The 240569-nt window shown below is 41.2% G+C and overlaps 3 protein-coding genes and 1 long non-coding RNA gene across 13 annotated transcripts; 2 read left to right on the top strand and 2 right to left on the bottom strand.

Moving 5' to 3' along the window:
* Positions 1 to 2282: 2282 nt before the first annotated feature.
* On the top strand, positions 2283 to 12428 carry tmem218 (transmembrane protein 218). Of its 3 annotated transcripts, XM_030438079.1 has the most exons (4): positions 2283 to 2763; positions 3627 to 3729; positions 11232 to 11368; positions 11404 to 12428. In XM_030438079.1, exons 1-3 carry the CDS (start codon positions 2654 to 2656, stop codon positions 11364 to 11366), a joined length of 348 nt encoding a protein of 115 aa, XP_030293939.1. In that variant the 5' UTR covers positions 2283 to 2653; the 3' UTR covers positions 11367 to 11368; positions 11404 to 12428. The 3 variants fall into 3 exon arrangements, 2 of the variants coding, with proteins under 2 accessions (XP_030293939.1, XP_030293938.1); XR_003986438.1 differs by having other exon boundaries at positions 2285 to 2455; positions 11232 to 12428; XM_030438078.1 differs by having other exon boundaries at positions 2285 to 2763; positions 11232 to 12428.
* A 7241-nt stretch (positions 12429 to 19669) lies between these two features.
* robo4 (roundabout, axon guidance receptor, homolog 4 (Drosophila)) lies at positions 19670 to 45386 on the top strand. Of its 5 annotated transcripts, none has more exons than XM_030438699.1 (19): positions 19670 to 19896; positions 26594 to 26920; positions 29603 to 29760; positions 31817 to 31937; positions 32327 to 32465; positions 32619 to 32746; positions 33764 to 33879; positions 33963 to 34194; positions 34328 to 34449; positions 34535 to 34706; positions 35448 to 35645; positions 35825 to 35867; positions 36069 to 36181; positions 37079 to 37405; positions 37637 to 37741; positions 37993 to 38140; positions 40106 to 40348; positions 40754 to 41103; positions 43492 to 45382. In XM_030438699.1, the coding sequence occupies exons 1-19, from the start codon at positions 19698 to 19700 to the stop codon at positions 43671 to 43673; spliced, it is 3423 nt and encodes a 1140-aa protein (XP_030294559.1). In that variant the 5' UTR covers positions 19670 to 19697; the 3' UTR covers positions 43674 to 45382. The 5 variants fall into 5 exon arrangements, with proteins under 5 accessions (XP_030294559.1, XP_030294558.1, XP_030294556.1 ...); XM_030438698.1 differs by having other exon boundaries at positions 40751 to 41103; XM_030438696.1 differs by having other exon boundaries at positions 29603 to 29769.
* Positions 19672 to 21882, bottom strand: LOC115594558 (uncharacterized). The gene is made up of 3 exons (XR_003986517.1): positions 21656 to 21882; positions 20171 to 20190; positions 19672 to 19785 (listed from the first exon to the last, which is right to left on the bottom strand). It is a non-coding gene; the product is annotated as an uncharacterized LOC115594558 (long non-coding RNA).
* Positions 45387 to 53374: 7988 nt separating the features above from the next.
* Positions 53375 to 225988, bottom strand: robo3 (roundabout, axon guidance receptor, homolog 3 (Drosophila)). 4 transcript variants are annotated; one of them, XM_030438367.1, is made up of 28 exons: positions 225397 to 225988; positions 127138 to 127464; positions 104806 to 104963; positions 103924 to 104044; positions 101753 to 101891; positions 100855 to 100982; positions 99273 to 99284; positions 90394 to 90518; positions 86574 to 86745; positions 81661 to 81866; positions 74485 to 74566; positions 72747 to 72915; positions 69284 to 69450; positions 69065 to 69186; positions 68699 to 68915; positions 67952 to 68070; positions 67246 to 67429; positions 65967 to 66215; positions 65341 to 65380; positions 64992 to 65131; positions 64511 to 64792; positions 63308 to 63455; positions 62575 to 62793; positions 61273 to 61472; positions 60913 to 61020; positions 58848 to 59006; positions 57985 to 58127; positions 53375 to 54238 (listed from the first exon to the last, which is right to left on the bottom strand). In XM_030438367.1, exons 1-28 carry the CDS (start codon positions 225548 to 225550, stop codon positions 54227 to 54229), a joined length of 4302 nt encoding a protein of 1433 aa, XP_030294227.1. In that variant the 5' UTR covers positions 225551 to 225988; the 3' UTR covers positions 53375 to 54226. The 4 variants fall into 4 exon arrangements, with proteins under 4 accessions (XP_030294227.1, XP_030294228.1, XP_030294230.1 ...); XM_030438368.1 differs by having other exon boundaries at positions 61273 to 61469; XM_030438370.1 differs by lacking the exon at positions 225397 to 225988 and adding an exon at positions 143360 to 143992.
* Between the last annotated feature and the right edge of the window lie 14581 nt (positions 225989 to 240569).

The following is a 240569-nucleotide window of genomic DNA, read 5'->3' as shown; positions in this document are numbered from 1 at the left end:
GAGGCTTTTCCAGTTCTCTTGAATGAGAGGTGTCACGTCTTCAAGAAACTGAAACAAGTTGCCTACAATACAGCACTTAGAATTACCATGACCTGGATGACTGAGATCCTTCATCAACATCTTTCTGTGTAATTTGGTAATTCCTGATCATCGTAAATGATTTGAAATAAAAGATACAGAATTGCCCCTATCAGAATGCACATCTCCACTGTATTCTATTTTGTCTTGAACACATATAAAGAAAAGAATAAAATGGCAAATAAATTGCAAAGTATAATCTTATTCAGTCATTCCACTTGCTTCCAATTTGTGAAAGTGAACCAACAGCAACACTGAGACGAAAAGAACAGAATGTGACACACAGGCTCTGTGGGTGAGGAAAAAAGTATCTTCAACCATCAGTTACTTTAGCATTCAAGCATAATATACAATTCCGGTTTTGTCTTATTTCTTGCAAGTCATCTGATTAATCACTTACTCATTCTGCAATTTTCCAATTGTGTACTAATGTTCTCCTGTGGGCACATGGCCCCTGAGTCATCCTGGTCTACATCCTGCCTGAAGAGCTTAGAGCTGCCAGCTCGGTCTCGTCTTGTATCTTGCTTTTGAAAAACAACTTGGAAAACTGCTTTTTTATTGCCTATTCTATTTTTACAAAATTCAGTATTTGTCTCTTTTTCGTTTTTATGGCTTTTATCTTGCTTTTTCCGCTTTGTGTTTATTTCCTTTTTGTTTTATCATCACCAGAGAAATGACTTGTTACACCCACAGCGCCACCTGCCACAATCTGCTTTATGAATTTCACACATAGGTATGATTCTTCATATATATATATATATATATATATATATATATATATATATATTTATATATATATATATGTATATATATATATATATGTATATATATATATATATATATATATTATATATATATAATATATATATGTATATATATATATATATATATATATATATATATATATATATATATATATTTTATATATATATATATATATATATATATATATACACACACACACACACACACACCAAATTTCTTGCATAGTTTGGTATAAATAAACCTTAGGTTGGATGAATGTTTCAAACTGGTTCAAAGCAATCAAGTCCGTCTGAAGGGCCAGAAGCATCGATACACGATGGATTCGTGGATCTTACGAGGGTCACTTAAAGGCAACACGTCTCCTTCCAGTAAGCAGAGGCACCACCACTTCGAGTGGGACTGAAGCGCGTGCACGCCCTTACGCACACGCACAAGCCCTTCAATGGCGGATCTGACCAGCCCCCTGTCGGTCTGCATTAACAACTGCATCCTTTAAACAGACGTGGGCTGATGGGGACCAGAACCACTGCTGTAAACACGAGTCCTGGGGACAGAGATTATTATTGAGAAGAAAATGATTTAATTCGTACGAATGTCCTCAGCTAAACACAAACAGAAAACTTGACTCGACATCTGGAGAACTCTGCTCAAATTGTGCATAATCACACCAGTCATCGTCCAGTTAATGGAAATAGTGATTTTTAAATTGTGAATTTCAACTGTGTTTTAACGTGAGTCGACATAGGCTACACGGTGAAGTGCGTCATTTCACATGTCTTGCTGTAAACCAGCGGACTGGCCAGCGATGCACGTCGAACAAAACGCACCGTCAACTGAGGCCATTGCAGTGAAAGAACTACTATTGACACAATCTGTCCATTAACAATGAGAAAATTGCCTTTGGATGCGTGTCAAAGGGACGCAAGTAGATTCTGAAACGATTTGCAGAACAGGGCCAGTTACTGCCTGAACACCTGTGGTGATAATTGTAGCTGGAGCCTATAAGTGTGCCTGGATCAAATGTGCTTAATGCTCGAATGCATTATTATCGCTTGTTAAAAATAGAATGTAAAGTAGCCTACCGATCCAGATACTGGGGATATATGTACCAGTGGATTGGAATGGGCCTTAATGTCTGTTTATGTGACTGATCACAGTTGAGTAAATTTTACATTTGATTGATTTTTCTTTGTTTTTAGATAGCTTTATATTTATCCTAATGAATAAACTGTAAACTGAATAGAATAGAATACAACAGAATAGATAAGAATAGAATAGCACTGAATAACGGTAACGTGGCTAAAAGAACTTTTGAGTGTTGTTTGAATTGTTAACGGTAAGATGAGCAGGTGAATGAGCCCGCGAGTTGCGTTTTACTGTTTTTTCAGTAACGACGCATGTGATTGGCCGCTCATGAGTTCGCGTATGCAATCAGATTCCAGCTTGCTGTTACCAGGAAGCAGAACGCGCCGGAGAACGCTCGAGAGTGTGTCCGTTGAACTAGCAAGTCCACTACTTGAGAATTGACGGGTTGATGGAGAGCAAATATTAATTTGTACAGGAGAGAGTTGTTCCTCGAAATCATCAGTGATGTGTTCGACTAGATAAGATTGTAAGTATCGTCGCAGCGGCAGAGCTAGCAGCTACTTCACCGTCGCAACGTTCGAAGTTACCGTCGGTTTAACAGACACATTCGGTTTTATATTGTCACCAATATTGTCAGTCGTAATGTCACATTTGACCCACTTTATCGAGTAATTGTTCTCTAAAATTGTTCGACTAAACCATCTTGACACGTCCCTTGACAAATATGGGAAACACCGTGTTAGAAGTCGGGACGGGAGTTTTCGTCATTGCGGTCGTGTGGATTGCGGCTTTTGTGTTTGGGATAATGCTGCTGAGAGCATCTGGATCAGCAAAGTGAGTGACAACAGGCGGTAGCACCAACACACACCCTTTATACAAACACTGACGGAGAAAAGCCCGAAAAGGAGACCATTTATCTCCTCTATTTGAATGAGTCAAGACCATATTTCCGAAAATGTAATGTTGTTTCGCCTGACTGCTATAGCATCATAGAACATACTCTGAAGCATAAATAACACAAACATTAGCAATGTTTTTTTTTTCTAAAGTCGACGTATGCCCGACTGATCAAGCAACCCTTTATTTCTATATAATGCCAGTACATAAATAAAGTGGTGTGTTTAAGGGAAGAAAAGTGCAAGGATATCAAGAAACTCAAAGCTGAACTAGAGTTGAATAAAGGTTGTAGCAGATATGATATTTTGCAACTTAAATATCTTTCTTGTGTACCCAGAGAGATCAGTAAAATCATAGATTCCTGACATCTTACTTCTATGAAACGGTTAATTGTACCCTCATGCTGATATACTAATTGACTGCTGGGACCATGCACCTTGCCACCCTGCAGTCCTTGCTGATTAATATTTGTGTAATTACTTTGCATCAAACCCTGCTACCACTAAAGTCAGTAAATGGTAACTTTCTGTGTGGAATGAACTGTGATCACTTAACACTGTGCGTTGGTTGCACTTGTGTAGGGTGCAATTACAGTTAAGTCTAAATAAGGTGAGGCATAATTTACTTGATTTGAAAGTTAACAACTTAAAAAGAATTTACAATAAAGAATGAAATTGTTTTGTTTGGTACGTGTTTGTGACATCATCCTCAGTATCCTCAGATAACCCTGCGTTTGCTGCAGTTCTAAGTAAATTATATTATCTAATTTGTTTTAACTGTGTGTGTGTGTGTGTTGCCAGGTTGGGAGTCATACCTGTTTTCCTTCTGGCTGTCACCATCACTTTGGCACTGGTGTTTTTCCCGCGGAACCCGGAGACAGCTCCCCCTTTCAAAGAGATAGAGGTGAGCTGCATGGACTGATCGCATTTGTTGACTATTAGTGTGCCCTGAAAACCATAGGTAACTGTTTGTACTTGAGATGTTAATGATCAGATTTTGTTTCACTATTAAGAGGCAATTTATGACTTTACAACTATACTGCTGTGAAGCTGTTGTGAACTGGTGGTTCAGAAAATGCCATATATATCATACTATGGCTTTTAAAACATGCCATGAACACACCAAAATAGCTGATGTTTAAAACAAAAAAACAAAATTATTAACCTTCATGCATAACGATGACATGACACTTTTTTCTCTTTCCAACTAAATGTATTTACAATCTCCCATAGATTGATTGATTGTAAAAATGGAACACAAAGCACTGAGAAAAAGTGCAAAGATACATTAAATACATCTTTAATCCGGAAAGGAAGGAAAGGAAAACAATACCAGATCCATAGAAAAGTGTCTGTCCTACCGACTCTTCGTCACATTTCTGCCCGAAAAACAGCGTATGTCCCCGGCAGCAGAGACAGGTGGCTCCTGCAGTTGAATGGAGGCGACTATGTAATGTGATTCAGAGCAAAAAACTCACCATGTGTTTGTCAACTTCCACTATTGTGCTGTTGTAGCTACTGTCACTGGCGACTCGTGTTGAAAAAAATCGCAGCGACTGTCAGCCCTCCTAACTGAGACTTCAATGAATTTTCCCCCAGAAAACAGCATCCCTCCTCGCAAGTGATAGTCACACAGGGTCCACTGTTTACTGATGGCGATCATATAATTATGTAATTTAGAGCAAAAGCTTTACTTTGACACTCTTTCCAGGGTGCATGGTAGGTCAGGATCTCAATCACAACACATTATAACTGCATGCATGCTTATAAACAGTCAGTTGATACACATTAGGATTAACAGGTGGGCACCAGTGGAAACACATGGAAAAAAAACTCACAGATCTCAACGTCATGATGTGTACCGTCACCCCTTTTTTGGTTCTGCAGCACCTTTTTCAGTGTTAATAAGTATGCAGAGAAATTGTAGGCCTTCGCTGCACTTATAATGCAGAGTCTCTGTATGAAAAGGGCTAATTTTACACACAATACAAAATGAAACTCAGCCAGGAGATACACAAGACAAAAGTATGTTGTTTTCTTTTTCTTTTTCTTTTTTTTGAAGCGATATTGACAGCTGTATCTTTTTCCTACACATGGCATTGATCCTTTCAAAATAAGGGCACCAACTGTAAGAAAACATCCAGTAATTAATAAATATAAGGAACAACAGGTTATAAAACTTAATTACACGCTGCCCTATCCAAGACAAGGAAATATTACAACTCAGTATTGTATCAGACCATTTAGTGCATTAAAAACAAAACAAAAACACTGTTATTGTGGTCATAATGTACATCAGTTGGAAGTTAAAAGCCGGTCTGGGATCTTTTCAGTTCGTTCACAAGGCCATTTGGCTTCCATTGCCACAGATATTTAAGGAACTAAGACCAATGAGTGAAAAGAGCACAAACAAACTTACTTTAGCAGAATTGTGATTTCCTGCGCACTTTTGTGCTCCCAATACTTGTATTTAATCACATAGTGATCCTCTTGATGCCACATAATGAAAACTTTAAGAACAGTGAATAAATTAAAGTAGTCACATATTTAATGTTTATCCACAGAACAAGCATGTTTCTTGTGTCAATCCTCAGATCCTGTGTGGTTGTTACTAAGAGTAGGAAATAGAGCAGGCTATTTAAGTTTAAGATATAAAGATATCTAACAGTTAGATATAATAAATATAAGATATAAACAGCCTATCCTAAATAAAACCTTAATTCTGAAATAAGTCGGTATCCACAGTACTTTGTACCTGTAAATAGCGCATGTCCTTGTTTGTGCACTTCTGTGTATGTGCATGTTGTAAAGGCCTGTTCTGCTTTATCTTAGTCCAACAGCAACACAGAACAAACACTCCCCCATGTAGCCTCCGGGTCGTGCCAATAAGCCGGCCAGATCTGCCAAGCAAGCTGCCACCCCATAGAAATAGCAAAGCAGAACCCCGTCCTGGCCAGCTCACATTTTATAGCCTTTGTGCAAAGGCAGATACCAGACCAGCAACAGAGGGAGGCAGCAGAATGTGACTTCCTGGATTTCTAAACAAGGCTTATGGGTAAAATGAACCATGGCTACTTTAGAAATCGATGATAGTGTCACTTACAAAATCATTCCCCAAAATGATACCTTATAATGCTAGCAAAAGGTGTTGTCACCCATTGATTTGCTTTGTTCTCAAAGTTCTCAAAATATAATAATTATCAAGTGAGCTGCATCTTTAAATTTGGGAGATATATGATAAATTATTGTAGAATGTCTTCCCACAGATTTTTGAATAGAATTGAATATATTCATCGTTTGTTATTTTAAATGGAAGTTAACAGAATAGAATGCCATACAGTACAGTATTATACAATATAATACAACTTTTATTGTTCACAAAGGTGGTAAATTAACTCTGATTGGTCCAGGATTTAATTCAAACACACACAGACACCAGGTAATAAAAAGTAACAAACAACACTTGTAGATAGAATGTTCAAGATTTGGGCTTTAAAATGTTTTTTTTTGTTGGTTTGTTTTTAGTTGTGCACTTACGGAGAACGACACTAGATGTAAATTGAATAGAACTTTAAAACATGACCTCATCCAAGAACATTTCTGCCTGAGTCACGTCAGATAAATCTTCATCAGCAATGATGGTTGATTAATGGTCTGTTCACCACCAGCAAAGTAAGTTTGACCACAGGATCTGTATTTTTTTACGTTTCTCATGCGACTGTTTATTCACCCCAAACAGCCAGATTACTTTTACTGTACATTAAGTGTAAGCTAGTGAACATAGGATGTGTGTGTGTCTTTGTCTGAATTCAGGTCAAACTCTAATTGAAGTCAGCACTCACCAGAGACTCTAGTTCTTTCTCTTCTTTATCCCTCTCCCTTCTGTAATGTTACATATTGTGAAGTAAAGTACATTTAGTCAGCTTTACAGAACATAAACACCCAATTATGGGTGGACTGATTATCAGTGCAGATATTCAGTGCGTTTACATGCACAGCTTAGTCAGATTACAGCCATAGTTCGACTATGCTGCTCAATCAGACAACTGCAATTATCTGAGTATACATGCCGGTGAGAAAATCGAATTACTGCTGAAAGCATGTCATACCGCGGTACGCTAGGTGGCGCTGTACCCATTTCAACTAGTGTTAACGGGGCCACCTCCGGCTGACCGCTTTACGTCACCAGCTGCCTCGGCATTCCAGAAAGATGGCGTACGAAGAGCGAGACAAAGCTACATCTTTGTACACTTCGTATATGGTGTACATGATAATTACACAAACTAGATGCACAATGGCGCTCTTTCTTGCGGTGATTTCGGAGGAAAGACGCCGCCGCCGCCGCCGTCCATCTACTTCCGGCTCACAGCCCCAGGAAAAAAAATCTCGCGCCTGCGCAGAACGCAAAATCCGATCCGATCCGCTGGAAACGTATACATGCAGGAGTTAATGCGACTTTCATTCGAATAATCTACGTGGTGTAATTCGACTATGACAAATCCGGTCCGATTTTAGTCAGACTAAGGTGTATACATGCATCTTAAAAATCCGATCATAGTCAGACTAACGCAGTAATTCGGTTTTCTTGGGTGTCATGTAAACGCACTGATTGTTTGTGTCAGACTGCAGATTAAATAAACCAATTTTAAATATGTGCTACTTTGGCTCTAATGCAACATCCTTTCACACAATATCTCACGCACAACAACACCTGATTGGTAGCACGTCACAATTAATAGCCTATAAACACTAATAATCTGAATCTGCAAATTAACCAAAACATGTATGTATCCAATGAATATAGTGGAGAGGAAGTTTGCTCAAGTTAAGCACCTCAGAATTGTATTTAACAACAGTATGCGAGTAAATGGTACCAAGTTTTGAGTTTCATTTTTATTGCAAATGAATATCTGTCCCATAATCTAATAAATAAGAGCTGAAATCCTACTCTCCAGCAGGGAGAGACTGTGTATGAGTGTGTTTGCCACTGTGTGTGTATGCGTCGAGACTGTGAAAGACACATCTAACCTCTTGCTGTTAAACAAAAGTAAAATATCATAGTGCCAATTAGGCCAGTCCCAGAGAAGGGGTGGGGGTGGTAATACTAAACCCCCGTCTCCCACCCACCCACTGCCTGCCTGCCCCCACCCCTGTGCTCAATGCCACATTAATAATACATGGCCCACGCGTTGGGTCCTGCTTGCTGTGTAATTGGCAAATTAAAAAGTGAGATGTGTTAAATGCATCCATAAGAGATGGTATACATCATCCCCATCTCTCCTGGACAACATCAGATTTATATACACACATGCACGCGCACACACACACACACACACTCACACACACACACACACACACACACACACACTTACTCTCATTCCAGAACTGTCCCTGTGAAATCGCTCTTTAGTCAGCAGTGGGGCTGATGCTGTTCTGGTATTATCTGGCTTAAGGACGTTTTCTCAGTTTGTATTCACATATTCATGGCTGGCTCATGATCTTTATATAAACACTGACCCAGAGCTATCAGCCAAGTGTTGATGACATCTATCAATGATAACTTTCTGAGTACCAAACTTCTCCCAACTTAAGAAACACTAAAACCAATCTTGTGGATCTATTTTCCTTGCGTCTTGTTTGCTTTGGATCTGTTAATCGAAGTATTACTCAGACAAGCTGCAGTGTTGTGTACCCCTACTGATTATTCATCCTGATAAAGAACAGCAGGATCAGAAAACAACCAGCACCCCAGAATCAGAATTTAGTTTTCAGCAGCTGTGAGGGGACAACATGCTATGTCCTCAAAAACATCACTGCCCAAGTTATTCCCTCAACACACAAGTCACATTCCTTTTTGAATCAATAACCACTACATGGCTGTATGTCAGAGTCTCTGGCTCTTTTATCACACGTGGAAGCTTGTAATATGGTTGAAGGTCAAATCTGTTAAGTACTCACCAATCATATATGCTGCATATCAAATTATTCCCTCAATACCTTGCTCACTTACAGTACACCTGATTATTACCACAGATGAACTGCTGCCACTCTTCTGTCCTCATACTGCCTCTGATTACTAAACTCAGTTTAGTTCAGTTTAAACTGAGCCAGGGCTGTGCAAAGATTTTTGGAGGGGTAGGTGCTCAGAGTTAAAAAGGGACACATGGCACTTGAGTTGCAACGATTAATCAATTTATTGATTAGTTGATCATAAGAGAATTCATTGACTATAGAACTATTTTGATAATAAATTATTAATTTATTTATTCATTATTCATAAAAAAAAATCTTAAATGTGTGGTTTTGCTGTCTCTCTTTGTCCTTCATGACAGTAAATTAAGGATCTTATGGTTTTGGACAGTTAGTCGAAGCAAAGGAGCAGTATTGACAGGGCCTCTAAATTCCACAGATCCCAATCAGATCAAGGATCTGTGGGACAGGCTCAGATCCATGGAGGCTCCATCCCCCAACATGCAGAACATCCCAGTGCCAGACACCACATGACACCCCCAGAGGCATATAATACCACTGCTAACCCTTACTGGCTGCAGTTTGGCGTAAGGCACGTCACGGATCACCTCAGATGAAAGGTGGTCATGTGACGTTAACTGCCGGCTGTAAGGGCCATTGGCAGGCCTTCACAATATAAAACTTAAGCCTTGACAAAATGGCACTTTGGGCATCAGGAGCAAAGGGGCAGGTGCTCAAACATCCTGAGCTCCCCCCTCTGCAAGTGCCTTTACTAACCAGTGATCCAATTCAAGTTTTTGCTTTTAGCTATTAGTATAATCAATACACAAATTAAACTCATGAAAAGTCAAGAAAGGAAATAATCTAAAATCTACTTTCCTCACCAAACAGAGAAATATAACTGCACAGTGTGTGAATTCAAGTTACTCTCTATCACTGAACTAAGTCAAGCTTTATTGTCTTGTTAAATCATCATGAAACACATTTCATTGAAACTCTACATAATCAAAGTGAAACTCACCAAAATAGTTTTTTTTTCTTTACATAATCACCTTCAGTTGGTCAAATAAATCCTAATTTCACCGAGAGATAAATTATTCTATCTCTACACGCCGCTCTTCACTCACTGCTAAAGTCTGACTCTCTCTGTCTGCCCTCTGCCATTGCCATGCCTCCAGTGTGATCAGCCCCAGTCTGGTGTGCAGCCTATTAACACTCAGACAGCTAAACCCAGTTGAGCTTAGCCCAGTTGCCTGTAGGGACTCTCCCTGTGATCTGAGGGTCTCTGTCCAGACAAACTTTAGCATGACTGGCTCCACAGCTAACTGACTCATGAGCTAATTAGCTAATGCTAGCTGGCTACAGCCATGGATAGCTGGCGAAGAGCAGCGGTTCCCTGTTACTCTGTTGATATGCTGCCGCCCATGTTTTGAGGGGGAGTTAAGTTTATTTTTTTGGGAGTTTTACAAATGACACCTTAAAGTGCATATGTTAATACACTGACTATAATATTAGACTAATGTGGATCAATGGTGTCTGGCTGATTTACTGAATAAGGTTAGTATCAGTGCAGATACAGATCTAGTACATTTAATCAATGCATCACTACATATTGTAAATGTTCATCTCACTCAAATAGTCAACTAGAAATTGATAGTAAACTATAATCTCGAATGCATATTAAAAAAAGTTATTGAAGAGGACAGTGGGGAAAACGCCATTTTACTATCCAAAATGTACCATTCATAGCATTTTTGAGTTGTGTTGGATGTCTGTTGAAATGACAGAGACATCCAACACAACACAGAGATGGAACAGTCACAACAGCAGCTCCGCTGACTGTAGCACAGAGTTAGGCAATTTATCATTCAAGATTATCTCAAATTAAATCTAACTTCCTCCTTGTACCAAAATATGCACTCTTCTCTCAAAGCCTGCAGATGACAGCAGTCAACAGGAGTGGGCCAGGTGACTGCTCGCTATCAATGACACTGTAAGGCTGTAGAAATATTTGAGCTCTCGCTGTGTACTTTCATATCAGTTTAACTTCTGGTGACCATCAGTTATCCTGCATTGACAACTCTTAGGAATGTAGGAAAATGAATAACATCAACTTATTTTGTTAGCATTTTAATTCAAACCTTCAATTCAACACATTCGGAGATTTTCCCATGCATGTGTCTGTCCATCTGTCTGTCTGTCAGTCAGCCTATTAGTAGATGTCAATTCAGGGCATCACACAATGGCACACTCGGTTGTTATGCACAGCCTTTGTGAAAGCCCTCTCCTGACATCTGGTGGCTAATCGAGGAAATACAGAATTTATGAACAGCCATGCTTCTCTCATGTATAATATGCTATTTACTAAGTAAAAGCTGTACTGTGTAACTATGAAGAACTGATAACAGTGGCGGGATTTACTCTTTCTCTCCACAGATAGTGGACACTTTGTTCATCGGCCGTTATGTACTGTTGGCAGTGGTGAGTGCAGTCTTCCTGGTGGCGTTCTTCATGCTGCTCCCTTTTCATTTCCTGGAGCCAGTCTATGCCAAGGCTTTAAGAACACACTAGAGCTGCCAGGGTCAGAGCTGGCATTGGGAACACTTCACTGATGTACACAACTTAAGACAAGCAGGGCTGACGAGAGGCCTCCCTTCATGTGGAAACAGACTACAGAACACATCCCAAACACAAACAGCAGGAGAGCCAGCGTTGTCTTGAAGGCCAAATGTCTGCAGGTTGTTGACTGTTTATGGACGACCAACAGAAATGAGATATTCAACAGTACCCGGTTGTTTATTTATATTTTGTATCATTTTATATATGATGGTTTTTTAATTTGATATGTGTGAAGCAGTACAGTAATTCCTTTTCTACCAGCATTGAAACAATGTCAACCTTTTGTAAATCCTTTTGCAAAACCTTTAATATAATCAAATATTAATATTGCCACACTGACTTGTATTATTTTTATATCACCTGACCTCGTAATACATGACTCCTGAGGTACCGTCAGGTAAGGTAAACATTTATTATGTTACTAACATTACATGACACATATTAAACTCAAGATGACCCAGTGTATTAAGTGAAAGAACTTAATTCAAATTCTAAATGTGTCCCATTTACTGTTGTTTAAAGCCTAGGGATTACAGTGTTGCCTACTGTGAGTTGAAATTATCTAGACTTAATAAATGTTTCTCCATTAGATATGAAAAATGAAATGGAATAGGTAAGACACTGGATGGAAATTAGCTTTAAGCTTATAATGGCACAATACATTAAATGGTAACATTTGTGTTTAACTTGTGCCAGATCCCCTACAAATAAAATAAATAAACAAATTCAAAATATCCATTTTAGACTATAATCATTTACAATAAAGAATACATTTTTTGGATTCTTTTGTATGGTGTTAACCGTTATTTTAGAAGCATTTCAGTTAAGGTTGGTTACTGGTGTTCAAATGGTTTCGACTGAGTGGTCAAACAACTGGTGGTGGAATGTGAGTACATCTACACAAGTACTTCACTTAAGTACAGTTTTGAGGCAGTTGTAAGTATATCTACTCAAGTACTGTACTTAAGGACAATTTTGAGTAAGAAAATAAACTGGACAGATAGATAACATTCAGTTAGTGTACGTGTGTGTGTGTGTTTCTCTGTGTTTGGATTCAGGTCAACCTCTCGTTCACCGCAGCACTCACCAGAGACTCTAGTTCTCACTCTTCTTTGTCCCCTCTCCTCTTTGTAACATTACATTCATGAAGTAATACGGTCAAGTACACCGTACTTAAACACCTGACAATGGAGGCAATCGCTGCTGCTCCTGTCAGGTTGATACCCGGAAGTGAAGATAAATCCCCTTTCCAACCCCAAAAGGTTTAAAAGTAAGCTCTGAGATACAGTTCAGTGCAGAATCAAATGTGACGCCAGGTGCTTAGTCCTTCAGAAGGACTGGCTCTGCCCACCGCTCCACTCGGCCCACCTCACACAACATCCAGCAAAAGTTGTTTTGGTGGAGAGCCTTCGGGAGGGTTTAGTGGCAGAAACTACATGTGTGTTCAGACTCTCAGCAAGAGAATATGTGATTTTCTCCCAATGTCCAACTATTCTTTAAAGATCATCAACGCTGCTGGGCAGGACTGTACAATGTTAGTTTAAGTGAGAACAGGAGGGATTAATGAAGATGGAAACATTTTCCTACAACTCATGCTCAGCATGCTCTGGGCTGGAAAATTTGTCAAACGTCTCCCAATTTGTAGCTTTCTCTGTGAAAAGGTATTGTGAAGCTACTGTACACATATCATTGTGTTATGCCTTTGTGAACTGCTATTCTATATTTCTGTTACACATTTTGCCTACCATTGAATCATATCCTGTTCTGCGCTGTCAGTGCTTTGACAAACACAGTGCGGCATTCATATGGTTATGATGCTGATTCCATGGGGTATAAATAACCAAATGATTCCATAGAGAGTAATGAGCTTTTGCAGTCTAGAGGCTCAATTATAAACACTTGCCCCCCTCCCACCTCCATTTTAAAAGTGTGAAGCCCGAGGAGACGTGGAGTGGAATTCCAACCAGGATGATGAAAGAGAATCTAATGAATCAAAACCAATCCTATTAGTTCCGGCCCACATCTCCATACTGTGGTCCTTTTTCTGCACAACAATCCACCGCATGATTTCACACAAGCTGGGAAACTGGGGGGATTTCAGCAGGGTGGGATAGGGGATCTAAAACCTTTCAACCTGGAGGGACTTGTTGCCTGTAATTGACCGCATGATTACCGCAAAACATGATCTTAGCCCCCGCACTGAGAGACGAGTTGTTTTAAGTGCACTGAAACTGAAGGAGATGGTTCAAATATTCCGTGACTTCAACAGAAACACTTTGGTTCTTCCACTTCGACAACCAAATGACTTTTTTTTTTGCAAACATCCACATGCAGTTTAGAATTCAAGGTCACATTGCAAAAGATGTTTACTCCAATTCCTCGCCGTATTGGAGTCTACAAACTCAAGGTCTCTGCAGTCCCTGAAGTGCGGGACTAGAAGATCTGACAGTATTGCTTGGTTTATTCTCTCGTTCTCACGCACTGTCTCTTTACCTCACCTTTTTAATCTTTCTCCCCCATCTTCCTCGCTCCCTCCATCCTTTCCTCATTTTAATTTTTGCATCTAAACTCCGTCTCTGGGGAGTGGGAAAATGAGCAGAACAAAGCATGTGGGGGTTTGAGGATCATTTGGAACTGGGAGACAGTCTTTGTGGCGCAGCCAGCTGGACATATAAAGAGATGGGGGCGGGCGAGATAGAGAAAGGGGGAGCATTGCAAGGGCAAAGAGGTGTGAGCAGAAAGCTCAGGGTGCCTGGTTTGAAACTGCAAAGGGGACGGGGTGTGCTCCTCTCTGGTAGATCTTGCATTCAGATGCACTCAAGCAGAACTTCTGGCTTGCCGTTCACATCCTCAGCCATCCCAGCCATCCCAGTGATATGGATACCGTCACCACCCCACCCAGCTCTCAAAACACTGAAAAGGATTTCGGGGAAAGTTGGTGCACTTATCCCAAAAGAATGCGATTCAGTTCATGTGAAATCAAGCAGATGGCAATGTTTGCCATCCTTTCAGGAAGTTTGGTAAATAAAACTTGATGAGTCCTTCATGGGGTAAAACTAAATGCAGTTCATTTTAAATCCTCATGTAGGCTTGGATTAAAGAATGGTTTATTAGCCAACAAGTGGATGTTTGGCAAAACAAAAAACACTAGAGTTCACTGGCTGGGTATTTCACTAAGCTATGAAAGAGCCGGTGATGGAACGTGGAAATGAACTGAGGCCTTGTCACCAGAGCAACAAGCTATGCAGTTTTGGGGCCAAGAAGAGGTTTTTTCTCAGCGCCGCCTGGTCGTGCTCTATTATGCACTTTTGTATATAGCCAAGGGATGCTATGATTGCAACACACACCAGGGGGGCAAAATCCTCAAACTGAGATGCTGGTGTTGCCTTGGCCTTTTACCTCTCTCTCTCAGGAGAGAATTACCCCAAAGCCCTGCCTCTCGGGGGGACGATGAAGGCCCAGATTAGAGGTCAGGTCGCTCACCAATAGCCCTCCGCTGCTTGGACATGATGCCCCATCACGGGCCAAAGCTCGACCCCATGGGGGTTCCATTTTGACAGCGCTGAAGACATGATTGAATACTGGCCAGGCGTAGAAAGGCAATGGCTACACTGATCAAAGAAAAAGTTCACAATTTAACATGGGTGGCCACAGTGGTCAGAGCATGCTCAGTTGTTGCATATTCTCCGACTGGCCAGTATTTTAGTATCTTAGCTTTTGGATCGGCTTACCTTTAGGTACAGTTTGGCATAGAATACTATCAAAAGTAATGCAATGATGCAATGACCTGATGCTTATATTAGATCAAATCTTTATATATTTGAGCATCACTATATAAAATATCCACACATCCTGTTAACCTAAATGTCTGAATATCTCAATTGTCAAAATGATGACTCCCAAAATGATATACAGTATATAACCCATCAATGGCACCAAAACTACTTGGTTTAGGAAAAGGTCTTGGTTCGCGTTATGGTAAGTTTGTTACTTATGTACATATATAACATATGTAATGTATGTTAATTGAATTTACATCATGTACATGACGTAATTGACATCACCAATTTATAACTCACCGTTGATTTTCAGTAGATCTCCTGGGTGAAAGTCCTGTGTCTGTGTAACCCACCTGTCCAACCCTCATGCAGATTTTGTACCTCTTTTAACTGTGTCACCTAAATTCCTCCTTTGCTGCCATTTTCATTTGTACGGTTAATGCCTGATACAAAACATCAGTATGGGTCATAATAAGCTTCTTTTACAATCAACCTATGTGGTTGTTTTTCTGGTGTAGACTGGCTGGAAATAAATGATTAAATTATAATGGCTACCAGTTAAACCTTTACATGTATAAGTGAGTTTTACACTAGAAGACTGTTTTCGCATTAATCCACCAAAGGAGGACAGTTACTGTTTTGCGACATCACACCTGTTTTGGCAACTAATCATCGTCCAATAGGTGACTTACACAGGTGTTATGTTGGAACATTGAACCTCCAGTGTAAAGAGACTGAGAATGGACTTGGGAGTGAAGTAGAAGACACCTTGAGTCCTGCCGTTAAACTTGTACACTGACTCTCTTTGAAGCCCAAAGAGGTAATGAAATGAAGAGCAGACATAGTGGTTTGTCATAAAAATACAAGCTCAGGTGTTATTGATAAAATTAAAAACAACTGTGTTCAATTTCGGTGAGCTAGTTTTAGGGTCTTGATGTTGTACATGTTGGCTTACTAACATAGCTTAGTGGGACACTCGATGGAACTGAGGGCATCATCAGTGAAGTTGTTTCACCTGTACTTTTTTTTTTTAACATCCTGGTTCTTCTGTATCATAGGACATAGCTTCAAGTTGCAGAATCCAGGAGAGCATACACCTTACTCACAGGAGACATTTTGTCAAACAAAGATGTAACTGATTAAATCTGCTGGCATTCAACATGCGTGCTGAGTCCTCAAACAGTAGATCCTGGTATAGGCCTTTCTCCACTGCAGATATTTTGACAGATCACAGTGGAAAAAGAATAAGTGTAAATAAAATAGATAAAATTCTTCATTCTATTGATTTGTATCACTTTCAGGATCGTGGTAGTATTCTCGTTGGCTCACTGGCACACTGTCACACTGCCATGGCTTACTGAGACCCTTGAATAGTACAGAGGCGTCTTTAAAATTATTAGGCTACGTTCACACTGCAGGTCTTAATGCACAATTCCGATTTATTGCTCAAATCCGATTTTTCGTTTGGCTGTTCACATTACCTCTTTAAATGCGGCCTGTCTACGGATTGCTGTGTGAACGCTCCTGAAGTGACCCGCATGCGCAGTTGATCATTGATGACATCACGCCACAGCCATGTTTACGGAAGCGAACATGGCAATGGCAACTGGTAACGTGGGACTGTATGGCTTAATGCTAAAAACAGTGTGTGGCGGCAGCCGGCAAATTTGTGAGCGGGTGATATCACGAAGGATATGTTTGTGGCTCCCGCTCGCTCCTGCCTGTGGCACACTTTTTTTCAACCAACTTTATTTGTCATTCATTTACAAAACAGTGCAGCGCGGGTCAGAATGACGTCAAAGTCGCATTAAATGCGACCTGGCTGTTCAGATTGCGGTCGCATTTAAAAAAATCCGATACGTATCCGATTCAGTACTACATTTAAATGTGGCCTGAATCTGATTAGAAAATGTCAGATTCAGTGCGACTTGTGCTGTTCACACTGTCAAAAGCAAATCAGATATGGGTCACATATGAGCGAAAAAATCAGATTCAGGTAACTTGTAACTGCAGTGTGAACGTAGCCTTAGAGACATATGTGCTTTTCCCACTATGACAATTTAAAATGTGGCCTATTGGGAACGCTGGCTTACCATTGGAATGTTTTACCGGTGCAGTGGAATTACAGGCATATTTTCTTGTCAATATTTTTGTAATTTTAGGCCAAAGTTACAGCAGCTTATGTTGAACAAGATGAGTGACGATAATTTGTCGATTAATGATCCACATGTTTGTCATTTTTCTTTAATGGTGGCATAATTAACACAGATCTATTTTTAATCAAACAAGTTTCACTGCACAATTCAAACTTTGTTTAAAGTGAAGTGGATTATATTATTTTTCTGTGTTATTACCTCAACCAAAGTGGTTATGTTTTTCACCCATGTCTGTTTGATGTTCGGTTGGTTGTTTTGTCAGCATGATTACACAAAGTCAACTAAACGGATTTCCATGGAATTTAAATTTTTTTAAATTTCTCATGGAATAATGCATGCATCTTGATAATAATAAAAAAAAAATCAGACCTAATTAGAGGGGCTGATATTCATGTGTGAGTGCAATCTGAGGAAGACCGTAGATCTTGTGCGCTTACAGTGAATGATGGTTAAACAGTTATGGGTGGTTTAAATCTAGAGTGATATAGCACTCTAGATTGTATCAAGTTGGATATTGATTGAATGAAAGGGAACTGTTGGGCCTTGGTAGATGTATGTGCTCTAAATCTAAGTTCCATCCTTGTTTATCTATTTTATTAGAGTTTAACAACTTAATTAGACCCAGCAGCTCAAACAGCCTGGCGCAGAACAATATCACACTCCCCTTGCATGCCAGTGTTAGATGTTATGAGGTCATATTCAATGGGCTTTAAACCAGCCATGCATTTACATTCCAAGTAGATCTTTTAAAATAACGTAACGGTAGAGGTTTTTATGTAGTTATGAAGGGAAGCTTCAACTTTCATCGAGGGGACAAATATTGTTGTTTAAAGGCCCATGAGCCACTATTTGCCTCATCTAGTCTTAATATTGGTCTCTCTTAGTACTGAATGGGAGAAGAATGCACATGTACTGTACAGTGTGTGGGATACATGTCTATAGAGCCTGTCTTTGATATAGAAAGAGTCAACAGTCCACTCAGAACTTGATCATTTTCTATCTGTCTAATGAATCCTGCAACAGAGTTCATTATTTTAGGATAGTTCTTCAATAATTCTGCGTGGAAAATGGGTGTTATTTACAATTAAAACTATTTTGTGAAATTCCAATCATCAATTTATTATACATGCTCGGTGTATACAACCAATGAAAAGTCGGTTTCAGTTTGAGTTGATGTGACACAGAAAAATGGCCAAAGCCTCGAACTATCTGCAACACAATTTGTGGAGCCCCGTTCGTTTTTGTTTACAGTTAGATGAAATAAGGACCAAATCAGAAGTGTAATCTCTGTACACTCTAGGAGTCCACTCAAACCAGACAAACTGACTGTGCTTGAAATTAAAGCAGAACATTCTGACAAGGTTGATTCGGTACTTTTGTTTGCTTCTTACGGGCGAGCCAAGATGATGTATGAGACTCATACTGTGCAGACAGGCAGCTACAAATTTGCTTGGCTAGTTGACTGGTGGGAGGTTGGGTATTGAGTTGGAGGGGGGTGAGTTGTCACATTAAAGCAACGCAGTGAAAGAAAAAGAAGCCTTTGTACCCATTTTGTCTTTTTGAAGCTGTTGTTTATCAAAAGAGAAAACATTCTTCTGGTGCATTAATTAACATCTGAGAATGTGGACTTAAAATGCAAATTGTACTTTGTGAAACAACATTTTTTTTCTCAATTTGATCAAAGGAAAAAACTGAATTACTCCATATTTTTCTGGGAGCGCCAGTCTTTAGATATTATATTCTCACATTTATGTTCGGTGATGCTTTATATAATCCAAAACTTTTCTGCTGCATTTGATTGGTCACATGGGAGACATTTGATTAATGAAACCTTTCTGACTTGGGAAAACAGGCCTCTCTGTGTTACCTCCCCCTTATTTCAACCTCCTCTCACCTCCCTCCTCCCCTAGACTGAGCCTTGTTTTCTCCCCCCCCCCCCCCCCATTCCATGCAGAATGAATGGCACAGATGTTGTTGGACAAGACAGTACCCCTTGGTCCCCTTCCCCTCACTATTCGCTCAGCATGAGGTCTGAAACTTGTTTTTTGATCATTGTTTCCCCCCAGCTTCCCCCTCCTCGGGGGGAAAAAAGGACCCAAAGAGGAGGGCGATGGGGAGACCAAGAGAGCCAAATCAAAGAGGGAGGGAAGAGGAGCACACAGCCATGTTTAAGGAATATGAAGAAAACATAGTGTTTGACTATTTCCAATTAACAAGTGGTGTATAGGACAGGTCACATGTTTGTGGGATACCACAGTAGGGAAAGTCAGTATTTGCTGAGGGTATGGATGATACAGAGGAGCTGCAGTAGGGGTTCAGTTCTGGCATCCAGGAAGCGTTGACTGAAGATGCAGGTCAATGCGTGGCTTCTCTGGGTGTCCTGCTTCTACACCTGGGCAGAGTATTCACAGAGGTGCACGTGCCAGGACATCTGTCCTACAGAGACAGGATCAAACAGGGGGTCAAAAAGCCGGGTAAAGGAGCATGTTCGTCACGGTGACGGACACAAGCACACGCATCACAGGAGCAGGCCACATCGCAGGAAAGGTGAGTCCTTAACTCTGACAACTTCTCAGACTGGAGGCACACAATTCTGATGAGCTGCCACCTGCTGTACATGGACAGGTGCATGATTTGTCATGCAAGGTCTTTGGATATACGTTGCAGTGCAATACTAGGTAGACTTCCTCTTAAGCATCTCATGAGCTAAGATCAGCTGCTAAACTGAGTCATTTGACCACGTACGAAATTATTTAAAGATAAAAATAAATATGAATAAAATTAGACATGTCTTAACCCTTCTGACATTGATCTTACTTACCTTGTTTGGTGTCCCACAGACTCCACGTTTGTATATGTAAAAAAAAAAAAAAGGAAAAGAAATTATAATAATAATAATCAAATAAATAACAAATTTCTTCGCTTTGAAATATTATTTTTAGGGTGACATCATTAAAACCCAAGATGTAGAAAGGTAGTGAAGTGGTGACTCTTTGCCACAAACTGAGCTTGCAGCTTGGATGAGGTGACACTTCATCATAATTAATAAATGTTAAATGTATAATTACTTAACTTTAAAATGCATCATAAACCATTTATTGAGCATGTGTTTATTGTAAAGTTGCAACTGATGTTTATTATACTTTGAACTGGTAGATAAATACTGTGTAATTAATCTATAAACATTATTTGAATAGCCAGAATAAATTCTACTTCTAGTTTAGTCTAAGTATACTATAAAAACCTCTACAAATGCTTATAAAGCATGTTATAACAACTTTAAACCAAACCAAATCAGCCATTTATGTGTAATTTATGTGTATTTATCGTCTGTAAGGGCAGCTACTACTTTGAACTAAGCACTTTGAGTGCATGACAAGTTTCCCGAGGGGACAATAAAGTATATTCTATTCTATTATCAGTGATGGTTGTAAATGAATGCATACTGTAACTTACAAATCTGATTTGAGTCTTGGGAGAGGTAACACTGTGTAAAACGTACTGTCTACACTGAACACGAATACAGAACATCATATGAGCACCCATTGTGTTGTATAACGGATCTAATGTGACATTGTCTGTAGTAGATTACTGAAACATGTCATGAGTTTAAATAATTTTGAAATGCAAAATGATTAGAAGACACTATGAAGCGTCAATATGTTAAAACAAGGTTAAGTGGGTTTTTGCACTGAAACAAATGCTAAAGGCAACAGTTTGGGTTAAACTTTCTTTCAGGAAATGTCCTTTGATACCGTTGGAAAGCTATTAGCTTAAAGCTACTGTGCAGATCGCAATCACGCTCTAACTGTGCACAATTAAAAACAGAACAGTGATCTGCTCACTTCATTGCATATAACATTATTGATTGTCATGCCATTGTTTGTTCACCTGAAATAACCATTAGCTGAAGTTGAATTAACAGAAATGTACCATTTGTAAATGCTGGGTATTATGAAGTGTTCCCCGATGTGATCATAATAGAATGCAGTCATAATTGTCTGAAAGGAAAACTGAAGATAAACATTGTGCTGTCACCCTTTTTCTTTCATTCTGCCAATCAAGCTGGGTCACTAGGAAACAGAGGTACAGCGTGTCACAATCCAGAATACACTTTTGCTTAAACAAGCTTAAAGAAGTCTTTCATGTTGACAGTGATTGTTGATTCCTTTACAAAACACATTTGAATTACACTCTGAATTTACTCTGAAGTCACTTTTTATCACATTCCTCACTATAGCTGACACATTCTTTCTTTTTCGTATTCCATCCCGCCCTCTATGCTCGTTCCAATACTTCTCCTGACCTTTGGTCTACAGCCTGAAAGAGGTTCCTTCCCTCGGCACATCTCAGCCCAGCACCATTCCCATGGGTTGTGTTTAGCCGGGACTCATCCTTCATCCTCTCTAAACCTTTTGTTGCAGACTGAAAGCTGGCCGATGCCGGGGCCATCAAGCCCAAGTTGTTCGATCAATATAAACATCCATCACTTAGCCTCGGGCTTTTCTGAGCCTCACAATGAACAGCTCACTAAACAATACGTTATTTATGTGAGCCATTGGACGGAATGAACTAGTGGCAGTCCACTTATTTCTGGGTCGCCCTTTTTTTGCTGTGATAGGACTTGGAAGTAACTCAGCATCTGGATTGTTTTTTTTTTGTCTTTTTTCTATCCTTCCCAATGTCATATTTTAGCTAGATTGCATTACTTTTTTACACTTTATTCCATTATAATTATTCATGCATAAATGAGTTTGTCACCTAAAAGTTGAAGCTCGTTAAGGTGCTTGACTACTACAGTTTGTCTGCTGGGTGACTGGTAAAATGTCCCCCTGAGGGATCTTAATCTTTAATATTACATCATAACTTATTTGGTGTTAATATTTTGTGTTTTTAATAAATACAATAAATCTGTAAAGTAACTATAATGAATAAGGTTGTCAAAAGAAATGTAGTGTAAAAAATACAATATTTGCCTGTGAATTGTTGTGGAGTAGAAGTATAAAGTAGCATTAAATGGAAAGATAGAATTAAATACCCAGAAATTAAACCAATGTGTTGTTTATTTGGACTTCTTGTAGCTTTAAGGGGCACCGCTCCCTTCCAGATTGCATTGTGGGACAATTGTGTTGACCAACAGCACAATCTAAGTCGAGTCCGACTTATTTTGGCTCTAACAGTGCGAACAACCAACATACTTAAACCAGGCTTTAAATTATTGTGTAGAATGGGAATGGGACACACAATCTGTATGTTTTTATCTACAAGTTAAAGTGAGTTTTCTTTTAATTCAGTGATTTCAGTTTTTTTTGTGATAACCTATGTCAAGAAAAAAACATCCTATCATTCAGCTAATGTGCAATACATATTCAAACAAAACACTCGACATTCACCGCCCCTTAATACAAGCTGCTATCTGAGAGATGAAATACTCTACAGATACATCATTTCCTGCTATTGTTTAGAACCATGGGAGAATCAACCCTCCCGCCTCCCTAGCAGTGAGCTGCTGCCACAAACTGTCACAAATAAACTGAAAAGATGGAAGTGTGATTTATGTTAAGACAGCAAGAATGAATGCATCCTCTACAACTTTTTTATTTAACTAGATAACCCTGAAAAACACAATAGTTTGAGCAACAATCACATTTTCTGGGATTTCAGGGTAGGAAATTCTGCTAATTCCCTCAGTTTGATGGTGCATCTGTCGAGGAAGTGGAGAAGATTACCAAGCCACCAGGAAATATATAATAAATAGATTTATACCTTAATTAAATTTCTTATTTATGAGAGCTGATAAAAAATAATATCAATACTTTTTCATGCACATTCAGATAAATAGACAGACAGACAGACAAACAGATAGATAGATAGATAGATAGATAGATAGATAGATAGATGTTTCATTGTCATCTGTCAGATTCCACACGCTATTATAATTTCACATTGACCACTTGTTGAGCGTCATGTCGATTTTTGGTACGGCAAGGTAGAATATTGCCGGAAGCTGGAGGTACTGTCTTCAAATTAAAACTGAGAGAATTAGTCGCAGGCAATTAAAAAAAAAAAAAACAAGAACTAACACCGTGGGGGGTGCAATGTGACAAAATCATATGGCACATTAGAATTAAATCAAATTACTTGAGTTATTTTATAAACGGTGCCCTTTTAGTACCAGCGGAGCATACTTGTGTCAACGACTGTTTTATTTTGAAAAGCTGACTGACGGGAAGCTCCGGACTGCTACTACCTTGACGTTGGTGCGGTTACTGACGGCGAATTCAAGTTGGCGTTGATATTACGGGACGGCATTTTTAAGTGTTTTTGGCATGAAAGTTAGAATGTCGTTGTCGCTGGAAACAAAAGAAAGGAGATATTGGTTGGATATTCAGTTAAATTAAGCGTAAAAGTCAGTTGCCTGGCTAGCTTAATATATATATATTTAAAAAAAACTTATTAACGGTAGCCGGATGGTGAAGTAACTTTAAGCTATCTGTATGACTGTTAACGTTAGCTTGGCTGAACATCAGTGATGACGACCAGAGGTGTTTTCATGAGCATATTGTTACCAGTGTTTGGAGTTCTTCTGTCAGGTGAGTACGTTTGGGTTTCGGAATCATTCAGAATCAGAAAAATACTCAATTAGTTATTATATTCACGTGTTAACTTAATGCCACAACCTTTAAGCACAGCAAACAATCTGATCGAAACCTACTATACACTAGTTACGTGTCTTAAAATGGCGGTGATAGTCTTTTTACCACATGGATTTGATGAAGTCCGAAACTTAATAAATATTACACATTAAGTCTGTGGCTGCTGCTGGCTCTCTGTCTTCAGCACCTCCTCATCATGTGCATCAGTGTTGAAACTGAATGCTAGGTGATGGGTCATCAGTTGAAACCACCAGGGATGATGCCCACACTGCCTGCTCATTCTTTGTTTTAAATAGTAGCCTAACTGGCAGGAAATAGACTACACTTCACCTCATGTATCAAAGAACTAAAACAGTGACCAGAGGTTTCACTTGTAGGTCACATTGCACTGTATTTGGCAAAATCTGAGAAATCCTTAGCAAATCTGTCAACATAAATCCTTGAAAACGGCTGAAACTACCAGTTATTATTATTTTTTATTATTATTGATTGCTCATACTTAATGTTATCATTTGAGTGTTGTCAGTTTTTGGTGAATAATGTCAGATATTCAAAGATATTCACTTTAAAAGACTAAACCCCTGCAAATAAGCAGGTATGAGAATTTTACAGTGAAATGTGGGTCCTGCTTAAATATATGATTAATTATCTGATTTGCTGTCACTGACTTTTCTGTTGATCCACTAATTGACCAACTAAAGGACCAGTCATCTCAGCTTGACACACAACAGAACCTCTCAAGGTCTTTGTGCCAACATGTGGGGCACAGGGGTTGAGTGTGATGGTGTGTTGTTTGGCTGGAGGCTGCCTTGCTTTCCCACACGTTTTGAATACTTTTTTCAAACACATTGAAGCATCCTCATCGCAACCTTCCTCCTGAGAAAACAGCTTAAAGGAATGCACAGAGCCCTATGAACACTTTGACTTGTGATGCATTGATGTTTTGGCTGCATCCTCTTTTTATTCTTTACTCAGTGACAATGAGGTTAAACAGGCTATTGTTAGCTTTAATTTAAAGGTATCTCCGGCTATAGTGAATGAAGGAACAGCTCAAGGAGTACAACCCCTTTGTTGATTGTTCCTGCCTATTTAAGGCAGCCAAAAATATTTGGCCAGATTAGGAAAAAAACAACATTTCGTAGATGATTCTTAATGTGTGTGGCTCTTGAGCATCTACAGGCTTTGGTGTTTTTTTCATCTTTTTCAAACGTTTTGGTACCTCATTTTACTTTGTAAGGATTTGGCAGTGACTGTTTCTGAATTAATAATCAGCTTGCAACAAGTAGTTTCAGATTTTATCAAAAAAAAAAAAAAATGTGAGTGTATGAGGCGGGACGTAGCCTTTGTGAATGTTCCTCTCAAACCCTTAAAAACCTATGGCCTTTCTGACATGAAATTGCAACATCATTTTTGAATTTTCCCTTTTGTTTGCAAATCAGTCAAAACAAGTCCATGGTAAAATTCCACAATGTCTTTTGTTCTGTAGCGGATATGCTATTGATGGGGGAGTTCGAGTCTGCCTTTGTTAGGGTTGATGTTCCTGAGACCCTCGAGCTTCCTCTCCTGTCAGGAAGCTGATCACAGTCTCCCCATTTCCTTCAGTGTGGTCATGCAGCTTCATGGGAAGTTCAAACAATGGCATTCCATAGCTGCTGGATGCAAACAGACATTGTTTGTTGGTAGCAAGGCTTAACCTTGTTTGTTGTGGGTGTTCTGTTGCCAGATAAAATTAACCCAGAGGTGGTGATGCATAGTGCTAGGTGCTGCTGTTTGGGTGTGGCTTCTCAATACAAAACAAAATGATACTTGTATTGTATACTCTTATCTTCTGATGTGTGAGATCAAATCTATTAAATTGATATCAGTGCAGATTCTGATCTTATTGAGCATATTGGGTATCAGGCACACATGGCCGATCGACATTTGTTACATTTTCATCGTTGTCATCATAAAAGTCTTATGTAAGTTACAATCATTCAGTAATGGCCGGCCACAGATTCAGTTTTAAGCACTGTTGCAATACTTGACATACTTTTACACAAAAATTTAAATACAGTTTTGTAGTCCACAAAACATTTATGGCGATTCACAGAAAAGGTGTTGCAGCATTTTCCTAAACAGTTAAAGCTGATGGGGAAAACCCCCCCAAAAAAGAAAACACATTGAAAAGATGTTATTTACAACCTTTTTAAGGAGCAATCTTCAAGTTTTAGCACGCACCTTTCTCAAGTAGGTGCATGAGCTCGACAGCGTGACTAAGGTGTAAATTACGTCTTTTCCAAACAGTTTGTTTCCAGCCATAACTTGTTTTCTGTTCATGTCTTTTTTTTTTTTTACGTTTTAAAACAAGTCCCCATGTACCTTCAGTTGTTTAGGAAAATGCTGTAACACTGTTTTGATGTGCAGCTCCAGAAATCTTTTGTGGACTATGAAATTTCACCAAACTTTCAATCCGCATGATGGAAACATCTGAACTGTTCATTTAATGTGATTAAACAGAACTACAATACACACTTTTGTCACTGCTCTGCTACTAGATATACACTTGGATGCTCTTTACATTTTCTACAAATCTGTCATCTCCTCAGGTTACAGAGTTCGTGGAGAGGATATGCCACCCCGCATTGTCCTCCACCCGTCTGATGTTGTGGTGAAAGCTGGGAATCCCGCCACGCTCTCCTGCCGGGCAGATGGCACCCCAAAAGTAACCATTGAGTGGCTGCGAAACGGCCAGCCTCTGAAAACATTGAATGCAGATGGACATTTGGAGCCACTGGTTTTGCTAGAGGGGAGCCTCTTCTTCCTGAGTGTGGGAGAAGGAAGCCGAGGTCAGTCACATGAGGGTGTCTACGCCTGCGTGGCCAGGAACAGTGCTGGCACGGCCATCAGCCGTAATGCATCTCTGTATATTGCAGGTAAGAATGGGGGATCCTCATAGATTGTAAAGGTGCAGGTAGTCCATAAATCATATAAATAAAAAATAAAACAGGACATCATATTTAATCTCTGTTAGTAAGGTTTTCACCAATCTTTCCTAAAACACAAAGAGAAAACTAATGCTCAGTATCATGAATATTACATTGTCATTTCTTTTGAAAAAAATTCTGAAAAGTAAAATTAATCAATCATACCAAATATAGATTTCACTTCACTTTTGCAGGCATGTCCATCCATGTCCCAGATCTTTCTGCTGTTCAGACATATTCACAAGTCAAAGCATCTAACATCTAAGTCCAAGGGATCGCGGATTCAAATGTCCAAAATGTGTTTCCTCTGTAGGGTGGCTTTCTTGGTTTTCCACTAGTTTCCATTTTTCAGCAAGAAAAGTTCAGTGCAATATTTAGCACATCCTGCCATTTTTGTTCATGCTCATCTACTAGGAATATTTATTCTGATGGGCTGATGAAGATTTATGTGGTGAAAGAGACAGAAAGGGTACAGAGCTCCAATGTCAATGTTTGCTGGACAGGACGGGGTCAATCAGTGGTGCTAACTGACCTCGGACCCTCACCGTTTACTTATCTGGATCCCAGTGTGGCAGTCAACATGCAATAGCTGCTTGTCTTGGGGTCTCTACAGGACACTTAAAGCTGCAGTTGACAAAATGGCAATGAAGGAAAGTTCAAATGAACTTTGGTTTTGTCTTTTGATTATGGCTCAGAAACAGCTCCAAGTGTTTGTTACCAGCAGTTTTCTTCTGTGGAGAAAACCTATTCACTCAAATATTTTCACTCTAATGATTGTGTATAGGGCATACCTAGCAACAGAAAGGATTTTCTAGTCCCAGATGAGTGAACTCTGAGTCAATACTGCACAGATAAACAGAAAATGCTTATTTTTATCGCCCAAGTTATAACAAAGATGTTGATTTTTTTTCTTTTATATTTTTTATAAAACGTTTTCACCGCGGTCACAATAGTTTCTCTCACACCAAAGGGAATAAGTTACCCTCTCGGCTAAAACAGGACACTTTATTCTATAAATGTGACTTTGGTAGCTTGACAGGTGGTTTGTGATTTATTTTCATGAGTAATAAAATAATGTTTAAAAAAACACAGCTTGGACTTCTTTAATTTTTATGTTATTATTATCTAATTATAAAGAACAAAAGTTCCAGATTTATCCAAACTAGACTGCCAAATAAATCAAATTAACAACAAACCGATCCATTTTGTAGCCTATTTTTCCACTGTTTCCTACTCCAGCTCTGACAGTTACAATGTTGCCATGGAGATGGGTACAATGTTGCCACAGACTTGGTGAAGTAATATTTTGAGTAATGAGTCAGGTGTGCTGTCATGCTGATTTGAGCACGTTCTAAATTCTTGTTGACCAAACAGATTGCTTGGTCGGAACTACTTGTTGTATAATCGACCTTAAAGGACTTGGACAGACAGGGCAGCACAGGATGGCAGACAGTTCTTATTCTGGGTTTTTTCAGGTATCTGTGTTTTTAGATGATATTAATGGGATATGAGTGATAGCAGCAAATATCAACCTTGACCATAAAATGCTCTAAACAGGTTTTTAAGTTAAACACTAACTTAACCCTTTTGCAATCGTTGGCTTCGCTTCATCCTTATTTGGGGTCTTACAAACCCCACTGCTCTAAGTGAAAAAATAAAACTAATAGCAGCCATTTCTTTCACTTAAATATACTTTTTTTCTCAACTGTATTTTAGTGTTAACTCCTTCCTTTGTCAAAAACTGGGCTTGCACAATGGGTGAAGGGGACATGAAGTAAATAAATGACCATAGAGTATACAGTAGTTATTGCACCAAATAAGGAAATATTTAGTATTTATTATTTTCTATTAGTTTGTTATATTGTGTATTTTATGAATGGTTCATGTATGTCAGAAAGTCATTTTCAGACAAAGAAAAGTTGAGAATATTTTTCTACATAATCATGTTATATATGTTTTGAATAAATGAGTGTAACTGAGGCTTTACTTCTTTTAGACTTCTTGTGAAGAATTCTCATAAATTCTAACAGACTGGGATTTAAGAATGTGCCACTTTAACAGTCCTGTCAGCACCAATCACAAATACGGAGCATATGAACATCCATTATATATAACTATGTTTTACAGTTAGGGTCTCTAAGAGCATTAAGACAAGTTATGAGTAAGGTAAAATCACAAAGTATCAAAGTGATTATACAGTTTTAAGTATGTTTTACTCAACTTTGAGAGCCTGGGATGTATTGGACCTTACACAGAGCATTGCATGAAGCCATTGATGTACTACATGTCCATGAGACAAGAGGAGTCTATTTCTATTTCTTACCTTTTTCTTATATTGTTTAATTTTTTTCTATTATTGTTCATTGTAATATTACTTTCATTTGGCTGCTGTGACACAGAAATGTCCCCGTTTGCGGGACAAACAAAGCTTCTGATTCAAAAGACATAAGGGTAGTCTTTAGCTGAATATGTTTTAATATGATTTTTATTCTGTTTTGTTCCACCTTTTCTCTTGCTGAGGGATAGGCACCTAATTTCAAATGACGGCTCAGAATCTCCTGCCAGTTCAGAGTAGAGTTTTCATGGTTTGTGTTGACTTACTGAGGGGTAACTCTGACTCTGTTGTTGTAGTGCTGGAGGAGGAGTTCGCTGTGCAGCCCAGTGATGTGGAGGTGGCAGAAGGGGAAGTGGCTGTCTTAAACTGTGGCCCCCCAGTGGGACACCCTGAACCTAATGTCATCTGGAAGAGGGATGGCAGGCCCATCGAAAACACTGATCACCACTACACTGTAAGCACTGTAAGCACTCTTCACAGTATCACTTTCATCACAGTCAAGCATCTCTGCATGACTGTGAGAATAGTTTTACGTGTCGGTCGCATGACTGAAAAATATGTCACTTTTATGGAAGATTTTAACCTTACTAATTCAAAACAAGTAACATCTCCAACATGGCACAAATATGAACTGAATAATGGAAAGGCAGCAGCAGGAGGTGGAAATACACATGTCCATGGACAGGTTGCAGCCACTGTAATTGATAAAGAGCCACTAAGCTAGGACCCTACTCTCTTTTTTATACATTGTTTATGTCACATTTTGTGAAACTGATGCTACGATGCAATGAATAAAGACACAAATCCTGCACCTTGCTTGTTGAGGGTTATTTTGTAGACTTGAGTTAGACAGAGTGTGATGTATCTATGGTGTATCGTTAGATGATGTCTTGTAAAAACCCCTGTATCATGATTAAGGGTTTCACGATTTCGATTTTAAATCGAAATCGACCGAAATTTAGTCACAATCTCGAACTTCGAATTAAAAAATGGAATCGTCGATGCTGCCACGCCCCCATGTGACATCCGGTCAGCTTGCCAAGCGTAAAAAAAACACACACGTGTTGAAGTGCTGTGAGTCAACCTCCTCTAACTTAGCTACTAGCTAAGCCAGTAGCTATTAGCTACAGCCAGCCAAATGATAGCATGGTGTTACACCATTCCTGTTTGGCTCCTGGACCGTGGTCGGGAAGCACAGGGGAGATGATTTCCTCCAGGGACGATGTTTGTGTTTACCTTCGGGGTGAACTCCCTTTCATGTGTTAAGCTGGTCAGGAAATCATAATAGTACCCCTGGCTGCAGAACGCAGATCGGGGAGTGGCTCAATGTGGGCGTCACTTTCGCTTTCGCTTCTCCTTCCTCTCCCATTCATTCACTGTCCGCACGTACGCACGCTCCCTCACTCTCGCTCGCCCACTCACACCTTACGCACACACACCTCACGCACCGCCCTATTCCTGAAAGGGGCTACGCCACTCTTCCAACAATGGCAACTGCAGATGCAGGAGACCCATAGACAGAACTTGAACCCCCTCCTCTTTCACTGAAGTCGCCGATGTGGAAGTATTTTGGATTTCCAGTTGCTATGTCAACAAAAAAGCCACAGTTTACAAGCTCCGCAGAAACTAGATGGCAGGTTATTTTGTTTAAGTTTCCAATTGACTGAAGATATACGTTATTGAAAATAAATAAATGTAAAAATCGAGAATTGAATCGAACCGTGGCCTTAGAATCGAAAATGTAATCGAATCGAGGATTTGGAGAATCATGACACCCCTAATCATGATACTATCGTTATCGTGAGCAATTGTTTCGTGCACCATATCGTAACGTATTGTATCATGAGATTCTCTGTGATTGTCACCCCTAATGAGCCAGTGTTAAATTGATGAAAAGATTTGTGTCATTACTGATTAGTCCATGAACGTATTTGTTCTTTGTCACCTGTGCTGTGTGGGTTGAAGGAGGGGAATAACGGACACATTTGGCAACAACAAGAATCAAAGAGGCAAAGCCTGCTTTAAAGACCCACCAATGATGCAGAGAAAAGATTTGAACACCTGTCTTCCTTCTTGTTATTATTTTTCATCTCACGGCTCCCTTTGTGCACCAGGTGCCAAATGTTGCTCAAGCATTGTGTCTCTTTTTGTCATGATTTCAAAAGTGAATAAGACATGATGTCCAATCAGAAATTAGAAGATGGCAAACACAAACATAAGTTAAGAACTTAAGCTCTTGTCTCTATCAAAGCATGATGAAAAAGCCTATGTTATGTAACCCCAAACAGATGGATAAACTCTATTGTACTATATTGCAAGTGTCAGAATAGATAAGGTAGACACAAGTTCACATTGAGCAGCTGAGGATCATGTATAGTACCTACTTATCTTACACAAAGCGATTGAAGCCATACACACATCACATTTGAAGTGTATGTTTCTGATAAAAGGTTCACTGAACTGTGCATCCTGTCTCTTCCCTGCTGTCTGCACTGTGCTTGTTGCTGTAGGAGCTGATTGGGAAGCTTATCATTGCTCCTGCAGAGAAGAAATACTCTGGCGCCTATGTGTGTGAGGCCAGCAACATTGTGGGAGCGAGAAACAGCAGGGCGGCTCGGCTCTCTGTGCTGGGTAAGAAAACATTCCCATGACTGCTTATCACTGCTATTACGATATATATATGTGTGTAATATTACTGCATTAAAACAACTAGACCTTTGTGATGTATTTTGTTGAGTTGTGTACATATTTATCCCCAATGGTTCCAACAATGTTCCAACCAGAGAAACTCACAACTGTACTCAAGGTAACAGTGCATTTTATTTGGTTGTCTGTTGCTATAATTTTGGGACTGAGTCAGAGAGTGAGAAAGGAAGTCAGTGAATGACACGAACCGTAAAGTTTAAACATTTCGTTTTCATCACCAATGGTGGTTGTTAAACAATGAAGACAGCAAGGATCCCCCTTTACAAACCAACCACACTGTATACAGTACTGAGTTCTCTTCTCTTCCACTGCAGCCAAACCCGTGTTGGTACTGAAGCCAGAAAATGTGTCTGTGAGAATGGGGGAGTCTGCCCAGTTCTACTGCCAAGCTAAAGGTGACCCCCCACCTGCTGTGGTTTGGAGCAGGGAGCAGGGGGCTCTCCCGAATGGCAGGTACTTTATTATGGCAAGACACAAAATTTACAGCCTCGATGAAATGTATATGCATTTAAAGTACTCCAACATCTTTTTAGCTTTTCAGCTGCTGAATGTTTTTCCTCTAGGCCAGCACATGTAAATCACTAACTGCTTTATATATGTGTAAAGGTATCTTGTAAACCCAGACCAGACTCTCCAGATCCATTATGTGACAGCCCTGGACACTGGGAAGTACATCTGCACTGCTGCCAATGATATAGGTGTGGTCACTGCCAGCGCACAGCTAGTTGTGCAAGGTAAGATGATGTCTGAAAAAACAGGGGTCTCCAAAATATCTTTCATTGTGGACTGTTTTTCAGTTGACAGTTTAGTTTTGGGCCGGCTGGCTCACTAAGAGTATAAGTTCAAAGTGCTGAGCATAATTTTTTGACCACTGCGTTTCTCCTCCCACACACAAATAAGCCTTAATATGATATGCTGACCTACCTACAAAATCAGTATATTGTTGCTCAGGGCATGGCAGTATTGATGAAAAATGCACCACAGACTGAGATACGTAAAAGGTAATTACTGCAAAAAATAGCCTATACAGTTATATATTTATTAATAGCTATTTTTGCAGAATGATATTGTTTCATTTCAGTCTAGTAGTAAATGTTCAGAAGCATTGCCCAAAGATTTGAATCCTCTGTGATGAAACAGGCCACAGCAGCAAGCTATAGCAGCAAAAGTAGCTGTGACGGGTTTCCCTGCAGCCAATTTGAGTAGTCTGATTGGACTCCAAAGGTAGTTTATTATGATGTTAGTAAAAAACTCTATGCTATTGAGATTAAACAAGTTTTCAGTATGGATGTAAGAGCTGTTACTATACTAGTAATCAGATTTTTGAGTTTGGCAAAAGGGTTTCATAAGCTAATTCTGTTTTTGTAAGTGTAATTGAATTTTTCTCCGACATTACCTGCATAAAAGTAAAAAACTGCACACTGTCTGCTGTTATATTTTCTTATGATGTTTAATCTACAAAGCCTTCATCAGGTATTTGTACAAAATATTACAACAGTTCCACATATGTACAATAGCAAAGCACAAACTGCTAATGGTTTGTGAACAGTACACAGCGCACACAACTACCACTCGCTGGCGCCCATTGGTGACATGTACATAGAATGGAACACGTTGAGAAAAAACACATTTATTTCAAGCTTTTTTTTTCCTTTTTTGGTAAAAAGAAAGATCAGCTTGATGTAAATATATTTCACAAACTTTTCAAATGAATATAAAACATAAATATAAAGAACTCCTTGTGTTTCCAGAGGCTGCCAGCACTAAACAGAAAGACCTCCACAAAGAGCTGTCAGCGCTGCGAGTTACTCTGGAAAATGTCACCATCGTGTCCACTGGGTCCAACATGTCCCAACTACAGTGGAAGGTATGAGCGAGCTAATTGAGCGTTTCGGAGAAAGTGTCAATATTTCAGGCGTGTGATCCAAGTTGTGATTTCTCTCTTACTAGCTCCAGTCCCTTCCAGTCCAGCCTCATTACCTAGATGGCTTTGAGGTTCTGTATCGCTCTCTGCTGCCTGCCAGCTCGGACTGGGCAGCAAGGAAGGTGACACTGCCCAGCTATCAGACTCAGGTGGGCCCCTTAAAGAAAGGCTACAAGTACGAGTTCAAAGTCCGTCCCTATGGCAGCAACTTGTATGGGAGGGAGAGCAACACCCGGCACCTCAGAGTCCCTGAGACAGGTGAGGAATGTTTTGATAAAAGTTAGTTGTGTCCTTTTTTTGCTTTTTAAAACTTATATGTGATTTACTGAAGTTGAACACCCAGTATAGCCATGTTTAGATGATAATAGTGCACTCAACCTTCATTATGCAGTGCCCAGTGCCTCTCCGATGACTGTGTCCACAACAGTGAGCCATGAGCAGAATAACACCATCCATTTGAGCTGGGAGCCTCCTCCTCATGACACCCACAATGGTATCATACAGGGTTACCAGGTATTCATTGGATAATGCTTATACTTACTAATACTTTTCTTATCAATGGTCCTAGATGTCTTAAGGATGCAAATTGTTTTTCCAGGTGTGGTGTGTGGAGTCTGAGGAGCAGCAGTACCAGAACTGGACTGTGGATAGTGGCCAGCACAACCTCGTTATCTCTACTCTCAAACCAGGGAAACAGTACTGGCTCACCATAGCAGCTGTCAACGGAGCTGGAGTGGGAAGGCTGAGTGACCCCCATGGATTTGTCATCAGTGAGCAAAAGGGCGCTCAGGAATAATGTTGCTTTTAATTTCTATATCGGGGTCAAATATGACCCATGTATATAAATATGACCTAAAAAATCAAATACGAAGAAACTATGAGTAGTATTTAGTAGTCATTTATAAATGATTACATGACTGCTGAGTACTCATGGGTGGAACAACACCTTTGGCCTTTATTTTTCCAACAACACACCTTTAAAATTTTGAGACATCAAAACAAATGTAGGCCGGGGACTAAAGGCTGAGGGCATTAGTCCCTTCCCTTACTCCAGCTTTCTACTTCCTATTGGAAGACTTACATGAATCAGATATGCAAAAGTTGCCATGTTAAGTTGGAAAATGTGCGGCAGGTGAATAATTTTCCACAGTAGATTTGTTGAGTGCACTGAGTGCAAACATTTCTAAATATCAGATATTCCTATGAAAGTCCATAGTGAGTTCATACCATAATACCAAACCTATGTTGAAACATAAAGTAAGAAAGGGAAAAAAAAAACATAATGATTTCTGGCACTCACAAGCAAGGTAGACACTGTATGAGTTAACAAAGTAATGAATATGGGTAATCTTGTCCCATGTTGTGCATCAAAACGGTAGTGCAACAAAAATAGTTGACATTCAAAAAATAGATGAGGAAAAATGAAAATAAGAATATAGAAAATAAAAACTCAGCTGGGTAATTTTTGAGGATTAATATTTGATTTCATCTGCTTTGTATTTGCTTTTCAGACCCACAAATGGCCATTTCGCCTGAGTCGGAGAGCCAAAGACGGGATCTGTCTCAGGTCCTGGCTGTGCTTCAAGACCCAGTGTTGATCGGCAGCATTGGCGCCCTCTTGTGGTGCATTTTGATGGTTACAGCTGTGTTCCTCTTCAGACGCCACAGCAGGACTGGCCACTTGATACCAGGACATGGCAGGGCCAAAGGTGTGTCTCCACACTGGCTCATTTTTCATATTTGATATGATAATGTGATAAGTTACAGTGGGTTAAAGCTGAATCTCAGTAACACCTTTAGGACTTCAAGTCTGTGATAAAGCCATGTTAAAGATGAAAAAAGAGCTGTCCTATACAATTTTGTATAATTTTGTTCATTTCTTTCTAAGGTTTGCTCAGACTAACCAGTGAAGATCTTATAATAAAACACAGGTAAAGTGGAGAAAATTGGCAGAGCTTGGTGTTTACAATTATGATGTCATGTTAGATGTCATGTCACTGAAGTCATCAAATTTCCCAATCTAATTTTATTTTAAGTATTTCAACAATTGTATTTCAAGTTAAATCTGAATGGATCAACTCAATACTAAGGCATTCTTTTTCTTTAAGTGACATGTGCTGTTTCCTCTACAGGATGGCAGCGCCAGACTCTCCTTGGATTTCTGGAGGCTGGAGACCGGCCTTCAACCAGAAATATCAGGATTTATGGGCCCAAGGTCAGAAACATTCAGGGATCAGGAGCACCAGTGAGTATCACATATTGACACAGATGAGAAGTGTAAAAATGTGGTCTAATCCCTTGCCCTGAAACACATGATAACCTGAATGTGAACACTAGTCTATCCAACTGCAGATAAAATGAATGATTTTGTTAATATAGTGAGACACTAATCAGGGGCTCCTTTCACATGCATTGTTTTTTTGGGCGTGATGTGAATGCTGTTAATCTGTGTAAAAACTGTGTAAAATGTAAAAAAAAAAAAAAGTCAAAAAAAAACTTAACTGACAACAGCTTTACCAAGTGTTCCTGAGTTGTTGTAGTAATATCCTTTAAACTATCGTGTATTTGACAGAGTGTTGAACCCCACCCCATCCTTGCTTGTGAACACCTTAAGGGGATGCCCCTTTCACACCCAATCATGATACACCTGTTACCAATGTCTACCTGTGAAAAGTTCCAAACAGGTGTTGGAGCATTCCACAACTTAGTCTTTTGTTGTCCATGTCCCAACTTGTATGAAACTTTCTGCTGACATCAAATTTAGAAGTTGAAGTAGATATTTACCAGAAATATTGAAGTAGATCAGGTTAAACATTAATTGTATTTTTGTTTTACCATTTTCAATTGACGACATAGATATAATAAAAACTGTCTTATCGAAGATTGTCAGTGCATAACTTCATGCTCTTGGTCTCTCCATATTCAGTCAATACCAGACCAAATCAGAGCTAAAAAGGTGACAGCGTTTTGTTTTTGACCTTGGCTGGGATAAAATAAACTGTACCAGTGGTTTGAAAGACTCCTTAGACTTGTGACAGATTACCCTCCTACCATATATTCTGATGAAACCTTTGTCTAGTAGATAAGGACAGTAAACCTCATTACCATAAATTGTGCTTTGGATAAATGTCTGTCTCATTAGGCCTCCCAGTTTCATCCAAGAAGGACCCAAGCTGCCTGGACTCAGCTGTCCCCATTGTGACCGACACCTGCGGCGTCTATGGCACTTTCTATGTTGACCTGATGGGCAACGGCCTCAAGACCTTCAGCAGTCCCAAATGCCGTCCTAGGATGCCTCATGGTCTGGCGTATCAACAAGGAACTGAGACCATCCAGATATTTAGTCAGCCTGTTGCAAAGACCCCGGCCTTTGGTAGTCAGGAGGCGCTACCGTGGAAACAGGCAATACGCCCCCAGCCCAAAATGGGCGTGCTGAGGGAGTCATGGGAGAAGAGCCACAGCAAGCAGGGTGAATAGTGGTGGACAGTTGTGAATGTTATGTTAATACCACTACTGCAGTTAATGTCAGAGTCCTCTGTCTTTGTTTGTATCTGCCTTTTAACTTCTGATACATCACTTCAGAATGTAGTAAAATAATATGAATGTGACAGTAATACAGTTTTGGTTAGAATATTTTCCAATATATCATCATATGATATGGGGTAATGTGTCCTAGTTGAACTCATTCCTCTATCCCCAGAGTTGCATGCAGTGAACAGCGTCCCCATAGTGCCAACAGGGAACCAGGCTTGTCCATCCAGTATCTACAAACAGAGACTCAGTCACATACCATCAGGCCGGCACAGTAAGACAAAATCTATACAGCCATTATCATCCACACACCATTATCTCGCCACTGACAGCAAGTGGGAGAGACAGACTCATTTACACTTTTAGAAACAGGACTGTAATCTAGTAATAATAAATTAGTGCTTAAAGTTGAGCTAGACAACAAACTATAACACACATGGGATGATAATGGTAATACCGTAATTTTGCATTGGTAATTAGTGATGTGCTTCATTTTATTTTGACATGTCCTGTGTTTTTGTCCAGTTGGACTGAAAGAGTGTGGTAAAGTTGCTGGCTGTCCTCGCCTGCTGCATTACTCTGCATCATTACACCTAGTGGACATGCTGCCCCCCCCACCACCACTACCCATACAGGACACTGCAGACACACACAGCCTCACCTCAGATGAAGGGTAAGAGACACGCTCTGCTCGTACTGGGTGGTTAACGGTGGAAAATATCAGTGCTGAATTGTCATAAACCACCACATTCACATCTGTGTAGACGACACATTGGACTTGTACTGTACACACTGTATGGTCAATGACATTAAACCTAATTTTATGCAGTGTTTCACCATATATGTTGTAGTTCAGCTGGGTTTGGCTGTAATGTATGATATATACTTTTAAAGCAACCTGTATCTCTATAGACAGAAAAAACAACTGAAAAAAATGGGTAACCAAGCAATCAAAATCAAGCTCAATACCATGTTTCAAAAACCAGATTTGCTTCAAACCTCTCATGTTAAAGTCTTCTTAATGCCTTATTGGTACAGGATGATCTAAACTCCCCCCCCCCCCCCCCCAAGTATGTTTTTGTCCTGATGAGAAGCCAAGGAAATGGCCACACCTGGAAACAAAAATGATAAGGATCTTGTTTGCAGACATATCTGTGAGTTAAAACACAGGAAACTAAGGTAGTTTCCGCTTCTCAAGGACAGGAAAATGTACAACTTCGCATATAGACTGTAAATAGAAGACCTGAAGCCTGTTGTTTTTCACTACCAACTGGGAGAACAAGAAACTGTAGGCACAGAATGTGCAAAGGCAGACAGGAGAGCATTTTGATATGGAAGAGTTTTAAATTTGACCAATACTGTTAGTCACTGGTGAAACCTGAAGTTCATACTGCTTGGGTCTAATGATCCCTGTATCTGGCTGAATAATTATATAATGTCATTGGTCCATTCCAGAGCAGAAAAGTATTTTTATTGACACAAAGAAACTGGAATTGTTTTAACCACTGATATTGAAAATACTTGGAGCAGATTCAGTTAGTATTGACCCAAACCCATACCACAAGTTCAGCTACTAGGGCTATACAGATATTCTTTCATTTTTATCTGAATTATGAAGTAAATGATGGGATTACATAAATCTTTTATCTTACCTGTCACAAAAGCCCCAACTCATAGTCAGACAATATAAAAAGTATGACATTATCACTAGCTACCGTGAAAAGTAAGGGGAAAAAGCTAGCTGGCTGACTGTCCGGCTGACTGGATGGATGACCCTAGAGCAGCAATGATTATACGAGTAATTGATTAGTTGTTAGCCATTGAATTAATCGCCAACTGTTAATAATTAATTATGCGTATCTTTTTTTAAATAAACACATTTGGGGACATCAGCTTCGGGAAACACTGATGGACACTTCAGTATTTTCTGACATTATATAAACTTAACTAATCGATTAGTCAAGAAATTGATGACAGTTAAATGAACAATGAAATTACTTATCAGTCCTATCAGTAACATGATTATAATTGTAACTAATCATTTAGATGCAAAAACATACCAAAAAGTGGAGACTGTAGACATGACACAAGGAACCTGGAGGAGACATCACGCACAATAATACCAGACAGAAGCAATGAACAACAAAGACAAAGACAAGAGAGAAAGCAGAGACTAACGATGAGATGAGGAACAGGTGAGGTGAGAGAGGAGGGAGGAGGCCAGGTGAGGTAACAAGGGGGGATGCACAGAGGACAGAGGGAGACAAACTGCAACAGGGAATACACAGGAGACACTGAAATGACAAGAGACACAAGAGGGCATGGAAAATCAAAACATAAGACACAACAAGACACAACACAAGCACATGAATCTAGAGCCATGACATACTGATTCTTAACTCCACGGTTTCCTATTACACACTGTATTGCATTATTGCATTTATTTTAAAATGTATATCTATCAGACAATTTCATTTAGTGAAGAAAGTGACTAAATATATTTCCTAATTGTTGATTCATGCCTATGTGTTAGCATTGTAGGGGATCCATTGATGTTTATTATGATAATGATTTAAGAGAAAATGGGCCAAAAAAAGAATACAGAGTCTCACATATCAGTCTGGTGTATTTTCCTCAGCTCCAGTCGTTCTACAAAGCTGACAGTGGACGTAGGCTCTCTCCAGTCAGTGTCTGCTGCATCAGGCCACTGTGGGCAACCAGGACCCACCACCAACAGCAACAGCAACAAGAACTGTCCACCCTACAGCCACGTTTCTGCTACATCATATTACATGTCAACGGATGATGAACAGGGCGGCACCCTGACAGCAGAGGAAGCCACCCAGTATCTGGAGCTCAGTCCTAAATCTGAGAGATGCAGGTAAAGATACAGAGGAGACTGGTGCTCAGTGCAGCTTTTATTCACTTGTTCCTAAAAATCTTATATTTTAGAAAAACACCAGTCATTATTGTGCAGACATGAAAAAAGCGATTTATCCTACCAAGTATGGGTGTCTAATTTCTTGTCAAAGTATTTAATTACACTTCATGTAAGACACAATCACGTTACCTAAATGATAACTTTTCAGTGAGATACAATTGTGACAATTGTCACAATACTCACAATTATTTTCTTTTGTTATTGTTTTTTATACTTATTACAAGCAGAGCACACCTTCTATTAATAGTTTTTAACTTATTTTTTGAAATGGTATTTTCTCCAATGTCCCATCTTAGTTTATAACATATCCAGTTACCTGACCATACCACCCCTGTCTGTCAGCAGTGCCCTGCCTGTGCAGCATCCCTCCCTGCCCAACCCCTTCTCCCCCAACTTGGGCTACATCTGTGGGCCAGTTCGCTCCACTCAGCTTGAGGATGACTCTGACACTGACGAGCCTGAGGCCCCACCAATTGGCTTGAGACGTGCCCGCCTCCAGAGCACACCTTCTTCCTGCTACAGCGAATGGGACAGCTCACTGTGGAACACCTGGAGCTCAGTGATGGACGGCAACATGGCCAGCGCACGTACAAGCCTCATCAGCTCGGTGGACAGCTGCTACACTAATGACAGCACCAACTTTGCCCGCTTGCTAGCAGTTGCAGCGGAGACTATGAGTGCAGCCTCCCTCTCAGGTAAGCAGAGTGGAACCTTGTTTACTACTGACTGATTCTCACTGAAGAAATACAACAGGGTCATCTTAGAATGGAAAACCAGGAAAATTAGTTGAGCTTTTTTGAGTTTTTTTTGTTTGTTTTTTACCTTTATGTATTCAAGGAGAGTTCACTGCTCTCTTTTTCTGGAACACCTCATTCACATTCACACAGTTACACATTCACACCTGGAAGCTGCTCAGAAGCCAACAGATCAGACTGTGGCTGTAGTGAACAGCTCCACTGGAGTGATTGGGGTTCAGGGCCTTGCTTAAGGGCATTTCAGGGGTGGTAATAAGTGAGGGGCAAATGCTGCCTTTCACTTTAACTTTGAACAATCTTGCCTCTCTGAAATTTAGGCTACCACTGAACACATCATCATTATCATCTTGGGAAATAAAACAGCAAAACCGGCATGGCTAGTGGCTAAATCATCCTTTCCTGTTGTGTTTGTTATACTTCTCCACTAGATGGTGCCGTCCATCTGTGATGGTAACATGCACCACTATAGGCAGACTAATGTCAAACAGAACCACGAAACTCATAACAAAAGTTTGTTTTTAGTGTTCTTATGTTTCTGATGTTTAAGATTCTAAGAAAGAATTAAGGCATTTGGAGGATTGTACTCATCTCTTGCATGCTTACATACAGTAAGAGTATGTATACATACATGTCTGAGTAGGTTTTCCATCAGTGTATGTCAGTGGTTTTGCATGTGTCTGTTGGTGTGAGACACATATATATTGAGTTGAATATCTGAAGTGGCACCAGGCAATTACTTAGGACTTTTCGGCGAATTGAACCCGCAGATGAGTCATCCCTCCCTCCTGAGTCCTCTCATCAGTCACTCTGCTCTCCCTCTGCAGGCACCTTTCACTTTTAATCCATTTGCCAAACTCTCACTTTTGGCTGTTTTCTACCTTGGCCATTTTTCACACATACAGCAGTGCGACGTGAACAAAACACTAAGCGTTTTCTCTGCAGCTGATAATGCAGTCTCACATAGCTTATATTAAAATGTAATAATATGATTTCAAAGTGATTTGCTGACCGAGAGCTGTGGTCACTTTTCTTCTTTGAAGAAACAGTTCGCCCTAAAATGAAGATTTAGTCATTACTTTTTCACCCCAATGCTGATTGAAAGTCGGGTGACGTTTCACAGCTCAACCATGCGTATATGTGCCACTCAGCAAGATCAACAAGAAAATGCATTCTCTGCATACTTAAGTGTATAACTGCTACCTGGAAGCGTGAACTCTGCTGAAGTTACAGCAGTAAGGCCTCAGATTGTCAGATTGAACGTTACATGTTCAGCTTTTGATCTATTATCTTACAATTGTAGCATCTTTTTAGTAGTGCTGACATAAAAAGACAAGAGTTCAAGAGAAGAAAAAGCTTGGAAAATGTCAGGTGTGTTCTTAATTGAGGTACATGTTGGTCAAATCAACTAAAATGTACATGGATTACGCCAGAAGAGCTGTATGGAGACTTTTTTATTTAAACAAGTCTCCATCTACTACAGTTGTTTAGGAGAATACTACAATGCCCCAGAAATATTTTGCGAACAACAAAACTTCTTGGGGTGAGTGAAAAATGACTGAATCTTCATTTTTGGGTGTAATGTTCCTTTAAGGGTTGGAGAATCATTTAATAAGGGAACTGATATGAAGCTGATTTATGTGAGCATTTATGTAAAATGGAGGTTGATTCCTGAACAGAAATAACAGATCAACTTTGAAGCGTTTTAATAGGCTGCCCTGTCATAATGATATTGTCACTTGATATTGATTTTGAATAATGCCTTTTCAGCAGAGGAATGGTTAATACTCAGCTTTACATGTATCGTGATATAAGATGTGGTTCGCCTATCTCTGAACTATCCACACAGAGGTTAAGTGGTTTTCAGGATAAAAACATTGTGGACTAATTATCTGAAAACAGTGGAGCAGCAGGAGCAGGCCTGTTTCAGACTGGGACACAGTGTAATTTGCACTTTCACACTCTCACATTAATTGGCAGAGCCTCTATAGCTTGAACCCTTCAGCCTGAAAAAGAACTCTTACTATTCCTGGTCAGCAACACTTTCTGAGGTCTTTGAAATGCACCAGTGCCTTTATAGAATTCAGAACCTGGCTGATGGGAATTGGCAATGTTTGTTTTGGTTTTATTTTCAGTGACAGACAGCTGCTTCAAAGAAGCCTCTAAATTTGCTTTTTCCACAGAGAATCAGCGTGAAAGGTGCTCCTCAGAGCTCTTGAAATGTTTACTTATTCTGTTACTTTTCCGAAGGCAAAAAGGTTCCTGTTTTAACATAATCGCTGCACTCGATATTGAAATGCATGTCAACATGTAGTCTTCTTCTGTGTTTAGACTTCTCCCCACCAGCTTCCCCCCTCAGCGCCCTGTATCCGTCATTTCGTGCAGAAGGTGACTCATTTGGGGAGCTGGATCCTGTTCCTGCTTGGGACTGGAACATGGCCTGGGTGGAGGAAATGGAAGCAAAGTACAGACCACACTATCCTGGCAGAAACACCAGACCCTTTGACATTTAGGAAGACTCTGCCAGAGGAGTCCAAGATACAGCGTAACTCGTGTTTTGGACAACTTCAGAAACACCTCACAGCAATGCCAGTACTACAAGACAAGAACAGAGGACAGACATGATACTGCAACAGTGATTGATTTACTTTTTTGAGACTGCAACTAATAATTTTCAGATCTGAATAATTCAAGGTTGATGTGTCTCTGTCAAGACTAGATAAATATCTATATTTTAAATATAATTGGAGCCAACTCAACTCAATTTGATGTTTAAGACACCTCTGCTAGTAGATGCATATCTGTTGTCTGTAATAGTTTTCCCAGTTTACCTCAGGGCAGTCTGGCTACTATTTTGCATCCTTCAAATGACTTTCAATGAGTTTCTAAAGTTTATTTTTCCTCTCCATATCCTTTCCTCTCATTAAATAATAGTATAATGAGATACCCCCCTCGGGATGTTCTCACCCAGTGCGTTTTGAAAAGGCCACAGAGACACAGACTGGATGTGAGACAGTGAGAAAGCAGTCATTACAGTAGAAAGAAGAAATACAGTGCTGGAGTTTTTTCGTCACAGTTTATGTTTGTTTCCTATTCTAATATTTGTGTTGCAGGATTTTATTTGGGCTAAAGTCCTACCAACTGAGCCCATTCTCACTCCTAACACATCAAATTCGGCAGCCTGGTAAATGGCCTTATGATAAGTTTGACGCTGTAGGAACCTTCTAGCACCACTTTATGAAGCGCCCCTCTTGCGAAATCGTATAGAGTGTGAAAATTCAGAGTTGGGGGGTGGTCGTTGTGGTTAGATGGGTCATACATTGGACCCTCTCTCCAGCCACCAAGGTCCATGGTCCACTTTTGACCAAGAGTCAAGAGGGATTTTTTTTAAAGTAAGTAGATGTATTACATGAAGAAAGTGATGTAAATACATCCAAGCTATGCCCCTTATGTTACATATCCAGCCTGCTTACGTTAAGTTACAAGTCTGAACATGTTATTTTAACCTAAAACAGTTCAGAAGTCAAAATATGTCACTGTGTCAGCAGGCTTTATTTTTAAAGTCTGATGTGACTTTGCATATGATATATTATTGCTAACTTACCTGCGAAGCCATTGACATGACATGGAACTGACACTAGAGGGGTAGGTAGAGCGTCACTGTTTGAAGCTTAATGCCACTGACCAAGCTGTTGTATTTGAGAATGTGTTGACCAAATAAAGAGCAGCATAGTTATTTTGTACAAACCTTTTTCCTTATCAAGTGTATATATGCAGCATGTGCAACAAATGTTATTTAAATAATTTTCAACACATTCCAAATCATTTTCTGTCTTGCTGTTTATTTTGGTGATTTCTTTGACATTCTGGGAATTGTTTTATATTATGCTATTTTATTTTGTCTTTCTACACCCTGTCCTCATCTTAATGTTACTCAAAGTCTGGATTGGAGAAAACATTCTGAAGGTCAAATAGAAAAAAATAGAAGGCTTATTTTTAAAAATCCTTTTTCTTTCACATTTACTTGAATTAACTAGAGGTTTTACCTTTTAATAACTTTTAATGAATTTTAGCAGACATTCAACAGAATTTGTATTGTAAAGCTTAAGAGCTGTATGCATAGTTTTATGTTTATGTTTTGTAATAAATTGCATTTCATTTTGTTCACATTACAGTACAGATGTGTTTCATAGTTTTGAATAAATCTTTGTATTGATTGAAATCAAGTGTTATATTTTGCCAGGACTTTACTTTTGGAATGTATCTTGCTCATTTGTTTTCCACTGTCCTAAGGAGGTTGCGGGATTAATTCCAGGGGTCGCCAGATGGTTGTGGAGAAAAAAAACAACATATTTTAGACTGGGGAATAGTTTTTCCATTACATTCCCTTTGTATGCAGCAATGTTTGACTGAAGCAGAAATTATTTTTCGTAAAGAAAAACTCCCCACTCTGATGTTATTGTCCCAAATTGAATTCAGCGTCATACTAGCTTGAATTGAGACTTCAATTTATTTTGAAATATCCACCATACAGGATGTATTACAATATGTCCTAGAGGGCTTTTCATGTTTAGGTGTTGATGTTCATTGTTTACAGTTTACCATGGGACTGTGTGTGTGGATGAAGTGAAGTGAAGGAAGTGAAGTATCTTTACATTCCACTCTGTCCCTGTGTGGCCTGTGGGCAGGATTTCCATTGACCGCTGCTGTTCTTAATGACTATGTAGAGCAAGAAGGTGATGTTTAGAACTCATCTGTTTGGCTTGATTAACCAAGACAAACAATACTGCTGTTCCTGATAATGGCTTCTAATTACAAACCAGCGGAGAGAATAATTAAACCTTTATCTATGTTTGTGTTTATACAGAAACAGGAAAAGAGTCTTACTGATGTTTCCTCTCCAAAGGAAAACCTAAGCTTTCATGTGGTTTCCTCTGTTTAAAGCAGATTATTGCACACAGTCATGACCTGATGTTTCAGTCAAACGTCGCCTGAGTTGTATGAGTATTAAGATGTGAAGCCCAGCAGACATTCTTACAATACATCTAATGTGATTTCCTCAATGACTTGGTGTTCAGGATGAGTGTTTATCATGCAGCTGTGAAGCACAACACACTCTTTTTCAAAGTAATCCGTGTCTTATATCTGGGCTACTAAGGTCAAATGACACTGGGAGTGTTGAGCTTAGAAGTGCTTTGCTGTCTGTTTCATTTATAAGCTGCGCAGGAGCAGCCGTGCCAGCGTCGGAATTTGTGTGTGCAGTATTTAAAAACCAAAACCCATCCATAATTACCATAGTTGAAGACACGCGTTGGGATGTAAGGCACAGGGGTCATTTATTTATTCTTTTCAAAAAAGGAAATGGGCTCTGTTTCCATGCAAGAAAGAATTTGGAGCTCTTTTCAAGGCTTCTCTCCTTTTTTATTTTATTTTGAAGATAAACCTGCCTACTTCATTTGCAGTTATTGTCAGATGGAGTGAAGCAGAGCTGCAATTAGAGGTAAAGTCAAAGCAGGCTAACAACATCAATAATTAAGTCAAAACAGTCGTCGAGCACGGAAATCACGTTTCAAACTGTTAAACTATCGTGTCACATTTATAATCTATATGCAATGCAGCAACTACTGGATTATTTGTGTGTGTGTGTGTGTGTGTGTGTGTGTGTGTGTGTGTGTGCGCATCTGTAAACTGGACTGCCAAAGGGATTATCCGTCATCTGTCTCCTTCACTAAAGGCCATATGTTTCTACGCGAAGCCTCCAGCGCCACCAAGCAGCACACACACTCGCTGGAAGATGAGACCACACACTGTGAGGAGGTTCACATATGAATTAGGCGCTACTGTATGTGTGTGCTTGTCTTGTTAGTTCATATGCGCACACATGCACACACGCTGCCCCTGGGATTTGTGCATCACAGATTTTGGTCTATGCCAAAATACCAGCTTTATATAGCATGTCAGCGAACCAATGACCCATATTAGACATGGCCTGAATCACGCACACACTGCGTCCACACACACCCAGACGCATACACATGTAGATTTACTGCATGTCTCTCCTGCAGGCTGTTTTTTTTTTTTAACCAAATGGATAATTACCATTCTATGACAAGACATGAAATTATGAGCAGTGGAGTCCAACATCATGGGATATAACCACCGGCATGAAACAAGACACTTTTTAATACTGACATGCAACCTGTCTGTGTAAATCAATCAGCAGTTTTACAGGGTTACATTTACATCGCCAGGTTGTCATAATCCAAACCCCTGTCATTCACTTCAATCCAATTAAATTTATCAACACCACTATGTATATATAATATGATGGAGCCTTATTGATCTGTGGCGAAATGAGGTTAGCCTTGAGGCCACAAAAGTGATTTGATCAGAGCAAATAGAATATGATAACATAAATTAAATATAACATAAGGAGAAAAAATAGATACAAAGACAATATTGGCAAAGCAGTTAGCTGAATATATATATTTTCCAAACCAGCACAAAAAACTGCAGTACATTGTCAGCATATTGATTAAATAACTTGTCTGAAATAACTACTAATACAAGCAGCACTACTCCAGTTAGTGGTTACAGGCTGTGTACAACACATACTCCGTCTGCGCTTCAAACTAATTCCTGCAATCATGCAGGCGGGCAGCAGTTCAGGTGGCAGTGACACGCTCACATTGATTGACAGCAGCGGTTAGCTGTGGGGTTGCATGCTAAAGTGGTAATCATTCAATTAACTGGAAATCAATGGCACCCACATGGGTGCTCTGTTTCAATATTACTCTGTCAGTCACACAGGGCCAGTTGACCGCTTCAACACGCATACACACATGCATGTGTTTTGACCATGAGCACATTTACTAGGAGAACGATGACGTACATACAAAGTACAGTCACCGGATCGCTGTATCCCTGTTTGTTTTGCATTTGGTTTTAGCTGACTGCACAAAAGGGGGGAATTTGGAGATGGTATTTTTAAGGCTAAAAAAAAAAGAAGTAGCCTACATCAAGTCTTTTCAAAATCAAATTAGCATCTTGTTCCCAGCTACTTCAGTTTTTTTAGGACAATGATGCCACACCTATGTGCTGCCAAGCTCCAGAAATGTTTTGTGGACCATGAAACCTTTTCCAAATTGCTAATTTTCCATTTTTCATTTAGGGTGAGCTTAACCGTATAGTGTATATATAATGTACTGTCTGGTTAACAATAAGATCTTTAAAGATATGTGGTAAGACCAAATAAAACATGGAATATTGATCATTGTATAACACCGCTTAAATGTCGAGTGTTTGTTACCCTGCGAGCCACTAAATCATTTACCTTCTACATCCAGTGACCCTGCTGCCTACCTAATGGCTTCACTTCAGCCTCTATATGTATGCATCACATCAGCCAAAAAGTCACAAACATCCATCTCCGCTGTCACAGAGCAAATTAACATGGAAATTGGTGTGTTGCATTTTGGAATGAGGGACCAGGCCTTCAAATGACGCCATCCCCTCCCTTTCATCCCTTCTTTTCTGTCTCTGTCTCTTTTCTATCCTCTCAGGCCGGCGGCCCTCTTCCTTCAGACCCGGTGGGCGTTTCGGCCCTGACACTGCCCTAATGAATGAGCGGGATGATTTATAGCCGAGGGAGAGGGAAATGAAGGGAGGGATGGAGGGACGGAGGGACGGAGAGAAGTTGAGGGGGGCATGGAAAGTGTACGGGGTGTTGGGTCACACTGTAGAAGGTCAGCAACGTAAATCTTCTCATTGTCTTATCTGTTGTCCTTCGCTCTTGTTAACAACCTGCTAACATAATATGCATTATAATCTCTGCTGGGTCATATAAGGATATGCCACAAAGAGTTTTTAAAAACTTTAGAGTAACAAACAGAATAAGAATGTAAGGGTCAATGTAGTGGAGCACCTAATCCCCTGAATTAAAAAAAAAAAAAAATTGTTCTTTCAGAAAAAAAAAAAAATAAATACAATTTTAATGCTTTGGCCTAAAATCAATTACTGAACTGAAAAGTTAGTTAGTTTTGTTGTGTCCTAAATCACCCACTCATTCACAGCTCCCTACTCACTCTCAAGGGAGACCTACGTAAAGGACTATATAGTGACCTCATTGTCAAATAATAAAACCCTTTTGGACACTACTCTTTTTTTTTTTTTTCTTCCAGCGCAATGCATGATGGTATATAATGTTTGGTTAGTGACTATCAGTTGTACACAATGCATTGTGGGATATTTTAAGTCAACAATGGGGGGGTAAAATAGATCACACCATACATTTGGAAGGCACTACAAAATCGCGAATTCACTATTTAGTGATTTTTACTGTTGCAGCTGCTCCAGGTAGAACTAGTTTGAACTTCTTTATATACATTTGGGTAGTCCTCTGGTTCCCAACTGAGAGGTTGGATCTGGGCTGGGCCTTTAATCTGAGGTGTTAGTCCTGCTCTTTAATCTTTGCTATTCAAAATTAATATTAAAGGTTGGAAACTGCCAGTTAAATCTTCAACCTTCTGGACTCTAAGTAGTTTCGAGTGCACCTTTTCTCATTTTCATTCACTGTGGACTCAGTCGATGCAATAAACAATTACTCCACCCCTATGGAAACAGTACAATGATGGCTAGAAGTTGTAGAGAACTCAGAAATGTATTCTGTGCAGTATAACATAGCCATGGTCTCTTTTATCATGTCAATGCATTGTACTTACAGAGCTTATTACATGATTTTATGTAAAATAGCTGTATAAAGGAGCATAAAATGGAAAAACTCAAGCCCTTCTCCAGTGGGTACTGTACCTGTGTGCAGTGCTCGAGAAGATGTGCTTACGTTGGCGCGCAGTGAAAACAGATTCTTTCCTCCTGCATTCATTGGAACATGAGGTGACCCTTTGGTAGAAGTTACTGTGAAATTGTAAACTTCGACTGTAATTTCTCATGCGTTTCAGTTCCTCATAGTCAAAGGATCAAAACCACTATGCCTACTGACTAGCAAAGACTCCTTTTTTTTCACGTACAGTATGGTATGCTCAACCTTCCGCCTGTATGTTTATATGTCATCGTAATCTAATGTATAGAATTAAAGAGATCTGACAAACTGATTTGCAGGAATATTGTAGGCCTGCCCTCCATTCTGTTCCAAGTAGTTGGAGCAGGTTGTGGTTGTGGTGAAACGTAATTGACACAGGTTTAAAAGAAAGTCTGCCAGTGAGTAGTTGTGTGCCTCCTTTAAACATGTCTGCTTTCTTGCAGCTCAACCTTTTTTGCAGTTTTTGGCTGTTTTACACTGGAATGATGGCACACATGAGCATGGCCAGGCTGCAGTCAGGGTGTGTGATAAAGAGGCATCAGTCTGTACACGTGCACTGTCTCATCTTAGCTGATGTGGAATTCTTTAAAACTGACATCAGAAATCAGCAATATCAAAATCCAGTTTACACAGTGTCTCATCGGAGCAGATGTACCTCCTTTGTCACCATCAGCATCATTACCGTCATCATGACTGTCATCATCATCATCATCATACACACTAATGTAAACTGCTTTTATTCAGGTCTTCTCAAAGACAGCCGTCTAAGAATAAATCTGGAGCACTGCCTTTACTTGGTTGAATTTAATCCAATGTGTCTGAAATCTATCTTCACATGAAGCCTGTCCAGAAACATATCTCAATATAGTTTAAAAAAAAAAAAAAATCTAAATACAAAATCCAATTGGCACCTTGGTTCCCCCAGGGCTATGTGTATTAATAACACTATCACTATAACACTATAACTATCAATGTGGTTACGCTCTAAACTGCGGTATCAGGCCTTAAAACAGCATGTCAAATCTCATTACATTCATCAGGGTTCTCTCTACATCCTACGCGTCTTTTGAAGGTTTTTCACTCTGCTGCCACCTCCATCATCTGTATCCGTGGACTCCAACAAAGCTGTGCTGCAGCATCTTATCATGCTCTTTTCAGCGGATCACAGAGCGCTGAGAGAGGGAATGCACCCGAGGCCGTTCATGTGTATGTGGGGCTGGGTGTGTGTGCCTGAACCTGTGAGTTGGTGAGTTTGTGTATGCCAGGACACGGCGAGCATCTGTAGAGCACTGGAGGGTAATGCATGCCTTGTCTCAGGTGGACAGCAGGAGGGAGTGTGTGCTGCACTCAGAGTAGAGAGCTCGGCAATTTCATGCTCCTTGGCGCGTACAGCACTCAGCCAGGTGCAATGCACTGTGAAGTCAGTGGGAGAATGGGGCATTAGGAGATTAAGAAGCAACAGAAGTTTAGCAATAAGGCACAGTTTGTTATTTATTTATTTAGGTATTACTGGAAAGTGTTGTCAGGGAGTTGAAGGTTTCAAGAAGTTCAGAGGCTGAATATATTAGGCTGTGAATTAGGAGTTTTGACAAGTTTAAGTATACACAGTTTCAGCTTTCATCTTATGGATTACTTCTATGACTTACTGTTTATCTAGAGGAATCTCAGACTTGAATTTACCACGTGGAATGGTGGTGGGGGGTGTATGAGTTATGAGAGGATGGATAGAAAACTAATAACATTTATGTTTTTGATGCTGTATGCATGCATGACTTTAAAAGTCACACTTTGATTCATGTGAGTGATGACTGATATGAGACTGCCATACCTGACCTTTATGACCCTGGAGACCTCGGTGACTTAAATGTGACATCAAGGCGTGAATGACCTTTAACAGTGATGACAGTTAGAAATGCCAAGGTCCACTCTACTGCCAGCTGAACCGATGAAACCTCTTGGAACAGTGAAATATATATATATAAATATATATATAATGATGATAATGTGTATCTCTAAGGACATGTAGAATTATTGATAATTTGTTAAATATGCAAATGCACATGGACCTGTACTATATAAAATAGTGGACACACCGTTTCATTGAATGCTGGTTTCGGACATCTAGATTTGGCATTATGGGACTAGCCATAATAGAGATTAGTCAAGCAGGTCGTCCACTAATTGTAAGGTCAGTGGTTAGATCCCCAGATTCCCTGGCTGCATGTCCAAGTATCCTTGGGCAAGATAATGAAACCCCAATTGCTCCTGATGAGCAAGCTGGCAACTTGCATGACAGCTTCTGCCATCAGTGTATGACTGTGTTTTTGAACGGGTCAATGTGACAACTGCAGAGCGTTTTGAGTTGTCTTTAGACTACAAAAGCACTTTCTAATGCAAGTCCATTTACCATCTTGGCTTTTTGGAGCCAGAAGTGACTGATTTTAGACAGGAGAGTGGATCTGCCATGGATTGGCATTGCTATGCCTCTGCAGAGAGGTTCCTTTTCTGGTGCATGGAAAAAGAGCATCACGTTGTATTGACCAAAACTTGAAACTAGCAATTGAGACCATAACCTCATTAGAAAACTGTCTACCAAGGTAATAAATCATGAGAGAAGTAGGGTCATTTTCTTATAAACTTACATAAAATGTGACACATTTTTGAAAGCAGTGGAGTCCCACCCTCTGGCCATTAGAAACACTGCAGGTTGGCGGAACTTCACACTGGCTTCGCGTTTTAGACAGGCACATTATGTTCATATTACATACAGTCCATCTTTTCAATTCCATGCCCACAAATCGTATCTACCAACATTAGGCAGTGGATAACAGAGATTGTTGGGGGTATAGGCAGATGGTCTATATATAACATATAACTGTATAACCCTATACCACAGATTATCAGAAAAATTCAAGGATGTGTGATTAAAATGACTTTTCACTCCATATGGTACAAGACCTTACTGTTTTGTGATTGTAAATCTATGTTGGTATTTTGCATGTATTTTACTTTGACAGACTTCGAGCAGGGCCGTTTATTGTAGTATCTGGAAACCCAACCCAGAGGCAGAGAGAAGCACACACAGATACCCCACGAAGACATAGACGTATGGCCATTCGAATTGTTTCACTGCAATAATGGGCGTCTCAGGAGATATTGGGAGCACGGCGAGGGAAATGGTTAAAAATAGGAAGACGACTGTGAAAATTAGGAGAATTGGTTGTATATGCCACAAGTACAATGAAGGTGGTAGTCTAAAAATAATAAGTCAACAGCAGGATATGTTCCAACTTAGACATGGACTCTCAGGTTTCTTGGTGAGTGTGCTGTTCTTTTGTCCTCTGGACCAACATTAATTATGATGTTATAGGCTGGTCTAAAGAAATGAGCAGAGGCTTGGATCAGCAAATGTATTTTATTGTACATTTACAAAACGACAAGAGAGTACAAAAAAGTCAGTCCACAGACATTTTTTCGTTTGTTTTGGAAGGAGTATATGCAAATTTTTATCTCACAGCTGCAGCAAACAGTCCCTCAGACGAACAAGGAAAGGGGACAAGAGAGGAGCAGGAGGGGTTACAATCAAACTTTTATAAAGCCTGTCTGTCTGCTGGCACACTGGAACATTTCGCTGCAGAGGATCCAGAGGAAACATAGAAAACTATGACATTCTTAGCGGACTACATGGGTGCAGGGATCCCTCTCGGGAAGCGTCCTTCCAGGAGCAAGTACCCGCTCGTTTTGGCTTTTCTTACCGCCCCTCTCATCCAGCAAACACACTTTGTGCTTCATATTTTCTGTTGTTTTGCCATCACAACAAGAGAGTGCAACAGTAGTTAATGCTTTACCAAAAAGTATACATTTTGACAAAAAAAGGTTGGCACATTCAAGAAGACATGAGCTTTTTTTCATAATAACAGACTTGTTTTTTTTTTCCATCGTTTTTTGTTTTATCCTCATAAATACAATATACGTCTCTTTCCCTGTATCCAGAACCCACAAAAGAACAGTACAGACACAGGTATTTACAAATCAAGGGAGAGGAGTGAACTTGTTAGCTCATAAATTATCATAGTAATACCGAAAACATGATGTAAAGTCCTTTGTTCGCTACTTTCACAGCAATGACCCAGAGTCTGGTCTCCTGAAACACAAGGCTTTTTTCTCTTGTCCAGCTCGTTGTGTCCACGGTGAAAAGGTGGGGGGTGATGGAGGCATCGAAGGTACACGGACAGTCCACTGGTGTCCTTATCTCATTTCCTGGTGAGAGAAAAAAGATTCTGACATCAGTTACAACTCAAACTAATTAACACGGAACACTGCTTCACTTTGATTAATCAAGGCAGATGTCAGTTCATGCACTTGTGTACTAAGGTTTTTGTGCCACCCTGCTCCATGTACAGGCGTAATTCAATTTTCAAACAATATTCTTCCAGATCAGACTTATCCAACAGTCTGTCCACCAGCTTAAAGGAACAGTTCAACCATAAAATGACTTGGTGAAGTTATTTACACCCTTGACGCGTGGCCAAGCTTGTGCACCCACTTCAGACGGAACGCGTTTTTTGGCTTGTTTCATTTTACATTTTCAAACAAGTCTCCAGCTGCTTCAGTTTTTCAGGAGAATGCTTCAGCGCCGTTTTTTCCAACCCTCCGTCTGCATGGGGATGAGTAGATAATGACTGAGCTTTCATCTCTGGGTAAATTGTTCTCTTAGGATTTATATTAAACTGAGACATAATGACAGAGACAGTTAACCGATGCATCAGAACACTCAATCTAGCCACAGTCAGAATGAATGAATTTTGTCACGACTGTCAGTTTTTGTCAAGAATGGGTCAAATTAGCCAGTACTGTTCTGCTGTCAGGGGTAAAGGCTTCAGTCCATTTCCTTTAAATCCGGGTCCCGATTCATACTGACGATTGATCCTGTAAAAGTGCCTCTTAACATTAGCTCTCCATGGTAAAGTAATGTGGTGTATTACTGTGAGATTTGTTGTATATCAAATATACATGAATCACAAATGGTGAATGTTGTAAACCACACAAAGAAATGTTTCATACTTGGAGGAATTCAAGTAGTCTTGCTGACTTTGATAATTCATGTTCCTGGGGGAGGTCAGTACACGACGCTATGCTGATTTAGCCGCTGCCTCACACAGACTTTGTTAAGATACATACATAACGTCTCGCAGGTTTCATGATCATCGCTCATGGTGAATGTCATTGTTTCCTCATAATCATACTGTATATAAGCATGTGTCAAACAACATACAGGAAGCTGAGAAAAGATCTGGAACCCGAAAACAGAACATGTGTTTCAGGCAGGAGAGATGAATAAATTAGGCGAGAAGAGGATGGGGATGTTGAACATGACAGAGAAAAACTTGCAGGCCTTTTGTGGGTTTATGTTCTTGCCAGACTGAGGATGTAACAAGGGTAGAGTGTGTTTTCTGCAGTCTTAATTAGCTGTCAGGTCTGTGTTCTTTTTCCCACCAGATCTAATTGGTCACCAAGAATATGCTGAACAAAAAAAAAGTGCCAGTTTTGCATTAGCAGTGATGTGCTCTGTGTGTCTTCACAAAATGTTTATCTGGTGACGACACTTCCAACTTCAATATCTCTATTTTGTACAGATGTGTATTGTATCCCTAAGAGCCCCCCCCCCCCCCCGCCGGATCCCTTGCTCCAAGACTGACCGCCTGGGTCAGAGGGCAAAGATAGCAGGCAGCAACACCACAGGAAGAAGGGGTAACCTAACCCAGGCTTCCTGTGGAAACACCTCAAAATTTATTAGGGATTTAAGAGGTCGCACTTTCATGTCCCAGACCAGGCGTGAAAAGGCCTGTTAAGGTCAGTGAGGGTCACATGAGGGGGGTTGAGGTGCTCCTTACTGCTCCACAGGGGGGTGACCTGAGAGGCACAAGATACAAGGGGAGCTGTGTGTGTGTGTGTGTGTGTTGACAGCGAGTGAAAAGAGCAATTGTGCGAGTGTGTGTCACTTTTACAAGTTGCTTTGCTACATTCCCATGTCAGATGTGTGTTGAGGTCGGCGCGGAGTGACCCGTGACAGGGCCATCCTTTTTCTCTCTCCACACACAGGCAGCTTTATGGGGACGCCTTAGGTTACAGCGGTAACATTTAACAACTACAGTACCAAAGGAAGGATTCAAAGCTGCCACGCTGTCCATTTCTCATAAAATCCACGCATGTGTTCGCCGATTCAGACTGTTCAAAATGAATTCTGATGCTTCACTTACTTTTTACAGTTTGATTGTTGCTACACAAACAATTGAAATCAAAAAACTTTGGAGGATCATTGTGTGAAGAAGTAAGCTAAAAGCAGTTGTGGCAAAGTTATTAAGAATTGTAATAATGCAAAGTTTTGAGGTACGTCTACTTGAAAATAGTATCACATGATGCATTTCTATAGATGAAACAAGCCAACAGTATGTAGGACTTATTTTTTCAGGTTGCTACTTTTAATCAAGTAAAGGTTTCGGTAAACAGCATCAACATTATTTTTGCTCTATCATTTTGGATAATCACACTGTGAATAGATGTTAAAAAGAAGAGGAGAAGCTGGACATTTAAATATTTACTGGTACAACAAAAACAAATATTGTAAAACAGCTATTTGAAAATGGAAAGAAAATCTGAAAACCCTAATAGGAAAATGTGAAGGCATTCAGTGTTCATTTTTATGATGGCTAGTTTCCTTTTTTGTAAAACATTTAAAAATGGCCTGATTATTCTCATGTAATTACACATTTCTCAGCTCATTCTCCATTAGAAACCATCTTATCCAGCAAATTTCTTGTGTGTATGTCCTGTTGTGTTTTCACCTGACAGTAAGATAATTCCTCTCTTTTTTTTTTCCTACACGTTTGACCAATACAGGATTGACTCGTGTCGCCTCACGTTGCCTGTGTCTAAGGCAGAAAGTTTAGGAAAGTCTATAGCGAATGTCCAACTAGACCAGATGCCTCAGGACTGCTGACGGGATGCAATCCATTCTTATGATAAAGCTTTTTGACATCACTCTTGCTAATGCAGCCCCTTCTAATCATATGTCTGATAAAAAGATAAAATAGCCCGAAAAACCGCAAACAAGGGCCAAGTAGTGTGGGACACACTGCAACCACTAGAGCCATAGTAGCTCACCGACAGCCCAGACACTGGCCGACTATCTGGGCCCTTACATAGCACCACCCAGTAATACTACTGGATGGTGCGATGCTGCCAAACTAGGTGCTGCCCTAGCCTCCGTATCAGGAGTAAGATGGTGTTCAGTGTCTTGCTCAAGGACACTTTGACATTTGGACAGAAGGACTGCGAGACCCGCCAGTTGTGTGATTTGTGGACAACCCGCTCTTCCTTCTGAGCCATAGTTGTGTAAAGTGATTCTGACTTTAACTCTGCTCTCCGTCAGCTGCTACACCTCTGCCTACCTGCACTAATGTTTTAGGGACGTGTCAAACACTGTTGGTAAGTGTTGCCTCACTCGCGCAAAATCCCTCCAGAGCTTCCCATTCGTCTGGCACAGCTTGTTCCGCTATAAAAGACGGCAGCTCATTGCCAGGGAGCCTGCAGGGGGTGCATTTAAAGGAGCGCTCCCACAGTGAAGTGCGGCCTCAGAAGTGCACTCCAGAGAGAGCAGTTTCATTGTTTCCTACTGTAAAGCTTATCCTGAGTAGATGGTAATGGTAGATCTGTATGTATGAGTCTGAGAGCATTTTGGTGTGTGTGTGCGTGTGTGTGCGGGCAACAAGGGAACGTAGGAGCTCTTTTCATGTGCTTGCACGTAGAAGATGATGTGTGTTTTATGGAGCACAAGTTACGATATGTAGATAAAACTGAACCACATGAACCTCTCCACGGCAGGAATACTCTTTGTTCCCACGCTCATAAATATCTAAATGCATCAATTGTTAAAACCATTTGAGGTGAAAAGAGATGTGTTTTCTCACAAGAAGTTTTAAACCATCAGCGTTATTGTATCATACCTCATTGTGTTTTCTGGCCGCGTTGAGCCCTCGGGAGCCAGTGGAGCCTCTGGATGAGGAGCTCCCTGTGGTCGAGCAGTTACTGGACATCTGACTCCTGCAGAGGTAACCGGCCTTACTGCTGTACGCCATCATGTCCTCATCTGAGGGGGCAAGGATGAAGGAAACAAAACAGGATCTTCAGTGTGGTTAAAAGGCAGCACAGTGTCTTCGTGGGGAAGTGGAGGTGAATTAAGACGGCCGTATATCTGCTGGAGAACTGACAGTTTAAAGTTCATCCTGGCAACATCTTTGTACGCTAAAACACTCCTGCAAAGTACCTCTATTTGTCCATATTTAACAGTGTCCTTATGTATGGTCGAAAGCTGACCTGTTCTCTACATGGAAGGAGGTGAATGAAAACACGAGGCAAATTTCTCTTAAAAAGCTACAGGGAAGCATCATGTTCCAGGATCGCCAAGTTTTCTACACCACACCTTGTGTTTTCATTTATGGCCCCCCAATAGGGGATGTGTATACTACAGTTGCATGTCATAAATGTTATAATCATTCATAAGGACTGAAGGAGTGAAGTGTTTGTGTTGCAGCCAGTTGTATTTTACTCTACTGTGCAACACAAGAGGAGAAAATACTGCAGTGCAGCAGTGGGGCATGATACAGCAAAAACTGTGGATAAGGCTACATCTGAGCTTGGATACAACTGTGTACACATTTTTTACTCTGCTTTGGTGAAATGTTGTCTTATCTCCCCGTTTCTACAAATATTTCAGGAAGAACACACACACACTCTGTGCTCAATTTGATTGCTGTCCGGAAAACTAAATTATTACTGAAACACTACACTCGGCAAAGCTTTGTCTTACTGTCGGTGTGTCTATGTCCCGAGCCTTTCCGCTGGTGACTATTGCTGCTGTAGTCGCTCCTCTCCAGGGAGGACAGAGCGCCGTTCACTCCATCTATGCACCCCTGGGGGCCTTCCAACCTCTTCACCTCTGGGGGTGGCTCTGGAGGTGGGGGCAGGTCTAAACAGAAAGCAGTAGAAGGAAAAGCAAGTCTGAGTTTAGAACATAAGGAAGAGAATGTATGCTGAGCTTTTCAGTCAAAACATTTAAGCTAATTTTGGTTTACATTTTTTCTGTTAAAAAAGAAAAAGAGCATTTTCTGTTTTTGTCTGTTGTCACAAGCCTGAGATAATCCCAGATTCTTGTCAGTGGATTTTTCTTTTAGAAAACAGGGGCTGTGGAAAGGTTGGAACATTGGTTCATAAACTGTGGCACTGATTGCAGCATTTGATTTCAGTAGCAATGAATAACAATCTCTCTCTTTCGCCTGTTGTTTACTTGCTCTGGCAAAGGGCTGCACAGCTAAGGTTTGAAAAAGATAGGAAAATTGTAAAAGATTTTGTTAAACCAAGAGATCCACGAGCCAAGTGTTTCTTAAGGGTAATTCCACCAACTGTGCATATTAAAGTGTGTTTACAGGTCGTGGGGAGTGCACCTGCATGAGTGGGTAGCAGTAGTATAAAGCTTTTCATGGCTTCAGAGGAAGCTGCATGTGATCTGATGAATTATCTCCAGAGGAATTTACATGCATTGTGACAAATTATTTCTAGTGGTGTCACAAGAAGCAAGTGACACCACTAGAAGCATTGTTTTCACATTACATGTACATTTCTCTGAGGCCATAAAAAGGCTTTATGTTTATGCAGCAGTACTCCCAAATACACTGTTATGTGTACAATTGGTGGAGCTGAATGAAAACATGGTTACTAGAACTTTTAACCCACTCTGTATATGACGAATAACCGAAATGAGCAGTGATGCTAAGAACATTTCTGGGGTGAACTGGGATCAAGTTTGTAAATGTGTTTGATTGGATATTTGTACTGAACAGCCCTCTGTCTTATTTTGAAATCTTGGTTTCCCCCTGTACAATGCAGGGTACACACTATGATAATGAAATGATCGTTGTTGTGGTTGTGGTTCGTTAGCTTGCCGATTTCCTTACTGGCACACTCAGACATATAATAATTATGCCTAAAACATCGTACTGGAAGTATTTAAGTTGCATGTACATTTTCACATGTAAAGTTCAGCAGCTTCTTTCCTCAGGCTGTGACTCCACATTACATCCCCTCCACAACACAACACTCCACCGCATTATTATTCCTTCTTGTCCAGCATAAGGAGGCTAAAACCTACATCTAATTGTACTGACAATTAAATTAACCTTTAAAACCTTTAAATAATTTGTCAGTCTCCTGTAAAGAAATATATTTTATATGTTGACTCAACATGATAATAAATGTGACATTTAATTAATGTAATAGAATTCCATGGAAAATATAATTAAAGTACTTAAAGCCACTGTTGGAGGCATAATTGATTTTGTCAGCAAATGTGATCTTGTACACATGTAAACATGTTGCTTGTCAAAATGACAGTCCTGATTGTGTGATTCATGTGCAGCCATGTGTGGTTTAAGTGGTCCGAGACGGATGTGTGGTTATCTGGCAAACATATGGTGCAAGTCTGTAAGCTAAGATTACAAGCCAAATCCATGTGTATAATCAGGAGCACGAGCCTCACGTCTCGCCTTTGAGTTGTAGATATTCAATCACAGATGGTGCCGCTGAAGATCTGCGTGTTCTTGCTGGATTATTATGGGGTGTGTTTATTCCCCTCACTGACAAAGAGCAACGACAAGTGCGGAAGATCCCGTCTCTTCTGTAGCACAGCATCCAAACTCAGCTACTGATGTCTTATTTGATGTCTTACTTATTTCATGCAAAATAATAAATCAATCTTTAATAGTGAATCGTTCTCTAATACTACTAACTGAATTGGACAAAATGTCAGCAATCAAACACACATGTGTAGAAGAAATTGATGCCCTTATTTATTTGAATCCAAGCAGACATGCACTCACCTCCTTGTATGTCTCTTCTGTAGGCTGAACTCTTTGACACCTTTTTTTTCACTCGTGACTTTTGGTTGGGAGGAGTGCATGTATCTGCTGGGGATGAGCGACTGTGTACTGTTTCAAGGAAGGGAAAAATACAACCATCAGTATGTGTTTTCTCTCCAAAATGAACAGACTTTAATGTATTCATGCATATGGATTATTTAAATTGCAAACACTGAGCCAACACAGTGCTAGTGCGAATGAACACATGATTGTCCAGCTTTCTTGTTTGCTAATTTGGCTTTGTGTGTGTGTGTGTGTGTGTGTGTTTGTGTTACATGCAGGCTTGTATGCGTGAGCACGCAGCACTGCCAGTCACTTTACCGGGTGTAGTCGCGCTGACGCTGTCTTCGCTGAGAGCTGGCCCCTGGCTGTGGAGGCAGCGAGGGGCTGGACTCTGGCACTGCAGCGTGCCAGCTTCTGATGAGCTGTGATGCTGTTGGCCGGAGAGGTTGGGGTTGGACTGGGTGAGTGGCGGGCTCGGCGCCTGGGGAACTGGCACTGGACCGCAGGGTAACCGTCTGCTATGGGAAGGAAGCAAACATGTTACCGGAAAGAACAAATCAGTGGAAGGGGAGGTTTAATCTTTGGTTCAGAGTGAGGTTGACAAAATAATAAAAAAGTACACACTGTGTGTATTTATTTTTAAAATTCTCTGAAGCTGCTTTATAATTTTCCCTGTCATGTTTTATCTGTTTCATTGTCAATGAAATGGTTAATACAATGACATATGTGGATCAATGTGCACTGTCATTATGAAAACAGAACAGATAAATACAGAGAATGATACAGTTGATGTATGAATGTGTGCAGCTACAATGTCAGATATATAGAATATATCATTCAACAGAGACTATTGGGATTTTCATACACATGTGCTGGCTCGGCTCGGCTCAGCTCATCATCCCAACACTACAGGGAATAGCTTTTCCACTACAGCGGGGCTACCTTTCTAGAGGTGTGTCTTTAACTGATGCACTTGTCTTGAATAGTGGGCAACCAAGCTGTAAATATTCTTTCTTCCCGCGGTACTAACAAAGAATAGCCGCTAACAAAGCCTGACTTGACTGCACGGCCACATTCGCCAATAGAAAAGCCCCTCCAACAGCTTTAAAAGTCAGATGAAGAAGTTTTTAGCAGTGAGCTACTGGTCATACCAGAGCAAGTCTGGCTGTCTCCCGAGTTTCATTTTTCATTTTTGAACCAGGCGCTTTGTTTTTTTGCCCTTGAAAAGTTACACAGTCATGCTTTCAAATCAGAGGTAGAGCCTTGTAAAAAAATGTACTTTTGATTTATTATTCAATGTCATAAAAGAACAGGTGGGAGCTGTAAACTGTTAAGACTGATTACTGAATTTCTGTCTGTTAACAGGTTGGTCTAAAGTAAATACCAGTAAAATACTTTATTCATTGCATCAATATCACCACTGCACTGTAACCTAAAAAAGGTCCTCGTGTCAACTTAGCAGTAAAAAGTAGACTGTAAAAGCTCAGACAGACATGACGACTCGGAGTGAAATAACCTTCCTCCCAAAAAGCAGGCCATGAATTTCTGTGGACATTAACTGTGGATTTAAATACGGACACAATCATTAGCTTCTGCTCAGTGCCGAGCCCATTCACATACCGTGACATCTGCTGGCTGTCTAGTTGGTGAAGGCGGGGGAGGTCATGTGGGGCTCGGGTCTCCTCATGAGGCGATGGGGTGAGCGTGGCGGTCGACTGGTGGCTGTAGGAGGTGGCTGGAGAGCAGGCGTTGTTCCTCTGCGGGGGAGCGGGCCCATCCTTGCAACCCTCCATCAGATAGGTCCTCTCTGGGAGGGGGGGGCACCACTCCTCATCCGAGCTGCAAAGACAAAGATGAGTGTTACAGCTAGATGATACAGTGTAAGAGCTGGATCTTATCTTTATGTGTTCTTATAATGATATTGCTGAAGGGCAGCCTGTTGTCTCACTGGCGCCTTCAATTCCAGCTAGCTACGAGGCTATTTAAAGATTAATGCTGTTCTTTCAGATCGACTCCAGTTAGAGGGCCTTGCCTTTGGCAAAACTGCAGGAGGCTAAGCTTCCACTTGGGTGGGATTGCTGCTCCGAGCACGATGCCGAACGATAGCTGAGGTTGCAGGGAGCGAATGGTAAGGAGGAACACGGCTAATTATGTTTTAAGGCTAGGGAAAACAGCTAAATCACTAAAGCAATTGACCACAGCCAGGGTAATTGAGTTGTTCAAGCCAGAAGCATAAGGGTTCGATATGTGCCTGTTAGAGGTGACAGTAAGTCTAAATGATGATGCAGGTGTAATAGTAATTTATAGAGATGTGTATGTGTGTGAGAAAGAAGTGATTGGGAATCTGACTCACCCTAAGTCCATGTCCTCGTGCCCCGGGGGCTGCTCGTCCGCCTCACCCTGTTCCAGCTCCCCTATGGGGGGAGGTGGGGGCAACGCCTCCATCCAGGTAAGAGACGGGGTCTTCACAGCCTTCCCCATTGCCTTCTGCTTGGGCTTACCTTTAAGTCAGACAGAGAGAAACATAATCATTCACTGAGAGAGGACACTCTGTCACATTTAGCTCATTCATCAGAAGCATGATTTGACATCAATCCCAGCAGGCCTGTGATTGACAGATATGGATATGGGTACAAGAGTAGAGCACAATGGGGCAGAAAAAGTACATTTTTTAAAATAACTCTTTTCAATGGACAGCAAAGCTCCTTTTTGTTCGAAGTTCTGATTTTAAAAACAGCAAATGTAGAGATGTTAAACAGATAAACAGAAGTGGAAGTTTGTAGAAAATATTACAACAAAATAAGTGGTGGGAATTAGGGTTTGCAACTAATGATGACTCCTGTCTTAATTATAATAATTAATCTGAGTCTTTTGCTGATGAATTAGTTTGTCCTTTGGTTCAATAATCACAACTGTTGGTCTATAAACTGGTAAATGGTCTCATAAAGCCCAAGGTGACATCTTAAAATTGACGATTTATCCTCCCAACAATCAAGAAATCAATATTCAGTTTTATATTGCACACAGAGTTCTCACAATTGAGAAGCTGAAACCAGACAATGCTTCGTATTCTTGCTCGAAAAATGATAGTTGCTGATCAATTTTTTGACTCAGCTTGTTAAACATTTAATCTCTGATCTATAAAATACATAAAAATAATAAATGTCTTTATTTTTTGTGATAATTTGTGTTCGTGTCGCTTGTGAAACCAAAAAGTAAACGCTGACTTGTTATTTTAGCCCAAAGCATGATTTTTTTCTAAACCTAAGTTCTACTTCTACTGAAAATATTCTGTTGTCATGATAACACTTAAAAAGCTAACTTTACTTCATTTATGAAGTCTTGTGTCAAAGCTGGAAAATGCTCAGGAAATCAGGAGCAGTATTTTGTCAGTTGAGCTGATGAGTCTGGAGGTAGAGTAGTGGCTGAGGAAACTGGAAATGCAAACCCGTGCTAGACAAAGCTTTGCTTTTAAAAGCAAGCACTGCATGCTGAGAACTAAACAGCAACATTATCTGTCTGTACTGAACAAAGACAGATGAGTGAGTTTCCTCACCGTTGCAGCGGTCCGGCTGGGCGTACTGAGCTCCAGAGGGCCCCGGCTGGGTGATCCAGTGTCCATCGTCCAGCTGCTCGGCACTGTGGACCGGTGTCTGCGTTTGGGTGGTGAAAGGCATGATGGAGGTGGAGGCATAGGGGGTGGTGGAGTTGTGCTGGCCGTAGGTGAAGCTGTGCAGGTCCTCACTGGTGGCATCGATGGTGCTGTAGATTGGACCCTCGGTGGAGCCACCTATGCTATACTTCTCCGTCTGATTCAGGTAGTTAGAGATACCGGCTTCTACACAGGGATAGAGGTTACATTCATTATCGTCTTCTTTTGTTGTTATGAGTATTAGCTTGGTTTTATCATGTTGAATGCCTGTACTTGTTACTGTGCTCACTGATGCTTCAACTGAATAGGACAATCTGCCGCAGCAGCTTTAACATAAGCACAAAATTCAAAAACAGACATTCATACTGTGTCCGCAGCATCCTACCATTATAGTATCTCTCAGCTGTGTCGTGATTGGCCGTGCAGCAATTGACTGCCTCTTTACCGCTGTGGACCAGATTGGTGGTGGGCCAAGAGTCTGCCAGCCATGGGTAGTTGCCCATGTTGCCTCCCAGCACGCCGGGCCTGCAGAGAATTTTTGGCATTAATTAAAGATGTGGTGGGAACGCAGTACAACAGCAATGACTGGCAGATGGAAATACAAAGAGCAGCAAAGACAGAAAAGCTGCATGAACAGACAGCGAGAAACATTTACACATTATCAGTCCTATCCGTGAATTTAGACTGAAGAAAGACACATAGCAGAATATAAATGTAGGACATAATTGAATTACCTTGCATTCAGTCCCGATGCCTCGCCATGAGGGAAACCAACTGTACAAGACAGAGAGAAAGAGAGAGTGATGAGGAGGAGTAAAGTGACTCGTGAATGTTACAGTTTTCTGGCCTACTTGGCGCTGTTGCTGATATTATGCAAGATCATCTGTTCTCGCTTCCACGGGAATGTTTTCGGCTCGATAATGTTTGATGTTGCTACTGTGTGCTGATACTGAGAGTCAGTGGAGCCAACGTCACGGCAAACAACTTCATTTTACATCTATAGTTTTCTGAATTAGGCCGTTCATAGTAAAGTAATACATCTAAAACAAGCATTGCTGCCATAAATAGACTCACAGTAAACTAAACTAGGACCGTATGTACACTATGAAAACACAAAAAGTAATTAAATTTAACCTATGTCAGGACATTGTGGCTATTCTTTCCTGTTTTTGATCAAATAAATCAAACTTGCTCCTTGATGTATTTAAATGTGAAATGCCTTGGGCTACAATCTCAACGCCACTTACTGTAATTTCCACAACTTCCACCTTAAGTGCAAGGTATCATAGCAGACAGCAGATAGAGACAGCCCCGGGTCAGTAACAAAATATCATTTCACATCTACATCATTCGTCCTGACCTGCTGGTGTGTATGCAAAGGAGGCAGTGTAGTGGCTCAGCTCTTTCCTCTTCTTGCGGCGGCAGTAGATCCAAACGCTGAAGCCCATGAGGATGACCCAGCAGGCTCCGCCGATGCCTGCAATGAACGCTGGCTGCTTGACCACATCAGTGATCTGCTCGGCCAGACTCACACTGTTCTCCTCGCCGCTGTCGCTGTTGCCACCACCTCCACCGCTGCCAGACGTGGAGGGCTGTTCAGATGGAACCTCTGGGAGAAGAAAGTTGAGGGAGAAGGACAAAAAAGGACAATGAGGAACTGAGGGGGGAACCTACAGATCATATTAGAATTCTCTTGGTTTATCGTTTTTTTTTGTGTTTCCTACTATATAATTTCAAAGCTCGACCGAGCAATCAATAAAATCCTAACCATGTGCGTACTGAATTATACATGACTGAGCCAAAAGTAGTTAAGACATGATACTGTAGATATAGGGGTTGTAGATAGTTTGAAAACAAGAATGTATAGCACGAAGGCAGAGCAGTGCTTCAAGCTAAATGCTAAGATCGCCATGGCCATCCTAACATGCTGATGTTCACAAGGTATAATATTTAACTTGTTCACCATCTTAGCTTAGTGTATTAGCATGCTACCATTTAGTAATTAGCACTAATCACACACTTATGCTGAGACCTATGGGAGCTGACGATAGTAGAGTGGTGCTAATTCAAATGATCACCCAATACACCAGAATTCATCCTCTGGGCACCATGAATGTTGGTACCACCCTTTACTATAAATGTCAACCTCGTGGTGGCATTAGAGGAAAAGTCAGAGGATTAACAGAATCATTAGAATCTATCCTCTGGGGACCATTAAATATCACAAGGTATTCATCACAACAAAATATTGAGCAAGTTAAAGTTCTGATCTGATGATTGTGCTGGATGAAAAGTTAGAATGATCACCCAAATCATCACAAATCATATTATTGCCCACATGGATGATATAATGCTTTAAGACGAACCATCTGATAGTTGTTGAGTAATCTGGAACATTACCAAAACTCACAGTGGCACTAGAGGGAAAGTCAGAGGATCACCAGAGCCATTAGAATCTATCCTCTGAGGACCATTAATATCCAACTAATTTGAACGGCAATCCATCTGATAGTTGTTGAGATATTACAGTGTGGATAAGAGTGGTGGATAAACAGACGATGAACATTCTGACATTAGGGTTCGGGTTGCAGGAATTCCTTTATATCTGCATCTTACTGTTTTAGTCACTGTGGACTTACTGATGAGGACAGAAACTGGCTGACTGCGAGCTCCGACACCGGCACTGGTCACCGCTGCCACCTCCACCTGGTAGAGCACGCTGGGCATCAGACCTTTAACCACTGTGGACAATGTGTTTCCATCCACCGTCTTGTTGATGTGGTAGCGCGTCTGGTTGTCGCCGCCGCTGCCAACACACCACACCTGTTTGGGATACAGAGAGTCAGCACTGGATGTTACACAGATCCTTCCAGTCAGTTTTAGTGTAACGATTTTAGATTCTTGTCAGTATATCTTCTTTAGCTGGGAGTGTATTTGCACTGATGAAATAGTGAACTATAGGCTGCAATATTTAATCTGTTCAAAACGACATCAAAGCACAGTCAGATATTCCCTGTGATGAATGTACAGTAGTCATTGAACTTGACCACCAACCAGTGCGCTGTACAATTCATTTGAAGTCTAAAAGCAATGCCATATTTCTTCTTCTTTGCAAGGAATTATCCCTGTGTGTAGACTGAGTGAACAATGCATCAGGGTCATCTTCCTGAGATTGATCTACAGCCTCTTTGGCATTGTCCACAATCCTCTAATAACCCTTGCCTTATTTCAATCTACACCTTCTTTTGTGGCTAGTATAAATCTATTTCAAGAAATCAAATTATTCTTCTTTTGCACATATGTACATAGAGTGTGACTTGACTTGGCTGAGGTCTGTGGGTTTACCCTGTACTCCAGTATGACGCCGTTCTGCATGCGGCTGGGTGGAGGCTCCCAGGAGACGGTGGCGCTGGAGCTGTTGCTTAGCTTCACCACGGTGACAGCTCGGGGTGGGGCGCTGGGGACTGTGAGAGGCGGGGGACGGCACTTACGTTATATCAACAACATCCTTATAGTGAGCACAATGAATTAAATAACTATTAACAAGTGAGTGCATCCAAAAATTGCAAAAACTAGGCGATAGAAGCGCAGACATTTAAACACAAAGTCAAGAAACATGAAAGAGGAGCTGTGGCAAGCAATCATTCCAATGAAGTATAAATAAGTGCTGGAAAAAAATAAATGAAACTTTCTTGGGTGATTTTGCCGGACTGAGTTACTCAGGTACGTCAATCCATAGTTTTTAAGTGCTGATGGCAAAAAAACCCTGTCTGCTCCCTTGTTTTTAATCTTGAGTTTGTATCAACCAATATAGAGCAGCTTTGAACCTCAGGCTGCAGAAATTGCCATGTGTGAAGGCTGAATTTAATGAAAATAGGGATCAATATAAATGAACCCAAATTGCTGAGGATATAAAATTAACCCCAAAATGAGATAACATTACTGAGATTCATGTGGTGTCAGACAGGCTAATGAACAGCCGGTTTCAAGGCTCCACAATGTCAAAGAAAACCTAGCCAGGTTTATTAAGAGAGGTCCGCTTTGAATCTCTTTCTGCTACAGACATGTTTCAGAAGTCACCAAATTTGATACCTTCTTCTGGGGTTCGAACCAGCAACGTTCGGCTGTCTTTTCCCTGGAATTCATCGAAATAGGGCCGTATCTTTATTTCATACTCAGTTCCTTTGAGCAGGTTGGTGAGGACTGTGCTGCGTTCGGAAGGTGAGTTGATGTCCTGGAGGAGCCAGGATCCCCCACTGGGTCGGTAGAAGAGACGGTAGCCCTGGACGAACTGAGACTGACGGTCAACCTTGATAAATTGAGGGAAACAAAGGGGAAATTTAAAAAGATGAAAGAAAAAATAGATGGAGATCAAATGAAAGAATCCATTTCTAATTCCCCAATTCTAACCGAACCCTCCAACAGTCCTTTCCTAGATTTTAACAAAGGGCCACTCACAGTCCAGGACACTCTGATGGAAGCTGTTGTTAGCATGGAGGGATCTTGCAGCTGGACGGCCACCTCTCCCAGCTCCCTCTGGACCTGCCTGTGGTCCACTCCCTGGCCTGTAGGGTTCACATCTGCAGGAAATAGACAAATCCACCTCTTCTTAGAGCGCTGCTGCCAAAGCATGAGGACAGCCATGTTTTCTTTGGCGTGAAAGAGGTGCAGACTGACCTTGCGTTCTGACGGGCTCCGAGATGGGGCTCGGGTCACTCAGGCCATAGGCATTGACAGCACGGACAATGAACAGGTAGATGGTGTTGGGGAGAAGGCCGGTGATTGTGTGCGTTTCCATCTTGACCATGTCAGCTACAGTCTGCCATGTGCTGCCTGCTGATTGGCTGTGAAAGGACAGTAGGGAAAAAAAAGGTTTGTGATATGATATTTACAAAGACAAATTTGATCCTAAAATGAAGACACCTCATAAAATGCTAGGACTGTAAGAAATCATTGTGATTTTTTGACTTATACCTTGATATTGATATTGAGACATTGATGGCTATTGGTACTGTGAAAACATATCAACACAATTACATTGTTGATCAATAATCATCAGTAATGTGGATATGAGGACCAAGTGGGTAAAGACAGGTATTAGGACAAGTAGAACATTCTGATGAAAATGACATCACTTTACTGTAAAGGAGCCTTTAAAACCAGGAAAAACAACACTTGTTAATACACAGTTAATACACAGGCTCATATCACGATGACGATATATTATCTACATATTGCCCAGCCCTAACTGTATGGTTTTGAAGCCTTTAGGAAACAGAGAGAAACACTGTCACATTTACAAAAAACAGTCCAAAGAGACACCTTTGCATTGACCAAGTAGTTCCACGAAAAACCCATATCTTTATATGTTGCGTTTGTGATTTCTTTTTTAATTGTAATTAGCAGCTATCATTAGCAATTCCAAGTAATTGCAGTGGAAGACAAAGTGTGATATATGTCTATAAATAAATGTTTTGTAGTAAGTGGCACAGAAATGAAATACTCCTGTAAAGCACCGGTACTTCAAATTCGTACAGCAGTTGACTGAATGTGCATTCCAGCACTGAAATACATTATATGAAATACGCATCAGCACACATTTCATACTGCATTCGGGAGTGCTTTGCAATGCTGATTTGATATGCAGCTACACAATTAAACAATGCATGAGAAGATCTCCAGGCAATAGCAGGGTCTATTTCTGGCTTCCTCTAATATTTCTTACATGGTAAACAATAACAGATGTGAACGAAGTCACTCGGTTCAGACAAGTTTGTGCTCACCAGAAGATCTCCAAATGATACAATTTGCTGTCCTGATGAATAATGTAATGAGGCTTGTAAGAAGGCACAGCTGCCAACAGGAAATGAGGGCATGTTCTTAGCATCGTGGCACTCCCCCAGATGCATTATACCACCACCTCTCAACCCCGTTCCCTCTTCCTCACCGCCTCTTTTTTTCTCTGTGAATTTACCGTCACCTTGGCAGAGCAGCAGTCACAAAAGCCTCCCCAACCATTTGTTTGACACTTTTAGATTTCCCCCAAGGGTACTGTGGGTTTTTTTTGTGGTGAACTAGCTTCAGTGCTGAACTGCACAATTAGACCAAAGAGGAACACGACTCATGAATACTCATGTGTGTACGTTTAGGCCGCCCTGTGCCAGTGCTAGATTCAAGGTAACTTTGTGCAGGAGATGCTCAGAGGGAGTTCAAACACACGCACACAAGGCTGTGGTCCCAAAAGAGAGAAATTTATGCAGACCCACCAGGCGACTGGGAAGCCTGCCTTTGTATAAAGTATAAAACACTATAACATATTGCATATGCCTACACTGCGTGCGTGCGCGCACACTCTCTCACACACACACACACACACACACACACACACACACACACACACACACACATACACAAACACAACCTAACCCTCACTCTTCACCGTGCTCCTACAAACAAACCGTAGCACCTCAGGCGAGGAAATGTTATTGCAAACATCCCACCAGTCCCCTCCAGCTGCTTTATAAAGAATCAGTTTGCGTTACTCAGAAGTGCTCTGCTGCTGCCATGGGCCACGGTGGACGTCTGGATCTGATTAAGCTCTGTTGCTGCACCCCTCTTTATCGAATTGGAAGGACACATTTCCCCATAACGCTGCCTCTCTTCATCTGGAGGCCTCCTGCCATCCGTGGAGCTACCCGTCCTTCTTAGCTAAATCTACTTTGCCCCTAATTAATCCATGGTGGACCATGGCGGTACCTGAGGGTCTCTGCATAGGTGCATTCAGGTACATGTCTAGATTCGTCGTGACAAACAAGAAATGCCACAGAGTTCATCGTTGGAAACTATATGCATGCCTCTGAGAACAAGCAAAGTACTCTATGAGGCTTTATGTAACAGTTTATAAGTACTGATCACTTTTTTAATTGGCCTTATGTGAGCGGATTGTAACGTGAAAATTAGGACTCTCCCATCTCTCTCAGTTCCCTATACAAGCCTGTGGACAATTTGTTTAATGCTGCGGGACTGTGGATTTCTCTGGACCGAGATTTTGCTTTTCAGCAAGAGTCAAAAGGATGTGACTTCTTCTCGAGTGCCTCGTCTCAGTGCCTCTCTTCGCTCCGCTAACAGAGAGTGTTAAACTGAAAAAACCTTACTCTAATCTTAAAATGAACACTAACATCAACCGCTGACCCAAAAATCTGCTGTTTTCAAGTTGGGGGCATAGCTTTTGTCCCCGATTGCATCAGCTGTCCTCAGCTGACTGATCTTGAAGTGTGTCCCAGACAATGGCCAAAGTTTTACAGACACACACAAGCATACAGAGAGGGAGAGAATAAAGCCTACAGTCGAATGCTTGTTTTCAAACATCTCTGGTTTTTGGCCTTTGAAATGCAAGTGCAGATGTATTTTTACTCAAATATCTGGTGTGTTGCAGTCGGTCACTGTTAGGCACAGGGAAAGAGGCACTGTAAGTAATATATGGCTAATTCTTGAAAAAGATGATGGTGACTGAACTGGTAAGGTCAGCTGACATTGAGTAGGCGGCCATTTTTATAGAGCCGTATCTCAAAAACTACAAAGAGTAATATCAAACGATTGGTACCACGGGATTCAGCACAACTTCAATTTTCATCAAAGGATTTGATTTTGTCATGTGTAGCCACCACTCTTGACAGTTTCCACGCCAAATTTAGTGTTTCTACCTCTCATAGAAACAACTTTTAATGACCAACTAGCACTTGTTTTCAAGGTCTAATATTAATGAATAAATGTGGTAGCTACACTCACTTGAAAGAGCAGCAAACCATGAAAGAATTTCATTAGTCAGAGCTTCAGTGAAGGTGTTTTACTATTCACAAGTAAAACAATTTCTATCTTGGCAAAAACCAATACTTTTGCGTTCAAATTTTTAAATGTTGAGATATTCAATACTAAATGATACAGCCTTCAAACAAGCCAAACAATTTGTGGCAAAATGATTTGCTGTAAAAGCATATTTGTTGATCTGTGACAGGTCCCTGACTAAGAAGTCTAATGTGTCCCTGTTGACTGTGAAGACGTCGGGTAAAGACAGCGGAGAAGTGTGTCCACTCATGTTTTTTGCCCCTGCCTTTTGTGTAGCTAAGGGTGTGTGACTCACCTGAAGGCCTCAATGATGTAAGAGGTAACGGCGGCCCCTCCCTCATGAGCGTTGGGTTGCCAGGTCAGGGAGACGCTGTTTTTGGACACATCCGTGACTATGGGTTTGTGCGGCGGACCTGGCAACTGGAAAGGCTCTGTGGCCTGAGCTACTGATGAGTCTGCGCTCTCTGGATGGTGAGGAGAGAGAAGAGGGAGGTGAAGGGGGGAATCAAAGCAGAGAGAGGATGGGGGTGTACATTTGATTTGCTCTCTGTAATCCCGCTGATGTTGACGGAACATTTGCATCACAATGGCTACAGGCTGAGTTCCTCGCTTCTAACAGACATCACAATTTTCCTTTTCACCCCAGCTATCAGATCTTAACCAGCCATTACGACACTAATAGTCAAATAACAATCTAAGGTGTCATCAGAGCAGCTTGTTAAGTCGTTACTCCTTCATTTAACGCCACTAATGAAATCTCTACAGCTTGAAATATTGTATGTGCTAAAGCCTGATGCGATGTGGAGAAAATTAAAACAGCACAGCCTCTCAAAGCACTGGGATTCAGTTGAGAGTCTACATGAGCTGCAGCAGCTGCTGATATCTCGCAATTAAAAAACGAATGTGGGCATGTGTCAACCTTTATTTACCCTCAGACAATATTCTTTTCAAAATCATGCATCACATTCACGGACTTAAGCCAGTGGTTCTTAACCTTTTTGAGTGGCGACCCCCCCCCCCCCCCCCCCCCCCCCAAAAAAAAAAAATAAAATAAGGTTTTTGTGACCCAGTCCCGCATTCACAATTTTGACATAAACACACTCAATCATATCACTCTAGTTTTTGCAATGTCCCCGCGATTCTGACTCCTGTTCGCCCTTGTCTGCGGCTATTCGGTAGACTGGGAATGTTGAATCAGTGCAGGCTGATTGTTTAGCCTTTTTTTTTTACTTTCCAAATGTTATCAGACCGAACAGTTCAAATTGAGATAGTGAAAGGAGTCATTACGTGGGGACTGTGACACTCAAAGAATGGATCTAGTTTTTTACAGCTGCTTCTTTTACAATATAAGTCTATGGGCAGTATTTTTGGGTCAGTGCGCATCATGCGATGTTGTGACACAGGGTGCTGGCTTCAATTCCCAGCGCGGTTCCTGTGGGTTTGATAACAATGGCTTGGGTATCTGCTGGCCTGAGTCTTTCTGTTTCTCTTTTTGAATGACGATTACAGACTACCACCGCCTGGTGCTGGTTTCTCTCACGCAGGCGCAGAATGTGCAAGCTAGCTGGCTAGTTGGTTGTAGTGCTCGCGGTGTGTTCAAGTGCAGCATCTGGCCGAGACACAAGCGTCAGCCTTCCTCCCCACTAATTTACATTACCAGCTTGTTCATTGAAGACCTCAGGACCAGAAGGTTATTCAGTATTTTAATTAGACTCTACTTGATTCACAAGCAATTAAATTCGACTTTTTACAGACTGATCCCACATTCAGAATTACTTCTCAGCATGTACATTTGCTTATCTGCTGTCACACTTTTTTTAAATGATAACTGTTAATTAAGATATTCAAAGTGTTACACAGCCACCTTTCCTAAATGACCAAAATTAATACTTAATTGATACAGAAATAACATGTGTTAGTATTTCAAGCAGGATGACGTTTTTTTTTTTTTAAGTTATAAATTCTGTGTTCTTATAATTTGCCACTCCTGTCACATTACGTGCATGTATTTAAATCACACAGAGAAAATGTACCTTTGACTGTGAGCGCTCCACTCCAACTGGTCTCTCCACTGGAGCTGGAAGCCAGGCAGGTGTAAACCCCAGAGTCCGTTTCCTGGCAACAGCAAAAAGTGTATCATTAGTTCAGTGCGTGTGTCTGTGTGTGTGAGAGAGACCCTGATACTATGTTAATGTACCCATTACCAGTGATTGAGAGTAAATGTCATATCTCTCAAACCAGAATGTTTGTCCTCAGAATACTGAGCAGAGGGAAGTTGGCGTGGATGAAGAGCTGGCAGAACAGAGAGCTGTTTTTCACACAAAGCCGACCAAAAGACTTTCCACTTTCTCATCAAGGTGACTTTTTTGTATCAGTGTAAAACAGCTCATATATGTTTAAAAAGTGCATCTGTTACTCTGTTAACAGCCGTCTTTTTTTGTGCTTTGTAACAGCATCAATGTCGAGGTCATGGAAGACACGTCTCACCTCTGCAGGCGCAAAAATCACGAATGACATCATATAAGGATCTAATATGGAAACTAAGCACGTATTGCTGACAACAGAGACAGATCCACTGATGCACGTGCAGGTATAATAACATAAAGATGAAAATTTTAGTCCTCAGACAGGCGAACTTTAGAAGCACAAGGGGCCTCATGGTAATGTGAATGGATATCATTTGCATGATTTAGGTGTGAGGTGACATCATGAATTTTGATACATCTTCCCCTTATACATTAGTAACTTGAGGATAATATTCAAATTTAATCAGATTTAGCCACCATTTTTAAGTAAAATACAGCCTTAAAAACACCATGATGGGTATGTTTATTTAAATGTGTTCAGCTTTATTCTTAATGAACAAAGACTAATTCTCTTGGACATCAATTGTCATTGAATTCACAAGAGTATTTGCATTTTCATTATGTATAGCTTAATATAACATCTGCTCTAATTAACTGCTTCTACTCTGGACATTCTGTCAATTGTAGTTATTTCAGTTTTAGTCATAAATGAAATATTCTCAGTGGACCCATTTGAAGTCACAGTTAAAGTCAAGCTGGTGGCTTTTATGTTCCTCATCTGATTGCTACACGGCAGAAGAGGAGAGTTAAAGGAAGGATCAAAGGACAGAATTTTAATGACCAGCTAGCAGTGGAGAAATTTCTGAGGAGCCAGTCTTTATACTCAACAGCTACTTAGCATTCTGGACAGGCTATGAGCAGATGTAATTAAGAGGTGTGTGATAAATGTGCCTGTGTGTGTGCAAATGTGAATGCTGGCTATTACATTTTTTGGGGAGGCAAGCCAAAAGCTAGACGGGCTGTGAAATTGCTTACAATGGAGGGAGATGTTGGGGGTCTCTACACTGGGGAATCTGGCAATGTGACACTGAGGTAGCAACAACTTGCCTCTGAACATGTTTCTGTTGCTTAAGCTCCATCGCTTCATGTCGTTCTTTTTGTCTTCTTTGATTTTTTCTTTGTTTTTTCTCTATTTAATTTTCACTTTCAAAGGCCGTTCAGAAAGACAGCGGCACTGTGTGAAGAATCGTAGCCCCCCCAGTCAGAGGGGCGCAGGCGAAGAGTTGAGCGGCTCAACTTGGCTCAACGTGTCAGTGTCAAGTCTTTATCAGCCAATGAGATATATACCAACACTCATTCCTGGTAGATTACTTGTGAAGTGAACGCCATATTCCTTATGTTCACAGTTGATGATAAAGTGACTGCATGACAAGCTCTAACACTGATCTGTTAAACTAAATAGTATTCCATCATCTCACCAATACCTGAAAATAATATACACCAACAGAGTGATCTTGTGATATATATTGCAATATTTTCATCACATAACTTGAGTAGCTCAACAGCAGCTTTGCACATGGTGTCATAGTAGGCAGACATCACTACTGTTCCAACCCGAGTGGCAGAAAGATAACTAAGCGACAACACTGTTAATATTTATCAAGTACATTCTTAATGTTCAGCTTGAGCGCTACGAAAACACAGAAAACAAAGTTAATTTGCCTAACTTGACATTGCATTGACTATTTCGCATGCGCACATTGCGATATCAATTCTTAAACAATATATTGTGCAGTCCTATGTATCACTAAACTCCCTGACAACAGCAAACAGTGCATATCACAATGTCCATTCATGTACACTGGGCATTCACATGCCAGTGTAAACAGGAAGCAGATCATCTTTTTACTTAGTTACAGTGAGAAACTGAGTGTGAATATAGATGTGTTAAAAATACCTTTAACTGCATTCTATTTACTTTACCGTATTGCACCAACCGGAATAACTTCCAATACTTCTAAATAATGTGCACCAAACTTTAAAACTAATTTAAAATTCAGAAAAAATCATAAACATCTAAACGTCTCTTTAAACCTCCAATTCAAACCAGTATTACATTTTAACATGGCAGTCTTTTATAAATGAACTGAGCAAAATAATCAAGTTACTGTAATAAAATTAAGGGACAGACTCAAACCAAATGAGTTTTATGATACTGTCCAATTTTTAATCAAGACACCAGTGCAGTAAGTCATGGTGCTGAACAGGAAGGCTGGACCGACTGTCAGACAGGGCAGTGATAGAGATGCAGCTGGACAGAGCATTTCCACATATGCTAGCTTGGCTAGACTCAGATTGGCTTGGCACATTAACCCAGCACAGCTGTGATTTAGATCTCTATTACAACCGAGCTACCTGCTTCAAGGTGTGTCTTTAACTGAAGAGTACTTATCTTGTATAGAAGATATTTAAAAGCAGCCGGCAGGTCTAAGGCTGTGACTAGCAGTCAGAGGAGCAGCTACAGTGGTTACAGCAGCTTCAGTGCGTATTACTTTATTAATTCACCGTAACAGGTAGCAGTATACCAGTAATACAGCCAGAGTAGAAGAAAAAAGACAGCAGGTTTTGTGGAATGCTTTCAACAATTTGCTGAGCTCAATGTGTTCTGATGGGTAATTAGTCTAATTTGGTCTTAGTCTGTTTACAGTATGTACTCCCTAGAGTTGGTGTAAAACCACATAAATTACAGTAAGAGCGCCAATAGCACGACTCCAATTACAGTACAGAGTGAGGACAAAGGGTCTGTATTTTAACGTTAGCTGCACCTGTGAGGGCTGCTGGCTCTCTAAATAGTCCTGTTGCACTGTCACACACTGTGTGTGTGTGTGTGTGTGTGTGTGTGTGTGTGTGTGTGTGTGTGTGTGTGTGTGTGCGTGTGTATACAGGTGAGTATGGAAGTGTTACCGGGAATCTTAATTAGTTTCTAATCTGTTTTGCCACAAGATGTTTCAGTCCTCTGTAGTTCATCAATTTACATGCAGACCCAATTCACCGCAAACACAATCAGCCTCTCCTTATTCACTTATTCAGCAAACACAGCCCACATTATTCCCATTGAAAACCTTATCCATTATGCAGAGGATGTGCACGGCAGAGCCTATCATGACTAATGCCTCGCTGAGAGGCGCGCGCGTACGTACTCGGCCTTCCTCCTCTCCTGCATCTGGGCCGGCTCATCAGTAACGCTGACAGAGGAATTACTCAAGCCTAAGTGGCTTGTCAGAGCGTCCTGCAGGACATGGGACAGGTGACTCTCCATCCCATACAACACCCCTCTCTGCTCCTCCTCTCTTTCAATAGGCCCTGACCTTGAGTTGACCTGTTGGCAGGCTGATGGTGTGTCTGTCTGAGGGGGTGAGAAGCGGGCCCCCAGATGGTGGCGTTTGATCAGTGGATGGGGAATCGGCTTGTAGGGCGGGTGGGGTAAACAGCCAAGGCACCTGACTATTAATCAAGGCCGGCAGCTCTGGGCGCAGTGCGAAACAGATTGCTGAAAAATGGATGAGGCAAAAGAAAAAGAAGGGAACAGGAGGGCGGGAGGCAGGATGGAGGAGCTCCAAACTTAAAGAGGGAGTCTGAGAATATTTATTTATTTATAATAGTTTGATTAAAACTTTGACATTTGGGATATCTCTGCACTGCACTTCCCAGAAATCATCTGCCAGTCAAACAGAGTGATGTGATCGTTGGTGTGTTTTCCTATTGTTTGTCCACCCCCTACCCAGTAAGCATGGGTACCAGCCGCCTGCACAATAGCACGCACACTTTTTTGGGAGAGTGCAGACATGAAATGTGATTACTGACTATAACACGTGCACGCTGGGATTTAAAGTCAACGCATGAACTCGATTTCCTGCTTTAACCTGATTACTCGCAGCAATCTGTTTTCTTTTGCGTATGTAGCTCCCTTCTCACTCTCTAGGCTTTGTTTGGGTTCTTCTGTTTCCAAACCATCACTCCCTTGTTTTTTTTATCTACCTATCATACCTGCACACACCCCTTACCCCCAGCCCACATCAACTGTTTAGCAGAATGGCAGCACAAACCTCTCTTTAACCCCCCCCCCCCCACCCCCCGCCCCACCGATACCAGCACCACACACACACTTCCCGTCTGTCCAGGACGTCTTGGCACCAGTGGGGGACAGCGATAGTGTTTGTTTCTGGCAGGGATCCCAGGGTAATGGCATCTCCTCATTGCCAGGCTACGAGGAACAAACAGACCATCTGTCCCCCTCCAGGGGCCCAGATGAAATCGACTTATTTATACTGATTATTTCAGGGTTAAATGGGTTTTATGAATGCTGATTTCATTTTTTTTCCTATCATGAAAAAGAAAGATTGTTCTCAATGTTCTGTGGTTAATGTGTTTACCAATCTCTTTTGGAGTCAATTCATAGGAGGGCTTGCATAAATGCACTTTTAGAGATTTTAAAATTGATAACCGAAAATAAAAGGCTTTTACAGCGACCAGTTTCTGTCATTCAGGACAACAATCAGACTGACATTGATAACATTAGATCAGATAATCTAACCAATATCTGACAAATATGTGTCTATATTAAATCTACTTTTTCAGCTGTATTCACATGTATTTCATTATGGCAGCGATATATCTGTAAATCTAAGACCTTTTCCATTTTCAGATGGAAAAGCTCGATTCTCATTTTCATGGCTTTGGCACCAGTCATAATCGCCAAGTTTATATGTGGGATCTTGAACCACATGTACATTTTGAGAAAGAAGTCCAACTCGGCAAAAGTTGAAGTAGAATGTAAATCTGTAAACCATGATGGATGCTTCCTACAGAAAGTCGGAATTGTCTTTTACTGTTCATCTTCATTTTTGTCCTCCACAAGTTTGCAAACCAAGGGGAATTGAATAAAATCAGATTCTTGATCCATTGGACTTCTGTTAAGCCTTATCTCCACATTCCAAGATCTCTGCAAGGCACTCGGTGTGTTCAGTATTATGACAACTGACAGAAACATTGGCCAAAACTACAAAAGTAATTTACCAAGTTGTCACAATCCAGAATCATCTTTTAAAACAAATATACAAACATTTTTGTAACCATTTTAATGGCATGGCTCTTAGGAATGTTGGTTGATCCACCACTTGGTTCAGACTGAAATACAGTAACAACTATTGGATGGTTTGCCAAATTTCCAGAAGACATTCATGACACCCAAATGGTGTATTCTGGTGACTGTGTTTATCTTTCTTTTCATCTGGCACCACCACTTATCTCTGGTCATCTAGCACCAATCTAAAACATACAAGCATCTCTCTACTGAATTGACGGCCTAGTTTTAATGGAAAGCCATCTTTGTAGTGGTTACTGGTCAACTTTGAATTTGGTTTATAGCTGGTGAACTAATTCCCAACTTGAGATTTACTGGTTTAGTGCTAATTAGCAAGCAAGCAACAGGCATTTGTTAATATGCTATCATGCTAAAACATTATGTTGAACATGCTAAACATTACACCTGCTAAACACCAGCATGTCTGCGCTGTCATTGTGAGCATGTTTGCACATGAGCATCTAGCTCAAGGCACTGCTGTGAAGCCTCACAGAGGCTGCAGACTCTATCCTGTTACTTACCATCATTGCAGCTTATGCAAGTAAATGGAGAGTCCGGAGTGTTCATCTGAAACTGTAATACAGCTGCAGTGTTTCAGTGGAATTGTGGGCCTTGATTCTACATTTCAGTGTCCAATTTAGACACTTTCACTGACATCAATGACAAGCAAGAAACTGAAGAGATCATAACAACATCTCAAATGAAATAAATGATGCCTACAAGTAATTCTGTGATCTCCTCCCCGACGTCCAACGCCATAAAAACAATTTGTTGATTTGCTTCCTGTAAAACAGTAAAATCAAATACACCACCGTCACTGAGGGCATGTCTGCTCTCTGTGCAGAATCTGATCAAACGGAACCAAAGTCTACAGAGAACTTCTACACGGTGTATGACAGCTTAAAATGGGTTCCAAAACACACGCACTTCCAAGTTGGTGCTCTGAACTGTCAAGTCACTCCCTTTTTTATTCTCACATGACATAAATGCTGCATAAAATGTACTTCAGGTTTCAGACTCCCAACTATTCCTCCTTCCATCCTCTCCTCTCTCAGCCTCCTGCTCTTCTCTCTCTCTCTCTCTCTCTCTCTCTCTCATTCATCCAGTGCTCACTCGCAGTGATGTATTGAGGATTTAATTACAAGTCCCAGCGATCGTTAATCATTGAGAACCCACAATCAATTAATGTGCGAGTCTCCTCGAGTCTCGCAGAGGCTGCGGTGACCTCAGGTGCTGCTTCATACCCAGGAGGGATTTCTGGGCAGAAAGGATTTCATTAGCATGGAGTAAGACGGTGCTAACGACTGCTAATGGCCTCGAACGCTCATTATCATGGTGATCACGACTCACAGATGCGGTTTTTCCACATTCCCCACCTCTCCTCCTCTCATAAAAACTCATCATTTGAGTCTACCGTAAAAATGTCCTCTGTTTAAGTGCTTCGTACTTTCCCTGTAATTAAAACTGGTCTTTTATCACGTGGAATTTGTTTATCTTGTGTGAACTTCATCGTGTTTGATGTGCAAATAGTGATACATGTGGATCGTGAATACATTTTAATGAGTTCACTGGAAGGTGTGGGGCGCTGGAATGAGAAATAGTTATAAATAAGTTGAAGGTCATCAGAGAGAAGCTGTTCATTTAAATGCAAACCGACACAGGTGGAAATGAAAAGTTTATCATTTTGTGTTTTTATCATGGTAAAATGAACCAAACTGTCTTCACAAGTTTTTTTTTCTTAAGGTCTGTTATTCAAATACCTGCAGGTTGGTGATTTGGAAGGTGCCGTTTTCCATCAAGCTGATTCGACCGTCATTTCCCAGGATCCTCTGGCCGTCTTTTTCCCACTGGATGCTGGGGATGGGGTTTCCCATGATGTGGCAGTGTAACTGAGTGGTGGAACCAGGAGATAATGTGTGATTGGCTGGTCCCTGGCGGATGATGGGTGGGACGCGGTCCGAAGGCGCTATATGAACAGAGAACCAATTCAGATTACTTTTGTAACTTAAAATGTATGGTCTGACAAAAATCAGCCGTGGTCAAAATGTAATTCTCTGTAGAGCTTCACTATGCAGAGTATGCTGTTTGCCCATATTTTCTCCACTGAAATATAAAAACTCAAAAGGCACCCAAAACACACTTTTTGACACAGCAGTACACTGCAAGCCAACAAATTGAAAACAATTTAGTATCTAAATAACAATAACTAACTGATAGTAAATGATCAATTACTACCACAGTCAACTTCATGGTAGTATTTACAGAAGTAATGAAGCCAGAATTTGGAGCAGAACCTATACTGTAACTGCTGCTCACTATAATCTTTACTGTAGCTATCTTTGGCTGTAGCGACTAGCTGCCATTAGCAAGTGGCTCAGTTGGCCATGTAGCTAAGTGGCCCAATTAGCTGATGGGAGTCAGCCCACCCCACAACCTCGGATGACAGGGAGAGTCACCCTAGGCAACCAGGTTCATCGTCTCCCACTGGACACCAGACTGGGACTGAACACAGCCTCCGAGACTGAAGGTTGCCAGTATTTAAGACAGGGGATACAGTACGGAGATGATTTACAGCTGCTCTGATTGGGACTATGAATCTGGAGACAGGAAAGGCTCGGAGGCAGAGGAGCTAGATGGAGAGCTATCAGCAGCGGGCAAACAGAGACTGTGTTGCTGAGTTTTATTTAATCTATGTTGAGTTGAGAGGAATTCGGAGTGCTGTATTGTAGGCAACTGGACTTGTTTCAGTTTCTTGAAGATGTTTCACCTCTCTCCTTCTTCAGTTCTAACCAACTGGAGGGCAGTTGCAGGCTTTTAAACTCTATGTGGGAGTGACCTTACAGTGTCGTTGTAAGATGTGTGAGCTCTGAGTTTCAGAGTCGTTAGGGCCACTTGTGGGTCGTTGATCCAACCAGCCTTCAAACCACCTCGCTGGCCCACCGTTTCTCTTATTAAGGGGAGAAACTTCAACTCAGACAGTGAACACTTTTATTTCTGTTCAGCGGTAAAATAGGTGTAATAATATCCCTTTTCTTGACATTAGTCAGACAAACTGTCTGCTTATACATTTAAAACTATGGGGAGCTATCAGACAGGTCACTTTTTGTGAACAGGGTCGGCTAGCTAGCTGGTTAGCTTACTAACTTTACGCTTAACTTTTCTGCTAAACCAACCCTATGTCAAATATACATGGTAAATGGACTCTTAACAACCACTCAACGCACTTTACAGCACACGTCGACGTTCATCCACTCACACACACATTCGTACACTGGTGGCACAAATTCAAATTCAATAAATATTAAATTATTAGACCAAACTATTATACGTTTGATGTATTTTTTGATGTGTTTCACTTTTTCAGTTTGTGATCATCCTGGAAGCCACATTCACAGAGAAAGACACAAGTCACTGTTTGCTCTTTGGGTTACAAATTTCCATGTTCGTCTGTCAAGGCACAGGCTGTCCTGCCATGTGAAATGTAAAAATGTCACTATGAAAGAGCATCCAGTCCCAGGGGCTACTAAGTCCACTTTTTCTCTGGTCCTGCCCCAGTTCAACATGCAAATCAATGACATAGATTTTTCTCTGGCAGGAAGGTGTTGATACAGTAACCTGCTGTCAGAGTGATGGACCACTTGACAGGATATTGAGTAGTACCGCAAAGCATACAGTATTTAATATTTATCATATCTGAAGGTGTCTTTTAAACACACACTATATTTCTGAGTAACAACGGATGATTTGGGATAGAAGTCTTGGTGAATAATTGAGAGACTTTCCTTTTTCACTACATGCATGTGGTTATAGCTTATACAGTATACCCCCACAGTTGTACACAATAATGAATAAAAATCTAATTCTCTTTTGCTTTTCACATGTACTCAAAAATCTATTAATAACTTCAACATTATTTCACACAATCACTTGAATATTAACCATTTAAATAATCATAATAACAATAATTTTAAAAAAGGATACAAACACGGATACAAATTGAAACACATGTTTTGGTACCATATACATTATGCTAACACTGAGGGTGAATTTGCACTCAACTTTGCGGAATTCAACTATGAGATGGTTTTAATGACATCTTTTATCAGCTTGTGGTAATATGAAAATAAATAAACACGTTATATGTGTTGTTTTTATGGTATTGTTTTCTCTTGGAGTTAAACCTTATACACATATATGTGTTTCTCTATTTGAGGCTACTGCTTATAAACCACATACAGTAATAAGTGTCCTAAAGAGTAAGCATTCTTTAACTTGACCTTTGTGCGTCCACAGCTTTCCTGAACTTGTTGGAGCCACAGACAGCCATCACCAAGAAACTCAGGGACATATATGGTCACACTCCATGTCTGTATGTCTGTAAATTCAATCTTAAATGTAAACACCATGGTATGGGCGTCGCCAATTAGCAGAGTTATGCTTAGTTTAGACAAGTCCAAATATTGCAGCACATTCAAAAATGGTTGTGGACAGGAGCTGAAGACTGTTTGAAGGCCCTGTTTATTGCCCTTTTTTTCCCTCTGTGCAGGGGCAACTGCCGCTCACAAAGCCCTCCCCACCATTCCACACACCTTCCACCGTCTGACATTTGCCAACAGACGCGGGGCTCACTTGCATTGTAATTCTATCCTATGAAATGATGATATTTTCAGCTAACTGAAGCTAACTGAAAATGGGAAAAGTCAACAAAGGAGGTAGTGTTGTTAGAGCTGAGCGGAATTCTTGTTTACTCCCTGAATGGGAGGGATGCAGGGAGGGGAGCATATGCTGCGGCAGGGTTATTTGCATAGAACTATCACCAGTTGTCTCTTTTGATTACATCTGATAAGGGCTCCTGCTGTTTGTTCATTTGGAGGAAGAATATTTTAATTTGAGATTGATTTGAAGAGTTTTCTTATTTTTATGCTGGGGGGAGGATAAATCAGCAGATTGTGAGAAATTATGAAATATGAAACTGAAAATGTTGCGTCTAAAGATTAGTAAAGAAATTGTTGTTGTTGATTGGATTAGGAGTATTTGTTTTGCTCTTATATTTTTACCTATCCACTTAAGGACAACTTAAAAGGCATCTTGACTGTGGGTCTCGGTGTTGTTTTCACTTCATCCAGCTAACAGGGGGAAAAGAGTAGCAAATGCTGAGGATATTTTTCAGCTGATTAAAGTTTTAACACAAATGTTTCTCTCACACAAATGCATGGCAATATGTCATTTAGTTCAGTACTACAAAATAAAAAAAATCTGCCAAACAGAGGTCAGTACACTTGAATGTGTATGTAAGATGCCTCAAGATGATTGGCAGTTAGGGAGGAGAAAGGTGAAATCATTACCTTATGAATACCTATGACCTCACGGAGTTGTGGCAGAAGAAACTGTCTAATGTTGGTGTCTTTGGTTTATGTTTTCATGCTCGTGCAAACCATACGCATAATAACTCAATGTTGCACACATATGTTGTAACATACCGTCTCTCCAGGTGAGTTTTATCACTGTTTCCCCTGCTGGCCCCGCCCACAACTCCTGCTCAGACCACAGACTTTACATTGTGATGATGTCACAGATTTTTAAATCACTTTTCTCAGCTTATTGGAAGTTGAAGTTTTTTGAATAAAAAACCCCAACACAAATTCATTCATAATAGAAAGAGTCATACCTTGATTGCAGTTCTTGATGTCCTGTCAACAGCTTTACATACATCTCTTTAACAATGGGAAACTGCTTTTTGGGCCGCAGGGGAATTTTTCGTTGGAATACCGCTACTGGCTACCATGCCATATTGGAAGCAAGGCTAAGTGTCAGCGTAGTTGGACAAGTTGTTTTTGTTTATCCCTCACAAGCATGGATCTAAAAGCAATGGAGCATGGCACGTATGGAACTCTCACAAAAATAACGCGAATGTCTCGTTCTGAACTTGAACCCTAAACAAGATTTGGAGATATTGTGAACGCTTTGAAGCCAACACTCCACAATGTTGAAGATCTAGGTAATTTTATCGCTAGTGAAGTTGACACATTTTAGCTTCATGCGCCACTGAGTATCTTTCATAGGAATGAATAGGGCTTCGCCTTAAACACTTAGTCCAGGTTAAATGTAACATGGACACCTGAGGAGGTGGGAAAATAGGACAGGAAACTGTCTCTGGTGAGTGCTGCGTTTGTGAAGAGGCTAAACTGAATTCACACACATACACGCACACACACGAACACACACCTTAGGATCCTGCCTACTCGCTATCTTGCGGCTAATGAACAGTTAAGTAATCTGGCTGTTTGGGGTGAATAAACACTGGCACTAGCAATAGACACAAATTACCCTGCGACTAACTCCCGTTATTAATGGAGGTGAAGAGATTCTTGATCTCAGTCCTCTCCTGGTTAAATAAAGTTCTATATTTGGACCAAACTCGGAATCCAATAAAGGCAGATATACAATCATATGAGAATTTTAAAAACGAAAGCCAAAAGGCAAGTACCAACCACACTAGGTATGAACCACGGAAAGGAAATATTAAGTATTCTTTTAAGTAGCTTTTTACTCTCTATAAATATTGCAGCAAACAATCCCTGTATTTTTAATGTGATCGCTGTTTATTGCTCCTCCAGTCACAGGTTACTGTGCTCACTCACCCTTGTCTGCCTGTTTGTGTGTTTACACTCACCACTTTCCACCTCCAGCAGGGCTTTAGTCAGGATGCTGCCGGCTACGCTGATGGCCTGGCAGATGTAAAAGCCAGAGTCTTCTACTTGGACGTCCATGATGGTCAGTTCTCCGCTCAGCGACACAGAGAAACGACCCACCTGTGATGGCTCCTGGATGGGAAACAGCAAGATCTGAAGAAGAAAAACATCACAAGGATTGGTCTTTTTGTTTAGCTTCTTCATGATCATTTACTCATTCCATACCTTGTTATACATTCCTTGATTCAGTATGTAATTACAATCAATTTGACTTAAGTCAACAATTCATTATTAATTTAACTGTGTTAACATTGTTGTGCTTTTACTCAAAAGGCTGATATTGATCAAACATGTCCCGAAACCCTCAAGCTACAACAAAAAGGAAGTTATGTCAATGCCACACATATGTTGTTCAACTTTAAACTTGAATCAGAATTCTGCAGCCATACACAATGTTCACTGATAAATGTAGCTCTCTTCGATATTCTTAAGATAAGGCTTGTTGACATTTTCATTTAGACAAAGTCCAGATACTTTGGGTCACTTGAAAACAACAATGCTGAAGACATGGAGTGTGGTTGCTTAAAAAATACTATATGTTGATGGAAAGAGTGTGCAGTGAGACAATGGACAGATAAGACACACTAAGATCTGTTATTCAAATGACAGAACTGAGTTCCCCTTTTTGTGCAGAAGACTGTGTGTGTGTCCTTGAACCGATAAACTTTAAACAACAATAAACAAATGAAATGCAGTCACAGAAAAACATGAAATTAAAAAAATCAATGGAGTAACAGTAACAGATAGGAAAAACATTTGCAAACAGTAGTTTACTATTTAAAGACTGCAAATATGCAATAAATTATTGCAAGTTTAAAGCAATTTCAATATCTGTTCTCGAGGTGCCTGTGACAAATCTCTTTCACCGCATCTTCATCATGCACACCCCTGGCTGTTACTTTTATTCAGTGAGTCAGGAGAAATAGTTTCAGGGCTTTGCTCAGGGGCACTTCAACAGGTTAGTCCAAACACAAACCTCCTCCAACCATGGACCTGAACAATTAAAATCAACCTGTTGGATGCCAACTGTTACCAGTGATATTTGACCCTTTTACAAGCATAACCATTCATCTGTAGCCTGAAAGCAATTTACAACCAGCTTTATGTAAATAACTTATTGGCTTTCTAATGCAATACAATGTTAACAAAAGTGTCTTTTTTCCTCCCGCAACTTTATCTCTGATCTTCTCTGTCAGTATAAAATAACTGTATATTTCCTGACTATATCTCTGAATGTGAGCCACTATTCACAACATGCTTCCCACATACTTCCTCTCCTCCTCCCCTTCCTCCATGCTTTCTCCTCTTTATCTCTCTCCTCCACTCTTGTTCTCCCTCTCCCACACACATTCTCCAGGCCTCCTCCAATCTCACTCTTCCCCCTCTAATCTGTACCTGGGAGCCATGCTAGAGGCACCCACGCACTCCCATCAGGCCTTTCAGTGCATTCCAACCAGCTGCATTGCTTATCATAAGCTCGCCCTCCTCACACACATACTTATGCATGCACAAAACCCACATCCACCTGACACTTTTGAAGACACGCAGGTCTATGCAGACTCACACGTTGGTGAATTACACTCTATTTGGATGATGGGAAAATTAGGTGTGTATGAATGTGTGGCTCACTGTGGTGTGAGTCTATGTGTGTTTGTGTGTGTGTGTGAGTCACCCTGGCACATAACTAGAGCACAAAGTGGTAAAACAAAGGATAACAGTTAAGAACGTGACAGTGAGAGGAGACACGGTCTCTCTTTTAGGCCCAGTATCAGAGTGGCATGTGAAGAATCTACTTGCAACTAGCATAAAAACATTAAAAGAAGTTACCTTAGGGTGCCTTCTTGATGTTGATAAATATGGAAAGATGTCAGTTTTTTAAAATGTAAAAATGGGTGAGTATGGTAGTATTGTCTGTGCGACTGTCATGAAGACAACTGGATGGCTTTCCATTTTCCTCTGATTAGCAACTATCGACACTGTAATAAAAACACACTTTCATTCTTTCATTTTGTCTGTAATGGAGATGTGATAGTAGATAGAATTGGTGCTTGGCTGCTAGCCTAACTGGATCACCAGTCAGCCTTCATTTTCCCAGGAGATTTCATACTTAGTGGTAGAATCACATGGTGGAAGCAGAGTTCATTGGGAACCAATCGTTATGCGTAGTGTCATAATTCTATGGGCAGCACAATGTGCTACCAACACTGACTTCACAATGATGTGTTACTGTAGAGGTCCAATTTGTAATATATGAAACTGTCGGCCAAAACACCAGTCCGACAAAGCAAAAAAATTCTAATTTGGTTTAGGACATAAAAAATGTAGTTTAAAACCTACAGTAATTGTTTTGTGTTTTATTTATGTTGCATTACATCGTAGCAAAGCTTGAGCTGGTCTTCTTTCATGCTGTGCTGCTGATGTTGACGCATGAGTTTTGTTTACTTCAAACTACAATAATAATTTCCCCGGTAATTATGAGAAAAGCTTCCGCAGGCACTGAAACACTGAAAAAGCAACATCTCTCAACAGTTAAAGTGAAACTCTTGCCAGAATGTATTAATTAATTTTACTTATTTGTGGTTGAATATGAGTCAAACCTTCGTGTAAAAGCATAATTGCGACAAAAGAGGCACTTTTAAGATTTACTGTAGTTTTGTTTTCGGGCAAGCTCATTTTCAATGGAGTGCAGGGGCACTTCTACGCTAGCAAAATCGCTATTTTTAAAACACTAAGCGGGCTCGACACAACATGAAACTTTGCTTGTAGTATCACCAGGATCTCTACACATGAACACGAGCATTGAGAATATTGTTTGTGTACACAGAGTTTACCAAAAAGGAAGGTTTTTGGACAACTCGCGTTAGCAGTAGCATCTTCAGGGCGCCACTGTCATGGCAGACAAAAAGTGTCGATCCCCGGGTGCGACCTAACAGGCAGGAGAGTAATGGTGGACCACTCCTTAAGCCTTCCTGTTAGGTCGCACACGGGGATCGACCCTTTTTGTCTGCCATGACGGCGGCGCGCCGGACATGCTACTGCTAACGTGAGTTGTCCAAAAACCTTCTTTGTTTAAAAATACAAAATGTTTTTATCATACTATATAAAGCAACAAAATGTAACATCCCAGGGAAAGACACTTGATTATTGAGTCTCATAACAAGATTGTCATTTGGCTATAGACCAGTCAAATTACTGTGCTGGCAGTGAGGTTACTGTTGGATGTAGCTGATGTCATATTTGGGCCACACCCTGATGAAGGCCACAGGCTGACACATTTTTTTTACATAAAGTTGCTCTGTATTAGAGTGTTGCTGGTGCTTTGATACTTTGAGGTTGACTTCCTTCTTCTTGCACCATGTAGATAGGTGAAGGTGTGTTAAAACCCCTGTATTACCTTAGCTGCACCATGGAAAAACACATTGTAGAAAGCACAGATAACAACTGACAACCACCATTAAAAGGTTTTATATAGTATGTTGCATTTGTATTTTTAGAATTTACCAGAGCTTCACTATTCTTGCCTCTATGTGTCTGACAGTGCAGAAACTTGTATGTGGGAGCCCAGTTAACCACCAGCTCTCCCTGCCACTCAAACACCATTCTCCAACACACCTACTGTCAACCACAAATTGACCGTGAAACCCTGATGGATGCCTCAGAGGAAAGAATGGTGTCATCCTCTAGAAAAACAGAACGGATCTCACAGCTGGCTTTAATACATGTCACAGGGAAGTTTCATACCTGGCTGCCTTCTTTTTGCCAAAAGACGGCGGGTGGAGGGTTTCCTTTGGTGCCACAGAGGAAGGTTATGGTGCGACCCGGAGCTGTGATCTGGTCCCGCGGCCGAACTACAATCTGAGGGGGCACTGCAACACATTGGATAGAGAGATATGGTTTTCAGTGCACAATAGAAATACAATCTGTGTATGTCATTCTCTGTGAGGTCAGTGTGTGCTGACTGGGCTTAATACAGTGAGAATGTGCCGGCAGTGGCATTGAGAGCATTAAGCCGTGACAGACCACCAGTGATGACAGCAGCTCGTACCTGACAACTCACTCACTCAGGCGCTCCCTGTCTCTTTATCTCTCTCACTCACACACACATACACACACACACACACACACACACACACACACACACACACACACACACACACACACACACACACACACACACACACACACACACACACAGCCAGAGACACGCAATCACTTCTTTTTCGTCTTTTTCGATCATCACGAGTGTCTGTCTCACTGCCTCAACGTTCCAGCGAAGGCCAAAGTGGAACAAACTTTAAAACAGTAACAGTAAAAAGTATGAAGCTTTCTTGATGCAGATGCAACAAAGTCAAAGGACATTTCTCTCAACCAAGCACAGTGAATTAACATTTTTTAATTAACTTTGTCAACAGACATAGTTCATTGTGCAGAAGGCAGGTCAGCTGCCTTGTGGCAGCTGATAAATCCTGATAAATCACCCTGCTGGTACTCTACCCTTGCAAGCTGCCACTTGCTTTCAACCCTCTGTTAACTATGAACAACAACCATTATGTCCTGATCTTTAGTCGAGGTCACTAACCGATTGCTCTTTGTTAAACATTTCCAACATAAAGCAGATTTTGTGTCTAAACAGTAAGAGGTTACAGACAACGCAAGACGGGGAAAATAGTGAAACCAGACAATGAAATTCATTACCTGTGTTCATTTGCAAAACATTTCAATTCACTAATATCTTGAGGCTACTCTGAGACTGAACAGAATCCCTTAAGTATCACATAGTTTTAGCAAAAAAACAAATACTTAGGCAGCGTTCTCCAGACACTTGCACACAGAGGGCTGTGGAATGCTCACTTAAAAGCATAATGTCAAAAACAAGACTCAGAACTAATATGACTATGGCAGTAAAGCAATAATTAAAGATTGAGCTTTTCCTTTACTATAATATTAGTCTATTAGTGTCCATAACCTATGCAGTGTTTCCTTTTTCCTTTTGCTTTTCCACATCGTTGCCTGCATTTTGACCAAAAGGAACCAAGGAACTTAGGTCATCTTGGATAAATCCAAATACCAAAAAAGAGGCTGAACTTTCCAATGGTACAAGAACTATTGGGGCAAGATTTTTGTACGGCTGAATGTCACTGATCAAACACAAGCCAATCAGCTCATTAAACTTGGAGAGCTAGCAGGGGAGTACTGGGTGCAACTAGCATCAGTATTAGAGCAAGGGGTACACATTTCTCGTAACTTTTATTAAAGATCAAAAAATAAATAGGTCCTCTGAAATCTTGATTTGTTCGGCTTTGATTGATGAAGGCTGCTACAGCTTATTGGTTAAGCTGTAGTCCATGACAATCAATCTCCTATGTTTGGATGGCGGGTCTATCAAAAAGGCCGGCTTAGAACCCACAGGAGCCTAAATTCAGGTTTGTGGGTCACCTTTCTGATCCTTGGCACCATGCTCATCAGATGCCTTTGAACAAAGATGGAGGGCAGGAGAGAAAGTCTGTGATTGTGTCTTCACACACACACACACACACACACACACACACACACACACCCTTTTTGATTTCTATTGATTCTGTAGCAAGTGACAGGCCTTCCTGCGCAGAGGGGGGTGTGAATGCATAATGAAGCCCTCCACCAGTCTTAATTGATTTCTCGTCTTCCCACCTGATCTCTTGCTTCTCTTTCATTCTCTGTCTCAATTAGCATTGGAGAGAAACCAAAAAGAAAGAAAGAGAGGGAGGTGGAGAACCTTGCTGAAGAGTAGAAAGACAAATAGAAAAAAAACAGTCTCAGTGAAATTGACAAAAGGAACAGGCAACTTTCCATCCACACTTACTGTGTGATACTTTAATTAGTCCAAAGAAAGAAAACCTGAATGAAGACAACAAACTATCTGGACAATGGAAAGTCATAATGCACCTTAACATATATTGTTGAGGGTCTGAGGGCTTCTTTCATACAATATGCAGTGTCATTAAGTATATATGTTGATACATTAAGTTGATTTAAACATGCATAAAATAAATAAATGAAATACAAATAAATAAATGGGTGTAAAGCACAATCCCTAGGATAAAATGTTGGCAGTTTACATGTTAATGACCTGACTGTCATATCTGGAGGTAGGGGGAATGGTGGTGGAGATGCAGTCAAAAAGGCTCCCAAGCCAGTGTCTGCAGTTCAAGACTCGATTTTAAAATTTTTAAGTGTGAAACCACTGGATATTTGGACATTTTTAAGGGGACCTTTGAATAAATTCCAGCCATGTTTGTGGCAACAAAAAAAACAATATTTGAGACGTCTCCAACTATCACTGTGGCCACCAAAGCAGGCATGTTAAGCTAAAACGTGATCTTTTCCTAACACTTACAGAATGTTTTTTGTGCCTTAACCTAGAGCATAAGCATAGCATCCTCACAAGGTAAAATTCAAAACAGAACCTGAAGATTGAGTGCTTAAATGATAAGTGTTGAATAAGAAAAACAGGCCAGTGTTTTAAGCAGATGAGTGTGAAGAACTGAAATTTTCTCTGACATGAAATGTTGGTGCATGGTTTTGGATTCAGAATCACTGACTGCCTAATTTCTCACCTTCCACTTTGTGACTTGTAATCACTCACCTCAGATGAGTGTGCAGGCTTAATTTCATGTCCTGCATACACAATTTATTCCCCACCTAGGGGAATTACCCTGCCCTTTGCTATACTAAAGACTGCTTCCACCATGGCCCCTTCACACAGCAGGAGGTGTCAGCCACAGGATAAATCACAGCTAAGGGGACTTTGGTTGAGGTAGGCAGGGTCATGTCCTGGGAACAAACATGCAGCCCCCCACTAACACTAAAGGTCAAAGCCCAAAACATGTTCCCAATGTTTTGGATGTGAACCACAGAGGATTATGGGCCGGTGGCACTGAACCCCTGCTTTCACTTCCCTGCTTCCTCAAGGACTGGCTTCCTGTCAAGTCTGATGCAAGGACTGAAATATTAAAGAAATGCAGTGTAATACACACTTCTTATGTAACGCAACTCCAGGCATTTGCACAAACAGTTGTTGTGAGCACCATAGCAGAACAACATTCTAATTTGACAAAAACTTGTCAACACCTGAAAAATTTCCCCATGCGTCTGACACGGCGCCCTGACTCTGACCCAAATTCAGTGACAGCTAGGAATATTCAGGCTATTAAAATGCCGTTTTTGGCGCGCTACACAGCCCTGTCTGGAGAATAACAATGTTTGATTTGAGGAGGCAAGCCGGCACATTGCCTGAGGCTGTAATAAATAATTAGCAATAATGGGTGCACTCGGCGCGACACTGAGCTTTAGATTTAGGGCAGGGAGAAACATTAGCATCCTCACATGGGATGGAGACCGGGAGATGGATTGTAACAGAGCAGCTGAAATATACATGACAAAAAAAAGGCAAACAAAGCCTGCATGTCATGGAACCTATTTGCACAGCACGTCGCTTGTACAGTAATTTAGTATTCCGGGATGCTGGCTTTTAGGTATGACAGCTTTTGTGGTTTAAATTACCCTTTAAAAAGACAGAAACTGTGTCTGCTTATCAAACACCATGGCATCTTCATTTTCCAATTTAATGAAATATATAACCGGGTCTGTGAAGATGATGGCACATAAACAGATAACTGCGGGAGGCAGTGTCAGGAAGGCAAATTGGGGAACGTCTAAATAAAGAATAAAATGCTTGAGATAGGAATTCAAAGGAGCTTGAAGACTGCTTTTATATGCTTGATATTGCCAGAGCTGGTGAACACATAACATGCCAAGAGGGAGGCAAAAATAGACAAGGGCTGCAAGTTACATTTCTACAGTTTTTGCGATAAGAACTGTCAGACTGAAGGAGGAGAGTCTGGACTCAGTGTGAAGTGCCTGGTCTGTTTAAATGTTTTTAATGTGTTTCTGTGTGACGATGACCAAATGTTCTCTTAAAAGATGACAAAAATCCTGTGAAGACACATGGCAAGACCCTCCTTTTTAAACTGGCCATTTAAAGTTGAGGCTTTAAGGGTCAGGTCAGAACAGCTGGTGAAGGGTTAAAATTATGATTAGGTGTATGAAGTGACGCACGCTTTGCGCACAGAGGCAGAAAGTTAGGGCATGGCAGTCAGGTGGTGGATGTTTGACTTTTAAGTTTGAATTACATCCAAGATATGGGAGAGAGACAGTGGCTCCCAGTTTTAGTTGCCTAACCTTAACCATAACACAATTTCCATTCCATGATCTTCCCTACCCTACCATAGTTAACAAAAACGTTGGCATGGAAGTAATCTCACAGGGCCAGACTACTTCTATCTACTACTAAAATCTGCACAGCACTGTGTCTGGGCTGGAGAACCGTCTGGCTGGGGGAGAACTCGCTTTTTTGAATTTCCTGAAACCCATCACAATAGTCTTGGGTGGCACAAAGCCCACGATGCAGCGATAGTGCTGGGGAGGATTTGTTTTTGCATGTGAGGAGTCCTGGCATCTACAACTGCTTGCTTGTTTTGGTTTGCACCATTACAGACCAGTTAAGGGTAACTTGCTATTTCTGCGTGTAGGCTGTTAGTGTGGATGTTGTTGTTGTTGTTTCCTGAATAGAGAGGGGTTTAAAAGGCTAAAATGCAGATAGGCGAAGGAGCTGAAACAGTTGGCCAAAGGCCGGCTTATATCCACAGTCTACATCCACTAAGTCAGACAAATCTCAGACTGTAATGACGGCAAGGGTTGGAATCGTCCAGTATTGACTATCGTGTTTGCCTATAGAGTTGCTGATCCCAGCTTTTGTTGGATTTGTGAAAGAACATCACCAATGGAAGATCCTAATAAACAAATTGAAGCAGACAAATGTTTGAACCGGCTTTGCTGCTCACTTGGTACGGTGCTCCCACCAAGGCAGATGAGATTGCGATTTGTTCCACTGCTGTAGTATGAAAACAGTGTTGCTCAATCACATAGCAAAAGCAGACAAAGTGCTTACAACCAAAGCACCTTAACTCCCCCACCCCCCCATCCGCACACAAGTGCAATTTGCACCGACATACTGGCGCTATCACAGACAGGGGAACACAAATACACACACACACTCCCAGCAGGAGGTCCTCAGGGGCCTCGATGTGACAGGCAGCTGTCACAGTCCCACGCTGATGCAGACAGCGTGTTTCACACAAGTACGCTTGAGTAAACACACTCTCAGGCTGCTGCTGCTGCTGCTGCATGAGTCTTCAGCTTCATCGTTTTATACAACAAACTCTCTTTCTCAAACACACACACGCACACACACGCACACACACCTACACAGACACACACACACACACACACACACACACTCTTCCTGATGCTGTTTCCATCCTGATGATTGAGGAGGTGGTTATTTCCCAGGCATAATGTATTATAGCTGGACCGTAATTCATCTATGCTTTTATCTAATTTGGAGCTGGACCTTGGTGCCCACAACTCCTCCCTATTTATCCAACATCAATATCGGTATTGGAAGGCCGGTACAGCTTTAACTGGGCTGAGTATAAGTTATAGAGGTAGTGCTGTAATTCTTTGCCTTTATAATGTCTACACACCCTCAGGCATGACAAAGAAGTCAACCGTTTCTATAGGATAAATGACATGGAAATTTAAACGCATAAAATTCATGAGGAAGGTCAAATGCGGTTGATTTTCCTTTGTTTACTTTTCTACCTTCCACATCTCTGCTTCTTTATTCCTCAAGGCTGGCCGCCCATTTACAGACAGGACCGACTCAAGTCAGGTTGGAGACTGACTAGCGTTTTCAGAATACACATGTAAGTCCTGTTTGCTTGATTTTTGCCACGCTTGAACTTGGAAGTTAGAAAACAATACCAATGTAATACCGAGCAAATCAAGCTTTAGGTTTATTTTTTGTCTTTCTTGCTAACTAACTCTAAGAAGCAACTTGGAGGCAAATAGGCATCCAGAAAAGACACGTTTTTGAAATTGTCACATGAACAAGGTCACCGTGGAGCTGTGGATTACTTTTTATTATTACACGGCTCTTCCTAATGCTGTAGAATGCTCCATTCACTTGAATGGGCCTTCCCAAAGTTCGGTGGTCAATTCTTTTTGTGTAATTGGACATTGCTAAGCATATTTGACCGCTGTCAAGGAAAGTGGCCTTTTTGCCTCTGATTCACGTATTTCGTAGCACTCTGCGCTCTAGAATCTTTGCTCCTCAAGAAGTCCGGTCACTTATCACACCAGCATATTCAGTCACTAAGTGATGTCAGCTGATCTGTAGTCTACTTCATATCAGAAAAAATGTACTCCAAGGCCACTAGTATGGATGAGTTTCACATTAACTTTTTTTGGAAAATACAGTGATTTCGACTCTTGGCGGAAGGCTGAGTTGTCGTAACTGGTCAAGAAAAGAAAAAGAGAGGAAAGCAGCGAAGAGGGAGAAGCGAAACAGCGAAAGTTTTGGATGACAGAGACGTTGATAAAATAGAAGAGGATTGACACAAACTGAACACCAAAAAGAGCACGGTATGGGCCATGTCAGTTTTAAAAGACTGGTTAGAGGACTTGAATTTCAGTGGACAATTGATCAGCTGTGTTCTAAAGAATGTTCTGTTTAACGTTTTTGTTGTCGGTTTGGCGAACTATATTTCTCTGCTGAACACTATGAATGGTAACAAATATATTGTAAAAAGACACTGGTGAAGTTTTTTTTCGTGTTGGCAAGTAGCCATGTAATAAGTGGGATAACTTATTACGCGTCGGGGTCCGGTTTGTCCTCTCGGGCCTTATTTTCCCGATAATGACTGCCGTTCTATACATTATCCCTTAAATATCTTTTTCTTTACCCTCCCTTCCAACCTTCGCACCAACTTAGTGCCGACTGAACAGAAACTGATGGAATGGTATTGTTCTGCGTCGATGTCCTTAACTTCAACACATGTCACAGCATAATGCAGGGAAAGGGCAGGGTGTTGTGTTTTCATCACAGCCGCTAAAAACCACTGACTACAGCAGAGTCATTTGACCCTGAAGTGAATGCCGATTGTCCACATTTACATTAAAGACAAAAGCCAGATGTTAGAGGGGTTTTTCTGCAATGTGCAAGGGTTTATAACTGATGTAGAATTTGTAATCCAGAAAGGAAAGGTCAGATGAAAAGAAAAATTTCCACTTTCTCCTTTTGTACTGTGTTTTGTGTTATTTCTGCAGCTTAAATGTTAAATTTTTAACCCAACCCAACTCAATTTCAGTGATGGGTCACTCAACACCAACCTATCCGTTTATTCCAGATTGCCCTTCCCCTTGTCTGAAAAATATCCAATTGCTTGAGGATGATTATTTCATAGTTCAGTAATGCAGAGTCTTAAAATGGCATATCCTTGATACCAGCAGAGGACTACATATGAAAAGATCCTGAACACAGAAATGGTAAAACATAAGCTGATTCATGTAGTGTGGATGAATGTGGGATAGACCTTCTCACACCCTTTGTTTATATCTGCCCAAACCTCCGCTACAGGGAACTGTTTAACTAATGGACATTAATCCGTTGTCCTCTGCAAATGTGTGTCACGGCCTAAAAGCGTTATTTCATCTCTCTCTATTGCCCTTGCCTACGCATATGTGGAGTGACTGAGAGGCAAGAACAAGATGAAATCTTATAATGATGTCAACCTTAAAAGCATCAAGGCCCTTTCAAGGATAGAAATGTATGGTTAAAGAGTCAAAACCCACGGAGATAACATTTTCTCCAAACACACACACACACACACACACACACCCCAGTTAAAACCCCCCTTTGTTGTGTTAGCTAAACTGTTCCTGAAACTCATCATTTACACTCCCTATCATTTTGGTTGTTGTGACATTGGAAAGAGAAGCCGCCTGACAGCTGATTCCTCAGACACCGGTGAAACACTGCTACTCCTTTCCTCAATTACATGTTTGTCTTCCAGGAACGGCAATAAAAAATTTCAAATTGCAATACATAGCGGTAGTAGTGAAGAAAAGATATTTTCGCTTCCATGATGAAAGGTCTACTTTTGTGGCGTTGGTATTTTTCTGCTCCACAGATATACTACGAAAATGATATCATGCCCATACAGCTTGGTGTGAGGGGGTGTCTGCTGAAGACAACACTGTACATGACAATAGTCGAATAATCAGTAAATTACTGCAGCACTCCTGGAATCTATTTTCTAACGTGTGTGATATTTAGGGCTTAATCCACTGAAGTTCCTTTTCACTGTATGTTTTAAGTATTCAAGAGCGTTTTGTACCAAATTAAAGATATCTTGTATTAATGGAAGCTTTATATTTGTAGTAATGGAAGCTTCACCAGAAGAGCTAAAGCATGACTCGAGTGCAGTTGTGGAACATCAAAAAAAAAAAAACTCCAAGTAGTTTCCAGAGGTACTTTAATGCTAATTGACTATCCCCTATTCCTCATTTGCCTGAACGCACCAGTGTGCCACCTCTCTCTCTCTCTCTCTCTCTCTCTCTCTCGCTCTCTCTCTCTCTCTCTCTCTCTCTCTCGCTCTCTCTCTCTCTCTCTCTCTCTCATCGCACACACACAAAAAGACATATATTCATGCAAAGATGGGATGAAATGGAATACTCACTGGATGGGCCGACTGTGATGGATTGTGATGGAGTGATGCAGAAATGGGTGTAAAAGAAAAGAAGAAAAAGACAGATGAATGAGAATGAGATGATGAGCTCATGATGGACAGTGATACTGGATGGAAACACTTGAACGAAACAGATTTTAACTTTGGAGCAGCACAGCCACTCAGGCCTATTCAAAACTGCTTTTTTAAATGAAGTGGTCCCAAAAGAAGGGAATAGCGGAGGCGTTTGAGGAGGAATGACAAACTGAATGTGAACATACAGGTGAAGACAAGCTGTTCTATTCTGATTGATCTGTGGCTTTGTACAATATATGGTCATTATTGTTTGTGTGTGTGTTTAGGTTCCTATTATCCCGAATACTGCAGCTGCATGCATGCAACCCTTAAACAATCTCAATTTGCCTAAAATCTGTTGCTTGGAATGAAAAATGAAGACATTGCGTTGCAAAACTGTGCAAAAGCGCTAATTTAATTTGTGTGTGTATATGTGTGTTTTGTCGTGCAACAACAAATACTCTGTCTGTTTGTCACTGAGTGCATGTGCGTTTAGTATGTGAGCATACGTGTGCTGACACATGTCAGAAGTGTCGGTACAGACTGGAGGGCGCGCTCACAGAATCAGCTGTTACAGAGTTAAACTCTAAATATTCTCTTTTATCATCACAAATGACAGATTTCTCATCCGAGTGCCTCTCTTCAAGGGACTGACTTTATTCCAATGCAATTTCAACGCTTTTTGATCTCTCTCTCCAGAGGGATGACGAGATGAGGCTCGAAAGGAACTTAAAATCCATTTTTTACTTTGTCTCTCTTATAGTTTCAGTTAACAGCATGTCACCAATGCCATAATATGGGGAGATATAATCCACAACTTCTTCTAACTTCTTATGGGCATTATCTCTTTGTTTAACCATTATGGACACTGATGGTAACATTCATTGTAGAGAAAACTGACTTGATTGTGAATCTTTCACAAAAGTAACCAAATTGAATTCATCAAAAGAAAGACAACTGAATGACAGCGTGCTAGTAGGTGGTTGGTTCTGTAATGCATAATAGCAAAACTGGCCATCTGTGCAAATAATTTAGTCATGTATTCAGTGATGAAAAATCTAATTTTCTGCAAGTGTAGAATTGCCTCCACTGAAGTTAAACTCATTGAACTATTTACTTAACTAAAGCGTAAGATGTTTTTAGTTGGTGGCAGATTTCTGTCTTCATATTATTGTGGAAAATGACGCTTTCTTTGAGCAATCTACCAACACATTTGAAGTAAGTATCAAAGACACATTATCTGGTTTTCCACATTATTCATGCTTCTCATGAAATGTAAGAACTTCCAAGAACAATTATTTTTGTGATTTACACATTTTGAAAATCAAAATTCACTTGAATTCACTCTGAACACATTATGCACTGCCAGTAGCTATAGTTTGGTTCTCAGTTACTTAAGCAGCAAACTGAAATGAAACTGGAAATTGAATGGATGAAATTTGACTCAAATACTACTGATGCATGTGCCTGCCATGCTTTTTTCTTGTGATTGATTGAGGAAGAGTAGTCCATGTCTTACCGTGCACTTGGAGGGTGCCTGAAGCTTCGGCTTTGCCCACGCTGTTCTCTGACACGCAGGTGTACGTGCCCTCGTCCTCACCTCGCACCTGGGTCAGGCGCAGGCTGTTGTCACTGCGGATCTCAAATCTGGGAAAAACATCATCACACAAGATTTAGCTCAAAATGCAATGCATTGCTTCTCTCCAGTTGTCTGTGAATTTAATGTTTAAATGCAAACTGTAAAGTTACCTAGTTTATTAAGCCTTTGTAAATTGCAACTGAGTGTCAGACAATGTAGAACAAGGCTGTTTTCCTTACCATCTGAAAAGTTTATGTGGCGATATGAAATTTTGTTGTGATTTGTGTCTCAGAATATTGTCTGTATTTCAACAGATGTGAGGAGAAAACCACAAGGTATTCTAGAAGGAAAAGAGTCTACAATCAAGTTTTTGAACAAGCAGCTGATGTGTTCATTATGCATGTGGAGACGGAGTGAGTTGTGCTGTATTGCTTTAGGCAACGGACAAAACAAATCCATCAGAGTCTCTCTGTGTAGATCTGAATCCTGCTGACAGGGAGCATTTAACTTTATTTCCCTTGAGGAATCGTTAAAGTTTCATCCAGTCGATTAACAAAGTGTTTGAGAGAGTGAGTGCAGGACTATGTACAGTATACTATCACTGGCATAGTCAAAATAGTGGCACTCAAAAAAATCTTACCAGCCCACCTTTCAGTCTTTTTGCATTTTGCCTATCTTATCGGGAAAGTGTACATGCAGACATTTGTTCTGTTATTTGAAGCTGTTTATGATAACAACACTTCTTGTCACCAGACATGTCATATGTTGCTTAGTAACACAGAAGACGATGCTGGTTTGATGATCCTGCACTTCTAACAGTAGGCCGTTTCTGTCGTACCTGCCCCGGGGCAACTCTCCCTCCTCTCTCCGCCAGCGGACAGTCGGAGTTGGGTCTCCATGCACCTCGCAGAAGAAGTCCACCGTATCGTCTGCCAACACCACCTGGTTCACCGGCTGTTTGGTGAACACTGGCCTCTCTGGAATAGGAATATAGAGAAAATTAAAAATGCTTGTGCTGCTACTCTCTAATTGCAGAGAGAGACTGTTCACATTTGTCAGGGGAGCGGACGAATTTGGGATAGCTCATCTAACTACAGACTTGTACAATTAGCAAATTTATCGACTGGCCACTCAAAAGAAAATTCATCAAGAACAGTTTTGTTGAGCGTTTTAGACATCTTTCAATCAAATCAAATGTGAGGATTTGGTTTTCTATTCTTTTCAGTTTTCTATGTCAATTATGGCAGTAAATGACTGTTTGGCTTTAGGACTGTTGGTTGGACAAAAGAAGCAATCTGAAGACATTACTTTGGGCTCTGGGAAATTGTGAGCCTTTTTTTTTTTAATGCTTTGGCATTTTATAGACCAAATTAATTTATTATTATTATTTATTAATAACTGTCAGTTTTAATGATAATAAAATGATCATTAGCAACAGCCCTAATTTTGTTTCTGATGTATCTTATGCCCCTTTTCCACTGGTCAAAAATCCCACTCAAACCTGCTAAGATCCGACTTTTGTGTGCAATGGGAATGTGTTAATCCTGCATTGACACCCAGGTCAATATACTCTACAGTAGATATGGGTAGTACAGGCCTTTTATTATTTTCTCTTCTGTTACAACTGTTGATAGTGACGTCAGTGACATACAACATAACATTTCAGATAAAAATCTGAAGTGTTGCGTCTGAGGGAAGTTGGAATGGGGTCAATAGGCAATTTTTTGCGTGTGTCCATGTTTAAAAAAACATTTGTCAACCCGCTTAACCCCGGTATAACCAAAGTCTGCATGTAAATGATAAGTATGAAGACCAAGGAAACCAGAGAGAGAGAGGAGGACTAAGAGGAGCAGGAGTTGAAGGGTTGGGTGGGTTAAGCATGGTGTGGAAAGCTGTGTGGGAAAGCTGAAGGCCACTGCAATGCACCAGAGCTCACTTTGAGTTGAATATTTGATCCAAGCCTCAACTGAGCCGGAGAGATTTCTTATCAAGGTTTACCAAGATTAAAAGAAAGATCCAGCATCAATACCCAAACATGTGATGATGAATCTTTACGAACACGTTATTACTAATTCATCAGAAATTAGATTCAACTTAACTGCAAACAGTTACTACCAAGGACATTCATGTGAAAACTAAAACCAAGTCACCACAACTGAACCTGTAAATATTCACAAATAAGAAGGAAGATTTTGCATAATCATTAGTAGAGTTAGAGGCCTGATACAAGTGAATAACAACACCAGGTTACACATGTGACAGAATAAGCAGAGATGAATATGCACTGCAAGCTCTTATCAAGATCAGCTGTGGTGATAGCAGAGAAATTAGTGCAGATGTGGCCTGACTATAATCATGCAAATTTTAACAGATGGCAGTAATATTAGATATAAGGGGAAGTGATGGGACGTGTGTTTTCAGGAAGCATAAATTGATAAATGAGGTGTTACAAACTGAGTTAAGGTTTAATGTTGCACTACAATGGGCAGAAGGAGCAGCATCTGGGTCTTGGTAGTGGTAGTTAGGAGGATGAGGAGGATGAGGAGGAGGATGAGGAGGAGGGGGGTGGGTGGGTGGGTGCTGAAAAGAAAATATCAATCTTCTATGTGTTTCCTGGGATCAATACACACTTTGAGAACGCTTAGGCTCCTGCTCTGCTGAGAGCGAAGCAAAGAATCAGAGAGAAGGAAAGAGGAGAGGGGTCAGGAGAGCAAAAGCAGAGGGCAGCTCGAAGGGAAACATTCATCTTCTCCAACAACATCAGCAGAGAAAAGAAACCAACCCAAGAGAAAATAAAATCGGTTTACTATATAACCTTAACCAAGATTATTTAAAGATATAGATCTTTTCATCTGATATAATTGTTGTACAATTCAAAAATAACCATGCTTGCATTGGGAGTCATTATATTATGATTAATCAGATTGCTGAAACTCCTGTGTGATTAATTTCCCATGCCGTATTTTCAAGTTGACCATTTTTTAATGAGATGCAGTAATAATGACTCACCAAACACCACGAGTTCAGCAGGATCACTGTCTTTCTCTCCAACCATGTTTGTTCCAACACACACATACATGCCAGCATCACTTTTTCTGGTGTTGGATATCATTAGCTTGCCTCCTCGGATCTGAAAATGAAAGGCAAAGGGAGGAGAAGAGGGGATGGAAGGGAGGAAGAGGCACAGAGGGAATTAAAAAGGTAAGAGTAGGAGGAGAATGGTGAGAAAGATGAGGAGGAGCAGGGGAAATAGAGTTGGTGGTGGAGGAGGGGGGGGAAAAAAAGACAAATGGAAAATGGTTGGAAACCGGATATTGAGGCATGTTCGTCAAGGGGGCAGCCACTCAGTCATTTTTGTGTGTCATAAAATACGGCTCCACTGCTAGTTCTTTTACTCTTTGACAATGGGTCTAGCTCAAGCTTCATGGTCTGACGCTGGTAAATAGTGTGCGCATACATGCATGCTTCCAAACAGCAGGTTTATATGCCTGGTTTTACTGTGTTCTGAAGTTTGTGTAGCCACGCATTTCTCGAAGGGGGCGTTCTGGGGAACCTTTCAATTGTCACTAATGATAGAACTGGATTGTTTCTCAATCAGGGGTTCATCATCAATAATAAAAGTTCTACATTATTGATCCGTCAGTGGATGACAAAAAAAGGAAAGAATGGCAGATCACTTGAAAAATGAAGCAGACTAGCATGTGTGAATACCAAAAAGCCCAGCACTGATAGTTTGCAAATAATGTATTATTTATACAAACAAAAAAATAAAATCAGCACTTAATTTGTTTAAAATTCAAATCACTTTTGTAAAATGTCATGAAACCTTTAGGCTAAGCACGGTCCATCGTGCAATAACAAATTTCTATAGAAAAGAAGCAGCCAACTCACAGTGATCCTCTCATCTCGGTCATTGACACGGATGTTGTTTCTTTTCCAAGAGATGGTGGGTTCCGGGTGACCTCTTGGGGGGATGCACTCCATGACAGCTGGCTCACCTGCTGCTACCACCACATCACTAGGCGTTTGACGGAAGTCATCTCTCAGAACTGCGGAAAAGAGGGACGGTGGTGATGCATTATGAGATGACAGTCTGTGTACACTTCTTTGTTGATGATACTATTTTTTATCTGCGGGTTCATGGAAGTTGTTCTGCTAACTCTCTGCTGACATTTAGCGTGCTGATGCTACTCTTATCTGACTCTGAATATAGGATGCCTGTTCCCTTTGAACTGACATTTGGCCTTAAAAAACAAACAATATGAATGTGAAATAGGTGGAAAAAACAAGTATAGATACATCCCTATGGTCTTCATTGACTCAGTGTCATGTGTTCAGAATAACATCACATCAATAATGAATGATCTTGTAGCCAACAGACACAGTAGATGAATTATTCAATCTGACACACACACACACACACACACACACACACACACTCCCATGGCAAACCCATGATTACAATGAACAATGTGGTCAAGATAAGAAGTCACCACTCAAACACGTACATAAGGTAAATCAATGATATCAACTGCAAGAAGCCACTCTGAATAAATCCAGTTGATTCTTTTTGCTTTTCATGAAGTCTATTCATAAAACATTCAAGTTTTGTCTTCGAGTCAGCCTGCCTCCTTTACTCACACATTCATCCCTCTGCAGACAACCTACACTACCTGTTACCTGAAGGCATTGAGCTGCTTCTTTCTCATTTCAGTCTCTAGAGCTCTGTGACCTCTCAGGTTACAGGTGTTGGGGAGGGTTTTGTAGTCTGGGTTGATGTACTGACAACCCTGTTCTAACAGGACGAAGCCACAGCCAAGCAGGCCTACAGGCTACAAGTCTCCCTCAGCCAACAGGGAAATAAACGGGTTAAACCAATAACATAGCACTCCTAACTGGCTTGAATGTCCCTCGCTTATCTGATAGATGGATCCTCACAAAAACTGCTTTTCACATCACAATCTCTCCTATTCTCTCTCCATTTCTGAACAAACTTTGTAAGTTGAGCAGCAACTCAACTATCTATCAAAATCATAAATTCTCTCCCCTCAAAATATTCTGCAAAGCTATCTTTGAAGCTATAAGTAGATGTGAGATTTTGAAGGACATCAAGGAGTTGTGGATAATTAATTGATGCAAGAAGATACTGTAGCATGGCAGATTTGCATATATTATGGCAATCTCATTGATGATATCAATGAGTCATGTCGATATCATGACATTCGGCTCATCTGCAGGGCTGTTGAGACTGTCATAAAGAGGAGCAGAGAAAAAATGTTACTTGACCTTAAAAATGACAAGTCATGTCAGGAACAGGTGCTCTAATTTACACTCTTCACAGACTTTGGGACATCACTACTACACCACAAAAATTAATAACCTTAATGTGTATATGTGTAAAGCCGGACATGCAGAATAAGACAAACTAATTGAGTACATCATCACCATTAAATTCTTCAATAACTACTTATCTTCTAATTCCAGCAAACACATTTAACATTGTTTCTAAACTTTTAGGTTGAATTGAAATGTGTTCTCAGGAGCAACATTTATACAATCAAGACGATGGGTGGAAATTCCCTTATTATGTAAGTACTTTGAAACCTTTTCCAAGCACTCATATCATTTTACTAAGAAAATCTACTTTTACTACTGAAAGAATAAGATGATAGCACAAGTAAGCACAAATTATGGCCTATATTTTGAGGTTACGGTCCAATCATGTGGCTTCATTACCCCTACTGAGGAGGTTGTGTTTTTCAGCCATGTCCATTCGTTTTTTTGTTGGTTGGATGGTCAGGAGGATAACACAAGAACTCCTCAAATAGATTGCCACGGCACTTTGATGGAGGATGGGTCTCGGCCCAGAATAAACCCCAATAACTAGGAACAGATTCAGGACTCTCTTAAGAGTACATGACGGAACATTTTTCAACAGTTTTGTTGTATTTATGAGTGAATACAACTTGATGCAGATCAAAAATAATTCTGGATCTAGCAGAGTTGTGTATGTTTTATTTGTTAGTGGATTAGGCTTGATTACATTCAGGGGGACCAGTGGGCCTTGTCGGAGGTATACACTCCACTGAGTGCCATTCTAGTTAGTCATGTGTTTGATTCAGTATGTTTTCCTTTTGAAGTGTGTCTTCCGTGTCATTAAAAATTGTCCTGTTTATGTTTGCCCTGTGACTCAATAGGGAACAGAAGAGTTTTCATAGCTCTGTTAGACATACTGCCATGCTCACTCACTTGGTGTGTGAAGCCTTGAGGACTATATAAGCAAACAGAGCAGAATATATGGTTTGTTATTCAAATGGAATATGAAAGTATAAAACGTATGGGTGCCCTGAGCCATCTTCCATTGGAATCAGTGGCTAAGAAGAAATATTTACCTCAGCCCATTCACATGATTTAAAGTTCATGTAAAGCAGCACCATGCATGTGTTATTTTTTGCCATTAAATGTCTCCTCCAGGCACTGTGTCCACAAAATCAATTCTGATGGATCGTGGCGTGTGTACAGTACATGTGTGTTCATTTAGTGTATATTCTATTCATGCGTATATGTCTTTATGAGGTGTGTGCAGGTGTGAGTCCACATTTGTTAGAAACAGCACCAATGTCGCTGTAATGTCACAGGCCAGCAGGAAAGGGTCATTGCCTCATCTGATTAATGACACACCTCCCCTAATGACAGCACTGACAGGCCAACAAAGCCCCAGGACATTACCGTTATCATCACCATCCATATATCTGTGTCCATCCATCCATCCTTCCATATGAACTCGCTTACACTCAGAATTCTCACATTTCCTTATCTGTAATACCTAGGTTTGTGTGGTAAATGCATTGTATCTCAATGTCAGACTGAACGCCGTGAAGGCTCATTTCTCTTGTTGTCAAGATAGCGTGGCGTCCTCTTTGAATGAGGGTGGGTGTGTATGTGAGGAGATAAATCAGCCTGTTTTGTTTGTAATCAAGGTCATGAGAGACGGGCACATCAGTGTTTAAGGAGAAAGGAGGATATTTTTCATTTCCTCATTAGCTAACAGAGCCTGCACTTGCCTTTACACCCTGATAAAATACAGGTCTCCACAATACATTGTTGGCTCCTTGACCACTATGTTTCTGAATTTTGTATCCGTCTCTTCAAGAGATCAAGTTGCCACTCATGGTTTTAGTCAGACCCATATCCCAATGGCCAATTACTTAGCAACAGAGCATTTGGGGCACTCCAAATCCCATTGGCCCCGCCAATCCTAGAATGATATTCCAAACCACTCCCCTGACCTTATCTGTACTGGTCCCCACATTTCTCCCAATCACTACTTAAAGCAGATTACAAAACCCTGACTAAATTGTTCAGGAACCTGTCCCATCACGTAAAGCGAGGAGGGAAATAGGACAGTTCGCTGCACCCCAGGTCTGAATTACCATGCTGTGTGGTTAAAGGACTGCTGCGATGACCTGTCACACACCATTTTGAGTTCACAGCTCCAGGGGCCCCTGATCTTTCCCATTCTGCCTTCCGCACTCTGCAGATTTCAGTAGAAAGAGGGTGTCTAGAAGTTTATTAGGCACTGGCAATTACCCATGCGGCCCTTTGGGGCCCATATTAAGTGGGTGCACTTTGACCCTTTCTTTAAACCCCTTCAACAAAGCCAGAGTAATCCCCACCACTGGGCCTGAGCGGTGGGCTTTAATCAGAGCCCAGACCACAGTAACACACACATGCTACAAGATAAGGACCATAAGAACATATATTTGAAATATAGATGTCTGATTGGAGATGAAACCCTGAAAACTGGTAGGTTTTTATATATACATACATATATGTGTGTGTGTGTGTGTGTGTGTGTGTGTGTGTGTGTGTGTGTGTATATATATATATATATATATATATATATATATATATATATATATATATATGTATCAGATCTCTAAGGCTTTTAGTCTCACTCTGTGTCTGATTGTTGTCAGTCTGTGTCTTTACACACTGACAAACACATTAATCATACAAAAACAAATGACGCCCATCTGCACACAGCATTTATCAGCTTGTGATGTACATTGATGGATGTGCGAATTACAAATTACACTTAATCATTACAACAATTTAAAAATCGCTAGAGAAGCTTATCTCTTCTGTGCCCAACAAAGTGTGTTATTGTATGGAAGTAATATTTATCCGTGAGCACTAGACTTCTGTGATTTACCACATGTGCAAAGTATCAGGACCCTGCTGTACATCAGGGCATCATTTGAGCATTTAATTGGACATAAAAAACACCTTTGGGGCAAGCTCAGACTCACTTTTAATTAAATGGCTTTATCGCTGTCATTAATGTTCCAAGGACTGCGCGTGTGTGACAGCTCCCCCTCTAAAATAAATATTCAGATGGCAAAGAGAGAATGACGGATGGTCCCCTGGCTCTCAGAGCACAGAGGAGGGAGGGAGGGAGGGAGGGGAATCAAGAAAAGCATCCTAAGGTTCAAGCTCTGTTGTTGGTGATTGAGCTGGCCATCCGTCCATCTCTCAGCTTAAATATTGTCATGCCATAAAGCAATCTGCAGTGGAGTGAACACACAGAAAAATTTGATGATTTTGCTCTGTCGCCCAAGTACGTACATCACTCTTATCCCTTCATCAAGCCTGCTTAGATGCTCACATTAGCGTCTTCTCTGTTGTCTCTATAGGTGTAGCCTGTTCCCCAGGGCAATATCTGTCCAGGGCCCCGGGCAACAGGGGCCCCCATCAGAAGCCATCTTCCATCAGCCACTCTCATTATCTAGAGTGGACCCCCTCCGATACCTATGAACCATTACACCATGATGAAACGGCCTGTACAGGATATTGGGGTGTGTGTGTGTGTGTGTGTGTGTGTGTTTTCAGTGGTGATGGGAGGGTTTGCAGAGGATGGGTGGCGGGGGGGTCCTCACAGTTGGGGACAGATGTCCATGATGCTTCTAAACAACTCGCGCCTCCCTACCCCACCCAATACAAACACAGACACTTGTACAGATACAATGCACAGCAGCTGTAGCAGCAAATACACCAAAACACTGTCTGCATCCAATATGACCAGCTCAGTCCACTATACAGGCTGACTGGAGATTGAAACTCCCCTGTGGTGCACCAACACACACACACACACACACACACACACACACAAACATATGTCCACACACAGTCAAGAAGCCCTTACCAATTCTTGATCAACCATTTCTGACAGCTGACCTGAAATGTCCCCCATTTTAAAAAACGACTTGGTTTAAAGAGTAATTCCACTTCTCTCATGCTGCTGTCACTTTGCTCTTTGGCCTGAGAGTATTTTATGGCCTTGAGTAAATGGCATAACATGGTTTCATTCTCTGGAAATGCTCATATGGCCAACAGCGAAATTGAGCCGGCGCTAAAGCTAAATGAATGGGAATCACAGCGACAGGGCATTTCAATTACTCCCTCCATGAGTCCAGCAGGGTCACCTTCTCGGCCCGATCATTACCGCCTGCCCTGCACTCACTTCAAGCACACAATCACACACACATGACCTGTTCATCAATGTCCGCTGCATTTTTCCCCTCAAATTCATTCCCTCCATTTTCTTTTGTTCCTCAGCGTGTTGGATGACGAAGCCATTTAGGCCGCCGTCGCTGCTGCCTAGTCCTGTCAGCTGAGTCCATTTAGCAGCTGCAACAGCTGCGACCCCACCCACCCAATCCTCACCACTCTCACCCCGAGCACTCCTACCCAACCTAGGCTGATGGTTGAAAAGCAGCTGGTCCTACTAGACATGATGACAAGAGCATGAAAAATTAATCTCATGCATAGCTGTAAAACAATAGACCCCGACAGGTTGAGGTGAATGTTTCAGGAAATGTTCCTTTTGTTTTATTGGTAAAGAGAGCATGCATTAAAATGAAATCGAACCATCAAATCAAAGCAGTTAGTGCACCAGAGTATTAGTCAAATTGATCCTGACCAGAAACCCCTGTATCACAAAGTAGCATTACATGATAATCTTGGCATTTTTTATAGCAAAACTTAAGAAAAGTAATTACTAGCTGGGCGCTGGGCACTGGGCTCAGATAACACTAATAAAATCCACAAGTCACTTTGATGCATTACAGGAAGATCATAGGCTTGTTATTAGTATAGATCATCACCCTCACTACATGCAAAACGTTGCCCAAAATGTAATTAATCTACAAAATATGAGGAACCCCCATCACCCACTCACCCCCTTCGTGCTGAGAAAAAAATAGATGAGGTTATCTGTCAAGGTGCAATATTTCACGGCTTTTTAAGCACTCGTAAATGCCCCTCCACAGTGTCTTGTCACACCCAGACGTGTTGGAAGGGGGTTGGGGTTAGGAGGGATGAGGAGCGGGTGGGGAGGGGTGGGTGTGTGTGTGTGTGTGTGTGTGTGTGTGTGTGTGTGTGTGTGTGTGTGTGTGTGCGTGCGTGTATGACCATGGGCCCCACATGCAGCAGTGGGACGGCACAGGAGGCACTCATTATCAGCCAAACAGAGACAGGCGAGGTGTGTGTGTGTGTGTGTTTTCGTGTGCCTGCACATGTGAGTGTGTTGTAATGAAGCACATGGTCCATAACATGAGGTTGAGGATGATCGGGCCAAGTAGTGGGCACCCTGTTACCACGGAGCTGCAATCATGTGACAACAATATTACATGTTTAAGCTGGTCCATGCTTCACGTGGCAGGGCAGGCAACACAGTACATTTGGTAAAAATATGTAACCCCTGCACAAATAACATGGAGATAGATAGTCTAAAAAGGTTGTGAACTAATATGAATAGGTATATGAACAGAGATGCCACCCTAATGCCTCCAGCAAGGAAGAGGAAACTGACTGATTGATTCAGAGTTGTCTTGTTCTTATTGAGGGTTGCTGACAACTGGACTTTTTTTAATGTGACACTGAAGTTCTGTGAAATTTTTCCATACACATGCTGATACAGCTTGCATTTTCATTACAGAAGGGCTACGTGCTCGCTGTGGCACTGACTGATGACACACCTGTCTTCAGTACTGTATATATACATATCTATATATATATATATATCTATATATCTATATATACATCTCTCGCTCTCTCTCTCTCTCTCTATAGATAGATAGATAGATAGACAGATAGATAGATCTATATATATAAATATATATATAGATATATATAGATAGACATAAATATATAGATATCTATAGCCTCACATTGTATAATATAAGCATTGTATAATGTGAGGCTATTCCTTATTGATCAAAAGTATCATTAATATTTTAACTTTTACTATCTTTGGCAGGCACAGTCTTTTCACATAGCAGCCCCTTACCCCTGCAAACCCAGCCCGGAGCCCTGCCCAGTAACCTGGTGCTACAGAAATGCCACAAGTTTTGCAAAGACGGGGATAAAGCCAGTCTACTGCGAACCCAAACGTGTGTACATTCACACACACACACATTAACTCTCGCACAGACAAACTTCTCCTCATTTGCGTGTAAATCCTTCCAATCTCCAGGCATGGGGAGTGTTCACCTATGTGTGGCTCAGCAGCAGGTTCCCATCCCATTTCTGAGCTGGTGCTGCGGCCCCGGCTGTGCTCACCCACCCAGCAACCTTGAGGTTAATCCACCGCAAACCTCCCCTGGCATGCCATGTTGGCCCTGTGTGTGTATATGGGAGAGTCCGTGTGCTTTTCTGCCAATTTTTTCATCTATGTGTTTCATCTCGGCAATTCCTGATGGGATACACACATAACTCCCCCGACCCCTGACAACTTGCAGACCAAACTCAGCAGAGTATGGACTCTATAAATCTCTGGGAATTAAAGGAACATTGCGGCTCCCCAGCTCTTGGATTCTCTGCCAAGAAAGTGCATGTATCGAATAGAACTGACTGGTGGTGAGAGAGACATCCTTCAAACAAAGAATCTAGCTTAGTATCACCAACACCCACCCTCAGTTGGTTATTTGGGATTGAAGGGGGATAGCAGGTTTATATGGGGGATGCATTTTGGAAATTCTTCCACCAATGGCACAATGGCATCCCCCGCAAATATTCCACAGTCCAGCCTGCTGAGGAGTCCTTGGTGCAAGACAATGATTTGTTTCCTAGCCCAGGGTGCCGTCTTGTAGCCGTCCCTGACTTTTAACCCCCTGTGCTTAGAAGCCAAAAAAAAACAATTTCCAGGCATGGATCAATACTATCACATTATCAAAAAGCTGTGTTTAAGATTTATTTCTCGTTCTCTTTAGTCTCTTACTGTGCACTGATGATAAACAGTGAAGGCTCATGACCTCTGAGGAGCAGAGATATGTTGGATGGAGTACAGTCAAGGTGAATGGCCATTTCCTGGTCAGCACGTCAAATCTATCAACTTAATGAAGATGTGTATTTATTGACTTGTCTATCGCAACTGGAGGATTTCAGACAGAAAAATGTATTTTTGATGAAGAAAGAAAAGTGCAGATGTACGCCTCGCTCGAGGCCACTGTGATGTAAAAGACAGGGTATAGAGACACACCACATTTCTTCAAATTAACCCAGCTTTTTCATGAAAAATTCAAACAGTTTGACGATACTTAATTCAGCTTGAGTGGCTCCCCCTCCTCATAAAGCTGAATAAATTATCAGGTGAAGCCATTCGTGCGTGATTGACAGGCTTGCAAAAACAGCTTTATGCCCTTTTGACAAAGGAAGATCTGTCAGCAGAAACACAGAGACACTTTGGAGTAGATTTTTAAAGCAACATTTTTGCTTTAGTTGGAAATGTGCCATGCCTTTAGAAACTGAGTAGAGGAGATGAAACAGCATTTTGAATGGAGCTGTTTGGCAATAACAAGGCAGATGAGAGACTTATAGAGAGAAAAAATCTGGACTGCATGCTAAGAAGGGACAAGGTAGGGTGGGGGGCAGGGGGGTGCAAACATCCACATCCATACGCTCACTTAGTCTGATTATAATTCAAGCAGTATCGGTATATGTGATATGGCATATTAGGCGTGGAGTGAGCGCATGAACGCAACGCGAAAAGAAAGTACCTCCCCATCCGGAACAAATCTATGGAGAACGGAGATAAATATGGCTGGTGTGCAGGGTTAAACAAGGAGAAGTGATGCAGAAGTAATGCATGCATGGAAATGCAAAAGACGGCCAAGAAACGATGACGAACCTTCACTCCCCCTCTGCCCACCCTCTACCAAAAACACCCACCCCAGGACTCTGAGGGCCACCAACAACAATACCATTATAGAGGTGGTCAGGCTCCTGTGTGTGGTCAGCTAATAAAGCAATTGTCTGGCCCTGAAAAGAGGATTACTTTAATCTAGTAATGGCCGACGTCGTGTGGCCTATAGCAGCGGGGTAAGAGGGTCACTGAGAACTGCTGAGAAGCCCATTGTAAAGCAACCGCCCACCTGCCCCGAATTGCCCTCAGCTGACCCTCCTGCCTAATCAAGGCTACTGTAGTTCACCCATCTGGAAAACCAGAAACACCCTTTAACTCCACCTCAAGGGGAACTGGGTGGACAGAGGTGCCTATAGACAATGGGTGCCCCCACGCAACACGAAAACTCTCACACAAAACCCATTAATTATTGACCGCTGCAGTGGGGTGGTGGCATTCACGAATTCTACTCCAACAATAAGGCAATTCAAGTGAAATGTTAACAGGGTGATTTAGGTCGGGTTCAGACCACTGCACTGGCAAATAAAAATCAGGGTTGCTGAGCATAAAAAGTGTTGCAATGTAATGCAAAGCATTCATGAATGCCCATTCCAAGTGGAATATTTTGTAACTATGTTGTACCTCGCTCTCTTTGACAGGGAGAAGAAAAGTTGTGTGATTAGTGCAGCGTTTTAACAGTGTGGGAGGACACAACTGAGAGTTTCATCGCTGGGTCCTTGAACTCCGACTGGATAGCACTCGGTTTATGGCTGCTGGCTTGAGAGACAACTCTTCCCCGGTCGTAACTAGTTTGCAAATTATTTTTCCTTCCGGCTGGGATGGTGCAGTCTGCTGGAAGCACAATGCTGTTTTGAGTCTTAAGGGGGGTACACACATAAGGATTTTATAAATCTTAAGAGATTTTTTATCTGTAGAGCCCCCACACATGAAGATTAAAAAATCTGCTTTGATCGTACTGTGTGTGGTGTGCTCCGATATTCTCAGCACAGGACACCACACACATAAAGATTATCTGTCTCACGGCCGATCTAGAATCTAGTCCTCCGAGCCAGAAATATTGCGTGATCAAACGTGATCTACAGTAACCAATGGCAACAACCCCAGCGTCAACGGGCTCTTCATAAACTGTAAAGAGCATAGACTGTATATAAAAAAGAGTAAAGAAACGTTTGAAAACATGAAAGACATGGAAGACATAGAAGAGGGAATAATGGTGGTCCTTGGACTATTGCTGTCCCATTAAAAACATTAAAATGGCTAATTCAAACACCCCCATAGGAAAAGTTAGATCACACCGCTGTTTTTATTTACGTCTGCTTCCGTGTTCCTCAGTCAGCTGGTTGGCTACGTCACATTTCACATCACATTTCATGGAGTAGTGACTCAGGAGTCGTTGGCTTTCCCCACACACGAAGATTTTTCGTTGTAAATATTGAACAAGTTTAACATTTACGATTGTCGGCCGCGACCCGTTTCCGAGCAAATTATCGGGACAAATTGACTCTTAACACGCCACAGACCACAGGGTAATCGTATAGGATAATCTTATAAAACAGAAGATAATCTTCCATGGTCAGGAAGGGGTAAAATCGGAGCATAATCAGCCCGATTATCGTTATGTGTGTACCCCCCTTTAGCTTAGCCTTTATAAGACTGTCTGTTTTACCTTGAAACCAAATGTGTCACGTAATTTTATCCATTGATTGTAAAAGGCTTAACAATAACGTAAGAATACTGTTTACAAGCCTACACCTCGACCCAGCCTAACACAGCCCATTGCATATGTCTTTAACCTAGTGCTATTCTAAATCGTTGTTGTATGGTTGAATAGTATGATGCTCAATTTGCAGCTACTGTTCATACAAGCTTGCTCTGTTATCGGTGGAATAGCACCAGACATGCCTGCTGGGAGATGGATGGCTAAAAGCTAAACACAGACACGGAGAACCCCGACGGTTTCTTGCACGTCTGTGGGCAGTTTTCTGTGCTGTCTCACCATCTTGTAAGTCCTGTCAATTTTCTCAGCAGCGTATCTTGTTGTTTGCACACACATAGCCGTGTCATTTGCTGTCTGTGTGCAGTTTCATTGTTAGGTCGGTGAAACTGCTTCTGTTCACTTTCCCCGTAGGTCACCTCGGAGGTGAAGAAGGTGAACTGTCTCTCTGACATCAGCGTCTTCCTGTTGGAGGTGAGCCAGTCCACCCCGTTAGCCTTCCCTGACTGGTAGTACAATGGATGCTGCAGTTCTTTCTGTCAAACGTACGCGAATGTGTTCACATAGCTGGAGCAGATGGTCAGGCCTTGTATCCTGCCTCGTGCCCAGCACACTTTTTACCCTGTTAGTGTGCCATGCCTGTTTATACCCCGGCAATGAAAGGGGAGGTGGTGGCGGTGAAGGGGTGGGAGGAGGGAAGAGCAACAGTTCCAATTTTCCACCCTGTCAACAAACTCTAAAAACAGATGGATCTTGGAGCAGAAATCCATTTAGCTCCACTTGAATGACTTAAGCCCCTGTTCTCTGACCTTTTCTAACTCGGAGGTGGGAGCACGTCTTAAGGAGAAATGAATCTTGTACAAATACACATGAGTGGAAATCAATAAGCATTTTCCACAGCTGTTGGCCCTAGTATTTACCATTTTCAGATGGGTCAAATATACCTAAATCCCCCTGAAATAACCTTTTTTTACTGCCAAGAGCTTAGGGTCGGTGTTACTTTGGCCATACCAAATACTCACAGGTGAATGCTTCTGTCAATAGAAAAGTTCCAAAGGTCATTTAAAGTGAGAAACTGCCTTTAAAAAAAACACCACATTTTTGTTTGAGATTGGTGTGACAACAACACCTGTGACACAAGAGATTAAAGATGTACACACTAAAAGCACATCCAACAAGGATGACATTACAGATCACGCAATCTCTACTGTTAAACATGCTCTCATTGTTCAAGAGGATGCTCTTGATATGAGAGTAGCAAACAGTCCTCAACATAAAAGGGAAGAACATAAGCCCCTTATTTATATGCAGAAGGGGAACTGTGTCAATTAACATAATGCTAATTTAACATTTACCACCAGTGATTTGGAATACGCTGATATTTTCTGCCACTCTAATATTAATTTTCCACCTACTGCTTGCAAGTTGCTGCATTAGAGGTGAAAATGTTGCTCAAAATGTCTCGTTACAAACCAGTCCTTCGTCACATTACACTGTACACCTAAGATATAGCTTGAGGGTGGCCACGTATCAATGAGAAGACTTCCAATTACTGAACTGAGTTGTAGAGTTCCTGGATTGAGTTATCCTGTGATTAGAATGAACTGCCAAATAACCAGAATGACCAGAAGAGCTCATGCAGCCACTAGAATACTACACTACTACATACCACTACAATACATTTTTAGATTAAAATGAGATGGCAAAATCTAGAATTACAAAAACTATGAAATGTCAAAGTACCGCAGTCAACTGTCCTGTAGCTACTGTACACCGAGCTGTCCTCTGAATAGGATGAGCTCATAAATAGCTGAAATATGCTGTTCAATAAACCAGATGATTTTGCCAATAACTCTACTGATTGGTTCAATAACAACCATGTGCAGTCCAAAAACCACAACGAGGTGAGTAAAGAACCTTTTGATTCTTAAAAGGCTTTACCTGGTGGTTATTCACTCTTAACACTGATGTTCCTGCTTTGTAACAACACTTGCAACCAGATGCTTCTCCCTCTGTTCTTTAATGCCCTCCCTTTTAGCTGCTTTGTAATGATGCGCTGATTGCATTCAATTGATTTGCTTGAACCGTGTATGGATTTGTGTTGGCCTCTCGTGCTCACTGTCTGTCAGTAACGACGCCCGAAACTCCCCAGATGTATCATTCTCCTGTGTTATTTGTGATGAGTTGATGGATTTGTTTTGAGCTGTTCCCTCTGCAACGCCTGTACTCCTCGAGTACAACTTTCTGCCATTTGCCATCGCTGACAGGATGTTCTTTATCATGATGCCCCCTCACGCCTCCTAGTGGTATGCTCAGACTGACATTAGAAGTGCATCAAAAAACACAGGCTGTTCAATACTTTGAATGTGGCTGCTGCATTGGCGCAGCAGGAGTGATGCTGCAGAGGGCTCTGGCTCAAAAATGAATAGCAGTCAAGGAAAAAGTGTATCTTTGTTCAACTTTTGCCACTGTGCAGTGCAACTGACAAAATACTACACATACTAACTACTTGCAGTGCAAATCATGCGTGGAACTCAATGCAGCATGTTTACCTTACCAACATTGATACTGCTTTCATGCTGTAACATTAACATCCACTAACATTAGTCATTACTGTTCAGTGTTTATTGGCTCCAGCTCTGATCAGCTGGGATGAAAACTCAAGTCCCACAGCGGGACGTGGCTTGTCAGGCGCGGCTCTATGAAACAGGTTTAAGTTTAGGATGCTGGTTTGTTACTACTTCTCCATCCACCTCTGTTCAAGCAGCACTCAAAAATCATTCGGTTGACATTGAATTTGAAGGAGACTGAAGTAAATGATATTAAACAAGACACCACCATTACATTTACAGTGACCTTCATGGTGCGGTCAAATGTGACACACAAGACAAAAAAATCAGACAGGCAAACTAATTTTGGTGTAAAAACAATGATAACTTTCCAGTTTGAAGCCTGCCCAACAGCAGTTTAAACAGCTGTGCAGTATCTTTGTGTCTGATGAAGCTTAAAACTAGACTTCCTGGTTCATATTTCCTTCTCTTAATCTCTACCCTCAAGCAACACACCCACACCACACAGCCCCTTGTCTAGTTTAGCCAGAGGGCTATTGTTGGCCTCAATGAACCAAAACAGGGGGTCATTTGCATCCTGTAAGACCATGACTAATGACTCTCAATTAATTAAATTATTAATCAGGACAATCAATTTGGCTCAACATCCTTAAAATGTGAAAAACATAGTAAACTGAACTGTTCTCACTTTCTTTTGACAACATTAAAATCAGCTAAAAACAAAAGGCACTTCAGTGCAAAAATGTTTAATGCTATAAGGGGTAATGACTGGTAAATTCATGAAGCATAAATACTGTGTAAATACCCCCCTTCGCTATCTATATGGAGAGCGGCGCCTGAAAAGTAGTTCAATTCAGTCCAATACAACACCAAACACTGCTGCTTTAAAAATGACCTTAGAGTTGAATAACCCCTTCATTTGGTGTCAGTCTCGATAAAAAAAAATCAACCCAACAAACATTTTGTGACTGTCTTTTGAAAAAGTATGTGTTGCCTTCCATGTGTATATTTCAAGATTCTTTTTTCGGGATTCATTGATTGTTTAGCCTATAAAATGTCAAAATTGTTTGAAAAATGCTTATCACAATTTACCAGAGCGCAAAGTGACATCTACAAATAGTTTCTATTGTCCAACCAACAGTCCAAAGTCCAAAGAACCTTCATTTAGTTGTAAATTACAAAAAAAGGTGCAAGGTCTCACATTTAAGCAGCTGGATCCAGCAAATGTTCTTGACATTTCCTTGAAAAATGACTGAAATGATAAATTGACTATGAAAATAGATGGAAGTTGAGAATGGATTACTCAACTAATCCTTGCAGCTCTAGTAAATTCAAACATTAGGTACAGGAATTGACCATCCAGGACTGATTAGCAGTGTGTCTGGCAGTGCAGCTCCTGTGATCAGCAGTTCAGAGAGATAATGGAGCCTGATTGGACACAACGGTTGGAGCAAGGGACCCTTATTGTTCCTTATAGTCCCTGTGGCTCCTGTGCTACACTGTCGTTAAAGGGGGGGGGGGTAAAGCTCTTCCTCGTACCACCTGTTGTCAACGCCTCTCCCCTCTGAACCACCCCCACCCCAGCGCCTCATCCTTCTGCCTTTGTCCCACTGACCCTTTATGACACACACAAAACACCCACACACACACACATGCTCGTCACTGGTTGCACTCGCCTTTAGTATGGTCTAATTAATTCATTGCTATCCTCTGGAGGAGGGTTTGGCTGGTGGGTCTGGCTCAATGACCGGCAGACGGACGGATCATACAGAGGGGGTTAAGCCAGATCGAGGCCCGTGGCCTCACTCTGGCCATCTGATCCCCCTCTTTTAAGAGCAGAATGGCCACTGGCTCTGTGTTCCACAAGGCTGGGACCTGCAATCCCATTAGTGAAGCATGAGCACACCTCAGAGCTCACACACAGATACATACACACAAACACAAAGAGGAGAGTTGTTATCATCACGCAACTGAGAATGTCACTGCTAAAGAGTGCAGTATGAGATGTGATGGTGTCTCTGTAAGACTTCCTCTTGGCTCAGTGGACTGCAGAGTATATCGACACGATGAAGCAAGATAACACAAAGATCCTGATGTTAGCCATTTAAGCAACAGCCATTTTACTGGATTTGACTGGCTGAGGAGAAGAAGTAGTTTCATTGCATTATTCCTATTTAGAACTAATTATGACTCCAATCAGCCCTGGCTTCTGATTGGTCAAACAGTGTAACTCGTCCTGTGCTTGTTAATGTAGATACTTTAGTTTAAGTTACAGTGTTTGATATACTTCTGTTCTTACTGTGCTTATCATACCTGGGTAGCATGTGTAGTACTTGGCAAACCTGTTTGCTATCTTCACAAATGAATCTGATCGGACAAAGTGCTTCAGACAGCTGGTGGAATCATTATCAGTCAAACATGCTCCTACTCCTGACATTTAGTCGCGAGGGAAAAGGCTTTCAGCTTTGTTTCAACAATTTCACAATGAGATTCTTTTCCTCCCATGATAAAGATCTTTTAATTCAAGGCACGGCATCACGGCAGCTTGATTCGAAACCCTATTTACCTGGTATTCAGAGCAGCACTATGCAATCTCACACTTCTGAGGTTCATAATTCTAAAAGGCGTACAGAGCAACTGAAAGCGGTTCAGTGGTCACTTAGCCCTACTCTGCAGGTACTTGTGCAGTCTGTTAAGATGTGATCAGTGTGACTGCACTACGCTGTGTATGACAGCATGCACCACAGAGCTCCAATCGCAACCCATATGGCATTAGACCACTGGGGTTAATAACAAGGACAGAGGGCAGCACGAGGAGAGCCTGGACAGTGGAGGGAGGGTGTCAGAGGGGGATTGGGGGGGGGGGGGTGGGGGGGGGGGGTGGTTAGGGGGCTGGGGGTTGACTTTATCTCTTTTATCAGAGCCAAGCAGCCTACTTCTCTCCCACTATAACTCTTTCCTAACACCAAACCCCTCCAATCCTTTCCCCATTTCCAAATCCATAAACCCTTAAATGCATTTTCCTGCACAGGGGTCTCAGTGATGAAAAAACCTTGTGACAGGTGTGTGTGTGTGTGTGTGTGTGTGTGTGTGTGTGTGTGTGTGTGTGTGTGCGCGCGCGCGCGTGCGTGTGTGTGTGTGTGTGTAGGAGACAGAAAGAGAAAGGAGGATCCAAGTTGTGACAGTGCTGTTCAGCTGTTTCTCCCACACTGGTGTCTAGGATTACTACGGGTGAGAAAGTTGTCCCAGCCTACCGTTATAAAGACTTACTGATGTACACACCCAAACACACACACACACACAAACAGATTCACACAAAGGCAGAGGAAGACAGGAGCTTCATCACACCTTCACCTGTTCATTCCCCAAATTCCACAAGGCAGCTGCCATCTCGAACCTTTAAGGCTTCACCTCCAAACAACCTTTAGAAAAAGGGGTGGGCGGTTGATTTGGGGGGTATAAAACCCTTAGAGGTAACCCCAGTCAGTTTTATTTGAAATACCTCAGACTCCACCCCCAGCATCTCAGAAAAAGCCCCTCTTCCCCTCCTCTGTTGGTGTGAATATTCATGAGCCATAAAGCCAGGCGGTGGAGACGTAGCAGGCATAATAAAAACGTCAGAGGTATAAAACACTCAAAGAAAAAGCCGCCAGGAGCTTGGGCAAGTCGCTCTGAATGTCAAATCCCCACCCAGGGGTGTCTGGCCTGTTAGGTCTATTGTGCTTGACTGACTTTTATGCATCTGACATGAATTGGCCTCTGCTCTCGGCACGTACTTTGTAGACCACATTTTCAGGATCAAAGAATCTCCTCTAATGCGTGAAATCGGATAGGATCGTGGCGCAAAACACACATTTTGGAAAGAACCTTTCAGTGAAGTGGTATGCGATCTGTTCTAAATGCAAGAAAATGGAATGTGTTGGAAAAAGTGCAATTAAAGGGATTTTTTTTAAGGCTTATTGCTGAATGACAACATGTGCATGAATATAACTCATGAAGCTGTTAGCAGAAAACATTTTCTTCAGATCCCACATTTGCCACAGAATTTTTAAAGCTCTCTGAGTTAATGTAATGTGATATTCTACCTGTTCCTCTTTAATAAGTAATAATATACTGTATTATTGTGTGAGCTGCCAGCTTCATCGTGTCTGAGGTTAGGCAACGTGCACCTACTGAGGCCTGAGAAGACAGTCCATGTATCAGACATTCACTCATCATACATGTCATTAATAATAAGTGGAAACTGTTACTGAGTTAACTAAGCAGAGCCTTCTCTAATGAGTTATTGAGTGCCTAATTGTCTGTAGGAATGTTTGCAATGGCCTGCAAACCCTTGAGAAATAAGGATTGAGAACCGTTATTATCCAGAAAAATATCTAAAAATTAAATATAACATTACAACTAATGATTATGAAAATTATTTTTGACAGCTTCCCTGAGTGCCTTCTTTACAATAAAATTTACATTTTCTTTATAGATCGAAATGCAATCTTAAATCGTACACAAACATCCGTAAGTAGCTGTGTTGATGATTTACAATAAATCATACTGCAGTGATACTGATCCATCATCATCCAAATACAAAATTTGCCTTCAGGGAAACATCTGTTGGGGGCTAGTGGCAGAGGTCTAGATAGAGTGATTCTGGACAGTCCTACATGTTTGTCTTGGGTGAAATATCTCATCAACTAGTACACAGATTGCCTAGAAAATAAATCTTAGACTGATACGCTCCAATTTGTACCTGTCATGGACTACATACCATACCGACATTTCTACAAAAGCAGTCATATCATGTTCACGTTACACATCTGGGACATCGTTTCAATATTTGTCAGCACTAATCCGCTGGATATTTTAAGGACACATAGGGAGAATTTGCCAGCCATGTTTGTGGCAACAAAAAATGACAATATTGACGGGAGGTCAGAACATCTCCAGCTGTGTTTGTGATGACTGAAACAGGTATTTTAAAGCCGGAAAGTGACCTTTTTCTAACCCAAACCAAGCGTTTTTTGTGCACAGCGTTACATAAGGTACATTGCTAACATTTATTCTGGGTGGGTCGCCAACAAGTCAATTTGAAAACATTTTCCCACTGGCCAACACCTCATTTTAAGGCACCCATTACCATCACACTCTGATGACATTAGAAATTCCAGTGAGAGGTGTGAGAAATATGAGTGGGGGTTGATGTAATGCAGGGGTCGTGTGAAATACATTTTTTTCAGCACTGGGATATAGCAGAATGGACTGAACAAAAAACTAAAGCAGATGTTCTCCGTCAGCAAGGAATCTACAAACATTTTACAGCCAGCTTTTAAGCCTCCACAGGGTGTTTGATCTACAGAAGATATATTTTGGGCGAAGTATCACTTTAAAGCTAAAAATCCATTCCTTTGTGCGCTTTCAACCTTCAGCTAAGGTGAGGGTGTATGGTGTGTTATTTGTTTGACCTCTAAGGACTCGTTTATCAATTCTGTGTGAGTAAATGTCTAGACAAGCCGTCTGTAGTTTTGAAAGCTCTGCACTCTTGTCAACTTTCCACAAAGAAATAAACCATATGGCATTGAACACTACAAAATAAACTACTCTACGGACAAACTCCGTTTAAGTCATGTATATTTGACAACCCTGCAAAAGTCTGCCCCTTCATCCATATCGCAAGTTCAGTGGCCTTCATCACCCAGCCTGCTTCTCAGCCTACAGCAGATGGACTATGAGGGGTTAAAACCTTCCACCCTTCCCACAGTGTTGGCTCCCACCCTGATACCAAATATACACACCATCACACAGTGCAGCTCCCTCTCAGTTTGCCCCCAGTGCTTCCAAGTCACAGGCTGGGGAGCAAAAAATGACACCGTGCCACAAAGTGCCATCTTGCACCTCCTCTACTGTCATGCTGAGCCCCCTGGCAGCTCCAGGCGGGTTTATTTGCCTGTGGCCTTATCTCCGGCGCCACTGGTGTCATGCAGAGGGGGCTTGCAGGAGCTGGCACTGACTTGGCTTTGGCACTGGCCCCTGTTTGTTCCATATAACCTCTCTCTCTCTGTCTCTGTCTCTGTCTCTGGAGGCAATACTCCAAAAGTGTGTTTGTGGGTTTGGGTGGATGCACAGGCGGACGCATCTGCCAGAAAACATAGGTAAAACACACACTTGCAGTTTTTCTTCACCTGTCTCAAGGGGAAAAATAATAATGAGAATAGCGTGGGTTTTTTTGGTTTTGGGAAATTGCACGTCATGAAGTCATCTAAAACTTCTTCGGAACTCAAAAGGAGAACTCAAAACTGGCACAGTGCAAAAACGCAGTGGAGAAAAACATTGGGGATTATTCATGGGGAGTGAGAGATTGCTAGCATTTGCTGCTGCTCTATTCCTTTTGCTCTTTACCATAATCAGTTCTGTGAAAAGCGATTTACAACACCTCCACCGATTCTACTCGCTGGCTCCCGTTTACGGCTTATATCACAAATATCCCGCAGCTTTTGATGTTGATACCTAAGCGAGCAAGAGCAAGGTAAAAGGCAATTCTTCATGCTGCTTGAGGAACACTTTTAGGAAAGGTGACGGACACGCTGCGCAGATCCCAGCTGTTTAAAGAGGATAGAGAATGATTCATGGGCTGCTTTTCTGTGGAGGCAGTCAGGGGAAATCTAGCCTGATTATTAAGTTAGGGGCTGGAGCCTTTCAGAAAAACACGATGCCCGAGCAGAAGGTGTTTGACAGCAGTCTAGAGTTTCACAGATTTTTACTAGGAATGGAGATTTTTTTTTTTTTTACCGTGTTCAGCTGGTTTGTGTTAGTCAGTGTGATGAGAAATTCTTTAGATGGTTTCAGTTTTATAGGGTGGATGATATTAGGAGAGGCCGGAGTGAAGGGATTACAGGAAATATTTAAATCTTCACTGGTGTTCCTGACAAAGCTGCTGGCAGTGTGCTGTCAGGACTTATTTTTGTCTGAATTAGTAGATAGGCAAGGAAAACAGAGGCAAAAGTTCATTTTGAGTTTAGCATTTCAGTTGTGTTTAGCATTTCAGTTGTGTGACATTTCAGTTGTGTGACAACTGAAATGCCCCCACCGGCTGTAGCTCAGGGGTAGAGCCGGTGTCTTGTTATCAGAAGGTCGCTGGTTTGATTCCCCTGGTCTGCATGTCCAACTGTCCTTGGGCAAGATACTGAACCCCAAAAACTGCTCCTGATGTGCTGGTCGGCATCTTGAATGGCAGGCACCACCATCAGTGTATGAATGTATGTATGAATTACTGCAAGCAGCTTTGGACAAAAGCATCTGCTCAATGCCCTAAATGTAAATGTGAACTACGTGTAGTTCCAGTCATTTGTTTAAACAGAAGTTATTCAACATCACTTGATTTGAAGCACATTCTGAAAGCACTAATTGCATTAAAAAACACCTTTCTGGATGCAGTGTGGTAAAGAGCAACGATGACATGATAGCATGATACGACATTCTGATTAGCAATTTTCTAATTACTGGCAGCTTTTTTTTTGCAGATGAAATAAATTAATAAAAAAAGTAAATGTACTTATAGCCCTGAACTATATTTGTATTCCTAAATCTACCTACATTCCCTTACATTACATGCTACTGCTGTCAAAACAAAGTTAGATTTTAAAGTGAGCTTCTAACAATGAGGGTCATGGCCTTATTTAACAGCAAACATTTAATTGGCCCTATCTGCATTTCATTAAAAAGCCCTGCTATAAAGAGAGAAAAAAAATCAAGAAGTGTCTGCTGGGGACTGTCTGACAGGAGTTTGTTGTATTTTAAGGAACGAACATCTGCTCATGAGAAGCTGTCAACCAACAGTGGCCCGTCCTCTCCTTTCCTCCCCCTCCCTGCAAGAACGTGTTTTTTAGCTTTCCTGTCCAGTGGCGACAACCGTTATCTTTTTGCAGGAGCTAGCTGTCATCCATCTACATTACCAGGCCTGGTCACAACACGACAGAGGCCAGGCTCTCTGGAGCGGGAGAAGATAGGATGCGATGTTGGAGGCTGTGGAGGAGGATTGGGGCTGGAGGGGGGGTGGGGGATCTCGGGCTGCCAGGAGATCTGACACCAAGGTCAGGGGTGGCGTCTTAAGTTAACCCAGCCGAGTGATGGTGATGATAAGAGACCAGAGAGTACTTTAAAGCTGTCTCTACACTTCTCTGCAAGCTACAGTGCAGCTACCTAACATTATTACTTGTGAAATCTATCTGTGATTCAATTCATTTCTTAATACTGGAATTACACAATACATAACACAATGTTTGACACCTGATACATGGAACAAGTACTGGACTATCAAAGCTATCTTTTCTTGGCTATGCACAGACCGCAGCCCTTTTGTTTTCTCTCCGTGTGATGTTTTCTTTCCGACTCCCGAGTTTCTGGGAACAAGTGTCTCTAAAGTCTGTAAAACAGTCAGGATTATTTTAGTCTACTCACATGTAATCTTCATGGGCACTGCTATGAGTGTAAATTAATTTATCATCATAAAAATGTGAATGTGAATGTCTTTGTCGCACCACATGTTATCTGTCTACACTTCTCAAATTCCCATGTGCCTGCCATGCATTAGTACAGAACAGCATTTGATTTCTGTCTCTGGTCCAATCACACCTACATCTGCACACACACACACACACAAACACACACACACACACACACACACACATCCATACATACATACACAAGCACTCAAGTCTGAATAGCAAAAAATCTGAAACACTTACTTGCCACCTCCAGCGATGCATTGCGACTGACTGCCTCGCCCAGGTAGTTACGTGCCACACAAACGTAGACACCTTCATCGGGTTTGCTTCGCCTTCCGTGTACAATTCTTAAGAAGAAGAGGGAGCCGCTCGGTAAGAGCATCCGGTGGGATCGAGGGTCCTCTCGATCCGTCTCGACCCGCTCCCCATCTTTGTACCATTCCACCATTGGAGTGGGCCGCCCCTCTGCCTTACAGTTGAGGGTGGCCGGCTCCCCCTTCGACACGATCAGATCAGACGGGTGTTCTATGATCCGTGGAGCCGCATCCTCTAACCTGGGTCTGGATCCTTGAAAAAGGACAATACAGGGGAGAGAGGGGTTAATGTTTGGTTTATCGAAGGGCAGCAAGTTGGATACATTTTTTTAACATATGGCGCTGCAACAATTAGTTGATTAATCAATTAACTGATTAGTTGCCAACTACTTTTTGATACATCGCTTTGAGTCCAAATTTCACCTTCTCAAATGTGAATATTTTATGGTTTCTTTACTTCTCTATGACAGTAACATGTTTGGATTGTGTACAAATCAAGACATTTCACGACATTATGTAAGGCTTTGGAGGAACATTGCTGAACATTTCTCACGATTTCTGAAATTTCATGGACCAAGCAACTAACTGATTAATCAAGAACAGATCAAACGATATTGAACAAAGTTTGTGGGTAGTTGCAGCTGAATTACAATGATTTTAGAATATGAGTATTAGGTGGCAGCAACAGGACTGAGGCTTTGGGTATAATTAAGTAAGAAGTATGAAAACTTATCACTACACCAAAGCCGCTGCACATGATTCATTTAGACCATTCACAGACTCTGGATCTCAAGAGTATGGCTGGAGAGGACTACATGTAACACTTTTTTAACATTCTGACCACTGCACACAAGAGGCATGTGGGCGGCACAACTTACAAAAATTCAGCTGCCCTCTCTCTGAACGTCTCAAGCTGGGTGTGTTAACCGAACGCAGAAAAAACACACTATTCAATAACCAACAAGATGGCTGTGTGAAACGAGCATGCAATGTAATTGCTCACCAGTTACATTCAGAGTATAAATCATGTGAGATTACATGCTCTAAATTCTGCGTCCATCAAACCAAAACCAAATTCTCCAGCACCAAAGGGGAAGCATGAGAGGGGGGAGTGTGATAGAACTGTGCTCATCAGAAGCTCATGGGAATGACTGAACTATTGAGATATTCACATCTCAAAGAAAGATATACAACAATATACACACACATATGTAAATTATATATATATATATATATATATATATATATATATATATATATATATATATATATATATATATATATATATATATATATATATATATAAATATATATTTTTCAGCAGATTCCTCATCAGTATAAATGTATTGTGTTTCTGGTCAATGTTTATGCAGTCTGCAGACTCTCCATGCTTCTTTTCAAAGACTGATTGAAAGAAATAGCTAATTGAAGACAGAGGCAGGAGCAGACGGAGATGGAGGCGAGGTAAATCCCACAGGTTTTTTTTGCAAGCTTTAAAAAGACTTTTTATCCCCCTCTATCTTTCCTCCTTGTCCTCCAATTTGAATGACAGCATGTTGGCGGTACAATTATGTATGAAAAGCAATAACACAAACTCAAGCACCATGAGGCACAAGTGAAATTTGCCCCTGGAGAGCTTATGAAAGAGTGACAACAGGAGGTGCATCGTGCCACTGTTTTTCAGAATAACAGGGTTTTGTTCTAGCGATGATTGTTGCAGCACTCATGACTGTGCAACGGTGGTATTTCTGATTTGTCTTGCTTACCCACTCAGCCAGGCAGCTTTGCTGTTTTTTACACAAAATCAATGTTTCACTGTCTGAAGGATTGCATGGTTTAGCCATGCTATATGGTGGAGTATTATGCAACTTTGTGTTTCAGCACATTAACAGCAGGGACTGCCTCTGCACATGGAACACAGAAAACATAGAATTTGCTTTGTTCAGTGTTTTGTAGCTCCTGCATGACAAAGAAGCCGGTTTCACTTGAGTTATTGCTTCACTGCTATTGTTCCATTCTTGGTTAAAGTTTAAACCTGATATGTTCAAACAGGAATTAAAACTCACTCACAGTGACACTGACTCTTTGCATCACAGATGATCAGGTAGGCAGGAACCTGTTACAGTCTGGGTAAATCTCAAACCTCCAGGATATGATCAAGACAGCAACTTGATTCCTGTGGTCTTCCTCTGCTATGGAGGAGGATAACTGACTATGCGTCTGCAGCACAAGCTTCACCACTGGAAACCGTGTAATCAGGCCCAATATAAGCAGAGGAGTCATTATGCTTCTTCCCACAGGTGTATGAATGAGAAGGAGTTCAAAGGTTCAGGCTTTGCTGATAACAGCTGATAAGAAAAGCAGTCAGAATTCCTGCCCTCAAAGTGACAAATCCACCATAAGGTTTTGGGGGAATTAAGAACTCGACTAAAGTGCTCTCGGCTGATGGGAATATAGAGTGCCGTCTGATGGCCCTACTTTCAATGCAATTACATTCACAAAGATGGAGAAATAGGAGGCTCTCAATAGGAGGAAATGGTACCGAAGCTTTGAAGTTGTGTCAAGTCAGAATCAAATAGCAGCTGGGTTGATGTCTGACATCTACTCTCAAGCACTGAGAATGTGATGAGATATAGTTTTAAAGGTTACATTAAACTGCCATTAATGGAAAGAACAAATTACTGCAGTGTCTTTTGTCTGTCTCTTTCTTAAATGAAAATGCACAGTCTGTCTTGAGCCTATAGGTTGCAACTGTTTAATGACATTTAATAACCTGCTAAAAGATAAATATATATATTAAAATTATCCATTAATATTCCAAAAACATAAACAGTGAGTATCATTTACCATGGGCTGCAACTGATGATATTTTTTCATTCACGATTAATATGACAATTGCTACCTCCGCCAAGGAGCTGCACCCATTTGTTGGTTGGTTGGTTTGTCAGCAGGATTATACAAAAACAGATTTCAATGAAACTTGGATGGAGGATGGCTCTCGGCCCAGAGTAGGCCCCCATTAACTTTTGGTGTGGATCCCTATAAAGTTTTTTATGTTAACATATTTGTTAATTTCTTAGGGGATAATGAAGGATCATGATGTAAAAAATAATGAATTCAGGTGGCTGGTATCGATGCATGAGTAAAAAAAGTGCACCCTTGGGACTTGTTTGATGTATGCTCTCTACTGAGTGCCATTCTAGTTTATAATTAATTCATTATTTCTAGTCTATAAAATGTCCCAAAAAATTGTGAACCACTGCAACTTCCCAAAGCCAGAATGTCTTGTTTTTTCCGACCAACAGTCCAAAACCCAAAGGCTGTCGGTGCACATTGACACATGACAGAGAATCCTCTCATTGAAAAGGCTGGAAAATTGAAATATTTCAGGACTACCAGATGGGTACAAGGGGCTGTAGTGAGAGCTCAGCATGACAGAGCCCTTAAGAGCTGACTCATAAATTTTACATTTCAACCTGGTTGAAACAAGCCATGTGGAAATGTAAAGTGAGGCTTTTTAAAGAGGAGGAGACCACCGTGTGACTGAGCTAAATATCATCAAGAGAGCATCCAAGTGCCAACCACAGAACACTGACTCTTAAAGATGATACGCCTATCACCCAAGGAAATGTAGACTTGATGAAATGAACTCTCTTCTACTGCAGACAAGCTCTGCCCTCTTACATGGATTAGATTTTCTGAGAATGATGAGACATCATCTGAATGTCACTGTAATGATGGTGATCTCTGCACAAGCTTCTTTTGTGCAGCTGCAGGCTGTACATTAGTATGACAGTACAATGGTACAGATCTGCATGTTGATACAGACTGACTGCACTGCCACAGAACTCAAGGATATTTGAATTTCTCAGCTGCGCGGTATCCCCCTGCTCCACAGCTCGCAGTCAGTGCAAGATGTATGTAACAGATAAGGGCGAGGCTGAAGTAGATGAACTCAAATCGGGTTAAATGGACAGCTGGAGTCTGGAGAGTACAACTGCTTGTCTTCACAAGTGTGTCTAATAGGAAAGTCTGGACCCTCTAAGGACCTATTAGCTCTTGCCCATGGTGTACTACAGTAGGATGGCAGCAACTCTCAAAGCTCCCTGTGAGCTAATGAAACCGCAGGGATGCTGAAGGAGTCCAGCCTGTGAGAGCCTGAGTGTGTTTGACAAGAATGGAAAAAAAGATGAATTACTGTGTAAATTGCCATGTCAGAAGAGAGCTGTAGTACACTTGAAGGATATATGTGTGATTTATTGTAGATCCCATTGCTGCCAGTCATCAGTGGTCGTGAAAATGTTTTTAAATCTTGCCGTCAGAGGGACCGACTGACAGCTGATTGATGTTTCTGACAACACAAATTGACTGACACAGCGAAGGCAAAACGTGTGTCATACATGTGAAAACATATGTGAATGCAGTGTCTCCCATACTGGGCATGAGCGCTTTGGCATTGGGATGCATGATATGGTAAAGAAAAAAAAACAAAAACAAATTGGCATTATTTTGACAGGTATTACAATTGTGAAATGATTCACGATTAGTGGGAAAGATATTTTTTGCATCAGAATTTTCATTTTCGCTGAAAACAACGTTGAAATCGTGATGATGTGACATTGGTCGGGATCTGTACCAACTAAACGTGTTACTTTACTTTAGTTTTAGCGTCCCTTTACAGTAATGCAGCCACTAATGTCATATCGCAATAACACCTTGATAGTCTTGTATCACCATAAAAATATTATAATATACTACCTGCCAGCCCTATATTAGAGGTAACTACAGTCTGTACTAATAACATGCCTATTATAATAAGACATGTTCACTCAGTTTCATATGAAAGCTCTAGACGATTAGGATGCTTATGTTGGTCCATTCACACCAATAGCAACCAATGAGTAAGGGAACTTTTAATACAAATAATATAGACATGAATTGCTCAAGTAGTGTAATCATTTGGTTAGTTAATCCAGTAGAGGAAAACAAAGCAGTGTTTATTTTAATTAATTCTACCCAGTATTGGCTTTTCCTATCTACCAGAGGTGTCTTCACTGACAGATTCATATGGTGCACTCTGTATATCAACTACAATTAAACATCAGGAAAAATGCATACATGCATACTATGCGAGTAACTGTCAAACAACTTCAAAGTAGTCTGAGTGGGAATAGTGGGAAAATGGGAGGATGAGAGAAGAAAAGCCTGAGAGGGTGACAGAGAAATTGTGTGTAAGACAAAAGTGCACGAAAACGAATGAGAAAATTGGAACAAAACAGCCACGGGGAGCACAAAGTCCTGCTGCAATGTCCTTTCTATAATGGAGGATGGCAAAGTGCTGAGGCAGAACTTTTTTCTCATCTAGTGCGATAAACAAGTTGCTCGGTGTGTCCCGCTGATTTAAAACAAGAAAAGAGGACCGCAGCCAAGAATCTAAGGTTAAGTCCCCCAGACCTCCCCGTGCCAAGTCCACAGCCTTATTTCACCAAAAACACAAGTGGGCTTTCATCCCTAAGCAGATTTACCTCCTCTGAAAAGGCAACAGCATTAGAACAACACCCAGTAAGTCACCCACATCGCTCCACTAATCTTTACTTGCATCGAAACGCTGTTAGAATGAGGGGTTAAGATTTATCTGCATGTGGGGGTCAGACTGTCGACACCAGTGCTCACCACCCTGAGGCCCAACTTCAGAGTATCTGACAGTACTAAAATAGAGCCATTTTTAAAAATAAACGTTGACCTCTTCTATTTCGATACCAAATTCCAAGTGCATTGAAAATTACTCCGACCTAACAGCGTGATGACAATGCAGCTTCTGCAGACATGAAAACAGTTCCGCTCCAGTTTCCCAGGAATAACCCCCTGCTAAAAAGTCACAGGTCAGAGGAGCGACAGTCAACTTGTTCTGAGCATGAGATGCTGCTGCTGCTGACAAAGGGCCTTGACAGTTAATCATTAGGCCTAAATAAAAAGGAAAACTGAGAAAGGAAAACAATTGAAGAATAAGACGTGAGGTGGGTGGAGAATGTAATCTTGAGTGGATATTCTGATTTTGTAATATAGAGCGCTGTGAAAAGTTCATTTCAGCATAATTCTATTTGACAAGCTGTTCGTTTTGGGTGACAGGCTGTTAAGCATTTTCTCTGCACCTCTACAGCTCCGTATGTAAATATGCACTTACCCCTGCATTTTTGCCAGACTGCATTTCACGGACACAGACGCTATTTTCCAAACACAGATGGTATGATGCTCAGATGATGTTCTGACTCACGCAATGAATCAATAAAGAGTGCTCATTTTTGTCTGGGATTTATACAAGGCTCTATCTTGGGGTCAAACCTGATTGCCCGAAAAAAAATGCTGGCAATGTACATTTACTGCAAACCACGGATAAGTTCAAACTGTCAATTTCTTTGCATTGCAACTTTACGTATCTTTCGGTTCAATTCAGGCAAAAAAAAAAAAGGAACTTGGTCAGGTTTAGGAAAATATCGTGCTTTGGCTTCAAATTTTGTTCTGGTCTCAAGAAAAACAGCTGGAGATGTCTCAAGTTCTCCTTAAATGGCTGAGGATGTCCCAACTTGCCATTAAAAGTGTCCATTTATTGTCACCACAAACACAGCTGGAAATTATCCCAAGATCAATTAAAAATGTCCCGTGGTTTCACGTTTAGAAATCTTGAAACATGATCTTTAACTGTGGTCGCTGACTTAGCCACCATGCCTCCCTGTACCTCCACCTCACGATATGAAAGACAAGTCCTCCACATGTGATATGACACAACTTGTAGAAATGTCACTGTGGTGCGTATAGTTTATGATGTACAAATTTGAACACATCAGCTTTTTGCAGAAACCTTAACTGCCAACATTTTAACTCTGGCAACTTGGCTAAGAGGTCAACAAAATTTCTCACACCTACTTACTAGCATCTCAATGTCGATGGTCCAGCATCCTACCCAACCCCACCACCACATGTAAGGTGTGTCATCACACTTATGATCACAAATATTCTGTTCACTACGGCCTTGCTGGGAAAAAGGACATAAAACATAGTTGGCACTTCAGCACCCATCGAGTCTTCCACTCAGACGGGGTGAGAAATTCCTTTTCTTTGGCATGAAGGACTTGAAAATAAATCAGAATACTGCTATACATCAAAAGTCTGCACTCCTTATCACTCAGTGGTGAGTTGTGGTAAAAAGAAAGATTAAGCCATGCTCTGGCTTAGCAGCTAAAATTAAGGCTAAGCTGAGCTAAACCTCACACTGCACTCAAGATAACCACCCTCCCCACCAAATTCTGCTTAATAAAAGTCACCGATGTTAATGGCAAGGAAAAGTCTTTTTAAGCTGAAGTTCCAGTACCAATAAAAGTACCTTCCACTGTGAACTGAAAGGGCCTTATAATCTTTAAAGAAGGGCTAGAGGAGAGAGGGGCAGGGCATGAGATAACAAAGAGAACTCATTCCTATCCCTCCCTCATCTGCAATTCCTTTTAACAGGCTGGTTTCCCTCTACAAGTACTTGTTGTTTTACAGCTTTGTTGCCTCCTTCTCCTCTCGATTTCCAGCGAAGCCACAGGAATTGATTTGCAAATGTGCATTCAAAGTTAAATTGGCAGCAGTGAGAGAGGCAGGAGCGCAGGAGTGCTTTCTCTGCAGCCTCCTACTCTTTGACCCTGTGGGGACAACTAAATGAGGCACTTGCATGAGAATACAAAGTGGCAGCCATAAAGAGACAGCCTCCTTAATTGAGCCTGTGTTGATGCTAAGCATCTAAATGGGCAGGGTCAACTTTGCAAAAGAAAATTGGGTGTTTTTATCATGTCTCTCTTGGGGCCATGAACGCACACAAGAGGGGAGGCTGAAGCGCTTCTTTTCGCCCTTCTTTCAGAAAGGGGGATGGTAGAAATTGGGAGTAAAAAGATCCTAACTCCCACTGCAGCTTAAATGAAAAAATGGCCTTTCCACTAACAACTGTGTTTCATGCTCCCTCAGAGTATGGCCAGTTGCATTGGCAAAGCTACTGAAATGAGTTTTGGCTAGATGTTTGGGCAAGTTGACAAGGCAGAGGCAGCTTGCTGTAGACAGAGAGAAAACAGCAGCATCTTTTTTGGTCCATTAGGAAAAGACAGGAACACTAAAAGACCATTTCTACACAAAACATTGCTCAGGTTAATAGATGGCTGAGCAGTCTGGGAGTTGATTAAGATTTGATTTAGTTCCAAGTGCAGAAAAAGGGGGAGGCAAAACGTCCCTTTTCATGGACATTTCAGCCCATTCCCACTCCTGACGAATCAAATACGACGGCCTGGTCAGCTGGGTCATAAACAGGATGTTCCCCTAAGAGACAGGAGGAGCCCCATGTGTCAATGTTTTAAGTGACGTCTTTTAAGTAATTAAGATAACTTGTATAAATTACAGAATGTAAGTTACATGACGGACTAGCTTTTGTCCCTAATCCTAACCAAACCACAACTGTTTCACAACATCTGTAACAGCTCAAAAGTCATAACTACCTACACATTTCTCATTGCTTACTTATGTCTAACTAACACAGAACCCTAAAAAACTGATGCTAGAGGACTAAGAAAAGCATCATAGTTTGAAGCTCAAGGCCACTGCTGCTGTATTTGATGAGATCAGATAGTGAGAACATGTTGGATATTTCCACTGTTTGTGTACTTCTGCAGCACATTCCGGTATACGATCGAGTTTAGAGGCCCCTGTAGAACATCAATAATGTGGAGGACGGTTCAGCTAAAATATTCTCAAGTTTAAACAGAGGACTTGAAACCTAAAGAATCCTCCTCAAATAGTAGTCCAAAGGTCTTAAATACAACCAATCCAACATCCTTCAAGTTATCACAAATCCTGCCAAGAGTTGTCAGTTTGAGCTCCAGTAGCACGCCAGTAACAAGCATTGATTTTCTCCACTTAGTCTACCGAGGGTTTTTTTGGATGGAGCTTTGAGAGACAAGAGAGCAGCAAATGTGTGTGGCGAATAGTCTCTCGCCCTTCACTAGGTTTTGATGTAAGCGTTCTATGTGATGAGACAAGAGGAAATAGAGGAGAAAATACTGTAGCAAGGCAGTAAGAGTAGATATACTGGCTGTAGTAAATCTTAAGAAATGAAACGGAAGAAAAACTTGAAAAATAAAAACCTGTTTAATCTGGCTTTGTCTCAAATAAGGGTATGATTTGTTATCACCAATTATCCGTTCATTGGTGTTCACTAATGCTGGCACAGCACTGTGTATGCTCTCTTACTCATGTTAGGGAGGAAATCCTCGATGGTCTACAGGACAGGCACACTACTGGTTGCGGGTGGCCTTACACGGCTCCGGGGAAATGCCATTGGCTTACTGTCCCACAGCAGCATATTAGATCAGTGGCCGCTCACACACACATACACACAGGCTGACTGCTATCTGCTCCTATCTGTCCGACCGCATACATCACACAATTCACTCTAAGGGAGGAAAGGGTCGAGACGGGGACTTCCTGAGCTCCCGAGTCCAAAAGAAAAACAATCAAGATACTGGGTGGGGGTTGGTTTTTTTTATGAGAGTAGACAACCTATATCCAAGTTTACAAAAAGTACAGTCAGAGTGAGCCTGAGTTGAAGTTTTTCCATTCTTAAGTCAACCTTGAACGAGGAGATGAGATTTCAAGGAACACTGGTTCCAAGTAAAATTAAGACATAAAGGGGAGAAGCTGGTCTTAAGGGGAAGTTTAGAAAGCACAAAGGATGGCCTCAAATCCAGCTGCCTATCACTTTTCTATATGCAATGAATCCCCTCAATTTTGCGGTAAGTTGCAGTTAAGAGACAACAAGTAGAGGAGGCACTCTTATTGCCTCAATAGCAAGTCACATTTCTTTAATAAGCATTTCCCCTCAGGACATCGTGCACAACCGTCATTCATTAAAAAAGATGCTACACAGAACAAATAGCCAAAGAGGCACTTTAACCTCGTCCTATCCCCGAGTCCCTTTTTGTGTATCAACACTCCGATCACTAAATAATGGGAACCCAGCCACTGTCACTTCTCAAAAAGAGCTGTCCCCGTCAGTTCTGAAGCCAGCCATTAAATCATCGGCAGCGCCTGTCAAAATCCCTCCGCGGCAGCATCACCTTGATACACCGCTGCCGAAAAATGATCCATTATCAGTTGGCTCTTTCCCACACTGAGCTTTCAAGTGCCAGACTCTCAAAAATATATCCAACCCCCTGACAAAGTCACGGCGGCGACAGCTGTAGCTATACCCACGGGCTTTACTTTTGACTCTGTGCTTCAAACTGCATTCCGGAAAAAAAAGTCTGTGGACAATAAAAACTGGGCAAACATGAAGATCTGACTGACTGTCTCGCCAGTCAGCCTTGGTGAAAACCATACACTGTTGTTAGACACAAAGGGACACCAAAGACACAAAGGGACAGGGCGTTGAGGCCACTGCCGGAACATCATCAAGATCTTGCCATGTGTACGCTCATGTGTTCAGCTACGCTAATTTCATCACTCTCCTAATCAAATGATAACAGAGGGGACGTCATTTCCACTGGGAATGGAGAGATGAATGAGAGGAAAAATGGAATCTATATAACTAACATAAACTTGCCTTTTTTGTGTATTCTGATGGCAAATCGTCACCTTTAATTACAGGAGAAAATTTGCAGATAATACGTCCAACTGTTGAACCTATTATCTTTTTTTGCGAGACTATGATGACTGAATTTGAGAATGTGTTTATACTGTACAGCTACACCTGTGTAGAAATTTATCTGGTTGCACATCTGGGACTTACTGCATGGAGAATTACTATGTAATGACTGTGATGAATTATAGACCTTTAGAAAAACCTCCAGTGGTGTGTTTTAGTCTGATTCAAGCTAAAAGCCAGCCCATCATACACCATAAAGCTTTAAATTATGTGCACAAATACAGTCCCACATAACCAAAGATAAGGTGTGATATCATGTAACTCGCCTGTAGGTCAGCCCCCTTATGTGACATTATCTACGTATATCATGACACACACACTTTTCCTGAATTGCACACACATACGAAGGCCTCTCTGAAAGCACTGAAGACATTACAGATGCATCCCATTTTTGCGAGCCAAGAGGAGGCAGGGAGGGAAGAGTTGGCAGATTGTTGCAGTGACTGTGTGATGGGGTTTGACACAATGTGTGAATTTATGTATGCCACCCCTTTTTTTTTTTTGCTTTAATCCTCTGCCAGTCACAGTAAGGAAAAAATCCTCCATTTAAAGAAAAACGTGATAAATCTTGATGCCGTGCACGCAACTCAACAACAACACCTATTCCACCTGTACTGTCCAGTTAGTAGTTGTATTATCCTACAAAAACTGTCCCACAGGCTGCCCCGTGCTCCGTGATTGAGACTTCCGTGTCGGTCTCACTCCGCGTCTATTTCGGACTTATGACCAGCCATGGAGAGGTCGGCCGTCCTAAAACCACTGGAACTAATGTCGGGGGCCATCCATCTGTCTACAGCCTGAGGTGGGGAGCTCAGGCGGTATTGTATCGGGGGCCCCTCAGGCGCTCGCACTTGAGACCTCTAAGGAGAGGGGAGAGCTGACTTGTCCTGTCAGCACCCATGGCTAAATAGAGTTCCTGCTCAGTTGAGTCGCTTTTCTTTGATGGCCGCTGGAGAAGTCTCCGGCGCCCCATTGTGAATGTTTATTTTGGCCCTGTGTGGCGGGAATGTGCAGGGCAGATATTAAGCATCACCATTAAGAGAGGGTTCGCAGATGGAGTTGTACCCTACGGTTGCATTTGAAAAGTTTAAGTGACTGGGCATGTTTCTACAGTCGAACGCACAGCAAATTATTAATAATGCATCATAAGGCATCGTCAAACAGTTGTGTACTGAAATTCTGTTATCATGCGTATATACTTGAGTGGCTGCTCACTGTTGAGCATACAGAAAATAGGCACCTGGGTTTTATGAGTACTTATTTTTAAATTTAGCCAGCAAGTTTTTTTTTTAAAAAAAAGCCAGAAATAGGTAACTAAGCTTCAAACGATAATTTCAGCGCCTGATTAATGTTCCTGATTCTGTGATGACAGGGGGGAGGATGTTTGGTTCCACAGCCTGCTGCCTGAGTGTTGTTTTTCAGTCGTCATAAATTAGGATTCACTTGTACTTCAATGATTTTCAGAAGACATAGCTCATCCTCTTGTTTATCATACCAGAGCTTGCTGAGCTATTGACAGCCTAATTGATCTGTAAAGCACAGATGGGCAGGCAGGTGGGGGAGGGGGAGATGCGCTCGCTGTGTGAGTACATGCTTGGTCTCAAAATGACTACAAAGCTTTCTCTCTGTCTCCTGTTGGTTTTTTTTTTTTCTGCAGAAAAAAAAGCAGTCACGTCATCGATATGCCAATAGCAAGAAAAAAACATGAGCTACTGTATGTTGCCTGAGTCATCCACCGTTTATCTGTTAAATGTCTCCGACTTGTAGACTTAAGTGTCACTAACAATGGCACTACATGTGGCCTAACCCTGTGTAATGTGGATGACTAGTTATAAATAGGCTGCCAACCAATGTCCCGAGAGTATGATCAACAGTGCAATATGTAATCAAGCAAACTGGATATGGACCACAATTACTGACGGGTTGGTGTATCTGAATTACAAAAAATATAATTATATTTATCTCTTGTGATATCTAGCTGCAGCTGCTGCTGTCAGTTTTGATGTGATATGGATTTGCTCCTTGTCTTTGTCATGCACAACAGTAAATAGAGAGTCTTTGCGTTTCGGACAGTTGGTTGCACAAAAGTGGATTTTTTTTACATTCTATAGACAATCATAAAAATAATCAATCATGAAAATAGCCTAATTGTTGGTTGTAGCACTATGTGTCCAGGAATTGAGAATCAGTGAAAATCCAGGAATTTGTCCCCACCTGAATACAGTGGAGTTGCAAGTAACCTATTAGGAGGAAACTCAATTCTGCTCACTGAGTATATCTGAAATGATTTGTCGATCAACATAAATAAATCAACAAACTGTTACGATATTAAAGTCTTCATTTAAATTATGTTTCCAGCAAGAATGTTTCCTGGTTCTAGCTTCTCAAACATGTCAATTTATGATATCAACCTTAATATCTTTCGGTGTTAGATTGCTGGTCATTTTTTTAAAGGACCTCCTCCTATGGTGCCCCTTACACCTTCTGGCAGCATGGTCTGTCAATTATCCAGACAACTGTACACTGAGGTGACCACCAAGAATAAAATGTGCCTGTTACTCACAAGAAACTAACTCCGCTGTATCCAAGAACCCTTAAATTGGACTAAATGATGTTACATCAGACGGACTTCTTGTAGATAATTCATAGAAAATGAAAACAGTCAAGAGTTTTCCTTTTCGATCAAGCAACGAAAAAGCTGTAGCAGGACACACCTTACTTGACACTGCCCTGTGACGTCACTGTTGTGCCTGTAGTAGCTACACGTTGCAATGTTAATCCTGAAACGATATAGTGTCCAGCCCTACAAAACCATCTCCGCCACAAGATACCACCATTAGTTAAAATGTTGATGTTTTTGTAATTTTGGTGAACTGAACCTTTAACTAGTTGATGCTTGTTTTCTTTTTACAATAAAGAAGTACAAAAGATATTTATATCCCAGCTTTAAAGAGACCATGCTGGCATGTCACATATTATTTCCCAGCAAAACTATAAACTGTCCTTGACCAATCCATTAAAGCCCTCACAGCCTCCTCCACTATGCGTCACTGAGGATGACAGCACGTCTTAAATGCACAACTACCAGAGAAAGGACTTTGAACAATGACACATCTTGATAATTGTGCTATTTCAGCCACATTCCCCCCCGACCACACTTCCCTCCCTGAAGGAAATGGAGTTGTGTGCTCAGACTGTAATTACAGTGTGGGTATCAAGGTTTGGTTTCTGGCTATTTGATCTGATTACTGGTCTGTTTGGGGACATTCATGAGACAACAAGGCAGCGGCCCTCGTGCCCTGCCTTCCAGTCACTTCAATAAGAGCGCGACAAACACATGGCCTGTTGACGGCCGTTGGGGAGTACTGCTGGAGACTGCTGTGTTGACTGATGGTGACAGAGATGAGTGACAATAACAGGGCAGACTCCAGTGTCACCTTACTGACCAAACAGTCTGAAGACCAGAGCCCTGAAACGTGACGCTGAGTCCACATGAAGGGGCCCTTCAGATATCAAAAGGAAAAAGGGAGACAGGCAGCCAGGATGATCCTTAAGTTCTTCTTATCACATCGTATAAAGCTCATTTTATCATGAGCACTGTCCCACCGTATCAATGCTAGTGCTGATCTGACGCTTACTGTCCCTTTAATCTGAGCGGCTCTGAATAACGGTGTCACCATATGACACAAATGTGCATTTAAATGTAAATCTTAACACATAAAACGGGCTCGTGGCTAAAAACAGTACTGTCTTTTCATTAAAAGTCACTGTGTGTTTTGCTAAAGTGAAAATAAGAAGCTTTAATCCAGCCTTTGTAGTCCCAGAGGAGCATCTGGAGTCACTGAAAGAGCACTTTCACAGATGCTGAGTTCATATGCTCTGGGTTCATAGCCAATGTTTACAGCCTTGTAAAAAGGGAGCCTCAGCAGTAGGTCCGGGCCCTGAGACACCACGCTGTCACAAACTATAACGTCCCACTTGCATTGGAGGAAAAAAAAGTATTTTGCATATCACAGTAGGGGGGTGTTTCTGTGTAGAACACAAAGACACAGGTATGTTGACAGAGAGCCTGTAGCCTACTGGTTACACATGTGCGATTGATGGAGGATCTGCAGATCCAGCATCCAGCCTCAACTAGGCAGGTTTCCATAATCCCAGAGGTGACTCAGTCTACAAGTGAGAGTCATACTCTGGCTCATGGTGTGTCTGTAGTGATAGCTTTCTCTCCACATAGAGTGAGGAGGACAGGGATCAAAGGTACTGTTGAATATAGTCAATAAATAAGCAATCTACCGACATGGCCAATATGAAGCTCTGGCAACAGTTAGTCGACTAGTCAATCAAAAGAAAATAAAGCTGCAACAATTTTGATGATAAATTTCAGTCATTTTGAAGCAAAAATGTCAAAGACTTACTGGTTCCAACTCCTTAAATTAAAAGATTTGCCACTGTTCTTTGTTTTGGACCGTTGGTTGGACAAAGATAGCAATTTTAAGACATCACTTTGAGCTATGAGAAATTGTCGCAAGCATTTTTTCCCTCACATTTAATAGGCTAATCGGTTAATCATGAAAACAATTATGATTAAACAATTATAAGTTGACTAACTGATGATTTAAATGATCATTGGTTGTGATCCTTCCCAAACTCTTGTACTACACAATCCCATCACCACTGCATGCATGATCTGTCTGCGCATATGGAAGCCCACAGCTCCACAATACCACACAGAGTGCAATCAGATGGAAATGGAAGAACAGTTTAACATTTAACATGCACCATCTGGTGAAAGCTTTTATAAGAAATGCATCGCAATAATAAGAAATCATACATTTTTCAGCATTCTTGTGCACAGCGGGAAATGAAACTCCCAGCCCAGCCACACTCACTCACAGCCCACTGCATCAGTGAATGGGCTCTGACTGTATCATGCTGTTTCTGGTTCACAGATGCACTGTGCCCAGGACATGTCTTCGGCTAATGGGCCTAATAATAGAGATAAACGAGCAGGCCAGAATCATGACAAAGTAAGATTTCTGTGGGGAGCAGATGCTGGTGTGAATCCAAGGTCCCTTGGGCAGGAACACAGAGCAAAGCTGCATATGGGCTACTCCTATGTCTGCTGGTTTAAGTGGCCTTTTAAATGACATCATCCAGGAGGATTTCTCACTTTTGCATATAGGTTATATAGCCATTGTTCCTTCATTTCTTTCAATGTCATGGATCCATTTGAAATACTGAAAGACACTGAATAGAAACTTGATTAAAATTACTGGTAAAATTAATGTATTATCATTTTCATCTGTGGGACCCTCTTTAGAGCCCTGAGGAGTGTGTGAGACCTAGTTTGGGAGCCACTGATACGAAGCATATAGGCTCCATCTGTGCAAACATAACCAGCAGCATGCCAATTTAAACTTACCATATGCCAAAGTTCTGAGTGCAAATAAAACCAATAGGGGGACCAAAGTGTGGCGGTACTCCATTATACAGTCAGGTTTCTCATAGGCAGGTCACAGTCCCCTCAGTCTGTGAGACAGGCTGTCCAGCAGCACTGATAGATCCAAACGTGCGAATGATTTCCAGTCTATGGGATGAAATCTCCGCAAACAGCATCAAACTCCACGGGCAGCATCTCAGCCGCCGGAGAATTAGATTAAAAGTTCGAACATCCCGCACAGGAACTTTTCCTCTGCGCTCCAAGAGTCTGCGTCCAATCCCGCCGGCAGTCCGTGAAAGAGCGAGCCGCAGGTGATGAGAGGAGAGGCGGCTGTGAGTGGCAGGCAGCGCCCGGTCAGTCAGCCGGTCCGTCCCGTTTTCACATGAATATCAGTCAGGAGAATGACTCATAACGGCTCCCTCTGAAACTGAACCTGTCCCGAAGTACACCAAGTCATCGCGCTCAGAGCAAAACTCCACTTTGTTAAACACAGAGCTCCATTTCTGCTTTCTCTGGCTTCTGTTTGTGTTCTCCCCGCTCCGCTCAGCTCCACTCCGCTACCAGGGATGAATTACTACAGGCTCCTCATCACACACAGCACGGCCCGGCAGCCACAACACGCTGCTGGAAACACCGCTGCAGTGGGAGCCATCATTTCCGGTACCGCTTTCAGAATAAATCTACGATTTAGCAACGAGTCGCATCGCTTGGGAATGGTTTTGTATCAGTGTTAATAAAAAATTTAAAAAAAAAAAAAAAAACTACACGTTTAGAAGGCATGACAAATTAAGAAAAAAAGTTGTGTCCTTGTTTCAGTCTTATGCATTGCGATAATAGAGCGTGTGTGGCGGAGTACGAACTGACACATAGGTGGACCTAGTTCATTTGCTAAAATGATTTATTGCAATATATGTTATATACATCTTCCAGGATGTTATACATCTTCTTTTAATTTGTACAATTCCCAGAATGACCACGGTTATATTTTGTTGATTATATTTGTAACGTCTTTAATAGCTACACTACCAGAGTAAGTATGGTGATAATGTATCTTTTACAAGTCCAGAGTTTTGATAGTATATTTTTTCTTTTCTTTTCTTTTCTTTGCTTTTTCCGCGTCACCATCGACGATCGTTTACTGTTTCAGTTCCAACTGTTATCCGACTGGGACTTTATGTTGAAAGTACGACCCCAGAGCTTCCGGTCTCCTCTTGGTTTATTCTGTCTGACTTCACAATCCCAACACCTCTGCGTTAAAGGGCCAGCGCGCTCAGTTACAGCCACAGACGGACATTCCACAAACACAGACTAAAACTGGTTTTACAGCTAGAAATGTTCATTTACTTTCAAACATAAATAAGTTTGAAAAAAGTGTTAACAGCAGGCTCAGGATTATTGAGTATGTCATTTAAACTGAGAGTAACATGTTTGACACAATAAATTGCCTACAGATGCTCAGTATCCATAAACATTATCTCAATTAATAGCCTACAATCATAAGCCTCTGTTTAGGTCGGAGCAGATACTTGTATTTACAAAAATGTCAAACATTAATATAAGCTCATTTTAATCATGTAAACTATGTGTTGCTGTATCAATCTATTTTCCTTCGGCCACATTTGTAAAGCATTATTGTTCAGTGGGGTTTTCAGTGATCATCAGGTTATATTTGAGTAGCTTAAATGTTGTGTTAAAGGGTAAGTTTACCCAAAAATGAAAATTCAGCCATCATCTACCCACTCGATTGCTGATTCGAGATTCAAGATTCAAGATTCAAGAGCGGTTTATTGTCATTACAGCCATATACACAGTACATGGTGCAATGGTGTACATGATGGAAGGTCAGATGAAATTTCGTAGACCACAAAACATTTCTGAAACTGCACAGCAAACAGGCGTTGCAGTGTTCTCAAAACAGTTGAAGTAGAAGGGTTTTTAAAAAATGTTTTAAAAGAAAAATGGCTCCATGCAGCTCATCCAGCATAATCTAGGTCTCCAGAAGCCCAGAGATCTGAAATGTATTGGGAAAAATAACATTGTTTACCCCGTTTTCAAGCCCTATCATGCTATGAGGTTGGAAATGATATCTTTTAAAATCAAGCTCTGACAAGCTATATGGAGTCATTTTATGTTCTTGTCTATGTTTTTTTGTCTGTTGTTTTCTTACGTTTTAAAACAAGTCCCCATCTACTACAGTTGTTTCGGGGAATGTCAATACAATTTCACTCATTAAACCCTTTGTTTAACTTCCCATCAGCATAAGGTTAGTAGATTTTGACAGAATATTAATTTTGGGGGAACATATCTTTAAATGTTGAAAAGCTTTTAATTTTTAGGAGATGGTAGCTTTCAGGGACATGGATGATGAGACAAAGCTTTTACTAATATGAAAGGCTTTCTTAACAACATTTTGAATCTTGGTTTTTTTTAATTTCTTTACAACATAATCTAGAAATTCTATTTTGCAGCTTAACAAGGTCTCCAGTAGATGTGAAAGGTATCTGAGGGCATCTGAGGTCCTTTATAATCATACTGATTTCACTTGGAATAGATCCATTTAGAAAACAACTATTTTTTTCATTGAAGTCACACAATTCAATGTGCTGCAAATGTCAACATTTATCTCAAAGCTGTTATCTAACCACAGAGGCAGAAATTATGTTGGCAGCAGTATGAATCCAAATGCAAATTTGTCTTACATGTGAGAGACCTTTGATCGTGCCGACTGTGGTGCTATGTATACAAATCAGGCACTGGAAATGACTCAGGCACTATGAGACACAAACAAACCCCACACACCACTGCAAAATGTCACTATTTATCTGAGCACAGGGTCTGCCTGCACTTGATGGAAAGCGAAAAGCAATATTACATGTGCCAGGAGATATGGCAAACTGCAGCCAATGAGAGGTGACATACCAAGAGCCACAACTCTGCAGTTAGGATGATTGGGTAGAGTGCTGTTGAGCTGAATAAATATTAGGGGTCAGACAGACCTAGTAAACATGCAGCTCTTGACATTTATAGAAATGCATGGGATGGTGGCATGCATCAAGCAGTGCATGCTAAGATGAGATTTTACACGTTCTGCCACACAGGCTTCTTTAACGCTGGGCGAAAAAGAAAATAATTCTACATCGCTAAAGTCACAGAGGCTGTTGTAGAGCGCTGAGAATAAATACTTTCTTTTTGTGCTAACGGGAGCACAGAGAACCAAGCAGTGCTTAAACACCCCTGATATTTTCTTTCATGTTTTATGCATGTACATGTTTAATTTAATTGCAAAAACTGATTAATTGAGCATTGCTCTGTGATTGAATAAAACATGATGAGGCCCTCCACTAAATGCATTTCCGTTCGCCTGTGACTGATGCTGCTACTTTGGTGCCTTCGTCAAACATTTGGCATAGCTGTCAGTGGAATGAAGCACTTCATGAATTTAGAGTAATTATCCACATTATGTTCTGAATTACAATGACAGCCCATCAGTGTGGTTTGGTGCTGTTCTGCACACTTGCAGCTGAGCCATAGATCATAGAATTATGCCCTCTCCACAAACAAAGGCTTGGTTTTATGAGGTGATTTTTGCCATTCATTTGAACGTGTTGCAAAGGCCTTCAGAGTCAGCTTTTGGGAAATGCCAGCATTAACACATTTCCTGGCCGTATTATGAATAGACAGCCTCTATGATCTATAGAGTCAATTTAATTGAAAAGGTTCGGGTGGTCAGTGGGTTTCCATTTGCTGAGCTAAGCGCTCATCTTTTATATATCAATGTTTGAAGTAAAATGTTGGAATTCATGAATGGCTTTTATAAATTGGTGGAACTGGAAGATCAAGTTTTTGCTGCAACAATGACCTGAACATCTGTGCTTGAAAGCTTAACCAGCTGATAAATTATATTCATACAGTTAATCACTACAGATTCACTGAGACGGCACAAGTTTAACAAGCAGAGATCAACACATATGTATCATTTTCAGCAAGAGCTTGTGGTTTGTATGTTTTTTGGTGTAAGAACACACCAACCAACAGGGTCTCTGTTCATAAATAAACTTACGACTCTAAGTGAAATGAGACTATGATGTATGCCTGGCCTCTGCATTGCTTATTTCTTTTGGCTGCGTCTATGCTGCCACTATAAGCAATATCATTGTACAGTGCTGTTAAACTTGATTAAATGCATTCATAAATTAGAAACAGCAAAACTTCAAACTTGTCCACTTTTTTCCACAGAAATCAAACTCCAATCGCAAAGGAGACCAAATGAGCAGCTCGGAACGCCATTTGGACTTATTATCTCACTTTGCATATCAAAACACTTCAATTAAATTGAGTTATTGCAAAAGTTGTTTACCACTTCTCTAATGCTCCTCATGCAGAAGCCACACTGATGCTCAAAATAATAGAAAGCAGCCTCCAGCAGTTTGGAAAAAAGATAAAATCACCAGGAAGTGTACTTCCATTTCTTCCATCCATCTTATGGCAGAACTTGCAAGTCAAATCTGTAGCTCTGTAACATTTCCTGTCCGGGGATACCTTCGATGTGGTGCACCCCACCTCACAGGATGAAATAATACGTGACATTGGTGGTATCTACCTAACACAGAAAGAAAGGAGCTGTGGTTCAGTTGTTCATGCATTTTTTCGTTTTTGGTATATCCTCTAATTTGAGGTATAAGGGATTAGTCGTCTCCCAGAGGATGAGTTGTGACCATCCAGCACAAGTAATAAGGCAACTTTTATTGCTGTTGTGTGTTTAATTTGAGATTTTTGGTAACACATTTCAATATTGTGTAACCTGAGGCACATTGAAATTACACTCTTGAATATTATGAAGCAATGCGAAACAGAAGAAAAAACATCTATAATATTACCTTTATGATATAATATGTAACATTTGTACATTTCAATGCCTTAAAATGAGTAGTCCTTGTTATATATTGTTAAGTTGTGTACTTACATCATCCCAAATGCTTTCAAAAATGTATATACCCAGAGAAATGCAAACGTCTATTTAAAGTAACTGTGTTTCATTTCATCATCAAACTATGTCCTTTGTGGTCATTGTTTTGACTGCGGTACCCCTAGTGGCAGAAAATACGTACTTACATTTAATAGAATGATACATGTTGTGTTAGGCACTTGATAGGGCATAGTGCTGAACTCTAAACAAAAAGAAGCAAACCAACAGTTGGGTAAAAAAGAATAATGTAAAGAGGCGAATACCCCAGACACAATGAACATCTTGTTCACTGGAAGAACGTGAACAAGTCTCTAGAAAGCCATAAGAAATTGTATACTGTTCTGCCCACAATGACATATTTTCCAGAAACACTTCTTTCCTGGGTATGAAACGCCTTCTACATACATGTACAAACTACAGTGATGGCAGCTCTGATATCCTTGGGAGTTTTTCTAGAGGTAATTCTGCATACTTACAATCAAAGTTGATGGTTGAGGATGGAAAAAGCCCCACAGATATGTTCTCCCACAGCTGTTGATGTCAAAGATCTGCTCTCTGTGTATACACATTCCATCATGTTCAGCCATGCAAAGTTTGTAATGATATGTTAACTGGTACAAGGTACAGTTATTGTAATTTTGTTTTTAACTAACAAGTCCCTGTGTTTTAAAGATGTACAACACTGCTGAGAAATAAGTGCATGGGGTGTAAGGTTGCTGTGACTAAAAAGCAATATTGTTTGCGTCTGCACAATTTATTGTCCTCACTTAAAGGAAAAGTTCATCCCAAAAATGAAAATTCAGTATGTAGCCCTTTTCACACAGAGACTCCACATTATCTCCGCAGCGGAAGGTCGCCACTTCTCTATTTGTTTATTCACATAGAACCAAGCAGCTCCGGTGTAAAACGGCACCAGTGTGTCAATTCATACAGTACACCTGTTAATCTAAACATGTACACGCTGACTGTTTATAATCATATGGATGAAGTTATAATCTTTTGTGATTGAGATGCTGACCCACCATGCATCCTGGAAAGTGAGAAAGTTCTGTTTTTTGCTCTAAATTTCATAATGACAGAATCGCCATCTGTAAACAGGACGCTGTTGACTCATTCACTCAAGAGGGGAGCGACACTGTTTTCTAGGGTAAAGTTCACCAAAGTCTCACTCAAAGGGGCTGACAGTCATGCAAATTTTTTTAAAGACAATATCTACAGCAACACAATAGTGGAAGGAGACAAACACTTGGCAAGTTTTGCCGAAGACAGACGCTGTTTTTCGGGCAGAAATGTGACAAAGTGTTGTTAGGACAGACAGGATGACAGAAGCCTATCCACATATAACTGTGGTATTTTTTTTCTCATGTAAGTTGTGAAAGACACTACCAGTTACCACATTACTGTTGTCCGGTCCTGTCACGTTGCTTTGTGGGTAATTTCTCTTTTACTTGATGAGTGAAGGATCTGTTTAGTTGTCAGACTATGAACATCATCAGAAGGACACCCCCCTGCTCAAGTTCTGTAGTCCACAACAATATTTCTGGCTCCATTCACCTTATCTGGCATAGCCAAAGACTCTAGAGGCCCCAAGATCCCAAATTGATTTACAAAAAAAAAGTGTCAACACGCATCCCATCTGAAGTGGCTGCTTGACTGCGTATCAAGGGTGAAAAATAACATCTCTTCAATCCATCCATTTTGGATCTTGGGGCTTCCAGAGACTTGGGTAATACCGGAGGTGTATGAATTCATTTTAAGTCCCCTTCTACTTCCGCTGATTGGGAGAATGCTGCAACTGTGAAGCGTAAGAAATGTTTTGTGGACTACAAGACTTCACTTGACTTTCCATTGGCACAGGGGTGAGTAGACAATGACTGGATATTTCGGGTGAACTGTTCCCTAAAGTGTGGACGATGAAATGTGCAGATGCTGAAAATATTGCCCCAACCTTGGACTCTGATTTACACCTCATACACTTCCTTCTCAGCAGTGTTGTTCATCTTTAGAATACCATTGCAACCCCTGCATGGCTGACCATGATGGAACGTTTATTTTGTTCTTATAGCCAGCGCAATGCCATTGCCAGAGCAGAAAATTACAGTGTTTTAAGATAGCATCAGCAGCATACTGGGCAGTAAGCACCCCGTACAATCACATTCTGTCTAATGCATGTGTCCCTATATCTGATGATGCAGTAGGGCGTGGAAAATAACTCATCAGGACGATTGCTTGTAATCTTGGGGGCTGACTTATTCTTAGTGAAAACATAAGCACTGTTTCCTTGAAATGCCATTAAATGCATATCACCTGTATCAATAGACAAGCATTTGAAATTATTCCAGTCCCCCCCCCCCCCCGTTACGATTAATGAGACCCCTATATGTCTGCACCTTTTCTGACCCATAGCTGGTAATGGGAGGACGGGCCCTTTAAGAGGCTCCAGTGAATGAATTCTATTATAGATTAATTGATTAGGAGGGTGGTGCACTGAGATGACAATATATCTCTTTATTGATCTGCCTTTCAATGAGATTGGCTGTTACCCAACCTCCCTGAGGGATGGAGGAAAAAAAGGAAGAAAACAAGAGGGGGAGAAGGTAAAGCAGGACTGCTATTAAAGGGGCAACTCATTTCCTGTTTCTGTTTCTGGCCTCTCTCTGCTTGGACTCAGTCCGAAGGAAATATGAGCGAGCCAATGGGCTGCATTGCTGGCTGGAGCACTCTCTCGCATATATCATCTCATTTCTCCCTGTTTCCTTCACACTCTCTCTTCTGATCTCATTATAGAAGAAGCCACCTCTCTAGCTGCTCATTCCTTACCAAGACCTCTTTGTCTTACCCTGTTCTCCATAATGAGGGGCCCCTATTAATTTGGAGGCTGTGAAGCGAGAAGCACCCTCTGTTCCCCCCTGTAGAAGGCTCTCTGCAAATCTACAAATTGATATGGGTCTATGAAGATAGAGTGGGCTGGGGCGTCCCCTTCTGCTTGCCACCAAACATCATGATGAGAAGGGCAGACTGGAGTGTCAAAGGTGACATTAACCTCTTGTCTATCTACTGGGGTTTAAACATTCAACTGGTTTCATATGCTGATTGTATTTTGTAATGAGTGGGGATTACGTTTGGCACGCACACTATAAGCTCTATGGATCTGTCTCTGAAGACAGCAGTAGAGTGGGCTGCCAATAATGGAAGTGGGTTATAAAAGGGGACAGAACTGGGTGATGCAAATGGTTATTTCGAACGCTGAACTACAATTTACACTTGATGAGGACACAAAGGAATCCTGAACGTGTCTCCGTTGGCAGTGATCCACAGGAGTGCACCTTGGAATATACTGCAGCACTGTGTCACTCTACATTCTCCCTTAATTGTTCACTTGGGCGGGTCACATCGAGGATATGAGCTTTACATGGTTTTCTTTAATAAACCACACATTTTCTGTGGTGCTCTGTGGATTGACATACTGCCATAACTCCAACAGCTCCCATCAGGAGAGCAATGCTTCCACCAAAAGTCTGTAAACACAGTTAATGTTTACTGGAGCAGAAGGAAGAAAAGAAAACACCCTCCCATCACTAAATTATGGTTACAATATTGAATGTGACATTAGTACAGTGGGGATAGAAAAGGATGGGGTGGTTGGATGAGTCAACAAAAAGATGGACTTTAAGTTCAGAGTCTATCAAGACTGGCACACGTTGATTCAATGCTGTGGTCATTCCTAAGGCTATAGGCTGTAGATGTCATTCTTTTATTTTTTTCAAACTGTTGGACACCTTAATCAGAATATCAGAAAAAAGTCTCTGTCCAATCACTGACCTTCACAAAGGTATTACTTATTACATGGCTGCTGTATTGGATCGCGTGATATTGTACCAAATGTTATGTTATGGTGTCCATCCCCTATAGTTTCTGGCAGTAGATGCGCATCTTCTTGGAAATAGCTCTTCTCAGGATCCGAGAGGAGTCGGGACAGAGGGTCAGAGTACACAACCGGCTGCCACGCCGTGCTGCTCTGTAATTTAGCCTCCTCTGCTTCCCCACCCCACAGAGCTCCCATCCGTTCGTTTCCTCACAGATGAAATGACTCTTCCAACCCTCCCAGTCTGCTCTGGGGTGGAGGGGGTAGCGGCAGCAATTACTCCCCCCCCCCCCCCCCCCCCCCGCCAAACACACACACTCTGACAAAGCTGCCTGAGAGCCTGAACAAAATTGTCTCTGCTCTACAGACCAGCTCCTCCGGCTTCATTCCTGCTCTCACCTGCTGTTAACAGGCAGCCCTGCCTTTCATACAAGCTATTATGGTGTGTGGCAGGAGCCATTCAAGCCTAGCTGTTAGTTGCCCTGCCTGAGATGCCTTATTTTCTGTAAGAATACATGAAATGCCACTGGCAATTTGGAAAGAAAAGGTGTTGATCCATTTACATGCATAGGTTTTCCAAGTAGTGACGGCATTGTAGTTATTTCATTTGCATATGCAAAATGCAAATTACTTCACCTAAAGTTTTGTCATATTTGGCCACTTTTTAAAGAATGGCATGCAAAAACCTTTTTTTCTATCAAGGGTTCTTCAGCAGGCTTACAGACCGAAAGCCATATAACATTTTTAATAAATTGCATCTGTGGGTTTGAAACCAAAAAAGGAGATTGCAGCCCGATGTAACTCGCCATGTTTCATCATATCCACTTCCAGGGAGCAATTATCATACACATACACAGATCAGACGATGCTATGGTTTTTACACTCTGACGGTTGAACAAAAAATGCCGGAAGCTTTTGTCTCCTGCATTGAATTTGACCTCATCTCATCATACTCCTGCTGAGAGGTAAGCCAATATTCTGTTATTACCTTAGCTGTGTTTGATGCAAAATGGCCCCATTATATTTCCAGGACAGAGCTGTGGTGTCTAGCAAATTGGAAAGGGAAAGTAATCACACTATGAATATACACAGCCAGCTCATTTGTAGTATTGGAAATGGATCTAATAAAGCAAAACAACACTCGCAGCAGAGATGTTCTCATTTTAATGGGAGGTGGCAATAAATAGCAATATACTGTGCGTCTGATATGGCAGCGGTTTGTTGAAAGCATAGACTCTAACGGGGCACCAGCCACACCTTACATGTGACAAGGGCCATTGTGGAATAGAGGGACATTCATGAAAGTGAATCTGTAATCAGGAGGAAACATTGGTGCACTTTGGGCCACTTTGATTTCAGATTGCAGTGCTCACAGCTGCTTGCGATCTTGGCTATTATTTTCACTAACTTTCCTCAAGCCAAAGACCTATATTGATATTTTTGAAGTGTTTTCATGTGAGTGGTTATTTTTAAACAAAATCTTTTGTTGGGTCAGCCTTAATTCTGGTTACTATTTCCACATTACCAATAAAAATATCATGGGAAATATGTTTTCCCTTTTGTTTTCTGAAGACTGTTATGTACTCCTGCAGTAATTAATAGGTGTTGGTCGTCAATACTACCATACCTCTCACTCTGAATTAGATCAGTCCATTCACAGGCATGTAGTATAACTTGTAATCCAAGAGATACCTCATGACAGATGAGCTTGAGTTGTGGTCAGATTGCAAAATAAAAAAACAACAAAAAAGTTCTCAATAGTACCCCATGGCCTTATAGTCTCCTGTTTTATCCTTCAAATCCACATGTATTGAATTATTCCAATCAGTACGGAGAGGATAGGATATCAGTGTTATTTTTTCTAATTTGCAGGTACGAACATGTGGGTATACTGCACATGCTACATATGAATTCAAATAGGTCTGATAGGACACACTTTGCACGTGAGCAGTTAAAAAAGCTGTGAAGAAGTACAGACACACAGGCTTTACAGAGGTGGGAGGAAGAGCTATTTCCAGCTGCTGGTATTTAAAGATGGCTGGGCAATGTGCCTGCATTCAAAAGGAAGCACCTAAGCACTGATATCCGACTCAGGACTACCCATCTAAATGCAGGTTTTGGGATGTTTGTGAAGAGACTAGTATCCATCATTGTCTGATTTACGGTGGTACAATGTGCTCTCAGCGCCATGTATGTGTAATGTGGCTCTGTTGTAGATGTCAATAAGAAAGTGTCCATCAGTGCAATCAGATCTCCCTCAACCATCCACAGTAGGCTCATATTTCCCCCTTGTTTTCCTTTGTTTGCTCTTGTACACCTTAGATAAAAGCTCACTTTAATTAGGAAGGAAATGCATTTCCCTCACATTTGAGCAAACATTTACATGCATGTGTAAGTGCATTTTTTTGCTTATTTCAAGTTAAATATTCATCAGTTAATATGCAAACCACCTGTTGGCTTTTATTCCAAGTGACTGAGAATTGACCTGAATTATTTAAAGGGCTCCGTGGAACTTCTATTCTCAGGCCGGTCGTTAGTTTATGCAAGTTCAGAACGTGCATAATGTCACATCTCTGGACTGCCACCTATATTCCGACCCAAGTCCTTCACAAAGAGAAATCTGCAGTATTAAATAAAATGCTCAACATAAATCACCCACAGGTCTGTATAGCCAACTGAGAGAGACAGGGAAGATCTCATTTTTCACACCTCGTGCAATCCACTCACACTTGGCTGATAGAACTGAGATTATTACATGTAAATTGCTACAAATTGTTATATTCAATATTCACAGTGTAATAATAATATGAAGTGGTTTTGTTCAACATATTTGTCACATGCAGCATAAAGGCCATTAGTAATAATGGCTTTTTACACTTCCGAAGTAGAGTTCTCAAGTTTGACAGCCACTGTTTCGACATAAAATCACAACATTTACTGTTTAGCTGATAGAAAGTCACTGGATACAACGGTTTAAACACAGGTCTGAGAGGTGTGAAGAAGCAGGAAAAACGATTCCCGTAAAGTGAAATGTGATGTTTGGATTCAAATGGGTTATTTCTAAATTAATCGCTCTGTACGCGTTTACTATCTGGGTGAAAGTGAGGAGCAAGGAGCTGTTGTTTGAGCACCACATGTTTGGCTGTTGTTCATGTCTCTGCATTTATTGTCTTTCCACTATGTCAAGTACAGTCCAAAGAAGGAAAATTACACTGGAGCCTTGAGCTTCGAGTACATTTACAGAACAAGCACCAGCATTGAATACCACCAATTCAGTGTGTTTTCTCACTAGAATTACAGATGCTCCTCTACAACTCAACTTTGAATAAACCCTAAAGGTCCCTCAAGGAGCTTTCTCTTTTTACACCAAGCTCGATTCCATGCCTCTCAGCACTCTGCTTCACAACTCCCCCCCCGTGTGTTGGGTGAATGTAAAGTGTCCAGTGAAAAGTGGCACTGGCTTCCCTCCCCACCCTTCTTCACAGGCTGTCAGGGTTAAGCCTCAGTACCTCAAGGGGAAAATGTGAGATGATGGGTAAGAGCCAAGTCCAAAACACTCACAGAGGTCGGGGAGAGGGGCGCAAAACATTCCACAAGGCTTAGTTACCTCCGAGAGAGAGAGAGAGCGAGATACCTGAGGCAGGAGGGACAGTGATCAGTGTCAGTGAAAGGTGAGGTAACACTGAGTTAACCTACCTTGACAGCTTTAGTAAACAGTGGAGAGAAGCGAGAGAACATATCAACTAGGAACAGTCTGCGGCCGTAAAAATGGATGCGAAACTTTGTAGTGCCTACTTGTTCTGTTTTCATGTTGTATTGTAGAAGCACAGCCAAGTCCAAGTCAAAGTACTTTCAAAGGTCAACTAGAAATAAGTCATAATTAAAGCAACACAACAGTAAGTTATAAATAAATCGTCAAAATATTTTTGGTTGGTACAGTGACTTGTAATAGGGTGGATGGCTTCTCTGTGTCACCCGCCCAGCCGATCACTTGTTTCTGCACTATGCACAGTAACTTCAGAGAGTGGTTATCACACACAACACCAACTATAGTGACTTTGGCAAAACTGGATAAAAGTTTAAGAAGAAACTGTTTTCTGATCTTCCCTTTGATGTCCTCCAGCTGCTCTGCATCAATTCCCTGTGATTTACAGTTTCCTGACAGCAACCTGTATCTGCTCTGTACAGTAGCTACAGGCTCTGCTCACTGACCCTGCTGGGAGCACCACCACACAGTGTTGGTGTTTACAGCATCTCAGTGGCCTTTAGGGACATAGTGACAGAAACAAAGAGACCGAAGAGGACGTTGAAAGAGGAAGCTAAAGGAAGAAAAAAAAAGAGACTGAGCAAGACGCTGGAAAATAATAAATCTCAGACCAGCTTTTGATCGTTAACGACAGCTTCAATAAAAGGCTGTAGACGGAGGTTGAGCAGAAGTTGTTGCTGTTGATTAGTATTATTATTAGCATTATTATTAGTATATTAGCTAGTTATGTCTTCTGTTGTTTGGCTGTGGTAGCAATGTTGTCAAGTCCGTCCATGTGGGCAGAGGTTTAGCCCTAACATGTTATAACCGTGTGTTATTTAAACAGGGTTCATGTTACGTTAGCTTGGCATACTGTTAGTATTCTCAGCTCTCTCAAGACATTCATTTTCAAGACGTAACATTGTTGTGATGATGAGTTTTGTTTGCAGTTGGCATGTAATACGTGCAACTATAACGGTGTGATTTGTATTTGAAACTGTTGTCCCGCACACAGTAACGGTGGAGTGTGCCAGATCACACAAAATAGGAATTTCTATATAATGTTGCTTTAAGATCAGGATCATTAAGTCTCTGGAATGCTTTTACTACAAATATGTGTTTTTTTGTGTGTGATTTGTAATTGTGGTTGGTATGGCAATCGGAGTGCAGAGAGGCACACAGAGGCACAAAGCCACAAAGGTGCAGCCATTCAAGCCAACACACACACACACACACACACACACACAGACGCACACATACACTGTCTTATCCCTTTCATCACTGCCTCACTTCAGCCTCATCCCTTTCCATCAGCAATTCCATTTTTCCCCCCCACTATTGTCAGAGATGGCTTTATCCCTGTGAATGCAAGGACATTGCTTGGCTGTAGGCTAGGCAGCGCTGCACTGGAAGAAAGCCCTTCGCAGATGATTTCTCCCTCCTGACAGGGCAGGAATCAAAATCTCTTGTTCGCCGAAAATTATGGCCGGATTACCTTTGTCTCCCAGCGGCAGTGCTGTCAGAACTAAACCTAGCCAGTCTAGATTTATGACCTGAGAGCGCGTGTGCGACCGATGCAGAACGCACAAGAGGGACTACACATGTATTTGTGTTTGCTGTTTTCATTATATTTGTCCATCCAAGAGAGTGTCTCCCCCCTCCCCTCCCTTCGTCCCATGCCTCATCATCATCTCTTCTTGCCTTTGTCTCCCACGCTCCCTAATGATGACAGGAATGGCCGGGCTCCCTGAGAGCCAGGTTCCCACTTTAATGTCTCCTTGCCTTACTCCCTTGCTCTCGGCTCAGGTTTCTCCCCACCCCTGCCCTCTGATTTACAATGTCCCCGGTGGCTGTTGGGGTGGGGGGGGACAGAGCTTGAAGCAAAGGAAGGGGGGATTCATTGTTCTCTTTTCTCTCTCCACTGTCTCTCTTTATTTATGACATCTCCAGCATGACCGGGGACGTGGCGTGACCCCAGGGAGAACGTGCGGCCCACAGAACGCTGGTGACGGTGACCTAGCTGAGTGTTGTGGCTCTCTGGCTGATTACAAGACAAAAGCCCCGCTGCCCATCACTCTGAGGGAGTCAGCTGGGTGAAAGTTTGGCTGAATGAGAGCTATCACCAGATCGCACGCAAGGTTGGACCATGAGAGTGAGATTTGGGAGCGCAGGGGGGAGTGGGAGGTTTAACGCATTAAGTGCAACAATGGACCTTGCCAACGTCATCTGACATCGTCCCCTGGGGAGGTGTCACATGTTCTGTATTGTTGTCCAATGTTCTTGATGGAAAATAGCAACCCTGATGCTTCTAGAATCCGAACCGGGCAGAGAAGGAATCACTCTGACAGTTTATTTTCACCATCTGCTTGGTCAACGTTTGTGGGATGTGTTTTTCTGATTTTAAACGACACATTTAACAGTTTCACCACATATACGGGCCAGTATTGTGGCATCGGGTGTCACTTGCTTTGTGACTTCCGTTTCTTTCCTTCAGTCAGAAACTCTGCCTGACTCTGCCTGTAGTCTGACAATAGTCTTAAAATTTAAATTAAAAACTTTATCTTTGGACATTTTGACAGCTGTCTTCTTCCAAATCCCATTGAGCATTTTTTCTGCATGTTTTTAAAAATTAATCAGTGTTGGATTTTAAAATCAAAGACTGCTAAAAGCAAGTCCTATTGACAGGGTTATAAGTTAGGATCACTGGGCTTTTTCAATGCATGTTTGGTTAGATGCCAGAAATAGTTTGGGTTAGAGATTTTCACATTTTGCCCTACGATATAAAATACATCAGCAATGTGTCGATTAAATAGTTCATCTTTACAGGTGGACATTAGTTGTAAACTGTTCTAACTTTACAACTTGTAGATTTGTCAGTTTATAGATATCAGTTTATATCTTGCATTTATGCTTCAAAAATGATAAATGTAGGGTTCATTTGTAAAGATAAGCAGGCTAACTGCCTTGGTTGGCGGTTAGCCTACTAAAGTAAATCCTATCGCGGCTCAGTAGACAGAGTCTACAGCTACACTAGCTGCTCTCTGAGGCTGTACCTAAAGAGTGCTTTGAGATAAAGCATGCTCACAATGACAATGAAAACTTGCTGATGTTTGACAGGCATATTATCTATATATTCATGGTCTTAGTTTAGGGTGTTTGTATGCTAACATGTGCTAACTGCACTAACTGAGACTGAAGCTGAGGCTGAAAGGAGTGTCAGGTATTTGATAATAATTCGTTTTTGTAAAAAGTACCGGATAAATTACAACTTTGACCTGATGACGAGACATGCACGTGTGTTCCTAATTTCAAAACAGTCCATCGAATAACTGTTTCACTAGCAAGGACCACACCTTCAACAAGATACGTTTAAACGATTTATTATGAAAGAAAGAGAAAACAAAACGTTGAAGATCTTAGTTCTCCGAGCTCTTCGAGTGCGTTGTGGGGAAGCTCTGTAGAGAATCCGCCGCCGCACTCGGGCAGCGACGGACCCCCTCATGGTCCTACGAAGGAGAGGAAGGAAAGAAGAAACAGGGAGAGAGAAATTGGGGGGGGGGGGGGGGGCGCAGAATACGAGAGCGAAGACGAGGAGAGGGTCAGGTGGTTATTTATAGGAATATCAGAAGTTGGCGCTGTTGAGGTGTGGTCCTGCTCCTGAAACTTCGCCATATAAGCTTCAATGAAACATTTCAACCATGAACCGTGACCATCTGAAAGGAACATCACAGCAATCTATCTGATAGTTGCTGAGATATTTCAGCTTTGGACTGACCGACAGGCCAACGTGGCTATCCCCCATAGCCATGCTGCTAGCATGTGCAAAACACTTGTCCTGAACAACTGCCTTTTGATAGGAAGGCCTACACTGCACAGCGGTTCTGACTCAGCAACTCATGTCAAGACATGAGCCTGAAGAGTTAGTGCAGGTAATGACCTATTTGCAGTTGTTAAACAGACTGTAAACGGTTTCTGGAGCACTAAGAGGAGTGAACACCTGTTTGACTGGGTTTTAGAGCAGGTGGGGAGGCCAAAGAGCAAAGGCCTGTCTGTCAGGAAGCAGTTCACAGAGGGAAACCATTGTTGAGTGCAAGTGTCTGAGAATAGCATCCTCAATAAACACAACAACTGATATGAATCAACCTTACAGCTGTCCAGGCAACTGTTGCACGTTATTTACACTCCATTACCTCTCCCTGAGTCCTGCGGCTATGGCCAAGACAGTGTACACACATCCAGTCTGTGCTCAGAAGGCAGGCACGTCGTCACAGCAGTAGATAGACAGTCTGCTACAGTTATTCACATGATAATTTGAAATTTAAACTATATCCTTTCAACTTTACTATTGCTAATTTAATCATTAAAAACATAATATGGTTCAACATTTAAAATGAAACGCCTTCTCTGTGCTCTATACCACCCAGCCCGGGCATTCCTATAGAAATGGCCTGCACTATCTATACATTTGCTTCCACATTCAGTCTAGTTAACATTTATGAGACAGAATGCGTGCCAAGTAAGACAATTTGCATGATGGATTCGATAAATTGGACTTCCAAAGGCAAGGGAAATATATTGGGCGATCATTTAGGAAACAAAATGAATGCAGATAAGGATGGATATACAGTGAGATTAGAATTTTGATGAGGAGCTTCCAATTAAATCTCGGCTCATTCGGATGCATGCCCTCAAACTGGATCATAATGAGGAACTTTTTCACAGGAGTTGTCGAAAGATTAGTGAAAGATAGAAATATATTCCAAAAAGTTTCGAAATTCAGAGTTAGCTGTTGAGCATTGCCTACTGTATTTCAACTTCACATCTAACGTCATACATGTTTGCTCTTAAGGAGCTTTTTGGGCCAGGGTGACCCTTGAAAATCCAAGGTCCAATAAGAGCATAAAGCATGTTCACACACAGGATCTGTCAGCATCATTTGTCAGACAATTGGAAGCAAAAGAAGCTCTCTTTGTGCATCACTCTTGCTGATAAAGTAAGGTCACTGTCAGTGTTGAAGTAAGGCAAGGTTTTGAATGCCAGTTTGCGCCAATTGCAGCTCTGTCATTACCATTTCCACTTCTCCCTGTAGCAGAAAGGAATAGAAGTGGCGAGGCAAACTGTGAACAAGTCAGGAGAGCATTAGTTGCATGGAGACCAAGTTGTGTGGGCGCAGAAAAGTGCAAATGAACCTTCAGTGTCTGTTTGCCACATCGGATGTTCTCCACTTAGAAGAGATGCATCTTGAGAGCCGTTTCTCCTTCCTAGCATCGAAGGGAAAAGTGCAATGGGATTTCAAAATGCTGACCTGGTGCAGGCAAAACATGGATTGAAGGGAAAGGACTCAATGGATGTTGTGCTGTGTATAATTTCTGCGGTACAACGTTTGCTGTGTTATGGATTCTCTGTTATGAAGGATCCTCCAATGCAGTGAATACCCAAGTGGACATGTGAACTGAGATTTTTATGGTTACCGTTTGGCAGGTATGCTGACAAGACAAGGGGGAGAGAGAGTGTTTGAATGTAACTTAAGAAGTGTTAAGAAAAGGGTGCCTTGGGATTGGCAGGAAGAAAGACTCAGCTGGCTGATCTCTTTGACTTTGTGTCTTTTGCTGAAGCCTCAGCTCCACCACACAGCGTATTGCACGGCAGCAGCTGCCCAGTGCCCATCACAAAAACAGTTCAAACTCCTACTAACGTTGCCTTTTCAACTCGATGGCAATGAAGAACATTGTGAAACGGCCTTTTGCAGAGGTAGCCTTGTATGGCAGTGAAATAAAATACTTGGTTAAATCACAAGTGGGCAGCTCTAAGCCTGTCAGTTCACACCTGGCAGACAACATAATGAAGCTCCCTTAACTGCTCTATATGGAAATATAAACATACATCACTGGGACAAACAGACACATTTTCTTCACAAAAGATAAATACTTTCATTATGTTTGCCAAATTAACAAAAAGGCTCACAAATTGAGCAATTTTTTTGAAGGAAGTCTGGGGACCATCTCCACAGGTGTCACTGCTTACTATATTAAAAAAAGAAAAAAAAAAGACATGTCCACAGAAGCAGACACAAACTGACACTTTTTACAAGAAAACAAACAGCTTCATGTTTTGCATTTGATACAGAATTAGAAGTTGCCACAAATGATTTAAAATGTGCTGTAGCTGTTCCGCAAAGTTTGTTTAGTGTCTCCTCACTCAGCTGCTCTTTAAAGGGACTCTTGGGGATTTTGCAGTTGCTCACAGTGGCAGGTTAATGAGACCAAACAAATGTAATTTACATTACAGTGGAACAGGGAAATCAGACGGTGTGTAATCAATTCTGCCTGTTGCTGTGGCTTCCTCTGCTTCTGGGCCTTAGTGCAGCAGGATGAGTGTGACTTGCACATGATGTAAGTGTAAGAGCTGGTGTCATGTCTACAGATGAAACTGTATCTTCCATTGCAGCGAATCATTGATTTATGTCAGAGCCACCACTCATTTGAAACGCTTACAGTCAGTCAGCTCCTCGCTGAAACAAAGCCAATGTTCACAGCTGCGAGGCTGATAAACTCACTGTGAAACCATTACCAGAGAGTTCCTGTACACACACACTGAAACAACGTCTTGATCCTGTATTGTCAACAAACTTCCTTTCTGGCTGGTGTAACTAATATTCTGAGCGGTTCATATTCATTATGTGCAGCAGACTCTGTTGAAAATTTAGACCGTTGTACATAGCACTTGTTGTTAATAATATGTATATATTTAATAGTAATGAGACAGAACAGCCTCTCACTTGCAAAAGCCTCACTCCGTGATGCAGTCAAACCTGCAAGAGCAGCGCCTGTTGGACTCTGTCAGAGCTGACTGTTGCAACGCAAAGCTCCCCGAGCTAATGGCAGACATCATTAGCTTTGCAGAGCATCATCAGTTTTCTGTCTCTCTCTTTTATTTTTTTCATCAGAACTGACCCATGATATTATCATGGTCAGCTTGTTAATTCACAGTCTCAAGCCAGAGAAAACATCCCAGCTATGAAATTGGCCAATTATCTGCCAGTGTTTGCTTTCTGGACAGGCGAAGCAGAGCCGGCCTGCCAACAACTCATTAGGATGTGACGGCTGTGTCTCCTGAGCTTGGCTCCATGTTGATATACTAACCAAGCTGGTTTAGAAGACTGAAGCCCCAGTGTCGATCAGGGCATCTCAGACTGCAAACAACAAGTTAATTCTGAGCTTAATGATAAGACCAGGCCTTATAATAAGCTAAACTAGGACACAACATTCTGCTCAGGTGTGAAATACTGTATAGTTTTATCTTTATCTACAGGACTGAGGATTAAAAAAAAATGAAATTGAGAACTATTCACAGCTCACAGAAGTATGCAACCAATGATTTTATATTAACCACTGATCAGGTGTCTACTTGTCAGAGACTCTGCAACTTGTAGTCTACCTGCTGTCTAAACTGCAGAAAGACACAGTTAGCCACTAGCTGGTTAAATTAGTGAAACATGTAGCAGCTAAAGAGCTAAGTATGTATCCTGAAAATCTGATGGAGAAGCAAAAAAAAAAAAAAAAGAATGATAAAGTTGCTCTATATGTACTGGATATGTAAATAGGTAACTGTTTTCCAAGTTCACTATATTAACATAAAAGTGGGTCATATGTGTCAATGCTGTTTTACAGCCGGTTTTCACTGACAATCCCTTTCCAATCAATGCGGGTTTAAAGAAATAATCTTGGCAAGTAAATGATTCCTCACACAGATGAATTTGAGCAATTAAAAAAAAAAAATCAAAGTAACACTATAATATAGTCTCAAAAACTCCCTCATGTGGATGTATCTCAGCCTGTAACTAGCAGTTATTTTCCTTATTGGTTAATCTGCCAATTAACTGTTTTCAATACATAGATTTAAAAACATCAAAATGTCATCACAGTATCCTTTGGTAAAGTGTCTTCAAATTAAATCTTTTTGTCCAACCAACATTCCAAAACCCAAAGATAACCAGTCTACAGTGATATTAATTATTCCTGCTTCTGACTTCAGAGACCTTGTAATTTTAAATTCCCCTGTGGCTCCAGGACATGGCAAGAATGCAGAATGAGACCAGGGCTCTGATAAAAAAAAGTCTAAATGAACTCAATGCTGGTATTTACTCATTCATTGATATTGATTCGAGGCATACATGTAGCCAAGGTAAGGCCATGTGTGTGACCCTTTCTTTAATAGAGATGTCCGCGCATGCAAGCATGGAGCCAATGGAATCAGCACATGATTTACCGCACAATATCCGAACAAAATGAGCTGCGAAAGAGAGAGATTGGGTTCAGATGCATGACAGTCAGCTGGGCCATGTGAACTGTCGCATCATGGGTCTGTTCCACTTGCAACACACTGAAAAAAAAATCCCATTAATTACAGCTTCACCTTCCACATAGCCTACAGTACTGGCAGAGCCAAGAGCAAGAGGAGCACGCCTCTGATGAAGCCTCGTGACTCTCAGCCCAATTAAAGGAAGCTCATAAATAACATAAACAATGTTGTATTCCCTTCAGGCAGTGTAGTAATCAGCCTAAAGACGCTGGGGCAAAGAGGCAACAGCACACACATACACACACACACACACACACACACACATAAACGCAAACACACACAAATGAGGACAGGTAGAATACACAAGTGATTCATGCGATACATACAAATGCAAAATGATGATAAACGTTTTACATTATCTCTGCAAACATACGAGCAGGTGTGTGTTCATATGTGGTGATAATCACTGGATTACATGTGATACCGAAATCTGTTTAATCAGGTGATGCACTGTCATATCTGGTCTCAAGTGACCAACAAATAAATATATCACTATGATTGGCTAAAACTGCAATACACAAGCATGATATTCAATAAAATATAAAACTTGACGCTACACATCCAACCTTTTTCGCTAATTGTGTTGGGACTGAGTTGATTCTCCTCCCAGAATAGCAAAGCTAAGCGGTCGTTTGGGATTACAGATCTCTGGAGCTTTGTGTGCAGTGGCTAGTTTTTGTAGCTCTGTTTGACTGTATCCCCAGCACTGTGCATAGCAAACGCTTACCCACAGCCAACCCCAAACACAGCGGATATTTAAACCTTGTACTTTCATGAGGCTCCCTGGATAAATTGGCTAAGACTAGTGCATACAGATTGCAGTTATTTTAATTGGCTGTTGTTTTCCAACAAGATTATGAGGGATTTCTATGAAAACAGACGATGAGAGACACACATACACGTGCGACCAAACCACAGACACACGCACAAACACACATTCTTTGACAGCGGCAAAGGGAATGTGCCTGTGGCCACAGCGCTCAGTGTAATTGTCAAATACGAAGCCCCAGATGGCCCTCTGCGGCCCTGGGCCCTCCGCTCTCACATCACTGGCACGAAAACATGTTCACATCATTCACTCCTGACTCATTAGATGCAGCCTCCCTTTTATGATTTTCCTTGGCTGCTTAATTCCCCACGCTGCTCACTTTAAATCTGTGTATGACTGCGATTAAATTTTAATATACTGCCACTGCTGTGACCTTGCGGCAGAGTCCTTTCCCTCGTCAGCTTTAAAAAGGGATATTAACAAAAATGTATTGTTAATTATGGATATAGTGAGAGTGGCAGGGTTTGTTTCGGTGAGGTTATAGGGTACAAGGGTTTATTTGAAGCTGTATAATCACACAAATCATGACTCTCTACATGCATACCTATAATATATATTTAAAGGTTTGTAGGGAAATGCCAAACTCATGGGTCTGGATTCCTCTGAGCTAGAATACAACACACTGGCACACAAATTAACAAGAGAATTAGTGAATAAACAATGAAAGGATTATGCAGCCAAATGTGAATCATCAGAGTTTACATTTCAGCTTCATAGCTTCATCCTTGTTGTATAGTTGCTTTCTCCATTAATTGCTCTACGAAGTTCAAAAAGTGTAAATCCCAATAAACACAATCAGGTAAATTGCTTTGCAACAGAATATGCTGCAGGGTCAACACGAGTTTGCAAACACTGAGCCAATGTGCCATCCATTGATGTTAATGCGACATTAAGCACAGTTTTGGAATGATTTTGATGGTCCAGTGACTTGTAATAGGTTGAATGGTGTCTCGGTCTCAGCATCTCTGCCACCCTATTGCTTGTTGCTGCGCTTTGTACCTTTGAGTAAGCACACAGTTCAGTCAAGGAACAACTCCCCTGAAAAAAAAACAACTAAAAACAATCCTTGTAGCAGGGAAAACAAAATTGATGAAACCTCAGAAAGAGCCACAAAGATACCAGATCAGATACAAGTAGAATGTGGATCCAGGAGGACTCCCTTACAACGTTTTTGGTCGCAGTTTACAAAGTTTTGTGGCAGTACATAACACAGCACCAACCATCGGGGGTTATGGTGAAACTGGAATATATTTTATGGAGAAACTGTTTTCTGTTTTTTTTTTTTTTCCCGCTCTGAATGTCCTCCAGCTGCTCCGCCTTAGTTCTCTGCGATTTACAGAGTTTCCTAAAAGCAACCTGTAACTGCTGGTACTGAGGCTACAAGTTATCTCTGCTAGCAGACCCTGCTGGGAGCACCACGGGGCAGTGTTGGTGTTTAGAAAGCTTGGAGTTGTGGGGGGTACAAAATCTTACAAAATACCTGTTTTATAGATATATTATAGATATATTCTATATATATATATATATATATATATATATATATATAGAGAGAGAGAGAGAGAGAGAGAGATCTATATTATATATCTGTTGCTTTAACAAAACTTTAAAAAAAGAAATGAATGTAAACATGTTGCATTTAAAAGCAGACATGAATCGAAGTCGCTGTGATCTGTTGTGTCACTTGATGGTTTGCTCCAAAACAGAATTGTGCATAGAGTTTAACGGAAGGATATTTGCCAAGAACAAAGAGGTGTGTGCATGAATACAGTATCTGTTTGTTAATCAGGTTCTACACATAACCCTTTGACACCCCACTCTGCATGCATGTGCACACACACACTCACAGACACACACACACACGCGTGCCATCATTCTGGGCTGTTGTCTCTTGCGCTCCCATGAGGAGGGTCTATTGATCAGAGAGGAATCTCCCTAATTAGGCCTGAACTAAGTAGGAAGGAGCGGGTGAAGCGAGGGGGAAGGAAACAATGCGAAGGGAGACAGGAAAAGATAAGAAAAACAAAGGAGAGGGGAATCTAAAGAGGCAGTTTGACTTGTTGCTCCAGGATGAAGAGCGACACGACAGCGCCAACGAGTAAACAACAAAGTGATGCACACGTGTGGAGAGACAAGAGGAGGGCGGAGAGAGAATGACAGTGAGAACACATGGGACAATGAGGCGTGAACAAAACAGCACAATGCAGAGGATGACGTAGAGACAGAACATACACTGAAGGTACCTATATTTATCTAAATACATCTCTCTCCCAATTTATATATATATATCTATATCTATATATATATAGATATATATATATACACACTGAATCAGCTCATTATTCTACTCTCTGGTTTATGAAATAGGGAAGAAACAAAGGCTTAGGGTGGTTTGATTCCAATCACCCTTCGAGCATTTCAATGCTCCAGGGATTCAATTAAAAGATGCAATTATCTTTTTTCACAACACACCCCACCCCCACTTTGTTTTTCATACTACTAATAATCCACCAGTTACTTTGCTGCTGTAGCCGGAGGGGTGATGTGTGGTCACTCCGTGTTGTCTCAGCTAGAATGAACATAATACATGCCAAAGGGTGGAAGCTTTTACCAAACACATCACACGCCACCGTGAGTGCATCATCATGGCAGGCCTAGTTGAGTTGTACCTGTGGTTCACAATGCAGGGACAAAACAAGCTTTCAAACACAATAGTCATCAGCAGAGAGCCACACTGAAGCATCCCATCCTCTCTGTTTATTCATACATGTTTGTCTAAAATAATTGTTAAAGGCTTTAGGTTTGAAAGCATTTGATCAAATCTGAATGCATCTATTCCATATTGTTATTCTTAATCGAAATAATCATTAAATGAATGACCTTTTATTAATTATTATATTCATATCAGATTGAAATTGATCAAAATTAAGTAACAGTAAATGTTATATTCTTACCATGAGCAACTCTTACCTGTTTCTGTGGGGTTTACCAAGTCAGTTTCATCAAACTCTCTAAACGATTGGTTTCCCTGATGAAGGTGTGTATATCAAGTTTGATCATTAACATAATCATCACCCTCCACAGTGCCAAATAATAAAACCACATCCACTCCAAAATATGCCAAGAATTATAAAAATGAGGCTTATTGCAGTTACATTCTGTAATTGCAGCCCAGTTTCCGGTGCAAAATGTTGGCAGTTAACCTTTATGCAAACCCCTGATAGATTCACATTTGCGTGTGTCATACCATATTGACATTCGGTGGAGGGGATGGTGGTGAAGTTTCAGGTGAGAAGGCTGTAAAGCCAGTGACCCGTTCAAGAGTGTGTTTCAACATTTGTAAGAGGGAGATCTCAGGACAGTTTCCAGCTGTGGCTGTGGTAACAAAAAACTGATGTTTTTGACAGCTGTGTTTGTGGCGACCACAGCAAGTGTTTTAGGACAAAACGTGATCTTTTCCTAATGTTAGCCAAGTGGCTTTTGTCCATAAACCTAACCAAACCTAAGCACAGTGTCGTCACCAGTGTTGGGAAGATTACTTTGGAAATGTAGTTGGTTACAATTACAAGTTACCCTGTTGAAAATGTAATAGTAGTGTAACTATTTCAATTACTTTCTCAAAGTAATGTAACTAATTACATTTGATTACATTTTGATTACTTTTCTTAATTTTGAATGAAATCTCTCAACTGCTAACCATTTTCACATTTTAAGACCTATAGTGTGATAAGCCTTTCAGTTCAAAGGTTTAACCATATATTATGAGTCTGACCTTAGGCCTGTACTGCGAAGAGGCTCACTTCCTCACTAAGTGGAGCGACAACAGGCTGATTTCAGCCAAGAGGAGCAGGTTGTTTTAATGGAGAGAGTATGAGCGATATAAAAAGCCTGATCACAGCCTGAAGCAACAGTGTTGCTCCAAATATGACAAGAGGAGGCTGATTTTAATTTCTGACAGCTCTACATTGAGCTGCTTTTAAATATGAAGCTTTAGAGCAACAACAACTGTTGTTTTGAACTGTGTTTTATATTGTTTTCATATATTTCACTGATCGCAATTATAAAATGCCAGTGTGTGTTTTATTGAAAGCGAGGCTGGGTGTGCGTATGAAAATAGGTTACAGTGGGTTTTTTAGGTGCTGTAGCTACAAGCAAATCTCATGTTGTCTCTGTACAAAGACCTTCTTAAATGTGAGAAAACAGAGTAGACCTACTCAAGATTTGCGTTTGGGCAACACATAACAGGCGAAACAATTAATTTATTCATCGCCACGACATTAAGTTAAAGTATCTGTCCCGCTGCGAGCGCACAACTTCTTTCAGTGGTGACTGACTGTATATAAAAGTAAATAAATGACCTTCTGACGCGAGTCGGATCATCAGCTGAGCAGCGTATCCCCTCAGCTGAACATCTGTAGGCGGAGACGCTCAGAGAGAAAGTAAACAGCAGCGGATCAGCGCGATCTCTCCCTCCGCACAAATGCTCCGTTCTGATCCAGCTCGACTGGACTTTCAAAGTAAAGGTGACGTCAGCTGTAAATGAGTTGAATAGTGAAATAGCGGCGCTTTTATAACCGATTTTATGATTAAACTCTGAACAGAACCTGGTCGGGACCAGGTTATGAGCTAAGCATAAGTTACCATGGTGATCTAGCCGGGTAAAAAGAGAGCCACCTTTGTAATACGGGGAAGCCTGGCTTCTGTCTGTATTAAGTGTTTTTTTGTATTTCCAGCCCAGGAACATCTTGTGCGCCGCCGACACTGTTGCTGCTGAGTCTGACTGCCGCCGTACGGTTTGTCGGTTGAGTCGAATGGCACATGACCAGAGAGAGTCAATCATAAGCGTCAGTTTTGGAAGGAGGATGTTGATATGAAAAAAACTAAAAACAAACATGAATCCAGGGGGGCGAAAAACTATTTAATAAATCCGAGCTTTGGCGGCGATTTTTCAAATGTAACTTAAGTCGTAATCATTGAAATTTCCAAAAGCAACTGTAATTTAATTACATATTTTCTCCCAGTAATGTAACGGATTACAATTACGTACATTTTGTAATTAAATTACGTAACGTCGTTACATGTAATTCGTTACTCCCCAACACTGGTCGTCACAAGATGAAATTTAAAATTGAGCATAATGAAAGTCCAGACAGTGGACAGTATTACAGGAGAATAACATTTAAAGAGTTATCTTTAAACCTGATTACCTTTGTTAAACTTTAGATGGATGAATAGCTCACACAAATTCACCCAAAAATTTAAATCCAGTTTTCCAAGCCCAGTGATCCCAGGCTTGAATAGATGTTATTTACACCCCTTTATACGCTGAAATCGTCTCTGTAGCTGTAAAGCTAAATGTGGAGCGCACTGTCTTAACCCTCATGTTGTGTTTGTTTCATGTTAAACAATTTTGTGTTCCCGGTCAAAAATGACCGTTCCATTTGAACTCATCATAAAAACTGTATAATACATATATTATCACTACTTGTTGTGTTAGATCTTTTTATAAACTTCAGTTCTTGTGAACATTACAAGTTCTGAACTTCTGTTTGTTATTTATGGCCTGTATACCTCACTGATCTGAGCGTATACATCTTGAATTCGAGTTCCAAAAAGCATCATTTCTGGATTATTTTGACTATAAAAAATAATCAGATGAAACATAGTATATTGTTTATCACAGACTACTTAGGGTAAAAGTTACCAAGGACATTTGTTTTGAAACCATTTAATTTTTTTATACAGTCACAAAAGGTAACACTAGTCGTGTTCCCGGTCAAAGGGTTAGGTGGGTCTCAGGTGGGGATGAAGACCAGGATAAGTGGATTCCTCCCCATCAGTTAATTCTTGGTCTGGATTATATTCTGTGTCGTCTTCATCGTCTGACACTTCCTCCTCTAATCCATCCTCACTGTCAGTTTCCTGGCCTCTCTCCTCCTCACCAGTGTGGTGATCACAGATTCCAATGTGTTAGACATCATTGGAAAGCTTAGAAACTACACTTTCAGAATTTGTAAATAACTCAAAATGTCGCTCGGGAGACTTGTTGCTGGTTTTCTCATGGCTGGTCACATATGTAATCAATAGCCTCACTTATGGTATATCGACGTGCCATGGTGCTGCCACACAATGAAATGTGAGCAAGGTCTCAAAAAAGCATTAAATAGGCTACCAAAGCTGCCAGAAAAGTTCAATATTATTGAAACAGTGTTCCAACAACTCTCTGAGAACAGGTGTTGTTCCCACGGGAGAGAGACTCTACTGGGCTAAGGTTCCCGTGATGGTTACCTGGGAACCAAGGTGTGTGTGTGTGTGTGTGTGTGGGTGTGTGTGTGTGTCCATATGACAAATGAGGATGTACCTGAGATCAGTTTTTTACACTAATTGTGGTCTCCCCCATTCATTTCTAATGACTGGTCATTTTTGACCGGGAACACCAAGAGTGTACAAAAGTTGAATAAAATACACAAAATTGTATGTAAATAAATACTATTTATTTTGTGTGTTGAAATCCTCTTTGTGGACAAAGTCATGGACTCTTAGGTCAGTCTGACCAAATTAAGTACATTTTTCAGAGATAAAACTTTTAAATCGGACAGATTTAACCGGAACACAACATAAGGGTTAAGTAGGTGCACAAGCTCAGCAGCGTGTTGAGGGTGTGAATAATGTCTTTTGAAATCAAATTCGGATCTCGAGAGTTACGGAGAACTGGATTATAAAAGGCGAGCTCTATGGAACCATTTTGTGTTTTTCATTTGTTTGTTTTTGTTTTGTTTTTTTTGGGTTTTTTTTTTTACATTTCAAAACCAGTCCCCATCTACTTCAGTTGTTCAGGAGAATATCGCAATGCTATTTTGCTGTGAAGCTCCAAAAATGTTTTGTGGACCTTCACTCAACTGAGGGAGGTGAGTAAATAATGACTACATTTTCTTTTTCTGGTGACCTTTTTTCTTTTAACCAGGCAGCAACTGCAATCTGGTCCTGTTGTCTTTGGAGCTGCTTTCCTCAAAGTCCTTGAAGCCTCAAACTCAAATCCCTAGCCTGGATTGCTCCTAATCAATATCAAACCACAGCATGCAAAAGAGACTCTTTGTGCATACAACATAAAAGGCTTTCTCTGTGTCTATTGTCTCCACACATGAATTACTACCTCTGAGGAAATTCAAAATGTCTTTTGATCCCATCCGGCAACACCTCCGTCACTTTACAGTACATTCTGCTTCTGCTGTCACACGTTACAGAAAAGGGATTGTGCCTTTTGGTTTCTGTTTCTGTCACCAAGCAAATTCGCTCCTTTTCAGCTGATTGTACAAAACATTCATCGGAGCCAGATAATTAACAAAATCTAACAAAATAAACGACAAATGACAAGAAATGTTTACAGCGGGGGGTCCGATTGTTGAGACGGGGATGTGACATTGCACGATGAGGTGGATGACATGTGTGTTGGTGGAGGCGGTGCCGGCGTTGAGCTCATCAAGCAGCCTATTTTCATACAGTCTGTACACTCATCGACAAAATGTAATAAAGCTCTGCAAAACGCTCTGCGGCAACATCAGAGAGCTGTCTCACAAAGCTCTTCCCCTCACCGCCTCCGCTCGTGTCGGCCTAAAATTGCATGGGCACATTGCCTGAAGTGGTTCGGAATGTTGAAGGCTGGTGTGGTGAAAATGTGTTAATTACGTGGGAGTGGAAGTAAGCTTTTGAGTATCATTCGTCTGGAAATGTGGAAAAACTGAAGAGCTCAGCGGCATGAAAGGCCGCCGATGTGATAGTGAAGCACCAAAAGCCTTGTGGTTGTCTCCACATCTAAAGTCCGGAGCTTTGCTTGCTCTGCTGTATGACTCACACTGCCAAATTAACTCAATCTGCACTTCATTAATGCACGTGGAAATGTATGTAGCAATGCTGAAAATGAACAGCAGTGCAATGTGACAGTGAATAGCAGGCGCTCAAAGCAGTTTTTTTCAGAGTTGCCACTGCGAGAAGTCGTCGACATCAAGCCAAGACGTGAGATTTCTTCATGTGCCAAATGTGATGTAGTTCAAGCAGCGCAGCGCTTTCTCAAAACAGAGATCTCTCTTTCATCTTTTGATCGAAATTAATGTTGCGGTCGATAACAGCGTTCAAAGTCTCAACTTGTAAATTATTAAAGCTGAAGAGCAAAGGTGCCCCATCACATTTTAAATTCTCATTTTTCAAACAGACGTCGGCCTGAGTCGCTTCTCTTCTCAACCTTCGGTGGATAAACACTTCGAGGGGAGTGTGTCGTCATCTGAAGGAGCAGACTGGTGATACGACGTGTTTTTCTCGACGAGTATGTTCATCTGTCTCTGCGCATCAGCCCCTGCTGTTTACAGCCCATTTCAGTGTTGGCGAGTGTTATTATTTTCTTGTGTTTACAGCTCAGCTTATATTAATCGTCAAATGTAACTTCTACACATAGAACATTAAGGAGAAAAATCTGAATCTCGGATGGGAGAGGTTGTTTGCTGTGAAGTCTCAACAGTCTGAAATCAGTGAGTGAAGAGGTTCAGAATGCAACGAGCAGCAGCTACTGTATTGTTTTGTAAGAGCACACGGATGAGCTTGCTGAGGTTGGAAACAAAACCCAGAACATTTTGAAATTCTTGGTCAGCTCCAAATATGCAATTTCAGAGTTACCTCTGCCAGGCTACGTTTTTTTTGTTTCCATTTGTGTATTTGCCAGTCAGCACGTCACCATGATTCGTGGACACATTGAGTGAATTTAAGCGGAAGGGTAGGGCTAGAACCTGGATGTGCACATGTTCTGAGTTCATTCATGCTCTTCAGGCAGGATTCATACTCTTCAGACAGATTATGGCGTGCCTGATTTGGCAGTCACTGCTTTACATTAAGGCAGCGTACGTAATGAACTTGAAAGCTATGCCACCTCTCGTGGACAGATTATCAGGCACGTTCAATCGTTTTTCTGGGCTGTCAAATACTTTGTTGAATACTTAAATTCTAAGCTCATGTATACATACGATTAAAATAAATGTGGGATCTTTCTTGTTATTGGCAGATGCTCAACGTAAAGGGATCATGGAAAAAACAGGTAGCTTTCAGGACCCCAAGCCACCCCTCTGCCAAGTCGGCCCGTTCAGTTATCCCACTATGCTGTCACTTCCTGATACTTCTGCCACTTCTGATGCTCCTGTATTATGTCATGTGGTGTCATCTGTACGCTGAGTCCACAGTCCTCAGTGAGGGAAATAATATTCACTACCCACTCCCTGAGACTAGACGCCGTACATCAGCACTGTACATACTCTAAATTCACATAATAATCCATTCCATGTGAGTGGGCTGAAGGAAATTCTTCAGTTCCTCATTAAGATGGAATTATATTTCATTTCACTTCATGAACCTCTTCTAACCTTTGTTTCTGTTTGTTCTGTGCAAAGAAGGCAGACCACCAACAGGGGAATTCACGCAGAATATGGAAGACATTAGATAGAAGCAACAGACAGCTTCTCTGCATGTCTCTGGGATGAGAAGTGGCCCGCTTTCTCCTTTATTCACAAGATTTAACACATTTGATAATTCATCATCATATATCCAAATGTGTTATTAGTCAGCATTGCTTGGCACAGTTGCAGCAACAATCTTTATGTTCCCCCGCCTGTCTGCTAATCCTGTGGACTTGGAGCGATGCTGCTGCACACATCCCAGCTGGCAGTGACCAGCAGAACAGCAGGCCAGGTTCCCTCTGCTGTAATCAGCTGCTTGGTTTGGGGTTATCTGTCTGTGTGCACACAGGTACGGATGATGAAAGGCATTGTAGGAGAGAAATGTGAAAGAAAATGGTTGTAGTTAGATAGGAAAGGAAAAATACAAGCATCCCCACAAAGACGTGTTGCTGTGGATGTGTATGAAGAGCAGCCGCTCGTGCACAAAGACACCACTGGCTGAGCTGCTTTGAACCCTGGGATATTTTACTGTATGTGTGTGTGTGTGTGTTTGTGTGTGTTCGTGTGTGTGTGCATGTGTAGTACAGTAGGCAAAAATAGGGGGACCTCAGGAACTGTCTTCCCTCTAGCCTTCATGCAACATTGATTGCTTCTATTGATTGTGTCTGTCCTTCAACATGAGGGAGACGACTCACATAAAACACTCACACTACACTAAACGCTTCCTTCACACACACGCGCGCACACACAGACACACCTCATAACACAATGCCCCGTGTATGACAGCCATGTCGCAGATAAACAGGAGCAAATAAATGAGGGTAAAGAACTCCTCTGTCTCACAAGCAACTCTCCCTCCTCTCCCCTGCGTCCAGCCCTTCCCCTCCCTCTTTCCCTGCAGGTAACAATGTGTAGCGAGGTCACGCAACAAAGAGTCATGGCTTCCTTGGTTTAATTTGTGTGAGGACAAGGTGGAAATCTCTTCAGTTTCAATTGCCTCAGCCGTCAGGCTGTTTTCCAACAATGAAAAGCGAGCAGATGACCTTGTGAGGCCAGACCAAGAGAGAAGGCATTAATATTTCACTCTCACAGAGCCTCTTCGTCTCTTGTCTTCTGTCTGCCCGTCTCTCCTGAAGGGGATGAATAGTGACTGAGGCCTGGAGCAAGACCAACGTGCCGTGCACACATCAACGCGCTTCTGGTGAATGTGGGTTCAAAAACTAGGCGAGTGTGTCCTGTATGTGTACACCACTCACATTGATCCACTTTTCCATGTACAATATAAGGCCAAAAGGAGCCTGTGCACAGTAAAAAGTATGTATCAAGCACATTTTTAAATATGCAAAAGCGGCCGAAAAAAAATTGATTCATCATGATGAACTGGCTCACTGATGTATGCAAATATCATCACATGGACATTTGGCTGTGTATTAAATTATTCTGTTTTTCCATAGTGCACATGTTCACACATGTCAGCAGATGCAACAGATGCATAACAGGCACAAAGCTGCCATATGTGAGGCCACACTCTGATATACACAGAGCTGCCGTTTGTGTCATTCAATTACTAAAAACAGGTTGTAATTGTGTTTAATCGAAATTTAGCCAATAAAAAGCCATAGCTCTGCCAAATTACTTCCAACAAAGATGTCCTCGGGGGGTGCTGGAGAGATGTACAGGAGCACGCTACAGGCATGTCAAAAAAAATGACCTTTGGGAAAGAATTAGATTAAGCAGCAAACCAGTTAGAAATTTGCATATCCAGATGTAGCCGCCTTGATTTGATTTCATTGGCTTAATTGGATTTCATCTGTTGTGCAGCAGTAACATAAAACTAGAGGCCTGGACGTCACAGCGGTTGCGTGTGGATCACCACCATAGCTCTGGGATGATATTAAACCAATATGAGCCAGGAATGTTAATGAAGAGAAGTGTTGTCACATGAGGCCCGTCGGTACACTTGCCAATTACAAAGCATCATGGCAAGTGTGCTGTAGCTGCTCTAGAATTGTAATTTCTTTATTTAGACACCCAAGGACTGGTGGCAGATTGTAACGGAATGTGAAGTCGTTTTTGTCCCTCCCCCCCCCGCCCCCATTGATTTTTAGCTTATTTAAGAAATTCCTTCCTGTCATCTCATGCACAGATTGCGTGTTGACTTGTACCTTTTGTATTACACACTTGTTAAGGCTGTAGCTTTCACACAGCCGTCAGATTTAAAATGTCAGAATGTATGTATAGGTCAAACAGTGGATGTTTGCAATTATGTTGTGCCATAGGCTGTGTACTGCAGTTGAGTATGGAAATGAAGGCTGAATGGCTGCATCTGCCCACACATACCAGAGATCAGGGAAGCTCAAACTGATATTACAAGGTCCCCAGCAAAATGAGAGAAGGCTCAGTTCCATGAAATATTCTTTAATTTGTGTAAAACTGAAAATTAATTTGCTTTGGTAACACAGCAAATTTGAGGGAATTAGCTAGTCAGCTAAGAATTGAAGGGGTGGTCAACTTTTTATTTTGCAGACTGATTGTAGGGTGATTTTTAAAAAGAGTTTCTAAATGAAAAAATGAGTCTTGATTTATTCAGCTATTTAAGCGGTTCTATGAACAAAATCTGAGAAATTTGTAAAGATTTGTCCCTTTTTGATTTAATTTGAGAGCAGACTATAACGTGACCTGAAAAATTAGACCTTGCATGTCTCCCTCAGTTGCCTATTTGTTGTTTTATGCTGCTGGACTGTGGATTTTCTTTTTCGATGGACTCGGGTCAGCTTTTCTGCACAGGCCAAATGATGTGACTTTATGCAGGTTATGCAGGAGTGCCTCGTCTCAGTGCCCCTCTCCACTCTGCCGACAGAGAGCAACAGTAGATAACATCAGCTTAGAAATTGGAGTCGGTTAACGACCCGGTTTCCGGCATGACACATACATTCCACAGAGCCCCTTTAAATGATGAAAAAGACTGGTGTGCAGTAATACAGAAAACTGAAAGCGCATTAATGTGGTCCATTGAGATAAATGGAGAATCACTGTGCATTCAAATCACTGACAGGTGAACCGCAAGTGAATCGAATCATGAGATGAACTAAGATTTGTATAATATGATTTGAGTGTATAAAATATCAAATGTACCAAAAAGGCTGTAACTTTGGAGGATAGGAATGATAGATCTGTATAATTCCAACTGCCAAACCTCATTGTGTTTGTGTCAACTTCAGAATGTATTCTTACACATAAGGAGGAGGAATTATCCTTCATCTCTTTCAGTTGAAATGCATTAGAACCAGTAAAGGCAGGAGGAATTATTACATAAGTAACCTAAATGTAGACCTACCATTTAACATAGACTGTATTCCTTTATGGACTCCTGGGCAGAAACTGACACCTTTAATGACTTTGATTTCTTTTAAGCTAACTACATAAAGATTTCTCTGGCTGTCTCTCTCTCTCACACACAAATGCACAGCAGCTATAGACCTCACAACAGAGCCTCACAGACACAGTTCTTCACTTCAAGGCCCAGCGGGTAGCTTTTCATTTGCTTTCTCTTGACCGTGACTAAAAGCCGGTGGTCAGATGCCTGTGGAGCTGCTCCCCAATCATTACCATGTTAATATCTACAAAATAGTCTTTTGTAGCAGGAACAGGAGGAGAACCAGGCAGACGGACATGCAGGGATAAGGGCAATAGAGTTTTTTTTTCTAAATCCACCCCACCCCCCCAAAAATGCAGAAATGGATGTGGAGAAATAAACGTGGAGAGGGAGCTGTGAGGTTGACCCAGAGAGTGCTGCAGTTTTTAATTCCAGATGATTTCCTCCAGTTTTACCTGAGTCAGGCCAGTGATGCACTGATGGAGATAGCAACCCCTGCTAGTCTCATTAGCCCTCTCCAGCTGCTTCCGTGACATTTTGCACTTCATTCAGTCCCCCGGCGTCCCTCCGAAACTACTGCCACTGCCAGAAGACTTCAAACACACGCACAGTAATTCAGTCCAAACGTAGACCTTCTGAAGCATAATGGAGGCCTCCTTCCAACACAGACATCAATAAAATTGCTAGGTGTGTGTGTGTGTGTTTGTGTGTGCGGACGCTCACATTTGTTTTCTTTACTTTTTTACCTCCCACACGCTCCCACCACCATCAGCCACACTCGCGCCAATATGGCCGCTGTGAACAAAGAGATGGTCTTCCATTAACGTAATTGGGCAATTTAGCTGCTGCTGCAGCTGAGGGCGGCTTTATACAAGTGGCTTTTCATGAATAACAAATTAGCCGTTACCTGGTGACTGCAGGTCCAACAAGTGGGTCTGTCTACTGTGGAAAAAAATGGCACTTCCACTCAACTATTCAATATGAATAGAAATCTGCTGTTTAGCCTTAATGTGTACTTACATGTGTAGTAAGATAGAACCATGTGTCCTAAACACATCTTTTGCAAATAAAATGTGATGTATATCACAAATAAAGCTTTCTGTGGATATATAGTATATACCTTTGCGTTTGGGGAAGCTCTTTGTCTGGAAGTATTATTTTTCTTTAAATACGTTTGCATTATTGCTTGGTGCGATATAGTGGCATAGTGGTTACAGATTTCAACTACAACACTCCTTGTCTCACCAACCCCTACAGTGGCCTACAGTGAAAGGCCTTCTCAGTCAGTGTTTGGATTGCCCCTTCTGGGCCACTGAAACATGGTGGTGCACATGGCAGAGCTATGGAAGAGGACCTGGCCAACAGGTTCGTGCTGCAGCTGCAGGTCTCAGAAGAAAAAAAATAAAATTGTATTTGTTTGTTGTCATGTAAAAATATTAGGTTTTAAATGGTTACTATATTTCTGAAGAATAAAATAATAACACAAGGCTCCATCATGTGAAGGAAGACAGATAACTTTTATTCCGCCCACAGCTGCAGTATACAGACAGACTGTCTCCATATTTGTACCTTTCACAATAAAAGCCATTGGCAGTATTGGCCAGTGTGTATCAGGGGGAACATCAGCATTTTTGTATATGCACACAAACACACACACACACACACACACACACACACACACACACACATATATATATATATATATATATATATATATATATATATATATATATATATATATATATATATATATATATATATATATATATATACAATACAGGGTTTATCCTTTTTATTTGTCCTTTGTACTTGCTAAAATACATTTATTTATATAATATACTCATATATTTATTTCAAGAAGAAGAAGACATACTTTATCAATCACTGTAGAAAGTCTTTTTTTAATTAGACCACATTACTTGCAGTAGACAATGAGTAGTATATCATTATTTCTATCCTCACAGTATCTAAAGTCGCTACCTCTGATAACATTTTCAATTTGTTTTAGATCTTTAACAGCCTATTGTCTTCTTCAGCCACCATTACATTGAGCACAAGTGGGCGTGGTTTGAACTCTGCAGCTCTCTCGACCTGCTCTCTCTGTAGGTACAAACAGGTTCATTTTCGGTAAGAAAAAAAACATGATTCCTAGAGACAGGTCATTATACACTGATGAAAACATAAATACAAATTATATTCGATTTCTGCAGCTAATTCTCAGTTCTACAGTTACACAGAGTGGACTTTAAAGTATTCCAAATGTAATTTTTGTTTTATGAATCTATTGCCCCTTAAAGATTATACATTTTTGCTAACTGCAGACATTTTGACAAGGCTGAAAAGATGCTTTTTACACCTCAGTTATTCCAGTGTCAAAATCATCTAAACATTTTTAAATCTTTCTGTCTCACAACCCAGAAGAACTCACCCTCATCTGATAAAAATCTGTCCACCCTGACAAATAGTTACAGTCAATAATAGAAAGGGGACAATGTTTGAACACATTTATTCTGCTTTCTGTCTGCTGTTTGTGAACGTTGTGTTTGAGTGTGACCTGTGTGTTGATTCCTGCAGCGTCCAACTGATGAGCTGCCACAAAAAAGGAATGACCTTTCCCCACCTCTCCTTTGGCCATCATGTGTGAAAGGCATTAACCCTTCAGGTTCCTTCAAACAAGCCACAATCAAAGGCTGCGGGGAGCCCTGTGTCAGTATTTATGGCTGTGGCACTGTGGTTCATTTCCATTCAATGCAGCTCTGATAAGCAACTTGTGATAGCCGGGCAGCAGCCATCCCCCACCGCTTCTCTCCAGGCTGGCAGATAACAGATATAACAGAATGGGACTTCTAACTGTCTTGATTCACACAAAAGAATGACAAAAAGGTATTGAATGTGTGGAATGACTGTGCTCTTAAAATGAGGAAGTGAACAGTGAATTTGCTCAAAGACAGATTTTAAATTTGGCTTCTTCACACTGGGCTTCTTTACAATATTTCTCATTTGCTGCAGCTGACCCCATCGTTAGTCACTTCTTCCAAAGCTGATGCTTCCTGCCAATTATATTGACGTTCTATCAGTTCGTATTATGTCTTTCCTCATCATGACTTTAATCCATTGGAAAGCTTCTACAGAAAAAAATTTTGACATGGTACTGACGGTTACATTTAGTAATAGATTCCTCTTCTGTTGTTTGTGTTGTCTCCCAGCTTCTGTCCTCTGTCAGACATTTTCCAATATCTTTCCCCAACCCTATCATTAGCATTTTCAGCATCTGACTCCCACAGAGGCTGTCATCAGCTTCACTGGTCACACAGTCGAGCCTATAGCAAGTCTTCTCTGCCAGTCAGAAGTAATGCATTAACATGAAAATCGATCGTGGCTCAGCTGGCCTGATCCACGATGGCAGAGTGCCAGAGAAAGCAAGTCAATCATGAAGCACTAGATTATCTAATTGATACAGCGGGATATAAAACCCCCAGACAGGATCATATCTGTCTGTCACTGTGCTGTAATTATCTAATATCCCGCTCCCCTTCTCTAAACACATAAATCAGGATTGTTTGTTTGCCTACATGTAGACATCTCGTCTCTGCAGCATCCTGACTCTTGTTCTCTGTGACCACCTGGCAGCTGGTTTGCTAACAGTAATGACGAGGGGAAGATAATGGCACATTATGCTCATGGAACAGAGAACCTCCCGGTTTTTGTGTCCACCAACCATCCAGCATTTCATTTGCTTCATCTCCTTGATGACATTAAGCTACCCCAGTGTAGAAGGGAGAGATAGAATGGGTGACAAGATGGGGGGAGAAATAAAAGCAGAATAAGAGAGACTTTGATTGATTGTCCTGAAAAGGATCGAACTCTGAGATCAGCTCTTAGGATAATCCATCATTCCTCATACAGGGAGGTGAGTGCTGGAATGCAGGAGAATAAGGCTGATGAAAACAGGTGATCCTTGACGGCATCAGGACGTTATATTCCCCATTCCCCATTTTCTTCCTAAACAAACTAAATAAAGAAACACTCTTTGTTATTTTAATGACTGAATAAACCAATTTAAGCGAAACACAATTTCATACTGTTTTACTTTGTTTATATGTGTGTCACATGGGTAAGGTAGTAATTTTATTGTGTGTATTTTAAGCTCCCAGTGTTTTTAACTTGTAACATTTCTGTTTTTAGTATGTGGTTTTAATTGTGTGGTTTTTTTTTGCATGTATTTTACACTGGAGTGTGTTGTGCTTTTATTTTGAAAAACCTTATCCCGGTTGTGGCACACCTTGACACAATCACCGCACCTGAGAGAGCGAGATGGGCAGGGCTTTAAAAAGCGTCCAGAGAAGACAGAGAGGGAGAAAACAGAGACAGAAAGGGCTAGACACCGAGGGTGAGCGCCGTGAACGTCGGGGACGGTGGGCGCCATGACATCAAGGGCGCCAGAACACCCGGAACGCCCTTCCCCGGCGACAGAGCTAACCCCGCCGGCGGGCTGTACGTGTGCTGCCGCCTTCCTCCCGCAGATAAGACTCTGAACTGTTTTATTGGACTTTTATCGTCCCTTGGTTTTAGCTTTCCTCATTTAGCCTTTTAGCGCCCTTTTTCTTACGGACTTTTATTTTGTGAATAAATATCAGTGTTTATCCTCCTCAAGCATCTGTTGTTTCTTGGTTTTAGCAATTGCTCTCTCACCTGATTTTAAACTAGACAATCAGTTTTAACTAAACATCTTTTTAATTATTTTAACTTTTTAACACACATACACCATAATAAACTCCTCTCTGCGTTACATGTGGCGGACCCTGCCAAAAGTCTAGCTTCAAACAGTCAGTGCGTTTACATGACACTCAAGAAAACCAAATTAGTCAGTGCGTTTACATGCACAGCTTAGTCAGATTACAGCCATAGTTCGACTATGCTGCTCAATCAGACAACTGCAATTATTGGAGTATACATGCCAGTGAGAAAATCAAATTACTGGCCGTAAGCATGTCATACCCCGGTACGCTAGGTGGCGCTGTACCCATTTCAACTAGTGTTAACGGCGCACCTCTGGCTGACCTCTTGACGTCACCAGCTGCCTCGGCATTCAAGAAAGATGGCGTACGAAGAGCGAGACGAAGCTACATCTTTGTACACTTCGTATATGGTGTACATGATAATTACACAAACTAGGTGCACTCTGGCGCTCTTTCTTGCGGTGATTTCGGAGGAAAGCCGCCGCCGCCACCGCCATCGCCGTCTGTCTACTTCCGGCTCACGGCCCCGGGGAAAAATCTCGCGCCTGCGCAGAACGCAAAATCCGATCCGATTCGCTGGAAACGTATACATGCAGGAGTAATGCAATCGAATAATCAACGTGGTGTAATTCGACTATGAGAAATCCGATCCGGTCCGATTTTAGTCAGACTAAGGTGTATACATGCATCTTAAAGATCCGATCATAGTCAGACTAACGCAGTAATTTGGTTTTCTTGAGTGTCATGTAAACGCACTGACTGTTAGTCTGACTAAAATCGGACCAGATCGGATTTCTCATAGTCGAATCAAAGCACCCAGATTATTCAATTGATAGTCGCATTACTCCTGCATGTATACGTTTCCAGCGGATTGGATCGGATTTTGCGTTCTGCGCAGGTGCGAGATTTTTCCCCGGGACCATGAGCCGGAAGTAGACGGACGGCGGCGGCGGCGTCTTTCCTCCGAAATCACCGCAAGAAAGAGCGCCATTGTGCCCCTAGTTTGTGTAATTATCATGTACACCATATATGAAATGTACAAAGATGTAGCTTTGTCTCGCTCTTCGTACGCCATCTTTCTTGAATGCCGAGGCAGCTGGTGACGTAAAGAGGTCAGCCGGAGGTGCAGGGCTGTAAACTAGCGGTCGCCACTCGCCAAATGCGTCTAAAATTGTCCCCTGGCGACTTAATTTTGGAGGGATACATGCCACGGAGCGGGTAAATGTTTGTCCCGATGGTCGTGCTCTTGCAGTAAAGTATGCATGATATAGCAAAACATTGTAGTAGCTGTAAAGTGATAAATTATGACTGTTGCAAACGTTAGTGCTAAACCAGCTACTTGTTGTGTGTTGCACTGAAGTAGCTCCCCCGACGTCACCGCTGTAGAAAATAGTTCCCCTAAGAAGCAACGTAGCGTGCGCGTCACCGCTCTTTATAAGTTTGGCGCAGTGACTGTGAGTCGACCGTAGCAATGACGACACCGCTAACTCATGAGCTGAGGGAAGTTGTACTTAAGTTGCGCATAATTTCTAAACGACTTCCTTCAATTAGGTTTCAGTTTGATAATCAAGTGGCTTAATATGAGAACAGTTGTCACGTCACAAAACGTGTAAAACCATGGGTCTATCAAATTCAGTGTAAATGTTATTATGGTACAGTCGCCACTGACAAGTCTATTACAGAGCCTGATAGTTAATTAATGAGTGTTTCCTTTGTCAAGTTTTGCACTGTTCAAGTTTTCAATTTGCAATGTTATGAAATTTAATTAATAATAAAATGTATTTCTAAATAATACTTTGGCCTCTTTTCTAAGCATGTATTTTTATATAATACTGTTATCTCCATGAAAAGTATTGAAACAGATGTATATACAACAAAAAGAGGCAATTTATTATTTGGCCGGTAAAAAATTTACTTGGCCGGTAGATTCTTTCATCTACCGGTCCCCTTGGCAGGTGAGCCAAAAAGTTAGTTTACAGCCCTGCGGAGGTGGCCCTGTTACCACTAGTTGAAATGGGTACAGCGCCACCTACCGTACTGGGGTATGACATGCTCCAGCCAATAATCCAATTTTCTCACCGGCATGTATACTCAGATAATTGCAGTTGTCTGATTGAGTAGCATAGTCGAACTATGGCTGTAATCTGACTAAACTGTGCATGTAAACGCACTGAGTGATCTGGGGACTTTATTTTCCTCTGAGAACAGATTTTTTTATCCAGTTACAAAAAAAATTATAATTGTTTGTGTTATTACCTCAAATTCTGTCTTTAACTATATTTTCCAAAACTACATAGCACGACTTTAAGGTGAACTTCAGAGGGAGCTGTGTGATGTCTAGTTAGTACTCTCAGGTAAAGTCACCTGAGTGAGCGCTGGTTTGAACATGAAAAAAATCTTGGGGTGAGAAGTTAGGAAATGTTGTCAGTTAGCTCAGCAGCAATGACAAACAAACTAACAGTGACATGGAATTCATGATTTTACGTGGAAATATTTAGATTATACTTGATTACAAAGATCATGTGACTACTCAGATCTGGGAGCACGCAGGTGGCTAGCTAAAGTAGGATGCTTCCCCAACTTACACAATTTCAAATCGGTTCCAGTTGTATCCGCTTTTCTATCATGGACACAGCTACCAAAGCCTGCACAGAAATTTCCTTCCATTGTTTAAAGTTGTTTTTGCCTTCCATTCATATGCTACATAAGTCTGGGTGGTATGTTATACTGTTAAGGCTAAACGTACTGCTCCTCTTAGTAGCTTGCTCATGTGCACCTAACAGAAGCACTATTTGTAATAATATGATTCTAGATTCAAGTCTTACGTGTTAGAACTAGCATCTAAAGATCTGGATGAAACCACTGGCATAATATATAAAGACAGACAACATGTCTCGGTCATTTGGAGTCTGCACCATAGTGATTGGCCGATGGAGCGAGTTCTGCCTACACACACCCGTCTGCTCAATCACAAGCAGGACTCAGCTGTCAATCAATGTTTCACCTCCATTATATAGCGTTAAGTAACTTGTTAAAAAACAAACTTATCAGGAAAATTAATACTTGAACATACATCAGCATGATAAGAACTACTGAAAATGTACTTGACATTGCCCCCTGCACTTCCAACTTGCAGGGGGCGGGGTTTATCAACTATAGTGCAGCCAGCCACCAGGGGCTGACTCATTTTATATATGCAAATAGTGGAAACGGAGGTTGAAAAAAGGCAAGTTTGCACTAAAGCAAGATCTTGAGCACTTGACATGGATATGTGTCCTATATTCTATAGTGAGTAACATACAGTATGTTTGTGTGTGCTTGTGTGTTAACGGAGGAGGGACAAAACCAAATCATGACACACTCATAGAAGTCTTTGAGCTCAGCTTGTGTCAGGGTAACTGCGTTGCTGCCTCATATAGAAGCCTTAGCTGTACGGGTTCTCAATGGTTCGCGCAATTTGTTCTCTGATAACATTTTTTAATTGGAAGTCGTGCTGATAGATTCACATGAATAAAAACACATTATAATGTGTGTATCTCACTGCCCACTCCACTGTGTGACTTGAGACGTTTATTTACTCTTTTATGGATTCATCAAATATAGTTTTACCAATTAAGTTGAGCCAGAATTAAGTGAGATAATTCCACTCGTATAAAAACCTTCGAGGAGCCAACATTTGATTTGTGGAACAAATGGGTTTGCATTACACTCAACTCAAAGCACCTCGCCCTACTGGCTGATTTTCCACCTGATTCATGAAAAACACAGACTCAGTATGACATGAATTGACATAGAGATGGATGTGAAGGCAGTGTGGCCCAGTGGAATTACAATTCATTTCCTGACATGAATAGAAATGAAAGTGAAGTGACCCCTTGCAAACATAACTGAAGCCAGACAGCAATGAAGAAAGGATATGTCTGAAAAAAAAAAGGGGTTCAGAGTGGGGAGGGGTGACGGAGGGTGACCCCTGTTTGCACTGGCCTATGTTGTATATCGGGCACGTCTTGCCTTGTCAGATGAGGCCTATGTTTTCATTTAAAAGAAGTCAAAGCACGCTGCTGTATGGCTGTGGATCCCTGCCAGATGGACCAACACATGGCCGGAGCATTGTCATTCAGATGCGGCGTGTGCTGTGTCTCTCTTAATAAAGCACAAGTGCATAAATTCAAAAGCTTTATGGGGCGATATGGAAATTTGTATCATCTGTTACTGTGTGTTTTGGGATTTGAACATGCGTTTGCTTAACTTTACACACAGTGTCAGTCACATTTAGAATTTCCTGGAATCAAATAATTTTTGCGGAATAAACTGTTTATGTACTCAATTCAATTTACAAGTACATTCTACTGTTATTGCTGCCAAATTATGTTTGGTCAGAGATAACAGGTATCACAACTGTGGTTATCAACTGTCTTCTTTAGCCCAGGCTGTCTTCATCAGGCTCTGTGTGTGCTCCTATACAACAGGGTGTTTGGTGCATCTTTTGACTCTACTACTGCACTTCAGCCAAGACAACGAGCTATGAAGAATATTTAACAACTGTTACAGCAAAAAAGGCGAGAAAAGGGAATGCTGACAGGACACTTTCTATCATGTAAATTGGTAAGTCAATAATATTAAGTCAGTAATATTTACTCACACAAAAATGCCTATGTTTCCTTTCTAACTGGACAACTGCACATCGTGGAGCTCTTAAACTTGGTACAGCGTATTTAAACATTAGCAGGAGCTGCATTTAGGCCCGATACTGTCCAATTATGAAGTATATGGAAATCCCTCTAAGTGATATCTGTGGTAAATACTAAGAAATGTATTAAGTGCATTTTCTATTTGTGTTCTATTAGCTGCAATACCGTAACATGGATAAATCGGAACCAAACACAAAAAAGCAATCGAAAGCGGTCTGTCGCTGCTTTGCCTCCGTGATTCTTTCAGTGTGTGGGTGATATGCTGTGTAAAATTGTAATTATTAAAAATTATTAATATTATCCGAAGCAAAAAGAAAGATGTTTGTTTAAGTTCCACCAACTGAATGCATGTAGGTACCTGTGGCAAACAACAGAACACTGTGCATACGGTTCGTGCCTCTGTATTTACACAGGTTTGTTAGGTGACTTTTCTGAGCTATGTATGGCTGTATAATTAAAGAGAATATTGTCCAGAAAGCTATTAATGAAAGAGTGGCACTTTTTAGATAGATTTAAATCTGAAACTTATACCTTGTTACCATGGCGACCCAGCCAGGTTTAAAGAAAGCCACCTTACTGACACTGTAAACTCATTGTTTAGGCTCAACGTACGGGGCTAATGCACTAATCTTGCTTTGTAGTACAACCCCTCGGGGTTAGCATCCTGGGTCTGGTGTATGGTTAGCTTTAGGAAACCCATGCCCTTCAGTTGAAGTTAAGAAAAGATTGTGGTTCCAGATAAATGTAAATTTAGTAAATGAAATGAATGAGAAGCGCCCTTCACACACAGAATTCAGCTAAAAGTGCTGTATAATAACAAAAATCACAGGTTTAAAACCAAATACACGCACATAGAGGAAAGGAGAAAACAGCATTAACACAGTCTCCTTGGAGGGATTAACAGACTGCTGCTAATTATAGCCTGTAATACAAAGATAAAGTTTTGAGCTGTCATTTAAAACTATCCGCTGAGTCAGCAAATCTCCTATCTCAAGGCAAAGTGTTCCACTTTTGGGGGGCACTGCCTCTAAAAAGCTTCCACAAAGGTTTTTGTGGTGACCTTGGGAAACAGGGAAAAGGACATCTGTTGAGGATCTTTGTGTTCCTGGGTGATCATAAAACAAAGGGGAGTGTGTGATGTAATAATGGGCGAGGCCATTTGGTGCTGTGAAACACCCTGTCTCGCTCTTCTAGTCACTATTGACTTTTTTTGTATCTACTAGTGCATTGCCCGTAGGAAGCATGTATTTCTATAGAAAAGTGGGAGTTTAAGTAGCTTTTTCATGGATGGCCAAATGAGGCTGTGTTTGAAGGTGGGACGTCAGGGATATAATTGGCTGTTTTTGATTATACCATTATATGTCACCTTAAAAACTATTTACCTTGCCTTACTTGGTGTAATTATTTTTAGCACAACCTCACATGTGTGACTGTACAGTTATTTTTTCATTTTAAGGTACTATATTAACACTATGGACCTAAAATCACAAAATAACATAACATCAGAGTAGAAAAAGTTAGTTTTTTTACTGTGAAAACCACAAATATGTTTAATGGACCAATTGCATTAGTTATAATGCAAATATAAATTGTTGTTTGCTAAATTGGTGCATAAGTTTTTGAAATTTACAAAGCTATGTGTAACTATTTACATTTAAATGCAGGCAATGCCTCAGGCTCAGGGCTCAGCTCATTCCTGCCTGTTCCACATTCAGCCGTCTCCTCCTTGGTTTGCCTCACAACACGACTCCACTACTCACTAAACACACTACACCAAACACTACATAACACACTAACTATACACTCCAAACACGCTATATGTCACAAATCTCTCAACTCTCAAAACTCGCTATCTCTGTCGCTGTCTCCAACACATCACTGCTGCTGTCAATCATCCGCCGATGTCCCTCCCACATCTTCCTGTTCCTCAACAACCAAACTTGCTGCTTGGACACTTTCGTGACAAAAGCACATTTTTACTGTTTCTTCCTGCACCAGACATAAAGCAAACGTAACGGCAATGTTCGCGAAAAAGCGTGTTGGACGTTATTTACCCTAAATCCGGTTTTGGACGTGCCGGTTCGCCCGCTCCGTCAACTCGGTAGGTAACGTTAGGCCGTGTGGGTCGGCTAGCGCCTGGCAGCTAGCTACACACAAACATCCACAGATTCCGATCCCACTTTGTTGTCCGCGCGTCTCCGGATCTCCTCAGACCCGAACAGACTTGGACTTGTTTAATCTCATTAATCCACAACAGTCAGTTTAGATGCACAGAACGGAACCGATCCGCCGGCAAAATCCCGGTCCAGCTCGCGCCGCTGCAGGTATAAATCTGCTTGTTTTTTTAAGGTATGTCGTGGGCTTGAGCTCTGCAGTGATTGGCTCTGGTGCGCACGTGGCCACGTTGTGCAGTAGTTGGCTCTGGTGCCCACGTGACTGTGGTGGCTCCGGTGGACAATGCTTGCAGAATTTTTAAAGCATTTATGAAATCATTTATTCACGCTATCATTGCAGTCTAAGCAAATGCTTATTGCACACCACTGAACCACGCAGCAGCCATGTTGAAAGTCTCAGGTCAGTCTGATCCTGATCCGCAGAGATATTTGAGGAACACACACACACACACACACACAGACAGACAGACAGAGATTCCTTGTATTATAGATAGATGTATGAATTATTGATTTTTCTGCTACGGGGGCAGTGGAAACAAGCTGTGAGGACTGACATGATCACCTTTAAAGATAATTCTAAATGTGATAGCAAACAGCTGTTTATTTACACACGAGTTGTGTGCCTGGCCACCTGGTGAATAGACTGTAAGTCCGGTATTAACTCTCTCTTATCTCTGTTTGTGGTCTCAACCACTGAGAAAAATGCTCTTTAGCTGCTTAATGCTCCACTATGTTCTGCAGTCCCTAATTGTTTTTTTTCCCCTGAGAACGGCTGCCTGCTGAAAACGATACTAAGAGAGCAGTGAGAGTGAACCCAGTAAGTTTTGATCCAGACGGCTAAATAATGAGCTTCATCACTACAAGCAAACCCCATTCAACTTATCATATTTGCAAATTGTGTTTTGATGCACTGTTGTCATGAAAACGTGGATTATAGTCACTCTGAGGTTAATGAAAGATTGAGGTTTTGGTTAAATGATAATAAAGTCAACACAATATATCTCATGTCATGTCAGGTAATTTCTGTCGCTTTAGAAAACAATGTGCTTTAAGTGCTTAAACAGAGGCATACAACTGATTAGAATAAAAGGTTGCTACGGTATTGAAAGGAAAACACATAGGGGTGTATGTCTATCTGTAATGAGATAGCTCTTTCGAAATTCACTTTGTTCTTCTTTTGCCTGAGGAGCACATCTCTGTATTTCAGTCTCAGCAGCAATCCACGCTGCTGTATTCTGAGCACACAGTCCTGCCTGTCCACTGAAGCTGTGTTTATGAGGCAAACCCCAGGAAGCCAGGTTATAAGACCAGCACGCACACTGTATGCAGTAGGTGATGGGCAGAGGAGGGGGGGGGGGTTCCGCGGTCTGCTATTGTTGGCATATTATTTAATATCTCAAGCTCGTTAAATATGGAACCATGGCTTAGGGAAAATATGAGCGAAAACAACAAATTGCCTTCCTATCATTTCCACTGAATCGGAATCAAATTGCCCTCTGGCGGTGTGCAACACAAACACACACGCTCTGACACACACAGCTTGCTGCAAGCAGTTGGACCAGGTTCTGGGGCTTTTATCCCTGTGATCTCCCTCTCAGCCCAGTCCACTGTAGCCAGTATAAAAGCTGGCAGAGCGAACAGCAGTTGAGCCAAACCAGGAACCACAGTGACCACTTCAAATAAGTGGTATTCAAAGTCACAGCCACACATTTGATGTGTGTCCATTATGAAGAAGAAATCATACATAATGCTTGGCTCACATTCTGAATGACCGTTAACTTTCCAACTGTAGCTGGTTTTACATTTTCATCTACAGGACTGCATCTTCTAAAAGCAGCATTAAAGGCCTCTTTTGACTTGGGTTAGGGTTAGGGTGGACTGATTTCCACAGTTCAAATGACGAAGATACTGGCTGATTCTATATTAATTTTAAGGAATCTTGTGGATAAAATTTCTCTCTAATGAACATTGACAATGCTAGTGTCACCACCAGTCAGGGTGGAAACACCTGAGTCTGACATCTCTGAAACATCATTTAGAACATTTGTTTTCATTTGATTTTATTTCGAGCTTAAACATTTTCTTTTTGGTATTTCTTGGCCACTCCCATGTTATTCTAGATATCTTAATGTCTTTTTCAAATCTTTTCTATTGATTTAACACCAGTATTGTGGAAATAAGGAGTGACATGTCTGAGATGTCATTATGAACTGGTTTCTGATTAGACAGACAAGACATATAAAGAAGAACACGAGCCAGTGTTCACGTCTATTGATTCTTACCCAACCTTCACTGACCCATTAACCCATCCCACCCACATTCCAAAATACACTGAGAACACTGAGAATCCTTGGTTTTGCTCGATTTCAGTTCCTGTTTATGTGTGCAGTCCTAATCCGGGCATCGGTGCCCTCTACAAAAAAGAATCCCACAAAAACATAAAACTAAGTAAAGGTGATGATGGATGAGGTGAGATACTTGTATTCACCTTCAGTTGACAGTATGGCAGTCTACTGAGACATTAAAAGAAGTGTTTAAGTAGGAGCTGTAACAATGCATGGATCTATAAATTGTTCCAAGTTAAATCAGGGTCCATCTCCGTGTGCAGGCTTGCAGACACAGAAGGAGAATATGGATTTCAGGAGTGCGGTCACAAATCCTGATGTACTGTACAGCGGCCATCGTATGAGTATAAATCCAGGGGATCAGCGTTCTCCCTGACCTCAGCAAGAACGCTACCCCACAATCACCCTCCTGTGAATGAGGCTACTGCCATCCCATCTCATCTCGGGCTCACCAGGCTCTCCTTCTCCTTCACCTTCCTTCTCTCCGTGCAATCTAACTTTACAAAACCAACTCCAGCACTCAGGTGCTCGCGGCAGAGCTGTGTCGGCACAACGTGTGGCCGGGGATATCCAAAGTCATTATCAAGGCAGGGGCTGGAGAAGATAGTCTATCTGAGTGAGACGGGGAGATCTGAGCTGAAATGCTGCAGTAGCTGGTGACATTCACCAAGATGCTGTCAGACACAGGAGGCGTCTGCTGTTACTAAAACGTTCTTATTAAAATCATGTCAAAGCCCTTTAAAGCATTAAAGTGGCATTCAGGAACCTAAGATTTGAGAAGATGTTGACTTCCGCTTCTACTTCTCTGATTCTTGCATTTTCCTCTATGATTAAACTTTACACTGACAGAAGAATTACATAGCTTTCAATCGCAACCCAGTCAAACTAACAGAAGAACCACATTTATGAACTTGAAATTGAAATCAAATGGAAGGTAAAACAAAATGTCAGATAATCATGGCCTTAAAATGTCAGCCCTCTTACAGTTGATCTCACCAAAAAAACTTCAGCAGGATGGCATGGTCTTGCAGGACCAAGCAGCATACCCTTTGGTTTGTGTATCACCTCATGCTCATTATGTTTCAAGAATGTGTATACATTCGACACATTTTTTGCTGGAAAGCCTTCAGGTAGTCAGGTAATATGGTACAGAGGTGATGTTTTTTCCAAGTAAGTCGTGCTGGATGAATGGACTTTAAATAGGACAACAATGCTGGTAATCAGTGTTCGTAATCCATGTGTGGTTAGATGTTTTTTGATTTTTACTTTTAGACTTAATGAACTTAACTTAACTGTTTTCAGATATATTGAATATTCTTTTCAGTTTTCAGTTGCAGCTTGATTATGTTTAGGTAACACAACTACTACTTCTTCTTCTTTTACAGATTCCCTTCTTAAAGTGTGTGAAGGGAGAAAATTATTTTAAAATATTTTGTTGATTTCCCCCCAGAAACCTAGATGATACATCCAAAATAACTCCAAACAAATAGAAATGACTGAAGTGTCTACAGTGGTGGAGGAAATGCAGGAAGCTCCACTAAATGATGTAGTCGACTTTCTACCAGGGCCATGGCCCTGTCTCAGATTCCTTTCTAATTTGCTTTAAAAAAATCTTTAAAACGTGTTTCATCTAGCTTGCTGACACCCCTAGCAGCGAACTGAAAAGATTAAATGTGGCTGAGGAAGAAAGAGAGGATAGGAAAGACTGCAGAAGGAAGGAATGGAAAGTCAGCAACAGAAAATGCAAAACAAGTTCATGGCATAGTGAGTACTAAGGAGATTGTAGAGGAAATACATAGACAAAAAGTGTGTTAGGACGTTTGTCTTCCATCCAGTGCCCGAAGAGAACAGAGAAAAATAACAAATAACAAATGCAGGCGCTTTCGAAGTTTGCGTTCTCCTCTGTACAGTTGCTGATCGATACCAATGGCTTCTCAATTTTGCCGTGCAATGAGTTCTCAATAAAAACGGTGAATGGGCATTACGCCCCCTCCCTCCTCTGACTGAATCCAATTCCACAGACAACTCCAGACTTGCCCATAATGGATTCTCTATTTCATAGGCTTTGGCTTGTGTTCCTATGGCTCTTGGTTAATATTTCAGCCCGCTGTCTCTCTTCCCCGCACAGCCCACTTTGTTGTATTGATTTATTTGTGCATCCCCCTACATACCACCTCTATGGTGGGAAGACGATCTATTATGGAATTTAATACCTTTCAAAGAGCTCATTTTCTTCTGTTTTTTTTTCTTCTGTTTTTTTTTTTTAAAATGTCTGGGGATGCTGAACGTTTCATTCTCAATGGGAGTGGTCAGAAGAGGTGGTGTCATTTATCCAGCGTTATCCTCCGACTAACAAACAGGACGTGTCTCGTTTGTTCCTTGGTTGCAAAGCATCCTTCACACCACATATAGATAAGAACTGCACTGGTGGGAGTCAAATTAAGCAGTTGGCTGAGAAGAACGACTTCCGTTTCCTGCTTGGGGTTGGAGGAAGCAGCGTAGGATGATACGTGAGGATGTTGAAGGATGAACAGCGCACAGATGTGGAGGAGGAAGCCTGAACCCAGGACACACAGCCGCTATCCTTCCTGTATCCTGCCGCCTCCAGGGAACACCTGCTCAGTTCATCAGAATGGCAGTCTTCCTCACACATGCACAGTGAATCATACAGCACCATAAACACTGTGGACTGAAGATGAGTTGACATGTAATTTTGAATGTAGAGTGTAATGGAAACCATTTGCAAGAGCTCTGTTGATAAACTGGAATATGCCATGCAGTAGTCTTTTATCCTGCTTGTGTCTGCACAGAGTATTACAGCGCAAATTCAAAGAAAAATTCTGGATAAATGACTGGGTAAGCATAATGTATGCAGAGTGTATGATATGATACGTTGAATTAATTATATCATGTCAACCCAGTTGTCAGGATGCATGTTGGCAATGTACAGCTCGTTTCAACAAACCACGGATGTGACTCTAGGAAATTTAAGACAAGATCATGCTTTGGCTTAAGACACCTGTTTTGATGTCTCTGCCACTAAGTATTATAGTATTCAAAATGTAAACATTTGTAAAGAAACTGCAACCATAGTCCCACTGAAAATTAGATGAGCAGCTTCATGGAAGCAGTTGGGATCAGCCATGAAAACATGCAGACAACGATGGCGGCATATAGGCATGCTAACAACATTTACAAGGATTTGAATATATTGTGCATGAGTGAGGGCATTCAAATAATCCACACCCAAAAATATCTTTGGCATTGTTAGCCAACATTTTAGCTGCTCATCCCAAGCTAATCCCAGACAGTGAGGGGTATTTTGGAGAGCATGTGAGTGAATACTGTCCACTTCCTTGAAAAGGAAGGAGCAGGCAAATCAATCAAAGCATGTTCTGAGTGACCATCCACAAACCAAATATTTCCACCATGACAAGGGCGATTTCTTTCAAGATGATAATGCCCCTCAAGAGAAACAAGTCAGTGAATGGTTTGATGTGAATCATACGGCCTTCGCAGTCGCCAGGTCTCAACCCAGCCAAACACCTACGGGAGATTTTGGAACATTTTCCGCCGCGATCATCCAAACACCAAATGAGGGAGAAGGAAGACTTCTGTTCATCTCTATGGTCTCCAAGTTTATATCATCTTTTCTGATTAATGAGAGGTATTCTTCTTTAATAGACAGTTTATGTCAGGAACGGAGGAGATACTAGAGATGTTTGACAACACAAAAGCTGTTTTCAGAGGACTAAATGGACTGAAGCGCACTGATTGATTCAAAGCATTTAACAGTAGTTAACAGTGCAGCGCTGAAATGTTTGCCCTATTGAAAAGGCTGCGAATCAATCGGTGTGCTCCAGTTTTTTGTCCTCTGGAAGTTTGCTGTCCTCGAGCTGAGAAGCACCAGATTCAGCTGCATTTTGTTTAAAAAAATGTGCAAAGGGCCGCGATTCAATCACAAACGCTGTCAGTCACAGTCAACACTTTCCACACGGTTTTGGGTCTGTCAGATGATTCCAGTCTCAGTGTTTTATCAAGTAGCAGTCAGATTTAGGAACTGACTTGCTGGAATAATCTAATTACCCAGAAGGAAACTCCAATTTGTCACAATTATCGCAGAAACACTAATGAAATTACAGAGGAAACAGGCTTTCATGAAAACCTGTCTGAAGAGACAATGATAAATAGATTTACAATTAGGACAATTCAATTGTAAAATTACAGAGCATAAGATGATTACCTTCATCTCAACATAATGGTTGATGATGGTTGTGCGTGATAATTGCATTCTGCAAATTACACTCTTTATAAATTAACTTAGAAGAGATTGTTTTAGTGCGTGCTGTATAGATTTTGGAGTCAAACTGGAAGTAAATCGTATTGTGAGGGACAAAGCGGAGGATTTTAGTTCGCTGTGTTTCTAATTGCAAATTCCAGCAGGGAACAAATGACATGTCTTTTGCAAAATAGAGGGAAAGGAAAAAAAGGAAATGCAGGATAAGTGCAGTGCTTCTGTGCATACAGCTCGGTTGTATCTTATAGCTATCCACAGGACTAATCCCTGACTGAGATGCTTTATCTAAATGGCAGCTATTAGTGAGTCATTAGGGCTCGCAGGCCAGTGCAGAACTGCTTTATAATATAAACGTTTCAATGAAGTGATGGTATTTAGACACAAACGTGGACTTTCCACTTCAATTTTAAAAGTTTAATGAAGGAGAAGGAGGAGAAGGTAAGAAATAATGACATGCTCTGACACGCAAACACACACTCTTATGTACTCACCCAGACCTTCCTTCCTTTACATTTGTTCAAACCTAACACTCTCACTGCAACTTTAGGGATAGGGATACTGGTGACATTTGGATAAATGTTGAGTTATGTGTAATTTTTCAGTGCGTGCTGCACCGTGCTGTGATTTGTGCATGCTGCAGTGATTGTGCATTTTAAACACAATCTTTACAGTGTCACAGGCAACAATCACATGCCTCAGAAACATTATTTCCTGACAGTGGTGACAAAATGTTACTAAGTACATTTACTCAATTTACTAATTATAAATGTATATAGCATAAAGTACAAGTAACTTTGAAAACAGTTTAAAACATTTTTTCAATAATTCATTTTATCAGCAATCTGAATAAAAAAATACTGAATATTGCATCTGATAATCGGCTAACCCATGGTGTGTATATGCATGTTAATATACTGTATTCATAATTTTGTTTTATTTGTTCCTTTGATACTGATGAACATGTATTGCTAGAACATTACTTTGGGACAAAAGTACATTTGATATCAGATACTTTAAGACTTTTATTCAAATACTATTCTACCTTACAGTATACTATACTTTCACTTTTACCAAAGTTATACTATAATAGGATATCTTTACTTTAACTGTATATCTATTAGCTACTTTTTACAACACTTCAGCTGTCAGGTGACAGGAAGTCACCATTACATGATAATGGAACTGAGACCAAACCAAATAACGGTCTTGTGTTACCGTATTACTTAGTTGTTCACTGAGAATACTGCCAATTGGTAAACGTTTTCTTCTGCTGAGAGGTAAATGAGCCCTGATGTTTCCAACTATGCTGACTGTGCTGAGACACCGTGATGATTATTAGAAGGAGGGGTGGGGAGCAAAAGTTAAAATACCTGCAGTGTCTCGTTATCAAATATCAATCTCTTCCCTAATCGATCAGAAGCCTGAATCCTACAAAAAGGAGCACCAGCCAATCAATCTGCATTTCTGATTGATTTCTCTAATCTGCTATTGTTGTGAGGAAATTTGCCATGAGCACAAGTGTGCGCTGCATGTCCACAACACAGCAGGCGTACATCACGCCCCATTGACAGTAGCATATATCAGAACTATATTGCCTGGGCATGGATCGATTTCCTCTAAGACAAGATTGTGATGAGGATTGTGGAGAGGGGACAAATAAATTTCAGCCTTCAGCGTCTCATTTCGATATACCCAACTAGCCAGGCGTAGAGAGGGGAAATCTTCCCTTTCTCCCAACTGTGTTACTGTTCTATTGTATCCTGGAGACAATGGTAATGAAAATGATGGTGGTATGTGTACAAATTAAGCCGTTCTATAAGGATATGCATCATATATTCATCTTTTGATCCTCTAGAGTGGAATAATTTCATATCGTGGTAAACTGACTAAGGCAGAAAGTCTATCTGTGCTTCACAAGACAAATATTATAATTAAAACAGAGGGAGATATGGGATTTGACTGTAAGATAAAAGGAGTTTTGGCTCCAGCAGCTCTTTTCATCTGCTAAGCGAAAAGAGGAACCATTGTGTTTTGGGACCCTCACATTTAAAATACGCACACTGATTCATAGCAGTGTCCTGCTAAAATAAGAATACAGCGGTCAGAGTGTAAAGACTCTCTCAGGGTTTATATTCAAGCATCTGAGCTCGAGAGCAGAACCGAAGGTGAGCAAAAAACAGCATAAAACTCCAGTTACTCAACCTGAAACACACACACATAATACACACACCCACGCTTAAACCAGAGTGGTACACATAGGTTTACGCTCATACGCAAGCCCACACACTCACACACACAGACGGGGGATTTCAGATCAATGCAAGAGGAGAATCAATGGGAGGTGGGGGTTGGGATTGGCTCATGGCAAAGATATATTTAGAAAGGTAAAAGACCTGCGAGTGGGACGGCTGCAGAGGGGAGAGCAGGAGGAGAATGAAAGGGAGCAGGGGAGAGGGGAGATTCTGTGGAGTTAATTGATTTAAGTGAGGTTGAGGAAGGCGACGCCGCTGGAATGCACCCAGTCTCCCCGAGGTGCTCATTGATGCCAGATGCTGCTCACCTATGGCAATTACCTGCACATCTGATCTCCATGTCCCACATTACTCAGACAAACCATATGTGAGCTCGTTCGATCCAACAATACGCCACCTCTCTCATATCTTCCATTTCCCGTCACTTAGGAAAGTTCTCCAACATTTTAACATGTTGTGATGTGCACAGTCAATTAAAAAAACACATCTGTTCTTTTCCCCCCTCCGCTGCCATAGACTACAGCAGTGTTCGGGAGGTGCGTTTGTCTCCCTGTAGAATTGGGGATTCATTTGAGTTTTCAGGGGCGTCTAAATTGGCATTATGTATTTATGGTGTGTCAATCTGCCAGAGAAGTACACTGCAAAGAGCAAATGTAAAGCATTTTTTCTCTTTTCAGGGCATCCTTTTCAGGATACCTGGTCTATGTATTGACCTATGTAATAACGTCCTACCTCTTCAAATGAATAAGACACTTTATGGTGGTAATGACCAAACGCTATTCAGAACACACTCCATTCCAACTGCCGCCATTGTGTCTTGTCCTTCGCTTGATTCAGATTTGCATAAAACACAGAAGGGCCTCATGTTGAAGGTACATTCATATACATTTATACTTTAAGGGTTAAGGACAGTGAGCCCGCCCACACAAACACACATATCCATAAGAGATGGAGAGGGGGCGTTTCAGTGTGCCAGGGAGAGTGATGGATGAAGGTATGTCTGAGGGTGGGATGGGCCAACAGGGAGGGTGTTGCAGATCAGCGACGCCCACTCACCTGCCACAGCCCCCTAACAAAAGCCACCAAGCCACGGGGGAAAAAAAAATTTGAAGCTGTGAAACCTTCAAACATGAGTATATATAATAACACAACACACAAAGTTGTGAGCCAACAGTTCATATAGTTAAATCTGAGGTCAAAGCCCTCAACTTCAGTTTATTGTTTTGTTTCTGCCAATGACACTTTGTGTATACTGTAAATGTTCAATGTGCTATGACTGACAACCCCAATAAAGATCTCTGTCGCCACCTGGTGGTTAAACATGAACACAACTCATTCATGCTTTCTACGCTACAACAGAGACCAGACATCTCTCATCATATTCCACCAAAATCTAAACACTCGTCAGATCTTCAAACACAGTTGATCGATGGGCGATTTTTTCTTTTTTTAAAAATATTTTTTGGTCTTTATTGATAGAACAGCTGAAGATAGATAGGAGACAGGATGAGAGAGAGAGGGGGAGTGATACGCGGCAAAGGGCCCCAGGCGGGGACTCGAACCAGGGGCCGCTGGAGCGAGGACAAAGCCTCTGCACGTGGGATGCCCACTCTCCCAACTGAGCTAAACGGTGCCCCTAAATGAGCGATTTTTAATCTGTCAGCAAGAGAAATGACCTGACATATAGTGGGGTCCAAATCATTGATAATCCCTGATATTTTCACAAAAACCTGGACATAATCAGAAAGCTCAAGCATTCAGAAATCAAATTAAAGAGTCAGAAGTCAAAGAGGAGTCTTCTCGGTGTCGCATTAAAAGGGCGATCAACCACAACGATATTCTGATATTCATGGACAAGATTCAACTTCTCATTTACATTTTTGACATGATATCATCATGTGATAACACCTCTCACCCCCCTGCACTGTGGAAGCCTTGAGCAGCCCTTTTGGAAGCAGACTCATACACCCACTGTGTAAGAAGGAGTGCTACTGCAGATCATTCATCCCCACAGCCATCAGACTGTTTAACTCAAGCGCTACCTGAACAATCACTTTCCACTCCACTCAGTTTTTTTTTAGATTATCTTTTTAAATTTCTTTAACTTTACATTTAACTTAATGGGTATTTGTCTGATTCTTTTTCCTGTACCTTTTGCATCTTGAGCTGTTGTAACAAGTTTAAGTGAATCCAATGAAACAAATAGATAGATAGATAGATAGATAGATAGATAGATAGATAGATAGATAGATAGATAGATAGATAGAAGTGGCTGCTCTATGACTTTACAATAAAGATAAAGCAAATTTGAATCAAATCAAATTGAATAGGACATAGTGACTGTTATGACTTTGTCCCCCTTGTTATACCCAGTAACTGTATGCTGCATAGCTTAGATTGTTATCTGACATGAACTGTGATCTATCAACCCTGGAAGCAGAAAACAACCAAGGACATTTACTCCAGTGCAGTACTCCACTACAGTGCACAAACAGTGTAGGCGTGTAATGTATACATGATACATGATTCAGAATACAACTCATGTATCTCACGTGATGAAGCCCAGGATAGGTGCAAATGATGTAAAAAAGAATTTGTACATGACATTTCTTCAAATGATGTCCATCTAATTTTGGATGAAAACTGCATCTTCACAGATTACTTATGTGTGGATTAGATCCTGGCAGAAGCATTACTGTTGCTGAGCGAGCGGCACACTGTGATGTGATGCTGACATCTGGTGTTTGATACGTGGCATGACACTGACAGAAAAAAAAACACAGAAATATCCCCATGGGAATTCACAAGGGACCTTTTTCCCCTCTGCTGACTCTGTATTCATGAATGAGCCCATCAGCTGTCAGACAGCTCCTCATCTTCAGACCAATTATGAACGTGTTCACGAGAAGAACACTGGAACAATTAGTTAGTTAAACAGCTAAGAAGCTTTCATGGTCACGATGAAAAAGTTGGAGCTGGAACTGTTTATACCTACTAAATGATATAACAGAATCCTTCAGTTGGCTGTAGGTCTGATGAGGCTGAGATTTGCCTATCAGGCCACTAGAGGGAACCACAGATCTACATATTAAGTGACTCTCTGTGAGGCAGTGGTAACATGAGTAATGTTTGAATGTGTAAGCCGCATAGAAGGTCGAACGTTTTATGTTGTTAGTAATGCAGTATGCAAAAGCTGCATCCTCATTGGACAAAACAATTTGAGTAGAGGGCATAAAATCTGAGCATAAGTCAGACTGAGACCAAATTAGATGATGTACCGTGAAGGTAAAAGCAGCAGTGTCTTTTTTTAACTAAGTGCTGTCTTTCTCTTTTTAAAGTAAAAATGACAGACAGCAAGTCAGAGGCTCCTGTGATCCACTAGAGGTCGCCACTATTTTAGCTTTATAGCTGGCTTATTCAATTGGCAGCCCAAAGGCCACATCTGGTTAAAAAGCATCCTCCGAGTGCCCCAATGTAGATCTAACATATGACACAATATATAAAGACAGACATATTCTTAGAAATTTGATGTAAAACTGTATAAGTCAACATATACCCTTAAAAAAGGATTCAGTCTGATCAGAGTCAGAATCAGTATTCCTCGCTCAGTCTCGCACACAGGGAAATTTGGGGTATATGATAGAGAATATCAATAACATTCTACTTAGAGTAAGTTTTCTATTCTGCTCAAATTGTCCGGCCCATCTACATATCCTGGTTTTACAATCTGGCCCAATTGAATATGAATTGAACAGCCCTGCTCAATAGTATCCTTTACTGGTGTTGTGCCAGTAAGTAATTACATGAGTAAATGAATGACTTCTCGGGTTCTGCCACAATTTTGACTTTTCCTTCAGGACATCAGTGTGAGTAAAAAGATCAAGGGTGCTTTTTTTTTTGTTCATCTCATTCACAACAACTCTTTAAGTTTACCAAAGCTAAAGTGACAGTCTCCTGTTCCATTCTCCTAATTCAAAAGTTCCCCACTCTGCAGCCAGCGGGATGCAATAAATAAATAAAAAATCCAGTGTTGTCTGTGAAAATCAGAACAGTCCTCTGCCTTTCATAAAGCGCTGTCAGAGACGCCCTTTGCCCCTGACATTTGCTTTCATGTGCGGGGCCCTTTTTTGACTCGCAGAGCTCTTTCAAATGCAAAGAGCTTGTTGATGGAGAGAGAGAGAGAGAGAGAGAGAGAGAGAGAGAGAGGGGAGGGTATGAAAGGGGACAGAGAGGGATGGAGAGACACACCCTGTCCCCCGCCACCTCCCTAACACTCCCTTTGTCGATGGCCCTGCTCACCAGGTAGGGAGGCAGCTGCTAATTGGACGGGTAAATGCTGCGGCACGCATTCTCATTGTGCTTCCCCTGGAGGAGGCGCTCCAGAGAGATGGCAACGTGACTCCCCACGCTTTTTCTCCTTTTCACTGGATTTTCTAATCTTTACTGTTTTCTCTTTTTTTTTCTCTCTCTCCCTCTCTCTGTTTTCTCATAATACCAAAACCTGCAGTAAGGCCACCTTGGGTCACACACAATCAAACAAAAGCAAAACTCTCTCTTACATCTAATCCAGCTCTATACCAGATTTTATCATGACAAACTAAGCTTACATCTTATCATAGTAGCATGAGGATCTGCCTTCTTTCAAAACATTATCAAAAAGATAGAAACAGTTTTGGAGCCATTTTGACCAATTTTCTAAATATGCAAATCTGATTTTCTCCAGGAAAACTGTTAAAAATAATAAAGGAATGGAGGAAATAAAAATGCATATGTACAAACACAATAAAAGATCATATTTTATCTCATCAAATACAAGTTTGTTGTGAAGCAAGACAAAAAAAATATATAACAAAGACAAATGTAACAGGATATTGACTTATTTGTTTCTCTTTTGTGTTTTGTCCATTTTGAGATTCTGTTTCATGTTTTATTCAGAGTTCATTAATTTTAAACACCCTTGGCAATCACACCTGGACATGACTTTGTACACAATACAGTTTTATCCCTTGCCATCGAACAGCTTGTTGCCTGTACACTCTGGCAGAAATGCTGTTTGTTTCAGGTTCGTAACTGCATGTTGTTTTCAGAGAGCCTGAATTTATTCATTTGAAATAAATCCACCCTTATAATGGCTCTATTTGCTCTGCAGCAAACATCAGCAAATCAGCATAAGGCTTTACTCTGATGCCAGAAATTGGAATTGTTAAAAAAAAAAGTATGCTATTTAGATTTGAAACACTGGGAAAGGCTTGTTCTTCAACAAAACGCTGCAGGGGGCCAGGCATCGATTGTGTTGATTTGAGGTGACGTCACACTGCACTGACTCACACCTCACGCAGCCTCACCATTCTTTCCCACCTAATCTGTGCTGAGCAGCTCATTCCTTTGTGTCAAGGTGAGCACAGCTGCGGTGCAAGGTCAGATGATGTGATACCAGGCGATGACATCACCCCTGTCAGGACTTCAGGATGCAAATGCAAAACTGGTGAGGTCAGCCTCGTTCTGTTGTTCTCACCTAAGATTCAACATAGGACTGTGCATATAAAGGAGCGTGCTCTGAACTGTCCCTGTCCAAGATGTCTGACACAAAAGTTGATATATGCATATTTTAACCATGAACCTCTACATGTTGGTCAGCTTTCTTTGTTCAAACTTAATGTCACATACAGCCTTACCTTGCACCCCTTCATTTTAACAGTATGATCTCACACCACCATGTGAGCAACTGTAATGCTCACTGAGTCACAGTTTTTAGTCATTGGTATTGATCAACAGTTTGGCATGCCTCAAAGTTTCTAGCCATTTTGTTATAAACTTCCTTTGCCAAGTATTTCAACTTTCAAAATGTATCCTAACAAACTGATCCATGAAGTCTGTCAGGTTCCATTTTATGACTTTGATTTAGCGGACATGTTTCTCCAGTGCAACATTTTAATGCAAGTGATGCAGGTGAGCAGCAAGAACTGTTGGTTAATAATTTATGACTGGACCAGTTAAGATAATATCAAATCAATTGTATTAATAAAGTAATCTTGACTTATTGCAAACTTACATATACACACACACACATACACACGATAATAGACACACACGCGTGCAAACCTAAGCCAGGAGGCAGCTGCTTCAGTAAAAGGCCAAGCAGAGAGATCCAGTAGCATCGATTGGTATAAATAAGTTATGAGCCTAACAGGACCGGTGGGAAAGACAGTGATGTAAACAAAGTGACCCGCCTGTTAACTCTCTCCGGATGTGCCTTTGCGTGTGGCAAGTGTAACACATTCAGCCTGGTGCTTAGAGTTTTCACATGCATTATACCGTCAGAGAAGCAGACAGTATCTGTGCCCATGCATTCTCCACTGTGAGAACATTTTGAACATATTCAGACAGACAGATCCAAAGCCTGCAAGATCATTGTAAAAAAGCGTTTCAGGAGCCGCTGACGCAGTGATTTACTTTGAATGATCCGACTTTAAATTCAGTGCTAAGATAGCCCCATTTCTTCTCCTGCAACTAATCGAAATGATGCATATAGTGACCAAAGTAATTATTAAAAGCCTGCTCTATTTGCTTTATTTGTACACACTACAGTTCATAGGTTTGGAATGGCTTGCTACAGAGGCTTGATTCAGTGCAGATACACTCACCTTGATATTTGCAGACGGCTGAGAAGACAACACTTAATTTTTTAATTCTTTCTTACTTTAGGTTGTAGAAAGTCCTCTCTGCAAACACACGTCATCTTATATGGAGGCTTGGCGATAAAAGTAATGTTTTGTAAATGGAGAACAAAACTCTGAACTCTCAAAGCTGTTTTTTAAAGTAGCAGTTGAAGCTTGGACTGGCCTTAGCTCTACTGTACTATGGTCACAGAATATCTGCTAAACGTACTACGGACTCGTTACAAGTCACAGTTTAAACCTATTCAGTCAAACCACTGAGTAGACTGCAGAGGGTATTTGAGGGGGAAAATGGTTACAACAATGTCATGCAACACTGTGGCGACATCAACTCAAATGTTTTAATTAGTGAATTATTCTTCATCTGTGGACCAAACTATTTCAATTAAACATGTAAATGTCTGAATTATACAGTGTTATCTACATTGAAATAGTTATTATAGAGGGAAAGAAGAAAACAAATCAAAGTGACGGGTTATTGCAAACAATTAAACAGCTGTGTATGTAAGTTTGCTTTCAATTCCAAGTAAAACATATTTACAAATCACTTTCAAACGGCCTCTGATGGAAATACATAAAATACATTTATCATTCTCTTGTTAAGTGTGGGTAACTCTGCAGAAACACTAGATACAACTCTTTCCATTAATGCAACTCGACAGCAATTTATTTTTGATTTTCACTGTCTGTTAAATTGCTCAAAACTTGAGAAAACATCAGCTTTGACCCCACTGCCATCAGTAAATAATGACTTTATTTGATTCATTTGCGATTTTCAACAAGACTACACTTTTGACAAAATGACAAACACCAGAGAAAGAGTGGAAATGACTGTTATGAACTGAATGAAATCCTGCCTCCACACACTGCATCCTGTCTCTTTATTCAAATGTATGCCCCTGTCTTCATTTAGACATTAATTATTTATATTATGCAAACTTTTATATCCATTTGAAGAAATTGTTTTGACCAAAACCTGCGCACCAAATATGATCTGTGTCACCCCCCCCCCCCCCCCCCCCCCCCCTCCCTCGACCAACAGGGACAGTAATAAATATGGACATAACGAATATGCGGCAGCTGCATTATTTCCAAGACCCATTTTAACAGTCGTGCAAACAATGTGTGCTGTTAATCAGGTGGCTCTGGGCTTTATTATTATAATGCAACTTTTAAGCTGGCATCAGTTGAACAATTAGCATGCATATGCACATTTACTGAACAACAATAGGTCTGTATTTGTAGGGATTTTCGTTAAAACCTGCGCATTGAGGTATGAGAGAAAAATGGGAGTCTAATGAGCGGATCTAATGGCCTGTGGTTTGTTGTTCATGAGCCATAAGCCCACCTGACCTTGTAGGCTATGAGCTGATTTTATGTACTGAGATAAAGATTTAACCATACATCTATCTATCTATCTGGAACACTATTCCTATAAGCTGCTTCATAAATGATGGAGCTACGTGATCATATACGTGAGACATACGTTTATAAAAATGACAGCAATATTTGAAGGATAGAATTCCTGCTGGTTTCCAGCCCTCACAGTCTGCGACTCTGTGCTCGTGTTCGCTCACCAACAACCTATTAAACGTCATATCACTGTACACATCAATTTGGTGGACAATAATGGCTGCACTGCAAGGAATTGCACACAGACACACACTTGCCATTGTGCTCTCTCTCTCTCTCTCTCTTGCCTCGGAATTATGTGAGCAGTATTGGACACGCCAGCACTGGAGGAGGTGGCAGTGGCCCCCGCTGTGGGCAGCAGCGAGACCCTGATTAGCGCTAATGAAGACCTGCAGGAAGTGTTCATGCCTGTGAGGGGGTGTACATAGATTAGAGTTGCGATTGTGTGCATGTTAAGCCGCTGTAATGAGGCTAATTGCATGTGAAATGTGTGTGTGTGAATAGTGGACCTGGGGTTCCATGAGCTCTACTTGCCCACCTGTTAGAGTCGCAGCATATTTCATGAGCTCGCTTTTATTATGGAAACCCCCCGCAGTGATTTGAAGTCTGCACAGTGGAGTTAATAGTCATCTCTGACCTGTAACCCCATGCTCCAGACGTCTCCTATACCTGTAAATGGATGTCCACTATTCCCAATCCTTCCCCGCTACCCGCCCAGTCTGTTTCCATGGAGACATGCCCTTAACCTTCTGCCAGCCGTGGCCGCGACCCCCTCTGCTGCTCTCCCCGGTCTCTGTTGCTCTCAGCCTGGGAAATCAGCCTAATAAATAGCTTTATGGTAATCAGGCTGGTGAACGCCACGTAGAGCTGCCAATCTTAATACTCTTATTAAAGTGACTGAAAATGTCAGTCTCCCTTGTTGCCCTGTGGCCCTCGCTCTCTCTCTCTTTTCAGTCCTCACTCTCGGTACTGGGAGTCGGTTTGTCTCTGCTATCACCATCTTTAATCCTGCCTCTGTTCTTGTGTCTTTCTGCTCATGTTCTCTGTGATGAGTCACGTACGCTGTCAGCGTGTAAGGCCAGAGATTTAATCCTCCTTTAATTTTTTCAGGGCCAAGTACCCCTTAGCCTACTCTCTACTACAGGACCCTCTACTACATATACTGTATATAACTTTGTGTTGCCTATTAAACTAGGCCTACTAAAGTGTATGGAGCCTATACAAGTTCTAGCAGTTGGAGCATGGTTAATGTGAGCTGCGCTAGCTATACACTTGGGATAATAATACAGAAAAATGGCCAATATGTTTCAATGATATATATTTAGCTAGTCATGGATAGGTGCTGAGCAGTGATTTATCACACTGTGAGGTGAGCTTGCTCATATGAACATATCAGATTCATGATAGACATCAGTCATCAGTGTTGTTGAAAAGTTCACATTTGAGCTAATAATATGTTGTATTTTTGTTAATATGTATTTTCATACATATTTAAACTTTTGAAGAAAAAAAACAAAAACGTTCCAAATATTATCAGTAAGAGTCATTTGGTGCCTACCCTGCTGTAACTTGGAGTGGACCGCCTAGAGGTCACAGACCCCCTGTTGAAGGCCCAGTGTCTGAAATCTCCACATCCATGATGAATCTTGTTCATTGTCTGTTGTAAATAATTGTCTCCCAGTGACTTTTACAACTGATTTTAAAATTTTACTGATCACATTTTCAGCCTTGAATGTTCAGGGCTCCTAGTTTCAAATAAGGTAATCTGCTACAATCCACAGCACAGCAGGAGGTCCTCATGCAAGTCTCTACCGGTTCCTTCAACCAAATCCCCTCAGCTTTGGATCTTGCTTCCCGAACATCTCAGACTGATGAAATCAACAGCATCCTTTCAGAACACTTCTTAAAACTCACTGTTAGCTGGTTGTAACATGGTGTTTTATGTTTTTATTGTCCCTTGCAAATTTTCATTTTGTGTTTAACTTTGTTTAGAAAACAGCGAAATGAATGATTATGATTGTTATTCTGACGTTATGTATTGCAATGTGGCATTTTGATTGCATCCAAAAACTCTCTAAATTATTTAGGAATTTTTTTTTTGTACTCGTGATATTATACAATATGTTGTCAATAGCAATTTGAATTCAACAACATGTTATTGTGGACAGGATCGTGATGGAGAGCATGTTGCTTTCTTTTTATAAACATATTCTGCACGTAACATAGTCACAAATACAAAAATACAAACAAACAAAAGGAAAAGACCAAAACGTTGTGAGAAAAAAATACTGACAATAATTACTTGTGATCATATAAATAATAATAGAATAAATGACAAAACATATTAGTGATGATTCAGAAAAAGAGTCAAAATGTAACTTATTCAGCACATAATTTAAAGGTGCATATCAAAGTGAAGTATCTCCACTGACAGATTCTTACGCTTCTTATGCTTGTTCTGTTGAACCTGCTCCACGGGTTAGCCCCTTAAACCCACTCGAAATCTGACTTGAGAACCGGCGTGTTTGGTTTCCTCTGCGCTTCCCTTTCAAAAGTGTAATCTCACTGTTTGAAATTGGAGTCGCCTGGGCTTCCGCTCCTTGAGAGAATTGGCTATGTGGCATCAATCCACAGTGTGAGCCGACAGTGCAGCTGGTGCTCCTCTGCTCCTCCATGCTTGTATCATCACATTTACAGGGTGTGTGTGTTTGCTGACCCCTTCTGTAATACACTACCAGGCATCACTGTTGAGGAAAATACCCCCCTCCGCTGTTGTCATCCTCAGTAACTCCCTTCCTTTATCTTTTCATCAGGCTTTTCACGTCTGTTCGACGTTCACTCCCACTCTCACCTTCTCAGGTATTTCCTCCCACCAGCAGAAATCCATCATTCCGACAGTCTTTAACACTTTGAAGCCATTGCTCAAGCTGCTCATCACCTGTCCAGGTCTGTCGCTGGGGCTTTCCACTAAAGTATAACTCTTCCATTGGCACCTTAGAATGGGGTCACTGAGCCAGCAGCAGCACTGACGGCAGCAGCAGTTTGGCATTGAATACCGGATTAGGGTTTATCAATAAGTATGCCAAGGTTTGGAGAGATGAGCTCAATTAAAATACATGTTACATAATGAACTGAATAGATAAGTGACTGCAAACACTCGAGTGTGCGTAAATTAGTTGGTGACTCACTAGAGCTTAGCATAACTTTTAACAAATAAAAAGATGTTCTGATCTGCAGATATATGAACCCAAAGAAACATTTAAATAAAGTTCAACCAAAGTTCAAACCTAATACAATGGACATCAATGGAATTTCATCTGTAGTGCTCACAACCTGGTAAAAAAAAAATGAAATAAAAATATTATAAATTGTTTAAAGTAATATGTACAGAATGACAATAATCTAATAATAATGATAATAATAATAATATTTGAATTGTAACTGTAAAAAATACAAATAAAATACTCCTCAGAACACTCACCAGTTTCCATAAGGACACATTCTTCAGTAGAAAGTTATCCCAGTTGGCTAAAACACTGTTTAATTATTATCTATTGAAAATATGCCCACGTTTCAACTATATATATCTGAGAGGTTGGAGACACATGGATGATCTACAGATGATTGATCTGAATGTTTATGCCCTCATCACTTAATGATATGATTTGCACAATCCCCTATTATAATGTCTAAAAAACAAATACACCTTTATTTATACAGTATATATCAAAGGGCTGTGCACTGACATCATCTCAAATGTTTCCAACAATGTTCAAACCCAGAAAAATCTCAATTTTGTCCAAGGTGACTGTGCATGTCATTTGGATGCCTGTCATAACATAAATAAAACCTTAAAGTATTACTTTGTGTGTGAACATTAAATACAGTTTCACTGGCACATTGACTCCCATGATCCTAAACTACTCACGTCTTTTGTTTTGTTTTGATTTAGAGAGCAAAAAACAGAAATCACATACTGTGTGATTGACAGGAAAGTTGAAGAATTCCTTTTCTATGTCACTTTAATACCACAGTCATCATTGCAATAATGTGTAGTTTTCATTTTGAGTGACACAAAGACTGGAGCTGTGGCAGCGTGGCTGCTCTGGGAGAAGGAGCAGGGCGGGGAAAGTGGATGAGTAAGACATCGCCATCTGCTCCCCACTTGGCCCACGCTGGAGGACTGGTCATACTGGGAGGCTCAGGTGCGAATGTGTGTTTCTCTGCTTACACAGTGAGGGTGGTGAAAACTCTCCTCATAAATGAACCGCTATCCATCTTGTCCATCCGTCTGTCCACTACGAGGAACTTATCCTGGTTGGATAAGTCATAGAGTTAACTTATTTTTATCTTATCTTATTTCTATGAGGGAGTTCTGAGGATTAACTGAGGAAAGAAGTGGCTCTGTAGTCTGCTGGTACGGCACTGAAACAAAGTTTATTTCACCATCATCATCTTTTTTTTTTTACACAGGGGCCATAGTTCTTTGGACTAGCTTAAATATTTTAGATGGAAATTCCTAACATAATTACTTTTGGATATTTTAATATATACTCTGATTGGGGTCAGTGTCATAACTTGCCAATGATAAGTCTATAGATGGAAATGAAGACAAAGCAAAATAGCCTGACATTCAGAGTTTCATGGTTTTACATTGTTATATAGTCCAGCGATGAATAATATCTGTGCCTGACAAGATTTCACAGTCAAACATAAAGACGGTATATCTGTCATTTACTCTATATGTCAGATACATGCAATTTTTTCATGCCATTAGATCAAAATAAATGGAATAAAATTGCCATTTACTTTACAGTCTACAGTCACTGTAATTATTCTGGAGCTGACTCACTGACAGACTTATTTGGCTGACTGGATCTAGGTTCGGCCGGCATAGACAACGTTATCATAAATGTCAAAATTAGAATATTCTGCAAATATTACTCTTAGCACATAATTACATTTATATTATGGTGATTAAAAGTTGACTGGGCGTCACAGACACGTGTGGAGACAGATGGAGGAGTCGGTTCACTTACGGCTTTTGTTTGCCTCACGCACGTGTGTGTGTGTCAGTGTGTGCGCGGGTGCGGGTGAAGGGGTGTCAGGGTAGGTCACACACTGACTGTATTGATTAATTAGTGTTTACTCAAGAATTGCCTAGCGATTGTATCAGCCACAGCCCATGGGTGGTATCCTCTTGACACACACACACACACACCCACACACACACCCACACACACACACACACACACACACACACACACAGGAGCACATTTACAGTCTCGGCTAATGAATCAGTATTGGCATGTGGCATGACAGATACACTGAAGCATAAATTGAGATCATGCGTCAAATAATAATGAACAAATAATGCCATGGATGGGTTATTGCTCCCACTGCATACTGAATATCATTTCTGTATTCATGTCGCTCGGCATTAATCTCTTTATGAATTCTTTAAACAGTACAACAGCAATTAAAAGAGCAGTCGTTCACCTGGTGTTAATTCACTTAGACTTGGTTTATTTAGGGTAGTCCCTCTGGAATTTTTCTCATTTCCAAGGGAGATTTAGCCAAGACGAGAGTCTACAATTCGATGCAGGGAGGGAAAACAAGGGGAATAAAGGCAGAAGGAAAACAGGCATACAGTCCAAAAAAAGATTCTCATTAATCGGTGCAATTTTGCAGTTTTCAGCAGCGTGATATTTGGTGAAATTGAAAAAAAGAACCTTATAAATCCGAGCCCTGCAGTCGGGCCTTGCTTATTTTCCTTTTATCCCTCTGTCTGAGCTCAGCAGAAATGACCTCAGACTACAATGACGTCAATTGTAACACAAAGAAAAATGTTTTAAAAATGTGTCATACAAGAGGGTACTAAAGATGGAAATTGCACTAAGGGGACTATTAAAAAAAGGATCATACAAAACAATTACAAAGTAGTACAAGATAAATCAATAGATAACAGTTTGGATATCAAGGTAAAATGGGAATTGAAGATGAACACCATCATTTCAGATGAAAACTGGGAATGATCATGCAGGAAGGGACACAAAATAACCAACAGCCCCATTTGGAGTTTGGAATGGAAAGTCAAGATGAGAAAAAAAAAACGGACCATCAGCATGTCAGCAAAACACAAAATGAAACAAAATAATGATTTGATTTACATGATTTAGACTACTTATTAGGAATACTACACACAAGATTGTTTTCTTCTACAGCAATCAGACATTGCTAGTGAGAATCCTTCTTCTAATTGCTAGGAAGATAATCACAATCTCTAAGGTGAGGCTTCAGTCCCCCGCAGTAACACAATGGAGGGAGAATATTAAGGATGTCTTCTTTGGAAAACATTACTTCAAGAGTACTATTTAAAACAGATGTATTCCTGACTAAATTGTTCATTATCAATTATCATTTCATACTTCTCCAACTGATCTGATGTAACTGACAGTAAAATATTTAGTGGATTCCAATGCTATTTCTGTTGCACTACTTGTATCATTTTTATCGATTGTTCGCACTTCTTGGGTTCTTTGCGTCTTTGGACAACTATGCATTTATATTTTCTCCCAGCAGGATGGTGGGAACTAAATATGGACAATGAGAAGCTGCTCTAAGACATTTTCATGTCCGAGTTTTGTCTTCCAATTGATGACTGCACTGTATATACGTAAAAGGAAATAAAGGTACATTTTAGAGACTCAGAAGCAAACTTCTTGATGGCTTTGTTGACCATAGCAATAATGCATAACGCTCACATCCCTGCATGTTCAGCCATAATTAATATGCTGAAAAATGTTTCAAAGTAACAGAAGGGGAACATAATGGTATACAACACAAAGCCACCATGATCTGCACTTATCATGCTGTTTTTATATCTTAGTATTCATAGGCATGCATGGCCAATTGTGTTGACACTGCAGGGTTGTCATTTTACTTTCCCACAAATGGATTCAGAAGATAATTGGCAGCAGGATTGTGATTTGAAATGGATTTTGGGAGACGGCTATATGTATTACAGCGTGTGTGTGTGTGTGCGTGTGAAACAAACAGAGAGGAGGAGATTTGTCATGCTTACACTGATGGTTTTTCTGATTCCACCTGTGTGCGTATTCGTATATTAAGAGAGACATGTTTAGATAATGTCATGTGTGTATTTGTGTGTGTGTGTGTGTGTGTGTGTGTGTGTGTGTGTGTGTGTGTGTGTGGGGGGGGGGGGGGGGGGGGGGGGGGGAATAATATAACAAACTCTGTTCACCCAAATCTTACTTTTACTGCTTCAAAAGTCCAATAATTTGTAGTAGATGTTAAAATCAATTTACATATTTAAAAAAAAACACTTCACACCTTCACTCCACTCGCACCGTGTTTCAAAGCATTTGGCAGTCTGCGTTGACTCCATTTGTCTAAACCCAGGCGAATACCTGATTACTTGGAAGAGAAAAAACCCTTTGCATATAAATTCAGCTGTTAGACCATAATCGTGATGCAACATATGACTCCAGGCAAGCAATATTTCAGTCGTGACACAACCATTTCATATCAAGCACATCAGTGGTTTCACTTCAAGCCCAAACGTCTGAATCAAGCCGAACTACATATGTCTACATTTGATACAAGGATGTGGCGAGGAGAGGACAGTACTTACACTGCTCATTACTAATCACACTGATTGGAATAAGAATGTAGCGGGGCAGATGTGACCAACAAAAGGACTGTGTCATCACACTCAATGTACCCAGGAAGATGTCGCGAGGGCTGGGGGGGTTTTTCTGGGGGGGGGGGGGTTAAAGGGTACAACCTCTCTCGGTGACCCCTGAGTCATCAGCACACTTAACCCCTCGTTCTGATTGACCTCCCTGTTGTACGTGAGCTCCCAGATGAACGGTGCGGCCAGCCTCTTTAATAAACTGAAGTGGGAGTAGTTGAGAATAGAAAAAGGCGGATTATTTATGGGGGCATCGATTGAAGGAAAACGCTCACTCTTATTGTCTCGTGTGTTTGCAGTGTGCAAGCAAGCATCGCACAGTCGAATTGATTTAATTGATTTAAACATTGTGTGCCTTAACATTCTTTAACACATTAAGACGTTTGTGTAATTGCTGTAAAACACAGTCCTCAGGATTTAATGGAACTGTCTTCATTTTGAAAAAAAAAAAAAAAAACGACCAAGTATTTAGTGAAAAACAGAAGCTTCAGGACTGTCTGTTTTGTTTGCAGTGTAATTATATTTCACGATGCTTCATGTAGGGTTTCAAGGACCTAGGCTTATGTCCAACTAAATAAAAAAAAAAAAAAGAATTCACCCCATTTTGCATTTGAAAATCGCTGTCAACAAGTCTTCAATGTACACCAAAAACTAATTTCTCTCAAATTTCGGAAAACAAATTTGGCAGTGAGCTCTCCTCATTTGCCAAGATAATCCATCCACATGACAGGTGTGACACATCAAGATGCTCATCACACAGCATGATTAGTGCACAGGTATGCCTTGGCATCGTTTCCTTTACCTCAGGGAGAGATGGGAGCAAAACTTAAAGTGTTGTGTTTGTATTTTTGTCGAGTGTCGTTGTCATGGTCACAAATGAGACAATCAGTCCCCACAGTTTATTCAGAAGACTACATAACGTTGAGCCCCATCCCTGGAGGCAGGCACGTGCACACATAAGGCCCAAGAGCCCCTGCAATCTTTGCCTCACATTAAAAAGTGCCCATTTTGTGTGTTTTTTTTAATGAATAAATACATTCCTGTTGTGCATAGGGATGTAAAAAAAAAAATGGCGGTACAAAAATGCCACGGTTATCTAACCTACGTATTTCATATGTAATATGGTGTTGTGTGTGTGTTGAGCCTATAAAGCCGCTTCTCTGTCCGCTGCAGCTCTGCTCTGTCTCTCACAGAGGAGAGAGAGAGAGAGAGAGAGAGAGAGAGAGAGAGAGAGAAGCCGCTGCCTCATCAGAACTCCACCACGCATGTAGATGAGACGTGACAGTGGAGCGACTTGAACCTTTGTGAGTTATAAATCCATTAACATAACTTCCTTGTGGGGGCTAACAAGTCGCCTTCCACTTACTCAGTGTGCTTAAATATGAGTCATATTTCAGAAGAGTGTCCATTTGTGCTTGTTAAGCTAACTGCTTGTTAATGAGAGTTAAGAATAATCTAATATGACAGCTGTCTGTGTAGGCTGTTTATCTTGCCATAATTCCAGATATGTTGACAATAATTTGTTGACACAAAAGAAATGGCAGTTGCATATCACCCACAGCTACACAGGATACACAGCTAAGTAGTCAGCTTTCAAGTACTTTGTTTATTAATTTTACATTAATTAATCTAAATATTGTGTTATTAAGGCCTGAAAAAAAAACATGTACTGCCCTTTTCTGACTTTGAGTCCCTGCCCCTCTATAATCATGTGCACGTCCCTGCCTGGAGGGCATGGACCATTTTGGTTTTGTTTCACAGACAGAGGCTTGACATGACACAGCTCCAGGACAATAAAACACACACAAAAAATATATCACACAATTTTAGAGTCATTATTGTGTCACTCTTTTTCCGAGACCGGGTTGCGGAAAGCACCGATGCTCTATATGCACAGACAGCAGGCCAATGGCACTGAATTATACAACTTTACTACATTTCTTCACTTTTGACTTGTTTTATGTCAACAGTGAGAGAGCATAAGAACAGATCTGTGTGCTGTAGCATATTCATAAAGAATGAAAGAAAAAGAAAAGAAAAACAAACAGGAATGTTGACTCTACGGCTTTTGTGAACTGGTCATTACGTGCAAAATGAGATGACACAGACACCCAGTCAGCTTGTCTACCATTTGAAATTGAATGGTGCCGTCTCTAAGGTGAAAATTCTCATTCTCTCCAATTGCTCTGTCAACACATTCCCACCCCAGGAACAAAACTCCATTATCATATGCTCATCTCCATGGCTTATCGCAACTCTTCCTCACACAAACAGTGTGGAAATTGAATGAGCCGCCGAGACAATTATAATTCCTTGGAGTTATCATCTCTCCTGATCCACATTTCTTTTTTTTTTTGGGGGGGGGGCAAATACATGACACTAATCCCTGCCCACATACTGCACCTTATGAGTAAATCTAAAAACCGTCTTATATCTTCATCACCATCCAATCTGCCGACGTGCACCACCTGGAGAAATACTCGCCATGATGGAGGAAGTTGTCCGAGTCGCTATTAGCATATGCAGAACTCTCTCCTGCTTACAAAGTAGGATCTCTTGCCCTTCACTCTCTCTGTCTCTCTCTCTCTCTCTCTCTCTCTCTCCTTCTACCCCTTCAGTGTTCATTCTCGCCACAGATGCTGCCTAATTTCCATTCCTGCTCGGTTATGTACATAATTCTGCATATTATCTGCGACGCGGGGGGCTAAACATGGAACGCATTGCAAAAAAGATGTCTGCAAAAATAAAAGGCTTAAATTGTATTTTTCTTGGAGCATAATTGGAGCAAAGTCTCTAATGTTTCTAATGTGGAATCTTTGTTATCATGAATGAATGTGTTTAACTGATAAAACAATCCAAAATAATTCATCTTTTTTTTTTTTTTTTACTCTCAAACAGCAGATCCAAATTCACCCTATGTAAATTAATTTTTACGACCTCAAAAATCTGTGATAAACCTTGTGTTTTGGGTAGCAAAAGCTCAAATGTTCCATTCAAGGTAGTAGCCGGGAAGCAATGACACAACAAAGACCCCGTGCTGTAGCTACAGATTGAGGCTTTACAGTGAAATTGTGGATGATGAGCTTATCGCGGATGCAGCAGGCCGGTGCTTGATGGGAACCGTGATGAGGGGGCTCAAGCTGATAGCGGCTGAAACTACATCGAGATGATCCGACGGTAATTGGGCTCCAAGCTGGACTGCCGAGCGGTGCCTGATGTTATTCATCCTCTACTGGAAGGGACTGAGGAGGTTTCTTAATGGGAAGAATGGGAGGCACAGATGGAGGGACGAGTTGAAGGAGCACAGGATGGGTGGAGAAGGAGAAGAGGTGAATATGCATTGACTCAGATCCCTCATTAACCGAGACGCTGTCGTACACAAACCCTGCGCACACACACAGGTGCAAATTCAAAAGGCATTCTCTAGCCCTCCCTTTTTTTTTTTTTCTTCGGTTATGTATTCTCACACTGTAGCAGCGCTGTTTATGCAACAGCCGGGCAGATAAATCAAGGTGAATTGGAACAAAATTGAAGCGAGGCAGATAGAGGGAGTGGGCAAATACAGAGTGAGATAGAGAAGACGATGTGGGAATACAGGATGAATGACAGAGAGGCAGGAGGTAACAAGATGAGGGAAAGCACAGGTGATGAAGAAGAGAGGAGAGAGTGACAGGAAGAGGAGAGGATTCCTGAAAGTGTCAGGGAAGAACAGCATTATGTCATCTTTGTATGACTAAATTTGACTGGAAATATGAGGGAGGGGTTACTTCATCTGCCTTTTTTCGCAGACAATATTGCTTCGAGTTTATTTTTTTTACTACTGTGCTGATGATGATGATTTTTATTCATCGCTACATCATTCAAAACATGAATTATAGCCTATTTTTAAATCACCGTCTCCCTTTCCTCCACCACAATTCCTTTAGCTCAATTGTGAAAAGCAACAGGTCTACTGCAGACTACAACAAAAAAAACAACAACTATTAAGTGAGTCCTATTGGGGTTCTCTGCTTTCATGGAAGAAATAGAGGCCTTGAAAAAAAACAGGGAATGAATGCAGCAGGAAGAGGTCCAGGTCTGAACTGAATAAAGTTTGTGTGAAGGGTGACCAATATCAGATCATGAGGCGCAAATAACAGCTGTGCTTTGTCAGTCAAGCTCCATGTTCTAAACAGTACCCAAAAGTTATAATTTTGTAAAAGCAAAGATATCTTGCTAAGATATTACTTTGGTAAAGTTGAACGTAAAGTATCTGTTAGTTAATTTAAATAACCATCAAGTAGTTTTCTGACAATAATTGTACTTAAGTATATAAAAGTACAAGTAAAACTAATGTATACATGTATTAAGTCTTAACTGCATACTGTGGGTCAACTGATCACATCTGATGAGATATTCAGCATCTTTGATTATTGGAATCAGTGTTTGTTTTTTTTATCCTACTGACAGACAAAAAGGTTTAATTGAAAAAACAAGTGTATCACTTCTGAGTTCTGATGCATTCAAGTCATCAAATCAATGTGGTGGAGTAAAAAGTACAATATCTGTGCCCACAGTGTAGTGGAGCGGAAGAACAAAGTAGCAATAAAATGCAAATGCTCAAGTGCAAGTACCTCAAATTGTGCTTCAGTTGTGCTGACATTAAAGCTGTGCTGCTTCGGCTGCTGAGTTCCTGCTCACACTGCAGACTACACCGAACATCTAAATCAGTTGATCATGAGTCAAGATCTGAAAGTAAGCGCCTTTTCTTTGATTTCTAAAACAGATTTACAGATATTCATTGCTGTTACTGAGTGATGTGTGTGATTTTTTTATATCTGAAAACATATTTGTATTTACACCCCTAATAGCGAGATTCATTTAATTATCAAAACATTTGAGGTACCAAACAATTCAACAAGCTTCACAGTTATGGAATATTATAGAAGGAAATTACTACTTTTTCTTACATGTTCTATAACATAGACTGAATAACTACCATGTAAAACAAAGTACTGAACTTTCTCATGATGTTCATGGCTGTTCATGCTCATGGCTGATGATCTGTTTGATTATTCTCGGCCATGTTGTGCAGTTTACACCAGAGTTGCACTATGAGGTTGTTTACATTCACATCAGGCATGAAACAGATACAGAGGTTGTTAAATCATGTCCTCTTCTCCTGCCAACATCACGTGTTCTCAGTGTACCCTGGTTCTTTGATTTAGATCAAATGGCTGAATAAAAAGCATCTAAAATGAAGGTGCAGTCATACAATTGCATGTGTAAGTGTATATTTTATAAGAAATGGATATATGTCATAAGTGTGAACTGGTCAGTGATCACTGCCATCTATGATATCTGTTAATCAACAATGACGGGATTGCAACGATACCAGTTCCATTAAGCATCATGGCGTGCACTGCCAGACTTGTGTGTGAAAAGTCCTGACCCCCCACCCCACCCAGCAGAATAATAGGTTTGTTTTGGCAAGATGCCATCAGTGTGGGGGGTTCAAATCCCTCCACCTCCTGCTCTCCGCCACAGTTTGTCTGGCCAGCCGCTCCTGAGCCCTCCCCGGTCATCAGACATTCTCTTTCTAACCCACTACAAAGTCCCAGGCGCGGCCACACCGCCAGCATCAGCACCGGCGCGCTGAGAAAGGTCACATTTAATGATCCGGACGTCACGCTGGAGCTGGAACCAGCTTTGACAGGAAGTGCGGGGTCCAGAGGTGAGCCAGTGTTTGTGTTCCAGGTGACTTTGAATTAGTGTGCCTCTCGGTGCATTTGTGCATCCACGTCTTAAGTGTGTGCGATATTTGTTACTGAGAGAGGCCGGTGGCTATAGGTGCTTTCAGCGATGGCAGAATTCAGCAGAGGTGAGGGTGAGGGGGAGACAACTGGTGGTTCCCAGCACTTGGCTCTGGCGATGAATAAAGATGTGTAGCTTCCCAAATGTTCCCTTGGAATTTATTAATAATGCATCTTCACTGGCCAGCCATTCCCAGTGAGTACACGAGGAATTTAGCGGCAAAGATATAAAGGATCTAGTGGGAAGCAATGCAAACTGTAGGTTCCACTCTTTTCAATGGCATGCTTTGTTCACCTTCCTCTCCTTCTTACATTTTGTGTTAAGTGTCCACAGCCCTCTGCAGGTACCTGCTAAATTTACAGATCTCCAGATTGACAGCACCATTAGTGCCAAACAGGCAGCACACCTAACAACCTCCACAGGGTTCCCTGGTAAAGGAAGTTTAACCCTCCTCTCAGAGCTCACAGTGGGCATCAGGGAACCGTGGCAGTTGCCTTCCTTTTGTACAGTAAGAGCCTCAGTGTGTCTCCAGCAGTGTGCAAATTTAGCATTTAGCATTGGCTTGATAAAGAATCTGCAGGCAAGCTTAAATAAAATCAGCTGTGGCTGTTGTGTGGCGGTGTGCATTTATAGGATTTGCATATTGAAATGTTTAGTAGTAATTAACAAGGAAATATGCACACACACACACGCACACACACACACACACACATACAGCATTAATGACTCCATGGCAGATTTATGGTGAAGAGAGCAAAGGGGAGCCTACTTGACCTCCATGAAGGGACAAATGGCCGCATTAGCACCCATAAATTACAATACATAGACACACATACAATTACAGAGTACAGCATCGCACCCTTCAGCTGCCTAAATGCAAAGAGGCCTATGCAGTACATATGTGCACAGACACACACACACACACACAGAACCTCCCAATTCTGCTTTTAGCATCAGAGCTAAGTTCAGCTGAAGCATAAGAGCTAAGTTCAGGCTTTAAATTCAATATTATCAAGTAAAATAACAAATGAACAGCTCGACTTAATTTCCATTCTAAGGATCACTAAGACAGACTTGACCTGATGTTTTATTGATTACACAGTGGCCACTCTAATGAGAGCTTTTAAATCTTTATCGCAACGCTGGAGAAAAGGAACTTAGTCAATGCTTCTCTTTGTGGCAAGGCTGCTTAGTGCTTAAATTAAAATGTTTGAAATCGATTCACAAGCCAAACGTCTTCTTCAAAGCTCTGTTTCTGGCAAGTGCACCTGCTCCCTGAGGAGCATGTGTCTTTACACCTACTGACCTCAGCAGAGATTCTGCATTCTGTTATGGATTATGAATGTATTTCCACAGTCAGAAGTTGCATCCAGAGTACAAATGTGTGATGTGTGAGTGTGAGGAGATTGTGTGGGCAGGAAGAGAGAGGAGCTAACTGGGCTACATTTCTACTTTGGCGGTATTCAGTTACAGTGAAGTATACAGTTGAGCAAGGTTGGTACCTGGATGAAACTCCGTGAGCTTCCCCATTTCCTGTCAAACTTATGTGTGCCATGTGCTATGTTTGTCTTTGTTGAAAAGAAACACAAATTAAGAAGATGATTTAAAGATGTTCCTGGGGGACCTGTACCTCGATACCTTGACAGTGTGGAAGGACTCGGTTTCATTCTGTGCTCAAAACTTAAGACAAATTATGTCCGATGAAAAGAGTGGTTTAGGCGGTAGACCAACACCATAAACACAGGTTTTTGTTCAGAGGGAACCCTAACCCTAACCCTTATGATGAAAAGTTGCCATATTAATTATGATGTTACTATAATAAGTTGCATCTTAGGTTAGCCAATGTTGGCAAAACCCTACCTAATTAGCTAGTTTATGTTGGTTAGCGAAAGTTACAATAAGTGGAGTTGGCCTAATATCAGATCACCAACATCAACCAGGTGTGCATCTTCCTTATTTCTGCGGTGATATTAAAACGATTTGGAAAAGGACATTGAGGTTGGTTGTTTGCGTATTTTTAAGATGACATAAATTATCATTAGCAAGATAAGTGCAAGGCTTCTGTCGTCTTCGTAGAGACTGGAATGACCTAGGCCCAATTTGGGGGACTGTTTTTACGTGGCCGTATAACTTTATTATCTTTATATCATGAATATATCCTTCCATCACCTACTGTTGATTGTCGGGCTTGTCCGACCTAGCACCTAACTAATATGGGCGCGACTTTGGACTCATTTTCATAACTTTTTACAGTCTTTCAATCATTTGTTTTTTATGTGCAGCCACTGGATATTAAATAAGGAAATTCAGTGGAAGTTCAATGGAGGTGACTTTGTTATCATTAGACAAAAATGTATAGTACTTGATAATACTATGTGTGAGATATGTGTAGCTACTGTTAGGTAGTTAGCTCAGTTAGCCATGCAGCTCGCGGTCCGGAGCACCAATTTTGGGACTAGGGGAGTGTTTACACCGCTAGTACAAGACATTTGAACTGGGAGGCGCTAGGGCTAGCTGGTTAGCATGCAATCTTCAGTGGATATCTCTGCAACACAATATATGGACATTGCAACGTCAAAACTACTGTTTCTTAGCATTCTGTTTATCATTTTTGGCACATTTATTGTTGCACCATTTGCCAACCTTAATTTAACTGACTTGCAGGATAATCAGGTAATAGTCAGTACCCATGTGTCAGTCACACCACATGAATCCCTAGATAAACTGTCAATAGAGAGAACAGAAAAGACGTGATAAAGGAAGAGAAAGGCTGAACAACTGAGAGAACTAATAGATAAACTTGCCAGGCCCCTGCAGTCCACTATAGTGCTGTGTTTGAGTGAATTGTCCATTATTTCCCAAATTGGTTATCGGGCTGCATTGATTTTCCCATTGAGCCTCCCTCTGAGCTCCAGGTCGACCCACACAAGCTGTCCGCCCACTGCCTTGCTATTGAGCTTCTCGCCTGGATACCCACGGTTTGCCCCCAGTAAACCCCCCCACTGATGAATCAGCACATAATGGGCGGCGAAATACATCTCTGTTATGGCAAAAAATAAAAATATGTTGAAAATCAATTCCAAATCTGGGCAAACATGACCTTTTGTATGAGTACACAAAATGTACTTTTTTGTCAAGGAACAGCAGTATAGATTCCGTAGCAGGTGGAAATTTTGATATCGGTGTTTGCCTTTCATTCTTTCCATGTGGTCAATCCATTTCCTTTAGAGCAGTTTACAATGGAGACAGCTTACATACTTTATCTCATTGATCACTGATTAGTAGAACCATCACATCTACCCCCCAGTCTTCATTCACACTGCCTGAATGCACTGATGTTACCTAAAGATTGCAGGGAGGAGACTCGGTTTCTGGGAGCTCTGGGGAAAGATCTCACAGAAGATGAAGCCAGATGCGCATGAGTCACGTCTGTCTATCAGCCTATGCTTGGTCTATGTTGCGCCGCACCACAGAGATTTCCCTCAATAGATTCATTGTTCGTCCTCGCCTCTCGTGCTTACTTTCTCATTGGGTTGCTATAGATCTCGGGAGCGAATACAGCGCTCAATCTACACTCCATTAGTGCATGTGGATGAGAGGAGGGGTGACGAAAGAGAGAAAGAAATAGAAGTGTGAGGGCAATGAAAGAGAAGCTGTAAACTCAGCCAACACTGCTGCTGCTGCTGCTGCTGCTTGAAGCTGGTTATCGGGACAGAGAGGCAGGCAGGGGGCTCGGGAGCAAATCTGCCCTTCACACCCATGTCCGGTCATCAAAAGGCAAACTCACTCCCCTCTGTGACAAAATACACCCCAATTACCTACATACATACACATACATACAAGGCACCACCAAGAGGCAACACAGTAACCTTCTCCCAGGCTCTTAAGCATCCGTCGATTGGACACAAGCTGGGAAACAGCTCAATATTTTAGAAAGCTGCTCAGAATTAAAATTGGAGAGAAAGAAAGACAGAAAAACAGAAAGAAACAAACAAAGAAAGAAAGAAAGAAAGAAAGAAAGAAAGAAGAATAAATTGACATTCTGAACCAAATAACAGCAAAGGTGAAAGTGTTACATACACCTGACGATGGAATGTGTGTGTGTGTGTGTGTGTGTGTGTGTGCTGGGTGCTGCTTTCATTGGTATTCCCCGACATGGAGATAAAGCTAGGGTGCTCATCAAGGTGATCTGTTGACTTAACTCTACCTTTTACTCACACACACACACACACACACACACATACACACACACACACACACACACACACAAACACACACACTTATACATACACATGTATACATCCCTACCATTAGAGTGAAGCACAGCAGGGACATCTCATTATGCCATGTTAATAGGCCCGTGAAGACAGACAGTAAAAACAAAATTCCCTTTGCAACCGTAAAAATCAAGCTTTTGTGAGCCAAACAGGCACCGGCGCTGTGAGACTGAGCCTCATCACTGTCAGAGAGGAAGAGGAGAAGCCCGGTGGCAAAAAGTTAAGGCGACATGACAGCTCCGGTCCATCCCGCCTGACAGCAGACAGCTTCATTTAACAGAGTGCGCGGGCTGCCGCTCATGCTTCTGCAAAATAGACCATGTCATTGGGTGATACCGTCTTTGTGTCACATTTTACTCACAGACCACAAAACACTCTGACAAGCGTGTTATCCTAGTGTGTTGCGATCATCCGTTCACTTGTTTTTTTCTTTCTGACTATGTTTTGACCGAAACCTTCAGGCGGACTTAGACTGAGGCACGTATTGGTTCAGTGTTCAGTGGATGTCTATGGATATAGAGATCTTATAAAGAAGTTTGTCCACTGGCTTGATCATCCTGTCAAATTAAAGTCATGCTCTGTTAATTCATTTACAATAATATATCAATTCAGCCTTCTTAATAGGGAAATCAGGAAGCATGAGACTCTCCTTAAACACTAGAGCTTTATCCCATAATCAGCTCAAAGTAATAACGTTGCATTGCTATAAATTGTCATTGTAAGTTCTTGGATACTCATTTTGGATGTAATATCTGTTCTGAGAGCAGCAGAACACATGAAATTGCAAACAATAATCATGTCATACGCATTCTGATTTCAAACACCCATCACCTCACATGAGATTTACCGTCATGACAACTTTCCCCCTTTTAACTCCTTCTCCAGCTCCACTCAACATTACCATTACAAAAGACAACCCCTTGTAAGTATTTTCAGTCTTTTTCAAGAAAAACCCATGCGTCCTCTTGCATCAGACTTTCAGTGAAGAGGGCAGAAAAAAATCAAAGCGGAGTTTAAACAAGGGAGGATGGGGGAGAGGATGTGAGAGCAAATTCCACACGCTTTACTCACCATTGAAGCCGGTGAAGTTTCCCCAGTCAAGCAGGGAGCTGTTGAAGGAGGGCAGGGAGACGTTGAAGAACGGATCGGTGCCGTTGGATGGGTTTCGGATGTTGTCGGTGAACAGGTTCATCTGCAGCAGGGTCTTGATCAGATAGCGCAGCATCTTGCAGCGCAGAGGGACCTGCACTCCCTCCCTCTGGTTCAACTGTCACTCACTGTCTATGTGCCCTTTTAATAAAAGTGGGAGTCTGTCCACTGCTGGATTTGCTTTGCCTCCTTTTTCTTTGTGTGAAGAAGAGTTAAAGAGATATCCTTTTGATCCCGAGCTGATTCAGATGCTTCAAAACCTTTTAAAACATTTGGAGATAAATGATTAAAAAATGAATAAAAAGAAATCAAGTTTGGTTGATAAGTTCGTTGCAGATGTCAGACTCGGTTGGGGGGGGGGCCCCTCGCTGTGATTCCCTTCAGTTCTTTCCTAGCATCGGATTGTTCCGTCCTCCTTGTTTCTTTTGTTCTGGGATCACATAACTTCACACGCTGTCTGCCACCACACAAAAAAACACAGCTTCTCATCGGTGTAAAAGAATCCAGCAATGTGATGATGACCCCTTCGGATTTGCTGCTCTCCTCCCTCCAACCCCTCCCTCTGGCTCCTCCTGTGTCCCTCCCTCCATCCCCTGCTCTCCTCCTCCTCTCTCTCTCTCCCTCTCTCTCTCTCTGTGATGGGGTCCCGGGGGGTCCGGAGGAAAGAGAGCAGGTGCTGTTGGCAATAAATGTTTAATTATTAGATTAATAATCATCCCAGGAGGCTCTGAATTGAGGCAGTGGAGAAGAAAGGGGGAGAATGGACTTACTGTCACTGTCTTCCTCGTAAAGTGCACACACTCATCTCATAAATGCATGCATACAGTATGTGCTAGACAAACAAGCATGGCACACGGAAAAGTCCAGCTGTGTTGTTTGGTGCAAACACATTGGAAATCTCGCTCCATATTCAGCCTCACAAACTGGATTGTGCATTAAAAGCGATCAGAGTCTTATTTTGTGGATAAACTGATGTAAAGTGCATGCAAGCAGAAGTTCGGGCCACAGTGTTGTCCAAGAAAACAGCTTGATAATCCTGCATACTGCAAGAAGTGTTTGTCAAATGAGGAATTGCTTTATAGTCATTTATTAGGCAATCCTAAAGAATGATAAACATCAGTTGCAACGAACACTTTGTTTGTTAACATTGAAATAACTATTAAGTAACTATTAACTAATTAACGTTTCATTAATTATAGTTCAGCATTTATCAAAAATAGTTATTAGAAAGTCTTGCTAATTTATTTTTTCAGTCTAAGAAAAGAAAAAGAGTCTACTCAGTAGAGCACATACCTCCACCAGGGCCCATCAGTCCCCTCTAACTCAATCAAGCCTGATCTGAGATCAAACTATCTAGCCCTGTAACATGCTAAATTTTAAACCATCCATAACTGCTTAACCATAATTTAAGATCACCAGATGGGTGATTTGCATCAAATTGTCCTTACTCATAGATACCAGCCACTTCATTATGGCTGATTTTTTCATCAAGCTTCATGCATTATTCCCTGAGATATTAATGAACATCAACAGAACACCCAATTCTGGATGTTAAAGAAAGGGAAACAAATATTTCTGGATCCGTCCCTTTATTCGGATCCTCACCAAAAGTTAATGGTGTCTATTTTTGGCTGAGAACCATCCTCAATTATAGTTTCACGGAAATCCATTCTGTAGTTTTTATGTACTCCTGCTGAAAAACCAACCAACCAATAAAGAAATGGACACCATTGAAAACATCAATTCCTTGGCAGAAGTAAAGATTGGGCACATAAAGCAGTAGTTCAGCATTAAGTTAAGTTAATTTGCTGAAGCTCATGATCTTTATTGTTCAGTTCAGTTTTCAAAAACCTCCCCATCATCAGCTTTACCAAACTGCCACGACTGCTGGCTGCTGTGTTGTAAGGTGTTTCCGTTTTTTTGTCCACCCTTTGTCTGTGTAAAAGAATGAGTAAGGGTGTGCATGCCTGTGTGTGCGTGTGCATATGGATGAAACAGATTTACCCACATGCCTTCAATCATGCTCAAGCATGCTATAGCCCTAATGCATAGTCTACATATCATCATTGACACGCAAGTGCGATCGCAGCAGTATGGTCGCATGTGGCGCCTCGACGCCCCGCTGACAGCCGCAGTGTGACTCCTATTAACGATGCCCGTCCCCCATCAGGACCCCGTCCTCCTGCTTCATCACTGGGACAATAGGAGCCATCCTGCCGACAAAGTTGCCGTGACGACCCCCGTCCACGCCTTATTCCAGGGGTCCGTTCTGGTCCCCCCTCATTTCAGAGGGTCTTCAATTCATGGGGCGTCTGTGCCAGGCATCTAATGGTCTCACAATATGGGCATGTTATTGAAGGAGGGCTAACTGGAGACGATCAATAGTCACTGACAGACTGGATTGCGTGGCGGAGTCATGTTATCTTGTCAGTCTGTTCCATCCGTTTCACACGGATGTGCTTCAAAGTGTTTCAGTAAGGAGATGTGAAGGCTGTGCATGTCCCTTATAGATGGACAATCTCTGTTCAAAACAGCTTGACTGCAGCACTTAAGGTGCTTTGTACTTCACTCACTCACTCAAAAACTCACACACATATATGCACACTCACACGGTAAATCCTCAATCCATCTGCTCAAGAGCCGACTTTCCACCTCCACAGCCCCTCTATAGCAGGGTCATGAACATCCTAAGAGAGAGAAACACTTTTCTCCCCACTCCCCATATATCGCAGCAGGAATGAGTCCTAAAACCCCAGGTGAGTTTGCATTTTTGCACTTCAGTTCCCTGTCTCGAAGTCAATTATTTGAATGGGTTTCCAGTTAAATGTCTAGTGATTTTCATATTTTGTTCAGCAACATGGAATACATCAGTAAATACCCAATGTTTGATCTTAAAGTAAAACTCTTGCCAAAATGCAACCTAGGCTTTTTTTGTGAATATACCCGAGTCAAACCTTCATATAAAAGCATAATTACGATGAAAGAGGCACTTTTAAGATTTACCGTATTTTTGTTTTCGGGTCAAAAATGGGACTGCTTAAGGCACTTTAGCAAAAGCATCAAAATCGCAAAACTCTAAGAAGGCATTATACTTTGCTCGTAGTATCACCAGGGTCTCTACACATGAACACGAGCACTGAGAACTTTGTTTGTGTACACAGAGTTTACTAAAAAGAACGTTTTTGAACAATTCACGTTAGCAGTTGCTTGTTCCACTCGCCGCCGTCCTGCCAGTGGAGAGGTCGGACGTAACATGGAGGACAGTTAAGGTGGAACGGTACTGTCTTCCGGGCAAACGTTGCGACGCGATACCTCATGTGACTTTTTATTTTAGTATTGTTTCTTCTTTGTCAACTTCAAGGTCAATATTGTTATTGACCTTGAAGTGTTATTGTAATATCGACAAAACAACAAATTATATGGAATTTATATTGCATTTATATGGAACTAAGCTTTAGGGGCAGGCCACCTTAACTCACCTCCATGTTAATTCGCATTCAGAGATCAATTCTTCTCGGCTAGCAGGACGAACAAACATCTGCTAACATGAGTAGTTCAAAAACTTTCTTTTTAGTAAACTCTGTGTACACAAACAATGTTCTTAATGCTCCTGTTCATGAGACCCTGATAATACTACGAGCAAAGTTTCATGTTGTGTCGAGCCTTCCTTAGTGTTTTAAAAATAGCAATTTTGATGCTATCGTAAAAGTGCCCGTAGCATTACCATTGAAAATGAGTTTGACCCGAAAATGAAAATACGCTTAATCTTAAAAGTGCCTCTTTCGTCATAATTATGCTTTAACACGAAGGTTTGACTCAGGTACGTTCACAAAAAATGCCTAGGTTGCATTTTGGCGAGAGTTTCGCTTTAAAAGGTGGTTGCTAACATGTGGCTAAATGAGACTGCCACTGACCTGCGAGGTCGACAGCCATGTTGAATGTCATCATGCCGAACACGGGGACACATCAGCTCAGAGGTCTGACTTTACAGGCAGACTATTGTTGCAAACCATTTGCAAACTTTACAGTGTAGATTGATCCATTTAAAGTATACCAAGGCTATCGTAGATCGTATGTAGCCTGACGCTTTTTACTTCCGGTGGTTGCATATATGCTTCAAAAATGATAAAAGTCTTGAACAAGACTTTTATAATTTTATAATTTTATAAAAGCATTTTGTTAGGATTATCTTGCGAACAAAATGTCAACGTATCATAAACTTGTGTGCATCACACAATAATCTCAAATCCAAGGGAAAAATCCCATAGGCTTTTGTCGAGGAAACCAGTGCGATGCTAACTTACAAAAATAACTTTAAAAATATATAAATTCTGCCATTTGTTATTTAGATATTTATTTTGTTACATTGTATGGGAAGAGTTTATGTGTGTTACAGGTTGGACATAAGTATAGATATATAGACTTGTTTTGCACTTAACTTCCCTTTGTGCAGGAAATTGCTTTCACTTTTTTTCTTTGTAAACCAAGCTGATTTGCTGCAATTCAGCTTACTGTCTGGTATGTATCAACTTGGACAATACACACAAATACTCATGCAAAGAGTCTGTACAGTCCACTAACCAAAAACAATAAATCTTCCCAGCACTGCCGTCACCTGAAAACAATATGCTGGGAGAAGCCCAGAAGACATTCAATCATAACCTGCACAGGGTGATAATGTTATTACAATTATCTTCAGCGCACAATTGCCTCTTTTTTTTTCTGTCATAAACTAGTCATAATGAGGCGGCACTGAAGTACCATTACAAAAGTATGTGTATGATTGTATGCTCCCTGGTTTCTCTCCTCAGTCGCTCATAACTCTGACTAAATACTCTCCTCAGCAACATAATCTGCCATCGTGACCATCATGTTTTAGGTGGATACTACGTCAATTCTGCTCTATAAAAATTGTGCTTTTAGAAAAATTCTGTTTTAAATAAATGAATACATTTTAGTCCATTTAGTTATAGCATTTTTACAGCTATCGGAAATGACCAGAAGATTTCAATTGTTAAAGTATTTCTATGTTGCAGCTTAACATTGAGAGTTTTATAGGAAAGTATTATAGGTTAATAAAGTGATATTATTGTACTTCATAAATGATTTGCTAACTGGGTGTGACCATAGTTTAGCTGCATGGTGACCTTTCGTTTTGTCCGAGGTGCTCTTGTCAGTGACATGAGGACCTCTGTATGAAGCATGAAACCAAATTTCATGCAGATCCATCAAACTGAGGATTGAATGGTGGCACATTGAGTGTTTGTCCATTCATACAAATGTTAATGTAGGGATGGATGCAAATGGGTCATTAATGTCAGCATCCTCCTGTTGGATGGATGTCTTTGTCCCACTGTGGGCAATTATGAGTGGAAATCCTTTAAACAACATTCCCACAGATGGTCTTAAAGAAAAGAAAAACATACTGGAATTCTTTAATATCAGTGTGTTTCTCTGAAACAGTACGCCAAGCTACGTAGTTATTTTGTAGCAAACATTCACATCTGGATGGAAACAGAATAAATAAATGAAGTATGATGAATAATTCTCACAACAGAAATGTCTTTTACACATATACTATACATATACATACTACTACTTTTACATTAATACAAATTAATTCTTATTCTTATTGAGAATTGCAATGTTTTAGCAACATGCTCATGAGCATAAACTTAACATTTTGACGCAGATTATGACAATCTAGGGAAAGTCACTTAAGTGATTAGGATACATCATCTGGCAACCCCGAAATATCTGCATAATGCGGTGCCACCCCTTCTTGTAAATGTCGAGATATTTCAATAAAAAAGATTGACCTGCTTTTGGTGCCAGATGAAACTCTAGGGAACCATCAAAGTTATGTCACTTCCTCCTGTAGGGAAGACAAGTGTCCTTGCCAAATTTAATAGCAGTTATCCAAGAGTAGTTGAAACATTTATTCATAGCTTCCTGGTATCCCAGTTGAGGTGAGTAAAACCCCAGCAAAAAATAATATGGAATGGACCTTGGAGCGATGAAAGCACAGCAAACCACAGTGAATATTAGAAGTGGTGAGTTGACATTAAGAGTTTGGCTTTTTTTGTTCTAACATACCACAGTCCAGGCCCAGGCAGTAATTACTTGGGGGGGGGGGGGGGCTTCCCCCAATTGTAAAATGCAACCACCTCGATAAAGTGATATAAAATACAAATGACCAAACTCAACCATGCACCCAACAGACCTGGTCTCTCCCAACATTGATTCCATGGCTAGGGTTACTCTATACCATGAACATAAGTATCAGTAGCATGATTTGCAGATACATTTGGCTCTGTTCAGCCCTTTTTCACTCCAGATCCATCAAATATAGCAGTCTGGTCAGTAGCCCTACACCTCTAGGTTTGCCACTGTGCATACCCCTCTTGGGGAACTTCTTGAAGTGGCACTCCAGTGCAGCAGTGTAAAGAACAGAACTGTCTAAGTTGTGAGGTGGTTGGATGGCTCATATACTGGACTAACCCTCTGGGGACTGGGGTTCACATCACGTATGTGGCCAGAGGTAAAGAGACATTAACATAAGTGAATGACGTCACTTACTAGGGTGACGTACCTTCGTAACTTACTTTATGTAGCGTGATTTTTGTGACTTTCATAACTCATAGTGTCATAACAAGAGTGAGCGTAGTTATTTTAACCCGAGGTAAGATTTTTCTTGAGCTTAACTAAGTAGTTTTTAGACATAAACACAACCAAACCGTGACTCGTAAGTTATAATATGTTTGTTAGCGAGCTTTGTTTTGAAGGACTTACCATACATTGCACATATTGCTAACTCGACCATGAAGCTCTTCAAATCCAAAACGGACACTAGAGGGGTAGGTAGACTGGCCATGGACCAAGCTGCTGTATTTGTATATTGGGGAAGAAAATGTGTTGTACGGTCTGGTAATCATCACCTTGACATTCAGCTGAGTCTCACAGTATGGGAGCACTTTGATCCACCACATTGTTTCACTGCTTCTCTAAATGATTTTTTGTCATTATATTACAGCATCCTAAACTGCATGGGAAACAGAGCACACCATACAAAGTTGAGGCGGATAGAAGGTTTAGAGCCAGCTGTTTCTCATCGGTGAGAGACAATTTTGAGAACATATTCAAAACTGAACCCACATTGCCCACCTCCCTTTCCCACAGTGCTTTAGATGGTGAGCCAGTCTCTATCTCTAGGTGCAGAAAATCTATTGACAGAACCTTGCATGCTGAAAAGCTGAATTAAAGAGTATTGAATTGAGAGAATTTTTCATTTTCTTTTCTGTGTTAGCTGACTTAATGAACAATTTTACAATGTCCAAGAAGCACTGTGGCTCACAGAGAAAGATTTGGTCTGCAATGAGGGAGTTAAGCTGACCTACGTATTTGTGTTAAGTCCTCAGTGATTGCATGCATTTTTCGACAACTGTTTCATATAACATTCATATATATATAAATACATTTGTGCCTTTGAGCTGCCTAGTTCTCTGTAAATTAATGTAAAATGGTCATTTTCAAGGTTAACTTCTTTTCTCAGTGGCACCCAACCATAACTGCTAATGAAGGCAGTATTTCATTTACTGATAACACGGTGACATTACTATTCCAGAGATAAAACTGCTTAAAATAGTTGAAACTGCATCTTTAATGAAGGAGCTGTATCATATCATACTAATGCTGTGAACGTTTTAGATTCATTAAACTTGAATTAGAAGCTGAAAGAATTAGAACTCCAGAGCCCATGCATGTTTCATGAAGCTCATTGTTTTTGAACGTTGCATCAAGAACAATTTCTTGCTTTCTAAAAAAAAATATGGACATGTCAAGGCATCAGGCTCTATATTTCCACTGCACTTGGGGAGCTCTACCTGTTTGTGTTCAGGAAAAGGATTGGAAGATAAAGGGTCCTGTTTTGGTCCAAACTGTGGCCTCATTGCAGCATCTCTTTGTCATATCAGCTTCTTTGCCTGTCAGTGTAATGACAGGGTGGGAGCGCTATTCCCTGGGACAAGTGTCAGCTGAGATGAAGAGTGTGTTAATGTCTGACTTGTCCTGAGCAGCGAGACGTGATTTCTGCCAGCACCTGCAGTCAGAAGGGCATCAGGAAAGGTAGCAACGTGCCACTAGACGCCACACGGCACCAGGGTGGAACATCTGCGCCCGGGTCTGTCTGCGTGCACTTCTGGGGTATGCTGCTGCAGTTTGCCCCCTTGGGAATCTCTGAGCTGGGGCAGAGACAGCCGGATGCATCCCCAACCCCTCTGTCCCAGCTGGATAGAGGAGGGCTGAGGGCAGGCACGCAGCCAGATCCAGCATCCCGGCGAGACTGCAGGTGTATGATACTCCCCCCCTCACTGTTACATCTGATACACAGACACACAACTGTCATCAGGAAAGGATGTGGCAGTAATTGGGGGTTGTTGTTTTTTTTTTTTCATTTTTGGCAATAAATATCATGTGCCACTGACCTGGACTGGCGAGCAGTTGGCAGGGTCCATCATTAGAGATGGTTGCTCGCCTCTGCCCATATGCCAAAGTGCCATAATTGGTGCCTCTGTCCTATACATTTAGTGTGGGGTCCAGAAGGACAGGGCCCCAAGAACAAAATGGCCACTGTCTCTCTCTGGGGCGCTGTGTCCAATCATGCCTCTCACAAACTGGCTCTGCAGGAGACCCTGCGGACAATTTCCTCATTTCCTCCAATTGCCTCACAACTTCAAAGCCAACTTCAAAGCCTGTGGACTGCCCGCTATCACGGCTGAAACCTAGACAACCATGCGCCTCCAAGTGCGGCAGGAATCATCATGAGTCATCTATGCCTAATGCTTCACATCGACAGTCACATAGCAGGCAGCGTAACTGGGAGTGACAGGGCCAATATGCTTTAGTCAGGGGATTATCCCATCTCCAGAGGCCTAAGTTACATGCAGGGCCACAAGGGGAGGAAGTTAAACAAAGCACTAGCTGCACCCCACAGCCCGGCTTTCTAAACCCTGAGCAAACTCTGGGTAATTGCACAACAAAAGCACAATTAGCCACGACCCCATGGATATTAAGTAGGAAAAGATGGACCTGTCATTTATCCTATCATCCATTTGCATCTCATGAATTCCCCCCTACACACATTTTCACATCAAATGTGTTCTATTCTTATTTTCATACTATTTTATTTTCAGATGAATGTAGATAAATGCAAAGTGGTCATTTAAATATGCATTAGTATTATAACCGGCCCCACCTCCTCAAATAGAAGGTGGTAATTTTGGTGAGCCCCAGACCACGTCTGCTCCCTCAGGTTCGACTCCTCCAATCCTCCGCTGTAGCACTACCATTTCAAGTGCTTCTTGGAGACTGACCACGGTGCGACATTGATGTGACTTGCTTGGAAAAAGACCTGGTGCCATTCAACGAGATTGGTTCACGTTCTCACAATCAGTTTGTGCGGACCTTCGAAACACTGGAGTTCATTCCAATCAGCGTTGGAGAGAGAAAATATTGCGGTGCAAGAGTGAAGAGGTCTGCGTCATATTGATTGGAGCTGAAAAAGATGAGTTATTTGTCAGCCTGAGAATTTGAAGGGGTAGAAAACTTTTGAGCTTGATTGCCTTCCCACAGTGCTGCGTGTGGTGGACAGGCATCTTCAAAGAGGCCACATGTTCCTGGGAAAAATCAATGGTGAGCGCCAGTCACAGCTTAATAGGTGCTTTAACCAGGACTCACCTGGAGAGATTTAGTCATCTTTGTTGTCATTCTGCACAGCATGTTATCTGATGAATCGGAGACCTCATGAGATAGAAACACTCAGAAAACCTAAAATAAACTCTTAGATAAACAATCAGAAAATTATTAAGTTGTTTTATGCTATGTTTAGACCATGTTCATCTTTCTAATGTTTATTTTTTTTATAACATTCTAGGGAAACAGTGGGCTTTTACAAAAACAATCACTTTGCCGAGGCATCCAACACCAGTGTTCCCAATATGTCCTGTCACACTGAACATTCATCTTGTCAGTGAGCACAAATAAAGGTGAATGGATTTGATACTGCTGGCAAATTATATGAGATGCATAGTTTTATAGGCCTATAGAGTGCTGCAGGGATGACATGCTACTACGTATCTTTGTAGGCTCACCCGGGAGTTTGCAGCACCCTCGACAAAAAGCCTAACGGATTTTTCACTTTCAAGATCGTGATACCTACCTATGTATGCTTCGGCAAGATAATCTACATAAATAAAAAACATTTTTAAGGATTTAAACAGAAATAATCGGCAGAAGTAAAAAGCTAACAATAGGCTGTAAATTAACTACATCTCAGAGCAAACTGTGACAATCTCGTGAACTTTTGTGAACCACTGGCCTTATTTCAGACATCAAACCTAAAACCCACCCAAAGAACCCATTGACTTTGAGACAAGAAATGCAAAAATGCTCACTTATTTCCTGGTTTTAGGTCTCATTCCTGGAGCACTCTATTTTTCCTGATATGGATAAAGTGCATTTTGGCAAGTTAAACAAGCATATGGGCACACCAGAGATTGAATATCTACGTACTTTACATGTTTATCCATTGAAGTGTGTCTTGCCCAAAATGCCCTCAAGGCTGCTGAAACAACTGCACCACGCTCCAGCAGCCACCACCCCGCCTCTCCTCTAAGTGCCAGGGCAGACCAGCCAGCTGGGCCCCCCTCCATCCCCCCTGCCTCTCCCTCTCTGAGAGGCTGATGAGCCAGGCACTGTAACAGGTAGACTCCCCAGGTGCTGGGACCTCCTCCCAGCCCACTAAGCTATTGCACCTCGGCTCGACAAAGCTGAGCTTAATTAGCCAAGGGGGTGGGCTACTTCTGGCCAATAATGAGCCATGGTGAGAGTAATGTCATAGCTTGAAAGGAGATGGAAGTGGGGGTCCGAGGCTCTTTTTTTTGGCTGAGAATTATGGATTTAAACCATCTGGCCATGCAGGAGGGGTGGGGAGAGGAAAATGATATGCCTGACGGACGACTTTAACAAAGATGTGGCAGGAGAGAGGGGCGTGTCTGAGATCACAAGCTGAATTATAGCAAGCGTGACTGGGCTATTGTGTGGCGTGATGGGTTGGTTATTCACAGCTGGGGCAGCCCAAATTGTTCTTTTATATTCTTTTATTCTCCTTTATTGAAGCCAGAGGGGCTTGGGAAATGATTAACAGCCAGCACAACAAGGCAGAGCCATTGTCAACCTTTCCCTCTCAATTTAGACCCCATCCATTTATTTTCACCACTGTCTGTGTGATGCAAATGCACAGGCTTGCTTGGTTAACTGTGCCATGACTGGTCAGGCCCCAGAAAATTGGTTGGAATAACACAGCAGGTGCAGCGCGTGTGCCAAAATCAGGAGGTCTGTTTTTGCAATTGTTTTTTCACATGGAACTTGCTAATGTAATCTGCAGGAAACTTTTGGAGAGAGGTTTCCTATAACTTTAGAAAACTCTCACAGCAACTCCAGTTGTTCAGAGGGTTAACAAAGAAGCCTTCTCCACACCCACAGTCATCTCAGATAATACTTTGACATATGCCCATACAACATAGAACAACATGGTTCATGCAGCCAGCCAAGTCACCCACCATGCTCCATGCTAAACCCCCTCCGCCTCCTCCTGCTCTGCTTCTCTGTTATGCTTCTTCCATCTGGTGTCCATTTTGCAGCCCACCTCTTCTGGCCCTTGGGGGGGGGTCGGGAGCAGGAGAAACCGGGGCCAGCTTAACAAAACCTCTCAAAGGGCACCAGTCCCTCCTGCCACTCCATAAACAGGACTAGATGGAGTTTTCATGGCAATTAGGGCAGCGAGACTACTGGCTCTGTTCCAGGCACCCAGTGGTCTTCCTCTGCCACTAGTACCCTCGCTCTCACATCTTTCACACTGAAGCCATTAGCACGGCTGGCCCGCTGGCAAGGACTAATTGTTGGCCTCTCAGGAAATGACAGTTGCTCTAATGGTCATGCCGCTCATTCAGAGGCTCTTAGATCAGAGACAGTCTGTTTACGATGACTGGAGGTGTTCAGGCCATGCAGACATATTTTTTATTGGTCAAGTTACGGATGCTGTCACTGGATGTTTCTGCCACTACACAAGCACTTTGATCTAGTCAAAACCACCTGAAGCGACCCCACTCTGGACAATAATAAGTTTATCATCAATAAACAGTCACACATTCCTAAAATGCATTAAAACATTTGATAGAAACATTATTGATTGATTGGCATCCAGACTGACTTGAGTGTACCTCACAATCTTCAAAGCAAAAGATAACTGAAGCTGCAATAACGTATAATATATAAATAATTAAATGCAGTAAATACACATCAAAGAATGGACTGCCATGGTTGATTGCATGCTATTATTGACATCACTCGAATTGTTAAGCTTGTGTATTAAAAAAACAGTATTACCTATTTAACTTAATGTTTTTAATCTCACCTTTGTCAAAGAAGACCATAAATGTTTTAGTTTAGTTTTACTTGACACTTTATTCTTTTTTAGTCAAAGGATTATTTTGTAACATCTAGTCTAACCAAAACCAATAAGTAGTTCCAGTCAAACGTATTTGTGTGTGCTATTATACTCACAAACTACTTTTATGCAGGCATATTACTGCAGACAGCAAATATAGTTTGTAGGGAAGGTTTTATAACATTCAAATTAATATTGATTAGCCCATTAGCTCAGTTGGTAGAGCGGGGGTGCCATGTACAGAAGCTTTGTCCTCACTGCAGTGGCCCCTGGTTTAAGTCCCGGCCTGGGGCCCTTTGCTGTGTGTCACTCCCCCTCTCTCTCTCATCCTGTTTCCTTTCATCTCTGAGGCTGTCCTATCAATAAAGCCATCCAAAGGCCAACAAAAAAATTAATACTGATGCTAAATCAAATTTGTTTGATGGTTGTGTGAAGGACTAAGGGGGGGATGCATCCTTTGCAGATTTCTTTCCAGCAGCCACGACTTATAAAAACAGGCAGAAAGAACAGCTGGAACAGACAAACCATGATAAGAGGAGGACGCTACCAAGTGCTCCTCTTTTTTTTTTACTCACAGATGATCAAATGTGCGATCAAACTTTCTGCCCTTCACTATTTGTGTAGCGCCTACAGGAGCTGTTCTAACCCCTTTCCTTGAAAACTAATTCACCTTGATATAACTGGCTATGGACATCTGACGCCGATCATTAAAAATAGTAGACAGTGACAAAACAATAGACAGATGATGCAGCTGTGCACACATCATATTTAATTGACATTACTTTAAAATCTTGGCAATGGATGTCTCATTTTGTTAAAACGCCTGTTGCCTCTGCTTTTCTCTCCTCGTGGATCTTCCTTGTCCCCTCTCTCAGTTGGGAAAGACTAAAATAAGAAGAGGGGTTTTATCTTTTTGGACCTCCTGCCCTCAAGTGAACTCTCCCCCCAAACCCTCATCCTCTTAGTTTCCTAGTTTCCCTGCACCCACACACACCCACACACATACACACACACACACCCACACACACACACACACACACACACACACACACACAGGCCCCACTGGCACAATGCAGAGCACATCATCTAATTAAGTCACTGAGCATTTCATTGAGATCATTAGGAGAGACTTCTTAAGATTTGATGCTTGATCAGCTCTCAAGCTACAGCCTGGTGGTGGTAGCATCCTTGCATACAGATACAATATATAAGATACAATAGGGAAGGTACAATACAATATAGACTTGGTGAACCGTTCAGCAGCGGCGGCAGCATACTGTCTCAATCTTTACAAAATCACAAGACACACCAGAGCACAAAAGTATCATCGTGAAGAGTTAATTAGTAATTAATAATGAAGTATGCCCGAGTTAATTATTTTTCTGTGACAGATTTGCTATTAAAAGCCAGTAAGATTTTGTCCGTTTCTATTCTGTTTATTCCACTGTTCATTGTTTTCAGCATGCAGAGAGCAGCACAAACATCCCGTATGTGTAAAGCCAATTTCATTCATCCAATCGCAGCAGAGCCTACCCACACGGACAAATATCACATATGTATTTACAATGACTCATCAGTAAAACTCACATATTCAAATACAGATTGTTTTTTCCAAAGAATATTAACAGATACTTTGTATTGTCCCCAGCTGTTCCACTGATCTGAGCAACATCATTGGAGCAAAAGAACACGATCCGAAGGCGGATCTCAGTTCAGTCCGATAACACTGCTCACCATGATATCAGCCCCTGTATGTACGAAATTATTTCATAAAATATATAAAAAAAAGCTCAAAGCTGATTACAGACATTCATGACCAGACTGTTGTCAGTTTTGAGTATACAACCTTTTCTTTAATCCAAATGCATTTTATAAATAAATCAATGACGTGAAATGACCTGAACTCACATCAATGAGGTACTTCGTTATTGAATAAGTAAGTCCAAGTTATATTTCAGCCTGCAGATGTAAGAAACTATTTCATTACAATAGAAAGCCTTGTCGTTAAAACAGATCTTGTTGACCTAATACCAATGAGCATGTTATCTCTTTAAACTCTTAACAATACACTCCAGCATCCCCTGTTTGTTCATCCATAGAAAGCTCATGTGTTTGTCTACCCAAAGCCATGAGTGATTACTGTTCATTGGAAGGGGCAGCCCTTTAATTAGTCAGGGGTCTCTGGGGGGCCATTACCACAGGGGAATCTTGCTCCTCTTTATTAGCCCATTTTCATATTGACTACGAAAAGAGATACACAGGGTGGGGCAATTTGGTTTCCTCAGACGGGACACCAGCTCCTGTGAATATGCATGCTGGGATGTGGGCTGTGGTGTAGTTGGGGGTTGAGGGGACATGTGACAGTGGTGATGTACGACCCGGGCCAGGCATCATCTGGGGTCCCTCACACAAGAACAAAAGGGGTTGCAAGTTCCAACAGACTTAATAAAGAGACAGTGGAAATGTATCGCCCGAGACTGAGAAGAACCCTCTCTGATGAAAAGGGTTCGGAATGTCTGAAAGAATTTGTGTCTATCAGTGGGATGAGGAATACATCCACAGAAACTCTGGGGTTTAAGGTTCAAACTGA

Source organism: Sparus aurata, chromosome 13, assembly GCF_900880675.1.
Source record: "Sparus aurata chromosome 13, fSpaAur1.1, whole genome shotgun sequence".
In the NCBI taxonomy this organism is placed as follows: Eukaryota; Metazoa; Chordata; class Actinopteri; order Spariformes; family Sparidae; genus Sparus; species Sparus aurata.
This window is presented reverse-complemented; position numbering and strand designations above follow the sequence as displayed.

Excerpts from the sequence above, each read along its gene's own strand:
- tmem218 (XM_030438079.1), top strand. The coding sequence starts at position 2,654 with ATGGGAAACACCGTGTTAGAAGTCGGGACGGGAGTTTTCGTCATTGCG. Across the intron at positions 2,764-3,626 it reads AGAGCATCTGGATCAGCAAA|GTTGGGAGTCATACCTGTTT; the intron begins GTGAGTGACAAC and ends GTGTGTTGCCAG. Across the intron at positions 3,730-11,231 it reads CCCCTTTCAAAGAGATAGAG|ATAGTGGACACTTTGTTCAT; the intron begins GTGAGCTGCATG and ends TTCTCTCCACAG.
- robo4 (XM_030438695.1), top strand. The coding sequence starts at position 19,698 with ATGCAGGTCAATGCGTGGCTTCTCTGGGTGTCCTGCTTCTACACCTGG. Across the intron at positions 26,921-29,602 it reads TGCATCTCTGTATATTGCAG|TGCTGGAGGAGGAGTTCGCT; the intron begins GTAAGAATGGGG and ends CTGTTGTTGTAG. Across the intron at positions 41,104-43,491 it reads GAGTGCAGCCTCCCTCTCAG|ACTTCTCCCCACCAGCTTCC; the intron begins GTAAGCAGAGTG and ends TTCTGTGTTTAG.
- robo3 (XM_030438367.1), bottom strand. The coding sequence starts at position 225,550 with ATGCTGCGCTATCTGATCAAGACCCTGCTGCAGATGAACCTGTTCACC. Across the intron at positions 69,187-69,283 it reads GGAGCCCGTCAGAACGCAAG|ATGTGAACCCTACAGGCCAG; the intron begins GTCAGTCTGCAC and ends TATTTCCTGCAG. Across the intron at positions 66,216-67,245 it reads GCCAGTTTCTGTCCTCATCA|AGGTTCCATCTGAACAGCCC; the intron begins GTAAGTCCACAG and ends TTCTTCTCCCAG.